We start from the raw sequence: 288,358 nt of genomic DNA on the forward strand, positions 1-288,358 counted from the left end.
GTTAACTTTGGCAAGGTTATACTTGCCCAAAGTGACAAAGCTAGGAAGTATCAGAGGGGGTAGTTATATCTGGGTCATAAGATCATAGATTTTGATCTGGAAGCCATTCCGCTTTGCCACTCATTTTAAAAATTATGAAACTGAAGCCCAGCAAAGTTAAGTTACTTGCCCAAGGTCAGATGGGTAGCAACAGTTACAAGGTTTGGACCCAGGTCCACTGAATCCAAAGCCTTTCCAAAACTCTTTCCACCTTGCTCACCTGACAAACATTCTTTGCTTTCAAGTGGTAGCTGGAGAGGAATGAGTGAACACTCAGGTAGGTTAATCTCATTCATTTATTTCAGATCTTCAATGACCCATTATTTCATTATTTTGGGGACTCTTACATTGTAGATCAGATCTTCCACACTTATTGGAGAGAACACTCACTTAACAGATCGGATTAATTCCTGAATTTTACTTTAGATAAGTTTTTCCTGTGTACTTTTATCATAATATTCATGCTGCACTTCCACAGAAGTGAAGTTTTCTTCTAAAAAGAATAAAATCCACAAGCATAAAATAGTATTTACTCCAGTGGGACATTCTGACTTTGCTGATGTGAAATCTGTATGTGTTTAATCCTTTTATACAACCTTTGTAAAGCTACTCATATCAACCAAACAGTTGATTGGCAAGTGTTATACTCACTTAAAAATATTTCTATTAAAATGCTAATTCACTGCCTCAGGAACTTAAATGACTATGTGGTCACATAACTGTGAAGTTGATCTTTCTAAAACAGGTATGACCATGTTACCCCTTATTCAGTAAACTCCAGTGCTTGTCTGTCATCTCCAAGGATTAAATATAAAATTCTTTGTCATTCAAAGCCTTTCATAATCTTCCTCTTTTCTAGTGTTTTTATACCCTACTCTCACATACACTGTGATCCTATGACATTGACTTTACTGTTCCTCACACAAGATTCCCTATCTCTCACCTACAACCATTTTCATTGGCTGGCCTCCATACCTGAAATTCTCTCCCTCCTTATCGTTGCCTCCAGACTCCCCTGGCTTCCTTTAAGTTATAGCCTCAAAAAGTCACTTGTGATCCCTTTTAATGCTAGTGCCTTCCTCCTTTTGATTCTTTCCAGTTTAGCTGGCATATATCTTGTTTGTACATAACTGTTTACATATTGTCTCCCTCCATTAGAACATGAGCTCCTTGAGAGCAGGGACTGTCTTGTGCCTGTCTTTGTATCCTTAAAGCTTAGTACAGTGCTTGTAACATAGTATGTGCTTGATAAATCCTTATTGACCAACTGACTATACTTTTACTATAAGTGTTAAAAAATTTTTTTTTACTATAAGTATTTAAAATGCCAGTCTGTAGTTGTATCAGTAAGGCAACAAACACAATATCAATGATAATCGTGAATATGCCTATGCAGTTCTGTATCACAAAGTATGTGAGACTCTCCATAAAGAAGGCAGAAGAAGTATAACATTTATTCAGACACCAGAGAACCATATCCCATAACCAAATGTTCAACTCCCACAGCCAGTTAGCCTACTTCATCATAACAGCAAGGAACTTAAAACATGATATCACAACATGGAGCCTTGCTGTCCCAAAACATCTCTACCTCCATGCTGGGGTCTTCCCCAAAACAAACTCACAATACAGCTAAGTCAGCCTATTCGGTTCTAACTATCACTACAGCGGCCATTAGAAGCCATTAGCAGCCATAACGGCACTCTCTCTCTCTGCATTTCCTGTGACATAACTTCCTTTTCCTGTCAGGAAGCTCCTCCCAACACATGTGACTTAGGCTTCCTGTGACATAAGCAGGTGACATGGCCTCTTAATGGGTGGGAAAGATCTTCAAATCCAAATTGCTACTACAGTAGTATGGACAATATGTAGATGTACTTTTTAATGACTAATTTATTTATAAGCAAGAATTTCTAGTAACTTCTTACCTGATAAAAAGGAAATGTACATTGTTAAATCAACATATGTTTTTCTGCTGCTTCAACTGAATAGAGGCTTCTGAGATTGCTATGGGCAGAGCTGTGAGAAGTTTCACTTTAGCCATACAAATCAAATTCATCAATTTGAGTATGAGCCAAATGAGTATGCTCAAACATAGCTTGTTCTGGTGTAGTGGTAAGAGTCCTTATTTTGAAGTCAGTGAGCCAGGATTTATATCTTTGGGTCTGCTACTTGCATGAGTTTGAGTGAGTCATTCAACCTGGGCCTCAGTTGTGCTAATGCAGGGAGTAAGGGGAAAGCAGTGTATCTGGAGTGAAAGAACTGGGTTTCTAATTCTAGAGCTTCTCTTTATTACCTTTCTGAACTTGAGCAATTCACCTCTGAGCCTAAATCTCCTTATCTAGAAAATGAAGGACTGGTGGATGACCTCTAAGATCCCTTTCTTTTTGGAATCTACAATCATTAGATTGTAAGCTCCTTGAAGCCAGGGACTGTCTTTTACTTCCTTTTTGTCTTCAGAGCTTAGCATAGTGCTTCCCACACATGAAGTGCTCAATAAATATTTATTGAATTGAATATACCCTGTAATAAAAGGTTGGAGTCTGAAGGACCGTCTGGCTCTAAATTGATGAGCCTATTAGCTTCTATCGTTAGAATATTATAATGGGATATAATGCAAATATTTTGCTTATTTTTTCAAGTAGAAACACTGAGGTACAAACAGGTTAACTGCTTAGTTAGATTCACATAGTGAGTCATATCAGAATGGGAAATACATAAGGTACCCTGACATATATAATCAGTGCCTTATTTATCCAGTATTTTGTGTTGGATTGGGAGTCAGAAACCCTGGGTTCCAATCCTACTTCTACCTAAGTGACTTTGGGAAAATCACTTTCCTTCTCTAGACCTTGGTTTCCTTATCTAGAAAATAAGAGTGTTGGACTTAATGATTTCAAAGGTCCCTTCTATCTCTAAATTAATTACCTGTATGAGTATAGATCTCAGGTCTGAGACACAGTGAGTTAGCACACAGAGTAAGTTAGCACTTAAATTAGCAACTCACTTAATTTCTGTCTGCTTTAGGTTTCTTAAGACAATAATATCAAACTCTAATAGAAATAGGACAACTAAACCATACACAAGGGCAGCTAGATGTCTCAGTGGATAGAACAGTGGTCTGGGAATCAGAAAGGCTCATCTTCCTGAGCTTACATCTAACCGCAGACACTTACTAGCTGTGTGACCCTGGGCAAGTCACTTGACCCTGTTTGCCTCAGTTCCTCATTTGTAAAATGAGCTGGAGAAGGAAATGGCAAACCACTCCAGTATCTTTGTCAAGAAAACTCAAATGGGGTCACATAACTGAAAAAACAAATAAAAACAACCAAAACCTACATAAGGATCCCTGTAGGTCATTGACTTAGAAAATCACACATTAATATTATCTATGTTCTATCATATTATTTATTTTGTTACGTATTTCTCAATTACATTTTAATATGCTTTAGGTTGCACTTTAGAATTTTGGGGCCCCCAGCCTAGTGTTTGATACTTCTGCCTTAAGAGAATATTATTTTGAATCTTACTATGTGTTTTAAGGATTAGTTGAGCACTTTGAAGATCAAGCATTTTATGAAAAGACAATCTTGTATCGCAGGAAAAGTCTTAGAGTTAGAAGATTTAGGTTTGTCCTAGCTCTGGCCCTTGGTATCCTTATCTGTGAAACAACGCTTGAGTTACCTACACAGCTTCCACAGAAGTCCAACTCTGGTCCTCATCATAGGTTAAGATGGTCCTGGGTTCTTTAAGGCTAAGGTATGGACTGTGATTTCTAGCAGGGCCCACTTAGCTGAAAAGGCTTCTGCAGTGGTATTGGCAACAGACTGAATCTGCTCTCTGAGAATCAACCTCAATCAGCGGTACACCACCAGCCCATTGGCAAAGAGCTAATGAAGTATTTGGCCATGGCAACCCATGAAACCTAGCTCATAGGACTGCCATAAGGAAAGTGTTTTGTAAATCTTAAAACAATATAGAAATGAATGAGTTCTTTAGAGGTATCTGATAATTACAAATAATGTGTAATAACATCTGCAGGATGAGATGATCTCTTAATGCCTTCCTCTAAGCCAGAGGTTCTTAATCAGGGGTCCATCGGTCTGTGGATAGACTTCAAGGAGTCTGTGGACTTGGACTGGAAAAAAAATTACATTTTTATTTTCATTCATCTCTAACTAAAATTTAGCATTTTAAAAATTCATTTAAAAACATTATACTGAAAGGATTCCATGATACAAAAAAAGGTTTAAAATTCTTATTCTATTCCACTGACTTAATGATGAGTTAGCTGATGGAGACTGTCTCTACATGTCAATAAAAATGGGACTGGAGGTGAGGTGATGATAATAATAATGGTGTCAAACACAATCCAGACTTACACTGATTCCCTGCTCGTACTTCAATCAGGGAGACAAGTAACAAATTTGGCAATAAGAATATAATTTATAAACTTGTTAATTCATTCTGAAATTAGTTGTATCTCTCATCTTTTGCCCAAAGTTATCAGTGCAATTAATACATGATCACATGATCACTCAGATCTTCAATGAATGAAGTGGAAGGGGAAGGAAATGGGGATATAATCTTAATGCCCTGGGAAAGTCATTAAACTCTTTCATTAGTTTTATGATGAAAACTCCTGATTCAAGGAATCTACAACTGGTTAACCCTGAACAAGTTGCTGTGCTTCTACCTCAGTTTCCTCATCTATGAAACAGAGACAATAATACTTCTCATCTGCTAATCAATCAATCAATTAATCTGTGTGAAGATAAAATCAGATAATATTTATAAAATACTTGCAAAATTTAAATCACTATATAAATGCTAACTATTAGTGTACATAAAAGATAGCTTTGCATGTCACATATGAGACATAAAGTATGACACAGAAAGAGATATAATCGCACAAGGCCTGCCCAGCCTAGGAGAAAGCAATAGTTAGTTCCTGAGCAGTATATGTACCTCTTTGGAAGATGTTTGGAAGAAGATGAGAATCACCCACGTAATTCTCTTTTTCATTCCATTTAGAATTTATGAAAAACCTTATTTTTCAGAATGACCTTGTGAAAAATGTTATTGTCTCTATTATACATATGAAAGAAGTGAAGTTTAAAGAAGTTCAATTATTTGCTCAATGCCACACAGCTAAGTTTTAGAGCGGGGACTTGAGAGCAGCTGAGGTAGAAAGTAGAGACCTCACCACTGGGGACATGCACCGAGGAAGTAAAAGACAGAAAGGTCTAGGATATATCAAATGTTCTCCCACATAATTCTTGAACAGTGTCCTTGAAAAGCAAAGCCATATGTGACATAGGGTGGGGCAAGAAATCAGAACTTTAACACCCCTTGATAAAATAGTGTGCTATTGATATAGACTGATAGGAAGGGGATTATTTAGCTATCCCCAAGCATGATTATCTTCTGAGAGTGGTCTAGACCACAGTGTGGCATAATGAGTCTTGGAAGGGATGGTATAAAACAAAGAAAGGGAAAGGAAGATGGATATGAGGAGAAAGGAGAGGGAGAGGAAGAAGGAGAGGGAGAAGAGAAAAGGAGAAAATAGATGGGAAAGAGTTACTCCAGTGAGAAAGTTTATTGGCCATATGAGTGTTCCATGTGTTTTCTCTATGTGACTAATGGCTCCTATGAGTCATTTTCAAATTCTGCATGGTGGGGAGGGGGGGAAAGAAGGGTAGGAAGAATGAAATATAGGTTATCCCATTGTTTCTTTGAATTTCTGAATAGAAAATGGAAACTCTATTATCCACATCCCAGGAAAACTAGACACACGCTATATCTAAGCTTTATTTTGGAGATTTTCCAAGAATAATCCATGAGATAGGGGAATCATAAAGCAAAGAGAAATATTGAGTTTCCTTGAGACAGCCCACAGAATGAAACTAGATCTAAGGCCAGCGTCTGTGTGGGCTAGATGGCTAGGCTGTGGGTTACATGTTATTCTCCTAAACTTACCCAGTGTTTCAGACACATTGGCAGTTCCCTATACACAACATTCCATTTCCCACCTCCAAGCCTTTGCATTGACTGTTCTTCATGCCAGAAATGTATATCCTCTTTACCCCTGCCTCACAAAATCTCTATTTCCATTCAAGCTCACATCAAGCGTCTTTCTTTATTCCTCCTTCCCTGCTGTTAGTACTCCTCCTTCCCAGGGAATAACTTTGTGTTTTATTTACTTTCTATATATTTTGTATTTACTTATTAGTCTATCAGTTGATACTCATTTCTTAAGCACTTACTAGGTGTCAAGCTTTGTGTGAAGTTCCTGGGAAACAAAGAAAGTTAAAAAAAAGAGTCAGACTCAAAAACAATCTCTGCCCTCAAAGAAGATAGATTCCAGTGGGGGAGATAATATGTAAATTACCGTTGCATAAAAGCTACAAAAGACATAAAAGGTCATCTGAGAAGAGAAGGCATAAGCAGCTGTGTGGGGGTGGGGGTGGGGAAGGATCAGAAAAGGCCTTGGGAAAAGCTGGGATTTGAGGTGAATCTTGAAGGAAGCCAGGGAAATGGAGGCAAAGGTAAGTGAACAGAGCATTGCAGGCATGGAAGACAGTAAGCACAAAGGCACAAAGACAGGAGAGAGAAGGTCATGCTCGAAGAACTGTTAGTAGGCCAGTGACACTGAGTCTCTGTCGGGAATAGAGTAAGACAAAAGCATTGGAACGGTAGGAACAGGCCAGGTTATAATGAGCCAAATTAAAGATTTCATATTTGATCCCACTGGAGCCACTGGAGCCCATAGAGTCAAGGAGTGACCTGGTCAGACTTAAGGCTTAGGAAAATTATCTTGGGAGCCCAGTAGAGAGAATGAATCAAAGTGGGGAGAGATTTGAGGCAAGGAAATCAGTTAGAAAGCTATTGTGATCTAAATGAAAGTGGTCAAATTGTTTCCTCCCAGTAGAATGTAAACTATTTGACTTCAGGGACTATTTTTTGTCTTTATATCCATAATACCTAGCACAATATTTGGTGTATAGTAGTTGCTTAATAAATATTTGTTGAAAGAATCAGTCAATAAATCAATCAATCAAAGTATGAACCCTCATCCAAGCAGCTACAGGGTGGCACAGCAGATAGAGGGCCTGAAGTCAAGAAGACTCACCTTCTTCATTTCTAATTTGGCCTCAGACACTTCCTAGCTGCATGGTGCTGGGCAAGTCACCTAATCTTGTTTACCTCAGTTTCCTCATCTGTTAAATGAGCTGGAGAAGGAATTGGCAAATGACTCCAGTATCTTTGCCAAGAAAACCCCAAAAGGGGTCATGAAAAGTCAGATACAAGCAAATACCATGAGCCTTCATTGCTATGCTATTAGTTTTTGATCATCATTTCAATTCAATTGAACAAATATTTATTGATATCACCCCACTGATATAGAGATAAAATTTTTGTCACTGAAGGGTATTGTCCACACCCCACCCCTAGGTTATTTTTATTAATAAAATGAATTAGATCTGTAATAAAAGAGACTAAAGCATTGGCATAATTATGCCAATAGAATATGAATGACTTTTTAATTTCTCAGAAGATCATCCTGGTTCATAAGCAATACTGAATTCCAAATGTCACTAACCAAATATCCAATTCCATATCATTAATATCAGTATTTAATTTAATGCTATGCATTAAATTTGACATCTGAAACAAAATGCTTTTAAATATTTCTATTTAATGGAAAGCCTCTGAATGATAGAGGCAATTGTTGAAACAAAGAACTTTAGTTTTATCACAAGAGAAAACATTAGGAAGAATTAATTGGAAAAGAAAATTTCACTGAGATTTGAATTTAATGCCCCTGAAAGAGAGAGCAGATTCTTCAGTCACAGAAAGAAATATATTTGCATCAATTAGCTTTGTGACCAAAGGTGCTCCAGAATCCATGGATATTAACAAGGAGGGTAAAGCACAATCTCATTACTTCAATACCAGAATTTAAAATTTAAAGCTAATCTTTAATAGTAAGCATATGGATTGGAGGGCTTCTACAACATGACATGCATGACAGTTGTGCACTCTGTGTGGCAATAAGTCCCTCCAAGGTATGGAACATGTCATGGACACATTTTATACATTGTCTGTTCTCAACAAATATAGAATCAGTCTCTACAGACCAAATTAAGGCAGAACAAAACCAGATTGGCCAAGCTGGCACTAAATGCCTGAAAATGACCCACCATCCAATAAGAAAAACCTCCACCTGTTTCATAGATTGCAAAAATACTTCCCCTTCACAAATATATGAGGTAGGTAGGGAGGGTATGAAGCAGAGATAATTATGAGTAGGTGACTGACAGCTCAGCGGGCAAAGCATCTTGACTATCTACTGAGGAGGAAAGTGAGCCTTATCCTGGGTAATTGCTTTAATGCTTTCTTTCTCACAACAAAGATACTTTCAGTGGAAAGAGCAATGATACTGGAGCCAGAAGAGCTCTATTCAAGTCCCATCTCCACTAGTTACTAGTTATGTGAGTTTGGGCAAGTCACTCTTAATTCTTTCTAAGTCTTAGGGTCCTCATTCTTAAAATGAGGAAAATAATGCTTATACTTGCTTATCTCACAGGATGGATGTAAGGATTCAATATAATAATAATATACATACATACACACACACATATACATACATATACATATACACACACACTATATATATAATATACATAAAGCACACTGAAACGTTAAGGCAATAATACAAGTGTTAGGTCTTGTTATCGTTATAAAAGTCATATTGCTTAGTGACTAGAGTGCTGGTCTCAAAGTCAAGAAGGCCTGGGCTCAAATACTTTGTCTGATTGGCTGTGTGACCCTGGGCAATTCACATTAACATCTTGTATTCTAACCAACTCCCTAAGACTCTAAATTTCAGTAGAAGTGCCAACCTGCATTGGTAGAGGGGGCTTCCTTACTTGGAAATTCCCTATAAAAAATGAAGTCACAGGTCTAATCCCTATTCCTTATAAGTAGGAATTTGCTATTTCTGCTGTAGTGAAAACCATCTCACAGAAGCATATTATTTCTGAACAATTATTTGTGAGGAAAGAAAAGACAGGTCGAGCTACCACTCTGTTGTTTATGGCAGAAAAGGGAAGCTGAGGTTGTTTTGGCTACCAAACTGTTTGCCTTCTATTTATAACTATGTGCTTTGTTGATTGAGCAGCCTCTCTAGAAGAATAACCAAGAATGCAGGTGATGTATGTTTCCATCTGTCCCTAGGCATCCGATGTCTATGGCCCAGTATGTGGGCAAAATGATACTTCAAAAATCTGTGCTTCACATTTAGTAAATGCTATATATCTGATCGAGCAGTTTGAGACTCTTTTCCTTTCTACTAAAGTTGTAGACAATTGAATATCAGACATGATGTGACCAGAATGGCCTTTGTTTTCTTTGGGTGGCTCAGCTTATCTCATTGGGCCTTGCTGGGTGCTGCGCCTGCTGCTCCTCTTCTGGGGCAGGAAGCCCAGAGACCCATGCCTGTGAGCAGAGAACTTTCTGTGTGACCTCTTCCGGGGCAGGAAGCCCACAACCATGCCTGGGAGCAGAGAACTTCCTGTGTGATGAGTCATGGGGCTGGCTGAGGGGAGGTATTGACTCCAGAGCCATGCCCTATTGGGTGTTAACCTAGGGGAAGGGGCCAACTCAAGAACCAATCAGCCCTGGTCATTCAGGCGGCGCTTGATGATGTCAAAAACTCTATAAGAGGGGAGAAGACAGCTTGAAGATTCCTCTTTCCTTTTCCTGTTGGCATGGGAGCAGTGGCAAGCATGGCTCTGGGCCAGCCCTTGCTCTCGGGCTGAGCCCAGATGTTGGTAACTATGAATTGGATTGGGTCTGTCTGTTGATATTTGTAATTTGTTTGTATTTTATTCTGAAGTTCAGGATGCTGGTTTTGTTCCCCCCCCCCCCGAACTAAATGAATGTTATGAACTCTAGGGGTGCTGGCTTTTTCCCCTGAAGTAAGTGAATCAATCTGTATTTGGTCTGTTGGATGCTTGTCTGTATGCTCCCCTGAACTACCTGAATGCTGGATTAAAGAAAGCTGGTCAACCCCTTCACCGTGCTTTCCTTGTTTAAGCAGATAAAAAGAACCTGTGCTTTCCTGGAGTGCTGGCAGCCTCCTGGGTGCTGGCTGTGGGGGGATCTTATGCCTCCACAGAAGCTGCTAGCTGGATTGTTAAAACACATGACAATATCTATCTTTCAATCCAATCATCCAATCCTTCAGTCTAACCATCATAGCACTTCATATGATCATGAATGTAGGTTTAGAAGGGATCTTGGAGATCATATTGTGCAATAATCTCAGAGAGGTTGTGACTTGCAAATGTAGTACCATCAAAGGTAAGATATAAATCCAGGTCCTCTGAACCCAGAATGAGTGATCTTTCCAATTCCAATAGAGTTATAGAAGTTTAAAACTGAAAGGACCTGAGAGAACATTCAAATTCAAAGACATTTATTTTACAAATGAGGCAACTGAAGACCAGATAATTAAAGTGACTTCCCAAAGTTACGTAACTAGTTAATGGAAGCCCTAGCAGCTAGATTCCAAATCTCTTGGCTGTCAGTCCAAAGCCTTTCCATTATACCAGGGGAGGGGGGGAGAGAGAGAGAGAGAGCGCTGCATAGACAGAGAGACAGCTAGAGATACAGAGAGGGAGGAAGGGAGGGAAAGAGAGAAAGAGGAAGAGAAAGAAAAAGGAAACTCAATTAGATTATCTCTAATGTTGCTTTCATCTCTAAATCTTTTGAACTCATTGGAGCTTAGACCTAGCACTTGCAGAGACATTCAAGGTCATCTTGACTCCCACCCACCCACCCACCCATTTTACAGATGACAAAACTGAGAACCAGAAAGGGAAAGTGATTTGCCCAAGGTTACAGAGGAAGTACATGTTAGAACCAGGATTCAAACCCAATTTGAATCCAAATCTAATTCTCTTTCTACTACATTTCCATTTACCAACCAGTTACTATTAAATGCATTGAAAGCTTATATTTCTAAGGATGCCTAGCTTAAAACCATGAAGCAATTTAGGCAATGATCAGATTCAGCAAATTATTTATATATTTTGTTCTGAGTTTACCTTTTCTGAAATACGTAGCACTTGTATTCATATTGCATGTGTCTTCACCTATGTTTATATGGCCTTTCACTCTCAAAGAAATAATAACAGTTGATAGACATTTTGTCATTCTCATGCACCATCTTTATGAAGTAGATCATGAGTAAGTGGCAACATGCCTACTGTGACCATGAAGACACAAAGCAGTTTGTCCCTCATCTCATGCCATGCATTGTACAAAAGGCAGAAGAAACCTGGAACTCCGCTAATTTCCCATGTAGCAATAATGACCTACAGATCATTTGTATTACTGGATAATGAGTTCTTTTATACCATGATGACATTTTCATCTATATAGCACAAATATAGAGCAAATTCTTTGTTCTAAAATGTGGCAATAAGTATAAATGGTCCCATTTCATTAGTTAACAAGTATTTATTAAGTGCCTACTGTGTACACAGTACTAAGTTAGGTACCTTTGGGGAATATAAAAGTTAGAAGACATGATCCCTGCTCTTGGGGAGCTTACATCGACTTCAGAAAAGTGAAGCATGCACAGAGGAGATTGTCTGAGATACCAAAAACATGTCAACAACTGCAAATAATATAGTACAAATTGAAGACATATGTTATTAAGGGATAACAAATAAGGGAATGGAGCAGAGTGAACTGGGGTTACTCTGGACAGGTTTCCTGGAGGATACAACTTTTGAGTTGGATATTAAAGGAGGTTGTAAATCCGTGACTTGGCAGGAATAATCAGGAATAGCTTATGCAAGCATGCAGGAGCAGTAATCAATAAGTTATTTACAAGGGGGTGGCCAGCAAGTTGGCTTGGCTGGAGCAGAATTTCCATCTTGGAGAATGCAGGAAAATGAGAATGCAGAAGCATGGGCAGACCAGATGACAAGGGGCCTTAAGAATCAATTATTCAAAGTAAATTACTTTTGTAAATAAATTATAATGCTGAAGTACACCCATAAACTAAGACCTGTGTTTCCAAAGGTGTGTTCTTTCTTATTCATTACAAAATATATTTATACCTACCTGTTGAAAAATATATTAAGTCAATAGATATTTTCATTACTTCCTGCTAGCATTCAAATGAATAGCCTGTAGTATCAATTATACCTTGGGTAACATGAATGAGCCTTTTTTTATTTTTCCTTCAAAAAAAAAAGTTGCTTTTCTAACCTCTATGGTTCTCCTCTAGATAACAGACATTCAGACTTTCATCTGTGCAGTACTACTGACCAGTCTCTTTTTCACTCAAAAACTGTTGCTAAACTGCCTCCTATTTTGAAATCAAAAGTCAGGAGCCTGATAATAGAGCATTTAATTTATTTTTCATTTGAACTGGTAAGGGAGTGAATGAATCAGCCATAAACTGTTTAGCTAATATATGTGACACTCCATCCTGGTGGGGGTGGGTGGGTAGGAAAAGGTGACACATTCCTGCTCAGACTTCAACTGCAAAAATTTTTGAGAGCAAACTTTTCTTTTTAGAAAGAATATAAAAGAAGGGCATTCTATATGGCTGCATGTTTAATATAACTCTTGGGCAAACCACTGAGTCAATGTGCGGGAATTTTTTGCTCACCCTTTCTCAAGCTCTCATGTTCAGTGGAACTGATCAGAGAAGTCTTAACAGAGAAGAAATAAGGGCTGTTGTAATTAATCACTGATACAGAAAAAAGAATGAACTGGAGGTCTTTCTCCATATCAGAAAGATAGTTGGAAATGTATTTGACATTAAAGGGCAGTAGAAATAAGGAAAAAGATTTGAAATAACAACACGGAAGTTCTTTGGACATCCAGACAACTCATTATTGTTCCTTTCCAAGGCCAAGAGTATTCCTGAGTCCCAGAGCTGTCTGTTAAGGTTACTGGCCACCTGCTGCAGCTGCTAAAACAAACACATGAAAAAAAGAAAATTAAAATTTAATCTTCTATGTAATTAATAAATGTTTCTAAGCAAGGTTACTGGAAATCTGCATTTTTATAACTTACTACACACTGTAATACTACATTTACACAACAGTTTTGCATTCAGAACACTTTTGTATCCTCACAGCAACTCTGCAGATAATAAGGTGGGTAAACTGACTTTCTTTAACATTTACTTTTTTCTAATAATCCTAGCATTTTAAAATGCTATTTTGATTTCTTTTGTGATAACTAAAGTGAAGCTTCAAAGAATCATAGAATTTAGGACCCGAGAGCAATATGGAGTAGTGGTTAAGGGCTTAGATTCCTGGGTCCTTCGCTATGAGTCCTACCTTAGACCCTGTGATCCTAGGAAAGTCTCAACCCCTTAGCTTCATTTTCCTCATCTATAAAGTGGTGATAATAATACCTGTTGAACCAAGGTCATTGTGATTACCAAATAAGGATTAAAACCATCAAGGACCATGTAAAAGATTGTTCTAGATTGCTAATAATGAAGGAAACACAATCAATACAACTGAGATTTCACCTCTCATCCAACAATATGGTAAAGGTGGAAATAGTCAATGTTGAAGAGCTATAGAAACACACATGGGGTGTGCTAGAGCCACCTCTAACCTTCTTGGTAGAGCCCATTGTTACATTTCAGTATTAGCATTTCTTTACACTTCAGAAATCAGAAATCTCTGTAAATGAGGTCTGGTTTATTGTTTTCTTGATTGTTTAGACTTAAGAAAGTTTTAGTAAAGCAAATCAAACTTGAAAGTGTATATGCCTACGATACCTTCCATTCCAGTTATTAAACATTTACTAGCATGCCCCTATATTGATCTATAAATATTGCTTAGTAGGAGACTCAAAGAATAACGTCATCACCAAACTGGAGCCCTGGTGACTGTAGGCTAGTAGTATCAATAACAATAACTGGCATTTATATAGCTCCTTAAGATTTGCAAAGTGTTTTACATCCTTTTTTTTTATTTGAGCCTCCCAACACCCCCTGAAACATAGGTGCATGAATGTATTGAGAATGGAGCCCTGTGAATTGGTCCAACGATTCTGCAAAGCAATTTGAAATTATGGGAAGACAGGGACTAAAATTTCCCAAAATTTGGACCTGGAAATTCCACTTGTAGACATTTATGCCCAGGACATCAAGGATTAAAAAAAAAGTCCCCATTTATACCAAAATATTTATATCAGAACTTTTTTTCTAGTAGCAAAGAACTGCAAACTAAAGTAATATCTAAGAACTGCAGTTCTACTCTTGAAAGTGATCTCCCAGGCTAACTAATCCAATTCCCTAAATGTACATTTATTGGGGAGTGGATTAAAAACAACAATAATATAGGTTACTATGCTGTAAGAAATGATGGATATAATGAAAACAGAAGCATGGAAAGAGTCATATGAATTGATGTGAAGTAAAGTAAACAATGAGGAAAATAATAAACAGGATGATTTGAACTTTTTGTAATTGGCAAACACGATAGCAGCAAAACAACCAAAACTTAATATTGTGAGATTAAAATGGCTCCAATGAAGAAACAGAAAAAATACCCCCACCTTTTTTGCAGAAGTGCTCAGACTATGGTTGTAGAAAAATTTGTATAGCATAAAATGTGGTTGATATGTTGGTTAATTTTGCTAAACTATTTACCCTCTTTTGTTCTTTCTTATAAAATATAGCTCTCTGAGAGGGGAAGAAGGAAGGAAAACATTTGGAAATGTAGGTGATGTCAAACCAAAAGATCAATAAATGTTTTTCAAAGTTATTGTCTTCATTTAGTTTACTGTACTACAATTCTTCTTAATACTTTTTGCTAATGGAAGGGGAGGGTCCTTGGAGGAGGAGCATTACATGAACAAAAGGTAGTCATAACTATAATATTTTGTGTTCTGGGGCAAGCATCACAAAAATAGCACCCTCAAATATATTTTCCAATATTCATTTGGTTAGGGGGTGGAGTGAGACATAGAAATCTGGATACATTGACTGCTTTGGGTATAAACACTGAGATGTTGCACCATGGGCATTATAAAGGGGTTAACTTGGAGTAGAGTACCTGGGAGAAGAAGCTTGTGCCAGGTTGTAGCTTCCTATTTTGCCTAAATATTCTTGCCAACTAGGTGCGAAAGTCTGTAAGGATTGTGAGTTCTATCAGCAGCCTTTAAATACTCCCACCCCACTTGGGCAAAACCTTGGTCTTTGTACTCTAGTTATGACTTTGGGTAAAAGACGGACCTCAGAATACGGACAAGAGAATATGAGAAGCTTGAGAAGACAAAAGAGAAAAGGACCGAAGTTGATCCATAAGCCTAGCAGTGTGATGTCTAGATCAAAGGATACGGATCCTTCTAGGGGTGGGCAACCTGCGACCTCGAAGCTGCTGTTTGGATTCAGTCAAAGGGCCACCTTGAGAACCTAGAGGGCCACATGTGGCCTTGAGGCTGCAAGTTCCCCACCCCTGCTTTAGTCGTAATTCTGAATTGCTTTCCAGAATGGTTAGGACAATTCATAGCACTACCAATAGTGCAATAGTATGCTTGTCTTTACACAAGACCTCCAACACTATTATCAAATTTTGTCATTTTTGCCAAGTTGTAGGGTGTGTAGTAAAACCTCAGACTTCTTTTAATTTTGTATTTTTTTTCTTTTTCAGTGATTTGGAACAATCTTCCATTAAGTTGTTATTAGTTTGCAATTCTTCTTTTGAGAATTGTTTGTTCTTTTCCTATGAACACTTATCTATCAGAAAATAGCATTTTATTTTCTATCTTTGTTAGCTATCTATTTCTTGAAAATCATATTTAATATAAAGCTTTTTTCAGTTTTCTGTTTCTCCCCTTATCCTATTTGCATTAGCTTTGCTGTTCAATTTGAAGCAAAGTTACCTATTTTATCTTTTGAGATTACTTCTAGCTCATATTTACTTAAGAATTCATCCTCCAGGCATAGTAATAAAAGTTTTTTTAATATTCAGCTCAATTTTGAACTAATTGTAGCATACGGTGAAGGTGATAGTCTAAACCTAATTTCTGTCAATATGCTTTCCAGTTATCAAAGCAATTTTTGTCAGATAAGGAGTTGATGTTTTTTGTGTTTCCTGAAAACTGGGTTGTTGAGTTTCATTATTTCTGATTCTAACTTATCTAATCTATTCTATTGGTCTACTTTTCTATTTTTAATGAGTAATAAATAAGTTTGATAATTTCTGCTTTATGGCATAATTTTAGGTATAGATGACTATTCCCCTTAATTCTAATTTTTTATCCTTTCCCTGGAGATTTTAAATACTATGTTATTATTTTATCTATTTCTATAAAATAGTTGATTGTTGGAGCACTAAATCTGTAATTAAATTTAGATACTATCATGATTTTTATTCTATACAAATAGTACAGGCATGAACATTGCTTATCCCTCCAGATATTTAAATGTTTCTTTAAGGAACATTTTGTAATTATATTCATAAAAGTCATGAGTAACTTGGTAGATTGACTTTCAGAAATTTTATTCATTTTTTAGTTATTCTGAATAGTATTTCTCTATAATTTCCTCTTGAATTTTGCTATAAATGACATTTATTTTTGTGGCCTTTCTTTGCTGATTCTCTAAGCTTTTCCAAGTCAACCATCATGTCATTAATAAATTGAGTTTTTTTTTTCCTCTTTGCCTACTTTTATTCTTTTAATTTCTTTCTCTTGTCTTATTGCTATTACTAGCATTTCCAGCTTAAGTATATAAGCATATCTTACTAATGTCACTACTACCACTACCACCACCTTGTTCCATATACTCTCTCAAAATGCCTCTTAGAAAGAAGAGGAAAAATCCACTTACAAAATACTGTTACAAAATCATTTCTAACCTGCTCTGGCAGCTGCCATTTTTTTGTTTCTCATTTTATTCTCCTCGGCTTGCTGTATAATGAAAAGAAAACGAGAAGAAACATTTCAGTATCTTAGTCTTTTCCATGAGTCGAAAGTAATGAGACACTATTTCCGTACAATGAATGATATCTTACCATCTTCATCTTCTTCTTTAACTCCAGGTTTCCAAGTTTCTGTACCTTGCTAGCAGCATTGAGATAATAGATAGTCAAGCTAAATGAAAGGAAATTAAGATCATTTATGTTTCTTTTCCCTCAATTTTTAAAAAAATCTATCATTTGAGTGATAGAATTTTACAACAATGAGGAAACTTAATACTAAGAAGGAACTGAGGTCCAAAGAAGTGTTGGACTTCTTGTCCAAGCTCACACACATTATGGCAGAATTCGAACTAGAATCAAAGTCTCCTAATACCCATTCACATGTTCGGGACTTCCTGACATCTCCCCACCTCCTTATACAACTTACATTTCTTCTTAAAGGCAGCTAAATGAGGCACCTCATATGCTTCATTTTCTTCATCTATAAAATGGGAAGAATGGTGGCACTTATCTCTCAGGATTGTTTGAGGACAAAATTTGGTAATACTTATAAAGCGCTTTGCAAATCTTAAAGTGCTATATAAATGCTGTTATTATGATGTTAATTTGGATACTAGAACTTCTATTTCACTCTTATTTCTTATGAATATTAAAAATTATTACTTAATTTTGATAATTCACCGATGTAATGTTTCAAAAGAAGGAAGAAAATGCTACAAGTCTTGGCACTTGCCAACTTAAAAGGAAAATCACTCTTTTCATTAATGTCTTCCAGTGACACTAACATAGATGTTTCACGTAATTTACTCATATATGCTTATTTTTTAAAAAGCAAACTCAGATTCTAAAAGCCTTTTAAGATGCCCAGAATTGGACAGTTCCATTCATACTAGTCAAATAAATCTACAAAAAGAAAGATGTTATCTCTTCTAATGTATAGATTTGCAGGCAGATAAATATGCATGTGACATTATTCTCTGCTGCTGATAACAGGGGATAGAACACAGTTCCTCTACTCACAAACATCCTAGATTAAAACCTTTATGAGCCATCTGGCCCTAGTAAGGCAATTACTAATATGATTTGGGTCAGTCTAAACTATTATTAATCCAAGTAATATGGGAGCTTGAACTCACTCACACAACCTGTCAATCATTGCTTTAAGAATGATGGTTTTATTCTGGAATCTATTCAATAAGACAAACTATTAAAAACTCTTTAGGTCTCTCCTAGTCCTATAAAGCGAGCTCCATATGGTGTATAGGGAAGAATGCTAGACTTGGAAATCATGTTCTAGTTTCACTTTAACCACTGGGTGGTGCTGTCCTGTAATCAAGAGACAAGGTCTTATCTGCCACTAACTAGTAGAATGTCCTTAGGCAAATCATTGAATTACTCTAGGCCTCATCTTGTGTACTTTTTCTGTTAACTAACAGAATAGGAGAATGAGATTCAACAAACAACTTTAGGGAACCAAAAGTTAGACAAGTAATCAACAATACTCATTGAGTGCCTACTATTGTTAGGCACAAGGAATACCAAGACAGAAGTGAAATAATTCACTTAAGGATCTTATTATTGTGTATCAAAGAAGGGGGAACAACACAGAAGTACGATTCACAAGAAAAATCCTATGATTGTTTGGACTGGAAAACATGGTAGAAATCAAAAGAGGTTTCATGTAGAAGGCAGGTCTTTAGATGAGCCCAGGGAATAGTGGGTGGAAGAGGGGAACAACAAGAGGAAGACCAATTTGAATAGAAAGGAAAGGGAGTATTGTGTAATAAGATTGGAAATACAAGTGAGAGCTAGTTGTAAAGGGCTTTATTTGACAGTGTTGTCGAACTCAAATAGAAAGGGAGGCCACTAAACCATACATAAGGATCCCTGTGGACTGTGTATTGACTTAGAAAATCACATATTAATGTTATCTATGTTCTATTGTATATTTATTTCATAAAATATTTTCCAATTGCATTTTAATCTAGTTGGGGCACTTGATCGTGTTTTCTCATGTTTGATACCTCTGGTTCAGAGAATGGATTGGAATGGGTAGAGATCTGAGGCAGAGGGATCAATTAGAAAGCTATCACAAAAATCCAGGAGAGATAAGATCAAGGCCTGATTTAGGTCAGTAGTTGCATGGAAAGAAGGGGATGAATTTAAGTGGTGTTGTAGAAGTAGAAAAAATAAGATCTGATGCTTTACTGGGCATGTGGAGTGAATGACATTGAAGATTCAAGGATGACACTAAGATTGTGAACCTGGGTAAGGCTATGACCTCAATAGAAACAGAGAAGTTCAGAAGAGGAGTGAGTTTAGAGGGAAAAGAAAATGAGTTCTATTTTGGACCTGTTGAATTTGAGATGCCTACAAGGACATCCCGTTCAATCGTCTAATAGGCAGCTCAAAATCTCTAATAGGCAATTACTCTCATTGCTAACCTAACCTAAATTAATAAAAACTAGCATTTACATATCACTTTATGGCTTGCAAAGTACCTTGCACCTTACTTCACTTGATCCTCACAACAATCCTGTGAAGTGGGTGCTATTATTATCCCCATTTTACAAATGAGGAAACTGAGGCTGAGAGGTTGAGTGACTTGCCCAGGGTCACAGAGCTAGCAAGTGTTTGAGCAAGGATTTGGACTTATGTCTTTCTGTCTCCAACTCCACTTCACTAACCATTATTCCACCTAGGGGACTCCAAAAGACAGCCAGAGAATATCATCCCTAAATTTTACCAAAACTAGCATCAGATTGAACCCTAAAGGATATAAATATTAAAATTCTAGGGGGGTAGTCCATAGCAAACTCTAAATACCAATCTACTGAATCCTAGAATCCTTACTCTGGAAGTATGTTTAGCAGTACTTCTAGCACAATCCACAGCCTTCAGTAACCCATATTACTAATCTTCTCACGGCAGATTGTTGCTACTATATTCTTTAAAATACTCTGGGGTAAAGATTCTGCATTTGTTCATAATGGCCTGTCCCAGTGTTATCTAATTACCCCTACTGTAGTCAAGAGATTTTTTCCTTGTGACAAACCAAGCAATATTAAAATCAATTTTCAGTACAAGAAATCATTCATGTTAATACTTAATTTTCCAGATAAGGGAAGAGAAGTCCTTAGAAGATGAATAATTTATGTAGAGGTCACACAGTTCTGTGTTATTACATTCTCAATAGAGAACAGAAGGCATCTTGTCCAACTCCCTGATTTTATGTACGAGTGAATTGAAGTTCAAGGAAGTTATTCAAGTTTTATTCAATTAAATTATTCAATTCAATAAATTCAATAAAATTGAAATTGAAATTGAAATAAAATTGAAAAAAATTCAAATTCAATAAAATTATTCAATTTTATTTGCCTGTGATCATACAGTTAAAGTGCCAAATGAAGATCTGAATCCAGGTCTTCCCGACTACAAGACATTATTCACTAAATCAAGATGGCTTGGTGGTACCCCTCTCCCAATTACATATTATCAGGCAAAAAGCTGGGTGAAAGTTTGCTGGGTATGTTGTAAAAATGGGTCTTGATCAGTGAACAGCTGGAGTAGGTGACCTGTGAAGTCCATGCCCTTCTGAGAGTTTATGATTTGATGAACTCTTGCTACTTCTGCGTACTAAACTAATAATCTTTTCTCCCCCCTTCAGGTTCCTAGTGTCAAACCTTTCATGCTGTTGTATTGGCAAGTCTATGGTTTGTTTTTATTTTTAAGTGTGAATGTCTCAAGAGAGTGAGAGGAGGGAAGGATTAAATGTTACCCTTTTTGCAAACATGGGGAAGGAGTTGATTATATTTCCAAGGACCCTTCCAGTCCCATGACTCTATTATCATAAACAAACATTTATGTGTGGCCCACTGAGTGCAAGTGCTGATGACCTCTAAGTCCCTCAGCACTGAAAAATGGACTACAGGATGCCCAAGGAGAGTACTAACATTCAGGATCATCATGTTTGTTTATTCAATGCCATCTGCTGTAAGGGTTTGAGGGGTGTGTGTGTGGGGTGAAATTCAATCCCCTGATTAGATTTATCATTATATCCTTCCCTTCTGTTGGATGTTTTAATTATTATTTTTGCCAGTTGGCAACAAATTATTTAATCCTGAAATGGTGAAAAGAGATGTGGAAGCCTGAATCACATCCAATAGGATCAAGATTAAGGCTCATGAATTTCGGCCCCTCACCACAAAGTAATCAATCCTGAAATTGGTTTGGTTTCAGTGAGACCTTTGGGAATCTGAGGGTGTAGGGAAAGTAGAGAAGTGAAAAGAAAGGGGTAGTGGTGGAATGTGAGAAGAAAGTTACAAAGGCTTTTTCTCTAAGCAGAAGTATACGTACACCATGATCAAAATGATAGCAATGACGAGTCCAGGGTTAGAGAGCTGCCGTAAGATTTTTGCCAACCAGCTGGGGAAATCGTGCTCCAGAGTTTCACCAATAACTTCAAACATTCTGTTTTTGCCACTGAAAAACAGGAGGAAAGGATACTTTAGAACACAGAGGATAATAACCACCTTTTGTAAAGGGCTTTATAGTTTGCAAAGCTCCGTTATGTGCATTGTGTCATCTTAGTCTAGCAACAGCCTTATGAGATAAATTCAATAGCCAATATTATAATTATTTTACAGAGGAACTACCTGGGGCTCAGAGATATAAAGTGATTTACCCAAGGACACACAGCTAGTTAAGCATCAGAGTCAAAATTTGAACCCAAGTTTTTGTGACTCCAAATAGAGTCCTCTAAATTATGCCCTGCTGCCTACAGAAACATTGCATCAATACCAGCAAAACTGAAGATGATGTTCTAACACTTCCCAAGAACAGGGAAAAGAAACAAGGTACCACATAGTCCACAGTCCTCTTAACCTAATCATGTTTGCTTCTCAGTGAGATGAAGTGCCAAATTGCCAATCTTTATCTGAGAAACAAATGTAGCAACATCCCTCTCTCCTCTGCTTTCCCCTTCCTTCTCTGTCTCCTCCTCTCTTCTTCCTCTTCACATCTTGTTCCTCTTCCCTTCTATTCTCTTCTCTTTCATTCTCCTCTTCTCTTCTTTCTCTCATACTCACAGACACACAGACACACACAGAGACACAGACACAGACACAGACACACACACACATCCCTCTTCAATCTCAATGGCTTCTTTTCTGTGCCTATAACCATGTTCATGTCTCCCCTATCCAGGATAATATTAATAACAACAGCAAACACACCAACACAATTTAAAAAATTACTTTTTCCTTGACCCCTCACGCATATCTATTTATCTTTTTCCCTTCCCAGCTAAACTTCTAAAAAGAGAGATTTCCATTCACTGTTTCCATTTTCTCAACATCAGGTCACTTCACAACTCCCTGCAATCCAAAAAGGGGTCTTCTTAAAGCATACAGAATAATAACCTTCTATGAAAAGTTTGTGAACTCTGCAGCTGAAAATGATTTCTCCCTCCTCTAATTTTCTTAAAGCATTTTACCTGAGACCTCAATGTTTTTTTTTCCTTCAAGACATTTTACTTTGTAACCAACTTATTTTTGTAAAAGTTTTATCTACCCATTAGACTGTAAGATCTCTGAGTTCAGGGATTATGAGTTTTGGGTTTTTTTTCCTTTTGTCTTAGTTTCCCAAGTGTTCATCTCAGTGCCTCGCACATATTAGGTGCTTAGGAAATGTACTGAATTAAATAACATTCACACTAAAAGACATTAGGCAAATAATATTTATTTGGCTAAACTCTATAGAATTTGAAGATTAATTTATTAGTCATTGCTAAAGTCACTGTTGAATCATATCTTGGAAATAGCTAAATTTTCTCTTGTTTCACATAGTTTTCTTTGTAGGAGAAGCTACTCTTTGGTTGCTGACACAATATACTCTTTGTATTTGTTTTTTAACCAAAGAACTAAACTTTAGCAATAATTTAATAAAGTATAAACCAGTGATAATCTCAAATCCCAATCAGCCAATAATTTTAACATCATTTTTTAATAAAGCTGCAAATAAGCAAACAATTGAAAAATTGTTTTCTTTTCTCACTCTCACAGCCTGATGACGACAAAGAGATGCAAAGGCCAAGAGTACAAAAGTGGTGAAAAACTATAGAATGGTATATTTGAAGGAGCACTGGCTTTGGAGTAAGAAGTTGTTGCTTTTCACTTGTTTCAGTTATGACTGATTCTTTGTGGCCCCATTTGGGATTTTCTTGGCAAAGATACTGGAGGGATTTGCCATTTCCTTTTCCAGTTCATTTTACAGATGAGGAAACTGAGGCAAACAGGGTTAAGTGACTTGCCCAGGGCCATATAGCTAGTGAGTGTCTGAAGCTAGATTTGAGCTCAGGAAGATGAATCTTCCTCACTCAGGCTCTTTGTTCAAATCCTTTCTCTGGTACTTACTACCTGTATGACCTTGGGCAACTCACTTAAATTATCTGGGCCTCAATTTCCTTGTCTGTAAAATGAAGGGACATGGTATTGTTGCCTACGTGGCTTCTAAGCTCCCTTCAGTTCTAAGTCTAAGATCCTAAGAAAAGTCTTTGATAATACATAACTAGAAAATAAACTCCTAAATACTTAATATTAGCTCTACTTCTGTCTTATCCTAACATATAAATCTTTCTTATTGTAGGTTGAATTTATGAAGTTCCAAACATGGTGCCACATTACTGCTTTTAGAGTTTACATATTGATTTTGCAATGAAAAGTTATTATTCCCAGGAAAGACATTGGTGTGAGTTCTTTTATAGACATCACGGACTATTTAAGATAAAGGACAGTATGCCCCTTTACCCAATGCTTTAAAAAAAAACCCTAAAGAACATTATTAGCCATAAAGTCTGTATACCTCAAATATGCAGAATTGCTTTGTCAATTGTGATTCCTTTAGATAGGCCAGGAAACCCTGTCTGGAGCCAAATGTTCCTTTTGCCTGGCTGCTAGCCATGAGATTGCAGAACAAATTTACAAGTCAGATTTCTCTCTAGTGTTTTCCATTGATTTGAGGAAAACAAACAAACAAACAAACATGGCTGATGGGTCAGAATGGAAGAACTCTAGTCACCTCAGGATTTCCTTTTCTTACTCAAAAATGGCTTGTTGCTATTGTTAAGACACAATGGTATTTCCAACCATTCAATGTGATAGAAGAGGCCATCTCTATCATACTAGAATGGAGGCCAGAATAAGATAACAGAAGGAATTTCCTTCTTTCTTTAGAACCAGCAAGGTGGCATAGCACATAATATGCTAGATTTGGAGTCAAGAAGGTCTGGCTTTGAATCCTGCCTGAGATACTTACTAGCTTTTGGCCTCTACTCACCTAACCTCTTTCAGATTCATCTATAAAATAAGTATAATGAGAATTATTATTATATAGCCCTTCCATAACTGGGGAGGATGATATGTGGGGAGGAGGAAAGTAACATCATATAATCTCCCCACCTGGGTGGTATGGTGAAGAAAACACAAAGCCTGGAGTCAGGAAGATCTGAGTTTAAATCCAGCTTCAGACACTTATTAGCTGTGTGACTTTGGGCAAGTCACCTAACCACTGTCTACTTTAATATCCTCATCTGTAAAGCGAGAATGATAATAGCACTTACCTCTTTAGGTGACAATCAGATGAGTTAATATTTCTAAAGTGTTTTGCAAATCTTAAAGAACTATGTAAATGCTAGGTCATTATTATTAGCTACCCAGAGAGTCCTTTGCGCTGTATTTTAAAGCATGGTGGAAAATAGCATAGGGGATGCCATTCTTTCTAGAATTCTAGGTTTCTTCTTTTCTTTGACCTAAGAAAAAGTTCTAAAGTTTCAAGTGATGGACAACTGCCAAACCATCTACAAAGCACCATGTCCTAACACATCAGTTTAACTTAGCTAATAGAGTCTACCAAACAAGTCAGGGTGCTCATCATTTGACTGTTGTTCTACACAAATCTTTTAACAGAGTCTGCCAGAATCATTTTCTGGGCCACCTTTCTACTCTGGTCAGGTTTTCCAAAATCAGGTCTTTACTGGCCAAATTAGGAGGTCTGTTCAGTCTAGCAATCTGTGTGCCACCCTATCTGGAACTGGGGGTAGCAGAGGGGAAAGTTTTCCCTGAGACACAGGCTATCATTTTACCAATTCTATTAAAATCTCTCACTTCTTCAAATTTATGTTCACTTTTCAGATACTTCTAATAATCAGGAAGCAAGTTCATCAGATGACCTCCACAGATCATAGGCTGAGAAAATTTACCAAGATCACAGAAGAATCATAGAGAAAATACCTTAGAAACCATCTGGTTCAATCCAAGCTAGAATGATTCCACTTCTCAAAAATTTTTGATAGGCATCAAGCCTTCTTTTGAAGACTTCTGGTAATATCCAAACCACTATATCCTGAAGTAGTCCATTCCACTTTGGGATAACTCTAATCATCACCTTCCTCCTGGACATTATTCTTTTCTTAATGTGGTCGAACATTACCAGAACATAGATAATGTTTCCAAAAATGGTGAACCATGGTTGTTCCCAAAAAACCATTCCCACTCCCCATGTATTTCTTGGGGAAAAAATTTACCTTTTTTCAACTTGTGAAGGTAAACTCCAAAGACAAGAAATCAATAATAATGTAGAAAGATTAGGTTGCACAAAGTGATAAGCTTGAAAGAAAAAATAGACTACCTAACAAAGAACCTAGTGAGTACGTGAGACTGGACATTCGAATTGGAGAGAGAGAGAGAGAGAGAGAGAGAGAGAGAGAGAGAGAGAGAGAGAGAGAAGGGAGAGAGTGAAACAGATGAGGGAGGGAAGAAGAAAGAAAGGAAAGAAGGAATGAAAGAAGGAAAAAAGATAAAGAAAGAAAGGAAGGAAGCAAACAAGCTTAGGAGACAAATTGAATATGGATATACAGATTTAGAAGTTATGCATAAAGATTATATGATTTACATCCATATGAGCTCATGATATCAGCAAATGAGTAATTAGAGAATAGAAGACCCAAAATAAAATTATGGTAAGTTAGCCAAACAAGTCACAGAAGTACCAAAAAAGAGCAATGTCGTGAAAACCCAAGAAGGAAACAGGTCTCAAAGGAGGGAGAAGTCAATGCTACTTAGATGTGGAGAAGACTAAGAGCTGATAAAACACTATCAGATTTGATACTTGGTAACCTTGGAGAGAGTAGCTTCAGTTGAGTCATGAAGATAGGAGCCAGACTGTAAGGCACTGAGAAATGAATGCGAGGGGAGAAAATAAAAATGAGGAGTGTAGTTTTCTTTTTTCAAGGAATTTGGCTTTACACAGGAGAAAAGATATAATCTTGTAGACTCAGGGCAAAGTGTGATTAAGTGAAGGTTTTGTTTATAACTAGTAGGGGAGGAACCAGTAGATACTTTACAGGGTTGTTGTCAGAATCAAAATAGAGTATATATGTAAAGTGCTTTTTAAATTGAAAATTAGAGAGGATGGGATGTACATGAGAATACTTCAATATAGGGTCCTGAGGTTGAATGGATAATTATTATGATGAAAACAATGATCTTTCCATTTAAGGATGACTTCTATGCCTCACTGTGGCATGGAGGAGATCTTTAGTCTTCAAAAGCTGTTCCAGAAGAGTACAAGCTCTTCTGTGTACTACCAAGATGGAAATATCTCAAGGGTGGGCCCAATGATGAACCATATATCTGTTAATTAAGGCCCTGTTGAATAAAACTTGGAGAGGATTACCACCAGGTTGCCTGAAGGATGATTAATTTTTCAGCCATGACAACTCTCACAGACTACTTACTAAGTTATTTGAGGGCTGGAATCTGTGTTAGGCATTGAGTTTTCCCAGACCAATAAAATGGATATTTTACATATTGAAGAACTGATCATTTATATATTTATAAAGCTTTACTGTTAACAAAACATTTGACCTAGATTATTGAGCTTGAACCTCAAAATATCCATTTAAGGTAGGTAATATCTATTTATTTTACTGATGAGAAAACTGAGATTCAGAAAAGCAAAGTGACACAGTTTGCAAAGGCTCAAGACTGTGCCTTGGCAGCTAGGTGACACAGTAGATAAAGCCAGGGACCGGGAATTTAGAAGATGTAAATTCAAATAGGGCCTCGGTCACTTACTAACTAACTTGCCTGCCTCATTTTTCTCATCTGTAAAATGGAGCTAATAGCACCCACCTCTCATGATTTTTGTTAAGGTAAAATGAAATAATATTTGTCAAGTGCTTTGCTAACCTTAAATTGCTACAGCCGAGCTAGCCATAAGTATTATCATTCTGTCCTTTGACTCCAAAGTTGTTGTAACATGCATATTGCATTACCAAGTTGATAGCCAAAATCCTTTTCTAGGGTGTATAAAGGGAACCTTTCAATTGTTAAAATAAATTGAGATTTTAAGCATAACTATCTGACCATTATATAACTGTTTAGCAAAAATTTTACACAAGATCTCATTTTATCCTTTTAACAACCCTCTGAAGCAAATGAGGAAACTGAGGCCCAAGGAAATTATCAAAGGACTTATGACTTATCAAATAGTGAACCTCTACTAACTTGACAGAATGAATCCTTGAACTCAGGACCTCTGACTCTAAAACCTAAAATCTTTTCATTCCCAGGGAACCTCATCATGCAGAAAAAGTCACTTGGGTTAACTCCACTTCTCTAAGAGAAATGGAGAAGGTATTTTAAAAGCTATTGGATTGAGAGGGTTGCAAAATCCTACAGCTTCTTGACTATTCTGTGGTCTCAGATTGCAATTTCATTTTCAACCTCCAGATGTCACTCTCTGTATTATTTATGACAACCCACTTGAGAAATGGAACTCATTACTCAGCATTGCTTGCTTGGGGATGACAAATCCGCAGAGACTCAGCTAGTTGGGTTACTCATGAGGGGAGAGCTATTTTACATTTATTAAAGTCATGAGTTTCAGTTTGCAGATTTGAATCATCATGATACTGGGAAAAATGATGCAAACACTACTACAATCATGTTTGTCACATAGATTTCATTTGATGACCCCAATTCTCTAGCAAGGTGTGACCCATCAAGTGCATGCTAATTGGTGACCAACTTTCTCATTACTCAGAGACTTTGATTTGTGGTATCCCTCACTCCTCACAGAGCTTTACGGAATTAACTGGACCTGTCCAAAATATTAGTTTATTCAGTCATTGGATCAATTATTTAGACTGTGTTATAGAGAGAAGAATATAATAAACAATTCTGCAAATTGGGCAGGAACTCCTATTTATGCCTTCTTCTGATTACTGACACCAGAAGTTTACTATTGGCAACTGGGGGAGCATGTGGGAAAATCAGTGTCATTCTCCCCGTCTCTCTCAGGATTCATAAAGATTTCAATAGGCTAGAGTGATGAGCCAAATCTAATAATATGAATTTAATATAGATAAACTGAAAGTCCTAAATGTGAGTTCAGTAATATCCCCAACAACTGCACGAGTCTCACATCCCCATGCCTTTTCAGTGGCTGTCCCCCATGTCTGAATGCATTCCTCACCTCAGCCTCTTAGAATGCCTATGTTCCTTCAAGACTCAACTGAAACATCACTTTCCTCATACCTCCAGCTCCTAATGCCCTCTTTCCCTCTCCCCCGTCCCCAGCCGTTCTCTCATATGTGTATGTATGCATGTACATGTATATGTGTATACATGCATACACACGTATATGTACATGCATATAATATACACATACATATGTGTGTATATATACATATCAATATACATACATATATCCTATAATAGAATATAAGCTCCTTGTGGGCAGGAGCTATTTCATTTTTATCTTTGTATCTTCAGCAACTAGTAGCATGCCTGGAACATAGTAGGCAATTAAATGCTTGCTGATTGATTGGTTAAACTAAGGTTATCCAATCTCTCTCTCCCTCTCTCTCTCTCTCTCTCTCTCTCTTCTTCATTTTTGTACTTTCTACTTTTGTTCACAAATGTATGGTCCTATTTTTTGTTCATTATCTCTCACAACCAGAGCTGTACCATTCTAAAGGATAATGAGGCTTTTATTGGGTGACCTCTGGGATAACCTGCACTTTCTGTACTTCTGGGATGCAAGGAAGGAGTGCCTAGCCTGCTGACCCTGAAAAATCTGCCCGGTGGCATGGGAATTTGGGTAATGTGCCCTAAGAAGATAACCCAGACTTTATAATGCCACTAATTGCCTCCATTCCCCTTTGAATTTGAAATGTCTCTGCTCCACTATTCACATTTCTCTCAGGGACAGATTTAGACAGGGAGCAGTTAGGGAATTTGTTAGGTATGGCTCCTTCAGTGAGCCCACAAAGTAGACCTGGCAGTAGAACTCACTGTCCTCAGATTTTATTGAATCTAGGCCCTTCTAAACAATTTCGCCTCTCTGTAGGAGGGGGATATAGCCTTACAGCTTGTAAATGTACAGCAATCTCATTTTACAATAAGTGAAAACAGAGAGTTTCAAAAGTAAGGTACCTGAATGGGCCACAGTCAAAAGATGGTGGGAAGGAGACAATCATATAGTACTGGCATTGTAGATAAGAAAAGGATGAGCAGAAGCATAGCCAAGTAAAAATTATTAGACTTGGAGGCTTTGAAGACTCTGGCTTCAGGAACATTGCAACACATCACAGCCCAGCACTGAAAGTACATGGATGTATGCAGACGAAGTATGTTGATAGCTGGAAGGCAAGGAGCATAAAATGATCCCATCCTAGAAATAAATAAACAAAAGAACATGGCTCAATTTTGGAGCCTGATTCTTACATTAAAGCCACAAGACCCCATTCTGTATCACTCTACTGTTGGGAAAAGTGAAAATTGTATGCTCATTTTCAACCTTATTTTAAATAAATTTAACAGCTGGCCTTGTCTATTTATTCTCTACATACTATAATGGCTCCACCCAATTATGATCTATACTATTCTATGGTTTTAGTAAATGTTTCCTCCCAAACATCTTTGTATGTGCTGTCAGGAAAGAATTTTATAATCAAAATAATTAACCAACATTCCATATAATTATTAGTGGTTTTTTTTCTTTCTTCTTTATGACTCTAAAATGGATCTTAACTTTTCCCTCATAGATTACAGAATGTTAGAGGTAGAAGAGGCCTTTGAAATCAGTTAGTACTAAAAGGAAGTTTATTTACTTCTCCTTTCTCCTCTAGTGAGAATCTCATTCTTTTTATATCTAGACTTAAAAATTTTATTTTTGAACAAGTCTTCCAAACAGGAGCAAGTTACAAAAGGTCAGTTTCACCTGGTGACATAGCTAATAGGTTTAGCAAAATAGCTTTCAATGATTTTATTAAGGAAAACCTTCGAAGCCACAAAGGAATCTTCATGGGTCTTTTATTACTACTCCTAAATGAAATGAGAGTTGTGTCCTTTTGGAGGAGAATAAGGAAGGATTGACCTTTAAAAAAACCTGGAATAATAGCAATAATGCTGCTGATAGTAATAATAAAGATAGCTCACAGTTATACATAATACTTTATTATTTACAAGTTTAACCTACCCCAACTTCATAAAGGACTTTAAACCATTATTTGGATCATCATCTAAAATAGGAATAGGAGTTATTTATGTTTTGACTGAGCATGTATCTAAATAATACCAACCCACCCAGGCTTTTTTTTAATGTCAATAGTTGGGTTTATTTATTGACAATATGCCAAATAACTAATCAGATTGATTTTTCCCCAACAAAGTTATCTTTTAAAAGGTCTGAATATGACTAGAACAAGGGGAGGTTAGTTCTTTAAAAAACTGACAAAAAATAGTATGCTTTGTTAATGACATGAAATCATGAAGTGAACACTCTCAAAAGTAAAGTCTCAGTTGAAGGATAGGGTTTAGGAAGCAGAGGACAATTTTCTAAGTTATCAAAACCTCTAATGTAATACAATGGGTACTATTTCTATTATATTAATAACTTTAAGCTGGGGGGATAAAAGAAAAATATTGGAAAGAAAAAAGAGAAGATGAGACAGAGGAAGGGAAGGAAGGAAGAAGGAAGAGAGAAGAGAATAGAGGGAAAGGAAGAAAGGGAGAAAAAGAGAAAAAGGGAAGGAAAGAAGAAGGAAAGGAAGGAAGGAGAGGAGGGAGAAAAAAGGAAGAGAGGGAAGGAGGAAGGAATAGAAAGAGAAACTGGCAAGGAAGAAAAGGTGGGAAATAAAAACACAGCATTTATTAATCATTAATCAACAATTAAGGAATCATAGCCTAGTGAACTACTCCCAACACAAGGAAATCGAAGACTCACTACTACCTTGGTATCCTCATTTATCTACTAAAAATAGTAAATGTAATACCTAAACTTCATATAACACCTTTCTTCCAGAAAGCTCAAAGTATGGATCATTTTGTCTATTTATTTTCATTGTTTTTGTGAGGTAGGGAGGGGCAGGTAAATTATCCCCACTCAATAGCTGGTAAGCTAATGTAGAAAAGGTTAAATAAATGAATGATGGTCACGGAATCAATGATGAAGTCATGTATAGAATCTAAGTCTTCTATCTCTCAAAGCTCTATGTTTTAGTGCTAAGCAACTTAAGAGAGATGTATAACTTTAATGAAATAACCAATGAAACTAACTAGAAAGTCCTTTCTGATTGCAAATGTGTGGCATAAAGGCTTACTAATCATTTCATCTCTATCATCGCAAAGTAATAATGGACTATTCTCATAAATGCTATTTCAATAGCATTAAGTATTCAACCAACTCATCACCTCTGACATCAGTAACTGAATCTTCCCTTCACACACTGAACTGAAAACAAAATCCCTAGAGCCTTTTGTCTCTTCCTTTGGAACACTGCCAAAACCTGTCCTCTGCCTTGTCTGCCTCAGAAATCATCAGCACGACTGTGTGGGACTATCTGAAGGTCTGCTAGAAAGGTTAGCTTTCCTGTGTTCATATACTCAACCCCCTACTGACTTCCTGGGAGTTAGGAAAAAAGGATCTGAGCAAAGGATTTGGCTAAGTCTAAAAGGAACAAACCATTTTGCTTTGGGATCTCTAGGACATAAATGCACCCACACTCTCTAAAAAGCAGTACAGCTGCTTTTCAAAGCACTACTCATGTTCGTTGTCCATCATTCTTTAGAAGAATCCCCACCTGTTATCCAAAAGGGAGTTATCTAAGAATGTCAGGCACATTTGTGAGAGAATTGGGGGGATAGTACGTGATTTTGGGAAGGAGGCCTGGCTGTGGTTTCATTGTAAAGAAGTTTGGGTTAATTAGTCCAGAGACAGAACATACTACCAATCAAGACAGGCAGCTACTTTGACAGCTTTCCAGACAACAAAAGCTGATTTCTAGTCTAGGCCAATCTGTTGTCTTAACTCAGAATATAGCCTGTAGACATGGAGCATATGGCTGTACAAATGGCACTAAATCGGCCTTGTGGATTGAGTTGGACCTTCTATGGGAGCTGGACATTTAAAAAAAATTGTATTACTGGGCAGTTTTTTTTTTAATTATCTGACTAGCATTGAGTACCAATCAATCATCACAGATAGTAGAAACCCAGCTAAGGACTGAGAGATCCAGAATGCTTAGTGGTTATTCCCTCACCTACCTTTGGCAGTTAATCACTCTTTAAACAATCCCAAGTAGATTCTTGGTTTCCTCTTTCTATCAGGGAAGCAATCATGATATGGAATCTGTGTGCCACTTCTTTTAATATCGTTTCAAGTTGAATGAACTCCTACTTCTAACAATTTGGAAAGCTAAAGTACAAAAAGATGCATTTTCCTTTAAAATATAGATGGAGAAAATTAGCAGAAGCCACGCTATCATCCTTTTCTTAAGGCTACATCATCTGTTGGTACAAGGGGATTTTAAAAACAGAAGTAGGAGCACAGTGTACTTGTTGGCAGATCCTTTTCTCCTCATATTACTGTAGCAAGCTGATTTTAAAATTTAACAGAAGAAACCAATCTGACAGTACGCAGTGATTCAATTATTCAGACCACAAATGATTTAAATATTTAAGCAATAGATGAAGGTTCTTCCAAAAGTGTTTACAGTTGATTATCATTACATTCCATAAAGTCTGAATAATCACTTAGTAGAATGATATTTGGTTGGACATGTATGGTATGATAACAGCAAAAAATAGATCAACCATAACCATTTGTACTGTTAGTTAAAAATGACTACTTTAGACAACCAGATGAAGTACATCTTTTGGTTCCATTTGTAAAATTAAAAGTTTCTATAATAAAAATTCATTTCCACCATAGAAATTCATTGCCAATTTGCTAAAGGTTTTTAAAGAGAATTAGTGAAGAGAATATAGACTTTAGGTCAAAGAACCCAGGTTTAAATCCTTCCTCACTTATTAAATGTATAACCTTGGCCAAGCCATTTAAAGTCTCTGGACTTCAGTTTCTCTGACTATAAAATGAAGAGGTTGGATGGGGTGGCTTCTAACTCCCTTCCAGCTCTCCATCTACGATCCTCTGTTTTCATTTGGCAAAGTGTATCAACATGGTGTGTGAGCTAACCATTTGAAGCATGCAAAAGAGGCTGAAAACTAAATATTCAGCATTTCACTGGACCTCTGACAAAAAGTATGCCCCATGATACAACTGAAAAGGACCTATCAACTGTTGGAACCAAGAGAGAAATTAGATATCTTTCAATTTAAGCCCTTTGTTTAATAAATGAGGAATCCAAAACACAACAACTAGCATCTTGCAAAAGTAGGACTAGAACCTTTGTCTCCTGAATCTAAGTCCAAAACTCAACATCTTTATTGTTTTCTTGTTTTTTTTTTTCATTTTTTTGGAGGGAGAAAGGCAGGGCAATTGGGGTTAAGTGACTTGCCCAAGGTCACACAGCTAGTAAGTGTGTCAAGTGTCTTAGGTCAGATTTGAACTCAGGTCCTCCTGACTCCAAGGCTGGCGCTCTACTCACTGCACCACCTAGCTGCCCCCTCAGCATCTTTAGATCGACTAGGAACTTGTGTAGCAATTGGGAACTTGGGACAACTAGGCAGATAGAGCATAGGGTCTGGAGTCAGGAAGACTTGAGTTCCAATCTAGTGTCAAGAGACTTACTAGCTACGTGACCCTGGGCAAATCACTTAACTTTTGTTTGCCTTGGTTTCCTTATACGTAAGATGGGGATGATAATAGCACCTTCCTTCCAGGGTTGTTATGAGGATCAAATGACAGAATAATTGTAAAATGCTTAGCACAGTACCTGGCACATAGTAAGTGCTATGTAAATGTTAGCTCTTATTATTATGAAAAGCATCGTTATTTAAATACTTGTAACAATTACATGAGAAGCAGTGTGATGTGGTGAATAGCAGGTTAGTCTTTGAGTCATGAAAATGTAAGTTGAAGTCTTGCTTCTAATACATATTGATTATGTATATATGTATAATGATGGGAAAGTCACTTCATCTCTTCACTAGGGGCAACTCACTTTATCTCAAAGCAACTAAGACTGTTACGGAGGAATTGCCAGTCTGTTTTGGAGAAAGAAGTTTCCACATTGAGAGTTCCCTTTACTTATGAAATCAAAAGTCAGGACAAAAACAATTATGTGTAATGAAGTCAGATTGTGAAATATTACTTAAACATTTTTAACAACCTTCATACTTAATATGTGTGGCAGTATTGAGATCAGGTAATATTCCTCATATAGTTCCTGGTTTCATAGATGCTGAAAAATGCTTCTAAAGAGTCCTGCCAAGCCGTCCCATGTACAGGCTATTCATCCATCCTCTGGGAAACATCTGGAGAAAGATGGCTGTGCAAAACAGATGCTGCATGGCCTTTGAGGGTCAAGGTTTCAAGGGCGAATCAACCATAGACGTTTTGTGATCAGCGCAGAGAACTGTCAGATTGTTTCTCAGAGTACAGTATCCTTTGACCTTACATGATATTACAGAGCATAGTATCCATGAGGACATGAGCACTTTTATATTCTCCTTCCAGTCCTAAACCATCATACGCTTTGCTTACCAGATCATGCCTTGATTGAAGATCAGCGCTAGGACGTTGCCGCTGATATCAAATTCAGTGTAAGAAGGCTAAAAGGAGACACAAATATTTTTATAACATTAGGCTTACAATAATTTCAAACAGAGCCTGTAAATACTGTCATGCAGGCATGGGCAAGAGAATTAATTGCCAATTACATTCAACACTAATAAAATAATATTACTAGAATAGAATATGATCTAGCACAACAGTAATTTATTAAGTAACTCCTTGTGCAGAGCATCATGCTAGGCACAGGGAAATACAAAGATTTGATAAAACACATTTCCTGTCTGCAAAGAATTTACATTCTAGTGCGGAAATACAAAGGCATATATAACATACAGTTATAACACACACTATAAATAAGATACACTCATTAGAAAACCATTAAATCAAGTACTATGTGAAATCTAAATGTGAAGGGCAGTAAATAATTGGGATTAGGGAAGAAATCCAAAAAGAAATAGCATTTTAGTTGACATTTTAGCTAATTTTTTTTTCTATTAGCAAGCATTTCTTTTTTCTCTCTCTTATGCCATGCCTGTTAGGGAAAAAAAAGAAAAGAAAAAGTCTTATGTAACAAATATTCATAATCAAGCAAAATAAATTTTCATATTGGCCATGTCTCATTCTGAATCTTGAGTTCATTACCTTTCTGTCAGGAGGTGGGTAGCATTCTTCAACATTGATCCTTTGGAATTCTGATTGATCATTAGAAGGATGGGGTGAAGTTCAATGAATGAAAAAAGGGGGGAAGGGCACTGCAGGTTTAGAGAATTGTATCAACAAGCATGGAGGCAGGAAAGGGCAGCATATGTGCCCTACTAAAATTGTCCCAAAGATCTGTTCAATGAGCTTATTATACAAAATGGTCTTAAATTCCAAGATGTATTGTAATAAAGTCATTTTTGTTCACCGATACAGTAATCAATAGAACCTTAAATACAAAAGAGTAGCTGGAGAGTATTTTTGCCCAAAAGCATTCCTAGCTGAACTCCTTTGAATAAGATGAAAATGGAAATAACAGTAATTGAAGCAATGACTACTGCCTTTAATGTTTTCAAAAAGCTTTAGATACGTTATATCATTTGTTCCTTGCAACAGCTCCTAAATGCATATATTACATTATTATTATGTCCAATTTATAGATGAGGGAACTGAGGTGCAGGAATTTTAGGTGACTTAACCACAGTCATACACCAAGTAAATATCAGAGCTGGGATTTGAATCCAAGTCTCTTTCTGACTCCAAATTCAGGGCTCTTTCCATCGTACTACAGTGCCTCTCAAAAAATATAGGTCTAAGGCTATGAGAGAAAGAGTATGGTGGTGCTACTTATAGAATTAATGATCTCAGAAAGGGTAGATTTAGGGGGAAAGATTCTTAGCTTGAAAAATAATCACTCAACAGCTATTTTAAGCACTTTGGGCCATTCACTGTGCTAAGCACTTGGTAAAAAATGGAAAGCAAAAATAGTCTCTGACCTCAAGGAATTCACATACTAACATACACAATACACACACATATGTACATACACATGTGTGTAGCTGTATTTATAAATATGTATATTTATGTGTACATAATACATGTCTATTATACACTCACACACATATTTGTTTATTAGATACAAGATAAACTTAGAAGGGAAGCCCTCTTGCAGAAGATAGTCCCTGAAAGGAAATCAGGGAATTTTAGAGATTGAGAGAAAGAGTAGCATTTGAGGCATAAGGGGCAACCAATGAAAAAGGAAATTATGTGAGAAATAGCAGATAAGTCAGTATGGCTGGACCACAGTGTAGAGATAAGTAAGATGTAACAAGACTGGAAAGATAGGAAGGAGCAAGTTCGTGAAGGGCTGTAAGAGGCAAACACAGTATGTATTTGAGACAAGGAGTAAAAGGGGATCAGTGGAATTTATTGAGAAGCAGACTGACATGATCAGATCTGTACTTTAGGAAAACTGACACAACAAACCATTTATTCAACAATAAATGAATGATTTGTTATGCCAATAAATGAGCATTTATTAAGTGCCTAATAAAGGTCAAGCACTGGGCCAGGTGCCAAGGGTATAAAGATAAAAATAAAGTAATCCCTACCTTCAAGGAGCCTATATTCTATTTTATTATTTCTATTTGTAAAAATAGCTGAGGATTGTAGGTAAAGAGCACTATCCTTGATACAAATTTCCAATCACTTATGCTGTTTGATAGATTTTTCTAGGCCTTAAACTCATGACTTAAAAAAAGGCATAATTACACTCATCTACTCAGCTCCCAGACCATGGAATTTTTCACTGTGTAACAGAACTAAACCAAAGGATAGCTAACAATGTTTAAAATCATAAAGGGAAATGGTAAGATGCCAAACAAGAGGAATGCCAAGTGTCTGTGTATTAATAACCCAAGGACAGGATGTAAATTTTCAGTAAAGAGCACCGTAACATTGCTAGTAAAGGTGTTAATGGGAAATGTAAAGTGCATCAGTATTTCATACATTTCCTTGAATATTAGCAATGGCAAGATTCAAAAAGGTTGGCATGTGACAGCTTTGGTCAAAACCCAAAAATGAATGCACCGTTCTTTGTCTATGAAAATGACACTAGTAATTTAGCATTACTAAATGAGTTTTGCATTGTTCCCCTACCCCTACAAATATTAGTCATATTTTATAATAATAACTGACACCTTTATAGTGCTTTAGAATTTGGAAAGCACTTTCTAATAGAGAGGCAGCATGACATAAAACACTGTTGTATTTTGGTTCTCCTCTGACTTTTCTGATTTATCATTCACAGTCTCCTCTGCATGATCATCTTCTATGTCCCGCTCCCTCTATGTAGGTATCCCCTAGGGCTCTTTACCTCTTCTTAGCTCCCCCTATTCTCTCTCTCCTTCCTCACCCAGACTCTTTCTCAGTCTAACTCTGTCTCTCTGTCCCTGTCTGTCTCCCCCCTTGTACTCCCTCTCATCAGCCACTGTGGATTCATCTAACATCTATAGGCAAATGAATAACAGATGAATACATACTTCTCATCCATTTCTTGAGCTCCAGTCCAGCATCTCCAAGTCCCTGCTGGACATTTCTACCTTGATGATCCACAAACATCTAAAACTCAACATGTCCAAAACAGAATCTAGTATCTTTTTCAATACACTTGACCTTCCTCATTTTTGTTGAGGGCACTGCTATTCTTCCAGTTACCCCTTTTATAGTCTCATATTCATCTTCAGCTTTTCCCTCTCCCCCATCCCTTTCATTCTATCAACTGCCAAGACTTGTCCATCCTGCCTTTACCGACTTTTGTTTTATTTTGTTTTGTTTTGCATACATTTTTTTCTCTTCACTCATACCATAGCCTCCCTAGTTCAGGCACCTGGCATCTCTCACCTTGATTACTAAAACACTCTCCTAATTGGTTTCTCTTCATACAACCTCTTCTCTCTCCAATCCTTCTTCCACACAGTTACAGAACTGAAACTCATAAAAGACAGGTCTAACTATATCATTTTGCTACTAAAGACATTCTATTGGCTCCCTATTTTAGCATAAAAAATCAAATTCCTGTGTTTAGCATTTGAAATTTTGTTTTATTTTAATTTATGGAATAAAACAAGGATTTCCATAATATAGTATAATAAAAAAGATGACTGCACATGAATCTGCAAATCGATATGTACAACTTGCTATTCCTTTTGAATATATAATAAAGTTATCATGTAAATTTTTTATCATGCAAAATGCTTAGCATTTAAAGTCTTTCATAATCTTATTCCAGCATATCTCTTCAGGGTAATGATTCATTGCTTCCCTTCATGCACACTGGGTTCTAATCAAACTGGTCTGTTTGCTGTTCACTGTATAGGATGTTCTATCTCACAATTCCATTCTTAGAATTCTCTACCTTCTTTCGTGAAAACTCTTAGAACCCCTTAAGTATCACCTCCTTCAAAAGGCCTTTCCTGGTTCTCCTAGTTGTTTGTTAGTCTCTCCTCTCCAAATTTCTCATATACATACATACATACATAATTCTATGTATGTATGTATGTATGTATATGCACAAGATACAAATGAAATGTATTTGTCATGTATAATATATAAATGCAAGATATACATATGTTTATGTATATATAAATGTGCTTCTGTGTACATGTGCTATCTGTGCATATGTGTACCCAAAATACATATATATTTCTCATTTACTTTTCTGCAAACATATTATATCCTTCCAGTAGAATGTTCTCTTTGAGGTCAGAGACTGTCTTACTTTTGTATTTTATCACTACTGGTTATACTTGCTATAATAGCATAAAATTGCACTAGGACTTTTGGAATATCCTATATAAATATCAGCAATGATTTACATTTTCTTATTACGACCTTATCACAATACTGAGGAATAAGTATTTCAGGTATTGTTGGTCCCCTTTTACAGATGAGGAAGCTAAAGTCGTAAAGATTAACTAACTTGTATACTGTCATAGAGCTAGCAAATTTCAGGGGTAGGATTTGAACCCTAGACTTCCTGACTCCAAGCTCAGTACTCTATCTGCTACACCATACTCAGGAACATCTGCACGTTCTCATGGAATCCCTTGGGACCATAGCACGTATTTGCTAGATTCCCCATTGGGCAGCCTATGCTGTCTGTGGTCATGGGCCAGAGTTCTTATTTCTTCTAGTCTAGGAGTGGAACTGGCAACCTTTCCCTGTTTAGCCCAGTACTTGACATTCTGAATTGATCTCATGGAAAATGAAAGAGAATAGCACAAAATTCTCAATGCAAGTTTCCTTTGCTCTCAGAAGTACAAAAGCTTCCAAAATGCCAGCTGAGATGAGATCGATTTTCTAGTCAGTAATGACCCCCTTCCTCCCTGCCCCCCCCCCAAAGCCCCCTGGTGAATATAATATATCCTATGACTGTGAGATTTTGTGACTGCAGTAATAACAGTCATTGAAATAATGTCTTTAATGATCAAATTGACCTGATGGAGAGAAATAACACTTAGAAATCTACCATAGCACATTATAATCATGTTATGAAAAGTAGTGTCTTATAGAGGAAGTCCTGAAATGCAGGAAGCCAAGATTTCAGGCCCAGCTTAACTATTAACCAGCTATATGACTGAGCAAGGACTTTAACTTGGCCAGGCTTCACTTTTCTCACCTGTAAAATCATGGAGTTGGACAAGCTAGACAATAAAGTTATCTAAAATTATATGATTGTAGGGTTTGACAATCATCACTTTTTTCTGTATCTGTGGCCAATATAGAAATATGTCTCTGGATGTTTCTCTATCCTGCTTTTTCAGACTTAAACCTGAGAGTTCCCCTTGGTTTCTTTCTCCTTTGGCAAAGCTCAGAACTTGTTCTTTAAGAGGTCAATGATTTTCCAAGACAAGAGTTCTCTTGAAGCTATTTTGAAAAAGCCCCATAAAATATTTCTTTTAGTTTTTGTTTTTTAAGGTAAAATTAATTAGAAATATTTGTATCATGCTCCCTTTCAGATGAACATGGTTGTGGAAAAAAGATTGAGGTAGAACACATTTCATAAATCTCAAAATAACTGAAAAAATATACTACGTGGAATCAACATCCTCCAGTTATGAAGGGCCATTCAACCCTCATTAGACACGCTGTGCTCAACAGCAGAGGAGGCCAAATGGCAGGTGCCCATCTTAGTAGAAGGTATAGTTTTCATTTTGTATTTGCACCCTCTGACCTGCACAGAGTAGGTATTTAATATAAGTTCATTGAATAGATAAATAAATAATGGAGCATGAGCAAATCAATGAAAAGATAAATGAATGAATGAATGAAAAAGCATTTATTAAAAACTTAGTGTGTGCCATCCCTGTGCTAAGTGCTAGGAAAATAAAAATAAGCAAGCAATCAAAGTTTACGCATTTTTTAAAAAAAAGACTGGGAGCCCACATCTCATTTGGGGTAGAAGAACAGGGTCTACTCAAAGGCCTGAACCGACTACTGATTGACATAAGAACTTTCACTTCCATTTCCAAACTGGGACAGTTCACTACTTCTTAGACAACCATGTCTGACAAGGCCTCCACTCTGGGACATTTCTGGCATAACCTTTTTTTCCAGGATCTGACAGTGGGTGTAATGTTGTCTCTGATTTCCTTATCAGTGGAGTTTAGAATTAAGCTACATTTGGCCAGGACTGATGCGTTGGACCCAATGGAATTTCCAAGGAACCGACCTTTAGCTGAACTACATTCTGGGAGGAAACTATTCACTTATATAGACTAAATGAACTCTTATTAGAGCAATTAAAAACTATTGATCTTCCTGGAAGAGGTGTCTGGAGAAATTAATTTTCCTTACATAGCTTAATAATTTGCTCCTAGTAAATAATTTGCTCACCCCTGAGAACAGAATCTGATATGGTGGTACTTAAAGCAAGAATTGGAAACCTGAAAGTGTCTAGGGTCACTTCAAATCCACCCAGTGCAGATACAACTTGTTTAGCATTATCTGCTCTAATGCTTTGTATGTTGTTGTCGATTTTCTTCCTGACACGAAAGGGGTGCCTGGGTCTTTATGTGAAACAGTCCCTATTCAGAAAATCATTCTCCCCCTCCCAATAAGTTTGGGTCTCTGTAAAGTGAACTTTTTACCCTGTATGTGTATTCAGGCACCAAGGTCTAGAAAACATAAAATAGTCTGCCTGAAGAAAACTGGAAAGTAGTTATTCTTGTGATGATTTTCTATTTGTTTAGTCGCAGGCAGCTCCTCTACGGGGAGACATTTAAAACAGTTGCATGTAATTTCCCCATATTTACAGGACGTTGTTGTGAGCAAACTCAAAGGATTTGGATCCTGAGATCCCAATTTAAAAAATAGGGATAAGGATTTGGCGACGATTTCAGTGATATAGGGAACTCCTGGGGGATGGGAGGACAAGCATTTGTATAGGCCCTACTAGGTGACAGGCATTGTGCCAAGCGCTTTTGTTTTAAACATATTATCTTATTTGTTCCTCACAACAACCCTGGGAGGTAAGCACTATTATTACCACCATTTTGCAGTTCAGGAAACTAAGGAAAACAGATATTAACTGACTTGCCCAAGGTCACACTGCTCACAAGTGTCTGAGGTCAGATCTAAACACAAACTTCCTGGTTCAGAGCTCTATCCATTGTACCACCAGTTACTTCACCTCCTAGGTGAGAAAGTTCCTTCCACTAATGTAGGTCAGCACTTTTTCATCAAGCTTATAATTTTTGAAAGTTGCCTAAAGCACTGAGAGTTTAAGTGACTTGCCCCAGGGTCACATAACCAGCATGTCAGGGGGGAGACTTGAACTCAGGTCTTCCTGCCTCAGAGGCAAGTTCTCTATCCACTACACCACACTGTATCTCTTAGAAAAAAAATGTACTTTTAAAAATGCTTGTCTGAGAAATAATTTACAAACTTTACTGTAGTCAAAAATAAGATATGCTCAATTTGTCCCAACCAAAATGGGATGATCCTAACAAAAAGATGGATTCTCCATCTTCATATACAAGTGCAAGCAGAAAATGAGTATGGGAATTTGGTGGTGGTGGTGGGGGGTTGTCTTATTTTTCATTCAATTTTATTTTATTTACACTTTCAGATTCTCTCCCTCTCCAACCCACTGACAAGGCAAGAATCACAAAACTCATTGCAAATATGAAGTAATGCAAAACAAACTTCCACATTAGCCATGTTAAAAAAAGAAGAAGAATAAAAAGAAAAGAAAGAGAAAAAAATAAGCTTCAATCTGCATTTTGAATCCTTTGGTTTTCTACCTGGAGGTAGATAACATTTTTTATCAGGGGTCCTTTAGAGCTATAGTACATCACTCTGTTGAGCAGAGTTACTAAATCTTTCACAGTTGATTATCTTTACAATATTTCTATTGCTGTGTAAACTGTTCTTCTGGATAACTCATATCACTTTGCATCAATTCATAAAAGTCTTCCTAGGTTTTTCTGAAAGTGTTCCTTCATCATTTTTTTTTGCAGAACAATAGTATTACATCACATTCATATACCAGAACTTATTTGGCCATTCCACAGTTGATGGGTATTCCCTCAGTTTCCAATTCTTTGCCACCACAAAAAGTTGCTATAAATATTTTTGTACATATAGGTCCTTATTACTTTTTCTTTTGTCTCTTTGCAGTATTGCTGGGCCTAAAGGTATGCACATTTTAATAGTTTTTTGGGCATAGTTCCAAATTGCTTCCCAGAATGGTTGGACTGGTTCACAGGCCCACCAACAATGCATTCTTATACTTATTTTTCTACATCTTCTCGAGCATTTGTAATTTTCCTTTTCTGTCATCTTATCCAATCTGATGAGTATGAGTTAGTACCTCATAATCGTTTTAATTTGCATTTCTCTAATTATGAATGATTTAGAGCATTTTTAAAATATAACTTGGATTTCTTCCTCTGAAAACTGTCTGCTCATATTCTTTGACTATTTATAAATTGGGGAATGACTCTTATTCTTATATATTTGGTTGAGTGACCTTTATTTTTGAGAAATGAACCCTTTATCAGAGAAACTTGCTACAAAGATTTTCCTTAGTTTCCTGCTTTTCTTCTAATTTTAGCCTCCTTAGTTTCGTCTGTGCAAAAAAATACCTTTTTAATTAAATGTAATCAAAATTGTCTATTTTAGCTATCTCTTGTTTGGTCATAAATTCTTCTCTTATTTATAGATCTTACAGATAATTTATTTTATTCCTTCTTCCCCCCAAAATTTGCTTATGTCTTCACCCTTTATGTCTAAATCATGTACTCATTTTGGGCTTATCTTGGTATATGGTATGAAATGATGGTCTGTGTCAAGTTTCTACCAGACTACTTACCAGATTCCCAGCAGATTTTTCCCCCCCAAATAATGAAACCTTGCTTCAATAGCTGAGATATTTGGATTAATCAAATACTAGCTTCCTATGCTCATTTGTTTTTGTATATTGCGTACTTCGGCTGTACCATGATTAATTCTGTTATGTCTTATCCAGTATCAAATTCTTTTGATGATTGCAGCTTTGCAGTATAGTTTAAGATCTGGTACTTCTAGGACTCAGTCCTTTGTAGTTTTTTTTAATTGATTCTCTTGATATTCTTAATCTTTTGTTCCTCCAGATGAGTTTTGTTATTATTTTTTGTAGCTCTATAAAATAATGCTTTGGTATTTTGATTGCTATGGCACTGAACAAGTAAATTAATTTAGGTAGTATTTTCATTTTTTGAATAGTGGCTCAGCCTAACCATGAACAATTAATATTTATCCAATTATTTAGGTTGGTCTTTGTGTGAAGAGTGTTTTGCAACTGTGTTCATAGAGTTCAAATGTATGTCTTGGGAGGTAGACTCCAAGTACTTTTTATTGTTCATAGCTATTTTAAATGAATTTTTCTTTCTATTTCTTTCTGCTGGGTTTTGTTGGTAATATATAGATGATGATTTGTATGGGTTTATTTTATATCCTGCAACTTTGCTGAATCAGGTTTTTAGTTGATCTCTAGGATTCTTTAAGTAAACCATCATATCATTTGCAAAAAGTGATATTTTTGTTTCCTCAATGTCTATGCTACTTCCTTCAAATTTTTTTTCTTGTCATTGCTATAACTTCTAGTACAATATTAAATAATAATGGTGAGAGTGTACATCCTTGTTTCCCCACTGATCTTATTGGAAAGTTTTTTAGTTTATCTCTATTATCAATAATGTTTGCCATCTCTTTTTGATAGATACCACTTATTTTTTAAAAGCTCCATTTATTCCTATGATTTCCAAGGGTTTTTTTAAAAAACATGAATAGTTATCCTATTTTGTTAAAAAAAATTTTCTCTGCATCTTTTGAAATAATTATGTGATTTTTGTTGTTTTTGTTATTGATATGGTTAATATGCTTATAGTTTTCCTAATACTGAACCAGTCTTGAATGCCTGGTATAAATCAAACCTGACCATAGTGTATGATCTTTGTGATATATTATTGTGATCTCCTTGATAGTATTTTATTAAATTTTTTACATCAACATTCATTAGGAAAATTGATCTATAGTTTTCTTTCTCTTTTATGGGTCTCTGGTTTAGGTATCAAAACCATATTTGTATCATAAATGAATTTGGTAGTATACCTTCTTTACAAAAGGGAAGTGGATTTCCCCTTGCCAAGAATAACTCCTCCCCTTGTGTCCTTGACCCCCAAATCTTCCATTCTTCTCTGGGACCTAACAATATACATAATTTACTTTCATTCTCTCTGTCTCTTTCTCTGTTTTTCTCTCTCTCTGTCTCTCTTCATCACTGCATTTTTCCTTTATTCTTTTCTTCTTCATCTGCTCTCACTGTCAATTTCATTCACTTCCACAAAATGAAATGTCTGTATGTGCATGTGCCTATACATACACACACACACATATAAACATAGGAAAATATCTATATAGCCAGATACACATGTACACATGATGTACGTGTATATCTATGTGTGTATGTACTTGGCTATATATATATAGATATAGATATTACTTCTATGTTTCTATTAATGGTACCACAGACCTTTTCTTTCCCTAATATCTGCAACCTTGGAATATATGTTTTTCACTCTTTCATTTCCCTTGCCCTATATTATATCAAATTAGTTACAAGGCCCAAAAATTCTGTTTTCATACTATTTCATTTCTACTTTTCACTAATATTTCTGACAGCTTGGGTTGGTGAAAATTGGAGTCAGGAAAGTCAGGATTCAAATCCTGGCTCTGCCACTTACTAACTATATGGTCCTCAGCAAGTAACAACTTAATTTCCATTCCCTCTTTTGCAAAATGAAGACAGTTATAGCACCTTTCTCACACTGTTGTTGTGAAGCTCAAATCAGATAGCATATGTAAAGCACTTTGCAAACCAGAAATCTTTCTGCAAGTGCCAGCTGACATACTATTGTTGCTTCAAGACATCATTATCCCAATCTCACAATAGCCTCCTAACTAGTCTCCTTGTCTCCAGTCTCTCCTTTCTCTGATCCATCATCCTTATATTTGTCAAAATAATCTTCCAAATGTACAGCTCTGATTAAACGACTCCTTGTCTTAAAAACCTTCAGTGTTTTCTCTTTGGCAAGAGAATAAAATAAAAACTGTTCAGCCTTCTGCAATCTGCCTCCAACCTGCCCCTGCAGTCTTTGTTTTATTCTCCTACGCATACTCTACATTCTAGTCAAATGGTACTACCAACTTGTTCCCTGATCTCAGTCTGTCCCCTCCTGCCTCCATGCATTTGTAAAGGTCATTGCCCACGGCCAGGACTTTCTCCCAGGACATCTGGGAAAAGCCTCCTCTTGCTTCAAGGCCTGTTTCAGGTATCATTTCCACCATGAAGACTGGATGTTACACTTCTCGGATAGGTATTGTTCCTCTTCCCATTTTATACATAAGAAACTTAAATTCAATGCTAGTTAATTCTCATTTTATAGATGTGAGTCAACAAGCAATGATTAAGCCCTAACTGTGTGACAGGCATCATTCTGAGTGTTGAAGATATACCCCACTTCTCCTAAAAAAGGGGTAACAAAGTGACTTGTCCAGGGTCGCATAGCTAGTAAGGTTGTAAATGAGATTCAAGTCAACTTCTTCCTAACTCCAAATCCAGTACTCTATCAACTATACCATGAATCCCTTTACATAAGATGTTGATTACCCCTTTTGGCATTTACAATTTTCTGTCTCACATTGCAGTTACTTGTGTATTTACTTTGTTTCTCCCATTTCACTAGAAACTCCTTTTAGGCAAGTATATTTTTGCATTCTCTGTAGCGCCTTGATGTGGTCCCTTGAACATAGTCAGGATTTGATAAATGTTTGCAGAATGGATAATTCCTTTGCTCATATGATACTGAATCTCAAACTAAAAGGAACTTCTGGGACTGTCTTATATTATAGATGAGAATAATGAAACCCCCAAAGGTTAAATAACCAAGGTCACACAAGTAGTTGGTAGCAGAGTTAGGACATCAAACTCAAGTCCAATGATTCCAAATTGCCTGTTTTTTCCACTGCAGTATAACTCCTAATATGGTCGGTTAATCATAAAAATAAAAAAGAACCCACATCAGAAGGTTAGTATTTAAGGATGCTTGATTGCCATAATACCTAGGTCCCTCCGCTGTCCTAGATCCTGTCTCTAGCAGAAACCAGAAGGATAAGACAGGGGTTAATTCCTTTTCTATGACCCAGGACAGGAACTTTGTCCTTTTCTCCTGTATTTTGTACAGAACCAAGAATACTATCAGCACTCGATAAATAATAAATTATAGTTATTTAATTACAGCTTTTATGCATCCAGGTCATGCTTTATTTACTTCATTTTTGCAGCACATTTTCTAGCACTTAAGAAGAAAATAGCCAGGAGAAGAGATAAGCAAAAGGCCAGGCGATGGTATAAAATTCCAGGTGGAGAAACTTCCATTGTGATGCCTGAGTTAGATTATAGCTGTGTCAGGCAAGCAAAACAGAAATGAAACCAAGCCAGCCAGGTACTTCATGGCAAGGAATGGGAAGGAGATCAACAGCATGCTGAGTCTATAGCATTACCTCATTGTCATTCACCAAAGAGCATTAGCTAACTGGTTTTGGCTGAGACAGGAAGGCATTCTGAGCAAAGATGATAGTGATGACCTCACAGATGGCATGCAGTCAAAGTCAGGAGTAGGATCCAACTTGGAGCTATGACAGATATACAATCAGAGTGGCCTTTTCCATAGACTCAGTGCCTAGAGATGGCCAGGGATGGTTGTTACTAATTTAAATGCTAATTGTGCGAGTAGTGAAAAAGCCTTAAACTTAGACTCAGATGACTTGGGTTCAACCTCAGCTCAGCTAAATGACCATGGATAAATTACATTTCCCTGAACTCAGCCCCCTTAACAGAAAAAGAGAACTTGCACTACCTACTTCAGGTCAGGGACTGGTTTTAATCAACATTGACAGGTGACAAGCATTTGTTAATCATGTATTTGCACCGTGTTAAACACTGAAAATACAAAGAAAAACATGTATTTCTTGCCTTCAGGGAGCTCACATTCTAATGAGGGAAATAACATTGTTTCCATCTATGTATCCTTAGCAGCCAGCCCAGTGCTATTACAGTGGGCATTTAAAAAATGTTAGTTGAAATTAATCGTGTAATTTAAAAGGAGTAAGCTATATAAAGTACTTTGTAACTATAAAGGATTATGGTTTCAGCCAAACTGGCCTCCTTGCTGCACCTCACACAGGACATTTTATTGCCATCATTGTGCCTTTGCTCAGAGTGTGATCCATGTCTGGAACATAGTACTCTTCTTACTTATGTCTCTTACAATACTTAGCTTCCTTCAAATAGGTCATCTTAAATTATACATCCTACATGGAGTCCTGAAACATTTAGCTGCTATTTCTCCACTCCCCTGATAAATTATCTTGTGTAAACAGCTTGAGGTCAAGGATCATTTCATTTTTGTCTTTAAAATTCCCAAAATGACACATAGTACCTGGCACATAGTAGGTCCTTAATAAAGGTTTGTTGATTGAATGACCAATTGAAATATACATTATTATAATTGTAGATCAGATATAGGAACCAAAGAATATAGTCTTGCACAGGCCCCAAATTACTGGTATAATCCTAGTGGAGAGACACATGGAAACAAGGAAACATCGTTCTCAATAACATCTCTAATACTTTCTTTAGAGGCAATGAAGTGACTTGATAACAACAGTGATGGGAGGGAAGGGAGAGTAGAAAAGTGGAAATGCTAGGTAAAAAGACTGGGAGTCTCAGCCTTTTGTGGAAAGTGTGTACTTTATGCCTCTTCTCAAATTCTGGAAAGGTTTGGGGGTGTGGTGTGCAAATAGTAATCATTGGGGGAAGTAGCCCAGGAGCTTGAGGAAAGATAGTAAAACCAGAAGCCGTGGCCAGAATTCTTTAACAGTATTTCAAATAGACACAAAGAAGGTAATATGACTGATGTTATACCCTTTACTCCCTGCCTCACTTTTGGAAGTATGAGAGGGTAGGGAGGAGGAGGGAAAAGTAGGGCCAGTGGCTACTGACCCAATAATCTACCACATTTTCAAAATTGATCTCAATCAATGGGTTAGGACCCTCGTCCTCCTTACCATGCTCCATGCTCCTTAGACACATTCTGCTTTCATAATTCTGGACTTATTTAACTAGACTATAACATGTGATGCAATTGAGGATAGACTTTTCTTTTTTTGTCCTCAGTCTTTTAATTATCACTTGCAGCATCAAACATTTCATATTTATAGTTTGAAAAGGAGATTCCCACAACACAAACCATGAGCTATTTTCTTCTCTTCGAGTATGATGAGTTACAAAGAAGCAAGCGACCTTGAAACAATCTAATGAGAGCTAAGAAAAACAGATTAGTACTTACATAGCCATATTCCAGGTCCCAGCACCAGCAGTAATTACAAAACCTGACAAAGCAGGCTCTTACAAAGTCACCGATGAGAATTGTGACATAGGTGGTGAGGACATCAGACACAGTCAGTCGCACGAATTCCTGTTGGGAGATCACCAATCAATCAACAAATCCATCAATAAACACTTAGTAAGTGCCTATGCGTCAGGCACTGGGCTAGGCAATGCAGATACAAAAAGAGGTAAAAGATGGTCCCTGCCTTCAAGAAGCTCATAATCTAATGGATTGTCAGTAATGAATTATCAATATTGAAATAAGGATTCTTCCTTGGGATAGAGGGTAACAGAAGCGCTAGGAAATCCTAGGTTTGAATGTTGCCTCTTATATGTTGACTTACTGGATAAAATAGAGACTTTTGAGCGTCTAAGGCTAAGCCCTGCCTCAGACACTGACCTTGGACAAATCACTCAGCCATCGTTTTCTCATCTGTAAAATGGGCACAATAAAATCCCTCACCTCCCAGAGTTATTGTGGCGATAAAATGAGTTAACATATGAAAAGTGTTTTGCAAATCTAAAATTGCCTAAAAATATGGGCTATTATTATTAAATATTTGACAATAGTCAAGTCATTTCAACTCTCTTGAGCCACAGTATTCTCATCTGTAAAATGAAGACAGTATGAACTGTACTACTTATGTCACAGGATTGTTGTGAGATTCAAACTATATGATGTATGTAAACTCTTTTGCAAAAATTTAGTCATTGTCTGTCTGTATCTATATATGGATCACTGATTTCTTTTTTATATTTCATGTTTATAAAAATATGCTTTATGGCTTTTAAATACGGATGCAATAATAACTGAGAAAAATTCTAGGTCTCCATCTCCATCCTATTTCAACAATTCAGAACTGAAACTCATCGCTTCCCATTATTAGATCTGCTCATCATCTGTGTGTTGACTCTTCTTTTGGTGGGTCTGAAAGTGAGGTAGAAATAAGGAACCATAAGTCTACAAAAAGAAAGAGAGAGAGAGATCCTCCAGAGAGGCACTTGTAGAATAAAAACCACCAACAGAAAAAAATGTGATGATTACGACCCTTGTTCCCTCACCCTGCCTCCTCACCCAACTTTAGCACCATCTTTATTCAGAAAACGTGTGTATATGTGTGTGTGTGTGTGTGTGTGTGTGTGTGTGTGTGTGTGTTGGCATAAGGGGAGACAAAGGGTGAAAGGGAAGATGAAAATGACCAAACAGAGTGATCTAGCATCTTGTGAGTTAAAATCCAGCCTCGGACACTTACTAGCTGTGTGACCCTGAGCAAGTCACTTAACCCTGTTTGTCTCATTGTCCTCATCTGTAAGATGAGCTGGAGAAGGAAATGGCAAACCACTCCAATATCTTTTCCAAGAAAATACCAAAAGGGGTCAGGCATGATTGAAACAACTGAACAACAACTACAACAAAGATATCTATCTATCCTGTGGTGTTCTGCTGACTCTCCATGAGATCATGAATGCTGTGATCTCATGGACCCTGGCTAGTACTGAATTTAAAATTTTCATTCTCTGGTTATATGCTTTTTTCTTCACTGGACCAGTTTGAACTATCATACCTGGGAAATTTCTCTCTCTTGGCTTCAAGCTGTGTAAAAGGCAAAATGTGTGAAAATGCTCCTAGTCTTCCTGAGGGGGGAGGTTGGAATAGTTGCTTTGAACTCATGGTCTAGCATGGTGAGGTGTGTATAAGAAGGCAGGAAATTGAACTTTAAAAACTCTCTCCTTCTTCTCCTTTATATCATCTATCACCTTCATCCATCTCTTTACCTAACCTGGACATTTTGGCATAAGGAAATAGAACAGTATATTATTTTGAATGGCTTTTCATTTTCAAGAGATACCATGGGGTAGTTGATAGAACCCTGCTCTCGGAATCAGGATATCTTAAATTTCAATTACGTATCAAATATTTACTAGCTATGTGACTTTGGGCAAGTCAGTTAACTTCTATAGGCCTCAGTTTCCTCATCTGTCAAATGAGGAGGTTGAACTAAGTGATTTCTGAGGCCTATTCCAGCTTGAGCTCTATGATCCTATGAGTTCTCCACAACATGAGTGTACTATCTATGTAGTTACAAACCAGGAATGAGCAGCCAAAAAGCAGCTACTACCCAAAGCCATGAAGAAGAGGGAAGAATTTGCCTTTGGACAGAGAACTGAGTTTTTCCAGCAAGATGTGTCTAATTCAGGGGTGAGGGTGGGGTTCTGTTAAATTAGGAAATTCTTTGTCCTTAGGAGCCTAAAGTCAAGTTTCATGGAACAGAAAATGCCCTGTGATGCAAAGTCACATTTGACTCATGGCACCTGAACTCTTTGTACTTTTATAGCAGAGGTTATTAACCTCTTCTGTGTGTCCTGAACCACTCTTAGGCACTCCGGTAAAGCCTATAGAGCCTTTCTCAGAACACTGCATAGGATAAAATACATAGGACTACAAAGGAATCCAGAAGTGAGTCAAAATAAGGATGTATGTCAATTTCCAACCAAGTTCATGGATCCCTTAAAATCTACCTAGAGAAACCATGGGGTTACATGGACCCCAGGTTAAGAACTCCTGCTTTAGAAGACAGGAAATAGAAGCAGCAATAGGTTGGCCAGCATAATCTTCCCAGAAGCTTGTCCATGGACCTATGAATACCCCATTTGGTGGTGATGGCTAGAAGATGCTATTCCCCCATCCCTGGTCACAGGGAAACAAATCATACTGTGTGAGGATCCTCTGTTGCCTATCATTTTTATATGAGTGGAATATGATGACAATGAGTAACAAGGGCAATTCTGATCAATGCAACCAGCAGTCAGTCAGTTAATAAGTATTTCATAAGCATTTGATGCAAAGAAAGGCAAAAACACGATCCTAGCCCCTAAGCAGCTCATGTTCTAATGGAGGAGACAACATACAAATAACTATATGCATTGAAAGTATGTACTGAGGATTAAAGGTAATTTGAGAAATGGGAGGAAAGGAGTCAGGGATAGGCTGGAGCCAGCTCAAACAGCTTGTTACAATCCATTATTAAATTTTCAATGTAAGCATTTATACCTTAGAATTTGGCAAATGCTGTGAATTAAGGCTGGATTTATTGGTTGTTTTTTTATGGTCTAGACTTAGAGATGGAGAAAATTTTAGTAATGCAGATCAAATTTAAAAGTATGTCATGCATACATTGGGGGGTGGGGAGGGAGCCAGTTGTTAAACATTTACTAGCATACCACTGGAGAAGGCTTCCTAAAAAACATGGAATTTGAGTTGAGTCCTGAAGGAAGCCAACTGAGAAGAGGAAGAACAGTGCAGGAATGGGGGACAGCCAGAACAAAGGTACAGAGTTAGAGATTGGAGCTGTGTGACTTTGGGCAAGGTCACATAGGAGGAGTGTCCTTGTCCATGATTTGTGTGGTACACCAAGTAGGCTAGCGTCCTTGAAATGTAGAATGCATAGAGGAAAGGAAAGTGTGAGAAGTCTGCAAAGGAAGGAAGGGTCTAAGTTGTGAAGAGATTGAAATGCAGAAGGGAGAATTTTATATTTCCTCCTGGAGAAAACAGAGGGCCAAAGGTTGAAACCTTTTCCTGACACAAACGATGAGCAATAAGTCAGAAGAAGTTACAAGGAAGTACACTGAGGTGAGCTTGGTACTTTAGCTTCCAGCAATGGGCTGCCTTCTCTCCTCCCTTCCAAGCCATTTCAGGGAGTCTGTCTGGCCTAGCCCAAAGCAAAGGAGCCCTAGCAACAGCATCAGAGCATCACAGATTTAGTGCTGAGAGGGACCTCGGAGGCCATTCTATTCATCTCCCTCATCTTAAAGGTTCTGTTCTCTTCTTGTTATTTGTCCTTTGTTCTCAAAGAGGACCATGACATCAGGACAGTGATGCAATGACTTACAAATGAATTGGATTTAAGTGAGGCAGGGCTGTGCAAGGTCACCAGCCTCACTCTTTCCTCCAAAGCCATCTGGGTCCAGTGGCAAGATATAGATTAGGATGACTGGAGATGGCCCTGGATACAGTGCTCTCCTCTACTCCCATTTCAAATATCCAAGGGAAGACCATTGCCTAATCCAATCTACCTTGCATTTAACTAATGTTATAGTATGTATGTATGTATGTATGTACATAAGTACGTAGGTATGTGTGCATATATGTATGTATATTGTGTATATGCATATAGGTGTATATATGTATGCAGGAATATATAAATACATGCATGTATACATATATACACATGTGTACACACATGTATATACATACAACACCTTTATGCTATATTTATTTTCATATATACTTGTCTCTTCTGTTAGATTATAATTTCCTTGAAAGTAGGAATTTTTCTTTCTTTGTATGTTTATCCCTAGGGGCCAGTACAGTGTATGGTATATAGTAGGTGCTTAATACATACTTGTTGACTGATTGACACTTAACATTATAAGTAAGGTTTTCATTAGAAAACTCACCAAAGGGGAAGAAAAGATCTTCCCTGATAATTCATTTTTAAGTAGGACTAGACTTGAGGAAGCAAATTGGGCCTTAGACCCATGTAGAAGCAGAGGGACACATCAGGAGGGCTAACAAGTTAGAAAAACTCAAATAAAATTCAGGGCCTTTGGAAAAGGTATACAATACTCTGCAAAATTTTCAAAATTGAGCTTTTAATTTTTTGGCATGTTTACTTTTAAATCTTTCTATATTCTATACTGTTTCTGTTAGGCTTCTCTTAAAAAAATGAGGACCAAACCATTAATGTCTCAAGTGCATAGATATGGATATCGATCTTCCAAATCCATGGCCTTGCTAACCCTGCTGTTTTTTATCTTCATTATGTTCACTTTGTTCTCATGCTTTCCACCTGTCTCATCAGAAATCCCATTCAGAACCCTCCCACTCTCTTTCCTGTCTGCCTCACCCAGTCATCTCTCAAGTGCTAAATGCTCTTTCAGAGAGGAGGCAAGAGGACAGAAAGAAAACAAACTCTCCCACATAAATTGACTATTAGAGAAAGAGACAGGGAGAAGTGTACAAAAAATAGAAAGAGAGGAGGGAGGTGGGGAAGGAGAGAAGGAAATAGAGCAGGAAAGGGGAAGAGAGAGAGGAAGAAGGGGAAGAAGAAGGGAGAGAAAAAGAGGACAGAAAGAGTGAAACAGAGAAGCAGAGAAATTCACTAAAAGCTTTTTAAAAAAAACAGATCAATACTTCATGACAGAACAAACTGCATAGTCTGGGGACTTCAGAAAGCAAGAAATTTAATCAATGAATTTCCACCTTTGTTCTGAGTCAATATGCTAGGAAAGTTACATAAGCTTCTTTATACTCAGAAACTGAAGGACATTGTTAGATTACACTGGCAATTATGTCCAATCAATCACCCCCAGATGTGGACAAGCGTGTTTTTTGCAGTCAGGCATAAGCCCCAAATAGTTAGGTTTGTGGCAGATATTAGGTAAATGTCAATTTAAGGGCTTTTATTAAGCTCTTACCATGTGCCAAAAACCTGGGGATACAGAGAAAGGTAAAAAGCATCCTCTGCCCCTTGCTCTTGAGGTGCTTTCATTCTAATGGGGGAGACAGTGTATAAACAAATAGGTAAATATTATACATAGAGTATGTGTAGGTTGTTAGCCTCATACCAGACCACATAGCACTGTGAAAAGAAATCATTTTAAAATTCTGAGATTGTCAAAGCTATATACCTATGTTGGTTATTATGGCCCTGAATCCTTGGTTTATGGGATTGTGTTACATTCTGGAGGTAATGAAGTAGTTGTATATTAGGCATGCCCACCTTTTCTTCAAGAGAACCCTGAAATATGTCTTGTGGAGCCCTGGCTGGTAAATATTTGAGCCATAAATGGGAATTTTTAAGTCCATGGAAAAGTGAATTTAACAGGGAGGTAGAGAGGGAAAAGTATGGTACAGAGGACAATCTGCCCTGAGCAAAATTGCATTAGACGATGGGATTTCCCATCCCCAGAAAGTGTGGTCTGAGTTTCGATGATATCAATGGTACTTGGCCTTCCAACTCTTGGAATGTGAGGAAAAGAGGAAGTAGTAGAAAAGTAGGCCCAAAGAGAAAGATGCCACAGTAACAGAGCCCTGAAGCTAAGAAAAAGAAAATGGATTCTCATGCCCCAGAAGAATGACAAGCCAGCAGAGGACTTTATCCTTGCTAGATGTTAGCACCCTAGAGCAAGTCCCTGGTCACCCAACTATCTCACAGTACTGATCATACTTGGACCTACCTCCTGATGGAAAAGAAGAATATTTGTGAAGTGGAATGAAATGATAATAGCAATAGATTTGGACTTAGTGTTAACCAGATATTTCCAATACAATGTAAAAATCTTCATAGCATGGTGGGAGCTGCTGCAAATTTGCTAAAGCAAATATTGAGACTTTAATCTTACTTTATTTTGACCAAACTCAAAACCACCACGCTATTACCTGGCCAGCCTCATAATGTGCTGTTTTCCAATTCTGGTTCCGACAACAGTGATTAAATCAGCACTAACATTTTTGCAAAGGACTTGTTAATCAATTTCCTTCCAGGGGTGTGCTGGAGCCAGCTTTCCTGAAAGAACTGGGCACTAGAACTGGGCAGGTAGGTGGCCTAGTGGATAGAGCACTGGGTTTGTAATCAGGAAGACTCATCTACATGAATTCAAATCCAGCCTCAGATATGTACTAGCTGTATGTCCTTGGACAAGTCACTTAACCCTGTTTGTCTAAGTTCCTCATCTGTAAAAAGAGCTGGAAAAGGAAATGGCAAACCACTCCAGTATCTTTGCCAAGAAAACCCCAAATGGGGTCATGAAGAGTCAGACACAACTGAAACGAATGAACAACAACAATTTCTTAGAACTATGACCATAATTGGTTTGGATCAAGGTGTCCAAATGAAAGGAATTTCAAAGAAGTGTTTCCTGACAATGGCTTTAGCCATCTTTTCTTCATATTCTGATAGACTGCAATTCAAGAGTAGGATTCTACAAACTTTGTCAAACCCACAGATGGCTCATGTTTTCTATGAGTATCCTCAAGATGTCAAGAGAAGTTGAGGAAAGTCCCAGCAGTACACTGTAAACTTATGGGAAGACATGAACAAAAGTGAACAGTTTACAAAACATCTTACAATATACAATGTACAATATACATCTTTGTTGAGATAACAAATCTGTGAGTTCTGAGGCAATCAAGTTCCGTTCATTTCATTACCTGTCCTACCATTGTCTCCCAGCAGGGCCCTCTGGGTACATCAGCAGGTTCCACAAAGTAAGGTGGACCAGTGCTATTTTCACTCTGAGATGAATTGAAGGCTTTAATCATGTTTGCTTCCCATATGGTGATGTTTGCCATAACTAACTTCTCTTCTTCCAGCTGGAAAAGCAAGCACAAAGAAACCAACCAACCAATTAATCAATCAATAAACATTTATTAAGCACCTACTATGTTCCTTGTACTCTGCTAAGTACCAAGTATACAAAAAAAGATGGTCTTTACCCTCATAGAGCTTATAATCTAAGGGGGAGGGGGAGATGAAAAGCAAACAAATATACGCAAAATAAGCTATATAAAGGATAAATAGGAAATAAATAACAAAAGGGAAGACTAACACAGTTGTCAAAGACATCCCTGGCAGTCTTACAATTGTAAATCATGTGCTGACCAATAATCCAAAAGCAGTACTTACCTTGTTGTTAACCTCATCCAACAAGGCAAGAATAAATACATACAAGTTGCCCAGAAGAAGAGCAAAGATGCGACCCAGTAGCCATTTGAGAGCTATAAGGGGATGATAGTTTTCCAGCTCAGCAAATAAGTCAAATAAGGTTGGACAGAACATCCCCAAGAGAGACATGATCATGTTCATCTGCAAAAATAAATAAACAAATAAATTGAACTGGGAAGAATCCAGTGGAGAGATCTTAAAGTTTTCCCTTTCCCTAAGATTCTTCATTGATAACTTTTCTTTAGTCCTTGTAAGGTGAGAGAATGATTTTGGACCATTATGACCTTAGTCTTTTTCCAAATGAATGAATGAAAAGCATGTATTAAGTAATTACCATATGTCAGGCATTCTGCTAAGCATAGGTGCTTAATAAATATTTATCAACTAACTGATTAGATATACGAATACCACTCAAATAATATAGTTTCTGCATTCAGGGGGTTTGCCTTCCTCTTTGGGAATGCTTTATTGTGAAGGGTATTTTGGCTAGAGGGGTAGTGATTGGACTCATTGGCAAGGATGTGCTGGCAAATATTTAACAACCAACTTTTGGGGGAAGAAATGTGTGGACACGTTTTTAAGTATAATCTGCATCATTAATATTTTCTCCATCACTTTCTTAAGTCTAGACAATGAACAAAACAATAAATCAAAATCTGATACGTAGTGTTTGCCAATTCCTCAAGTATAAGACTTTCAGAAAAGCTGGCTCCAGTGCACTTGCAGAAGGAAATTGATTAACAAGTCCATTTCAGAAATGTTAGTGCTGATTTAATCACTGTTGTCAGAACTAGAATCGGAAAAAAGCGCATTATGAGGATGGCCAGGTAATGGCATGTTGGTTTTGAGTTTGGGCAAAATAAGGTAAGGTTAAACTCTCAATATGCTTTTTGCTGTGTGTGTGTGTGTGTGTGTGTGTGTGTGTGTGTGTTAAAGCATATCAGAACATTTTAAAAATGGTATCAGACAGTGGCTAATCGATTTTTTGGGTTTTCCCTGTGCTATGACTATATATTGTTATGTTCATATGGAACATGACTTTGCTTGTAACAGAACCGACATTATGGTAGGGACAACTTGCTTTGATGTGTTTTTTTTATGGAATTTGATTAATAAATCCATTTTCTCCATTTTGTCTGGGAGCAATTAAGATCTAGAAGAATAGGTGTATTGTTATACATTATAGTTTAGCACTGAATAAATTTTTTTATCTGTTAAAGTGTGCTTTACTTTTTCCTTTTAGTATATTTTCACCAGCCTTCCCTACACTTTCTACAATTTAATTATCTATTTGCTGGCATAGAGCTGGATTATCATAGAATTAATGATACAGATCATCCAGTTCAACTTTCTCATCTTTTAGTGCATCTTTTAGTTCACTTAGGTGGGAGTGACAGAATACAAGGAAGATCTGGAAATAATAGATAATGTAGAAATTTAAAATCTTTGAACCTCTAATCTCACTTCCAAACAGCTCCAAATCTCTCCCATTCAATTCCGTCAGGCTACCTAGTCACCAATTTATGGAAGCCTTCAATCACCCCATCAGTGTTTGATGAGTACCTTCTTGGTGTAAGATATTACGGAAAATAAAATTAGTAGTAGTAGTAGTAGTAGTAGTGGTGGTGGTGGTGGTGGTGGTGGTGGTGGTGGTGGTGGTAGTAATATGAAGTAGAAAGTATTGTGTGGTACTTTAAGAACATTTGCATGGCTCGTTAGGGTTTCCAAAGCATTTTACATAAATAGAAAATAACTGTAAGATTAATATGGGAGTCACATAACCTACAAGATGGAGAATTAGATATTTTCTTTGATCACCACACTCTCTCAGAGCTCTTCGAAACAGAAATTATGCACCAAAGACAAAGTAACTTTAGCTGTCTCCAAAGTCTAGGAAACCCAGAATCCAAAATAAGGTTAAAAAACACCCATGAACTGACCCTGAGCTCATTGAATATGTAGTCTTTTTTCTTCGTACAGTGTCAGAACTATTTTAGAATGGTGTATTAAACAAAACCTCAGAGATGTGTGGGTATCAGTAGACTCAGTCATGTCTTCATTTTTAATGAAGGCAGGCAAAATTGCCAAAGTAAAGGCAAAATTAACTGGGAATCAGAAGGTACAGATTTCAGACCCGGCTTAGTAAGTAATTAACTGTATGACTTTGGGCAAGACTCTCTTTGCCTCAGTTTCCTTATTTTGCAAAATGAGGGGTTTAAATAAGATGATCCTTTTAAGGTCCTTTCTAGCTTTGAAATTTTGATTTTAAATATTGCCAATTTTAGCATTCATTTTTTTCACCCAAGAAACATTTATTAAGCACCTGCTACACACAAGGCAATGAATTAGTCGCTACTGAGCTACTGACACAAAAAAAAAAAGAATGAAAAAAGAGGGAATAGATCTTCCTCATGGATCTTTCATTCTCCTGGGGATTACAATATGCAGAAAAGTACATTTTAAATAAAGTAAATGCTATGTTATATTAGAAATGGTGAGGGAGAGTGAGCATTAATAATTGGAAGGAAAAGCTTTTCTATTGGAAGGCATCCCTGAACTTTTGCTTCAGGATACAAAGGTGAAGAGGGAGAAGAGCATTGTAGGAACCTGAAACAAGTCTTTGCAAATGCATAGAGAGAGGTAAGAGATGAAATGTCATGTACATAGAACAGCAAAAAGGCCAGTTTGATTGTAAAACAAATTGGGTGAAGGAGAATAATGTGAACTAAGTCTGGAAAGATAGTTTGCTCCGAGATTAGGAAAGGCTCAATGTGAAATAGAGGAGTTGATACTTTATTTAGAGACAATAGGGAACCACCGCAATTTCACAGAAGTGAGATGACCAGATATGTACCTGAGGGAAAATAAATTTGTTGGTGATGTAGAAGATTGGAGGGGGAAGAGACTGGAACACAGAAAAACTGAGTATGAGTCTATTGCAGTAGTCTAGAAGAGAGGTGATAAGAGAGTGTCCAAACCAGGGTCAGAGCCCTGTGAATGGAGAGAAAGGGATGAACATGAGAAATATCATAGAAATAGAATTGACAAGATTAGGCAATTGATTAAATAACATGGAGGAGGAGAGTTATGATGATTCTGAGGATCATGGAATCAAAGAGTTGACTGGTAATGAAAGAATGGTGATGTTCTTCCTTAACAGAAATGGAGAAGTTGGGAAGAGGAGTGGATTTAGTAGGGAACCATAGTGAGTTAGCTTTGGGACATGTTGAATTGAGGTATGTTTGGGATATGCATGTGCAGGTCCACATAGGCAGTCTCAGGAGAGACATGTTGTTGTTGTTTAGTCATTTCAGATGTGTCCCACTCTTCATGCTCCCCCATCCCCCATTTGGGGTTTTCTTGGCAAAGGTACTAGAGTGGTTTGTCATTTCCTTTTCCAGCTCATTTTGCAGATGTGGAAACTGAGGCAAACATGATTAAGTGACTTGCCCAGGGTCACACAACTAGTAAGTGTCTAAGGCTGGATTTGAGCTCAGGTCTTCTTGACCCCAGGCCCAGCACTCTGTCCACCACCTAGTTGTCCTCCAGGAGAGACATAAGGACTAGTTATGTAGATTTGGGAGTCACATGATGAGACATGATCATCGAGCTCATAGGAGAGTTGTTGGCTATTGCAGATTCTTAGAGCCTTTCAGTTGTCTCCATTCTTCCTATATATTGCTGTTTGCTCTAACCTTTTACTGCTGCTAGTACTTCATTCAGTGGACTCTGGATATATTTATGAAATAGTGATGGGAATGGAAGGAGAAAGTCAGAATAGTGATCAGAGAAGCAATGTGCCTACTTCATTTACAAATGCCTTGGTACTACCAAAGAAAGGGGTGTCCCTCCTTAGAGCCATCAGGCAAGGGATGACAGATGAAGCAGGGTAGAAAGGAAAATGAAAATTTTTTTTCCTGAAGCCCAGAATTTAATATTGTCATTGCTTCCCAGCTTTAGATTAAAATACTCTTCATAAACCACTTAATCTATAAATTAACTTGTTTACAATACTTGTTTGGGTTTAAATGAGCCATTATTCAGCAACTAAGAAACTGTATGGGGTGGATAATTGTGAAGACTTCACAGGGTATGTCTAATGGAGAGGTTCCGGGATTTGGCCTTGTAATTTTGGGAAGGCATGCCCTTCCCCGCCTCTCTCTCAGATGTTAGAAGATAATGAACTTCCTGTGAGCTATTTGTTCTTGGCTCTGGGAAGGGTCTCTCCTTCCCCCATCCCATTTCTCCTCCTAGACTTTCGGACTCCATGTTGGCAGTTGAGTTCTGATAGGGAAAAACCTGAACGAACCAGATCAATCTTGGTCCTCTGTGTAGTTTTCGCGCCTAGACTGTAAGCCCGCCTCTCAGCCAATGGTGAGAAGGGATAGAGGTGGGTGGGAATCTTTTTCATTAAGAGTATAAATTAAGGCAGGCTCCCTTTTACCTTGCCTCCTCCCTTATGGAGGTGTGCCCAAGTCTTGCAAGGTTTGTATAATAAATTTACTTTGTTTCTCTTAAAGATGTTTCTCCTATTATTTAAAAATTCTGTCCCATACAAAACATATTGATGAGGCCCAAGGCCTGTGAGGTCCCTTCAACCTTTAAAATCCTAAGAATCTTTTATTTAGAACTTTAGCTTCTTGTTATGCCTTCTCTCTACCCCCACCCCCATTGTCCCTTCCACTCATCCCCATATTGTTTTCACTATCTGAACTCAGTCCTTAACCTGGGTTCAAGTACCAGTTCTTCAACTAATGGGATGTGTGGCTTTGGACACATCTCCTTTTCTGTCGCAGATAAATTCTACAATCCTTTCCAGCTCTAGATTCCAATGATCATGTCAAAGTCAAAGATAAAGGAGACCTCGCAGGCCGAATAGTCAAACCCCCTCCTTTCACATGGGAGAAACTTTGGCTCAGGGAGGTTAAGTGATTTACTCAAGACTGATTAGTTAGTAAACATCAGGGGCAAGATCTGAGCTCCTGTTCTCTTGCTACAGAAGATGCAGGAATAGGAATAGAATTGAACGGAAAACTCAGTGAACAAAGTCAAATAATGGAGGGGAGAAAAGAAAAAATCCAAGGCATGTCCCGTAACCCACAAGGTAGTAAACAACAAATTCCAAACACATAGGAAGCATGCAGGGACGAACTTCATTTTTTTCCCACCACCCAAGGGTGTCTGGGTCTTGTTGCGCAAATTCCTGGGATCTCTTCACAGCCCAAAAAATGAGATATCCACTTGCACCAAGTGTGAGGAAACAGAAGAAGTTAGCAAGAAACCTCAGGAATCGGATCAAGTGGACGTTTTCTTCCCTTTGGGCTGCAAATTCCTCATCAATAGCTTCCTATAGAGAGGAGAAAAAGAAAGGAATAACAAGTACTTAAAGGATTATGGCTTCAGATGAACTTTGTGGGAACTGAAAATTGAAAAGATCAAAGTTTTCATTACTCCCACCCCACCTCTCCCCAGCTCCCGGGGATCAGGATAGATGAGATGTACTTGGAAAGAAATGATCTGCTACCTGGAGACTTTTGTCATAGGGTGTAACAGTATTTGTAGTATTTAAGATATTTTGTGGTAATATTTTGGGGAATGGTCTGTATTTTGTTTGAATAATGTTTTTAAAATATAAAGAACAAGGCCTTAACAAAGAGATATGAAAAGGCCAACCCCTGTCCCCTTTGTAGAGCTGGGGTATCCATGGATGTGGAATGTTGCTTAGAATGTCTAATTTTATTAAACATCAAAATAGAAATCCTAAAAACCAGAAGAGAGATTAATAAAATTGAAAGCAAGAAAGACAATTTTTATGTATTAAAAAGTTTTGATGATTTTTCTCCCCTTCTTATTTACTTATTTGTTCATTTATTTACCTTAATTCTTTGTTATAACAGATGACTCTTTGGGAGGAGGGAGAAAGGGATATAGGGAAAAATCTAGGCTAGGCAATGTAAAAACAAAAGATATCAACAAAGATCTGTTTTAAAGTGGGAAAAAAACTTTCGTGCAATAACTCACATTGTGATAGCTCACCTTGGTATTTTTTTTTTATTGTTTGCAAAGTGCTTTCCTCATAACAGCCCCATGAGATAGATAGTACAAGTGGGGTGGTGGGTTGGGAAGAAGAGGAAAGGTAGAATCTGGACCTATGATTGCTTTGGGATAGGGAACTCCAGCAGAGATTTTCTCTGCTACTGCACATCTTCAACCGTCCTGCAATTTACAGTCTCTATTGTGTGCCCATTATCACATGTTCTTTATGCCTCAGAGGCAGGATTTGAACCCAAGTCTTCCTGACCCAGAGGCTGATACTCTGCTACCTCTGACTGAGGAGGAAATCTCCTCAGAAAAGTTAGTGGCTTGCCCAAGTTCCCAGGATTTATGAGTGGTAGAGTTGGGCCTAATTCCAAGTCTACTCTCTTTTCCACAACAGTGGTCTTTGTTGTAGTGTTAAAATCATGAATGACGAATCTCTCATTTCCTGTCAATGTTATTATTGTGAAAAATTGAGGAAGCAGGACAATGCTATGACATTAGTGTTGGAAAATGGCATCAGATTTTCTCTAACCAAGCCAGGAATTGTCCCCAGATTCTGGTAGGCAGATATGATGAGTCAACCTTTCCTTTCATCCTGGGGATATTTTGCTAGACCACAGGAGGTGACTTGGGATAGCAAGAAGATTTTGCTCCCGGAAATACAGTAGAAAAATCTCTTTACCTTAAAGTTCATTATGATAGAGTTAAATTTGTTGTCTGCTGTTTCGGGGTTACCAATCAGGAAGTCCCAGCTTGTGAACATTTTCCAGCTGAAATTAAAAGTGTTGTCGTCCCCTCCTCCATCCTCACCAAGGTTCTTTGCCATCCTGTAAAGAAAAAAAATTCAGAATTTGGGCCTCAAAGGGGAAGATAAATAGGTACTAATATGTCAAAAGTATGGAAGGCAAATTCAAGGGAAGTAAAAACTAGAAAGGAAAATGTGGGAGAGAAGAGAAACATTTTATTTTCCCCAAAAGAATTTTTGGTACAGGTTTTTTTTCCATTTCTTCTTCCTGGGGCCTTAATATTTCTATGGATGCCAAATGTGAGGATTTTTTGAGCAAACTAAGGCATATGAAATACTTTTATGTTTCTAAGTAACATAACTTTAGAGCTGTAAAGGAAAAATTTTTAAAGGCCTATATTTTGATTTTTCTTAATTATCCTCCGGCATAATGGATTGTTTGTTGTTTGTTCTTTATTCTCAGAGAGGACCAATGACTTTCATTACGGTGGTATCTTGACTTGTGAGTGAATTAGAATTAAGTGAGGCAGAGCTGTACAAAGTCATCATTCTCACTCTCTCCCCCAGAGTCATTGGAGTCCAGTGGCAAGGTGTAAATCAAGATGATTGGCAATAGCCACAGTGGACAGAGAACCAATCTCGGAAGTCAAGAAGACCTGGGTTCAAGTGTTGCCTTTGACGGATGCAGGCTGTCAGTTAATCAGTAAGCTTTTATTGAGCTTCTATTATGTGGCAGGCACTGGGCTAAGCATGAAGGATAAAAAGAAAGGCAAAAAACAGTACCTGTTCTAAAGGAATTCATAGTTTAATGGGAGAGACAACATTAAAAAGACTGTGTAAAAAAAAGGTGTATACAAAATAAATTAGAGACAGTCAACAGAGGTAAGGCTCTACCATCAAGGGATTAGGGAAGCTTGACTGTAGAAAGCAGTATGCTACCTGGAACTTGAAGGAAGCCAGGGAAACCAGTAGGTAGAAGAGGAAGATGGAGAGCATTCTAAGCATGAAGGAAAGCCTGTGAAAATGTCACAAGTCTGTGACTCTGGGCACAACTTCTCAGTGCCCCAGACAATCCTTTAAAACTATATAATTTGTAAGGTAGGTGCTAGATCTTGAACTTTAGAGAGAATTTATTCCTCCTGAGTTCCCAAACCTCACAAAATTACACGTCCAGTACAAAGAAAAAAAGTCCTTTATTAATTTTTTAAAAATCCGCCATCAAAAGAAAATGCTACCAAAAATTTTTTTGGTTCACATAGCTCCAAAATTTGCACACAGTTGATAGAGCTAAATTTTAAAATATTTTTAATACGTAGTTGTTATAGTTATCCCAATTAGAGGTAGAAATAGAAACAGTTTTTTTCCATGGAGCATGAATGATATTTACTTGCAGTTTGGTTTGAGTGGTTCCAGATCTTGATTCCACATGCCCACCTCTATTCCTATCATCATCAGTCTATTCAGAATTAGAACTGTAGGCATTCACATTCTATAAAAATCCACCTCGTTAAAAAATAAACAAAAACCATAATGTGATAAAAAAAACAATAACAACAACCCCTCTCTATGAAAGAGCTTTCTTAAGGAAACTGTGCCATGTCTATTTGTCTTTTATCCTTATTTTATTAAGAATTCTCCCCCAGACAGAGCTGTAAAAGGTGGCCCAAACGATATGACGAAGACCACAAGGATGATAATGATGATGGTGATGATGATGATACATATTTATATAGGTTAAGATTAGCAAAGCACCTTTCCTATATTATCTAATTTGATCCTCATGACAATCCTTTGAAGTAGATGCTATTATTATGCCAATTTTGCGATTGAAAAAATTGAGTCCGAAAGAGACGAATTGACTTGTCTGGATTCACAGAACTGGTGCATGACCAGGATGTCTGGGCAGGATTCAACCTTCAGATCTTCCTGCCTCTGTGTCCAACATTCTATCCATTACAAGGGACCCCACCTCAGTGTTCACCTAGTCCAACTACCTCCTTTTGCAGATGAGGAAAACTGAGGATAAGGGCCCTCACGTGTGTTATCTGAGAGAGACAAATTATTTATTCAACTATCCCTTTACCACTCATTACCTTTAGCTGGGAGAAGATGCTGAAGGAATAAGACACAAGACAGGAGAGTTGGAAGAGGGATAACAGATAGGAAAAAGTGGCTGGTGAGGAGTTGGTGGGAGCTGACAGGGAAAAAAAGACTTAGGAAGAGAAATTGGAAGACATTTGGGATGTTGAAAGGAATGGAAGGCACTGAGGACAAACTCTGCTGACCTTTTAATTTTGTCTCAAGACGGTCAGTACCACTTTACACGTAGCTTGGATCCGGCTTAAATTTATTTTTCAAAGAGCGAATTAGGAGACCACGCCGTGTAGTACAGACAGTTTGGACTATGAAAAGTTTTATGAGACATTTATAAGCCGTATGCCTTTAGCTAAGGCTTTCACTCTGAATGGCATTTTTGTTTGTTGTTTGTTTTTAATTTTGCTCTTTTATTATTGAATATACTTGTTGAGTTTTTAGCATTTTGTAAACATGCCCGGAGGCGCGCTTTCCCACAAATCACATAAAAGACCTTTTGAAAAATAGGCCAATAGTAGCACAGAAATATACTGGCAATGAAGCGAGGGAAAGGGGGAGAGAGAAGTAGTTGGAGAAGGCCAAGACATTCCATTAAGGTGCGATACTTTTGTCAGCTGCAGCCTACATGAATCCGAGGTGGAGTCCGCTGGAAGTTTTCTGGCAATCGATAGGCCGGTCAATCAAATAATGTTTTGCCTAAATTTGCTAGCATATGTATAGTGATAACTCATTAGGTTTTAACCAAAGGCTACGTGACCCTGGGCAAGTCACTTAACTTCTAAGTCCTTAAATATAAAATATAGATAATAGCACCTACCTCCCAGAGTTGTTGTAAGGATAAAATAAGATAATATTTATAATACTCTTTGCAAACCTTAAAGCACTATTTGAAGTTGTGGTTACTATCATATCAAAATCCAGGGATGTTTGGGTCCTACTGGCTCTGTGAAACATTCTCTTTCATGAATCCATTGATATAGAATCTGAGAGCCACTCAGTTATGGAAACCTAGAGACTCAATATATCCCATAGTTCTTGAGTCTAAATTTCCATCATTTGTGATACAACAGTTGATGCACTTTGCAAGATTCACCTGAACTTGATACAATAACTCCATATTGCTGCCAATTTTCCTATGTGTCCAGACTTTAGGGACACCCTCTATAATTATCTCTACTGATATCAGAATATTTCTTAAATAGCTGCAATTTACTTTGTGTCACTAATGGTCTTATTCCCAAGTATTATCTCCTTGATAATAATGGTGCTCATATTGCTAGATTTTGTAATAAACAATGAAGGTCATTAAGTACCTAGAAGGCAGGAGGTACTAAAAGGGAATAACTTTAGGTTTTAAGTACTTATTGATTTCTTGGTCAGAGAGAGAGGGAAAAATTATATCTTAAGCAGTCCAAGTCTTATGTAAGAACAGAATACATGTTCAAGGATTTAGCTGCCAACTGCCCCAGGAGCCTGCCATAGCACCATTAGAGAATCAAACTTTTGGTATAAGCCTTATTTTTAGAAAAGTTACATAGGGCCTCCATTGCCTTATCATTGGCACCTCCAAGCCACCTTTCTAAAATATACAAATATCTCAGGAAGTGATAATAGATCAAGCTGTTGCTGAGTATTAAAAACTTAATATGAATTACTTTACTTTCTTCTAGCCACTAAAGAAATGGTAATTTTTGTTGAAAGTAAGGAGGGATGATTTTGGAGGATAAAGCATTATCTAATAGAAAGTAAGCTCTGTGAGAACAAGAGGTTTTTTTCCTTTTGTATCCCTAGATCCTATTATCCCTATTTTACAGATGAAAAACAGCCTGAGAGAGGTTAAGTGTCTTATCTAAGGTTGCAGAGCTAGTACATAATCAGGCTTCTGAGGAAGGATTCAAGTTTAGGTCTTTCAGAATCCAATGCTCTATCCACTACATTGTACTGGACCTCAGATACCATCTAGTACAAGTTCTTCCTTTTTCAGAGAACAGGCAGGCATCCCATCTAGTATGGTGCCTGGTACAAAGTAGTGCTTAATAAATGTTTTAATTGAATTAAATTGAATCCAAGGAGGTCAGGGTTGTGTGGAGTACACAGCTAACCTGGTGGAATGCATTTGTATCACCATTTTTTCATTTATTCACTTGTGTTGCTGTAATGGCAAACAAAGTGGGATTTTTTGTTGTTTTTTCTTTTGGAGTGCTTCTCAGCACTAAGGCAATCAGGTACATTTGAGTGAGTCTTGCCTTTGTTTGTAGGAAGGCCCACACCCTTTTGCTAATTAGGTCAAGAGAGGTGTGAAACCCTAGAGTCAGTCAAAAAATTCAATTTGACCTGAGGGACCCTTGTTGTGTTTTCTGATTATTGCTGGGAGTTCTGGAAAGGCCTATATGAGCCCTGAGGTTATAAGCTAACTAAAAAAAAAACAAAACAGATGTTCATACTACCCTGTGGGAAAGTGGTTGTTTAGTGACCTTTTATTTGGAGCAGTAGAGATACAGTAGTCTATTGATTGGGCCATCCATGAGTTCAGAATTAGGACTATAGTCCAGTGAGTTTTAGGATTCAGAACTGATAGCAGAACGTTGGCAGATGCCAAGATTATCCAACCAGTGACTAAGTTGAAGCAATGGATGAAGTAGTTATATATATATGTCTAAATGATCTGCGTTGGTGGTACATATAATAAGCACTTGGTATGAAACAGTATGTAATATTATCTCTATATTAGTCCGCAGCGGTTAACTTTGCTCTGGGCCTCATGTCTTGTATGACCTGTGTACTTAGGTCTATAGCACTGAATCAGAAGGTGGCATGATGTGGTGAAGAGGACAATATATTTGGAGTCAGAAAGACCAAGGTTCGAATTCCAGCTTAGAAATTAACTAACTGTAGAAGGCAGGGCAAGTTGCTTAAATTCTCTGCTTCTTTTTCTTCAACTGTAAGATGATGGAGTTAGACTCAATGACTTACAAGGTCCCTGTCAGCTCTAAATCTACGGTCCTAGGCTTCTAGAAATGCTTCTGTAGGTGTTACTGCTATATCTATTAAAACTTTTGCATGTGATTTACATGGTTTATTGTAAGTAACTTTAACGTGGATTAACTTGCAATGTACCTGTCTATATACTGTGTATTTGGCATAATTATTTATGACCATATTATTTAGAGTTTACAAATGTTCATAATATGTACTTAATACATGCATCGGTTAGGTGGTATGGTGGATAAGTCACTGGGATAGGAGTCAGGAAGTCCTGAGTTTAAATCTGGCCTCAGATACTTATTAGTTGTGTGACCCTAGGCAAGTCACTTAACCTCTCCCAGCCTCAGTTTCCTCAACTATAAGGAATAATAATAGCAAGTACATTGCAGGGTTGTTGAAAAGATCGACTGTGATAATACTTGTAAAAAAAGCATGTAGCATATTGCCTAGCACATAGTAGGCACTAAATTAATGTTTATTTCCTTTCCTTCCCCTTTCTTTCACTTACCCCTTTCATGTTCAGTTGTTGGGGGAATACTTCTCTACAACCAAAGCCATCACTTGTTATATCCCTTTCTCAGCAAAGCTATGAACCACTCCTTCACTGAGTAGTTATTTCGCCTTAGTTGAAGTGTTTTCTTCTGCTTCTCTGCTGAATTCCAGCTACTGCATGACCTCTTCCCTGCAGTGAAATTCTAATAGTACTTTTCTCAGTTAGCTCTTGGCCTCAGGGATATTTCAGCACTTTTTAGATTCAGGCCTTTAGCTGTACTGCAAAACAGATGGTATCAGAAGAGGCCTCTAGGTCGAAAATGTCTCTTTTGAGTGATGTTATATTCAACTCTGTGGAGCCGATAGTCTGAATTTGGAGGAAGTATTGGCCCATTCAGATTTGTACCAAACACTAACTGGTGTGTAGATTCACTAGCAGCCATAGGAAGAACAAATACAGTCTCCAAAACCCGTGTACTTTCATTTTCTGTTTTTAGAACTTCCACTGAATATTTTGGTTGAGTTGAGTAAATCAATCTCAAATCGTATCGTGCCTCTGGTAACATTTTTCAGAACCATACAGATGACCCTAAAGTTTTACTACTGGAAGGGGTGGAGCTGAGTATCTTTGACCTGTCTCCTATATCCACTCCCAAATTACTCCTCTCTCTTAGAAATGTAATCATATTGTCTTATAATTGGATAGAGTCCTCATTCCTAAAGGCTTAAAATGTTTCGCAATTAGTAGTTTTCCAATTTTGCCTTCCCAAAAGCCTTGTGATATTGATAGCAAAAGGTTTTACCAAAGGGAGAGTAAGACAGAATTTTTCAGAAGTTATCTAGTGGAAGAGCCAGGGCTAGAACCTGAACTTTCAAAGGGATGTTCATTCCCCTAAGTGTAAATCATCAAATCAAAGGTTTGGAGGCAAAACCCTTTTGGGGTTCTGGCAATAAACAACATGTTTTAGGGAACTTTTTAATTATTTTGTGGATAAATCCCTAGAATTCCTGAAGGTGGCTGATTTGACGGCCAAGCTTCCTCATTTCCAAGTAACTTGTGGAGCTTGTAGATACTCATGTGTAAGTATAGAGTAAAACAGGAGCAGATATGTCGATGTTAATTCTGTTTACAAAGAGCTGCCCTCAGCGTAATTTACTGTAGCTCTTGTATTTGCAATAGTACTCCTGCCAATTGGTTCCAGCCATGAGCCAATCCAGTGAGCAAGCTATTAGGAGCTTAGTCCACAAGAAAAAGAGTCAAACCAGTTTGGATTATCAAAACCAAAAGAGTAAAAAAAAATATTTTTTTAAAAAAAGAGTCAAGTCAGTTAGGATGTTTCAATATAGCTGATCAGTTTTAATGGGTATGGGGAAATGGTAAAATTGATGGATTTTGTCAAAGCTAAAACTGAATGTATGGTTGGCTACATAGCCACCAAGTAATCAGTTACACGATCTTATTTGTCACTTTAAAAGCATACAACTTCTACAAAGCTTTCTTTTAAAATTATGCAATAGATACTACCTCTGTTAAGTCTCAGAGTAGTCAATAAAACAATCAAGCCTACATTGCTACCGTCTGAAGCTTTTTCCCAGCGACTGAAGGTCACAGAAAAATGGTAAAGGACAAACAGCCCACACCTCGTTAGCCAGGAAGTTAAAAATCAAACCAACACTTAAAAAATTAAAGTTAATCCTGACTTCAGTGAAGTGGATATATCTAGACAATTTAGGCAAACACCTCACATGTTGTTCCATATACTTTGTCCTCCTGGAACATCTGGAAGCCCCTGAAAGCTAGTTGTGAAGAAACTCTGTGCTAATCAAAAAGATAAGTCAGCAAATCCTGGCAAGGGATTTGGTACACTGCAGGTAGGTGTTTGTACCTGCAACTCTCAAGTGCATCTGGGACAAGAGGGACAGCTAGGTGGTAGAGGGTAGAATGCCAGCCCTGCAGTCAGAAGGACCTAAATTCAAATCTGGCCTCAGAAACTTACTAGCTGTGTGATCTGGGGCAAGTCACTTAACCCTCTTTGCCTTAGTTCTTCATCAGTAAAATGAGCTGGAGAAGGAAATGGCAAACTGCTCCAGTAGCTTTGCCAAGAAAACCCCAAATGGGGTCACAAAGAGTCAAATACAACTGATTGACTAAACAACTCCAAACTGAGATAAGAGCCTACAACCCTATATAGATGCCCTAATTTTCTTCCAATATTCCTAAGCCTATTACTGAAAAATGTATTTTGTGCAAGGCAGAAAAAACCAAACTTAATCTTGTTCCCAACTGAAATCCTTCCCTATGATAAAAGGCATCCTTTTCTAAGAGAATGCACTATTATACTTCTGATTCTGGTGGTCTCTTTGGAGACCACATTTGTTTTTCTATTATCGTATATTGCTGAAATGGTCGGTTGAATGAATATCCTACTTTAAAAAAATAAGAACAGAAGCTTCAGATTTCTTAAAATGAGCAAGAAGGACTGAACTCAAGTGTCTCTGAGTAGATAAAGAAGGGTCAACAGCTGTTTTCTGAGCACATGCTGAGCAATTCCCTTTAGAATTTAGAATTCAGAGGTATCTCTAAAGTACTAAAAGGCTAACGTATTGGTTAAAAATTGCTCAAGCTAGCAGTCTAAGTGGCCAGCTATCAATTCAAGTGAAGAGAAGTGATACAAAGACCTTGTGTACCATATTGGAGCAGTATCAATCTCACATTGGTCCTGATATTAAAACTGTATATCATCTCCTCTCATTTGAGTGTTCTCTGGACATAAAACAACACAGTAATTTTACCCAGTTCTCAAATTGTTCCCTTGCCTACCCCCCTTCTTTTTTTGGTTACAGTGATCATTTTTTCCTTCCCCGAGGACAGATGGAACTTACGTTCTGATGACAATCAGGAAGCTGTATCCAATGCACATGATTCCCACCAGAAAGTAGGAGAGAGGCATCCTGAAATTCATGGCTCCAATTGTCCGTTTATTGTCGTAATAGCCGTAAAAGAGGACAGAATATTGTGCCATACCCTAAAACCCAAGGATAAAGAGGCCTGAAAGGAATATCATTAAATGCAAAAGAGAACAACAAAACATTCATTTTCAAACTTGGGTTATGACTCTGGGCACGAAAGCAATTGTTTTTCTTTAGAGGATGAAAAGTTTGGCTGCCTGGCTGATTGGCAACATTGATGTATTCAAAATTTAAGCATTTCTAAGCAGATGCAAGGTTTGTTACTGCTGTTGTTGCTTTTCCAGGCAGAGACCTGCTCTGCTGAGAATAGATGCCACTGTCCTGACATGAGACCGTTCCCATAGCACTGTTACCTTGATCGATCAAGCTATCGATCAACAAACACTTACTGAGGCCTACTATATGCCAGGCACTCTGCTAGGTATTGGGGTTAAGAAGACAGAAATGAAAGAATTCCTGTCCTCAAAGGAACTCACATTCTGTTGGTAGACACAGCACGTGCACATATTAATATATAAAGAGAAGATAATGGTGGTGCAATGGAGAGAGCATGAGGCCTGAAGGAGACCTGAGTTTAAACCTGGCCTCAAACACTTACTAGTTATGTGACCCTGGCCAAGTCTCTTAACCCTGTTTGCCTCAGTTTCCTCATGTGTAAAATGAGCTGGAGAAGGAAATGACAAAACACTCCTGTATCTTTGCTAAGAAAACCCCAAATGGGGTCAAAAAGAGTCCGACACAACTGAAATGGTTGAACAGTAACAGCAACAATAAGCACTACAGCTGGTCAGGATCTGGAAAGGCTTTATGTAGAAGGTCCTTTTAAGCATTTGTCCATGAGCAGAAGTACAGTACTGTAATTGAAAGATGAAAACACTTCCTCCAAGTCGACAACCGCATTCCTAGTCTCCTAGCTAGTCACCTAGAGTCCTAGGTGTGACTTGTATGTTCTCACTAAGGCACATTGACTATATTACTTCAGCCTCAAGCAGGATGGGTGACATTTGAGAGCATCTTTCATTTTTTCTCTTCCTCAAGATATGAAAGTGAACATATTAACATTTCTTCCAATTCAATTTTCATCATTAATTCATCCAATTAGTCAAAATTTTTTTTTTTGTGCAAGATGCTGGACTGAGGAGGATTTTTTAAAAAGTGAATCAGAAATGATCCTCATCTTCCATTGAACTTACAATTTGGCAAGCCAGGATTAAGACATTTGAAGAAATATAGTGGCATGAGCAAAGGACAGTACAGAGCTTTTCCCACTACCCAAATCAGCTGGCATTTTGGGAGACATGACTACCCTCCTATATTCCTAGTATCAAAACTCAGAATCATTTGTAATGCTTCCTGCATTCAAAACACTACCAAATTCCAGTGCTTATTTCTCAAAAATATTTCATTTAATTTCTTTAAACACACATGCACGCACGCACGCATGCACGCAAGCACACACACACACACACATACACACACACACACACACAGTCTCTACCCAGACTAGAATACCTGATGAATATCTATCCAACTTTTACTTAAATACCTCTTGTTTTGTGAAGAGGAACCTCCTGAGGCATCTCATTCCACTTTAGGTTAACTCTGTTAGAAGTTTCCTTTTTATCACATCAAGCTTAATATGCCTCCTTATAACTTTTACTCATTGCTTCTATTTCTATTTTCTGTGTCCAAGAAGAACAAACGTAATCCTCCTTGACCATGAAAATCCTTCCAATACTTGAAGAAAGCTGTCATGTCTTTCTCTGCCCCCAACCGAGTCTTCTCTATTCTAGGCTAAACATCCCTAGCCACTTAGTATGGGGGAGAAGAAGAGGGCACATGTGGAAAAATAAGGAAAATAAACCCAAAGGTTAGGAACGCTGAAGATAAATTTACTTCCTTTTGCAATTTTGCCTCAGGCCAACCCTGATTTGTTTAAACAGACTAGAATACATCACTTTCCATAAACTGCTGCCATTACCACCACTGTTTTCTTTCCTTCTCTCACTGTTAGAACTTAAATCTAATGCCATGTAGGTATTGAAAATAGTCATAAGACAAAGTGGAAGCTATGAGCGGAGGTTCTTGACCTGGAGGTCTATAAATTTGTTTCTTAGAAAATATCTTGATAACTGCATTTTGATATAATTGATAACCTTTGTAGTCCTATGTATTTTATTTGATGTGCTTAAGAATTTCCCCTCCAACCCTGCAAAGTTCACAGGCTTCAGCGAAATTTCTAAAGGTGTCCATAACACCAAAAAAGATTAAAACCTTTGCTCTCCAGGAAGCTGAAAAGAAGATTATCAGAAAGTTTTAACTTTTTAAGGGTAAGAGCAAATGTTGTAGGCCAAAGGCAAGGACAATCTCAGGGAAATTCATGGAGATGTAATTGGTTACCATAGTGGCTCACAGATGGGTTATAACTTCCATTTTAATTATTTATCATAGTACCATAAGATCATACATGTAGACCTAGAAGGGGCCCCAGAGACCATCCAGTCCAACCTCATTTTACAGATAAGGAAACTGAAACCCAGTGAGTTTAAGTGCCTTGCCCAAGGTCACATAGGTAGTAAGCATCACAGGTATGAGTTGAACCCAGGCCCTTTGACTCTGGAGTGATTTTTCCATTGTTTCAATTTTTTTATGAAATGCTAAGCTCAATTATTTTTAAGCTGATGAGAGAATGTGTGTGTTAAATTTTACACCCTCTAAAGGTCAGTGCCCTGGGTAAAAGTATCAGTGTCCCCACCCTAGTCAAAGGCTCTACCTTAAACATATTTTCAGTGACTACCACAATTTTCTTCTCTCTCTCAAGCAGGCTTTTATGTTATGACTATGCTCTTTTATCAAAAAAACCTTCATAAGATCAGTAACAATAATAACTGATATTTTATAGGAATTTTTTCCCAGTACCCTTCAAATTATACCATGTAGAAAATCTGTACTTCAACTAAGGACAATTTAAAAAAAAAGAGTTCTAAAATGAGTTGAATTAAATTATGACAGATTGAGCCTAAAACAATTCAGAAACCATTCAGTTTACTCTAAATTCACATAAAAGTCAAGTTACTTTTACAGTTTGAAAAGGATTCAAAATCTGAGGGAGGTTGGTAGCTAATGACATTGGCAAAGCTGTATATTGTGTACAAAAATACATATGGACAAATAAAAACCATATCACACTGAATCAAGCAGTTTCACAAACTCTATATGCGTGAAGGTAACTGTTACCCAAACTCTCTAGACTTTCCCAGTAGGCCATCACAAATTTCAGGAAGATTCATTCATGGGGCTATGTTATTCAACACAATGGAAAATTACAGAAATTTAAAGAACAATAAATTTGAAGAAAAAGGAAATATGGAAAGACTTGTGAATGATGGAAAGTAAACTCAATATTACCAGAGAAGTGTATACATAGATTACAATTACGTTTTGAAGAAAAGAAAACTGAGTGAAAGGCAACAGAGTTTCAGATAGATTCAGAAGAGGACCCAAAGTAAGCATGTGTGTGTGTATGTGTGTGTGTGTGTGTGTGTATGTGTGTGTGTGTGTGTTTGTGTCTGTGTGTTTATTGGAGACAATTGAGGCTAAGTGACTTGCCCAGAGTTGTACAACTAAGTGCCTAAAGCCAGATTTGAACTCATTTTCTCTTGACTACAGTACCAGTGCTCTATCTACTCCACCCCCAGCCCCCCCTAAATATATATATTTTTAAAATTTATGTTGCTAAGATGTACAGTATAATATTTATGGAGCCTCCTTCCATATCTAATTAGGATATACATTATTTAAATACAGATTTTTCTTCTAGAGTTGTACCTCATGCTTGATTACATTATTGGCTAATTGTTATTGGTTTTAAACATCAAGTTTAAAGTAATACTGTTAATCATAATTTCTCTAAGAAGAATCATTCATAGTCTAGCTAACTAAATGTAACTATCCTCAAGTGACCACCTCTGGGGAGAATTTCTTATTTCAATACTTCAAAGATCTGTTATTTTCTCTGGATGAATGTACCAGCCACCAACACAGATTAAAATCCCTTACCAAACCTTGGTAAATGGTCTTCCTGAGTAATGTTGGGGCAAAAAATCCATCACTCTGAAATTAACTTGGTTACCTCTTCAACCTTAGCTAGGCTGGTCCTTAGATAGCGGACAAACAGTATAGAGTCAGCCAGACCTTTATAAAACTCCACTTCGGTTAATTTATAGGACTGCCATGATGGCTTTCATAACGTGGCCCAATTAGAACATGAAAGTAAATCCCTCTCCCCCTTTATGAAGGTAGTGATAGTTACAAGTCTTTTAAAAATGTTTTTCCTTTGTATTGCAATTCATCCTTTTTGAATAATCAATAGTATGAATTAGACAGAGTCTGAGTTCATGTTTATCTTCGTACTACCTATGAAAACAAGGGTTTGTTAACAAATTAGTGTAAAGATATTTTAAGGTAAATGTTTAACTTAATTAAGAAAATGAATGGGGCAGCTAGGTGGTGCAGTGAGGAGAGCACCAGCCCTGGAGTCAGGAGGACCTGAGTTCAGATCTGGCCTCAGACACTTGACGTACTTACTAGCTGTGTGACCTTGGGTAAGTCATTTAACCTGAATTGCCCTGCCTTCCCCCCTCTAAAAAACAAAAGAAAAGAAAATGAATGTTGGGAGAAAAAGATTTCATCACATCTTTCATTAATACATTTACTATCTGTGTGTTATGGTAATTGGAGTGGGCCTTTTTTGCTTTCTCTTTTAGAATGCTGAGGTAATCAAGTACCTTTGATGAGTCTTGCCTTTCAAATGTAATGGCAAGCAAAGTGAACTTTTTGTTTTCTTTGTTTTGGAGTCCTTCTCAGCACTAAGGAATCTGACTGACTTGGGAATCTTTGATGACCTGCTTCTGCCAAGGGAAGGCCTAGTTCACATGAGTCTGAGTGGCATGGTTGTGACACTGTTTAACCCTGAAGAAGCATTTAGGTCACGTGGGCTTGAGTCGCATGGCTGTGACACCCCTTGACCCTGAGATGTGTATATAAGACATGAGGTTGGCATTTTGCCTTTGGGGGCACATGCATTGAAAGAGTGTTGGTGACAAGACTCTGGGTAGCTGCTGTTAAGGACCTCCCCCCACCCCACACACAACCCCCGCTCTGGCTTTGAAAAACTCAGATCTTGCTGCTTCTCTGGTAACTACGTATATTGTGATTTTGTTAGACAGAAATGTTGATCTGTTTATATTGTCTCTGTTTGTAATTTCTGTTTGTATTTGCTCTGAAGTTCAGAGTCCTGGCTTTCCACCCCCCCCCCCCCCAAACTAAGTGAATGATATGTATGTTTAATTAAAGTGAGATTGTTAACTCCTTAAAGTTGCTTTCCTTAGAAAAGCAGATCAAAGAACTTGTGTCAGCAGCCCTCCTGTGTGCTGGTGCAGTCGGTCTTACACCTCCACAGCAGCTGCTAGCAACATCGTTATTACACTGTGTCCATTTGGCAAGTCAATTCACCTCTCAGAGACTCAGTTTCCTCTTCTGTAAAATGAAGGAATGGATTAGATGACCTTTAATGTCCTATCCAGCTCTAAATCTATGATCCTGTGTTCAGTGGAATGGCTGATTGATGGAATGGTGAATAGAGTATTGTGCCTCGAGTCAGGTAGGCCTGAGTTCAAATCCAGCATCAGACATTTACTAGCTGTGAGACCTGAACAAGTTCCTTAATTTCTGCCTTGGTTTCCTCATCTGCAAAATAGGGCTAATAATGGCACCTACTTCTCAGGGTTTTTATGAATAGAAAATGAAATAATATTTGTGAAATGCTTTTCAATCCTTAAAGTGACATACAAATGCTGTTATACATCTATGTATATACCTATGTATACACATACATACACATTACTGAAGGTGGTTAGCTACCTGGATTTATTTCAGCTTCATTTATACAATTTTAATAGACCAGAAGGGGGTCCACAAGATCAAGGCAGAAACATTCGATATCACCTTACTTCCCACAATGACCTACACATCAGAATGTTTGACCATTCTAACAAAAGAAAAATAGGGAAAGCTTTGGCTGAGTTGTGTATGGTGAGGTGAAACAAAATTGAATAGGAAAAATTTAAAAGGAGAAATTACCTCATAAAAATGGGGTGTGAAAGGAAGAACTAATACAGAGGAAGTAGGTGGGGGTGGAAGTCTGGTAATATTGGAACCTTACTCTCATTGGGATTTAAAAGGGAAAAACATATATATTTGAAGTGGCTTAGAAGTCTGAAATTTTAGAAAGGTGAAAAACCTGGGGCATAGGGGAGGGGAGGGACTTTTAGAAAGATGTACAGATTAGGATTAGGAGGGTCAGGTGAGTAGATAATAGTGGGACTTTTAGAGAGTGGGCCAAATAAGGAATAAGAGAGAGAAGATAAGGTAACAAGTGAGACTGAGAAGGAAAATAGTAAAAATGAAGGGAAATTCACAAATAGTTGTTTTAACAATCTGGCTAGCAGCTTCTGTGGGGGTATAAGATTCACCCACAGCCAGCACCCAGAAAGCTGCCAACAGCACAGGTTCTTCTGACCTGCTTAAGCAAGGGAAGCAAGGTGAAGGGGTTTACAAGCTTACTTCTAATTCAGCATTCAAATATCATTCAGTTAGTTCAGGGGAAAAAGCCAGCACCCTGAACTTCAAAACAAAATGAATGCAAACAAATTACAAACATCAACAGACTTTTTCTGATTCAAGTCCCAACAGATAGTTACCAGAGTTCAACAAAGTTTCAACATCTGGGTTTACAAGCTGGAGGGCTCCTTAGCTACAGCTGCCCGGAGTCTCCTCATCAACACCATCTCCAGAGCCCCGCACAAATGGCTCTGTCCTCCCTTCTTACAGGGCTTCAGTCATCATCAAATATCATCTGAATCATCAGAGCTCAGGCTCTGATGATTGGTTCTTGAGTTGGCCCCTCCCCTTAGGACCCTGAGAGGTTCATATCCACATGGATTACGTTAACACCTAATGGGGTTTGGGCCTGGGGCTTAGCACCTAGTAAAGCTCACTGAGATAAATTGAGTCACTCAAAGAAAACAAAGGCCATTCTGGTTACAATAGTAATTATAACTTTGAATGTGAATGGAATGAACTTACCCATAAAACAGTAATGGATAGCAGAATAGATTAAAAATCAGAATCCCAGAATATGTAGTTTACAAGAAACATATATAAAAATGAGAGATACACACAGAGTAAAAATGAAAGGTTGGAGTATAATTTATTATGGTTCAGCTGATACAAAAGAGGCGGGAGTGGTAATTATAATCTCAGACAAAACTATGGCTAAAAAAAGATTTAATTAAAAGAGATAAGGTAAGTACATTTTGATAAAAGGTACCACAGACAATGAAGTAATATCAATAATGAACCTGTATGCACTAAATACTATAGCATCAAAATTTTTAATAGAAAAGTAAAATAAATTACCAGTGGCAATAGATAGTAGTACTATAATAGTAGGACACTTTAATCTTCCCCTCTCAGAACTAGATAAATCTAACCAAAAAATAAATAAGAAAGAAGCTAAGAAATGAATAGAATTTTAGGTAAACTAGATATGATAAATATCTGGAGAGATTTGAATAGAAAAAGAAAGGAATACACTTTTTCTCATTGCTTCATGGTACCTTTACAAAGACTGACCATGTATTAGTACATAAAAACTGTATAGTTAAAACCAGAAAAGTAGAAATATTAAAAGTATCCTTTTCAGATTGTACTGTGGTAAAAATTATATTTAATAAGGGACCAAGGAAACATAGATTAAAAACTAATTGGAGATTAAATAACCTAATCTTAAAGAATGACTGGGTTAAAGAACAAATCATAGAAAAAATTAGTAATTTCATTAAAGAGAATGACAATAATGAGACAACATATCAAAACCTATGGGAAACAGCAAAAGCAGTGATTAGGGGAAAACATATATCTAAATGTTTCCATCAATAAAATAGAGAAAGAGTAGACTAATGAATTGGGTATGTAATTAAAAAAACTTAAAAAAGAACTAATAAAATCTCCCAATTAAGCATTAAATTGGAAATCCTAAATTTTAAAGGTGAGATAAATAAAAGTGAAAGTAAAAAAACCCCATTGAATTAATAAATAAAACTAGGTGTCAGTTTTATTTTAAAAAATAGATAAACAATTGGTTAATTTGGTTTAAAAAGAGAGAAAAGAAAACCAAATCACTAGTATTAAAAATCAAAAGAGTATGTCATTGATGAAGATGAAATTAAAGCAATTTTAAGGAGTTATTTTGTCCAATTATATGTCAATAAATTTAACAGTTTAAGTGAAATGGAAGAATATTTTAAGAAATATAAATTACAGACGAGGGGATAGAATATCTAAAGATACCTATTCTGGAAAAACAAATTGAACAGGCCATAAATGAGCTGCCTAAGAGAAAAACACCAGGACCAGATAGATTTACAAGTGAATTCTATCAAACATTTGAGGATCAACAAATTCCAATATTAAATAAATTATTTGGAATAGTAGGTAAAAAAGGGATTCTACCGAAGTCCTTTTATGAAACAAATATGATACTTATAACTAAATGAGGAAGAGTAAAAACAGAGAAAGAAAATTATAGACCAATTTCATTAATGAATATGGATGCAAAAATTCTAAATAAAATACTAGCTAAAAGATTACAACAATATATTACAAAGATTATACATTATGATTAAGTGAGATTTATATCAGGAATGCAAGGATGGTTTACCATAAGGAAAACTATTACCATAATTGATCACATCAATAACAAATGTTTTTTTAAAAAAATCATATGATTATATCAATAGATGCAAAAAAATCTTTTGATAAAGTTCAACGCTCATTTCTATTAAAAAAAACCTGAAAGTATTGGTATAAAAGGAATTTTCCTTAAATTGATAAAAAGCATTTGTCTAAAACCATCAGAGGCCCTCCTACTAAGATCAGGTATGACACAGGGATGCCCACTGTCACCAATATTATTCAACATTTTATTGGAAATCCTAGCAATAGTAATAAGAAGAGAAAAATAAATTGAAGGAATAAGAATAAGGAATGAGGTGGTAAAACTATCTCTTTCTGCAGATGATATCATGTTATACTAGGAAAATCTCAAAGACTCAGCTAAAAAGTTATTTGAAACAATTAATAATTTTAGCAATGTAGCAAGATATAAAGTAAATCCACACAAATCATGAACATTCCTATATATAACAAAAAAACTCTGCATGATGAATTTTTTAAAAATGCCCTATTTAAATTAACTCTAGACAATATAAAATACCTGGGAGTGTATCTGCAAAAACAAACCCAGGAACTATATAAACAAAATTACAAAAAAAAATTTATACAAATAAAATCAGATTTAAATACTTGGAGAAATATTGTGTATGGGTAGGTGTATCAGCAAGGCAATAAACAATAGTTGTGAATATGCCTATGCAACTCCGTATCACAAAATATGAGAGACTCTCCATATAGAAGGTAGAAGAAGTAAAACATTTATTCGGACACCAGAGGACCAAATCCCATAACCAGTAAGTCAACTTTATCATAACAGCAAGTAACTTAATATACAATATCACAGCATGGAGCCTCACCATCCCATTAGCCTTCCCACAAACACGCTCACAGCACAGCTAGCTCAGAGCTGCATCTGTCCTCTCCCTCAGCTCTAACTGCTCTGAGCATTTCCTGCTCTACCTTTTCCTATTCTTTTCATTCAACAAGCTCCTCCCACCACATGTGACTTAGGCTTCCTGGGATATGAGCAGGTCACATGGGCCTATTAATGAACGGGGAAGATCTTCAAATTTACTTTACCGTTACAGTAGGCAGGACCAATATAATAAAAATGATAAGTTTACTCAAATTAATTTATAATATTCAATGCCATCCCAATTAAATTACCCAAAAATTATTTTACTGAATTAAAAGAATAATAACAAAATTCATTTGGAAAAACAAAAAGTCAAGAATATCAAAGGAAAAAATGAAAAAAAGTATAAAGGAAGGAGGCTTAGCAGTACTGGATCTTAAACTATATTATAAGGCAGTAATTATCAAAACTATCTGGTACTGGCTAAGAAATAGAAAGGTAGATCAATGGAATAAAGTAGACACACAATTTACAGCAGCAAGTAAACATAATAACCTTGTATTTGAGAAGGGTAAATACTGAAGATTTTGGGATAAAAATTCATTATTTGGTTAAAAAAATTGTTGAGAAAACTTAAGAGCAGAATGGCAGGAACTAGGCATAGACCTATTCACACCATTTTCCAAGGTCAAAATATCTCACACCATTTACCATAAGGTCAAAATGGATTTATGTCTTAGATATAAAGAGAGATTTTTACAAGAAAACTAGAAGAACATGGAACATATTACTCATCAGACTTAGGGATAGGAAACTAATCTATGAATAAACAAGAGATAGAGAGCAAAGTTAGGTGTAAAATGGATCATTTTGGTTACATTAAATTAAAAAGTTTTGTACAAATAAAACAAACATAGCCAAGATCAGAAGGAAAGCAGAAAATTGAGGAGGGGGGAGATTTATAGACAGTTTATCAGATAAAGATCTTATATCTAAAATATATAAACAACTTTGTTACATCTATAAGAATATGAGTCATTCCAAAATTGATAAATGGTCAAAGGATATGAACAGGCAGTTTTCCAATGAAGAAATCAAAACAATTTATAGTCATATGAAAAAATCCACTAAATCATTATTGATTGGTTAAATGTAAATTATACTAAACTTGAGATATCATTTTATACCTACCAGATTGGCTAAAATGATAGAAGTGTAAAATGACAAATGTTGGAGGGGATGTGGAAAAATTGGGACAATAATTCATTGTTGGTGGAATTTTGAACTGATTCAACTGTTTTGGAGGGCAATCTGGAATTATGCCCAAAGAGTTATTAAACTATAGCAATACCACTACTTGGTCTATTTCCAAAGATAATTAGGGGAAAAGGAAAAGAACCTATATATTCTAAAATGTTTATAGCATCCCTCTCTGTGGTGGCAAAGAAACGGAAATTGCAGGGATGCCCATCAATTGGGGAATGGCTAAAGAAGTTGTGGTATATGATTGTGATGGAATCTACTGTGCTATAAAAAATGATGAGTTCAATGATTTTAGAAGAACATGGAAAGACTTGCACAAAATAATGAAAAGTGAAATGAGTAGAACCAAGAGAACATTTTATACAGTAAGAGCAATATTGTTTTAAGAATGACTGAGTGAAGGTTATTTTGTCTATTACAAATACCCAAATTAACTATAAAGACATAAGAAGAATGATGTTATCTGCATCCAGAGAAAGAACTGATAAATAGAAGTATGAATAGAATAATTTCACACACACACACACACACACACACACACACACACACACACACATGCATATATATTTGTGTTGAATTGTAGCCATCTCTAGGGCTGGCAGAGGTGGGGAGGAGGAGGGAAGATAAAAAGTGGAAAAAATTAAATGCACATGATAATTTTGTTTATATTTGAAAGGAATAGCAAGTTTTGAATAGTAGATTTGCAGTTTCATGTGCAATCATCTTTTTTATTGTACTATGTTATGGAAATGCTTGTTTTATTTCATAAATTAAAATAAAATAAATTAAGCAAAAAAAGCCTGTGGTTTCCTCACCTGCAATGAAAAACAATAACAGCATGCAAAACTCTTCCACATGGCATCTTGACAAACAAAAAACAACCCCACTACAGGTTATGGGCCACATATGTTTCTAAGTAAGTTTGTCATGAAATATATATATGGGCCAGGGACAACAACTGGTAATAAATAGTCAAAGTCAGATTGTGCATGAATATGAGAGTTTGGCAGCAAATTGCCAAGTAATACTTGGAGAAGCAATGGTCTACAGCCCTTTCTCATTTTCTTCTATATTGCATGTGAAGATACCTGTCTATCAGTCCCAGGTAGTTAATTGCTACTGCTACAGAGAACAGATTCGGAGTTCTTCAAAAGAGAAATCATGGTGATGGATTCTGACAAATGATGAAGAAAGCTGTCACAGATTTACTCTGAGAGTTCTGTAGATGAATATTTGTTGGTAAGCTTCCTGGCCAAGGGGCATGTAATCAGGAACCAAAAAGTGACCATAGGGTTAGATACAAAGTTCTACCCTTGGGTTCAAAGAATCAATTACCTAAGTATGTGAAGAGAGAAATATGGCTAGACAACAATTTAGGATGATTTAAAAAACAAACTCCCAAAACAGGTGATGTGCCACTGTAAGAGAGAGACAGAAATTCCTTCCTTCATGTGGCCACCATCCTCAGAGTTTACTATTCAGATAATTCAACATGCAATTATTAAGCACCTACTACATGCAAGGTTCCACTGGGGACATAATAATGGGTATGATACAGAAATAGAACCTAAGAACAAATTCCCTTGCCTTGCTCTATTCCTTTCCAGTTGTTCCATCATAACTCATCTATGAAGTCTGAACTTCTATTTCTACACCTGTTAAATGAGAACACTACATCCTACTACCGGATCAAGCACAGTATGTTTCCTTGATTTTTTGTTTCCTCCTAAAACACTATGGAGAGATGAAATGTGACAGATGTCTTGTCAAGCATTTTCACATTTGCATGCTGAACCTTTCCATAAAATTGAATGTCAATCCTTAGGTAAGGGTATACATATGTGTGTGTGTATGTGTTTGTGTGTACATTTATAAATTTGTGTGTGTATTTCTATATCTTTGTGTGTTTGGTTTGGAAAATTAAATATAAGAAAGACATTTGAGTGTGCATTCTTTTTACCAATGATGTCCTCCTACAAAAAGTTTTGTCTTTTTATTTTTAATACTCTCCCCTTATGGTTGACAGGTGGGCCCTATTCCTATTTCTCCTTTCTCTGTCACATTTTCATGCTCTTGTGAATTCATTCCTTCTCTAGGGTTCTCTCCCAGTCAATGACAACCTCTTCAGCTCCAAGTGGTCCAAGTGGGGCCAAGCAATATGCACAGGTAAAATCTGATATACAGAATTGATAGGAGGGAAAAAGGAAAAGAAAGAAGGGGAGAATGAAAAGAGATGGAAAGGGGACAAAGAAGAGAAACAAGATTTAAAAAAAATGAAAGTCTACCTTCATGTCCTGCTTGGAAATACTGGTCTCATAAGGTTATTGTGCTCATTCTATGCTTTGATTGGAACTATCAGTAGAAATTTCAGTGCCCAAGGAAAGCATCACAAAACACCCCCAGGGCAAGAGCCTGACACATGCCCTCAAATTAAGTTTTAAAATTAAATAAAATCAAGGTTGAAAGAGTAGTTAGAATATGGCAGATCAGGCTGGGGAGGAGTTTCAGGCCAAAAGGCAAATTCATATTTTTAACACATTCCTGCTAACTATCTGTTAAACACATCAAAAAACCCCACAATGTTTATTTACTGCTACTGAACAAGTATCATCAGCACACTCTAGATGTTGTGACCTGGTTTTAAGTTCTAATCACCCTGCCCTAGCTACCCCTCTGACTGATTATTTTCTGTTTTCAGAAATTAGTGTGTAAGGTAAATAAAATGTGAAGACTTCACAGGGAAGATATGTATGAATATATATCTATATCTATACTAAGAAATGTTTAAAAATCAAGAAATAGGGAAATAGGGAAATGGAAAATTCTGAGGCCATGAGAGTCTGATGGCTCAGCCTGTGGGAAAGTTTACCCTGAAACTTTTTGTTCTTTCTTCTGGTTCTGGTTTAAAGATTTGCTCGGTAAGAATAGGGTCACAGTGACCTGTTTTTCTTTACCGTAAAAGTACTGTAGAAGAATGGAGAGGGTCTCCCCTTCCCCTTATCCTATTCTCCTTCTTTAGATTTATAGATGTCACCTCAGTTGTAATCATTAACTAAGGGAATGAGAATTGAAGTTTCTGCGTCTCAATTTCCCGGTTCTTTATCTAGCTTTCGTGCTCAAATTGTAAGCCCGCCTTCCAGCCAATGGTGAGAAGGGTCAGAGGTGGGCGGGAATTCTCTTGCCTTAGGTATAATTATTGGTGCTTTGCCCCTTGTAAAGGGCCTCCCTTGCTAGATCTGTTCTGGTAGGGGATGCCCTATTCTTGAGAATTGAATAAAATTTATTTCTGTTCCCGCCCTGAGATGGCTCCTTATTAACTTTTTAATTGGCGAGGGTCTTTCATCCTATACACGAGGAATCTCTCTAGAAACTTGGAATCTCTCTGTGAAAGTGTGCTTGTATCACTGTTCAAATCAGTCTGCTACTGTCTTCCTTCCTTCAGAGCCAATGGTTTCTTGTATTAGCCATTATTTAGCTTTCAGAAGATTAGAGAAACAATATAACATAAAAGCATAAGATCTTGTCACTTACTATATAGATGTTAATAATAAATTTTTCCATATTGCTTGAAGGTTTTCAAAGGTCTTTACACATATTATCTCATTTGATCCTAACAACTCTGTTGTGGCTGTAATACCTATTTTGCAGATGAGGTGAGGTTGGAAGAGGTTAATCGACTTGTTTAAGGTCACACAGCTACAATGTCTCTGAGGAAAGATATGAACTGAGTTCTTCCAGATTTCAGCTCTAGGACTTCATCCACTATTTATGAGACTCATGCAAATCACTAAAAACCTCTGAGGGAGTCTCCTGAGTTCTCTTCTGGTTCCAAATCTATGTCCCCCTCCTTCCCTCAAAAAGTTGGTTAACAAAATTTATTGAGGCTTTACTCAGGTATATTACATTGTATATCACATTGTGTGATATAAGAAGAACTAGAAGATAGTACTCATGGCCACGGATGAGTTAATAACCTAGTGGGGAAGACGGTACACATTGAAAAAAAGCACAGCATCCAGGCTAAATATATGAACAGTTCTCGACATAAGTACTCTTTGCTTTCTCCTTTCTTTATTTCCTGTTCTTTTTAAGACCTGTCCCTTTATTGTGTACCTTCTTTAAGCTGCCTTCCAAAGATTCCAGGAGATGACTAGATCTCACACCACAACCCTTTTACAACACTTCAAGCATCTCTGCTCTAGATGTAATTTTAAAATAAGGTGTGGTTCCTGTTGCATTACCAAAGGTTTAAGTCCAATTCATGAAATAGTCTCAGTAAGTAGACATAAGCAGTGGAATAATTAAAATATTCCTACCATCAACAAGTACTATTATTGTCCAGGGAGGATAAAGAACTCTTGAAGTCCATACATTGAGGAAGGAAGGGTGGTTCTTTTTTCAAGTCTGAAAGTTTTGGTTCTGCTAGACAAGCAGCAGAATTTCAACCATCCTTGCCAAAAAAAGCACATTTGTAAACTCTCAGGGAAAATCAAAATAAATCAAAATGACTCTTTTTTCACTTTGTCGACTTTAAAAAACGTGAGACATTCAGGTGCCTACAATGCCCTAAAGAAGATAAGAGATGATTGATCCATGCCCTCAAGGAGTTTACAATCTATGATAAAGGGTTGTTTGTTTTCTTTAAACTCCAAGTATGGGTTCATTGTGTACTTACTTCACTACCTACCTCAAGTTTCAGCCACAGTTTTGCTCAAAAAAAAAATTGCTCTCACAGCTGGCTAGATTTGGAATTACTCCACCATAGCTAAGAAAATTCTCAAAACTGGATTGGATTTCCAATAGATTGTTACCCATTTCCAATACAGTGGAATGAGACTTTGCTTCTAAAACATTGAGTATAGTCTGGAAACTATGTCCCTGGAGCCCCAAAGGTTTGGGTTCATTCTGGACTTTAGAGCAATGGTTCTCTGGAAAGACACTTACGTTGAAGTCATATAGCACACCAAAGTTCTGGGAAGTTGCTTCTTCAGCTCTTGGGACTGTTTTCCTAGGTAAACTTCCATATGGCAAACCCCATAATGCCTGTATAACAGATTTTGAAACAGTAATTAGTGACATGACGTAAGAAACATAGACAACCCTCATTTATTTTTTCAAGATGTATTCTTTCATTTATTTGAAAACCACTTGTTAAGTGTTTGAAGCACTAAAAAGAATAATTTGCATGATCCCAATATTTTTAATGGAGAGGCAGTTTCTAATTTTTAAGGCTGTCAGAAATGACTCTGCCTTCTGGCCATAATGTAGTATACTGTGTTCTCAAAATAACTGCAAAGTTCATTTTAATTTATATCAGACTTTAGGGTAGCAGTTCTTAACCAGGAGTCCATGAAATTAGTTTAAAAAATATTTTGAGAACTATAATTCAATATAACTGGTTTCTTTTGTAATCCTATTATTTTATGAACTTAAAAACATAATTTTAAGAAGGCATCATCAGACTCCTGCAGGGAGAAGACACACAACAAAATTTAAGAGCCCCTGTTCCAGGAAGATGCTGAACTATTACCGTAGGAGAAAGTGAGATCATAAACAGTCATAGATTTAGAATGGGAACTAACCCTAGAGGTCATCTAGTCTTTCATTTTACAGATGAGGAAACTCAGGTCCAGAGAGGATAAATAACCTGTCAAAGGTCATACAGGTCATAAGTGGTAGAGCCTTGAATTTGAATAATAGCCAGCATTTATGTATAGCACTTTAAGTTTTGCAATGTACTTGATAAATATTATATTATAAATATTTCCACAGAGCCCCCTCTAGATCTGATTGACCCTTTGGAACACCTGCTCCATAACTTAATGAACTTCCTTGAATCTAAAACATTTTCCTTTCTCACTCTTTCCATCTACTTTCTGGCATTCACTGAGACTGACTCCCTCCTGATGAACTGAAACTGCTTTCCAACCACCATTTTCAGCCCTGACTACACTTTTTCTAATATGCCCCAAGTCACTGGTCATATTTGTGAAGTTGGAATATTTCTGGCTCCTCATTGCCACTTCCAGACTCTCCCTCTACTACCATAACTCAGCAACCTTTCCTTCTGAGGTTCAACTTGTACAAATTTATCATCCAGTACAAATCCTGGTGGCCATTATCTACTAATATACTGGATGTTCTCCCTCCTTTCTCAATAAGTTTAATGTCTGACTGTCTGTCTTTACCCCACTCCCACCCTCATTCTAGGGGACTTCAACATGCATATTGATGTCCTCTTAAGTACCTTAACTTCCTAGGTTCTTACTCTGCTCAGTTCCCAGGACCTATTCCTCCACTCCACCTCAACTACATACGGAGATGGTCTTATCCTTGATATTGCTATATTCCACAAATATTTCACCTCCATATTCATGTACTCTGAAATTTCTTTATCTGATCACAATCTTTTATCATTCTCTCTTTTTCTGTGTCTTTTAACCTCTCACCCTCTTCTTAATTCTCACTGCAAGCTCCAAATCCTTTTAAACCCCCAACAATTTCTCAGACCATGACCACTTCATTGACAATTCTCTCCCACCTTCCCAAACTGAAACCTTTCTTAAGCTGAACTTTATACTATCCTCTATTCTAATCCCGTGCACCCCAGTCCTATTGGAGATTATAGAGGCAACTAGGTGGCACACTGGGCCTCAAGTCAGGAAGACTTGAGTTCAAATATGGCCTCAGACACTTACTAGCTATGGTCCTAGGCAAGTCACTTAACTTCTATCTGCCTCAATTTCTTTGACTAAAAACAGGAATAGAAATAGCACCCATCTTACAGGGTTGTCATGTGGATCAAATGAGATAATATTTGTAAAATGCTTAGCACAGTGCCTGGAATATAGTTGGTACTAAATAAATCCCTCTCTCTTCCTTCCTTCTTTCTTACTGCTTATCAAGATATGTCATGGTATGTCCAAACCTAAATTACTGCTTTCATCTGCCTCCTTTGCTCCTATTCATACACTGCTAAATGGAACTGGAAGAAGTCAGAAAATTATGCTGATTGGTCCACTACAAATTTCATTCTGCACTAGCTAACTAGCTATCACTAGCTAGCTATCAGTTCATATCTCTCTTTCCTTTCTTTAAATTCTTTGAAAAAGTCATCTATATACTGGTTGCCTCCACTTTTCTTCTCAGTCTTCTAAACCCGAATGTACTGACTTCTGACTTCATCATTCAAATGAATCTGTTCTCTGCAAATTTGTTAACAATTTCTCAATTACCAAATTTAATGGCAATTTTCTAAATTTTCATTCTTCTTGACCTCTCTGGAATATCAGACACGATTGGTCAACTTCTGGATATTCTCTCTTCTCTGGGTTTTCATAACATTGTTGTCTTCCTACCTGTTTGACTATTCCTTCTTAGTCTGGACCTTTTTCTTTCTCTTCTCTACTTTGATGATCTCATCAACATCTAAGAACTAAGTTATCATCTCTATAAAGATGATTCCCAAACATATATCCAGCCCTAGTTTCTCTTCTGAGATAAAATCCTACATATCCATTTCAAACTAGATGTCCTATGCAAACTCAACATGGCCAAAATAGAACTCGTTAATTATATCCCCACCTGTAGTCCTTTGATCTCTCTAGTATTCAGTTTCCTTATCTGTAAAATGAGGAAGTTGGATTCAATGGTCTCTAAGGTTCCTTTCAGCTCTACATTTATGATCCTATGATTCTTAGCTTTTCTGAAATTTCTTGTTTATGAAGGTATTACCATCCTCCCAATTTCTCAGGTTTTCAATCTAAGTGTTGTTCTTTCCTCCTCACTTGGACTCACCCTACCTGTCCAATCTGTTGTCAAGTTTTGTCATTTCACAGGATTTTATTTGTGTGTGTGTGTGTGTGCACGTGTGCATGTGTGTATATACGTGTGTGTATGTGCGTTTCTCATCACTTAGCAACCACCCTAGTTCCAATTCTCACCTGCCTTCTAGATTATTACTAAGCTTTCTCACCTGGCCAAATACAAGCTCCTTGAGGGCAAGTCCATTATCCTCCCAGTGATTTAGCTTCTTCATTTGTTAAATAAAGATAATTCCTATCTTACTTTTGAGGGTTATGATGAGGATCAAATAAGATCATAAGGGTGAAATTGTTCTATAAAGTTAAAGCTATTATTGAAATGTAAGATATAATTTTTACCCAAACTAGTTCATACAACTGAACAATGATCCCTGGCTACAGGAAGTGGGGTGTAAAATGTTCCATCATTTTGAGATATAGCAAATTTCTTATAGACCATAGGCATTCAATAAATATTTGTCTATCTAAGTTGAAGAAATGTTTGTACTAAGCAAAATATTTTGAAAATATTATATACTATCACTTTTCTTCTCCTATGAAGTGAGTCATGCATCTTTGGATAATCATTAGACAATTAGTTCTAGTCAAATTTATGCAGACACCGCATTTTGTCTCATACTCTGAACTTGCCCTGCTTTCCTCCTCACATTAGCCCAGCTTATTCACTTTCCTCCCCAGTCTATCTCCTTTCCTGCCCTACTTCTAGACTTGTGCTCAGCTTAAGTATGACTTCCCCCCAACCCCACCTTCTGTGTGTCTGATTTCTTCAACGGATTTTCTCTAGGAAAATAGAAACACAATAAGCCACTCTTCTTTTCAAAATCAGAAACATATATTCTTGAGGTCATTAGTAAGCAGATCCCTAAGGCAAACTTGTCCAAATGCCCAAAGTATTTTGACATCTCTATATTACCTGGCAATCATCTAATTCTTCCTTAAGGATAAAAGAAAATTCCTTTTGAGAGCTAATGGTCTAGTGAGAAACTTACTTAATGTGATTTCCAAATTAGTAATCATAGTCTCACCTCAGGTAACATGATAAGGCTAAATGTGAGTACAAAGAGAACCATATTCACTCCATACATCCACCGCAAGAAATGAAAGTAAGAGGCAACTGATGACCCAAACTGGCCTATAGAAAAGGGAAAAAAAGAATCAGAAAAAAAATCTTATTTTTCTTACCATGCCAAGACAAAGTTATAACATTTTAGCTCAAAATATCACATCTGTTCTCTGACTCCAAAGCCAGCACTCTTCCCGTGTTCATAGGTGTGAGTGGAAAGAATATTTGGCAACCAACCCTTTAAACTGCTTGTGCAGATATTCCCTGCCTAGTTCTATTCCACCTTGTGGAACTTGTGTGAGCCTACTGCTAGGCACGTATGACTTATCACCAAAGGATTTAATACTGTGGAAAAACGAAGAATTCCATCACTGGCTGATGAGTCATTTATGGATAGGAATTAGACCTATGATTTTACTGGTATAGCAAACTCTTGGGTGAGAAACTCTTTTTACCTAAGCAAGTGAGTATCTTATCTGAAACTTCTAGTTTCAGAGAGCTCTCAAGAATTGTGAGAATATGAGTAATTTGCCCGGTGTTACATAGCCAATATGTGCCAGAGGAACCATCTAAATCCAGGTTTTCCTGGCTCCAAGGCTGTCTCTCTACCTACTGCCCAACATGGTGATGTATGCAAGAGGTGCAACACATAGCTCTGGCTCCCTCTTTTCCTTCCTGGTAAGTCAGTAAGGCAGGACTGTTTTAAGCTGCCTACATAAAGTTTGATTGAGGGGGTAGTTGGCCCCATTCCCCTGCACAGCCTTTGCATCTTCCATCTCTTTGTATTTATTCTTTCCTGATCTTAGGTAAACAAGCATGCTAATATATCAATTAATTAATAGACATTTATTAAGCCCCTACTCTGTGCCAGACACTGTACTCAGCATAACAAAAGAGACAAAAGACAGTCTATACCCTCAAAAAGCTTACAATCTAATGGGGGAGAAACCTGGAAACAAATATATACAAAGTGAGCTACATATAGGATAAATAGGAAATAATTAAAAGTAGGAAGGCACTGGAATTAAGAACAGTGTGGAGAGATTTCCTATAGAAGGTAAGATCTTAGTTGGGACTCAAAAGAAGCCTGAGAGGTCACCAGTCAGTATTGAGGAGGTAGAGCATTCTGGGCATAGGAGACAGGGAAAATGCATGTATCTATACCTCTATCTATCTATCTATCTATCTATCTATCTATCTATCTATCTATCCATCTACCTATCTACCTATCTATCTACCTATCTATCTCTCTGTAAGACAAGAAATAAGTTTGAATTTTGAAAGATCCAAAAAGCCTGGAAGGCCTTCAAGGACACATCTGAGGTATTGTCAGAGTTCAGTGGCTGTTAACAAGGAAATTGTCTACACTAGGAGTTGAAAGACACCTAAAGGACAAATAAATTCAGAGAGTCACTGAAAGAAGGTGGCAGCTTCAAGGAACATAACCGCTCAAGATTGAAAGAAGTGCCAGTTTTGAACTTAAGGAAAGAATTGATCCTCAGAGCCTGTATGAGCAACCTAGTCCAAGGAAAGCTGGAATGAAAGAAGGGAATTTTAAGCAGTACCAGGAGTTATGAATTACCCATTTTTTGCTACACATGGTCCCTACATGTCTATCTCACTACTAATTATACTCTTCACATGAGCCCATTCATCCCATGGGTGCCGTGTATATTTTCCTAAGAGTGAGCCATGGGTTTTGAAGGGGAATACTTTGAACCGACTGTTCTCGTATTTTCTTAGTAAATGCCTTTGCTAAAAGCTGATTGAGTCCATTGATTGATTGTTATTGGGAAGCACACGAGTGAGGGCTTTAGAACTATAGAATGTGGAGAGTAACACGCACAGGATTAATTGAGATATCAGTCACCCCTTTGGGTATCCAACCTGCAAATGTTCCTGCCAGGGCAAATTGCAGGAGTAACAGCAGAGTGGGTGTTGTACTTCAAACAAGGGAAAGCTGTGCTCTACTTTGTCGCTCATGCTGTTGTTGCCAGTTTGTTACTATTCAAAGCTAAGCATTTCTTCTCACAGTTATACAATGCCTTCATCCCAGAGAACCACTAACTCTAATTCCGCCTGCCAAGTTCATGTGTCCACAGGCATTATTTTTCAGCAGCTGTGTGGGAGAGGATGAAATTTTCCAGTAACTTTTACATTCATCTAGGACTTTTGGGTCATGGAAAGTTCTCTTTCTTTATTTAATATTATGGCTAAGTGAAAGGAATGAGACAGCCTACTGAAACTCATATTAGCACCGCCCCCCAAAAAAAGATGAGGAAGAAGAAGAGAAATAACAACAATAAGGAGAAGAAATTAGAAATTTTTTAGCTTTATAGAGGCAAGTGGTTCTGTGATAAATACCATAAGTTAAAGAAGAATATAGATGTTAGTTTCTCTCTAGGGTATTTAATAAAATTAAATAGTTCAATTTGATTCAATAAAATTAAGTGCCTAGGCACTAAGGAAGCTAATAATAATAATAATAAAACAATATTAATAATAAGAATAAGAAACATTTATTGTCCTCGAGAAGCTTACATTCTAGAACACCAGAAATATGATGGTCCCAACCAGCTACAACTTACATAAAGTGCTTTTTTCTGTCCCATCGTACATCACCATGTTCATATCTTTCTTGTACCTTGACCCTAAAAGTTAGTGTAGGCAAAGGAAATTTCATTGCCTATATTGATATCATGCCTAATTCCCTCTACAGGAAGTTTAGGACACTCTTTTAATAATCTGCACTTATTTTAATAACACAAAGATGCCTTTTAAAATTTTTTATTTTTTTTTTTACCAGAAAGGGGTTTGAAGGGTTAATGAAGAGCAAGCCAGTATGGGAAGGTGGATAGCAGACCAGTCTTAGATTGAGAAAGAGTTGGGTTTAAGTCCTGCTTCTGGGGAAATACGGGCGAGTAAGTCATTTAACCTCTCAAGACCTCCCGGGCAACTTTCTAAAACTGTTAATTACAGAGAGTATGGCTATTTGCATCAAAGGAGGAAGTTTCCATAGAAGTTGTATCTCCATCTCACAATTGTATCTCCATCCTCCAAAAAAAAAAGGATAGGATAGGATAGGATATAATAGGCTGATAGAGTAGGAATACTGATCAGTGATCAGTAGCTCTAAATTCATGGTCCAATTTATGATCATAATTGTATTCCTGCTTGAGAAATCACCAGAGCATAATTTAAGAAAGGTACATCTGTATCTTATGTCATGGAAGTGTAAGAAGTAAAAAAGAAAATCTAATAGCATCTGGTTTTGATAAATATGACAAACCACTGTAACCAGACGCATTATCTGAGATAACTTTAATACTAGAGCAGCTCTGCTCCTCTTTTGACATTTGATCATTTAGTTGGCTCCCAATGATTTCATATCTTTTCATTACCAGGTTATCTATTTTCTCTGATAAGGACCCAGTGGGCACTTAATCAGCTAAGGATGCCTCATGGCTCAGGTCACTCCATGTTTTATTGAATGCAATGGACTATAAGTGAGCCTGCTCACTGCTACGGTTATCCAGGGTCAACAAATTCTTACCTAGAAACAAAATACTTTTGTGCAAGGTTCTCCTCCAAGAATAAGTAAAGAGAATGTATTAAGTGGTCCCAAGCTGAATAAAATAATCTCCTTGAGGACTCAAGTTACCCCAGAGCAAATCATATTTTCAAGCTTTAACCTTAAGGATCGACTAGACCAACCTCCACATTTTACTGATGAGGAAGGAAACTGAGACCCTGAAAGGGAAAAGCACTATAAATCATATATTGTGATTTTCCTTGGAGGAGTCTAAATTCGTGGTGCAATTTATGATCATAATTGTATGTCTAAAGACAGAAAAGAATCACGCAGTTTGAGTATATATGTTGAGATTTACATAGGTGGAAGGTGATCCATCAAAATACTGCAGTTTTCTTTGAAATTAGGAAGGATAAATATGTTATTGTTGCTCAGTTGTTTCAGTCATGTCCAACTCTTCATGACCCTATTTGGGGTTTGTTTGTTTGTTTGTTTTTTGGCAAAGATACTGGAGCGTTTTGCCATAGGATATCCACTCTACAGGTTATATAGGCTTTCCTTGATTTCTCTGGCATGAAGGATACCAATGGAGAACTTTGACTGTCCTAAAGAAGTACAGAGTCCAAGGCTACATACAGGGTTGCACTATATTAATAATACTTTCCTGACCAGCTTGCTGAAGACCCTTGATGCTATCCACTTGTCAACCCTTGCCATAGGACCAACTGAAAGGAAAGCAAAATTGAATGTGTAATTATAATGATCAGACTTATTGCTAGATAAATCTTGAGGATATGTGAATACAGAAGCAAGGGAGTATGGGTGTGGAATATTGAATACACTGTCAGACAGGGTGGATGTGTTGCTTATTTTGCTAATTTTTTTCTTTTCTTTTTTAATCATTGTTACAAGAACAGGTTTGAGGCGGGCAGGGGAAGATATTCAGTAACAAATATGATATTGGCAATTGTGCAGATTTGTTTTGCTTGATTATTTTTATTTGTTACAAGACTGGTTTTTCTTTTTCTTTTTTTACAGAGAGATGAATTGGTGGGAGGGGGAACCAGTGATAATATTATCAAAACAAGAAGAAAGAAAAAAGGGTTATTGAAGCCTTTTTTCAAATGCACAAAAGAGAATAGAAGGAAGGTCAGAAAGAAACTCAGACAGGAAGAACATATTTTAAATGTTAAATATATGAATATTAAAAGTTTAAAAAGCAAGCTATACATAAAGAAACTCACAGTTTTATCTATCATCCTCTTTTCCTCTTCTATTTGGTAAATGAAATATTATTTTTAATTGATATGCATTAAATTCAGAAGAAAGATAAATTTTTAAATAAATATGGTGTAAAAAACCATTAATATTTTTAAAAGATGGGCAATTATTTAATCTTCTCCAGAGTGGCTGAAATACTAATTTGGGTTTCAAATCAGGTATGCTTCCCAGAGGCCAAAGTGTCAAGGGTCTTTAGCAAGCTGTTCAGAAAAGCATTGTTAATAAAGAGCAACCCTGTGGGTAACCCTTGGGCTTTGTGCTTGTGCCTTTCACGGTTTAGCATGCCAATAAAACCCTCTGGCATTCAAAATACCATTCAGTTTCCTCAAGCATCTCTGTGAAGAGCTCTGGGGCACATGTTTTTAATTTTTTTTTTTAATGAGGTAGGTGAAGGTCAGAGAGGTTCAAAGAGGGCCTAGCCCATAGATTCTCAGCCACCAGTGGAATGGCAAGGAATTTCTAACAACCAAATACCTTCGAATTTTCACACAACAGTGCCTTCCAGCTACAATACTTTAAGTGAAGTTATTAAAAGATTAAGTGCAAAAAAACCCCACTATGTAGGCAATTTATTAAGACAGACATATTTTCTAGGATCTTGGTGAATACCTATTTTTTCCCATCTGACATTTTAATGGTTTGCTATCCAGTAATCATACAATAATCTGGTAATGTTATCATGGACCTATAACTAGATGAAAACTTAGAGGTCATCTAGTCCATCCCCTTCATTCTACAGAGAAGAAAACATGCCCAAAAAAGTTAGTTATATGACTTGCTCAGAGTCATGTAGGAAGTCGTAGAGCTGGGATCAGAAGAGAAGTCTCACTGATTCCAAATCGAAGGTTCTTTTCATGGCACTATGCTACCATTTCAAATGTGATCTTTTACTTTGTGTGGGACAGTAGCTTCACCCAAAATTAAACTCAGAGGCTTCTCAAGTAGAAAGTAGAAATGAATTTTATTACAATCCCACGGGAAAGGGCAGTCTCTGAACCGATAGACAATCCGTAGGGAGAGGGGCAGTACAGGAAGTAAAGCATGATTATATACCCTAGCACATTCCATCCCCCTCCCACCACTGACCTTCACTATCATTGGCTGAGGGTTTGGCCATACATTCTAAGTGCAGAAATCTACCCCAGATATGAGGAACAAGGAAATACATTTCCAGCCAATGTACACTCATATAAGCATTCTATTCCTTATTTAGCAAAGCTAGTGTGAAGGTGGCAGTTAGCGAAAGGGGAAAGGCGGCCCTAGGGTTCCCATAAGTCAAGTATCTATGGTGAATAGAAACTTGGGCCTAGGGTCTGAACTACTTTAGTAGGGTGTCCCTTTTTGGGAAGCCTTCAATCCATATCAATCAATAACAACTCTTAAGAACAATTTTACCCTTATTTGGTGAGGATACAATTCGGGGGATTTTTAGTAACTCAAAACTTGGTCCTAGCTGTCAATCAGAAGCCCTGAGCTATGTCGAAAAGTCCCCAACTCCATTTATCCCACTCAATTCACAGAAAGGCTGAGACCCAGATTCCATGAGAGGTCCTCACTATCCCACTTGCTCAGACATCTAAAATTGACAGCTGGCTTAGTCAAGTCACTCATACATCCAGATTCCTTCTTCAGTCCATCTTCTGCAAAACTACTAGAATAATCTCCCAAAGGTTCAGGTATGACCAAGTTAGCTTTCTCCGGGGACCTACTCATCTTCTTTCTCCTATTGGGTGCCTTTTCCTATCCTTCAAATTTCCCTCCTCCTTGAATTATATTGTATTTATATATCTGTTAAATGTTATTTCCTAGGTAAAATCTAAGTTCCTAGAGAGCAGAAAATATTTCCCATTTTGTATCTGTAGCACCTGCACTGCATTTAGCAAGCAATTAACAATATTTTTAATTGAATTAAAACTTCTCAGTGTCAGTTTATGCATTTGTCTTCCTTTGATGGAATGGCTTCTACACCAAGCCTAAGAAGTTAATAGTGTATAGATCTTTATGCCTCATCTCAGCTATCAGTCAAAATAATATATTCTTCTTGTGAGTTTCATTTAATAGTTCTGGAAATCAAACCTTGTTTGTATAGTTAAAGAGATGTGTGCTTGCATAATAACCTCATGCAAAAATCAGTAAATATGCAAGAAATCTAGGAATCACTGCCTCATGCCATCAAATCATTACCATTTCATTATGACTAATTATGGTTTAAAAAATGCCCCTGATAAAAACAATCTGTAGCTGTTGTGTGTGGTCATAAGGATTGTGGGATATATGAACCTCTACCTTCTTTGCTCTTCTGATATGCCATAGGCATGCTTTTCAGGAATAGATGTTAAAAACTATCCTTTAAAATTCTCTGTAATACAGCTTAGTTTTGTACAAAGGAAGCAATGCCTCCATTATAGGTGAATTCAGGGCAACCTAATTTGGAAATCTGACTAGATAATGCAGGTGGGAAAAGCTCGTTCTTATCTAAATAGTTCATTTTTTCTATAGCTATCCAGCTATCCAGAAACTGAGATCACTGGAGACAGGAAAGGGGATGGAGGAATGGAGGAAGGGTACTCTGTGCAGCAGCTGGCTCAGGTCAAGGATGGGGAAATTGAAAGCTCCGTAACAGTACTTACAATAATCTTGTTAGATTCAGCTTTATCTTTAAGAATGAATAGTTTCATTATTCACAAGCATTTTGTGTGAAGAAATTCAGGGGAAAATAAGATGGGTGGATAAGACCCAACCTTGAAGAAGTGGCACAAGATTGATTGATCATTTACAGGATTGAGGTGGAGAAGGAGGGTCAGTGGGAGATGGCCTCCTGAAGACTACACTTATGCCAAACCAATTGAGATTAGGTCAAGGTCATCAGAAGTCAAACTAAGTTATTGATAATAAACAAGTTCCCCAGGATTGTTTCTAGTATGAAGAGTGAGCCCACACACGTACTGGAACCTAGACTTTGGCAAAGATGTTACAATGGGAATGAAAAAGAAACAAAACAACTAAGGTTAATGCATGTGTGGCGTTCAGTGGGGTGAGTAAGGAGCAATGTCTGTGAGCATGACAGGTATGGGAGCAGCAAGGAATGCCTCTTATGGAAGTGTTACATTCAGAGGTAAAGTTAGATATTAAAAAGTTTGAGCAGCCTAACATTTAGGCTGAAGCTAAATGGAGTCATTAAAGCAATTAGATAAATCAAGCTTTTCTCTATTAAGGTTCTCTCTGGACCCCAGAAGGTCATAACAGAGAAAGTTGGAAAGTAATAACATATATCTGAAATTCATCAGAAAATAGCAAAACTATCAGAAAGGAATTTGGAGATTACTTATACAAGCCCTTTTCATTCCTGGAGGAAGAAAACAAGTGGCTTGCCTAAAAATCACATTCCTAGTCAATGCAGCATCAGGAGTAGAATTCATCTCCCTCTAAAGCCAGTGTTCCTTCTGCTAGAGCACAATCATAGATCTGAAGGTTGTGAAGACAATGAAAGTATTATCTGGTGTGCTCCATAATTTGCGGTGAAGAGGCAGCTAAAAGCTTTCACTGTATATCTTTTGTTTTGAAATGCTTGAAATGTCACTTGAATGATATAGTAGAAAAAGCATTGTACCCAAGTCAGGACAACTGGCTTCAAATCTGCACTCTAGCACCTACCAGTTCTGTGGCTCTGAGCAATTCACTTAAACTTTATTTTAGGCTCAGTTTTTACATCTTTGAAAGGGGCACAATGATACTCACAGCACCTGCCTCAACAGTTAAGAGAAAAATGTTTTACAAACTAAAATACTGCATCACAGATTTAGAGCTTAAGGTTTGTCTAGTCAAAGTATTTCATATAACAGATGAGGAAAGAAAAATCATGTGACTTGATGAAGATCACACCAGTAGTAAATATCATGACTGAGATTTAAACCTAGACCCTATGACTCCAGTACTCTTTCTATCACACCCCAGATTAATGAGGTATGATTAATCTGGTAATTTAAGTTATTTCCATTTTAAAACAAGAGACAAGATCAGAGACCAAAGAAAGAGACACATTGCTAAAAGTTAGCCAATCATATCAAGGAAGTAACATCTGGGTTATCTTTCCATTGAGTCACTATTTTAATTACATGTCATTTTATTTAACCAGCAGGAAGTTTTCTTTCATGATTTAGAGAGGAAGGAGTGTGTGTGTGTGTGTGTGTGTGTGTGTGTGTGTGTGTGTGTGTGTGTGTATGGGAAGGCGGGGGGCAGGAATCAGATCTTATTCAAAATCCCTGGATATTAAAGCTTTGGGAAATTGCAGTAAGGTGACTGCTTGATTTGGCCTTTCAATAAAACTATTTCCATATTTTCTTGAATTCCCTTGTTAATTAAGGAAATTATTTATAGTCTGCTAAAGAGCAGAATCCAAAGCACAACATACATAATGATGATTTCAATCACTTCAATGAGGAGAAGACTCATGGTGACATAATTCAGGTCAAATACAATGAACATTGGTTCTAAATGATAGAGATTGGGAAAAAATACTCCTATACATTCCATTGAAATGGTAAGTGATAAGAGTGGGAAGTTACATTTGCTGGCAGTTGTCTTCTCTCTAGATTAGATGCTTTTATACTTTTTGAAAGGGCACAGTGCATGATGTAATAGATAGAACATTGATCTTATAACAGGAAGATACCCATTGCCTGTGGAACTCTGAACAAATCACTTAACTTCTCAGTGCTCTAGAAATCTCTATAACCTTTTTAGGTTATTTATAAGTCTTAGAGAAGGTGCTGACACTTACTTGTAGGTTTCTTCATGAGGAAGTTTCAGATACCAACGAATGAAATCACAGGTCTAGTCCACCACATCCCTATCTCTACTAAGGGGAAGACCAGTATTGCTTACTAAGAAGTGATGTGTCAAAACAAAATTAAAAATTTTTAAGTAATGGAATCTGCTTTAAAATCCTGGGATACTTTACTGATGAAACTTTTTGATTAGAAAATGAATTTTCTCTATTATCTATACTGCAGCTTCCTACCTTATCAATGTTTATTATATAGCAAGAATTTTAAAATGAGTCCTAAAATAGACTCCCTTCTAAAAAATGCATTGTTAATTATTAGGATTACTGTATCATGTTATAGATCACACACATTTAATGTTATATTCATCAAAAGAATAAAATCTCCGCTAAAACAACCACATGATGAGTTGCCATTGCACATGGCACCATTCAGCCTGTGCAGAGCAGAAGTAACACAGAGTCATATTAGAAAAGTTTTGCTTTAGTATGAGAGGGTGGAGCTAAATGACTCTTTCTCCTGGGCTGCTACATACTCAATATATATAGTTATTTATACTCCAGGAAGCTTCATAGCATGAAGGAGATGACTATAAACAGATGGATTTTTTTTTCCTTTTTTCTTTCTTTTTAATGGGTCAAAGACAGGGAAAGACATTTGACAAACTTGGCAAGTTTGGCTCAAATTAACGGTTTACCCTAGACAATCTCACTTCGTCTTGCCACCCCCCTCCATCCAGGTTTAAAGAGCACTTACTTTCAACAGCTTTGATTTTATTTTCCCATGGTATACATGCCTGCTTGAAGATTTCAAAATCACGAAGAAATTTTGCCCATTTCTGAAAAGAAAACACAATTATTGGTTCTCAGATTGTTGAAAGTCAAGTCAAATGGAGAATGAATTCCACTAAGACTACAAGGAACATCAAGTGTGTGAACTAATGGACTGCCATGGTGCACTGAACCTTCTTGCAAAGTAAGAGGGGACAGAGCAGAAAGTTCCAAACTCCTTTACCCATTACCAACCCTTATTACAAGGCAAAGATACATCTGGTCAATTCAGTGGAGGAGAAAATAGTAGAGAGTAGATTGTAAGCTAGCTGAGGGCAAGGACTGTTTCCTTTTTTTTTTTTAATAAAACCAATGCCTAACTTACCGCCTGAAACATAGTAAGCTCTTAATAAATGCTTGTTGATTAATTGTTTGAATAATAGTTTTAAATATATAGTCTGAGGGGGAACATCTTTATGTGGCTAAGATATGAACTAGGGAGCCATAGAATGTCAGACCTAGGAGGAATCTTAGGGGTCAACCAGTCCAAATCCCTCATGTGACAAATGAGGAAACTGACATCCAGGGTTGGAAGTGACCTGGATCAGGTCACATTGTGAGTTAACGACAGAACAAGAACAAGAACTCAGATCATCTAACTCTTAAGCCTTCACTCTTTCCACTATCTACGCATTCTTTGTCAGGTTTGCAGATGTGCAGAGAATTCCAGGGTTACATAAAACTACATGGACAAAACTCAACAAAACTCTTTGACAAGAGTCAAAGCTATGGTGTAAAACATGTTAAAAGCAGGGAAATCCAAAGTCATGAATTATTCTCCGCTTCAAACTCAGCTCCAGAAGCACCTTGAAGATGTTCCTGATTCCCTTCAGCTACTAGTTAGTGCCCTCCCCTCCAATACTGCCTTGAATTTATTTGGTATGTATTCAGATATTCACATCTAGTCTCCCCTATTAGAATGTACATTTTCTAAGAGCAGTAAATGCTTCACTTCTGTCATTGCATTCTCAGAGCCTATTGCATAGTAAGGACTTAATGAGAGCTAACATTTCTATAGAGCCAACTATGTGCCAGGTAGAATGCCAGGCGCATTGTGATTATTATCTCAGTTGATCCTCACAATGACCCTGAGAGGAAGGTGCTACTATTGTCCTCATTTTAAAGATAGGGAAACTGAGGCAGTCATAGGTTAAGTGAATAGCCCAGGGTCACATAGCTTAGTAAGTGTCTGAGGCTGGATTTGAACTCAGGTACAGATACAGGGTTCTATTCACTGAGTCACCTAGCTGCCCCTTGATTGAATGCTCAAATGATTAATTGATTCAGCACGGATTAAAGGGCAGAAATTAGTTTGAAAGTATAAGCAGCAGCAAGGGTGTACTGGAGCCTACTCCAAATGGCTTGAGTATGAGTATTTACACTTCAGAAATCTGCAAATACTATAAATCAGGATTTGGTTTATTGTTTTGTTGATTGTCTAGAGCTAAGAAAGTGATAGACAAAATTTTAATAATACAATGAAACAAAAATGTGTACTGTGTGCATTTTTTTCCCCAGAGAGTCAGTTGTTAAGCATTTATATAGGGGAATATAGCATTACCTCTGGCAAGCAGGAAAGGTTGCCTGATAATTCAACTGGCAAATGGAAAAAGGGGTAACCCTGGGTGTCATGTATAACCTGTGCCTGGAGATACCATCGTAACTAGCTAATTCTGCACCTGCAACAAAAATATTCTATCTTGATGGTATGAACTGCTTGGGATAATGATATAGGAGATATATATTTTTCTGCACCTTTCAGTTTCATGTTCCTGAGGAAAATGCCTCACTTGCCTAACCTCTGTTATGATTGTGCTTGAGAAAAGCAGATTTGAATGTCAAACAGTAAACTCCTTCAGAGTAATAATAGTGTACTCTGCTGCTATCATTTCAGTTGCTTCCTCTTATGGAAGCATCAATGGTATAAAACAATTTTCACAATAGAGAAAGCCAACAAATCTGAAAGTATGGGAGAAGTGGCCTAACCTTTTAGGAATAACAGCCATTTAGGTCGTGTGGCTTCCTACCCCATTGAACCATGTGGCCATAAGAAAACTATTACCATCTCAGAGAACTTTGTGGAAGTTTCCCCACAATCAATAGGTTCGGAGTTTTGAGACACTTTAGAGGTGACTTTGTCTAACTTTCTCATTTTACAATGAAGAGAAAAGAGGTTCGGAGAGGTTGAAATCTGACTAAACTAGAGTGTGAGGATAGGATAAGGACAGATTGTGTTTGTCTTTCTTCATGTCCCTAGTGCTTAGCAAAGTTCCTGGTACTTAGTAGGCACTTGAGATGTTTGTTGGCTTGATATTCCTTGACACAGAGAGGCATTATGGTGCAAGTGTCTGGATCTGAGGCCTGAGGACCTGGGTTTAACTCTTGTTTCTGGTGGTTTGTCGCTGTTGTTTCTTTTACCTTGGGCAAATCCTCTAATCTCCCTGGGCCTCAGTTGCCTAATCTGTAAAATGAGAAAATTTGACTTCAGAGGTCCCTTCTAGCTCTCGATTAATGATTCCCATGAACAGAAGCCCAGAGACATTAAGGGATTTGCCCAAGGTCACAGATGTAGACAGCAGAGTACAGAAAGAAGAGAACTGGATGTGGAATCAGAAAATGTAGGTTCACTTCCCAAATCTGCCACTTGCTACCTGTGTCATCTTGAGCGAGATACTTCTCCTCTCTGGGCCTCAATTTAGTCATCCATAAAATGAGGAACTAGGAGAACCAGATGACCTTCAAGGTTTCTTCCAGCTCTAAGTCTGTGATCTAAGTGGCAGAACTGGGACAGAACCCCAATCTTCTGATTTCAAACCTGATGTTCTTTCCATGAATACTACTAACATTTGGTTGGTTTTTTTGAAGTTTTCACATACTTTATTTATGATCTGATGAAAAACTATCTTCATGGATAAACATCATCCATAGTGCCTTTTATTCCTTCTTTTCGCTAGCACCATCATTTGCCTTTGCAGTACCCCTGACTTTCTTCATTCTGTTCTTGTGTTCCTTTCGCTGCTTTCTTGATGTCTTTTTCTTCTCATACAGGCCATGCCTTGCAAGTCTGTGCTTTGGTTCATTTTTCTTTGCATAGTCAAGGGAATTGTAAGTCATGCCAAAGCCTGTTGTTTTGCCACCACCAAGTGGATTCTGCATCCAAAGACAAAAAATGACGTCTGGAATTGTCTTGTACATCTTGGCCAGTTTTTCTCGAATTTCAGTCTTGGGCACTGTGGCCTTTCCAGCCTGAAGAACATCTATAACCATCTGTTTACGCTGAAGAAGTCTGTTTGTCATGAAATTCCTGGTTCTGATGGTTACAGTGTCATTCATGGTGGCAGCTGACTCCTCAAGCAGCAGGAGAGGGAAATGCTACTAACATTTGTAATAACATTCAGGGTTTCTTTGACAGGAAACCTAATATAATACTCAAAATGTACTTACTGTCTATTGTGCTATTCTTCTTCATTCTGCATCCCTTGCCCCACAAGGCTTGATTCCCTAGTCAGAGAAAAGCTAAATGGTCTTTTGGTATTCAAAATGTAATGAAAATAGACTTGGACTCTCTCCTTAGCTCCCGAGGGGTGAAAGGGACAGTATTTATAAAGTGTTTAATTAACAGGAAGATGTAGATTCATCCTTCACTATTGAAAATCCTTCTATAAAAATACTTACTTTTTTCATCATCATCTTGAATGCAAACCATCGTTTTCCCTTTCCTTTTCCAAGTGCCCCTTCATTTGCACTTACAAATTCTTTGGCTTCCCTTGCAAGAGGAAAAAAAACATATGAGAAGGGGAGGAGTATAAGGTGATGTTACATTAAGATGGAAATTATCTCCCCTCAACTAATTTTGAAAAAAAGCCAGAGTTTCAGATGTAACAATGTCTTTCTGACATTTGAAGGACTCTTTCTATCAATGGCATGGTTATAGAGGAGCTACCAATTCCACCTTCCAGGCTGGTGGTGTTGGTTGTTATTTGTACTTACCTTCCTCCAACTTAGATACTCTCTAGCCAAAAACTGACTAACATTTCCACACACTAGAGTGAAGAAGACCTCGACGCCATTATAACTCCTAAATCCCAAGGCTAGGACTGAGATGGCATTGGTCCGCAGAAATCTGACTAGGTCTCTAGTCATCTGTCGTCTAGAGAACCAGCACCAGAGATAGATTTTTCTGTGTGAGAGATCGGAATTTTGTGGCCTTCAAAGATGAAGTTCTCCAACTCATTTTGAGAAGGAATAGGCTAAGAGAACATAAACTTGCCTATAGCTATCTGATGAACCATGTTATCCAACTGACATAGCTACTTCCACAAAAACTAAAGCAAAAAGGTATTTAAGGAAAAAAAAAGGAAAGTCATAATATTCCTAACTTCTTTTGGACTTGTTTTCTAATTGTTACTAGGACGCTGCTTAATTTTCAGACCCTGAACATGTGAGCCTGTGCTTATTTTAATGGCTAAATATAACACAGAAGGACTTTCAGGCTTTCAAATTCTACCTAGGAAGAAAGACCTATTTTTTTCAGGCCCTGTGACTTATAAGCTGTTATAAATGACACGAGGACATATCTGAAAACAGCTAAGCAGGCCTCTGGTACTCTATGACTTTACCAATAAAGGAAATGGAAGGAGAAGTTTCTACAGCATTCTGGCAGTTTGTGTGCTGATTTTAATGCCAGATTCATTTCCTGGCTTTTGTATTTTTTTTTTTGTTGGCAGAAACAGGAAAGAAAGTTAGGGCAGACTGACATCAGAAAAATGAATCGCCCATCAGTTTGCAATCTAGAAAAAGGTTGCATTAAAAAAATTTTAAGTGGCTTATCCAATTCTGCCTAACAACATTTATTCTTGAATTTTGGGTTCTTTTGAAAGTATGCTGTGGCAGGTTGGGGCCAGATTCCCCACAACTCAACTATCATTTTATTTGAGCTGGGCTGATTTTAGTTATGTTTCCTCTCAAATACATGTTTCTGCATAGGTAGGGTTTTGGCCTGTGCCAAAAAATGAATGATTCATTGGCACATGAATTGAGCCTATAAAAAGAGAAGCTGAGTGGAGGTTTTTACTCAAAATTACAATGAATACATAGCATGTATTTCTATATGCAGTCATTTGAACAAATAGTCAGAGAATTAGTAGTAACTATAATTATTGGTAGTATATATAGAATAATTTTACATGTATATCTGTGTCTAATGGTAACCATCTCTAGAGTGGCGGGGGTGAAGAAATTTACATGATAACTTTATTATATATTTAAAAGGAATAGCAAGATGGATAAAGTCTGACTTTAAAAAATTTAAATCTTCACACTGTGCTGTTGTTAAAATCAAAATGCTGCATCTCCAAAGAAGGGGGTAAGAAGTGTCAGAAGTCTCAGGAATGGGAAGGGGAAATAAAAAGAAAGGAAGAGGGAAGGCTGACTAGAAAATGGATTTGCATATAAAACTTCCTCACAGATAGTGGCTTCAGGATGTCTTCTGTTTGTTGTAGGGCTTACCGATAATTTTCATGCATATCTACACACATTTATAAATAGCTTTTAAACAGTGCTCCATCATTTAAGGGTTAAATGATTTGTCCGATATGACATGGCAGCAAGTAACTGTCAGAGGCATTAAATTGAGGTCTTCTTGATACTAAGCCTAGCATTCTATCTAATGCTAATCACTGCTCTGACACATCATTACATAATCATTTTAGTATTTTTAATTGTATTTTATTTTTTCTAATTACATGTAAAGACAATTTTTAAGAGTCATTTTTTAAAAATTTGAATTTCAAAATTTTCTCCCTCTCTCCTTTCTCTTTCCCCCAAATGGCAAGCAATTTGTTATATAGTATATAATCATTTTAATGACAAAAGGTGTCTGACGTGTAGGCCAGGTGGATTCTGACCCTTTAGGGAAGTTCCAGATCCGTAAAGGTTAAATCAAGAAGCAAATAATCATAATCATAATAATACCTTCACACACACACACATACAAAACAGTAAGGACATATGTAATATTAATTAAGGTGGGACCTTTTTACTGTTTTCTCTTTTGGAACACTTATTTAATCAAGTGCTCTTGATGAGTCCAGCCTTTGTTTCTGATGACCTCCTTGCCTCAAGGGAAAGCCTGGTTTGCATGGGTCTGAGTGACATGTTTGTGATGCCAGAGGCTTTTAGGCCACGTGGGTTTGAGTGGCACATTGCGACCCCGTTTGACCCTGAACAAGATATATAAACCCAGAGGTTGGCGTTCTCCCTTGGGGCTCTCAGTCACTGGAAGAGTGGAGTGTGACTTGGGGAGACTCTGGGCAGCCATTGTTAAGAGCCCCCTGGCTTGTGAACCCAGATGTTGGGACTTTGTTAAACCCTGGTAACTATGGATTGAGATTTGAATCAGACAAGGTCTGTCAGTTGATGTTTGTAATTCCTATTTGTATTTGTTCTGAAGTTCAGGGTGCTGGCTTTTCCTCCTGAACTAAGTGAATGATGTTTGTATGTGAAACTGTTAACCCCTTAAAGTTACTTTCCTTAGTAAAGCAGATCAAAAGAACCTATGTTAGCGGCCTTCTGTGTGCTGGTTGTTGTTGGTTTTACACAGCCACAGTAGCTGCTAGCTGAACTGTTGTTACAACCTACAGGTGCAGCTCTTTAAGGTCCACAACCCCAGGCATCCTTCCAAGTTAATAATAACATCTCAAATAGTCAACTTGCAAGAGCTTTTTTTCTTTTCTGATATTGGTGAATGGAATTGGAATTTAGATTCCATTTTTTAAAAGCCTTCATGGATTTAGCCTATCCCCTTTTCTGATACCCTATTCAGACATTTGAAACCACCCCCTCTCCATCCCTCCCAGGGCTGGAGGCCTAGGCAGAACAAATAACTAAGATAAGGGCTTGGCTGACATAATAAATAGTAAATTGTCCTTGGCCTCGGGAAGACCTTGGTTTCAAGTCCCTCTGAGATACTCTGATATTTTGTATCTCCAGAGCTTAGCATAGTACCTGGCAAATAATAAGCACTTAATAAATACTTGTTAATTGAGGCTAGCTAGGTGCAACGAGGTAGCATGGTAGATAGAGTGCCAGTCCTGGAGTCAGGAAGATTCCTCCTGAGTTCAAATCCAGCCCCAGACACTTACTAGCTCTGTGACCTGGGCAAGTCACTTAACTCTGTTGGTCTCAGTTTCCTCATCTATAATATGAGCTGAAGGAGGAAATGGCAAACCACTCCAGTATCTTTGCCGAGAAAAACCCAAATGGGGTCAGGAAGAGTCAGGCATGACTGAAAAATGACTCAACAGTAACAAGGTGACCAGAAGCAAGTAATTTAATTTACAAGATTATAAATTTTAGAAGCTACTTTAAAACTACAAATTACAGATGAGTTACCAATTTGTTATCCGTGGAGGGAGTTTCCACATTGGGATTTCCTTATACTAAGGAAATCAGAGATCAAGACTACTTCTATTACCAAATAAGAAGAATATAAAGGACATCCTTGGTCTTTAATCATTTTTATGTTATTTTCTAGATAAGTCTTCACTTGGAAAAATTTGAACATGTAACTAAACTGCTATAATTCTACAACGTTATCTTCCATTCTCAGTGTTCTAATTGTTTTATGTTGCAAACAAATGACTCTGCTCTGTGAGCTATTAATTATGAAGAACAGAATTTAGTTTTATAATCAAATTAAACTTATAATAAAATCTAGTCTGATACATATAATGATATATAGGCATATGGTGTTATATGATAACTAGACATAAATGTTCATTAGTTCATGTAAATCACTATAATTAACATTTCTTTTATATAGCCAAATGAGGTTTCACATTGCCTTCTGTTGGTTAGTTCTCCAGCAAGCATTTATAAAATGTCCATATCAACAGTTTCCCCTGATTTCGCTTATATAATTAATCATCATGCTCTGATATTCATTTAAGAGTAGATGTGACTCTCCATTAGTCATATGACTTTCTAACCCTTATATTGTTGGAATCTGACATTTTCTGTATCTCCCCCATTCTCCTGCATTTCTTCTCAGACCATTTCCCTGGGAGACCCTTGAGCAGCAAGTCCTCCTCTTCTCTGCTTTGCTCCGACACGGAAGGGACCAACACAGTTATTCTGTGAGGCAAAGGGTTCAAGGGATTGAAGGGAAAATGTTGTGGTTGCTGGTTGCTAAGGGTGGGGTATGTGACTCAAGCCAATGGAACTAGGATGAAAAGGGGGTAAAAACAGAATGAGAACCTGAGTTACTTTTCCAGAATCTGACAGGCTTGGGATTAGAGAAAGGACAGGAAAAGATCTGTGCTTTAGCATGCCATCAAAGCAAAGTCTAGAACCCAGAGTTCCAGTCAAAAGAAAAGTGGTGATCCCACTGACAAAATACATGATGTAATTCAGTTTAACACAGTGACAGGAAATAGGAAGATACACCCCTCAAAACAAATACCTCAATAGCACCTGTTTCTTGCTGCCTAAAATCGGCTATTTTGCGTAGAGCTAGGGTCATTTAGATTGAATTTTATGTAGGCAAAGAGAAGCTGTCCATAAGGGTTATTTGGGCAAGAGTCTGCTTGGGGAAGCACGTTGGACCTGAAGTCAGAAGATCATAGACTTAAAGTGGAAAGGGATTTTAGATGGCATTTGATCCAACCCCTTCATTTTACAGATGAAGAAGAGACTGAGGTACAGAGAGGAGAAACAGGTTGCATAAGGTAACACAGGTGGTAAGTAGCAGAGCTGAGATTTGAACTCAGGTCCTCTGATTTCAAATCCAGTATGATTTCTACTGTATCATGGAAACCTAGGTTCAAATTCTCCCTCTGACACTAACCTAGTTTTGTGATTCTGGGGAAGCCACTTTATCTCTCTGTGCTTCAAGCTGTTAATTTCCTCGAATTTAGCTTTTGAGTCATAGAGTTGTCATCTATGTTGGTGAAAGGAGTTCTCACACCCTGAGTTCCTTATGCAGTCTCAATATCCTTATCTGTAAACTGAGGATAATAATTCCTACAAGTTCCCACTTTACAGAGTTGCTGGTGAGGTTCTAATGAGATAATGTATCCATAGCATTTTGCAATTTAAACAAGTGTCAGTTATTAATATCCTAGAGAGGAATAAGGATCATTCATATAAAGGCTTTTATTGGTGAGATATGGAACTATTCTAGACCCAAACTGGACCACATTCTGCCCAACAAAGATCCACTTGAATTGTACTATGTAAGAACAGTGTGCCAAGGCTGTAATTCAGCCTCTACCTTTCTGGGCTCAACCCAGCCCTAGAACAATATGCACAGCTCTCTGAGTTGTAACCCCAGACTCTGAGATAAATAATTAATGGAGGATCTACTTAATGATAATAATACCTGGCCCCATGAAACATTGATCAGCTCCTTGGGTTAGTGATTAGATCAAGAGGGTTTCTTACGCTTTGAAAAAAGCTTTCACAGTTAGTTGAGGGAGCACACTTTGGCCTAACAAAATAGATAATTTACTCATAACACTTGATACAACCTTGATTACAGCATGAGCTCCATATATACTCTGCTGTCTTGGATACTTCCTTAATCCAGGAATGAATGCTTTACCCCTTGCTGAACTTTGGGTTTGCTAAGCTGTACTTTCATTCTGAATATGAAAAGAACTACCACTTTCCTGGATAAATAGAAATTTTTTTCATAATCATTCTTCAGTGCGAATTAGAAATATGTCCTGGTATTCTGAACATTTTTTGCTAGAAATTTCAGAGATGAGGGAAAACTTCTCCTTAATCATCTCCACAGCATCATTTTTCCCTCTTATCCAATACTACAGAGAACTTCTAAATGGTTTATTAATACTTTTCAGAAAACCAATGGAATTCCCATGATGGGAAGAAGCCAGTTACACTAGTGTAACAGAGAAATTCAAATGGAGTGACATACCTGTAGCAAAATTTCATTACAACCACAGGGAAGAGAGAGGCTAATGAATTGCTTTGGTATTTCCACACTGCTAAGAAGATGCAAAAACAAAAAGAGGAATGGGAGATTTACAAAAGGAATGGCATTACTTATTCTTATTTTTGTTTCAGGTCTATGACATAAAGCTGGGGACGTATCAGAGTACCTCTAGGCAAAACAAAACAAAAAAGCACACGTTCCTCCTCGCACTATGAATAACCAATTCTATGGTGTCCCTACAGACAGAGCTTTAGTGTGAACAGCTCTTGGAGCTAGGTAACCAGGGGTGTAATTACTATATGGGGAAAGGTTATAACCCTGAACTTGAGATCATGAAAGAAGGACCCAGGTGTCAGGCTACAGAGGCCCCAGTAATTACACAGCACAATACTATGAAATTAGACAAGAGGATTTTATCCCTCAAGTCTCTTTCAGCAAAGGTTTACTACTCTGTGCTATAAAGGCTGTGGGTCGTGTGTGTGTGTGTGTGTGTGTGTGTGTGTGTGTGTGTCTGTGTGTGTGTGTCTGTGTGTGTGTGTGTGTGTCTGTGTGTGTGTCTGTGTGTGTGTGTGTGTTCCTGCTCAGATGACTTTGTTTCATGATCCGGTAGAAAAAGCACTGGTTCATCCTAACCTCCTTCTGACACAGAGATGATGGACTCAAGATACAGAGACATACATTTTTGCAGGATTTTTTCAGGAATCCCAATTCAGGAATTTGTTTTGTGTGGCCTCCCATGTTTTATATAAGGGTTTTCTTTTTTCTTTTTTCCCTCCCAATGGAGGGGGGGAGGTGGAAGAGAGAAAAAAATAAATGCATGTTAATTGTGGGGGTGGAGGAGTTTAAAATTTTTTTTGAATAACACTGACTGTGGAATTAGAGGACCTGGGCCCAAATGCTCCTTTCGACACTTAATTATTATTCATTCTAAAGCAAGTCATTTAACTTCCCTGGGCCTCAGTTTCCATATCCATAAAATGTGGGAAGGGGAGAATTGGACTATTTGACTTCTAAGGACCCTTCCAGTTTTAGATCTATAATGCTATCATTAGCCTCTTGGGAACAATTTTAAAAAAATGTGTTGTGTAAGCAGTTTATTTCATTTCACCTCTTTATAATCTCTACTGTGATTGTAACCATTAGCAAAAACATGAATTGTACCAAGCATTTTGGTAAAAGCTATGAGGGGTACAAAATAATACAGTATGTTCCTGCTTTAAATAAATTTCCACTCCAGTTGAAAAAAGACATAAACAAAAGAAAAGAAAACAACACAAGGCAATATTTGCTAAGTGCCAAAGTAGAAGTACATGAGGTCTTAGAGTTGAAATAGAGCTTAGAAATTATCTAGCCTGGGGTTCTTAACTTTTGGGGCATCAAATCGATAGACTCCTTTTTGGAATAATATTTTGATGCATAAATTACATATATAAGATTGCAAAGGAAACCAATTTTATTTACAGCAATCAAAATATGTTTGAAATAAAATTTTAATATAGATCCCAGGCCCCTGAAATAATTCTATTCAAATTTGAAAGACTAAAGAACTTAAGATAAATGCGATGACCAGCTAGGATTCCAGATGACGAGAATGCTCTCACCACTTGACAGAAAGGTGATGGATTCTTCAAGCTGCGGACTGAGGCATACATTTTTCAACACAGAAAAGATAGGAATTAGTTTTGCTTCACTATGCATATTTGTTGCAAGGATTTTGTTTTTGCTTCCTCCCTCCCCCTTTAAATTGAGCGGGATGGGGAAAAAAATGAATGCTTGTTGATTGAAAAAACAATAAAGGAAAAAAATCATCTCTCTGAGAGTCTAGGAAGGGGTTGGGAAATGTAGGTTGGTAAATATCTTTAGCTGTAATGGTTTACAGTTTGGTTTTCAGTAACTCTCTTGACAAGTGTGAATTGAGTACCTAGTCAGTGGATAGCATTATAATCGGTACTGAGTTGGGTGGGGAATGTTGGGGGGCAGAAGGAGAAAATACAAAGGAAATGTGATTACCCTGGCTATTAGTTCCTTGAGAGGTCCCCTTTCTTTGTATACCTAGTGCTTATCACACTGCTTGACACATAGTAGATACTTATTAAACTGACTTATTAAATTAGATTATTGACTGACAGTTAAGGCCCCACTCTCTAGGAGTTTAAATTTAATTGTAGACACACGACATAGACACTTCATTCTCAGCTTCCTAGGCACTTCCTCCACAGCTCAGCCTCTGCTTTGTTGGCCTATCCTGGGTTCTTTACCTGGGGTCTGAGAACACTTTTAAAAAATATTTTGATAACTTCATTTCAATATAACGGGTCTTCTTTGTAATCCTTTACTTTTCTTGATTTATGCATTTAAAAGCATTATTCTGAAAAGGGAGTCCTCAGGTTTAACAGATGGCCAAGTGACTACATGACATAAAAATGGCTAAGAACTCCTGCCAGAAAGAACTGTCTGCCCTAGGCTGCTATGCTGTTTGGTGCCTACCTTTCCCAAACCATTATTTCAGGAAAGGCCCTTCACCCCCTACTCACCAGATTTCACCTGCACAGCCTCACCAACTTTCTTGTATTTATAAGAGCTGTCTTCTCTTTCCAAATCTCTCCAAACCCCCAACCATGAACCACGATCAGATTAACTCCACCACTATTTCTGGATAAGGTATGTCAGTCTATTCTCCTCTGGTCCCCGCTCATTGTCCCTGTAACTTTCTTGACTCAAGTGGCACTTCCTGACCCCCAGTCCTTTTGTGTGTATTGTCTTCCCCCATTAGAATGTAAACTCCCTGGGGACTATCTTTGCTTTTCTATTTCTGTCCTCTGTACTTGGCACGTAGTAAGTGGTTAACAAAGGGTTATGAACCCCTACTGAAACTTAGAGCTCACAAGAGTTGCCTGGGGTCACATAGCTCTCCTGGGTCAGAGACAGGATTCAAACCAAAGTCTTTCTGACTTCAAAACCATTTTGCCTCTCACGATGTTAGATGCTCTAATAAACTTAGCCTTATAAAATCAAAATAGTTTGTTGGTTTTGTAATATAAATAGTTTTGTAAGCTTTTGGTTGGCATCAGTAAAGAGTAGGGCTAGTGAGATCTGTGAAATGAAACAAACCATTTCAGTAAACTCAGAGTAAAGCTTAACCAAGAAGTCCAAGAATTGTTTGTAGTCACCTCAGATTTTTGGATTTGCTCTGAGCAAGAATGAAACAGGCTACGGTAATCTACAAAACAAGAGAGGGCACTTTACAGTCTCTGCTTTCAGACAGCCTTGCTTCCCATCATACACTTGAAATGCCAAAATGTCACCAACATAACATTTCGAAACACGTGTACACTATGAAGTCTATCTTATCCAGCATCCTAGTTTTATAATAAAAAGAATACTCTCGGGAACCATTTATTTGGAAAAAGAAAAGGATTATCACCTTTATCTACCCAGTTTGTTAGTTTGCAAATACACTGTATAGCAAACATTTACTTTATAGAAATACATTTTTGAAAATACAAATTAGTCCTTCTACACCTGTACTATAGCAATAAGCTCATTAAGTTCATTGACTAGGCAGGATTATATCTTCCTGTTTGCTCATATTAATAAAAAAGCATAGGAACGTGGATTTAGAACTAAAAGCAGGTTTGTGCTGAAGCCAGCTCCTACCTGCTTGAGAAGATGAATTGTTAAATTTTTAGTATGAGCATTCATACCCTATAGAGTGCTAGGCCTGGAGTCAGGAAGACTCCTCTTCTTGAGTTCAAATCTGGCCTCAGACACTTAATAGCTATGTGACCCTGGGCAAGTCACTTAACCTTGTTTGCTTCAGTTTCTTCATCTGCAAAATGAGCTAGAGAAGGAAATGGCAAATCACTCCAGTATCTTTGCCAAGAAAACCCCTAATGGGGTCATGAAGTCTCAGTGAAGGGGGAGGGAAAGGAGGGAAAGAAAAAAATATAGAAATCAAAATTTAAATAAAATGTTAAAAATTTTATATGTAATTGGAAAAAAATAAAGTATTTCTTAAAAAACAAGTGGTTTCAGAGGAAGAAATCCAAACTATTAATAGCCATATGAAATAATGCCCCACATCATTAATGATTAAAGAAATGTGAATTAAAGCAACACCCAGCAGATTGGCAAAGTTGGCTAAAAAAACAAAAAGGAAAATGACAAGTGCTGAAGGGGTTGTGGGAATATATGCATATATACACACACACATATATATATATAACATTTATATATATACTATATTTATGTATGTATATACACATACATAAATATATGTGTGTATATATCTATAATACACACACACACTGTTGATGGAGTTGTAAACTCATTCAGTCATTCTGGAAAGCAATTTGGAACTATGTCCAAAAAGCTTTTAAAATATATTTACCCTTTGATTCAGTGATGTCACTAGTAGGTCTATACCCCAAGGAGATCAAAGAAACAGGAAATAAACCCGTATGTATGAAAAAAATAGTAGCTTTTTTGATGGTAGCAAAAAACCATGAACTAAGAGGGTTGCCCTTTTAATGGTGAGATGGCTAAACAAATTATGATCTATAAATGTGATGGGATACAATTGTGCAATAAGAAATGATGAAGGGGATTGTTGTAGAGAAACCTGAGAAGACTTATACGAACTGATACAGAGTGAAATGAGTAGAACCAAGAGAACAATTAATACAGTGACAACAGTATTGCAAGGGGGCAGCTAAATAGCATAGTGGATAAAGTGCCAGGCCTGGAGTCATGAAGACCTGAGTTCAAATTCATCCTCAGACACTTACTAGCTGTGTGAGCCTATGCAAGTCACTTAACTCTGTTTGTCTCTGTCTCCTCATCTGTAGCATGAACTAGAGAAGGAAATGGCAAGCCATTTCAGTATCTTTGCCAAGAAATCCCAAATAGGGTCATGAAGAGTTGGGCATGACTGAAAAATGACTGAATAACAACCAATGTATGTAAATAATCTGACATATTCCAGGAGAAAGAGTACTGGACTTAGAGTTAAAAATCTGAGTTCAAATCCTACCTCAGATATTTACTAGCTTGTGTAACCTTCAGCATAGTTTCTCTCAGCCTCAGGTATAATATGTAACACCTACCTGCCTGGGTTATTGTAAGGATCAAATGAGATATGTGAAGCACTTTACAAATTTTAAAATCCTACGTAAGTGTTAACTATTTTACTAAAAATCTAGAGTGCCATCCTTATCCTAAAGAGACACCACACAGAATGTAGCAGTCTCCTAGGAGAGCTCAAATCAAAACAAGATTTACAGTTTGCTCTTGAAAGAACCATCTGACTATAAGATAATCATGGAAGTATACCACATAGGATCACAGCTTTTGAGCTGTCAAAAGTCTTACTTGGCACCAAATACAAATCTCATTTTAAACACAAGGAAACCGAAGCCTAGACAAGTTAGATAACTTTGTCTTCTCCCAAAGAATGTAAGCTCTTTGAGGGGAAGAACCGTTTCTCTTTTGTTTTTGTCTCTCCCTATCCTCTTAGCACAAGGATTCTCAAAGGACAACCTTGAGGGTCTATGAGACCTTTTCTTGGTCAAAACTATTTTCATAATAATATTCAGGCTTTTAAATTTTCTAATATGGTAAATATTAATAAATATAATCCACATAAACAAGGGGTTTGGGGGAAGTCCTCAATAATATTTAAGAGGCCTCTTTACCGGTGCTGAGACTAAAACATTTATGAATCAATGTCCTAGCACAATGTGTAGCACATAGTAGATCCTTAATAAATGTTTGTTGACTGATTAAGTCCTCAGTCATACAGATGGTAATAGGAGAGTCAGAATTCAAACCCAGGTCTTTTGACTCTTTCCATTGTATCTGCCTCACCAAGGGCATTCAAAGACAAACTCCAGTAATTAGCTCTACAATAAAAATCCAATGGACTGGAGTTTTCCTAGAATTGTCCAGAAATCCCCACTTTCCTTCCCCTGACTCCACTCTTCTTGTTGAAAACCTTTCCAAAATGAGCTCATCCACTTTTGTAAATATGCAATAGATATAATTAATTATTGTTTTGATTACTGAGAACCTTACATTGCTCAAAGTATTCTGAAAAAGAACTTTCATTGGCTAAGATTTGTTATCTATTGTATTGGACCATGAATACAGATATGAAAGGTACAGGACATAGGGTCCCCAAGTAAAGATAGCAAATGATATAATTATTAGAGTTAGACTAATAAGCACCAAGCTTCAATGACTCTGGAGGAGAGAGTGAAGCTGATGACTTTGTGCAGCTCTGCTTCACTTAATCCATTTCATTGGCTGGTCAAGATATTACCCTGGTGATATCATTGGTCCCCTTCGAGAACAAAGCCCTGGGTTTATATACTTCTGCCCTGGGGAAAGATACATTCCTCCTTCCCCCCTCCCATAGCCAAGATGGATGTTGTTATAGATCAGAAAATAATTTCTCCCCCTTTGTTCTGCCAATCATATTTTAAAGACAAGACTGTGAAGGCTGGAAGTTTAATTATATAGAACGACATCTGTGAACTTAAAAAAATATACATGCCAAGTTCTGATCCTTTCTGCCATGTTGGTGGTAGATGGTGACTGGCTGACTTTCCTAAGCCAGAGGGTAGGGCAGAGAAATGAGTGCATATCGATTCCAGATTCTCGAAGGGGTTCAAATATGAGTTATCTCCCAATTCTTACGGTAGGAGTCAGGAGAGAGAGGCTCTTCCAAGCTTTGTGGACTGGGATGTGGTAACTACAATTAATCCCTATAGGAAGGATCTTTGATTTCCTGAGGGAAGCAACACTCTACTTAGACAGATCATAGCTTGTCTACTACTTAGTTGAAAAGTCCCAGGGAGTAGCTTGAGGTACACGAAGGTTAAGTAACTAGTTCAGATCCACACTGCTAATGTCAGCTGGGATTGGAATTTTGGCTTTTCTGACAAAGCCCAATGTCCACTACCTTTGTGTTGTCTCTGCTTAGTTCATTTTCTTTGGGATCCAATTTGTGAGTGATTTCATTGACATAGGGAACTCTGAGTAAGAAAATCCATCCATCAATGTAGTTCAATGTTTGCTTTGCAATCAGTAGTCTTAGAGAGTAGCTTTCAGTAGAAGTATGAACCACTGTGTAACCAGAATGACCTTTGTTTTCTTTGAGTGACTCAATTTATCTCAGTGAGCTTTACTAGGTGCTAAGCCCCGGGCCCAAATCCCATTAGGTGTTAATGTAATCCATGTGGATGTGAACCTCCCAGGGTCCCTAAGGAGGGGCCAACTCAATAACCAATCACCAGAGCCTGAGCTCTGATGATTCAGATGATGTTTGATGATGTCTGAAGCCCTGTAAGAAGGGAGGACAGAGCCATTTGTGTGGGGCTCTGGAGATGGTGCTGATGAGGAGACTCCGGGCAGCTGTAGCTAAGGAGCCCTCCAGCTTGTAAACCTGGATGCTGAAACTTTGTTGAACTCTGGTAACTATGTGTTGGGATTTGAATCAGACAAAGTCTGTTGATGTTTGTAATTTGTTTACATTTTGTTTTGAAGTTCAGGGTGCTGGTTTTTTCCCCTGAACTAACTGAATGATATTTGAATGCTGAATTAAAAGTAAGCTTGTCAACCCCTTCACCTTGTTTTCCTTAATTAAGCAGATCAGAAGAACCTGTGCTGTTGGCAGCTTTCTGGGTGCTGGCTGTGGGTGAATCTTATATCCCCACAGAAGCTGCTAGCCAGATTGTTGAAACACACTGGCAATAATGGGCCAAGTATGGTCCATTAAAATTAAATGACCTATTAAATTAAAATATAATTGGGAAATAGTTAACAAAAAAAATTCAACGGAGCACAGATGATGTTGATGTGTGGTTTTCTAAGTCAATATGTATCCTACAGGGATCCTTAGGTACATTTAGTGGCCCCCATGTCTATATGAGCATAAGAGGCTTAGGGCACTACGAAGTTCAGTATCTTTCACAGAGTCATGCAGCTAGCATGTGCTAGAAGCAATATTTGAATACAAGGCTTTCTGAGTATAAGGCTAGATTGCTATCCATTAGATCAGGATGTTTCTCAGTTAGTCCATAGGATACCGAAATCAGCCTGCTGGTGATTTTTCATATATGTGGCATAAGATGTAAATGGTAACCCCTTGTTTCTCTTTCTCTGCCTGTCTCTCCTTTTCCCCTCTCATCCTGTCTCTTTCTGTGTCTCTATATCTGTTTTTCTCTCCCCCCCTCCCATTTACCTATATCATTCTCTTCCTCTCTCTATTCAGTTTTTTCTCTTATAATCCTAGCTCCTCTTGTAAGATTCCATATGTAGTGAGTGGATGCCAAGTCTAGACCCTGTCTAGTAGGCCATGCCTGGCTGCTTCCCATCTCCTCTTAAGCATTACTCTCTTTTCATCTCAATTCTTCAGTCCTTTTATTTTGATCTTCATTCTCCCTCCCCTCCCTGCATCTACCCACCCCCCACCTTTCTTCTCTGCTTTCTTTGCCAAAGACTTAGAATAAAAAAGCAGGAGACCCTCAGCATTCCTGTATCTAGTACTAAATATTCATTGTGTCAGTCTAGACTTCCTCAGGCCAATGTTCTTTTCTCCTCCCCACTCCTACACCCACCGGACAGGAAAAATCATTTGCAAAGGTGAGGGAGAGGGTGTTCCATGCCATTTTAAAAAATTCTGATTCTATATGATTTCACCTTGCTAGTGAAGAGGTACAGTGAATGGAGTGCCTGGCCTGGAGTGAGGAAGACTCATCTTCCTGAGTTCAAATCTGGCCTCAGACACTTAATAGCTGTGTGACACCGGGCAAGTCACTTAACCCTGTTTGCCTCAGTTTCCTCATCTGCAAAATGATCTGGAGAAGGAAATGGCAAACTCTAGAGTATCTTTGCCAAGAAAACCCCAAATGTGGTCACAAAGAATTGGATATGATTGAAAAAAGAATTAACAGAAAGGGGGGTGTAAGGGGGAGAGGAGGTGGTAGCTATCTAGAATAAGCAGGGAGTACCAGAAGGTCCGTTTCTCAAAAATGTCATTCCCACACATTTCTCCAATTAATGATTCATTTGGGTTAACAAACTACTGGGTAGAGGGGATATAAATATACCCTGTGAGGTTTAAGTCTATTTGTCATTTGCACCTATGTGCCAATTGCTTTAATCAAGGCAACATCCCAGCTGAAAAACCTCAGGGAATAGAAATGTTGGCTGAAGGAGTCTGGTGAGGAGGGAAAGGAGAAACCCAGGAAAAACTGCTGATTTACCCCAGGGCCCTTTGTGAGAACCATCTACTAGACTACTAGAGACAATCTCTATCAAGCTTTAATTTGCTGATATTCGCGTTTGGAACCTCAGGAATTCTTCATGTGATGAATGGCTGTGAATTTCTCCCACCTAGCATCTGCTCAACTATATCTCCATCCAGAGCTGTCTACCCTAGTCCAATCTACTCACTTCAGCCCAGTGTTTCCTCAGCTACTCTGCTTCTCTCCTTCTGGAAGGAGAGGACAAGAAAAGGAGACACGCCCTAGCCATCCACCTAAGGACATTTAAAACATGCAATAAATCTCAGAAACGTATGGCCTCGCAATGATTTCTTATTTGGCAAATCAAATGGTGTTTTCTCGGTCCTCATCCTTCTTGGTATTGCTGCAGTTTTTGACACTGTTGATGATCTCTTTCTCTTGATACTCTCCTCTCTTTAGTTTCTGTGATGTTTTAATCTTTCCTGGTTCTCTTCCTACCTCTCTGACTGCTACTTGTTAGTTTTCTTTGCTGGATCTTCCTCCAAGTCACTCCTGCTAACAATGGGGTTGAATCCCACTCAGGAGCCAAAACATTTGACTATTTTAGATTCAAGAAGAAAAAATAAAGTTGACATAAAATTAAGACTTGTAAATGCCTACTAGAATTTTTGGCATAAAAAGACCTAGTGAAATTGGGTTCTGGGAGGAACCCCAGCTTCTAGGAAGCTAACACTCTAAATCCATGACATCATCAAATTTGGCCACTTTCTGAATGAGTCTGAGAGCTACAGTGCCCACTTATGTTTATGTGTGTGTGTGTGTGTGTGTGCATGAGAGACAGAGACAGAGAGACAGAGACAGAAAAAGAGATAGAGAGATGGAGAATCAGAGAGACAGAGAGATAGAGACAGAGACAGACAGAGAGAGAAAAGATCAATGAAGATTATTTTTTGCTTATTAGATGTTTACTGAGTAAATACATTTTTGAAAATAAAGAGAAAAATCAGTTTTGGTAATGAGTCGAAGAACGTGGGCCCCTTAGTCTTTAAGTGCCTATACAAAGCTACTTCCAAATACTATAAATGGCAGCAACTCCCACCAGTTTCCTGGCCCTTTCTCTCACACATCCTGACTATATAATGTGCTTTTATACAGTGTATTATAAATACCTAACTTTAAAATTTGGTCATGTTTGGTATAGCATTATCTGGTCTGCTGTAGAGCACAGAGCACTATTCATTTGTAGTTCCTTGTCACTGATGGGTAGTGAAAGAAAATCTATCTGTTAGCCTTGGGTTGTGAATCTATAGATATAGAGCTATGAGTATGGGTCAGGTGGAGAAGGATAAAGACTATTTGGCAATCCTGGGGAGAATATACTGGTTGTTCCTATAATTCTGTTTTCACTCAAACTTGTGCCCCAGGATAATAGAAAAAAAAAAGGTCCCCTGTACAACCCATACTAAATTTCAAACATAACAAAATGTGCAAGTGAGCTGGAATGCTGGATCTCCACATCCAACATGCCAGTTTATAACATTTTATGCCTGTACATGTGCGTATACAAGCAGGCAATCCCCCAACTTGCAAATGGATTCTGTTCCAAATGCTAATTTCTGTCTCCTTTGGGGAATTTGGAACAAAGTTTCCCATAGAAAGCATATAATAATTAGTGGCTTGATTCCCAGACTAGCTTACAAAAGCCTATTTAACCCATAATGTTAGAATCTTAGAGTTAGAAGGATGTTAAATGTTGTCCTGAGTTCCATTCCCCTCATTTTATTATTTTCAATTTTTTATTTATAAAATATTTTTTTTAAAATACTGGGCTTCCCTATCTCACCTAGTCTCAAAAGACAAGGGCCACTCATAGCCCAATTCCACTCTGATCAGCAGGGAGTTTTGACCTGCTCTATTTCTCACGTGAGCTGGTTCTCCTTTCTTCAGCAACCCCATGGCAAGCACTTCTGGGGCTCACTATATTAATGCCAAACAGTGCAAAGTCCTGATTGACATAGTCCCCTGCAGTTCAGAGCTCCTGAGCTCAAAAGCTCCAAAAGCCTCAGCCTCCCTAGTAGCAGGGATTATAGGCATGTGTTCCACTGTATTACAGATAAGAAAACTCAGGCCCATGGAAACTGAGTGATTTATCCAGTCACACAGCTCACTAATTGCAGAACCTGGAGTAGGACACAGGTCTTCCAGCACCTAGTTCAGCTCTCTGGTACTAATTCTACTATTTTACCACTAGTATTCATTAACTACTGCAGCAGGATGGTGTAAATGAAGAGCAAATTGGTCTTGAGGTCAGGAAAACCTGGGTTCAAGTCCTCCTTCTGAAATACTCTGGCTATGGGACCCTGGGCAAGTTACTTATTTTTCTCTACCTCTAAGCAGACTTTGACATTGTCGATCACTATCTCCCTCTGGCTACTCTCTTTTCTCTAGGTTTTCATGATCTACCTCTCTTGGTTCTCTCCTTATATTTGCCTTCACAGCTCCTTTGCTGAATCTTTGTCTAGATCACACCTTGAATATCCCTCCAGGACTCCATCTTGGTGCCTCTTTTCTCTATACTGTCTAATTTAGTGATCTTATCCATGGGCTCAAATATCATCTCAATGCACTTGGTTTCCAGAGAAGAAAAACCATGAGAAAGCCAATTTTAAAGGTAGAGACAACAAAATTTGACAACTAAATGGATATAAGGAGGTGAGGAGTTGAAGATGACACCTAGCCTGTAAGGCTGGGTGACAGACTGGATATGTGGAGAAAGAGACAGTAATGAGCCAAGGACGATAAAAAGTTGCCTGTGTCATTGGAAGAATGGTGCTGTCCTTGGTAACAATAGGAAAGTTAGGAAGGGGGAAGAATTTTGGGGAAAAGATAATGAGTTCTGTTTTGGACATATTGAATTTGAGATACCTATGGGACATCTATTTTGATCTTTTCAAAAGACAAGTTGGTGCTCCAGTACTGAAGGTAAGGAGAGAGGGGAGTTTTGTTGTTTCTACCTTTGAAATGTCCCTCATATATGTCCCTTTCTGTCTTCTGACACTGTCATCAAGCTGGTGCAGGTCCTTATCACCTCATGCCCGGACTATTGCAATAAACTGCTGGTTCTTCTCCCTATCTCAAGTCTCTCCTCATTCCAGGCTATCCTCTATTCAGCTCTCATTGATCTTTCTAAAGGTATAACCAAGTCATCACCTATGGAATAAACTATAGTGGCTTCCTATTGCCTCCAGGATCCATTAGAAAATCCTTTGTTTGACTTTTAAAACTCTTTGCAACCTTGCTCCTTTCTACCTTTCCAGTCTTCATGCTTTATACTTTATATACTTTGTGGTCCAGTGACATTGGGCTCTTCACCGTTCCTCACACATTACACCCCATTTCTTAACCCTGTGCATTTCCAACTCCCATCCCTCATGTCTAGAAATCTCTCTCTCCTCATCTCTGTCTCCTAGTCTCTCTAGCTTGCTTCAAGTATCAGCTAAAGTGCCACCTTCTTCAAAACTTTCCCAGTGCTCCTTAATCTTAGTGCCTTCCCTCTAAGATTATCACCAATTCATATTGAATATATCTTGTTGGTTCATAGTTGTTTGTGTGTTGTCTTGTTAGATTGTGAGCTCCTTGAGAGCAGATCCTGCCTTTTGACTTTCTTTATATCTCCAGCTATTAGCACAGTACTAGCCCATTATAGACAATAGATGCTTGTTCATTCACTGATTGACTCACTCTGCATCTCTTGTACATTTCTTTTTAGCTCTATTCACACAACTAACCACCCTCAAACAGGCTTTTATCAGCACTGACCCGGACTACTCCAAGTCTTTTATTTGTTTTCCTTGCCTTGAGTCTTGCCCTATTACAAGCCATCATCCACTTGGCTACCGAAGTAATTAATTTTCCTAAAGTACAGATCTCTCCTTCTCCCTCCCTCCTGATTCCCTATTAACCTCCAGGATCAAAGACAAAATCCTCTGATTGGCATTTAAAGCCCTTCAAAAACAGAGCCCTTCTTTTCTTCCCAGTTTACTCATTCTTACCCTCTTTTATCCAGCTACATTGTCCTATGTACTGTTCCTTCATACAACACTCCATCGCCCAATGATGACTTTGCGCCGGCTGTTCCTCCTCTCCACAACCCCCACTCCCATCTCTGGACTGCTTGCTCTCCCTGCTCACCTCTGCCTCTTAGCTTCCCTAGTTTCCTTTAAGACTCAGCTCAAATTCTTCCTTATGTAGGAGGCCTTTCCCAGCCCTCCCCCCTCAACCTATACATACATAATGCCTTTCCCTGAGAGACTACTTCCCATCTATTCTCTGTCTCTCTGTCTCTGTCTGTCTGTTTGTCTCTGTCCACACACACACACACACACACACACACACACACACCCTACCTATTGTATTCATGGTTATTCACATGTTGCATTCTGTAGAATGTGAACTCCTTTTTTGCCTCTCTTTGTATCTTCAACCTTTACCACAGTGCTTAGCACATAGTAGGTCCTTAATAAATGCTTATTGACTGATTGACAACCTCTCAAAACTCAAATCAACTCTCTAAAAACAAAGAAAATAGTTTCCTTGTTCTGGAGCAGTTAAGTAGCATGGGACTTGAAACAAAGAAGACCAGAGTCCAAATCCTATATCAGACACTTATTAGTTACATGAACCTGGAAGAGTCAGTTAATCTTCATTAATCTGTTTCCTCATCTGTAAAATGTAGTCACAAGATTTTTGTGAACATCCACTAAGTTAACATGTGCCTAGCGTTTTGCAATTCTTAAAGCAAGTTATATATAGGAGTAACTAGCATATTGTGTATGTGCATGTGTATACACATATTCCAGGTGAGGAAATTCTGTACGTGTGTGTTTTTAATATACATGCACACATATTTGTCTATATATATATATATATACATATATATTTATATATATATGTATCAGCTGTCACTATGACCATTGTTATTATATTTCTTCATCCGGTAGTTCCCCATATCAATCAAATCACTGGCACACTCCCTATCCCTAGTAACTAAATAGACTTTTGTGGAATTACTTTAGAACCTAATCAGTATTTATAATATTATTTGAGTGGGAAAATGAGTCCAATAGCCATAAGAGAGAGGAAAAAAAGAGCATATAAAGTCTCCTTCCCCATTTCTTAAGGAAGGCTCAGAGTGTTTTGACAATATTAAGTCATATGCCACAATGAGTATCTAGAGGTCAGGGTGGCCTATTTCTATATAGGACATGATTTGGGCAACATCCCCCTATTTTGTGCTTTGCCTGATGTTGACACTCAGAGGAATACAGTTTTCTCTGTGGTTGTACCTATCAGAGGATCTTGTATACCCTTAAAATATACCTAGGTGCCACCTTGGTAAAGGAGAATGTCAAAGGTTCCTTTTCCTCCATTGGGTCAAAAGGTTTTCTTTTTCCTGTAATCAACATATAATACAAACAGCAGCGTCATACTAATTATGTAAGCAGAAAAATGAGATCTTTTTTTCTGTAAAAAATTGTTTATGAAAGCCTGCCCATTCCTTTCTCATATTTTTATCAAGAGCACCCTCTATACACGGAGCGAACACTCATAAGCATTTTTTTAAGAGCTAGAAAAATGGACATATGGGTTAGTAGTGGCTGTGTTCTCAATTGGTTGGGGGAGGGGGACATAATACTATCTGTGATCTCCATTCTTTTGGAATCTTCTCTGAGATATCTTGAAAACGGAACCCCCATTACTTTAGAAAAAACGTTGACTCCAATACAGAATTTCAATATTTCAAGTCCTGTTGATCTTCCTACCTTCATCTCAATAATAATAGCTAGCATTTATAGAGTAGTTAAAAGGTGAGAACCTGCTGTGCATATACTGTTCCATGCTCATTCACAACAACCCTTTTGAGATAGGTTCTGCTATTATCCCCATTTACAGATGAGGAAACTGAGACAGACAGAAGTTATATGACTTGTCCAGGGTCACAAAGCTTTAAGCGTCTGAGGTAGGATTTGAACTCAGGACTTTCTGACTCCAAGTCCATTACTTTATCCACTATACCACCTAGCTGCCAATGCTGGACCTGGAGTCAGAAAAACCTGAACACATGAAGACTGAGTTCAAATCTGGCTTTGGACACTTAATAGCTATGTCACCCTGGTCGAGTCACTTAAGCTCTGTCTGCCTGTTTCTTCATCTATGTAGGTTAAATAATAGCATTTACCTCAACAGTGTTACTGTGAGGATCATGAGCTAATAAACGTACAGCATTTTCCTAATGATTAAGTGCTGCAGAATGTTACCTTACTATTATCATCATATCATATAGTTCTTGTTGTTATCTAGCTTACTCACACAGGCATACCTTGAAGATATTGCAGGCTCAGTTCCAGATTATTTCAATAAACTGAATATCTCAGTAGAGTAAATCACATGATTTATTTATTTATTTATTTTTGTTTTCCAGTGCATATGAAAGTTAGGTTTACACTATACAGTGTATAGTGTATAGTCAATAGTATTACATCTTTAAAAATGTACATATTTTAATTTAAAAAATTCTTTATTGCTAAAAAAATGCTAACCATCATCTGAGCTTTCAGTGAGTGGTAATCTGTTTGCTGGTGGATGGTCTTGCCTCAATGTTGATGGCTTCAGCATGGGGGTTGCTGAAGGTTGGGGTGGCTGTGGCAATTTCCTAAAACAAGACAGCAATGAAGTTTGGGGCACCAGTTGACTTTTCCTTTCACTTGAACACTTAGAGCCCATTGTAGGGTTATCCATAGGCCTAATTTCAATATTGTTGTGTCTGGGGAATAGGGAGGCCTCATGGAAAGGGAGAAAGTTAGGGAAAGTGTTGGTTGGTAGAGCAGTAAGAACACACACAGCATTTATCGATTAGGTTTTCTCTCTTATATGGGCATGGTTCATGGTGCCTCAAAACAATTACAGTGGTAATATCAAAGATCACTTGATCACAGATCATAATAGCAAATATAATAATAAGGGAAAAGTTTGGAATATTGTGAGAATTACCAAAATGTCACACAGACATGATATGAGCTCATGCTGTTGGGAAAATGGTGCCAATAGATTGGCTTGATACACGGTTACCACAAACCTTCAATTTGCAAAAGGAACAAAACTGTGAAGTACAATAAAGTAAAGCATAATAAAATGGGTTATGCCTGTATAACATATCAGATACTGAGGAGGTAGAACACAAATTCAGTGATTCGATGATGAGAATATATCATTAAAGAAATGCTAGTAAATCTGTTTCATTTGACATCTCTTTCAAATTCTATCTAAAAATATTTTGGGTGATGATCTAGCTTAGTTGGATCTGATTTCTGAAGGCTCATTTCCCATCCATGAACTTTTCCTATTTTATGAGGTGATATTCTGAATACTCTTTCATCGTCATAATTTTTAATAGTTTGAAAATGAAATTGTATCCTAAATAAAAGCTGCCTTCAACTTTTTTTTTTTTGCAAGGCAATCAGAGTTAAGTGACTTGCTCAGAGTCACACAGCTCGTAAATGTCAAGTATCTGAGGCCAGATTTGAACTCAGGTCCTCCTGACTCCAGAACCAGTGCTCAATCTACTGAGTCACCTAGCTGACTCCTGCTGCCACTCCCACCCCTACCCCGGCTATTTTTGTTTTGTTTTGTTTTGTTGCTTTCAACTTTCAGATTACTATGCTTCATAAACAGATTAAATGTTTCCTGCCTGAATTGGTTTCTGGGTTCTTTTGGCTTCCTGAGTGTGGCAACTATTTTGCATTTGTTAAACTTCTCCAAGAACTACAAGTAATCAATGTCCCTTCATTTATTTACCATTTTTTAGAATCAAGATCAGTTTGAATAGATCAGTCTGGATCTGTAGTAATTTTACTAAGTGTCATCTCCTCATTATACTTTCTGGTTTGAACTTTGCTCTAACCAGCTAATAATCTGACCACAGACAAATATATTGGTAACCCGTCATTTCCTCTCTGTTAATATTTGATTTTCTGTAATGTTAGAAGGGTTTTCTGATAAAGAGCCCCCCTACTTCATCAAAAACAGGTAATACTAGGACTAACTTCATTTCCTTTTCTTCGGTGAGGCAAAGAAGTCATAAACTTGGGGTGTAAAATGATACATACATTTTCAGACATGCTTAATGTATTTATTTTTTGATTGACTACGCACATATGTTACAAGGGAGGGCTGCTACTATGGAGTAGAGAGAAGGTTGCTAAATGGGTAGCAATAGACATTTTTTTAAAAGAACATTTAAAATATTGCCAAAATGCTTAGCAACAGAAGGGTCCAGCACTCTCTGTAATGCACCGTCTAACTGCCTCCATTTAACCAAAGGATCCTAGATTCTGAGCTAGCGATGACCTCAGAGAACATTTAGTAGACCTCATTTTATAGATTAAGAAACTGAGGCAAAACAACTTGTCCCCATCACAAAGGTAGTAATGACAGAATTGGGATTTGAACTCAGGTCCTATGAATCCTGGCTTAGTCCACTGAGCAAAAAAAAAAGAAACTTGGTGTAAAAGGAGTAATGAGGGAATACTTCTTGATCTCTAGTGTTGGGGAAAAGGTTTGGGAGGGATATTGGAAGAGGGGGGAGGAGATTCTACCCCTGTACCTTTCACAAACCAGCTATTTCTATATATAATGTATCACAGGCCAAGAGGCTTTAACTTGGTTATGCATACTTTTGTATATTAGACATATAGGGACATGTGTATCTTTATATTCATAGAGTACTACTGGCCTGAAGCTATTGTCCTGTAAACATGAAATTTCTATTAGCATAGTCACTAATTGGAATCCTGTTTTTGGTTCTAGTTTAAAGGATAGTCATTTGTTAACCACCCAATGCTTTAATGAGAATTGTAGTGTGTTCTATTGCCTGAGGCTGGGATCCATCTGAGATTCAAGTATACAAGTCGAATACATATATGAAATGCAACATTACTGTCTCTTTGAGACAGTAATCACAGTATCAAACCAAAATGAAGCATCAGTTCAAAAGAATGATTGAAGTTAACAGTAGATGGGTCCACATGCCCCTAATTAACCAATTTGCTAATAGCTGTTTCTTATTTAGGGATGTGAGTTCACATTCTTCTTAGCTGTGTAGAGTGGAACAGAACACACTCAAGAGCTTTTAGCAAGTAAATATTAGGATTTTCCCCCAATTATGAAAAAAAATGCATACTTAAGGACTTGGATCTTCTTTTCCATCTTCCATGGTTGACACTTGACTGTAGCAATGACTTGCCTTTTTTCATCTAACTCTGCCTTCATTCTCTCCAATTCCTCTTCATCAATTTCATCATCTTCATCTCTTTAAGGGAGGAAGGATGCATCAGGTTAACAGACAGACCCTAAGCATGATTCCATTTCCAAATATAAAAAAAGACTGATATTATCATTGCAATGAATATTCAGCCCAATATCCTTAACTTGGAAAATTGAATATAGTATTCTAATCACCAAGTTCTATCACTATCTATCACTATCTATTTGCAGCTTTCAGCCCAAATTTCAAAAACAATTACATTTAAACATTAATTTTTTTTCTTGTCAGGTTTGGAAACTGAGTTCTTTTCTAGATATTCAGGTATAGAACTAGACCTTTTGGGGAAAAGAGATATATGGAGTTTTGAGGGAGTTTCCTCTCACCTCTCCATTCATCCCCTTATCCTTCCTGACAGTCTCCATCTTTCATTTTCTATTCAAACTGTATTACCAACAAAAGATAATAAGTTAAAAGTGGCAGTATTATTTAATTACCCTCAAAATTTCAATTAGTCATTGTCTTAAGAAAGGAAGAAAGTGATATGGAAATGAGTATAGATTCTTATGGGATAATGGATTTAAAGATATCAAGGGCCTTAGAGATCAGTAAGTCCAATCCCTTCATTTTACAGATGAAGATAATATATTCCAGAGAGGTAAAATAACTTATCCAAGATTATGTAGGTAACCTTATGGTAGTAAATGGCAGAGATAGGATTTGAACCTTGGTTCTCTGACTCCAAATTCACTGCATTTTCTACTATAATAGAAGCTACTGCTTCTAAGGCTCATTTGGTAACTCAAATGTATTTAATGAGAAGTGAAGCTCACATATGATGTGTGTGTATGTGTGTGTGTGTGTAGGTGAGCATGTGTATGTGTGTTTTTGTATTTAAGCCAACATGGGACATTTCTTTGGCAGTCATGGTTTACTTGAGCAAGTCCTTTGTCCTCTGTCCTTGTATTTCTCTGTTTTTTTAAAGCCATTAAGAAAACAAAAATGTGAGAATAGTGAGAATGCTATGTTTTCAAAGTTAGCAGTGGACTACCATTGACTCTGTCTCTGACTCTGTCTCTCTCACTGTCTGTTTCTGTCTCTCTTTCTGTGTATATGTATGTGTATGTGTGTATGTGTGTGTGTGTATGTCACTGTCTCTGTGTCTCTCTGTCTCTGTCTTTGTCTCTCTCTCCACACACACACACACACACACACACACACACACACACACACACACACACATATACATGTATATATATCTGGGCCTCTACATTAATCTCTTTGACCAAAAATAATAATAATAATAATAAAATGATGAGGCAAAGGACAGAAGCCCATTTGCACAGGGCCACTTGTCAGTCTTGCAACCACCGCAGCTGGCTCTCAGACTGAGCATTGTGGTACCCCAGAGTACCAACAAGGGAAACACAGAAACGCTCACATCTGTCATGTATCAGTCAGCTCAAGGTAGTTCATAGTATCAACATTAGATCATGTGATATTCCTTTCATTCATGTTCTCAAATGTAGTTTCTGAATTTCAGAAAATTGAGATTCTAGGAATCTGGGAGTCACTGAGGCCCAGGATTCTAGGAATATAAGTCCACGCTGGGCTTTGTAGCCAATCCAGCATTGATGCTCCAAGGAACAAGGAATGACCTTCAGGGGTAAATTTTGGATCCAGTTCAGGAGTAGCTGAAATAAGGGTTCGTCCAGCAGTCATGCCACATCTGGACCTGAACTTGGCAAACAAAGTTATAAATTGTGCTAAGTCTGAGGTTACTCTCTCCAGACACCAAGGTAATATTGAGGAGTATCTGCCCCTCAGGGTCTTCCCTACCCAGTTTGATTTTTTTTTTTGATTAGGCAAACTGGGCCATCTCGTGTTGCCTCAGACAAACTGAGACCTGGGAAAGACCCTAGCTGAGAGGGCGGGGGCGCGGGAGAGAGAGAATTGATAATGTATCATATAACACCAAAGACACCATTCACTGCAGATCCTTCTGATTTTTGGTTCTTTACTACTCTAGGACATTTATATTTTGCTGATCAGTAAACTTGTGCTGAGTAAAAATTGAAATTTAATAAAAAGACATTTTAGAAATATATCAAAGAAATATTCATTTGGTCTGTAATGCTTGGTCTAATTAGGTATAGTGGGAAAAAGCCAAGAGAGTGTGAATTCAAACTCCATCACTGACTAGTTATGTGACTCAGTCAATTACTGAACTACTCTGGGACTCAGTTTCCCTATCTTTAAAATGGGAGTATTTAGATTGTCTCTAAAGTACCTAGCTCTAAATCTATGATTTTATGATATTATTCCCTCATGGCTTGATAGCTATTTACAACATTATTGTTAAAAAGTCATCTTGTATTAATTTTTTATAATATGATGGGGGAGTCAATGTTCGGTTTGAAGTCCTATGAAAAAGATCAGGGCTTTGAATGAACTACAAGCTCATTATGAGACAAAAGTGTGATATAGGAGTAAAAAAAGATGTCAATGCTATCCTACATTGCACTGAGAGAGCCTATTGTCCAGCACAAAGAAGGTGATGTTTCCTCTATAGATTGTCCTGTTTGGGCTGCATCTGGGGTACTGTTTTAGTGTTCTAGGCACCTTATTTTAGGAAATAGCATAGACAAGCTTGAACATATTCAGAAAATGATGGACCAGATGGTGAGAAGACTGGAGAACATGTTAAATAGGTATCAGTGGAAAGAACTGGAAGCATGCTAGCTATCTTCAAGAATTTGAAGGGCTGTCATTGGAGAAGGTATTAGGTTTATTCTGCTTGGTCCCAAGAGGCAAAACTAGGAGCAAAGGAACAGAGATGTAAGCTTCTTCCTAGAATATAAGCTTGTTGAGGACAGGGACCGTTTCATTGTATGTTCTCAGTGTCTAATTCATATTAAACTCTTAATAGATGCTTACTGATAAATAATTGATCAGTTGGAATTGAAGAGAGGAAAATTTTGTGCTTAATATAAGGTGGTATCTGAGATTCTTTCCATCTCCTAGATGAATGAATAAATGAACAAGTGAAAAAAGAATTTATTAAGCACTTCCTATGTGCTGTGATTCTGACCTCAGGCTAACAGTTTATGTCACTTTGTTAACATTTTGTTTACCAACATTTTTAGACTGAAAGCAAACTACAATCTGTTTGTATTATGGATTATCTTCTTTTATTACTATCATTTAACGTATATTGCAGCAAATATTATGGTAGATACTATAGTGAACAAAGAATAAAATAATGTTGACTTGGTAACAATATCTAGACATGAAAATTTCAAGGCCAATTTGGTCTTTTTTGCTTTAAAAAGCAACATTTTCCCAGCTGTCTTTGAAAAAAAATCACTTTGCTAAAATATTCAAAATACCGAAAACAATTTTTGTGTAGATACAGACTATCTAATTTAAACAAATTATTTGAGTCATTCTGAACCTAGATTCAAGCCCCACTTCTAATACACATTGGCTGGCTGGCCCAAGGCAACTAAGTCACAATCTCTCTTAGCTTCAGTTTCTGTAACTATAAAACGGAGAAAATGATAGAACCCACTCCAAAGGTAGTGTGAAAAGCAACTCATCTAATATATATATGAAACATTCTGGAAACTTCAAAGTGTTACAGAAATATGATCTATTATTATTTGGAGATATTTGTCTAAATCTTTCATATTTATAATGAAGTGCTCTGCTTGGCTTTAATTTATCTAAACAGCTGTTGTTAGAGGAAAAGAATCATCTTATGCTGATTTCCTCACAGCTCTGAACACATATCATTACTTATTCACCTAAAACTGGGTCAAGAAAAAGTCTGTGATATTATTAGAAGCATTCCAAACTGTCTAACAAGGCACTGTTCTTTAACTGTCTCCAAAGATAGTTAGCTTCACAATCTTTGGTCTTTAGTTGGTTTCACATGTTTTCTTAGTGGAAGGGAAATTCCCATGGGTATTGTTTTGGTCTTTGAATAAGGACCCCTAGTTAATTAACTGAAATGAATGTGTTCTCATTTGCCTACTAATCCTCTTTAAAGCATGTGTGTTTATTGTTGTGTGTTTTTTTTTCCTATTTAAAAATGCAAGTCTTTAGTGTTTAGGAGAGAAGATGGGCTCTAAATTAGAGAACAGAGCTACCACTTATCACAATGGTCTACTATTCCTATTAAGACACAAGCATTAATAATGGCCCCAGAATAACTCCTTCCAGAGACGTCTCCATTTGTCTGGGCAAAGAACTAATTTAGTCAGATTTGTTATTTTGCAAAATAAGTTTAAGAAAGTCCTGTGGTTCCCAGAGCTGGATCAACAGGAGAAGAAACTCAAGAGAAAAAAGCAGAGGTCTTAAATCTAGGGCTGTCCAGAACAGTCTAAGGCCCAAGTCTCACAATGTGGGAGTACCTGAAGCAATTTTCGGAGCGGCGGAGGTGGGGGGGGGGGAGTGGGGGGGTGGAGGGGAGGGGCGGGGCCAGGTCATCTTCCTGGGAGAAACAGGAGCTCCCACTCAAATCCACACTCTATGTCCTTCTGTTTCTCTTTCATCTCTCTCTCTGTTTTTCTATTTCTCTGTCTATCTCTCTGTCTTTCTGTGTCTCAGTCTCTGTCTCTCTCCCTCTGTCTCTCTGTCTCTGTCTCTCTCTCCTTCCCTCCCTCTCTGTCTTTGTCTCTCCCTCCCTCTCTCTCTGTTTCTGTCCCTTTTTATCTCTGTCTCTGTCCCTCTCTCTCTCCCCCTCCCTCCCTCTCTCTCTCTCTCTCTCTCTCTCTCTCTCTCTCTCTCTCTCTCTCTCTCTGTCTCCCTGTCTCTGTCTGTCTCTCTCTCTGCTTCCATCTCTTTCTCTGGCTGTCTCTGCCCACTCCCTTTCCCCCCAAAAGGCTGAGAAAACTAGGAGGTATCAGTAGCCTTACATGAAAGTGTCCTGCTGAGGTGCATCAAGTGGGAAACCCAAGTCATTAAACACATTCTTATGCCTCCTGTACTATTTGTATCTCTAGTAATGGAGTGTACAGCAATAAAGTGTTTTGGAATGCATCTTCCCCATCAAAATAAGGTAGACAATACAAGTGTATTTTAATTATAGAAGAACCGGACCTGTGATGTCATTTGGAATATGGAACTCCTGGGTGAGGAAACTCCCTCTAGCAATTCAGGTCAGGGCCTTATCTGCAATTCATAGTCTTGGAGAGTTGTTTAGAGAACAGAGAAGTTAAGTGATTTGTTCAGGGTTGCTCAGCCAGCAGGTATCAAAGGTCACACCTGAACTCAGGGTTTCCTGGCTCCAACAACTGGGTCTCTATTCAAAACTGTTCCCTCTCCCCACACTTGCCTAATTATATGCATTTTAATCCTAAAAGGTACAAAGCACAAAGATGTATGGAAAGAACATATTGAGGTACTCTTTTTCCTGCCTAGAATAGGAACTTAAGGTAGATGTATTTCAAAGATTCAGGGAAAGGAATAAGATGCAGAGAGAAAGGATAAGGAACCTCGAAGAAGGTTAAGTCCTTGTTTCTTTAAATGGCTTTATATCTCCCTAATGCTTAGCCTTCTACTTCTAAAATCAATGATTAGCTCTTGTTGGAAAGAAGACCCCAGACTCAATTCCAAAGTTGGCACCTCAAGCATTTTATTCAACAGGCTGAAGGGTTTCTCCTTTTGGTTCTCAAGAAGGGGGCACAACTCCTCAGAAAGGAAGAATGCACCGAGTACAAAAGCGAGAGCGAGCTTCATAGCGACAGTAACTGCAACTCCTCCCTTCTGGATCAGGATCAGTCCTGATCCTTCCAGGTCACGACATTCCCAATATGCCCATTTCAGCTACCAAGCAGTTGCTACACTGCTGCTGACCAGGAGCTAACTCTGACCAGCTTCAGCCAGTTTGCCTGGGGCCCCTAAGTTTGTGGTTTCTGAGCTCCTTCCACACATCGCTAACTGGTCAAGCTTTTTATCTTATCTCAGCAACTTTTGAGTTGTCACAAGGTTGAGGCCTTATGGTTCCAACTGTGAGGAAACTTATTTCACAAGACTGTTACAAGGTTGGGGCCCTATGGCTCCAACTGTGTGGAAACTGAACTTTATATATACATACATATATGTATATATGTAATGTATATATATATACACACACACACATATATGTAATGTATATATATACACACACATATATATCGCTATATATATCACTATATATAATCAGTATCTATCTATATCTATCTATCTATCTATCTATATCTTACAACCCTCTCCGAGGAATGTTTCCCTGATGAACATCAACACTCAAATACAGTTATCCCTTCCACATCACAACTTTCCTCATCGCAGTTTTGATATATCACAGGTCAACATAAGAAATTAAATGGGAATATTGAGGGAGTTTTATGGAAGTCACAGATGATGCCCAAAGGCCAACAGAAAACACAGAGCCTATGACCAAATGCTTAACCTGAATTTTACAGTACAGTACAGTAAACACCCCACAGAAGAAAAAGAAAAGAATCACAATTCTTCTCTGGTACGAAGGAAGGGCCAAAAAGTTTTATGTGCAGACTGCAGGAGGACTGCGTCCCTAGCCCCCACGATGTGGAAGGGATAACTGTACTGTCATTACATTCACTTCAGCATCTGCTTGGCCCTTCAAATAGGAGCTATATCAATCTTCATTTACTCAGAGTCTATGCATGTTTCTGTCTTTTTCATGTGACATCTCATTCTTTTGTACATTTCTTGAAGGCAGAAACTAGAATCAAGCTATTATTTTTATTTATCAATCAAATCAACAAGAATTTATTAAGCATCCACTTCTGGAACCCATGATGACAGAAATGGTGCTGGGGAGTTGGGCATACAAAGATAAAAATGAGTAAGGCTCTACCCTCAAGGAGAATATATTCTATTAGAAGAGGACAACACGTATGCCTATAAGTAGAGACAAAATAAATACAAGATGATTTTTTTAGGGGGAGCTAGAACTTTAAGAAAAATCTCTTGTTGGAGTGGCCACTGAGCTGGGCCTTGGGGCAGAGATAAGAAAGGAGGCCATTTCAGGCATGAGGAATAGCCTGTGTATAGGTACAGAGATAGGAAGTATGACTCCCAATAGGGTCTCTAGCAAAGTCCTCTGCACATTGTAGGTGCTTAATAAATGTTAGACTGTTTTAATAAAATCCACCAAGAGATAAAGGTAAAAACTTTTAAATAAGTATCTCTGTTCTATGTCTTCATTGGGTACAGGGCCTATTGTCCTTTTATGAATGCTAAATGACTTTATAAACTGAACATAGCTGGATATGGTGGTACATGCCTATAACTCCTGCAGCTGGGAGAGGCTGAGACTGGTCAATTGCTTGACTTTAGAAGTTCTGAGCTGCAGTAGGGGTAAAACCAATTCAGTAACTTTGCTAAATCTGGCATGAATACAGGGAACCTCTGGGAGCAGAGGGCCACAATGCTGACTAAAGAGGGTAGGCCTTGCCCAGGTCAGAAAAATGGGACAGGTTAAAGTTAAGGTTAAAATTAAAGGTTAAAGTTAAAGTTTAAAATCAGAAATGGGATCTAGTGACGGGTGGCTATTGTACTTCCAACCTGGGCAAAATAGGAAGACCTGGTCTTAAAAAACCAAACCAAAGCAAAATAAAACCATATAAAGAATTGGGTACTATATCATGTAGAGGTAAAGATATTTGATTTATCCTCTTGGAGTTTGCACTCTAAAATGGACAATGATATATACAAAGGAATGAATGAATAATTTGTAAGTAATGACATAGATTAGTAGCTTTGAGTGAATTGGGCCTCAGGAAATGAGCTAATGGCTAGAAATCTTGCATCTTCATTTTAATCCCACTCCAAACTGGTGCTAGATGTCTTTAAAATAGAATTCATTGAACTCAATAATCATGGGTTCCTCCTTTGCTTTATATTTGGTGATATAACATGCTTTATGTTTGGTGATATACACCAAAAAGCCCATTATTTCTACAAGTAACTTTGGCTATCAGCCTTTTGTATTTGAGTATGGCAAATACTAATGGCATTCTTCTGGCTCTGTCTTTACAATAATAAAATTTAACATTAGCTTCTAATTAAACAACAGGCCAAATTAACTTACGCTCCTCTCTTCATCTTCCTTCTCCTCTCTTTTTCCCTCGCTTTTCTAGTTTCTGCATCCTCAGGTTCAGGAGGTGGGTCATCCTCATTGATGACATCCCTGTTCCTTTTCCTCTGTGGTCTCATGCTCTTTCTTCGCGGCAACTTTTCTTCCTTCTCCTCTTCACCTACACAGAATATTTTATGATTCACTGAGAAAAATTTGAAATAGACTTCCAAAAATATAATCACCATTCCTATATGATAACCAGGATTAGTTTTCTCATGAGCTGACCACACAACAATTCTCCATACAACCTAAGAAATCATTGTCCCAATTATTTATAGCTCACTTTTTTTAAAACACAAAACAGTATGAGGTAGTGGAAAGAAATAAAAAGTTGTCCTCAGAGTTGAGAAAGACCTGGATTCAAGTCTTGCCTATGAGATATATGTGTGTGTGTGTATATATATATACACATATCTATCTACATATCTATCTATCTATCTATATATATATATATATTTGGTCTATGACACTGGGGGTAAGTCATTAAACCCCTCAGTGGCCCCAGGCTACTGTCTAAGACTCTTAAAAAACTTTAAGTTTCAAAAACAAACAAACAAACAAAAAACCTTTAAGTTTCAAAGTAGATGCCTATCTATAATAGTAGTTGGAGTTTCCTCAATGGAAGTTCCAGATGTCAATGAAATTACAAGTTGTATCATTAAAAAAATACTCATAGAGATTTCAGCTGGGAAAAGAACTTTTAGGTAATATAGTCCAACTCTTACATACATTGCTTCACAATCTCAAGTTCTGCATGAATAATTTGCTTTGAATTTGAATTTATGATGCCTTTGCACTCCAGCAGCTCTTAATGAATGAATAAAAAATCATTTTAGGTGCTTATTATTTGCCAAGCACTGTTACTTAGGGCAATACCTAGCTTAGGGTTAGCTAGCATATTGTGGATACATTCTACTTCTAAATTCTCCCTTCAAATCAAGTCATTTTTAGTTGCAATGGATTCTAATTAATTGTAGTTGTCAAAGGGCAATATGTGTCCATTGCTATGGACACATGGGACAATGATCAAGAAGGTTGAGGGGACGCAGTTAACTGGGACAGTTTTGAAGAAAATTGTTATCCCTTTTCCATTCTTCAATTAACCTGCTTTATTTATTGTTTCAAATATTGATAAATTTCTTTTTCACATACTGTTAGGCTATTATTAAAATGCAAAGAAAGAACAAGGGGGAAAAGATAAGAAAATACTGGAAAAAATCCAACATAATTACTTTGTTACCAAGAGCTATCAATAATTGCCTTGTGTGTCCATAACTTTCCTTTTTCATTCTAAATTTAGTAGGCTTCAACAAAGTGAACATCCAAATACATCAAATTGCTTTATTTAAAATACTAATCTCTATTATTCAAAATTTTTGAATGTATGCATTAACTTTAAAGAAAAGATAAAATGTCTTCTATAAACCCTTTTCACCTCCCACTCTTGTTCCTTTTCCTCCTTTTTTCTCCTTTCCTTTTCCTGCCTCCTACTTCTTCCCTTCTTTCTTCTGTTCATTCCTCCCTCCTTCCCTCCCCTCTCTTCCTTCCTTCTCTCCATATTTCTTCCCAAAATTGAGTTACCATTTGCAAGTATACTTTATCTGCATATTGAAATCACATGATTAACAAGATGAAGCACTAGCCAGTTTCTCTGAAACTCACACCCTCTCAAACCTCTCCAAAATGGGAATTACGTGCAAGAGATAAAGCAATTTCAGTTATCTCCACGGTGTAGTATACCAAGAGCTCAAATGAAGTAATGATTCAATGAACTAACAGCAGAGATAATGTTACCCCTGGCAATGGCACTTAGCACTCAGCATCCTTTCTTCTACCACCCAGCACCCTGTTAGCAGGGCTGTACAAATGGACTTGTGGGTTTGCGACAGAACCTAATTCTACCCCTCTCTTCTCTGCTAGTGCTTCAGAAAATCAGAAGGCAGAAGCTTGCTCAGTCTGAAATAGCAATGAGAACTGAAGGACAGAGGGAACTGGGACAGGGCCTGTCGGGGGCTATGTGGCATTCCACTAAGCCTGAAGGAAAAAACTCCAGGATCTACCTGGGGCCAGTTCTGTCCCCACAGAAGTCATTTAGGGCAGAGGCTGAGGCTGTAAAACTGAATTTCCCATCTTGGCAGGAGGCTGAGAAGGCTTTGAGGGCCAGCCCCCAGGGAAACTACAATCAAATGGGAAGGAGGCAGAAAGCAAATGATGGGGGATTTGGAGGGTGGGTGAGATGTATGATTTGTCAAATATTTTCAATGCTTTGGTCTAGTTAAAAATCTTCCCACCATTCCCCACACATATTTTGTTAGTCAAATTAGTGCCCACATGTGAAAGGAGCACAACTGAACCTTCATTAGAAGGAGAGCAGCTCTTAGAACTAGTTAGCATTTTCACATTTGTGGTACATAGGTCCTTCTTAAGAAAATTCTTCTGAAACTTTCGTAGGCCTGCCTTGTGTGAACTACATGCCGCTAAATGTATCCTTTGCCATTTATCCCCAAACAGGCAGACTTTTATGTTTAAATTAGTTTCTCAGATCCAAATCCTAAAGAGGAATAATCAGTTACAGCTTACTAAATGCTGATGTGTTTACAATGCATCTTTTTTTTAATGTGTTTTATTAAATAGGCAGCTTTGATTTGACAGGTCACTGCATTCATAAATTATGCGAGGCCCTGGACTGCTTCCATGGGGCTAACCTCCCTCTACTATGGCCCCAGGAAAATGAGGATTACTACAAAATTAAATTTGGGGAGACACCTAATTAATATGATGAATTCATACAGTGAACCATTCATTAGCTGCAACTCCATGAGGACATACAGTAGACGTCCTCTATATGCCCTCTAATTGAACCCTTCTTTAGATACAATTCCTCCTTTTGGCTTTGGTAAAATCAAAGTATTTTCCTGTACAATGAGCCTTTTCTTATTCCAATCCAAGCATAAATTTAAAAAAAACAAAAGAGAACGCTTTTCATGTTACTTCAGTGTTCCTGGAGTCTCTAAAGGAGTCACAATATAGGCATTTAGACTGTGTCTACATAAAGCCAAAACGACAGATCAATTCAGTCAAACAAAATTGTCAGTTGAATACAGAAGACTCAGTAGAGACAGTTGTTTGACTGAACTAACTGGTCAAACTCAGGCGAAAGTGGCCAGTCTAGTAACATTATGACACCTCAGCCTTAAATTAAACCTCAGAATCCATGAGGGCTGTCCAAATGGAACAGAGAGAAATAGAGAAACATATTTCCTTTGCTCTGCCAATCTCCTTCAATTATGGGCTATGGTACAGATTGTGGGAAACTCGGATCTCCAGGCTGAATGAGTTCCGAGAGGGAGATAAGCAGTAGTGCTCATCTGCCTCTCTTGAGACCATCAAAAGTTCTGACATCGCATAGCTATAGTATGATAAGCATAAGTCAAAACAAAACAAAACAAAACAAAAACCCAACCACAAAGCAATCTTCCTCACAATTAGTAGTTGCAACTCAATCATCATCTGTCCCTTAGGGAAAGGTAAAAAAAATACTTAATCTATCCCTGCTTACTTGAGCTCTCTTCAGTGTCATCATCTTCTTCCTCTTCTTCTTCCACTTCTATTTTCACTGTCAAAAACATAAAAATAAAAAGCTGAATTTTCAAACAACAAACATTTAAAAAATTTTTGTTAAGAACTTAAACACCAAAAAATGAGCATTTCCGTATGCAAAGCAGAATGCACACACATAAAAATGATTGCATTTATAACTAAGCCTCCATTTCATACCACTTCTTGGTTGTTTTTTTTTAAGCACATAATAAATTGAACACAATACCTTCAAAACTGCCTTGCTTCCTGTTTATGCTTCCTTCTGAACTTCCTTCTATGTTCTCTTTTATGAATCTTTTAAAAAGAAAACTTTCAACAGATTTCTGTGTGTGTGTGTGTGTCTGTCTGTCTGTCTGTCTGTCTCTCTTGCCATCACTATTGTTAACTCCGACTACACTAATATCACAAATTAAAATCAGAGGGGAAGAAAACCCTTCTTTGGTAACAATAAGCATTGTCCAGCAAAATAAATCCACATGGTGTTCATGTCCAAAAAGAAAAAGTGTCTTTCTATACCTCAAATCCATCAATTCTTCATCAGAAGGTATGCTTCATCATAGCTGCCCTGAAGATGTGGTTTTTCTGAATTACTTTCTTTTACATTGTGGTTGTCCTTCTATGACTTGTTTTCCTGGCTCGGCTCATTTCACTTTGCATCGGTTCCTCCTTTTCAGGATTCTCTGACATTGTCTCTGTCATTTCTTATACTCACTAATTCCATTACACTCATATATCACAGTTTGTTCAGCCATTCTCCTATTTATGGGTACCTCCTTGGATTCCGGTTCTTTGATTTCCTTTTATCTTTTAATTCCTGCTTTGGTATTAGGATGTTTGTGACTATCCCCTTCCTGTTATCATTCTATCCCTTAACATTCCCACCCCAACTTATTTCCCTATTGAATTTGATGTAATTCTACTCCAAACTCTTTGTATGCTTGTTGTTTTGTGATATGTGTGTGTGTGTGTGTGTGTGTGAGTGTGTGTGTGCGCGCACACGTGCGCCTGTGTGCACATTCATGCAAGTGTGTTCAATCTTTCTTTGTCCAGTTCAGGCAAGAGTGAGGTTCATCTGATAACCATTCCCTCCATACCTTCTCACATAGATCAATTATGAAAAAAAAGTTTCAGTCTCTTCTTTCTCCTTTTTGCTGTAATATTTTTTACCTACCTTTACCTACGTTTTTCTTCCCCTTCTTAAAACCCTCAGAATCTATCCATACCCAGGTCCTCTGTATTTGTACTTAACTCCTTCAGTAACATTTGAACATGTTAAGGTTCCAAAGGAATATTTATATCCTCTCCCATTATTAGGACGTTAGCACTTTCTCATCACACAACCCCTTCCATTGCTCAAATAAATTTAACTTCCTAGTCTTTTCTTTATCTATAAGTTTGCATTTTATAGTTCCTACTTAGCTCTATTCTTTTCATTAGAAATGCATGAAAGCCCTTTACCTACCCTGTAGATTTATGGGGTAAATTATTCTTGTTTATAAGTATGTATCTGTTCCCTTTTGAAATATTATATTCCAGACTCTGTTCTAATTATGTTGGAAGCTGCCAGGTCTTGTATATATCTAGCTATGGCTCCTTGGTTCTTAAGCACCTTCTTTCTGAAATCTTGCAATATTTTTTCTTTGACATTGAAACCCTAGATTTCATATATGACTTTCCTGGACCTTTTCCTTTTGGGGTTCTGTTCGAGGGATGATCAGTGAATTCTTTCTATGACTTCTTGAAATATAGTATCTTGAAATATAGGGTTTTATTCCTCTCTGATTTTAATTTTTGATATTAGTGTACCAATAGTGTTGGTGAGAGAGACAGACACACACAGACACATAAAAATCCATTGAAAGTTTGTTTTTTAAAGATTCATGGGGGGCAGAGCCAAGATGGCAGCTGGAAAGCAGGGACTTGGCTAAGCTCTCCCCCAGGTCCTTCCAAACACCTATAAAAATGGCTCTGAAAAAATTCTAGAGTTGCAGAACCCATGAAATAGCAGAGGGAAGCAGGGCTCCAACCCAGGAAAGCCTGGATGGTCACTGGGAATGGTCTATCGCATGGGGCTGGGAGCAAAATGGAGTGGGGCACAGCCTAGCATGGACCACACGAGGACCAACTAGACTGGGAGCAGGGCGGAACAGTTGGTAGGGCCCTGAATCATTGAGTTGTGGCAGTTACCAGACTTCTCAACCCACAAATGCCAAAGACAACAGAGAAGGTTAGCGGAAAAACTGCTAGATTGGAGTGAAAGGAGTGTGCAGCCGGCCCTAGCCCCGGGGTCGTGGAAGTGGTGAAGCTCTGGGGCTGCTCCCAGAGCTCTACCTGTAATTGCTTCTGGCCCCAGACCCACCTTGTGGGAGGAATTAAGCAGAGGATCAGAGCAGGAGTGCAGAGCCTTCACAGATCTGGGTCATGGTGTGGGTTGGTGGTTCTTGGGGGAGGGGGAGCACTGGTGTGGCAGAGTTTGCTGTGTAGAAGGAGCTCTGAAAACAGCAGCACAGCCCCTCAAGCTTGGGACAAAGCATTCTCTACTCTACAAGCAGTCATATGCTGACAAAAAGCTCAAGGGTCAAGTAGTTGCCTGGGAACATAAACAGGCAGCAAAAATGGACTCAGATTCAGACTCAGACTTTGGAATCTTTTTGTGACAAAGAAGTTCAAAACATACAGCCAGAAGAAGTCAACAAAGTCAAAGAACCTACATCAAAAGCCTCCAAGAAAAATATGAATTGGTCTCAGGCCATGGAAGAGCTCAAAAAGGATTTGGAAAAGCAAGTAAGAGAAGTAGAGGAAAAATTGGGAAGAGAAATGAGAATGATGCAAAAAACCATGAAAAACAAGTCAATGACTTGTTAAAGGAGACCCCCCCAAAATACTGAAGAAAATAGCACTTTAAAAAACAGACTAATTCAAATGGCAAAAGAGCTTCAAAAAGCCAATGAGGAGAAGAATGACATGAAAGGCAGAATTAGCCAAATGGAAAAGGAGGTCCAAAAGACCACTGAAGAAAATACTACCTTAAAAATTAGATTAGAGCAAGTAGAAGCTAGTGACTGTATGAGAAATCAAGATGTAATAAAACAGAACCAAAGGAATGAAAAAATGGAAGACAATATGAAATATCTCATTGGAAAAACCACTGACTTGGAGAATAGATCCAGGAGAGATAATTTTTAAATTATTGGGCTACCTGGAAGCCATGATCAATAAAAGAGCCTAGACATCATCTTTCAAGAAATTATCAAGGAAAATTGCCCTGATATTCTAGAACCAGAGGGTAAAATAGAAATTGAAAGAATCCACTGATCACCTTTTGAAAAAGATCCCAAAAAGAAAACCCCTAGGAATATTGTCACCAAATTCCAGAATTCCCAAGTCAAGGAGAAAATACTGAAAGCAGCCAGAAAGAAACAATTTGAATATTGTGGAAACACAATCAGGATAACACAAGAACTAGCAGCTTCCACATTAAGGGATCTAAGGGCTTGGAATATGAAATTCCAAAGGTCAGAGTTAGCATTAAAACCAAGAATCACCTACCCAGCAAAACAGAGTATCATGCTCCAAGGCAAAATATGGATTTTCAACAAAATAGAAGATTTTCAAGCTTTCTCAGTGAAAAGACCAGAGCTGAATAGAAAATTTGACTTTCAGATACAAGAATCAAGAGAAACATGAAAAGGTAAACAAGAAATAGAAATCATAAGGGACTTACTAAAGTTGAACTGTTTTGCTTACATTCCTACATGGAAAGATGTTGTGTGTAATTCATGAGACTTTTATCAGTATTAGGGTAGTTGAAGGGAATATACATATGTATATAGACAGAAAGCTCAAGGTGAGTTCAATATGAAGGGATGATATCTAAAAAAATAAAATCAAATTAAGGCATGAGAGAGGAATATATTGAGAGAGGGAGAAAGGGAGAGATAGAATGGGGTAAATTATCTCACATAAAAGTGGCAAGAAAAAGCTGTTCATTGGAAGGGAACAGCGGGCAGGTGAGAGGGGATGAGTGAATCTTGCTCTCATCGGATTTGACTTGAGGAGGGAATAACATACACACTCAATTGGGTATCTTGCCCCACATGAAAGTAGGGGGAAGGGGATAAGAAAAGGGGGATGATAGAAGGGAGGGCAGATAGGGGGAAAAGTAATCAAAAGCAAACACTTTTGAAAAGGTACAGGGTCAAGGGAGAAAATTGAATAAAGGCGGACAGGATAGGATGGAGGGAAATATAGTTAGTGTTTCACAACATGACTATTTATGGAAGTGTTTCGCATAAATGTGTGTGGCCTATGTTGAATTACTTGCCTTCTTAGGGAGAGTGAGTGGGGAGGGAAGAGGGGAGAGAATTTGGAACTCAAAATTTTAAGAGCAGATGCTCAAAAAAAGTTGGTTTTTTGCATGCAACTAGGAAATAAGATATACAGGCAATGGGGCATAGAAATCTATCTTGCCCTACAAGAAAGTAAGGGGAAAAGGAATGGGAGAGGGAGGGGGAGTGGGGTGATAGAAGGGAGGGCTGACTGGGGAATGGGACAATATATGCCATCTTGGAGTGGGAGGGAGGGTAGAAATGGGGAGAAAATTTGTATCTCAAAATCTTGTGGAAATCAATGCTGAAAACTAAAAAATATTAAGTAATAAAGTATGGAATTAAAAAAAAATAAAGATTCATAAAAGAGAACATACAAGGAAGTTCAGAAGGAGGCACAAACAAGAAGCAAGGCAGTTTTGAAAGTATTGTGTTCAATTTATTTTATGCTTAAAAAAAACAACCAAAAAGTGATATGAAATGGAGTCTCAGTTATAAATGTAATCACTTTTGTGTGTGTGTATTCTGCTCCCCATATGGAATATAGTGTAACTCAGTAAAATATAGTATAGCTAGAAATATAGTGTTTGTGTGTGGTCATGTTTTCTAGGGGGTCCAATGATTCTTAAGTTATCTCTCCTTATCCTGTTTTCCAAATTGGTTTCTTTTTTTTATTAAAAACTATCCCACATTTTTTTCTGTTTTTTAAAAATTCTTTCGGTGCTTGCTATAATCTTTCTTGCTTTCTCACGGAGTAATTGATTTCTGTTTAGGCCATTCTAATTTTCAGTTAGTCTGTTACTTGAGTAAGATATTTATTTGCCTTCCAATTTTCTCCTCCCTGCCCACGAAGTTTTTACTTCATTTTTTATCATTTGCTTTATTTCCTTTAGGTATTTGTGTAGTCCTTGTAGAAAATCCAATTTTTCCTTTAAGTCTTTTCTTCTAGTCATAACATTGTACTCTCCTAATAGTTTGGATTTGGGACATCTCTGTATCTACAATAATTATTTATAGTAATAGGTGTTTTCTTCGGGATAACTATCTCACCAATCTTATAAGGTTCCTGATCTGGAACTTTATTCCAAGGCTAAGCTCTGCCGCAGTGGTATACTGGAGCTAGCTGAAACTGAGAGAGCCAATTGTTACATTTTCAGTGTGAACAAATTATATCTTGGAACACTACAAATCAGGCTTTGATTTATTGTTTTGTTGATTGTTTAGATTTAAAAACAATGATAAGGAAAATATTAATAATGCAGATTGAATTTAAGTATTTGCTCATTTTTTTGAGAACTGGTTGTTAAACATTTACTAGAACAACCCTGTTCTGACCCCTATTGTGCTTTTGGATGAAATCAACAGCCCTACTTGATTTCAATCTGAGTGCTCAGGCTTCCTGACTTCCATATCCCGGGGTTAAGTCCCTTGGATCTTTGAGGATAGGAATGATGAATCGTCGGGGCATCTATGGTATCTCATGCCAGAACTGGGGGCTCGATTCCTGGGGTTTCTCCATCTGAGCACTGCCAAGCCTATGCCAGTTTCTATCATCTCTTAGAACTTCCAACAACCCCACTGTTTCAGGCACTCTCTATTCTAGCTGCCTCAGGATTCAGAGCCTTATAGGCTACAAGTATCTCTGCTTATGCTAGAAGGCTACCAGTTTGTCTGGGACTCATGCTGGCTCTTTGTGTAGGGAAGCTGACTGTATATTTCTAGGGTGGATGTTTACTACATTTACTATAGCTGCTCTCTGGATTTCTTGACTGTTGTTTGGTCTGGCACAAGTTTCAGGTTTTTGCTGGAGAAAATATGAGGGAGCTAATCTGTCTACATGAATTTAGGCAGTCATCTTGTCTGGAGGTCCACAATATACATTTATAAGTGCTTACTATGTGCTAGGCAGCATGCTTTTTTCTAAGAATAGAAATACAAAAATTAAACATTAAATAGGAACATAAAATAAGAATATAAAAATTTATAAAATAAATCAAGGTAAATTTTAATGGAGAGAAGGAGTGCATTGGCACTAGGAGGATAGGCTTCATGTAGAAGAAGATGCCATTTAGTTATGAAGAAAACAAAGTTTTCTAAGGGGTAGAGGTGAGTTAGGAGTACATTCTAGGCATGGGGGACAGCCAATGAAAAGAATGGGGAAAGGAGGTTAAATGTTATGGGTGAGGAACAGCAGGAGGGCTACTTCTGATAGTTTTAGATGGGTCATAAAATCAAAAATGGTGTGTGATTTATAATAAAGTTGGAAAAGTCCAGAATCAGTTTGTGAAACTAAACAGAGGAGTTTATATTTGGCTTAGAGGCCCTAGAGGAGGCACAGTGGGTAGAGCACTGGGTCTGGATTCAGAAAGACTCATCTTTATGAGTTCAAATCTGGCCTCAGACACTTAACAGCTGTGCCACCCTGGGCAAGTCACTTAACTCTGTTTGCCTCAGTTTTTCATCTGTAAAACAAGCTGGAGAAGAAAATGACAAACCACTCTAGTATCTTTGCCAAGAAAACCCCAGATACAGCTGAAATTACTGAACAACAGATGCAATAGGAGTAATTGAGTTTATTGAATATGGTCAGACTTGTACTTTCAGAAAATGGCTGTATCAGCAGTGTAGAGAATGGATTAGATATGAAAGAGCAATGAAGTGGGGCAGCTAGGTGGCACAGTGAAAAGAACCCCGGCCCTGGAGTCAGGATGACCTGAGTTCAAATCCGGCCTCAGACACTGGACACACTTACTAGTCCAACCCACCACGTTTTATGTATGAGATAAGAGAGGCCAAGCGAGCTAAGAGACTTGTCCAACATCATAGAAGTCATAAGTGACAAAGTCAGGCCTCAAACCTAGTGGCTTTCTTACTCCCAACTCAGCAGCAATCTTCTATTACAATCTGCCATGTTATCTCCTATGAAATAAATTCATTTACAAAACTGTGAGCATGCAGACCAGTTTGACCAATTTTTTTTGCTTGAATTGTTAAAATCAGGGGAAAATTTAACAGGGAATCCGTTTATACAGCATCATTCATACCTCATATGTTGTATGACTGATTTTTTGCCAATTTTTCAATGGTTTCTATTGGAATGGTTAAAATTTTGCTGGTTTGTGATTCACCAGTGAGAGTGGATATGGAGGCTGATGTTTTAAAGTACATTGGGGCAAAGCAGTGGAAAAAATGCACTGAACTTGGAATCCTAGGACCATTGGGTTTGAATCTTGGCTTTGACATACTTTCTACCTCTCTGACCTTGGAAAAGTCGTTTAACTTCTTCGGCTATTAGTTTTCTTATCTACAAATGAAATGATTGGACTGGACAACATTGGATATTCCTCCGAGCTCTAAATTTGAGAAAGAAGAATCCTTGTATTTGTGTCAGAGTTCTACCCCGTTGATGGTTTCATTAAATTTCAGACAAAATAAAGGCCATGAATTGGGTATTGGATAGATCTTCCCCCTACTTTTCAACCAATTCTACAGGAACAGACTAAGCTATGCTTAGCTAACGGGGAGTGGGGGAAGGTGTGCAAGGGATGTGGGGGAGGAGGGATTAGGGGTAGCTAATAGAGCAGTGAAATTAAAGTCAGGAAAATGGTTCAGATTCTGCCTCAGACATGCATTGTCTGTAACTATGTCATAGGATAATAGATCAGGGAACTATAGCTGGAAAAGAACTCAGGGCCATTTAGTCCAACCCAACACTTTAAAGATGAGAAAACTAAGGCTCGTGGAAATTAAATGACTTAACCAAAGTCACACAAGTGGTAAGAATCAGAAATGGGATTTGAACTCAAGTCCTCTTATGTCACAACTTCTCTCAGCTTCAGTTTCTTCATTTGTCAAGTAAGTTAATATCTATTGTACTTGCCCTCAGCGTTGTTCTGTAAGGATCATGTGACATAGTATATGTAAAGTGTCTGACAAAGGTTAAGTTAGTTATTTTAATAATAATTTAATAACTTAATAGCAATAATAATTTTAATAACTTGAAAATTAGTTATTTTTATTATTATCAACTTTCCAGATTAAAAATTAAGGTTAAATTTGGTAGAACTGCTAGCCTAAGGATTCATTTAAAAATTACCATCACCATTTTTACTGCTATTATGTTTATTCATTTTGTTTGGATATAGGTTCATTAAACAAAGAGAACATAGTATGAAGAAAGAATGTGCTCATTGCAAGCCTTGTTTCTGTTCTTGCATTATTGTGCCAAAGGTTATTTTTCAAAGCTCAAGAGGCATATTCAAAAGAAGATACAGGCAAAGATTTTAAATTCCACTCACAAAGTGCATCATTGTTAGCACACTTTTTTTTTTGTCATATGAACAACATCTGCATAAAAAGTTTTTAGATTATGCAAAAATGTTATCATTCAACATCAGCCACAGAATGTGAAAATAAGCATTCTTTTGTTCTGTCTGGATGTCTGCCTGCTATTGCCAGCTGTAAACGGATCTACACTGGACAAAGCACTTTACATCACTATTGAGAATTAGCAATGAAGAAGACAGCCAGTTTTGAAAAGCTATGCTGTGTTCAACCAGAGGGCATGCTCTTTTATGTAGAATGAAGGTCTCTGCCAGCCTTCCTTCAGCCAAAGAGGAATTCCCCAAGGAAGCATTTTCCATGCTGAGATCAGCCTTGCTGCAAACTGTGATCTGTCTACATAATATACCAACAGCTGAGGACAAAGAGTAAATGCTGACACAGGCATGAAACTCTCAAATGTATCACCAATGCAAGCAAAAAAAAAAAAAAGCCGGCCATACGCTGGACTGATTCGTACTAATCAAATGAAATTGATTAATGTTAATTAAGTATCAGCTAACATTTATAGAGCATTTTAAGGTCTGCAAAACACTTTCCATATCTCATTTTATCCTTATAACAACTGGGAGAGCTAGTTGCTAACATTCTCCCTATTTTATAGGTGAGGAAATTGAGAGAGAAAGAAGCCAAGTAATTTGGCCACGGTCACTCAGTGTAACATCAATTGAGTTGGGACTTTCTTGCTGTTTTAAAATGATTAATTAAGTGTCTTTGAATCTTACTAGGTGCTAAGCCTCAGGCCCAAACCCTGATTAGGTGCTAAACCTATGTGGGTATGAATTGGTAACCAAGGTGGGGCCCCAGGTGGGGCTAACTAAGGGAGGGCCTAGTTTACACATGAGTTTGAGTGACAGGTTTAGGACATCAGAGGCTCTTAGACCACGTGGGTTTAAGTCCCCGTTTCGTGACGATTTTAGTTCACGTGGGTGAGTCGCATGTATGACTCATCCCTGACCCTGAAAAAGATATAAAACCAGGGGGTTGGCTTTCTCTTTTCTGGAGCTCTTTCCCACAGCAGTGGTGGTGGGAATGACTCTGGGCCAGCCCATGTTATGAGCTCCCGGGCTGAACCTAGATGTTGGTAACTATGAATCTGTATTTGGTCTGTCTGTCGTTGTTTGTAATTTGTTTAGTGCTCTCACTCGCAATGGTGTTGATGCGGAGACTCCGGGCAGCTGTAGCTAGAAGCCCTCCAGCTCATAAACCCAGATGTTGCGACTTTGTTAAACTCTGGTAACTATGTATTGGGATTTGAATCAGACAAGGTCTGTCTGTTGATGTTTGTACTTTGTATTTTGCTCTGAAGTTCAGGGTGCTGGTCTTTTCCCCTGAACTAAGTGAATGATATTTATATGCTGAATTAAAGTAAGCTTGTCAACCCTTAACGTTGCTTTCCTTACTAAAGCAGATTAAAAGAACCTGTGCTTTTGCACTGTGTTGGCAGCTTTCTGTGTGCTGGTTGTTGGTGGATCTTACACCCCACAGAAGCTGCTAGCTGGATTGTTGAAACACTCAGCTAGTAAGTGTTTAAAGCTAGATTTGAACTCAGGTCTTCTTGATTCCAAATATATAGCACAGAATAAGAAAAGGACTAAATTCGAGCCAATTTTTTTTCAGGACTTTGGATTAAACAGCAAGATCAAATATCTTCTTAGCCAAAGAAGGACGTATGCAGTGGAAAGAACACAACTTGGAGTCCCAAGATGTGAGTTTGAATCCCAACCTTGCCATACATTACATATGAAGCTTTGGTTGAGTTACTTAAATTCTCTGGGTCTCAGTTTCCCCACGTACAAAATGAGGAGGCTGGACTAGATCATGTCGATTATGTCTAAAGTCCCATAATCCTTTGAAAGAAAAATGAACCAGGTTCTAAAGGGAAGAGAATAGATTTCTACAGGGTGTCCCTAAAGTCTGGACACATAGGAAATCTCATTAACATCTCATTAACTGGTTCACCAAAGACTCGGGGTTGTTCAGTGACTTCTTTTTCTGGGGTATGCTAAAGGAGAAGGTGTACTCAATGCAAATCACAGATGCAACACACTTGATTGAACACAAAGAGAGTGAATGTGCTAAAATTGATGGCAATGTGGAGTTATTGCATTGAGAGCATGTGAATCTTGCAAAGCCCAACAACCTTTGCATCACAAATGATGGAAATCATACTGAAGATGTTATTTGTTAATATTCTAATTAAATAAAATGTTTTTGAAAATTTCATTCATTTCATTTCTTGAATATATGCATTTTTGCCTATGTGTCCAGACTTTAGGAACACCCTGTACAACAGAGACAATTTAATGAGAGCAATTACTTAAAGAGACACCAAGGAGTTCAGTGAGAACAAGATCTACCATGGAGTCAGGAGGATCTATATTCAAAACCTGTTTATGCCATATTATTGCTTTGCTCCCAGCTGAGTTGTCTAACCTCTCAGTGTTCCCAGGCAACTATCTAAGGCCACACGCTACAGACAAATGACTTGCTGCCCAGCATCTGATGGAAAGAGTTTTCATATCATGAGTTCCATACACGAAAGAATTCACATTTCCATACCAGAACAAAAACCAGGAAAAAAGACTAAATACCACAAAATGGGTTGGCACTGTATTGTGAATGTAGGGTAAAGAAACTGGAGAACAGCTTGTGAACAAAGGGCAAAGAAACAACCTGAAGAAAAAGCAATACCAGAAACACCATGGTGATAGGTTCAGCGCTAGGAGGAACCTGGTTTCCTTATCTATAATATGGGGATGATAACAGTATCTACCTTCCAGGGTTGTTATGGGGATCAAATGAGATAAGCACTTATTACAGTACTTGGCACATAGTAGGTGCTATATAATTCTGGCTCTTATTATTATCATCTTATTGTTATGAATTTTGTTAACCTGGATTCTAATCTTCTCTCTGACACTTAGTTTTGGGACGTTAACGAAACAACTGTGAATCTCAGCTGCTTGTTTTTTAATCTCCTATAAAATGGATACAGTAATACTTGTACAGAGTGTTGTTATAAGGCAAGTATTTGAAACCCTTAAAGCTTTCTTTAGGGTTTAAAGTGCCGGACATATGCAAACCGTTACTACAACCCTTCCCCACCCCCCCAAAAAAAGCAGTTGATCTATTATCAAATGAATTTTCAGCAATTTTTTTCCGATGCAATTTAGAACAATGAACATTTATTAAGCATTTAGTTTGTGTAAAGCTCTGTATAAAAATGGATCAGATGCGATCCCTCTTTTCAAGGAGCCTACAATTCAAGAGGCAGAAGCATAAATTCATAAATAATGAGTATTCAAGGGAGAATGAGAGAAGTACAAAGGAGAGGTCTCTAAGCAAAGTGCAATGAAAACATTTAAGCAGGCCAGTACCAAATTCACCTGGATGCCTTTGAGGAATCAGGGAAGGCTTTATGGAAAATGTAGTATCTGGTATGGGTCCTGAAGGAAGGGAAGAACTTCAAACAATGAGGTTGAGGCAGAGGAGGAGTTTATTTCAGGCAAAGGAGGGAGATAGGTTGAGCAAAGCCATGGAGATAAGAGAAGGCACAATGGGAAAAGAGAATGTAGGGTAGTGATGTTTGGCTAAAATATAGACTATATGAAGAGTTGTAATATGAAATAAACTTGGACAAGTTAGTTGGAGTCAGGTGAGCCCTGAATGCCAGACTCAGAAATTTATCTTTTACAGGCAATGGGAAATCATTGGAGGTTTTTGAGTACAAAGTGGTATTATCTTAATTAATAATTAATATTATTAATAATTTTAATTATATGTGATTAATTTAATATATAATATATTTAATATAACATTAATTATATAAAATAATAATCAGCTAAATAATAATATTAATTAATAATCTTATATTATGGAGAAAACTCAGGCAGAGATGTAAGAGATGGATTGAAGAGTGAACAGACTAGAGGTAGGAAAATCAGTTTGGACACTATTAATATAGTCTAAGAGAAAAGAAATAAGGGCTTGCACAAGAATGGTTCCAGAGGAAATGTAGATGAGGGGTTGGATATAAGAGATTGTAGAATTAGGATTACTAGAACCTGGCAAGTGGTTAACCATGGGGGTTGAGGAGGAAGAAGAACAAGAGAAGAAACAAGGATGACTCAGAGTTCAGTAGGTTTTTAAAACCCAGGTTTAACCTGGGGACTGAGAAGATCATATTGCTTATAATAGAAATAAAAATTTTAGGAGGAATAAAGAAGTTTAGGGGGGAAATGATAATGATTACTCATATTGGATTTTTGTTGCCTACAGAAAATATAACTAAAATATATAAACATAATAATAAGTAATATTTGTAGAGTATTGAAGGGTTGTGAAGAACTTTACATATATCATGTCATTTGATCTTCATAACAACCTAGGTAGCTGTTGCTATTATCCTCATTTTACAGATAAAGAAACTGAGGCTGAGATAAGTTAAGTGGGTTGCCCAGTGTCATAGAGGGAGGGATGAGTCTGAAGGAATATTTGAATTGAAGCCTTCCTGACTCCAATCCAGGCATTCTATGCCACCTAGATGTCATGAAACTATTGAGAGGGGAGTTGAGGGATTTGAGAAATCATCTGTATAGAGGTGATAATTAAAGCCATGAGACCACCAAGGATAAGAGCCCAGAACAGAACTTCAGAGAGCACTTAAGGGACTGGAGGAAGAGGAGAAGCCAGAAAAACAGAGAGAGAATAAGCAATCAGTAGTAAAGAGAGAGAAGTATAGGCAAGTGTAGGATCATGTAGGACTCTGGGTAGAAAAGGATGTCAAAAAGGCAGAAGTAGTGACAAATGACACAGAGAAGTCAATGCATATGACCAGAAAAAAGACCACCAGATTTGTCAATAAGCAAGGTATTACTGACCCTTAGAGAGCATTATTTCAGGGCAGAATAAAGAAATGCAGAATAGGCCAGTGGTGAGAAAGTGGAGGTGATAGTAGATTTCTCCTGTTAAAAGTTTAAGATAGAGAACAGAGAAACAGGTAGCTGGAGAAGGAGGCATTGTAAAAGGATGATTTTTTTAAGGAGAAATATAAGCCTGTTTATTGACTGAGGGGAAGGATACGATAGAGAGGAGAAACTGAAAATGCTTAGGAAAGAGGATAATTGACAGGAGAATCACAAAGGAAGTAGGAAGAGAGCAAGCCAAGAGTTCTGGTGATCTGCCTGGTTTGAGTAAAGAGGAAGAAAGATCACTGCTTTCTCTGAGTCTGGAGGAAAAGAGAAGAAAAATGGGGAGGGTGTTAAGATTAGAGGAGAAGAGAAAACTCAAGGAAGTTCACATAGAGTAGCTTCAATTTTCTTAGTAAAAGATGAATTGTGGGACTCATCTGCTGAGACCAAAGGGAATGGTGCAATGGTTTACGACAAAATAAGGTACAGGGCAAGTATTGTGAGGAGTATAACAAAACATCAATAAGAGAAGACTAAAAGGATTTTTGAGTGTCAATGAGAGCCACTTGAGATTAGTTAGCATAAATTTACACGGGACCTGATCAGAAAGAGTCCATATTTTCACCTGTCATATTTATAGGCTCAGGACTGAGAGTAAAGGAGGTAGGGGCAGCTAAAGGGCGCAATAAATAGAGCACCAGACCTGGAATCAAGTAGGACCTTGAGTTCAAATCCAGCCTCAGACACTTACTAGCTGTATGGTCCTTGGCAAGTCACTTAACCTCATTCCCAATTTAAAAAAAAAAAAGAGTAAAAGAGGTAGACAATAGGAGTTAGCCAGGGTTGAGGGTTATTCTAGTGAAAATAGTAGAAAGTCAAAAATGGAGAAGAGGACATTATGGATATGACTGACCCTAGGGCCAAGACTGGAGAGGTAAAGAAAGTGAAGTCAGAGCAGTCTTGTCAGACTGAGAGCAGGAAATCAAGGAACCAAAGGTAATAATGAGGGTGAAGAATGTGAATTACATGGGTACAGGTGATTGTGTTCAGAGGGAAAATTCAGAGTTACAGAACAGTTTCTAGTAATACTGATATCTCACCTCTCATATCATAGGACAACCTTCTAACCTTCTAGTCAAGACTCCAAGAATACAGACCCTATTAAAAACGATTGGGCCGAGCTTACTTTTCATAAAACCTAGTCAGCTGCAGAGATAATCTGAAAGTTAATCATTGCCACTGTGGCTACAGTTTTCTGTAGAAAGCAAATAGAACGTTAGCTTCTTCTGTGATTATCTCCAATTTATTCTGTGTGTATCTTGTTTGCACATAGTTATTTGCATGCTGTCTCCCCGTTAGGCTGTGAGCTTCTTGAGAGCAGGAATTGTGTTTTGCCTCTCTTTGTATCTTCAGCACTTAGTATCCCCTAGCACGTAGTAGTCCCTTAATAAATGCTTTTAACTTGATTCCTTGAGTACAGGGACTTTTTCTTTTTTGTATCTCCAATACCTACCAAAGTGCCTTAGAGATACTCAGAACTCATCCATGTTGGTTGACTTCTCACAAGACTTGGCCAAGATTAGTCATCAACCTTATTCTTTCGGGTGAGATGGAGAACCACCAGATCTTACCATCTGTCTCTATGCCCTCCAAACTGTCTACTTACAACTATAGCCTAAGGAAACCTGGGGCTTGCCTTCCACCCCATAGTTGAATCTTTAGAAAAGTTTAAATCCTTCTCCACTTACTTGGACACTGAGCTTTCTTTAATGTGTTGTCTCCTCAAAGCTTCTTCATAGCAGGCACTATCATGCTTTTTCTAATTGTGTCTCCAGAACACTGCTTGGCAAACAGCTAGCTTTCAAACTTAATAGTGAACTAAATGGACACTTTTGTATTCATTCATTCACATATTTATATGGGCTGGTTAAAATTATTTGAATTCTGGGTAGTCTTCACAGGAGAACCTGTGTGGGACTTCAGGAAAACAATATGTTTACCTGGTTTTTGGGTTTTCTTTTTAAGGAGGAAGAGAAAAACAACTGCTGGGTGAGAAAGCCTATACATTCCTTTTTCTAACTCCATAAAGTCATAAGGAAATATTGCCAATCATGTTTCTGGCCTTAAGCCAGCAGGTACATCATTTTATTTTTTTTTCTTTGCACAAAATTACATTTAATTCCTCCATCTTCAATCATTATTCTACCTCAGCATTTTAAAGGGTTTATTTTTTATTCATCTTGTTTCATTCATCACATTCACATCCTGTAATGTTACTGCCTTCACTTTAAGCTCTGTCTTTCACTTACAGAGGTATGGGATTCAACTTCACCCTTGAAATGTCTTTAAAATGTATGATGCATTGTATGTACTATGCTGTATATATTTAAGATACTTGCTGCCTGGTCCTCCTGACAAAATTAGTTTTAACTGACCCTAAGTCTGGGAACACAGCTAGTCTGAGTTCACTTTTGAGTGGAACCGAGCAAGTTAGATAGTTTCCTCTAGATCTCAATTCCTTCATAAGGAGATTTTACTTAGATGCTCTCTATGGTCTCTTCTACCTCTATAATTCTGTCATTTCAGAATGACAAAATAGTGTAACAGAAAGGCATTAGCCTAAGAGTTGGGGGGCTTGAAATGAATGAATGAATAAAAAAGTGTCCAGTAAGTTTACTAAGCTTACCATTTGCCAAGCACTGTGTTGAAGATATAATTAGAAAAAGCAAGACAGTCCCTGCTTTCCACTGTACAATTTTGACCAAGCCATCTAACCTCTCTGGGACTTGGTTTCTTTTCTTGTAAAATGGTTAAATAAGATTATTTCTAAGGTCAATTCTAGCTTTGAAATTCTATGACCCGTGCAAAGAATATTGACATATCAAAGATCAAAAACACATAATTAAATTGTCTTCTTAATGACCAAACTAATTTAAAACAAAAAACTGTATGAGAATAAATAGATCATTTTTCCTCCTGATATAAAGGTTGGAAGAGTATATTGGCATTCTTTTTCCAAATACTCCATATTAGTTCATTTCCTTACCTCAAATTCCAGCAGCTGTCTCCTAGAACCTAATCATTATGGAATTTAAAATAACAGTTTTCAAAGGGAGCAGGGAAGGGTTTTTGTAACAAATGTAGGAATCAACAAACCAAATTTTTTTCTCCTTTTTCATTATTTATTATAAGAGATGGCTCTCAGTGATGGAGAAGGGAAGATGTATTGAGAAATGTATGTGACATAAAAACAAACATCAATGAAAATTATAATAAATATCCCATTGCTCCAAATAGTTTAGTTTTGGGACCTGTACAAAGACAGAGAAAATAGAAGGGATGAAAATCCTTCCATTGATGTTGGTATTGGTAGATATGAAACAGGGAGCTAGCTATGAGGTTGAAAATGAAGAAAACTAAATTGTTTGGAGTTTTTGGGGTTGTTGTTTTTTTTTTGTCTACCAAAATGTGTCAAAGCACTATCTGTAATAGCTAAAAATCAGAAACAAAAGATGTGCCCAGAAATGCATAATGGCATACAAATTGTGGTGTATATGAATTTTATTATGCCATGTGAAATGATAAATATGAGGAATTCAGAGAATCCTAAGAAGACTTATATGAATGGATACAGAAGGAAGACTGTCAAATTTAAAAAAGGCTACATAAAAATGATAACATAAGACAACTCCAAAAAACAACACTAATTAGGTCAAATACAATGCAGAATTTTGGTTCTAAATGACCAAAGTTAAACAAGCATTCTTTTTTTCTATTAACAAGTAGTCATTCATAAAAAACGGACTTTTAAGTATACTGCCATTCTGGCTTCAGACCCTTAAAATTATGTGTTCCTAGGCATGTCACTCAATCTCTCTTTGCCTCAGTTTCCTCAACTGTAAAATGAAGATAATAATAACACCTATCTTACGGAACTGTCATGGAGATCAAATGAGATAAATTTGCAAAAGCTCTAGCACAATGGCTGGCATATAGTAAATGCTATATAAATGCTTATTCCATCCCCTTCCCCCCTGTCATTCAAAAGAACTATATTAGGTAGTTTTGTTTTTGTTTTTGTTTTCTACTCTGCATCTGTGTATGTGTGTGCATGTGTGTAGGGTGGACACGTGCATGCACGAGTGAGGACACTTGCATTTTAAGCGAAAGGTACTATTGAAATGAGTATTGTTCATTAGGGAAGCAATTGATGTGTTAAAATAAAATTATTAATTTTTTAAGAAAGATGCATCTTGGTCCACTAAACTCAATAAGTGATTTGCCTCTGCTAAATATAGAAACTACTGATGTATGTTTTTAATGGAGATAAGAAGACATCCTTATTTACACTTTTTTGTTACAAAGTCAATGACATTGACTGTCAAGAGAAGGGAGTAAAAAAAGAGTGTTTTGGAAGCCACTGAGGGAACTAAAGGGCTGATGACATCAAATGCCCAATAAATGTGAACACAGCAATTTTCTTTCAATCCAGTCATTTAGATGGTGTTATAGTGCAGGACCATTCAAAGATGCCCCTAGGAAACAGTTGTAAAAAGGTATGCAGTTGTTGATGGACTTGTGAACTGATGCAACCATTCTGGAGAGCACTTTGGAACTATGCCCAAAAGGCTATAAACCTGTGCATACCCTTTGATCCATCAATGCCACTACTAAGGCTATATCCCAAAGAGATCATAAAAATAAGAAAAAGGACCCACATGTACAAAGATATTTATAGCAGCTCCTTTTGTGGTGGCAAAGAACTGGAAATTGAGGGGATGCCCATCAAATGGGGAATGGCTGAATAAGTTGTGGTATATGAATGTAATGGAATACTATTGTTCCATAAGAAACAATGAGCTGGCAGATTTCAGAAGAACCTGGAAAAACTTACATGAACTGATGCTGAGTGAAGTGAGCAGAACCAGGAGAACATTGTACATAGTAACAGCAACATTGTGCAATGACCGACTTTGATAGACTTAGCTCTTCTCAGCAATACAATGATCTAAGACAATTCCAAGACCCGTGATGCTATCCACATCAAGCGAAAGAGTTATGGAGTCTGAAAGCATATCAAAGCCTACTATTATCTTTTTTTCTTGTTTTTTCTTTCTCATGGTTTTTTCCCTTTGGTTCTGATTCTTCTTTATAACATGACTGATGTGGAAATATGTTTTAATATGATTGAATATGTAAAGCCTGTATCAGATTGGATTTTGGGAGGGGTAGGAGAGGTTGGAGGAAAAATTTAGAACTCAAAATCATATAAAAGTGAATGTTAAAAACTAAACATAAATAAAAAAATTTTTGAAAGTATGCAGACCATGCCCTCACAGGGAATTTACTTGATGGTGGAGGCAGCAGAGGGATCAGACATAACAAGTATACAGCTGGGTAAATAAAGAGTATAGAAATTGGACTTGTGGTTTCAGTGGGGGGGGAAACTCCTTTATCATTGCAAGTTGGCACCTTCTTTGTAACATAGTCTTAGAGCAAGGGTTCTTACCGTTTTTTGTACCTTGTGGTAGTCTATTGAAACCTATCAATCTCTTTTCTGAATAATGTTTTTAAGTGAATAAAATAAAAATACATGAGATTACAAAGGAAACCAATTATATTAGAATATATGTATGTATGTAAGTATATATGTATGTATATATATATATTATTTTTTCTTTTTTTTCTTCCCATCCAAGTTCATAGACTTTCTAAAGCTTAATTGTTGATCCCTTGGGGTAGGAGTTGAAAAGGACTCCAGGTTAAGAGCTCCTGTCTTTCAGTTGCCTAGAGCACTGGGAAGTTGTATGACTTCCCCCGGGTCATAGAGTGATTATGTTTCAGAGGCAGGATTTGGACATACATTTTACTGATTTCCAGGCCTCTTGTATTTTGTGGTGTTGTGTCAAGACTACATATATGATGCAAAGTAATTTGGAGAAGGCATGGAGAGCACTAATATTTAGCTAGCCTAGGCCCTTCCTTGTATAATAAACCTTTAGTGTTTCATGAGGCCTTTCTAGCTCATTAGAACCTCTCACAGCAGCTTAGCCTTCAGAAACTCAGGGTTATTTCCCCTCCACCATGAGGTATTAGGAAATTGCTCAATAGTTAACCGTAGTTTAGGCATGACCCATAGAATAATTATTTTGGTATTGGCAAAACACATTAATCAAAAATTTTAAAATGCTCTCTCCATCTACCTACCTACTATATCTTCACTAAGAAAATCCCATGGATAAAAAATTCATGGGGTTGAGCGGGATGGTGAAGCCCTCTCATGGAATCTGGATCTCAGCCTTTCTGTGAGTTAAGTGGGATGAATGGGGGTGGGGACCTCTTGGCATGGCTCAGGGCTTCTGATTGACAGCTAGGCCTAAGTTTCGAGTTACTAAAATCACCTGAACTGTGTCCTCGCCAAATAAGGATAAAAGCGTTCTTAAGAATTGTTATTGGCTCAGCGTTTCCTTGTCCCTTGTATCTGGGTTAGATTTCTGGGGAGATTGTGACCCTGGACTTCACCAATGAGAGTAAAGGGTCAGTGGTGGTGGGGTGGGGGTTGTTTGCGTTAGGGTATAAAGCTAAGTTCTGCCCTCTGGGCACTGCCTCTCCCTACCGATTGTCTATTGGAGGCTGCCCTTGAGATCATAATAAAGAAATTTTCTGTTTCTAAATTTGAGAGACCTCTGACTCTTTTAATTAATTGCTGGCGGGTGGTCTCACCCCACACAGGGTCATGAAGAGTTAGATACAGCAGAAGGACTGAACAACAAAAGCAGCAACAACAAGACTTTTGAGAGCATCTAGGTGGTACTGTGGATAGAGCACCAGGCCTGGGGTCAGGAAGATCTGAGTTCAAATCCAGCTTCTGACACTTACTAGCTATATGATGGCTAGGCAAGTCACTTAATCCTGTTTGCCTCAGCTCCTCCTCTGTAAAATAGGGACACACTGGAGAAGAAAATGGCAAACCACTCCAGTATCTTTCCCCAGAAAATGCCAGGGACTAGTCAGACACAAGTGAACAACAATAACCACCCACTTAGGCTCCCTCCCGCCCTTCCGCTGCTACAGTAGCTGCTATCACCACTGTCGGGTTTCTCATCTTCTGCAGCTCTGGGGCCTGGGAGAAATAACAAAGAAAGGATTGTTGGTTTCTGCTTTATTAAAAACACAGAATAAAACATAATGGCTTCCAAACAGTGGAGGATGAGATCTGTAGGGAAAGACAGGTTATTGTGTAGTTCTCAGTAGGGAATGATAAAACTAAAGAGAATAAAGGGGGAAAAGGGAAAATAATGCAGAAATAGTGAAGAGAACCACTGTTAGGAGCAAGGTGGAGGAGGGGACGAAGGGTTTAAATGGTCTAGCACTTTTTTACTTGGGTTTTATTGCCACATGCAATTATAATTAAACACAGACTGAGCCAAAGTAGGGAGTTGGTATCTCTCCAAATCCCACCACAAGTGAGCAGGAAGGGTAAATATGAAATGCTGAAGCATGGCTATTCAAAAGAAGAATTAAATGCTGGAAGTATTTGTAAGATAGTCCAATTAAGCTGTTCATGACACTATTGGCCTAGAGAAATAGCAAAAGCAGCCTTCACGATAGGTAGGTAGCTTGGAAAGTCAAATATCTTTTGATATACACGTTGCATGACTTGTTCTTTACAAAGGCATTCAATGCTATCTCAGGCAGCGAAAAATGGTTGAATTCTGTAATTTCTTTGCATTTAAGAGAGGTCTGGGGAAGAAAAGAAAGGATGGTTCTGGGAACTCACTGAGATCCAAGTAGAGAAACTTCCTGTTGATCATTTGGCTATGCTGTAGTAACGTATTCAGGGTGTACTGTCATATTGCAATTATGACCATAAAGTGCAGCCCCTGTAAATAAGTGTGGTGGAAAGAAAATACATTTTCTTGTAAGACCTGTTGTTGCTCAAGTATTTCATGGCTATATGAAACCACGATAATACCCAGATGAAAATGCAAACGATTATTAAGGGACATAGTAACTGCTTCAGTTACCTCCTGAAACAGAAGAAAATGGTGGCTAGAATTCTGGCATGTTCCAAACTGCATTTGTGAATTCAGTTAAATAAATAAATGAATTTCTAATAATACAGCTTCTTCTTAACTACAAACAAATGCTGATTAGGGCTAGTTGAGCACAAACAATTTTCTTTAGTCTTTGCTCCTTGCATTTCCTTTGTTCAAGATGGAGATGCTAATTAATGCTTATTAGCATGCATTAACATTTGTTAATGAATGTTTTCAAAGGAACAAAAGGAGGTAGGGGGCAAAGGGGGATTTTAGTGGTGGGAGTGGGGAAAAGGGAGATGGTTTAGAAATATGGACAGATGGAAGAATGAGGAAGAGAGAAGAGTTAAGGCTTTATGGGATTGTCCTGACTCCTGATTTAGATCAGCCCTCCTGATAACAAAAGAGAAGGACCATGAAGGTTTTAATTATTTATCTCATCTTGTGTCCTCTTCACTTATAAGGAATAGATTTTTTTTTCCCGCATTTTCTAGTGTATCGAGTTTGTTCAGATAGAACATACTCAAGATTTACTCTTCCTGGTCCCAGTGAACTACAGGGAGATTTAAAGATTGCTTCTAGTTATTTGATGACCCAGAGCTGAAAGGACTTGGTGTTTTGGGATGATGTGGCAAAACATAAGTAATTTTTTGGTCTTCAACTATCCCATGTCAACGACAGGGTGACAGGAAGCTGCCTTATTTGGAAAAAGAAAAAGAGATAGGAGAGCGGATTCTGGCAAGATGGTGGAGTTGGTCAGAAAATTCCAAGCCCTCCAGATTTCCCTCAAAAACAAGACAGAATAGCGCCTCAGGGTCAACATAGAATGGTACAAATAAACAACAGTTGGGACAGAACAGTAGTTCTCCCAGGACAATGGGAGAAGAATGGAAGAAAATCCCAGGACTGAGGTTTGGTCCCCAGGAAGCATAAACTCCTCCAGACTAATTCCACTGAATCAGCAAGCAGAGAGCCCTGGGGCTAGTTGGGTTGAGAGGTAGCCTCTGCCCAAGCCACTAGATTTTCATTTGACCATGTGGAGAGTCCAGAAGTTTGAGCCAGGAAGATTGAGGGAAGCTCTGCTGATAAGGGACACCAGGCCCAGCTGTGTTGCTGAAACAAGATTCTGGGAGAGAAGAAACCAGAACATGTGGAATGCAGAAGCAGGGGGCAGGGACAAGGCTGGCTATGAACACTTACAAGAAGGGGGAGTTCTTGGTTTTGGTTATAGGACAAACAGGAAAACTGAAGGAGGATCTGAGACCAGAGGCATCATCCCCTATACCCCAGGACTAGAGGTGAATACAACAAGTTGCTATAAATAAAAAATTCAAAAATGAGCAGGCAAAGGAAAAAAACCCCAATCATAGAAAGTTACTGTGGTAATAAAGAAGACTGGTGTTTGTCTTTAGAGGAGGATCCTAAAGCAAAAAAATAGCCTCTCCTACCCCAAAGAGTAACATCAAATGGTCACCTGCCCAAAAAGAATTCATAAAAGGACTTTTAAAAGGCTTTAAAAATCAAATGAGAGAGATTAAGGAAAAAATTTTAAAAATTTTAAAAATAAGAACAATCCAAGAAAAACAAGAAGATTATGAAAAGAAAGTTAACCAACTAGAAAAGGAAATTCAGAATCTTAAGGAAGGAAATGACCTTTTGAAAATTAGAATTGGGCAAGGAGAAACTAGTGAAATTATAGGACACCAAGGAATAATAAAACAAAATATGAAGAATGAAAAATAGAAGAGAATGTAAAATATCTCATAAGAAAAACAACTGATCTGGAGAAAATATCAAGAAAAAGAAACATAAAAAAATCAGACTACCTGAAAGCTATGATCAAAAAAATAATCTTGATACAATAATACAAGAAATAATTAAAGAAAATTGCTCTCAAGTGTTAGAACAATAAGGGAAAGTAGAAATAGAAAAAAAAGTATGCTGATCACCGCTGGAAATAGATGCTACAAAGAAAATCTGCAGGAATATCATAGCTAAATTCTGAAACTCCCAGCTCAAGGAGAAAATATTATGAGAAATAAACAAAGAAAAAAGAGATTAAATAAGTATAGTACAGTCTTACATAGATGTGTATGAATGTATATGTCTATATGAGTATAATTATAGCTATCTAAGAATATGTATGTGTATATAAGTATATGTGTGCATGTATGTATGTATATATGTGTGTATAGGAATATATGTGTATATGTATATATGTATTTGTGTGTATATATATGTATATATATATATATATACACATACACACACACATACATATATATCTATGCTTAATTTTAGTCTGGTGGGGAGTGGGGAGGGAGGAAAAAAGAACAAAGTAACAAGTGTATAGCAGAGAATAAAAGATAACTTACAAGCAAGCAAATAAAAGATGGACAGCTCAGAACACAATGTGTAGTATTTATTATAGAGGCTTTCTCGAAATGGAAATTTATTGCTGTATATTTTGAATCCTGTCTTACGTTCTGTTGTGCACATGGAAATGCTTTTTTTTTCTTTTCTTATTTTATATGTAAGTTTTAGCATTTAATTTTATAATGTTTCCTTTTCTTGTGCATGTAAGTTTAAAACAAATTTTAAAAAAAGAAAAAAGAGAGCTTCCAGTTTCAGACTCTAAACTCAGGGGGTTGGATTAGATCACCTTTCTACTCTAAATCTGTGGTTAAAGATGCTTAATAAATGCTGTGATCTATAACTAGATGGGACTCTTTCCTTGTCTCTGATATTCTGCAAGGAAGAATTTGAAAATAAAGAAGATGGTGTATAACCTACCAAACCTAGTAAGTTTCAGGATACTTCTCTGCAATAAAAGAGGCTTTCTCATTTTCTTCCTTCTTTTATACCATACCTTCTTCCTCACCAAGGCTTATCTAAGCCTTGAATCTCTACTTAGCAAGTGCAAGATCTCAGTTCAGGCTCGGATTCTCCTTTGGAGCTCTAGGCCACAGAAGTCTATCATGCCAAAATAAAGAGCTGCAATAGAAGTTCCAGAGTTTTCAGAGTTGGGACAAATCTGCTCCACTTTACCCCTTCACACCCAATTTTTTTTATACACATGAAATCAAATTAGAATAATATATCGATAATTTTTTTTGCTTAATTTGAAGATCTTCCCCATCCATTATTAGGTTCATGTGACCTGCTGATGTCACAGGAAGCCTAAGTCACATGTGTGGGAGGAGCTTGCTGAATGAGTGGAACAGGAAGGGTGGAGCAGGAAAGGCTCAGAGAAGTTAGAACAGTGGGAGAGAGAACACACCGACAAGGAGTCAGCAGGGACTGTGAGTGTTTGTTTGTGGGAAAGCCCCAGCAGGGGGAGGGAAGGCTACGGGATGGAGCTGCTCTCTGTAGTGATAACATGTTTTAACTTCTTTTTTTCTATAATGGATTTGGTTTGCCGGTGTTGGGATTTAGCTTTCTGCTATCTGAATAAATGTTTTGCTTCTGTCTTCTATATGGAGAGTCTGTCATATTTTGTGATTCAGAACCATGCCAGCATATTCATAGCAACAGTAACTTTTGTGAATATTGCTTTGGTGATACATTTGGCATCATAACGAGATTGCAAGGTATAAAATCTCCATTTGGAGGCAGAAAGGTTTAGAGGAAGAAATGGATATCCCAGGATGGGAAGATTTACCTTATTCTTCCCTAGCAAGGGAATGGGCTAAAAGCACCGGACCCTGTGAAAACTGAGAACAGAGGTTACAGAAGGGAGAACCTAGAGATTTGAAAAGGTGTTTGCAAGGAATTCAAATTAAGCCAGGGAAAGAACTGGATTTTACTAACAGGTTACCGTATTATACGTAAAGCAGGGACAAACTGTTGCAGGAGAAAGCTCAGATGGTTCATGAATTGGCTGGTTTGCATGGGAATCTTTCTGTGCCACAGTGTTTTGGCTCTGCTTTAAAAGAGCATACTGCTGTTCATTTGGCTAAGAAAAATCAAAAATCCAAAAGGAAAATGCATATAGTCTGACACAGGCTGAAGTTGCCTCTGGCACTGAGCCTAGTTGCTATGACAATGACTGCCAGGAGAATGCATGGGTGGAAAATGAAACAATGTTAGATGAGGCTCAAGTAGATGTATGCCCAGTACTAAGAAGAAAACAGGAGAACCAGATATACAACACAGTGTTCTGAGACACTTGAGGATTTTACTCAGCAGGAAGTCACAGATATTTTAAGTCAGTTCACCCAAAGGATGGGAGAATTGTTAGTGTCTTGGGAGGTGAGAATCAGTGATGAAGGGGCCAGAGGAGCATGGGTAGATAGTGTAGATTGCTTGAAATTCATAGGTATTAGTCAGAATCCTTTTGTACAACAAGCTTTTAGGGATAACCACATGCAAGGAGGTAACAAGATGATTAATCTATTAGCTTTAGCAGCAGATGGATGAAATAGGGAGTATCCCACTGATTCTAAGTGGCCCAGTACAGATAGATCCTGGTATTCACTTAGGGATTATATGAGAAAGATAAAGGGGGAGGTAATGAAGACTGCTATTATGATGGGAAATGCAGATGTACTATGGTACCCCCTTAGGAGTTTCTCATAGAAATAAATAGTGAAGATGACTTCTTCTGCTTATGAGCACCTACTTCTGACTCTGCTAATTGGGGAGATAGGGCACCCTCTTTCAGAGGTGCTAGATAAGTGACTTTGGGGACTGAGGAAAAGATAGATTTCCTCGAGAGAGAAGAGTAAATAGCTAGTGGCTTCAAAGTCAGAACAGATTGACAAGAAAAGAATTGTTTACTGCTCTATTGAGACCAGGGGTGGATTTTGGAAGATTAGATCGTATTCCAACTAACAAGCTATATAAAATGTACTGAGAAAAGGGGCTTAATATTAGTCAGAATAGAGAATAAGAACTGCCCCTACAGATCCTACTGAACCCTTGTATCCAAGTGTGTCACACCTTCAGGGAGACTGGGAAATAGGCTAAGCCCCAACGCAGAGTAAAGAAATACACAGATGGGATTATAGACCCCATATTAACCTGACTATATATTGGAAAAATGGATCAAGTACTGTAACTAGAGCATTAATAGATACTGGGGCAGAGGCCTCCCTTATATATGGAAACCCTCATAAGTTTAAACATGGAACTCCTATCACCATCACAGGACTGGGAGGGGCTGAAATATCAGCCAGACAAGTCAAACTAACAATGAAAATTGGAGAATTACCTGAGAAAGAATATACTGTGCTAATTGTACCCATTCCTGAATACATCATTGGAATAGATATATCGAGAGGTATGACTCTAAATTTACCTGAGGGGAGATACCAATTTTTAGTAAGAAAGATAGGAATTAATACAGTTTTAGCGGGAAAAATAAAAATGGACCCAATCACTTTACCTGAACCTTCTGAAGTAATTATTTTAAAACAGTATCATGTGACAGGTGGGCAAGATGAAATTACCAATTCTATAAAGGAATATGTTGAGGCAGGAGTATTAGTTCCTACAATCACTCAGTGGAATAATCTTATCTGGTCAGTATAAAAGTCAGATGGAATGTGGAGAAGGACAGTAGATTATAGACAATTGAATAAGGTGACTCCTCTCCTGTATGCTGCTGTTCCAGATACTGTTACCTTAATAGAAAGGATCCAGAAATATGATGGGACTTGGTATGCAGTTATTGATTTAGCCAATGCTTTCTTTATGATCCCAATAGATTCTAAACAATGGGACCAGTTTGCTTTCACTTGGCAAGGCCTACAATATACTTTTACCCACTTGCCACAAGGATATCTGCACAGCCCCACTGTTTGTCATAGGATTGTGGCTGAACATTTGAATGAATTAAAGCTACCTGGTGTACAGCTTACCCACTACATAGATGATATTTTGATACAAGGAAAAAATGTAAAATAAGTGGAGAAGAGTTTGACACTTTTAATTGAGCATATGAAAAGCAAAATGTGGGAAATTAACTCAACAAAGATTCAAGGGCAGGCTCAATAGGTACAATTTTGAGTTATATGATGGAATAAAGGGCTGTGAGAGATTTTCCAGTGAGCCTAATAAAAAATTCAGGATTTTCCTGTCCCTACCAATAAGAAAGAAACCCCAAAATTTATAGGATTATTTGGATTCCACATTCCACACTTAGGATGGATTTTGAAACCTTTATATAAAGCTACTAGGAAAAAATATGAATTTTATTGGGGACTTGAGCAGAGTAAAGCTTTTGAAGAAGCCAAAACTGCCATACAACTGGCCCTAGATTTACTACCTATGCAAAGTGGCTCAGTGGAATTACAAGTGATTGTACAGGATGAATATGCAAACTGGAGTTTATGGCAAAAACAACAAAGCCAAAATGTACCCTTAGGATTTTGGTCAAGGAAACTCCCTTCATCCGGAGTTCAAAATAACCCTTTTGAAAAGCAGTTGTTGGCTGCATATTGGACTTTGGTGGAGACTGAACAACTGACTCTGGGCCATGAAGTAATATTAAAGCCTGGAATCCTGATTATGATCTGGATAATGAGTACCCCAGCTTCCTACAGAATTGGACATGAGCAAGAGGCTAGCATAATTAAATGGAAATGGTATGTTCAAAATAGATCTAAAATAGGCAAAAGTGGAATTTCTGCTCCACATGAATCTATAGCAAACATAGATACTGAGGGAAATGATAAACCCCCTGAATGAAAGCAACTGTTTTACAATCCTCGGTAAAATGGAATGAGGAGTATAATGGATTAATTGAAGAACAAAAGAAACATTCATGGTTTACTGATGGGATAGCATCATTTGGGCCACGAAGGACATTGGAAAGTGGTAGTCTATAACCTATGTACTTGGCAAACTTTGGAAAGTACTGGAACAGGTGGAAGTAGTCAATATGCTAAACTTATGGCAGTACATCAAGCTATTAAAACAGAACAAGGAGTGCTCGATTCAGCAGCACATATACTAAAATTCGAACAATACAGAGAAGATTAGCATGTCCCCTGCACAAGGATGCCATGCAAAATCTTGAAGTGTTACATATTTTTACTTAATGCAAAAAAAAAAACCAGAAAAAGGAGGACAGTGTCATATATTCACTGATTCATGGGCAGTAGCTAATGGGTTAGCTTCATGGATGCCTATGTGGAAAAATCAAAATTGGGAGATTCATGGCAAGCAAGTCTGGGGCAAAGAATTATGGGAAGATATATGAGACATACCTTTGGTTACTAATTTGTCAGTTTTTCATGTAGATGCTCACATGGCCCTCACCACACTGGAACATGAGTACAATGCACATGCTGATAGACTAGCAAAGATTGCTACTGAACATATTGTCGCTACTCTGACACCAACTGATGATCTGGTTCTAGCAAAATGGGTCCATCAAACAGCCAGCCATTTAGGAGTCCAGGCCACACACCAGTGGGCACAAGATCAAGGTATTAGTATCTCTCATTCATTGTTAAAACAAGTAACAGAGGGATGTTATATATGTCAATTGGAGAAGGAGTGAATTGTTCCTTTGGTAGTAACTGGAGAGATAGCAAGGGCAAAAGTTCCAGCCCAAGTTTGGCAAATAGATTATATTGGCCCCCCACTCCAAGATAAAGGATGCAAGTTTATATGTTCTTGTGCTGACACCTATTCAGGTGTACTAGTGGCTTCTCCTTATAAGAATGCAACCCAGAAAATCTAGATATCATAAGTCTATAGTATGGAAACCCAATGCAGATTCAAAGTGACAATTGGTAACATTTCAAAGATAATGAAATGAAGAAATATTGTATATTAAATAATATAGAATGGATATATCATATTCCATATTATCCATAAGCATCTTTCTTAATTGAAAGAATGAATAGATTATTGAAAGAACAGTTAAGGAAGTTAAGTTCTAATAATTCATATCAACATTGGAAAGATGATTTGTTCACCACTTTACATAGTTTGAATAATAGGCCATTGGGAGGGAGGAAGTACACCTCTAGCTATAATGATGACCCCAAATCTGCAAATTAGAAAACAACAACACATAAGATCCCAAATACTGAATATTGGACTGTAAGGTGAAATGTCCCAGCTCCATATTGAGAAACATCTGACTTGGCAGGATATGATTTACATTGTTTAGAGAACTTTCGGTTGGATAGAAAAGAAATAAGAAAAATTTCTACTGGAATATGTATAAGAATCTCGAAAATCATTTTGGATGGATATTACCTAAATCAAAATTAGTAGCTCAAGGAATACATGTATTGGCTAGAGTAATAGATTCCAAATATCAAGGAGAGATTATTGTGACATTCCAAAATTTAGGTAAAGAACCTATACAGTTTTGTAAAAATGATAGAATAGTTCAAGTGATTATTATTCCTTGTGAAACAATACCCCTTGTGAAAACTGACCCTCCTTCTGAAATAACTATCAGAGGAATGGAAGAGTTTGGTACTACTGATAGAATAAAATTGGGAGCTAAAGTATGGGTAAAACAGAAACCAAATGATGCTCCAAAGGCTGTGGAAATGATAGCACACAGGAAAGATAATACTGTAACTGTTGCTTATTCAGGAAAGATGATTACCATTTGTATCCTTAACTCATATATTCTACCATAAATGAGACTATGATAATGGGTTAATGGACTCCAAAAATACGGCTGACCCTACATCTACCCTGCTTCTGGTTATTGTCTCCTTGTTTCTTCTTTGCTTTTTGTCTGTCAAATTTGTTTGCTCAATTTGTTTCCTGCAGGCTTAGTACCCTTCACCTGCAGATGCCTGATCACGTAAGCCAGATGTCACCTCCTGTCCATGGGTGTGATGTGTCACCCCTGAACCTGGCATTGACCGAGTTCCTGTTGCCAGCTAAAGAACTGACCTGTCAGATGGGACTCTCGACCTCTTGGGACAGGGAGAAATTTATGTTCAATTTCAGCAGGAAGTAGCTATGGAGGATGAGACCTTCACCCCTTACTCCAAGATTTTGAGCCCCATTTGTTCAAAGGGGGGAATGATGATATTGTTTTATGTGCTTATTTTGTGTTATCCCTGTTATATTGTTGTAAAGTTCTGTTGACACCACTTGCCCCACTGACCTATGTAATGAATAAGAAAGATCTTGGGGCCAAAAGTATTGATAATGTATTTTTGCTTAATTTGAAGATCTTCCTCATCCATTAATAGGCCCATGTGATCTGCTTGTGTCAGAGGGAGCCTGTCACATGTGGGAGGAGCTAGCTGAATGAGTAGAACAGAAAAGGTGGAGCACGAAATGCTCAGAGCAGTTAGAGCAGTGGCAGACAGTGAACACAGGCAAGGAGTCAGGTAGAATTGTGAGTGTTTGTTGGAAGGCCCCATCACAGGGAAGGAAGGCTATAGGATGGAGATGCTCTCTGTAGCGATAATGCGTTTTAACTTCTTTTATTCTATGATGGATTTGGTTCACTGGTTCTAGGATTTGGCTTTCTGCTGTCTGAATAAATGTTTTGCTTCTGTCTTCTATATGGAGAGTCTGTTATATTTTGTGATTCAAAACCATGCTAGCATATTCATAGCAATAGCAATAGCAACTGTGGTGAATATTGCTTTGGCAATGCAAACAAACATCCGGAGGAGAAAGTGAGGCTGGTGACCTTGCACAGCCCTCCCTCATTCAAATCAAAGTCAACTGCAAGTCATGTCTTCATTTCCCTGATGTCATGGGCCTCTTTGAGAAGGAAGCACAACCTGTGAGTACCCTCTCTCTCTCCCTTTCCCTCTTCCTCTCCTTCTTTTTCTTCCTCTCCTTCTCCCTTTCCCTCCTCTGCCCAAAGGAAGGTACATTTCCATGGCTAAAGGCTGTCTTCTTAACTTCAGGTTTACTGGCTAGATTTCTTTCTCAAAAACTAAGCCTTAAACCCAGTTCACTCTGGGGTACATAGTTTGGACAACAGGTCCCTGCCCTCCTAGCACAGAGTGAATATAAATGATAAATAGTAACTGCTTCTCTTTTGGCCAGGAACCCTGAGGGTCTTCCCTTCCCAGTTTGATTTTTTTTTCTAAGTTTTGATCAAAGGAGCCATCCCTTAACTAACCTCTTAAAGAGACTTATTTACTGAATGGGCATTACCTCACTCAAAGTGAGAACCTGAAAAGACCTTAGCCTGAAAGGGCCAGGATCTCTCAATGCATCCTGGACCATTTCCAGTAGTCCTGATGAATATCAGGCCACTGGAACCAGAAGGCTCTGGAGGAGACAGTGAGGCTGGTGACCTTGCACAGCCCTCCCTCACTCAAATCAAAGTTAACTGCTAGTCATGTTATCATTTCCCTGATGTCATGGTCCTCTTCGAGAATGAAGAACAAACACAACAACAACAACAACACAACAAACATCTTGGGAAGCTTTGAAAATACAGTAATTACAAAAGAAAAATCTGTTTTAAGGGTTACATAGAAGTCATGGAGGGGCTGCCATTTACCATTGATGAATGAATAAATGACTGAAATAATGAACAAATAAGGAAGGAAAGAAAGAGGGAGGGAGAGAGAGAAGGAAAGACAGGAAGTAATGAATAAAAATAGGAAAGTAATGAAGGGAAGAAGAAAAGAATAAAGAAAGGAAGGAAGAAGAGAGAGAGAGAGGAGAGAGAGAAGAAAAGAAAGGAAGAAATGAACAAAGGTAGGTAGGAAAGTAATAAAGGAAAGATGGAAGGAAGGAAAAAAGAAAGAGTATAAAAAGAATCTATGAAGAAATTACCATATAACAAACTCTGTGCTAAGCATTGGGGCAGGGGCAGGGGGAGGGAATAAGTACAGTAGAGAAGAGAGTCTCTGACCTTAAAGACTGTATGTTCCAATAGGGCAAGATAATGCATAAGAGAGAGTAGTGAACAGGGAGAGATACCTTGAACTGCAAAGTTACAAGGATAGTGAATGGAGCCATAGAGGAGTAGATTGGCACACCCTTTCCAGTATCAGGATGGTACTTATTTCTTTATGGTTTCGGAACTAGAAGTTAGTAGGGGAAAAGGAAAAGGAAAGAGGAGCAGTAGCTTCAAGCTAATTAGGACAGTAAGGCTCCAGGACAGAAGTTCTGGTATAGAAAGGGTTAAAGTCTGGGAAATCATCTCTAGTCTTAGGGACAAGACGGCTATTGAGTAGATGGCCAAGGAGTAAAGAGGAGCATGGCTAGAGCCATCCTCCATTTAGTGGTTGACATGAGATACTCACTAATTAAGAAAATGTGGGGAAAATGGGTTGAATTATTTGTAAGCCTTAATATGCATTAGTCTAGCAAACTTTGGGTGTATTCCTTAAAAATGCACTAGCACTGACAGGTTGGGTCCCCAGAGAAGTGGCTTTTAGAGTTCTCTAAGGTAACTCCGTAGGTGACTATCATCCTAACACTAGCTCATGAGCTCCCACCAGGGTGCTTCTCCTTAACAATTAGCTGGTTAACTCAGTTCTTTAGCAAAGGAATTTACTCAAAAAATTTATTCAAAAAAGAGAGAGAATAGTAATTACCAAGCATTTATCAACAAACCAGGGATACCCTCTCCTACAAGTACATATGGGGGGAAGAGTTGATATTAACTTAAAAGGTAGTGAGGTACATATGCAGATGCACATGACCAAGGCAACTTGTAACTCTGGAATTGCAGGGCCTCAGAGTCCTATCTTTCTCTAGAAGGTTCCACAAAGTTCAATTCAGGGACAGCATCTAGGATAGACAAATAGTTCTGTGGCTCAGCTACATTGGCTCCTCAGTGGGCACAGCATCTCTGTTGAATTGGTCAAGCTGCTTCCCAGCTAGATCCAACAGCTGCAGCAACAGTGCCTCACCAGGCTCAGCTGCTCGTAGGCTGGGCCAGTCAGGTCACTCAGCCCCTGGGAAGCAGCTGCCCAGCTTCATCAGGCAGATCACTTGGGCTCTTTCAAGAGCACAAAGTCTTTGTTGGACAAGTCAACCTACTGGACTCTCTGGGCATGCTCTTTGATGGGCATGAATGATCTTTCACCACCTTTAGTCACTGGCTCAGCTGGCTGGTACTATACTCTCTTCAAGAGGAGTGTTATAGTGCTGTTTTTATCTGAAGTGCTGGCATGTTCTTTGGACTAGGAAGTATTACATTTTAAACCTGTTATACCTCCTACACACATTTTGAGGTCTTGCACTAATAACTAGGGACAAAAACTGCCTGTGATCAAGATGAAGGTTCATTGTCGTCAGGATCCCCATGCTAAGACCGCCCCTCTCTTTTTACTATTAGGAGACACCCTGTTTCCAGAGCTAAGTCCCAGCAAGCAAACTGTGCCCTGAGCAATCCTTTGTGCTTACCCCCTCAATGAACTCTGCTACAACTAAATCATAGAACTGATGGTCCCTGAGCTCAGGCAAGCACTAAAAGGACCAGATGTGAAGCCCTGCTATGAATGGACTATTTGCCACTAGGCCACCTTGCCTCCCTATTGCTGATACACACACACACACACACACACACACACACACATACACATATACACACATACATACATATATATATGATCAAAGTTTAGCCTCACTGCCTTGGATCTCCTCTTAGAGGAGATCCCAGCACATGCATCTGCCTAGTTTCCCTCCTCCAACAGAATAAAGAAAACTTTTTGCTTATGACCACTGATAGTTCTTTGATTTTATTTTGTTTTATTTTATTTTATTATATTTATTATTTATTGTGAGCTCTTTGGTATTTTTAGAGTTAACAGCAGTTGCAAAACCTCCGTGACTCTTTGGTCATTTGATTTTGGTTAACATTGGCTTCACTGACCTCTTCTTATATAATTGAATATTCCAGTCTTATACCTTTCTTGGCTATGGAATATTTATTTTGCAGCTGAGAATACCTTTCCTTTCCTTTTCGATACCTTTCTCTTTTGGCTCACCTTCAGCTTTTGCTGAAGTCTAACCTGGGTACCCTATAATATTAGCCCCAGGTAGCAGAGCCATCAACTGCTCCTACAGGAATGATGCAGGTAAGAGGATGAGAGAAACAGCTCCTATGGTCTCCCTAGACACGGATAGTTAAATTTTCAGCATTTACATCTAGGAAATTGGTAAACTATAAATCAGGGCTTGATTTACTATTTTGATGATTGTCCTAATTTAAGAAAGTGATGGAGGAAATGTTAATAATGAAGATTAAATGTAAAGTATATCATTGTGAATGCTTTTTTTTTCTGAAGAGCCAGTTGTTAAACATTTACCAGCAAGCCCCTTCTTCCTCTCACCAAAAGAAGAATTCTAAAAGAAAGTGATGAGAGGAGAGAATTTTTTTTTACTTTACTCAATTAGCATTGTCACTCCTGGATTAAGTATGTGAAGATCATAGAATCATAGATTTAGACCTTGGAGGGACTTTAAGAGACTATGTATTCTAAACTATAGATAAAGAAATAAGGGCCTTTTTCCCAGAACAAAGAGAAGCCTTTATCTATAAACTTATTAAGGACTTAATATAAAGTTCCCAGTTCTTGGGATATAGGGAGTTTTCCTAGAAAATAAAATAAACCAGTATCATAGAATATTCGTGAAACATTTGTTGTTGTTTAGTTGTGTCCAACTCTTCATGAACCCATTTGGGGTTTTCTTGGCAAAGATACTGGAGTGGTTTGCCATTTCCTTCTCCAGCTTGTTTTACAGATGAGGAAACTGAGGCAAACAGGGTTAAGTAACTTGCCCAGGGTCACACAGTTAGTCTGAGGCCAGATTTGAACTCAGGAAGATAAATAAGTCTTCCTGATTTCAGGACTGGCATGCTATTCAGTGTGCCACCCAGCTGTCCATGAGGAATTCAGAGAAACCTGGGGAGACTTGTTTGAATGAAATAAGCAGAATCAGAATGGCAATCTGCTCAGCAACTACTGCAATATAAATGAATAGTGTAAAGAGCTCTGGATTCGAAGTCAGGAAGACTTGGGTTTGAATCCTATCTCTTCCACTTACTACCTATATTTCTCTGAACAAATCACTTTATCTGTCTGGGCCTTGGTTTCTCCCTCTGCAAAATGAGAGGGCCAGACTAGACAACCTATAATGCTATGAACACCACTAAAAAGAAGTCTGAAGCCTGAGTCATAATAATGACTGATCTTAAATCCAAGAGAACAAGTAATGAAATGCATCTTCTACCTGTTAGTAGAGAGGTAGGAAGTTACAGGTACAGGTTTATATGTGCTCTAGGAAACACAGTCACTACATTGGGTGATTTGGTTTTCCTGTTTTTCTTCATTACCGTGAAGGGTTCCATAGAATGTGTGAGTGTGGGAGAGGGAGACTATTCAGACAAGCATCAGTAATACTTTTCTCTTTTTAAAGAAACAAATGAAATATACCTTCCTCTTTTGCTTTATCAATTATGGCTATTAGGCCCTGAGCATCTCGAAATATTTATTTATTTGTTTGTTAATTTATTTATTTATTGCTTGGAGTTTTTTTTGTTGTTGATGTCATTTTGTTTTTTGAGGGGGGAAGGCAAGGCAATTGGGGTTAAGTGACATGCCCAAGGTCACACAGCTAGAATTATTAAGAATTACAGATACTCCAGTAATAATTTTCAAGTATCACAGCTAACAATATCTCAAATGAATCAATGTGATGGTATGACATAAGATAATAGATTTATGAATATCAGAGGTCAACTAGTCCAATTCCTTTGTTTTGCAGATAAGGAATCAGGCCCCGATAGGGACAATGATCTACCCGAGGTCACACAGATGGTAAGTGGCAGGTGGAGGATTTGGCCTGAAGTCCTCTGACTACGACTTCAGCACTCTGCTCGCAACACCATAGGGAAAACCACTTTCAGAGAATGGGAAGCAATGGTCATTAATATTCCATGATAGAAAAGATATTGTTTCCAGAGAGATGGATGAGGATTCTTGGTCTGACCAAAACTAATACAGTAGATCCCATAATCATTCTGACATTGTACTTATAGGAGTAATCTAAGACCACTTAGGAGGCCATTACAAAGCTCTAGGTCATGAGGGTTTGAAGTTGGATGGAGGTAGTGTGAGTGAAGAGAGGGAGCTGGATCTCAGAAATTTTAGAGAGCTAAAATCAATGGGATTTCTCAAATGGTTAGGTATAGGAGTTGAGGGTAAATGAAGGGTCAAACTATACTATGAGTTTTTGAACCTGGATGATTGGGAGGATGGCAACTTAGTCCTAGACTTAGCTATTCTTTGGCAGAGGTGTGGAAACCTACTATTTCACTTTCAGGAAAGTTTCAATTCAGGGCTGAAGACCAGGATGAACTTAGGTACTTTATTCTAAAGCACAGGTCCAAATATGCCTTCCCCTACTTAAGAATCTTCAAGGGCTTCCTATTGCTTCTAGGATACAATACAAATTTCTCTTACTACAATCTATCTTTCCAGACTAAATTCACAGTATTCCTCCTCTCTCACTGTAGGACTCAGCCAGACAAGCCTTCTGGCAATTCCCTGAATAAGACACTCCATCTCCTGCCACCATGATTGTGTATAGGCTATCTGTCCCTCTAGCCTGGAATGTTCTCCCTCATCATTACCACTTCGTGGATTTCCTAGCTTCTTTCAAGGTTTAGCTTGAGTGCCCCAGAAGAGGAGGAGGAAAAGAAGGAGGAAGAGGAGGAGGAAGAGGAGGAGAAGGAGGAGGAGGAGGACCTAACATCTTAAGGTTTGCAAAGCCCTTCATCTAATTTGATCCTCATATCAACCCTATGACAGATTAGAAAGCAAAGACTAAGAGAGGTTGTGATTTGCCCAGCAGCTCACGGCTAATTTTTAATGCCTTTAATGCCTGAGGTTTGTGTCCGTGTTTTTCTGACAGCATCGACACCAGTACCTCTTCTAGGAGATCTTTCCTGATCCACTCCAATTGTTAGGACGCTCTCTCCCATCACAACAAAACAAAACAAAACAAAACATTGTGTTTACTTTGCATGGATTTTGTATTATTTATTTCCTTACTTATTCATTTGTTTCTGAGGCAGTTAGGTAACTCAGTGGATAGAGCATTGGACCAGGAGTCAGGAAGTTCTAAATTCAAATCCAGTCTCATAAATTTACTGGCTATGTGATCCTGGACAAGTCACTTAACCTCTTTGTGCCTCAGCTTCCTCATTTGTATAATGAGGAAAATAATAGTGCCTGTTTCCCAGGCACTGTCATTATTATAAGGATAATGATAATACTTATAAAGCTTTTTACAAACCTTAAGGCACTATACAAATGCTATTTATTATTGTTGTTGTAATTTATCATGTTCATTGTCATCGTCATCATCATCATCACCATCATCACCATCATCTGTTGTTTCCCTCAAATGGAATGTAAGCTTTGTGAAAGCAAGGACTATTTTATTTCCAAATTTGCATCTCCAGTGGCTAGCAGAGTGCATGGTATATAGTAGGTGCTTAATAATGTTAGTTGAACGTTAGTTGAATTAAATTGAGTCTGGAACCACTCTAGAGCAGAACCAATCTCACACACATCTTGGAACCCTCCCAGCCTCCCAGGGTAAGCCCTAGCAAAATGCAAGGGGTCAATTGGGAATGGAAAAGAATCAAGTGCAGCCCTTTGACTGAATCCAAACTTCACAGAACAAATTTGTTCAATCAAAGGGCTGCTAGAGGGTGACATGTAGCCTAGAGGCTGCAGGTTCCCTCTTCTCCCCCCAGAAAAGACCTTCCCTCCTGGGACTGGGAGATGATACTCACACATTTATTTGGCTTTGTTCTTCACTGCTATGCTCTACCTTCAATCATTGTGCCATCAGATCACCCATTGTGCATTTTCATGCCAAAATAAATTCCAATATTTATGGAGAGATTTGGATATTCTTGATTCATTTCATATCTTACACAGGTTTCTTAAGAATCTCTGTGCTATCTGTTGGTAGAGTTGTGAACTGATCCAACCATTCTGGAGAGCAATTTGGAACTATGTCCCAAAGGCTATAAAACTGTGTATACCCTTTGATCCAGCAACACTGCTGCTAGGTCTATATCCCAAAGACATAAAAAAAATGAAAAAGAATCTGTTTGTACAAAAATATTTATAGCAGCTCTTTTTGTGATGGCTAAGAATTGGAAATCCAGGGGAAGCCCCTCAATTAGGGAATGGCTAAACAAGCCATAGTATGATTTTAATGGAATTGTACTATGAGAAATGGCAAGCAGGATGATTTCAGCAAAACCTGGAAAGACTTACATGAACTGATGCATAGTGATGTGAACAGAACCAGGAGAATGTTATACACAGTAGCAGCAATATTGTTCTATGAAGAACTGTGAACAACTTAGCTATTCCCAGAAACACAATGATCCAAGACAATCCCAAAGCACTAATGATGAAGTATACTATCTGCCTCCAGAGAAAGAACTGATATTAATTGAATACTGACTGAAACATGCTATTTTTCACTTTCATTTTTTCTTTCATTCGAGTTTTTTTGTACAAAATGACTAGTATGGGAATTTTTTACATAATTGCACATGTATAACCTATATCTGATTGCTTACCATTTCAGGGAGTGGGGAGGGGAGAGAAAAAGGAATAGAATTTGGAACTCAAAACTTTAAATAAAAATGTCAAAAATGGGAAATAAAAGAATCTCTGTGCTGGAAATTTGTTTCAAGTAACAAAATGTTACTGTTTGCTGTCTATGCTTGGTTAAGTCCTTTGCTGAATCATAAGAGAGACTGATTATCAACAGACTGATGGCATCAAAGAAGAAAAATGAGAATAGCCTATTATTTATTCATCTCCTCAGCTTGACAGCATCAATAATAAAATTTAATGGATCCCATGGATCACATATATTGATTGGTGCTCCTCATCATACCTGACACTGAACTCTGTCATTCCCCTCCAACAGTCTTCTTCGGGGCCCCTGAGTCCTAAGTGACCTCAAGCTGTGAAGTCTCTGTGACATCCCAGGGTGGAACGGTTTAAACGACTGAGTTAAATCACATGATGTCTCAAAAGGGGAAAAAAATGAGAATGTTAGCAACCCCACTGACAACCTCAGGCACCCCCATTGAGGAAACATGACTCACATGAAGCAAAAGTTGTTATTCTGTGATTGAAATGCTTGGCTCCACAAATATTAGGAATAATAAATACACCCCAGTCTGATTAGATGCTGCTATGAATCTGCAACTTACAATTACTCCAAAATGCTCCATTAAAAGTGTTAGTGTCCAGTTTAGTGTCTCTTTCCATGAGAGGAAAAACAAAAACAGCTGTATATTTATATGCATTCATTCCTTGACAATGAAAGTTAATTCTAATTTTTATCTTTCTCATGTAGAACATAAAAGGTATCTGTAAAAGGGGAATTAAACTATTGAGAAAACAAAAGAACATCATCTATAAGCTTATGTCAGATTACACACCATCTTGGCGGAGAAAATTTGGAACTCAAAATCTTATGGAAGTGAACGTTGAAAACTAAAAGTAAATTAATTAATAACTAAAAAATAAAAGTAAATAAAAAATAGTGATAGAAAAAAGATGGAATAAAATACACACACAGGTGAAAAAAAGAATGTTGTCTACAATTAACTGAAGGCAACTAAAGCATTGGAAAATAAGCATCTAGGTGATGACTGCTAGACCTGGAGTCAGGAAGGCTTGGGTTCAAATTTAGCCTCAGACACTAGCTGTGTGATTCTCAAGAAATCACTTAATTGTTATGTGCCTCAGTTATCTCATCTGTAAAATGGGGACTATAATAACATATTATAATAAATATATAAGACACTTGCTAGCTGTGTGATTCTTAGAAAGTTACTTAATTGTTACGTGTCTCAGTTACCTCATCTGTAAAATGGGGATTATAATAATATATTATAATAAATATATAATATAATACGATATGATATGATATGATATGATATAATATAATATAATATAATATAATATAATATAATATAATATAATATAATATAATATACTTGCTTCCCAGGGTTGTGAGGTTAAAATGAGGTAACATTCGTAAAGTGCTTCGCAAACCTTAAAACAGGATATAAATGCTAGTTTGTATTATTAATAGTAAAACAGGAACCTAACACACAAAAAGCAAGAACTTTTACAATGTTAAACTATTTGAAGAAACCATAAATGACATGTAAGACAAACCACATACTATGGATGATGTGATATGGCTGACACTCACATCTTCCTTGATCCCATGCTCCTCAAAAGCAGATCATGAGCTTTGATACATAACAGGTGCTTGCTTAATGTCTTTTTCTTATTGCTGGGAATATCTACAGAGCTAGGAAGGCTTTAAGTATGTCTTTGTCTAGTGGGTCTGTCTGCCTCAAGTCTCTCTCTACTTCATTTCACCCTCCATTCTGCCACCTAAGTGATTTTCTTAAAATATGGGTCCAACCATGTCATTCCATTCCTCAATAAATTCCAGAGGTTCCCTATCACATCAGGATCAAATCCAAAATCCTATTCGGTGTTCAAAACCAATCCCTCCCCCACCACACATACATACATTTTTCCCATCTTCTTACACTTTACTCCTCTCTATGAACTCTTCGGTTCAGTGAATTGAATTAGCTTTAAATCCCAACTAAAGCCCCATTTTCTATAGAAAATCTCTCCCAATCCTTCTTAATTCTAGTGCCTTCACTCTTAATTATTTCTATTTGTCCTGTATATAACTTATCAATAGAGATAAGCATCTCTATCTATCCATCCACCCATCTATTTATCTGTGTTTCTTGTCACCTCCTCCATTAGATTGTGAACTTCTTGGGGGCAGAGTCTGTTTTTGCTTCTTTTTTTTTGTATCTGCAGTGCTTAGCATAGTCCCTGGCACATAGCAGATGCCTGACAAATGTTTATTAACTGACTGATTGTTCTTCTCCCCCAGAACAATGTAAGCCCCACAAAGGCAAGAATGGTTTCATTTCTGTCTTTATCAAGGTCTGCCCATATGAGTTGCAACATTTCACTTCTCTAGAGCATTGGTGTCAAACTCAAATAGAAACAGAACTCCCACAGGTGACATATTGACTTAGAAAACAACAAATTAACATTATTCATGTTGTAGAACATTTTTATTTTGTTAAAAATTTCCCAATTACATTCTAATCTGATTCTGCTGGGTTTGACCTCTCTGTTCTAAGTTATTTATCTACATCTATAGAGGCAATTTCCACATCCAGGAGTTCCCTATAGCAACGTATTACAGGACCAGTCCCTATCCCTGCTGCTGGTACCTAGTACAATTCCTTGTGCATTGTAAACACTTTATAAATGTTGACTAAATTACATTAAATTGAATATTATATGTATAAGATGAACCCAATGCCAAAAAATATAATAGCATAAGCCTTTCCTGATTATGTCTGGAGGTTTTCTATTTCAGGCTAGTCTTGGTAGAGTCAAGCTATTTATATCACATTTATTACATCACTTATATTTATTAAAGCCCATTTTTGACCCTTTGACTTGTGTGAGTTTGAAAATGGACACTTCATTTTTATTCAATAATTCCTGGTTTGCTAACACAGAAATTAATTCATTCTACAAATATACCTACTATGTACTAAGCACTATGCTAGGCACTAAATATGCAATACATAAGATGTGGCTTTTCCAATATTCAAAACATTTTTATGCTTTGCCCCTTTAAGACAATCTTTATTTGTCCAATTGCATGTCTGGTTATACTAGTCATTTTGGTAGGAAGATCTGGAATTTCAAGTCTTATGGAAAATAGCAGGGAGCTGCAAGAAGTAAATAGTGGGGAGCTGCCAGAAGTCAGTAGTAGGGTTACTTTTTACTGCACATGCTTAAAAGAGAGACACCCAAAGACCTAGAGAAAGGAGAAGCTAGAGAGGGGTGCAAGGACATCACAAGCAGATCAGGACCAGTGCCAAATGGCAGAAATGGATAGAGGAAGAGGGGAGCCAACCCACATAAAACATTAATACTACATTCATCAATATTGGCCTAAAATATGAAACATTATAATGGTGTTTACAGCTATAATTTTAGAATAGAATAGCATATGGGGGACATATGAGGAGGAATGAATGTTTTCATTACATGCAAGCAGGCCGTAGTATCATAGACTTACAGTGGTACAAGGCCAAGGAGTAGAGTATAACCCCCTCATTTTTATTAAAAAGAAACTTGAGACTTGGATTGCTTAAATGGCTTTAAAATATCACAGATAGTAAATAGCAGAACAAAGACTCAAACCCAAGTCCTTTAGCTCCAAATACGACATTTATATCTTATCATTTCTCAATTTTTAGAAAATGAAGTTGAAACACAAAGAGCTCCCAGTAGATCACTGATTTGTTCAATGAATGTGACTAAGAATTCGGTAGCTATTATGTGCCAAACACAGCGATAAATGTCAGGGGAATTTTTTTTAAATGTAAGATGAGCCCTGTAAGATTTTGTCATTGAGAGAGGGAAATTAGACATATATGCCTAAAACAAAGTAACAATGCAAGGGGGGAGTTACAGCAGCTCAGAAAAGGAGGTTCATGTGATTTGAGAAGTCATAGAAGGCATCATGGAGGAGGAGGAATTTAAAACTGACTTTCACAGGAGAAAGGAAAGGATTTAGTTAGGTGAACCAGATGAGGAAGGGCATTGGAGATTGGGGAGGAGAACAGTCAATAATAATAATAATAATAATAATAATTTGTGGTTCTCTCTTATAAGAGATGGCTTTCCAGGAAGAGAGAGGACAGAGGAGTAGAGATACTGGGGGATATCTAAATGATGTGAAAACAAGAGTTATTAAAAACAGATTTTAAAAAATGTTAGAATATTTTGGTGCCAAGCAACTTAAAACCTATGAAAATTATTTTTTTTTGCCTTTCACAAATTATCCTGTGAGAAATACAGGATAATTTCTCCTTTGAGGTGGACAAGCCGAGATAGGGCTAGATTAAGTAAAGTTCCATTCATAGAGCAAAGCAAAAGAGCCAGACAGAGCTTGAGGTCTCCTGCTCCTCAGTCCTATGCTCAACTTGCTAGACTGGCTTTCAAAGGGCTGGTGGATACAGTATGTTTAGGTTGGCAGGTATTCTCATCCATCCCATCCCGTGTCACTAGCACAGCACATTCCCACTGCATTTATAGGCAGTGCAAAGATACCGTGCTAGGGTTGTTTGATATGTGAAGTGTTTCTGCACAGCTCAGTACCACATCCTGTACCACAACTAAAATTAAAGTAGCTGTAATAACTCAGCTTGGATTCCATATGTGCATGAACTCTTACTTGTGGATACACCTCCCTTTGAGAGTTCATGGTGTCTGAACAGAGATAACCCAGTCAGAGAGGTGCTTCAGGAACACTAATCTGGATAGTATGTACAGGGCGGATTGGAAGGGGAAAAGCCTCTATCTTCTGTCACATCTACTCCAGCCCAAGGCTGCAGCCTGCCTGATGGGGAACTTAATGGGTCCTCCATGGTAAAGTTAGCCTCAGTGTATGTGATGGGAGGGGAGAGATGCGTAAATGGCACCAGAGTAGCAGAGGCAAAATCACTTGTCAAAACATGAAGGCGGAGTCAAAACAGCCAAGAGTCAAACAGTATAGGAAAATGTCTCAGGTTAAATAGGGAGTTTAAATGCAAAGTATAATGGAGTATCAAAAGGTAGGCACCCATGGACAGGATGCTTTACTCATTTATTTACCTTGAACCAGAGAGATTTAGAACTGGTAGGCCAGATATTAGCCACAAATCCTCACCTGGCTGGCTGACCCAGAAGTGGACACTAGAGGGTAGGAGACCAGGTGGGAGCTGAAAAGGGCCTGAATAAGAAGGAGCTTTAGAGGTCATCTAGTCCAATGCCATCATTTTACAGATAAGAAAACTGAGGTTCATTTATCTTTAATTAACTGCTCCAATGTCATACAGTTGACAAGTAGCAAAGCCAGTGCTTGAACTCATGATTTTTTTCTCTATAGCACACAAGCTTTTTTGTTGAAAGATTTACATACATGTCACCAAAACTGAGTCAACCCTTGAACCAAAGAACTGGAAGTTTGATATCTAGACTACTTGAGATGGTTTTATTCACATGAAAATGCTGGGGTAGGGATGGAGGTAGTGGGGAGGGGTATGGTTTCCAGGACAATGGAAGATTAGAGTGTACATTCCATGTTGGCCTACCACATGTCTGGGAGCAGGCTCTTCCACTGCTAACACAACCAGAAAAGTCAGTATCTCAAGTGGATTGTTTCCTAAATTCTTATCTGAGAGAGAAGAACTACTTTAGTCATATTGTGTAGTAAGTGGGGAGGACCTGAGGTCTGCCTCTGTCTCCTTACCCCCATTATAGGCCATCTGGCCTCAGAAATAGGCCTGGAGTTTTGGTTTTTTCCCTCATTCTTTTCTATCCTAGGTACAAAGAGTATAGTCTTGACCCAAGAACTCTAACCATGGAGATCTGAGAGACCAGGAGTCCAGGTCAGGTGTTGCAGCCTATCCAGCACAAAAGCCCTGGAGAGAAAGGGTCCAGGTATGAGCATGCTAACCAAGTGGGACTTTGGATGTGATACTATTCCCTCTCCCCTTCCAAGAGATTATGCCCCCAAGATATAGAGGAAAATGTTAGTATGTTTGCTCTTCCTGTACCCTTGAAATAATATTTCTTTGTAAAAGCTAATATGATCCATGGTTAAATCCAGTATGCTAGTCACTAGGCTCCTAAGAATGTTGGGACCATAATTGGTGTAGATTCTAGCCAAAGGCAGTGAAGAAATCTTATGTAACCTCCCTAGAGCACTGAGGAATGCTGAGTAGAGGGGAGAGAGGGGATGGATAAAATGTAACTGACTTGTCCTTGAGTTAGTAAGGTCAGAATCTGCCATGTTACACAAGGAAACATTCATTTGCTGGAACCTTCTAGGTTAACATTATAGATAAAGCCCAAAGCCAAAAACTGTAAACAACCATCTAAGTAGCCCAAGAGATTTCAGGGTAGGAATGATTTCCTTAATTAAAACATCTTCCCTATGACCTGTGAATGATTCTGAAAATTCCATCATAAAAGCTTCTTGAGAGATAGCATGGTTCATGTCAAGTCTTGGATTTGGAGTCAGAAGTCCCGGTTCAATTACTTACTACCTTTGTGATCTTGGATATGTCCTTTAATCTTTTGGGGATTCAGTTTCCTCACCCAGTCTCAGAGGCTTACTAGCTTTGTGACCCTGAGCAAGTCACTTAACCACTTAACCCTGTTTGACTCAGTTCTTCATCTGTAAAAAAAAATGAGCTGGAAAAGGAAATAGCAAACCACTCCAGTATCTTTACCAAGAAAACCCCAAAAGGGGTCATGAAAAATCAGACATGACTGAAACAATACAATTCCTCACCTCTAAAATGATGGGAAATTTTTGAACTGAAGCAATATGGAATAAATAGCACCAGGAAAACAAAACATGCAATGACTTATACAAAACATAATGAGAAAAAAAAACCAACCAAACTAATCAAGACTAAGTGATATATAATGATAATGACAAAACTTGACCCCAAAGAGGAGGTATAAGAATGTATATCCCTTCCCTTTTCTGTTGAGGAAGGGGACTATAGGTATGGAACACTACACGTAATATTGGACTTGGTTTATATATTGATTAGTTTTACTTGTTTTATTTTTTTCTTAAATTTTTGTTGTTGTGGTTAAGAGGGATACCGAGAGGAAAACGATAGGAAAACGATGGAGGAGGGAAATATTGGGAAATATATGGGATAAAAAATGATATCAATTTAAAAAATCAAAAGAGAAGTTTGACTAGATGATCTCAAAGAAAATCGGTGATCCTTTGGTTCTTTCCTTTGAAGGAATGGAAATGATTTTTTAAAAAATTACACAAGGGATAGGATCTAGAATCAGAAAGACCTAGGTTCAAATCTCTCCTTAGATCCTTATTAGCTATGTGATTCTGGGCCAGTAACTTACCCTCTCTGTCCTTTAGTTTCCTCATCGATAAAATAAGAGTATTAGATTCAATGACTTGCTAAGGTTCCTTCCAACTATAAAGTTATAATCTTACGAAAAAAACTAGTACCAACCAGAGACATAAAAAATAAAACTGGAAGCTAGTTATCAGTCACTTGCACCATAGTGCAAATTTATTTATTAGTTCCTTTCCAAACTAACAGCAGATTTTTAAAAGAGGCTAGGTGTTAGGGGGAGAGACACTAAAAATGAAAAGAAGAGCAGAACATTGAAAATGAGAGGATTTATCTGAAGTACACCAGAGAACTTTTCATAGGAAGAGGCCCTTAGAGATATCCAATCAAGATCTTTACTCTTCTCTTCTGAAATGCAACATCAATATAAGAAGAGTTCCAAAGAATTCACCAGGTGGTCTATACAGCCCACTATATATCTTAACCAATTTCTTTTGTGTCAAATCAGAGAAACAATATTCTAACAAACTATCAGTTTGTGTGTTAGGAGAATTGGTGTATGACCAGACCGTTGATAGAGCCTTTTCTTTGATTTTTTTATTGATCTAAATAAACAAAAGAACATTTTTCATGGTAGACGAAATTATTGGTCTTCTTGCCTTTAGATAATGACACTTTAATTCCAGATTTTTATGAACAGAGATGGTGGTAATTGAACAAAACACAAATACTTGAATCAAATCAAGTAAAAGAAAGTAATATTGGGGGGGGTGGAGAGAGAGAAAAACAAGCGTACATGCAGAGAGATAGATGCAAGAGTGATTGGGTAGGCGTGAATGTAGCAGAAAAGAACTCTCAGAAGCTATAAGTTAAAAGCAAGTAGACCATGAGTTGGCTAGCAATGGTAATGTTGTAGATAAAAAGCAAATGTGGTTCTGGGATATGTAAACCAAGGCTCCCAGGTAGGAACTTGACAGTAACCCTCCTAATACCAATCAGATTGTTATCTGCAGAAAGCCTCAACTCTGTCAACAAGTAAGGAACTAGGTAATGAGACACAGTTCATCAGAAAACCACAAGAGAAGATTAAAGAACTGAAAATAAGACTTTTGAGAGAAAGTTCATAGCACTTGCAGTTGATAACCCCTCATTTGACACCTAGTCATATTTGTCCTCTTGGTACCTTGTTTCTTGCCTTTTTACTTCACAGTAATTCTGACGAACTGGATTTGAATGTGGCCTCAGTGTGACTTTAGGCCAATCATTTAACTTGACCTGGCCTTGATTTCCTCTTCTGTAAAATGAAAGGGTTGGGTCGGATAATCTCTAAGGTCCTCTTCAGCTCCAAGTAAATTGTTATGGAGATGGAGATAGAGGTGATGTGTTCCCCAGAGCATCCATTGTTGTTGCTTATCCTTCCTTCTAAAAGAGGACCATGACATCAGGAAGGTGATGCCATGACTTGAAAGTGAATTGGATTTAAGTGAGGCAGGGCTGTGCAGAGTCACCAGTCTCACTCTCTCCTCTGGAGCCATCTGGGTCCACTGGCAAGATATAGATCAGGATGACTGGAGATGACCCCAGATGCAATCCCAAAGCCCAGAGCATTTAGCACAGTGCTGAATATGTATTTGACATCCAATGCATATTTGTTGCAATGGAAGAGATGGAAAGACAAAAGTATTAGGATCATTTAATATTAACTTATAGTTGTTGATCTTCAGTTGTGTCTAATTCTTCATGACCCCATTTGGGGTTTTCTTGGCAAAGATACTAGAATGGTTTGTCATTTCCTTCTCCAGTTCATTTTACAAGATAGGAAACTGAGGCAAACAGGGTTAAATGACTTACCCAGGGTCACACAGCTAGTAAGTATCTGAGGCCGGATTTGAACTCATATCTTCCTGACTCCAGGCCAAGCACCCTATCCACCAAGCCACCTAGCTTCCCATATTAATTATATTATATAATATACCATATAATATAATTAATATTAATGGCTAGCATATAATGCTTTATGTAAACTAATATCTCATTTGATCCTCATAATAACCTTATGAGGTAGGAGTTCTTATTATCCCAATTTTTCAGATGGGAAAATTAAGCAAAAAGTGGTTAAGTGACTTGCCTGTGGTCACACAGCTAGTAAATATCTGAGGTAAGATTTGAACTCAGGTTGTGTTAACTAAAAGTCAGGGACTCTATCCTCTACACTATCCAGCAGACACTCAAGTATACTTTAAATTTTGTTTTCAAGAGTATACATGAGTCTTCTTCTTCTTCTTTGGTAAATAGGATTTTATTTTTTCCAATTACATGTAAAAATAGTTTTCAACATTTATTTTTTATAAGATTTTGAGTTTCAAAATTTTTCTCCCTCCTTCTCTCTTATGACCCCCCAAGACATCAAACAACTGGATACAGGTTAAACATGTGCAATCATGTAAACATATTTCCGCTTCAGTCATGTTGTGAAAGAAGAAACAGAACAAGAGGGAAAAGCCACACCAAAAAAAAAAAAGCAACCCCGAAGTGAAAATTATATGCTTTGATCTGCATTCAGACTCCATACTTCTTTCTCCAGATGTAGATGATATTTTCCATCATCAGTCTGTTGGAATTGTCTTGGATCATTGAATATACATGAGTCTTCTGCAGAAAACTGCCACCAGCTAGTCCTTCTACTAGGGCCAGAAAAAGGAAGGGAAAAAAGATACCTAAGTACATTTATCTCTCCAGAGGAGTACACTTTCTTTGAGGGCAGGTTTATAAATAATCTCCCAAAAGACCAATAATCTCTTAATTTCCAAATCTCATGACCTTTTTCCTATCCTTATCTTTCTAAACCTCTTCACAGCATTTGACACTGTTGACCGCCCTCTTCTCTTGTATACCATTTTTTTCTGGGTTTGCAAGAGAGTGTTCTCTTGATGTCTCCTCCTCCCTCTCTGCCTGTTCCTATTCATTCTCTTTTGCTGCATCATCATCCCCCTAACTATGGGTATTCCCCAAAGCTCTGTCATGGACATGCTTCTCTTCTCTTTAAATGCTTTCCCTTAGTGACCTAGAGTGGCTACAAAGAAGGAAAAAGAAGAACAGTTGAAATACTCAAAAGTTCACAGGAGACAAAAAGCTGAGAAATGAAGCCTTGGCCTCAAATGTGTACGCACAAATATCCCAAAGTTTGGTAGCACACAAGGAAGCAGAGTCCCTTACCCAGTTTGGTATCATAGCCTCAGGGCATAAAACTCATGAGTGGATAACACTTAGAAGAAACCGGACACTAAAGGAATAGAGACAGTGATGAACAAATATTCATATTTATATACATTCCTCCCTCCCCAAGGGGGACATATGATGGAGAGTATTCGGGTGAAGGATAATGCATGGAGAAACAGAAATGATTTTGACATCAGATTGTATAGTTCGGAGACGTCAAACATCCATGGACTACTTATTCCCAAGTATAGCCCAAACCAGATTAAATGTAATTGAGAAATATTTCACAAAATGAATAAAAATACAATAAAACATTGATAATATTAACATGTAGTTTTCTAAGTAAATATGGGCCCACAGCGATCTTTATGAACCATTTAGTGGCCCCCATTTCTATTTGAGTTTGATACCACAGACACAGGCCACCTAGATAGAAAGAGGACATAGATAAACAAGTTTAGGAAACAGATCATAAGCCTGGCATAAAGATCTGATGTGGAGGATTTCAATTACCCAAACATCTATTAGTGTCTTCCCTTTGCAGCTAATAACCCTATATTCATGACTTGCCTTATTGAGAATTTAATGAGAATTTCTTCCTTCAAATGATGAAGGAACCAACAGGTGGGAATTCTGTTTTGGATCTGATATACACTAACAGGGAGTAATTGGTTGTTTAATCAGAAATTATAGGAACCTTGGAGGAAGATGGAGGAAGGAGTAACCAAATCTTCTCAGAGTTTATGATACAGAAGGCATAGCTTGGTATGCACCCCAGTTTCTGGGTAAGCAGATTGCAAAAGGTTCAAAGGAAATACAGGTAGAATCCCATTTACTAAAATACTGCAGGGGAAGTTGGCCCAGGAGAGATGAAAGCTGTTCAAGAAAAAAAATTCTGAAGATTCAGAAAGAATTCCAATGAGGGAGGACAATGAAATTTATCAGGGTAAATACCATGTGGATGCATAAGGAGCTCACTAACCCACTTAGATTTTTAAAAAGATACAAAAGATGGAAGCAAGACCAGGTAACAAGGATGAATTTAAAATATAGTGTGGTCCTATGAAAATGGTGTCAGGAATGCAAAAGCTCAGAATGAGCTGAGGATGTCGAGGACAGTTTAGGATTTCACTAAAAAAAGGTTTGGGTTGGGCCTGTTTGGTGATATTGGGAGAAAAAGGAGGATCCAAGAAGGGATAGAGCCATTGCTTTGGATGGATGAGATGATGATAATTGAGAGCAGAGAGAAGTCAGAGTTACTTATTATTTTGTTTCTGTTTCCTATGCCAACGAGATTAACATTGGCCCTAGAAATGACAGAACAACAACAACCAATTACTAACAGGGAGTTGACACAGAAGTTAAGCAAGAAGAGTAACTTGCTCCTCTAAATGAATCTAAGCTACTTGGCCCAAGCAAACTGTATTCTCAAATACTGAAAAGCCGGTGGATGTGACTGCTGAGCCATTGTGAATGATATGGGAAAAGATCATAGAAAATAGAAGTAGTAGCATGAGTTGGAGAAAAGTAATTTCTGTAAAGTAATCTGATTTTTTTAAAGAAGAGAATAGAGTCTGAAAATGATAGGCCAGTGAGCCTGATCTCAATTTCTGGAAAACTTTCAAATGGATCAATTAAAGAGATGGCTGGCAAACACCAAGAAAGAGAAGCAGCAATTACAAAGAGCTAGCATAGTGGTATCAAGAACAGGTCTGGCTAGACTGACCACATTTGTTTTTATGACAGTATATTTAAACTTGTAGATGAGGAAAATGCCAGAGACATAGTTTACCTAGATTTCATTAAAAAAAAAAAACCTTTGGATAAAGTATTTTTGTATTATTCTTATGGAGGAGATGGAGAGTTGTGGATGCAATGGACCCCAAACTGGTTAGATAGTCAGACTAATCATCAATGATTCAATGTCAACATGGAAGCAGGTCTCGGGGGAATACCCTAGGGACCTGTGCTTGCCACTGTGCTGTTTAACATTTTTATCAGTGAGGAGGATAAAAGTAGAGATGGCATGCCTATCAAATGTGCAAATGACACAAAGCTGGAAAGAAGACTGGGCACCTTGGATGTCAGAATTGGGATCAAAAAGGATCTTGACAGTCTGGAAGAGTGGACTGAGTATAATGTATGTAAAGTTGTATTCTTGAGAGCAATAAAAAAAAAATCAGCTTCACAAATTCAAGACAGAAGTGGGCTATGTTTGGACAGCAATCGTTCTGAACAAGATCTGGAGGTTTTAGAGTATGCAAGCTCGACATGAATCAGCAGTATAATGTGTTAGCCAAAAAAGGTAAGGAGATCTTGTGCCCCATTAAGAAAACATAGCTTGGCTGAGTACCAGATGGCTGAGTGCAAGCCAGGACCTAGATAAATTCTCCCAACATTCCCCCCCAAACAACTTTTTTGTTTTTGGAGGCAATCAGGGTTAAGTGATGGGGTCACACAGCTAGTAAGTGTCAGAGAGGTCAGGTCCTCCTGACTCCAGGGTCTGTGTTCTATCCACTGTGCCACCTAGCAGCCTCCCTTCAAGCAACTGTAAAATAATGCCTCAACTCAAATTTTGGAATGGCAGAGCCAACAAGAAGTCAGAGGAAAATATTTTTCCAGACTAAAACAACTAAGAGATCCTCAATAGATATTGGTTACAAATAAGCAAAGAGTGAAGCAGGAGCACATGCTTTGGAGGCTGGCCTGACAGCAGCAGCCACAGTTTTGGAAGCTCTCAGCTCAGAGAAGTTAAGGGGGGTACGACAACCGAACAGAAAGAGATCACAGGTGCCCTTTTGCTGTCATTGGGACACTGGTGCTGATTGGTGCCCATAAACATATTGCCCCAAAACAGTTCTGGGTCATAGTCCTAGGGTGGGGAGGAGCATTTGTGATCAGCCACAAAGAAACAGGGGCCCTGATCATAGTTCCAGGACCAGGAAGAGTGCTAGCACTTGCCACTGCAGGAGAACAGGGAACCTGGTCACAGTTTCAAGGTCAAAAGGAGTACTAGGATTTGCTGCTGCAGGGGGCAGGGATCCTTCCTGGGTAAAGATTCCACACCTGTCCTAGGATAACAGTACCTTGGAAGCACTATAAACTTGCAGACTCCCAGAAAGAACTCTGAAAACAGTAGAAAAAAAAATCCCGAAGTTTGGGACTGTGCCTCCCACCCCTAGGTAAGTATAGCCCAAGTTTGGCATAAAGTTCAAAGTGAAGAAACAGGTTGGGAACTTAAGCAAACAACAACAAAAAAGAACTTTACCGTAAAAAGCTACTACAGTGGCAGGGAAGAGGGAGACATAAACTTAGAAGAAGACAACAGTGTGAAAACAGCTATAAGCAAAACCTCAAAGAAAAAGACTAATTGGACCCAAGGTTGGCAAAAAATTCCTGAAAGAGTTAAAGGAAGACAAAAGAGTCATAGTGGAAAAACTAAGAAAATAAATGAGAGTAATACAAGAAAATTATGAAAAGAGAATTAACAGCTTGGTAAAAGAGACCTCAAAAGATACTAAAGAAAATAACACCTTAAAAGAAGCTAATGACTCCATGAAACTTCAAAAAATCATAAAACAAAGTCAAAAGAATGAAAAAAATAGAAAAAAATGAAATATCTTATTGGAAAAACAACTGATCTAGAAAATGGATTAAAGAGAGATAATTTAAGAATTATTAGACTACCAGAAAACTATGACCAAAAAAAGAGCTGAGAAATCATATTTCAGGAAATTGTAAAGGTAAACTTACCCCATGCCTTAGATCCAGAAGATAAAAAGAAATTGGAAGAATCCTCCTATCACCTCCTGAAAAAGATCCCCAAATGATAACTCCCAGGAATATTATAGCCAAATTCCAGAGTTCCCAGGTCAAGGAGAAAATTTTGCAAGTAGCCAGAAAGACACAATTCAAATATCACAGAGCAAGAAGGATTGGATAAGATTTAATAATTTCCACATTAAAGAAGTGGAAGGCTTGGAATATGATATTCCAGAAGGCAAAGGAGCTAGGATTGAAACCAAAAATAACCTACCCAGTAAAACTGAGTATAATCTTTCATGGGAAAAAATGGATATTTAATGAAATAGAGGACTTTCAAATATTTTTCAGGAAGAGACCAAAGCTGAATAGAAAATCTTATATTCAAAAAGAAAACTCCAGAGAAACATTAAAAGGTAAAAATGAAAAATAAATCATATGGGGCTCAATAAAGTTAAACTGTTTACATTACTATTTGGGAAGATTATACATGTAACTCTTAAGAATTTTATCATTACTAGGGCTATTAAAAGATAGGGCATGTGTGTGGGTTGGTTTTGTTGGGATGATCTCAAAAAAACGTAGGGCTGAGAAAGAGGGATGTACTTGGAGAAAGGGAAAGGGAAAGGTAGAATGGGAAAAATTTTCTCACATAAAAGAGGCCCACAAGAAAGAGAATTTATAGTGAAGAGGAAAGTGGAAGGGGAAGGGTTTCAGAAAAACATGACAAGACCTATGTGAACTGATACAACGTGAAGTCAGAAGAACCAAGAGATCATTGTGCACAGTAACAGCAATATTTGTTGTGATAATCAACTGTGAAAGACTTGTCTACTCTGATAAATGCAATGATCCAAAACAATTCCAAAGGACTCATGATGAAAAAATACTATCCACTTCCAGAAAGAGAGAAGTGATGAATTCTGAGTGCAAATTGAAGTATAATTTTCTGTCTTTATTTTTCTTGCTTTTTAAAAAAAAAGATGGCTAATGTATAAATTTTGTTTTGCATGATTTCACATGTATAGTTGATATAGTTTGCCTTCTCAGTGGGTGAGGGAGTTATGGGAGGGAGGAAGAGAATTTGGATCTCAAAGTTTGAAAGAAAAGAATATCAAAAATAAATAAATGACAGGTTTTTTTAAATCTCTTAAGAAGAAGGGAGATGATAGTCCACTGTACTCTGCCTTCATCAGACCTCCTCTGTAGAAGAGTGTTTAGTTTAGGACACTATGACTTAAGAAGGACATTGATAACCTACAGAGTGTCCAGAGGAGGGTTAACAAAGTAGTAAAGAGCCTTGAATCCATGTAATATTGGTTGGATAAATTGGATATGTTTGTCCTTTAGAAGAGAAGATTCAGGAACCTGGGGTATACTAGTTATCTGTAAGCATGTGAAGGTTTAGATTTTTTCATTTTTGCCCCTGAGGCAGAAGTGTCCTCAACATGTAGAAGCTGCAAAGAGCCAAATTTATTTAGATTGATGCCAGAAAAAACAACTTCCTAACAATTCAAGCTGTTCAAAAGTAGAATAGGCTGGCTCAAGAAGTGGTGGGTTTCCTTTCCCTGAAGGACTTCAACCAAAGGTGAGTGACCACTTGTTGAGCATGTTGAGTGTTGATTGCTTTTGTTCATGGGTTTCATTGGCAGCTAAGTTCTTTCAACTCTAAAATTTTGTAATTCTGTGATATCTTTGACCAGCCAAATTGGCCTTCTTGTTATTCCTCCAACAACACTCCATATAATATCTACACACTTTTGCCTTTCCTTTCCCCCATGCCTGGAATGCACTCCTACTTCAACACGATCTGTTGTTAACTTAAAAGCTCTGTTCAAGCTACCACTTTGCCCCTCAGTCCCAAAATTATTTTTTATTGATTTCGTATTTATATTTTAAATATTGTCACAATTTCCTCCCCCACTAAGAGAACAAAAAGTCTTTGAAAATAGATCCTGTTTCATCTTTGACTTTACTCAGTACCTAGTAAAGTATCTGACACTAGTAGGTACTTAATAAATACTTGTTGATCGACTTATTAAAACACCTTGGTGGCTTTCTATTCCTGTCACAGAACCATTGCATTTTATATCTGTAAGAGACCTTTATCATCATTTAGTCTAACCTGCATGTTTTTCTCATGAAGAAACAAAAAAACTAGAGAAGTGGAGTGACTTGCCCATTGTTATACAAGTAAAAAAAGGCTTCATTAAAAACACATCTTGGGGGCAGCTAGGTGGCACAGTGAATACAGCAGTGGCCCTGGAGTCAGGAGGACCTGAGTTCAAATCCAGCCTCAGTCACCTCTGTGACCTTGGGCAAGTCACTTAATCCCTTCCCCTCTCCAAAAACAACAACAAACAAAAAAACATGTCTTTTGATTTCCACTCCAGCGTCCATTAGCTTTGTTCGTTTTCTTTTTTCCTGCAGTTTCATTGATGCTCTCTGTTTGTCCATCATAATTCTGTTTAGATAGATTCACCCTCCTCCTTCAGTTAAACAAAACCAAACAATGTAGCAGCTATTTATGATAATATATGTAAAATTCCACACCAGTAGACACATGCCTAGCCAATGTAAAGAGGGAAGTAAATTTCCTCATTTCTTCTTGAAGGCAAAAAATGGCCATTATAATCACAGTGTTCAGTTTCACTGTATTGTTCTTCTCATTTACATGTAATTGTGTATTTTGCTTTCTTGGTTTTGCTCACTTTACACTGTCTTACCATGTTTCCCTTTGTTCATTTTCCACCGAGTACCTTAAACTAAAGTAGGATATTTATGTGAAATAGAAGAAAGCATGCTAAATTTACAAACAGAATTCATGTTTGCTTACCCCTGTAGCAATAAAGAACAAACTTGTCAAAGACACAGAAGGAGATATCTGAGCATCAGCGGGGGAAAAAAGATGGTTAATAAACATCTAGAAAAGGAAGCAGTGATTACAGAGAATTAGCATAACTTTATCAAAAATAGGTCATGCCTGGCTAGCCTCCTTTACTTTTTTTTGACAGGATTAGTAGACTAGTACAGGGAGGGACAAGGTGGTATGGTAGACAAAGAACAAGTTTCAGATTTAGCAAAGATTAATTCAAATTTTGCTTCTAACACATACTGGCTACACCATGGGCAAATCACTTAACTTTTCAGTGCCCCAGGAGCTATCTAAGACCATAAGTTTTAGAACAGTCACCAATTTGCATTGGTATAGGTAATCTACTCAGCAAGACTTCCCTATGCTGATGAAATCATAGGTCTAGACCAAAAAGCAAACAAAAGCAAAGAAAACTAGACTGGCAGATAAAGGAGAAGGTGAGAATAGCATTTACCTAGATTTTAGCAAAGCTTTTGGCAAAGTCCATGCTATTCTTGAGGGCAAGAAGAAGAGGCAAGGACTAGAGTACTATATGGATAAGTGGGTTTAGAACTAGTTTAATGGACAGACCCAAAGTATATCCATTAAAGGTTCAAGAATTGATTAGTGTAGAGTATCCCAATCATTTATGTGTGACCCAGTACACTTTTATCTATGACTTGGCATAGAAGAAGTAACTTGGCAAAGATGTGGATGGCATGCTTATTAAATTTGCAGATGGACACAAAAATAGAAAACATAGGTAACATGCAGAATTAGAGAGCAGCATTCAAAAAGATCTTGATAGGAGAAACCATTGTACTGAATCTAATAAAATGAAAGCTCATAAACATAAATATAAAATGATACTAGGTTTAGAAAATGAACTTTACAGCTATAAGATAGGGGAGATATGGCTTAAGAGAAGTTAATCTGAATAGTATCTGGAAGTATTAGCAGGCCACAAACTCAATAATATCAATAATATGAGATAGCAGCCAATAAAACTGAAAGTGATGTAAAGAGAGACACACTATCCAGGACTATGGAAGTGACAGTCCTGTTGTACTCTTCTCTGGTCAGATCACTCCCAGAGCATTGTGCTGGATAAACTGGACAGCATCTAATTAAAGGTGCTCTCTATCAAGTGAACAAAATGGTGAAGGTTTGGACATCATACCCTATGAGGAGAAGTTGAAGGAATTAGGAATGAGATGAAAAAAGACTTAAGGGAGAGATAATTTTTAATTTTAATATGGTACTCAAAATAGATAATTTAAATATTGTATTCAAGTATTTGAAGGGTTATTAGAGGATGAAGAGAAGAGGAAGGAGGAAAAAAAAGAGGAAGATGTTCTGCTTGGCCCCAGAGGATAGAATTGGTGGCAAAAGGGTAGAAATGTGGTGATAGATTTAGGTCTAGTACTGTTCCAAAGTGACATTCATTCACTGCAGAAAGGTTCCCACCACACAAAGGTCTTCAAACAGAGGTGACATGCTCATGTGTCAGGTATGTGTGGTTGTGGGAGGGAGGGTGGTGTTATATAGTTCTGGTTGACCTAGAAGACCTTTGAAGTCCCTCCCAATTGTTGGATTCTGTGATTCGTTGTGGAGCAGAGGAGAAAAGAAATGAGTAATTAGATTCAATTAGATAGACCCTTATGGGTAATTGAATCATGGTGTAGGACCCTCTTGTAGAGGACAGCCTGAGGAGTAGCTATTGTTTTCATTAGAACTTGGCAAAATATATTAGTTGCAAATTAAAGGCAGCTGAGTGAAACAGTGTCATTATAGAGAGAAAAATTGGGAAGGCTGTCATGACTAAATTCATCGCTCAGGGGTTACCAGCAACTGAGCCTCCCAGAACTGGGAACAGGGAACTGCCATTTATTCAAGATATGGGGCACCTCCCAAGAGTCATAAACTAATCAAGAGGGTTTCAAACGAAAATTCAGCAGGGATAGAGAAGACTAACCACATAGATGTGCCAATCTAGATAAAAATAGCTAACATTTATAAAGTGTTTTAAGGGTTGCAATATCCTCACAAAAATCTTGTGAGGCAAGTGATACTAGTATCCCAATTCTATAAATAAGTAAAGCGAGGCTAAGAGTTTAAATGACTTGCCCAGGGCCATACAGCTAACAAGTGTCTGAAGCAGGATTTGGATTTGGGTCTGTCTGATTCAAAGTCCAGCACTATATCTACTATGCCACCTAATTTACAGGAATAAGTAGATATAAACCCATAGGTTCAATCATAGAAGGTGAGCATAGAGAAAATATCTAAGAGGCAAGAACAAAACCCATGGCCTTTGACATTTATATACAAATGCAAAGTGCAGATAACAAAAAAAAAAAGGCAAGAAGTGCTAATGCAGGGAGGTAAATTCTAATCTTATAGACTTGGTGGGATAGGACTCATGATTAGATACACCTACAGCAAAGTGTACCTCATTCAAAAGGAAGAGAATAACTAGAAGCAAGATAAAGTAGCTTTGCATATCATGAAGATATACTCCTGTGAAAAATCTAGGAACTGCAGGGGAAGCATGATGGAATTTCATTTAATGAAGAGCAATAGAGGGAGAAATCAAATCAAGTCTACAAGCATTTATTAAGCACCTACTAGGTGACAAGCATTGTATTAAGCCCTGAAAAGTCATTGAAATTATTGTAGGAGTATCAAAAAGAAGGAAGAAATCGATTACTAAATAAGCATTTATTACGTGTTTACTATGTGCCAATCACTAGCACCTGAATACAAAAACAATCCCTAGTCTGAAGGAGCTTACATTCTATTGGGAGAGGCAACAAGTATATATGTAAGTATATACAGAATAACTATAAAGAGAATAAATATAAGACAGCTCAATGTAGGGAAGTTAAGAAAGGAAGGCAGTAGCACTTGGAGGGAGGGGGTCAAGAAAAGACTCAGGGAGTATGGTGCTTGAGCTGGAGAGGAGAGGGGTTCTATGAGATGGAGATGAGTAGAGAGTGCATTCCAGGCATGGGGGCACTAGTGCAAAGGTGTGGAGATGGGAGGTAAAGAGCTATGTGTGAGAAACAAAGAAGACAGTTTGACTAGATCAAAGACTATAAGGATAGGGATAATTTATAAAAACAAAAAAATGCAGAGATGAAGAAACATGATAATTTTATGAAACACATCACACCCCTGGCACAAGACACCTGCAAGAGATTTCCAAAAGGTCAGCTGAGAAATTTTTGATTTGTCTTAGTGATAGTTTCATTCTTCTAAAAGGGAAGGAAATGACATAGCAAAGGGGTATTCTGAACCTAATTCTGACAAACAAGAAGGATTCTGATTCTGAACATTTTTACTGGCTGTTCCCCATGACTGGAATGCTTTCCCTTTTCATCTCCACTTCCTGGCTTCCTTGGCTTCCTTTAGGTACCAGCTAAAATCCCACCCTTAATCATTGACAGGGCACTCTCTCAGACAACTGAGGCCTGGGAAAGACTTTAATTTAGCAAGGCCAAGGTCACCCACTGTGTCCCAGGCTATCTATCACCAGTCACCATCTTAACTTACATCTTGCCACTGAACTTCAATGATGACTTTGAGTAGCCCTGCCTCACTTAAATCCAATTTGTGTGCAAGTCAAGACATCACCTATGGTGTCATTGGTCCTCTTTGAGAACAAAGGACAAACAACAACAACAAAATCCCACCTTGCACAAGGCTTTATCAATTCCTCTTAATTTTGGTGCCTTCTCTCTGTTGATTATCTCCAATTTATCCTGTATATGACTTGTTTTTAACATAGTTTTTTGCCTGCCTCATTTGTCATTCCTTGGGAACAGGGATTCTTTTTTCTTTGTATCCCCAGAATTTAGCACAGTGCCAGGTACAATGTAGACACTTAATAAATGTTTCTTGGCTGACTGAGAAACCTCTGATAAAAGGTAAAATGATTTGTGTGTGTGTGAGTGTGTGTGTGTGTGTGTGCACATGTACGTTTGTATTGAATGGTAGTCATCTCTAAGTGAGAGGGAAGAGAAAAAAAGAAAAATTTACATGATAACTTGATTACATATTTAAAAGGAATAGCAAGTTGTACATAATAGATTTGCAGTCTCATGTACCATCATTTTTTAAAATTATGCTCTGTTGTGGAAATGCATTTTTATTAAATAAAGGAAAAATAAAATAAATTTTAAAAATTTTAGAGGCATTATCATTATCAAGTATTATTATCAATGTTCATCTAAGTTCAGATCTTTGGTCAATCTGTCATTCAGTCAATAAGCATTTGGTAAACACTTAGTATATTCCAGGCACTGAAGTGAGCACTGTTATACAAATAAATCTGGTTCAGGAATGGTGGGTGACCTAATGAACAACCTCCTTATTAATAACACTAATAATTAATTATCAATTGATAAGCATTCCGGCAGCTAGGTAGAACAATGGGTAGAGAGCCAGGCCTGGAGTCAGGAAAATGAATCTTCCTGAGTTCAAATCTGGCTTCAGACACTTACTAGCCATGTGACCTAAGGCAAGTCATTTAACCCTGTTTGCCTCAGTTTCCTCATATGTAAAATGAGCTGGAGAAGGAAATGGCAAACCACTCCAATATCTTTGCCAAGAAAACCCCAAATGGGGTCATGAAGAGTAGGACACGACTGAAAATGACTGAATAAAACAGCACAAAAGACAAGTACTTACAAAGTACCTACTATGTTCCGAGTTCTATGCTAAGCACTGGGGAAAGAAATACAATAAATGAAAAATATTTTACTCTCAAGGAGATCATGTTTTAATGGAGGTGCAACAAAACGTATGTAAGTATAGACAGAATACATATAAAGAGAATAAATATATTAGTTAAGTATACAGTAGTTTGAGAGGAAAGGCACTAGCAGTTGAAAGAAAAAGCTTAAGTTCATAGGATTAGATTCAATAAGACCATGGTGCTTAGACTACATTTTGAAGGAAGAGAAAGATTCTATGAGACGGGAATAAAAAGAGAGTGTATTCTAGGCACTGGGAATGTTCAGGGCAAAGACAGAAGGGAGATCAAGTGCCATATGTGAGGAACAGAGGGAAAGCCAGTTTGACTGGACCCTATAGTGCAGAAGAGGGGAGTAATATCCAATGAGACTAGAGAGGTAGGTTGAGTCCAGGATGTGAAGGGATTTAAAAAGCTAAACAGGGAAGTTTCTATTTTATCCTATAGGCAGCTGGAGGGGGAATGTGGTACAGTGGAAAGAATGCTTACCCTAGAGCAGGGCTGTCCAACCTTAGGTTTTCATTGAAACGACAGACAATATATTTTGATTTGCCATTTTAGTAAGAACTCTGAGGTAGCTTGGCTTCATTTACTAAAGCATTTAAGTAAATTTCTATGCTTGTAGGCAGGCCGCATAAATCACACTCTGGGCCACATCAGCCCATGGGATGAATTTTGGACAGCCCTGCTCTAGAGTTAGAAGAACTGGTTCTGCTACTTGCTACCTCCTTGACGATGGCCAACATGACTTCCCTGTGCCTTGGTTTCCTTTTCCGTAAAATAAGACCTGGACTAGAAGACCTCTGAAGTCCCTTTAGCTCTAAATCTATATCCTATGAACAATGATGATGATGATGATGATGATGATGATAATTCACAATTCTATAGCACTTTCCCTAAAGCAACCCTGTGAAATAAGTGATATGCAGCTATACATCCAGTTAAGGACATTGAAGCTCAGACATGTAAAGTGACTCACTTGCCCATCATCACATGGCCACCAAGCATTGGTGCCTAAATCTGAACCCAAATATCCTGGCTCCAATCACTTAAATCTTCTGTTTCCTGGACTCCCTTATTTGTAATCTACAGATGAAATTTCACGATGTCAGAGCAATGATATGTTAATTAGCTTGTGTTTATAGAGCACACAAATGATGCAATGATTTTGTCTAATTATCTGTCTTCCCAGAGGGTTTAAGGAGAGACTAGACTGGCATGAAAAAATACACTAAAAAAAAAATTGTCCATTTGTAATGGGGCAAGGTAAAGAAGCAAGAGAAGGAAACCTCCAGACATAGCATAGAGGATCTGGTTTACAATCTACAAAATGGCCTTGTAGAAGATCAAGAGTAGGGCTTAGATTAGAAAACCCTCGTAGGCTCATGGATTTAAAACTAGAAGGGGCCTCAGGGTCTTCTAGCTCAGCCTTGTCATTTGACAGATATGGAAATTGAGATCCTGAAAGCAGGTAGTAAGTGACATGACAAGGATTTGAACTCAGGTCTTCAAACTCCGGATCTAGTATATGCACCACTGGGCCATGTTGTCTCTTTCAGTCATAGTGCCACAGTCATTGATTTATAGCTATAAGGAACCAAATAAATGATCTCTCTTGGGCATGGAATGCACATGTGCAATGGCAGCAAAGCTGCCATTGGGGAAAAAAAAGAAAAAGAAAAAAAAATATATATATATGCATAAAATTATCTATATAAAAGAAAAAATTATATATATGTATATTACATTATATATATACATACATATGCGTATACTGGGGAAGAAGTTACTTTTGGGGCAGCAGTGTTGCATAACGAGTAGAGTACTGGGTTTGGAGTAACAAAGACAAGTCCTAATCCTGGTTCATACACTTGCCAGCTATGTGACCTTATGAAAGTCCTAATGCTCCTGACCTTCAGCTTCTTCATCTATAAAACGAGGATTAGACACAATGACCTCTAAGGGCTTTGTCAGTTCTTCATTTGTGATCTTACGAACTCATAAGACAAGACAGAACACTATTGATAGAACTTCAGATCACAGAGGGACCAAGGGTCCCCATCATTTGCCCATGCTCCCCAAAGCTTGCTGTAGATTCTTAAAAACCTGTGTTGGTTCATCTAGATCAGGCCATTCCTTGACTCTGTATAAATAAGAGTCCACAATAAGATAAAAATCTTTTGCTCCCTAGACTTGGAAGGCAGCATACGACAGTGGAAATACCTTGGATCCAGAGTCGAAGGAAGGACTTGGGTTTAAATCCTAACTCTGAGACTTATTGCCTTTTTAACCAGACCACCCTAGTCTTTGGCTACCTCATATGAAATGATCTGGGCTGCGTTTCATAGATGGCCTTGGAGGTACCTTCCAGATTTAGAGCTATAATCCTTGAACCTCAGCCAGGGGCAACATTACCTAAGTCATTCCCTGAGGAGTAAATAGTCAGTGTCATGTCATTGACTTTAGAAATGAAAGGTATTTTAGAGATTGTCTAGACCAAAGCTTTTGTTTGTGTTTGGGGGAATCCTTTAGCAGTCTGGTGAAACCTAGGAACCCTTTCTCAGAAAAATATATACACAAGAAAGTACATAGGATTTCAAAGGAAACCAATCACATTGAAATGCAGTTATCCAAATATTAAAAGAAAAAGGTCATAGACCCCCCCCAGGTTAAGAATCCCTAAATCCCTAAGAATCCACTCCCTTCTTTCACAGATAAGGAAACTGAGTCCCAGAAAGACTGAATGACCTATCGGAGGTCACAGTGTTACTGACAGAGAACAGACTAGAGCTCAGGTCTCCTGCCTTCCAGATCAGTGGTCTTTCTGCTTTGGGTAAAGACCCCAAACTTTTATCACTCTTTCCCAGTTTTCCTTATCTTAATATTGCAGAGTGTCCTCAGGGATAAAGAGTGAGCCTTGGAGTCAGGAAGACGTGGGTTCCAGTCCTACCTTTGACATATACTAGCTATATGACCATGAATCTCTCAGTACCTAAACTCTCTGTAAGACAATTACATTGCTGAGCAGAGTCTAATCTGCATTGGTAGGAGTTTCCTTGTCAAGTGTTTCCTGTACCAATGGTGGAACATGTATTTAAGTGCATATGTAAGCATATAAACCATTGGTACAGGAAGCCTGTGGGTGTGTATGTATGTGTGTGTATGTATTTATGCATGCACACATCCACCATTGCTGTAAGAAACATGTGTGGGTGTGGGTGCGGGTGTATACAGAGGGAACAGGAGAAAGAGACAGAGATACAGAAAGAGACAGAGACAGAGATGAAGCAGCATAGTATAATGCATAGCCTTAGAATCAGAAGTCCTAAGTCCAAGGTTTAAATCAGGCCTGCACAACCTGTGGCACCCCAAAGGATTTTGGGCAGCCTGCAAAAAATGTAGAGAAAAACATTTTTTTGTATGGCATGCTGCAAGCAGCTGGCAGGCTGTAAGCAGCACCACAGGCTGCAGGTTATACGGGCCTAGTTTAAATTCTACCTTTGACACATACTAGCTGCATGACTATGGTCAAGTCACTTAATTTCTTGGTGTCCCGGTCATTGTCATTCTAGGCTGCAGATCGTAAGATCACAGATTTAAAATTTGAAGGGACCTCAGACATAATCAAGTCCAGCCACCTTAGTTTGTAGTTAAGGAAACTGAGGACCAGAGACTCTAACTGACTTGCCCAGTATCACACAGCTAGTAAGTGACTGAGGTAGAGTTAGAATGCTAGACTTCCTGACTTCCAATTCAATGCTCCTTGTACTACTGAGATGACAATGTGCATCAGTGAAAGGATTGCTATGGCAGTCCAGGTTCCTTTTGTTGTCCCCCCTCCCCAAAAAAAACCCCACATTTTTGCACTGTTTTTAATGTAGAGTGTTTTGCAAATGTTTGTTCTTGTCTGAAACAATTTGTCTATTGTGTAAAATATTGAATATTCGAAGTAACAAGCCTAATGTGCCATAGCTGCACGATAAATATGATAAATATTGCACAACAAACACAAGGTTGCTATTGAGGCAAAATGGCCCAATCAAGGTGATAGGGAGCCTGAACAGGGTGGGTAATGGTTCCTTGGTTGCATTATGCTTTATTGTGACTTCAGGTCATTCTGCAAATGTAGTTCATCGATGATGTATAATATTTGCATCCAAATTACTCTGAGACTGCCCAGTTCACCCACACTCTGAAAAGCCTATAGAATTACCTAAGATTTGGCTCTTGCCCAAAAATCATGAAAAGTGAACCACACCCTGGTAAAAGCTAATATGCAATTCTGGTCCATTACCAAAAGCCTCCCAGGGAATGTGCACAAAAGCCTTGAAAGAAGTGCTCTTTCCGATGACAATAAAAATCCTTGGATAATGGTTATCGCTAAGATACTCCAGATGTTTGCAGTCAACTAAATGCCTGAGTGCATTCAATAGGGGAGGACTCAGATTCCAAAGACAGCCCTGAAGCCAGATTGCTTTAATAGATTATCACTTAATGATGTCCTCATATTCACTTACCAGTCTAATATTAAATACATCAAACCAAAAGATGATTTTCCCCAACACTTCTTGTACATTAAGATTTCTGTTCTAGAAGTGTATATACTTTTTCCCACAGCAAAAAAAAAAAAAACAAAACAAAAAAACAAAGAAGAGAAAAAAAGTTTTAACTAGTCTTTTTTTTTTTTTGCTGTAGAGTCAAATTGAAAACAGCCTTCTTGCAGACAAAAAGCACACCACCCCCATACAACCACTGCCATGAGGTCCACAACGTATTCGTCTGACCATAGAATGGGAAGGGATCATCCAGTCTAACTTCATTTCACAGAAGGGAAAACTAACGCCATCTCAGTTTCTTGCTCAAAGTCATCAAAGGTGGGATTCGAACCCCAGGTCCTTCCCGTTTGAAAGACGTTGTGGTCTCCACTGCACCACATTTCATGTACACGTTCGTGTATATGCTAAGCAATCTCCAAAGTAAGTCACACAAAACATAGCACAGCCCATTCCATTCACACTGCCTAGCCCTTCTACATCAAAAACCTCCTAAGTTTTCTGTCTCTTTTCTTTCCTTTGACCTGATTCCCCTTCCTCTCCACCTCTGACTTTCCTTAAATTTCCAGTTGCAGAATGAGTTCACACCTGAACACATGTGCGCATATGTGTGTATGTATTGTCCTAAAACAATTCCACAAACTGAATTATCTATAGTTTGTTGCCATTACACTAATTTATTGGTCTGAGATAGTCTGGATTACAAAATGTGTCATTTTTACCTGACCTTGATTTCCCCACAAGAAGAGAAAGTACAGCAGTCCATCAAATGGTTCTTGGTGTACTCTTTGGATTCCCTCATCATTCTCAGAAATCAACAAAATGAAAGATGAAAAAGGAAAAGCAAAGGTGAACTCCACCAAATTTCTCAGGAACAAAGGAGGAGACTGCCCAGAACAGAATAGCAAAATGAATAAATAATCCTACCAGAGAGAGAAACCCAAACTTTGAAAAGTCTTCCAAAATAAACTGCCCAGGATCTGAGAGCAAGATTAGCATTCTCTAAACTCATACTTTGCCTTTGAAATTACCTTTTTTGGGTGGCATCTTGGCAATGTGTGGTCAGGCTGCCTCGGCTGCTGACTGGCTTTGAGGGAGACAGTAGGTTGAAAGGATAAGTATTTCAGGGCAAGCGTCTAGTACATCAACACACTTTTTTTGCCTGTCACTAACAGTGCTCCCTGGTGCCATTTCACTGTCTGAAATGTAAGAAGGTACTAATTTCCTCACCCATTAATTTTTCATGAATGTTTAGCTTACCATTTAGGGGTACAATGCTCAGGTCAAAAGGGTTACATTTGGGGGTCTCACGTCAAAAATAAAACTAAATGGAGCATATGAGTCCCATACAAACCTAATTTGGCATTGTCATAATCTCACATATGTTTGCCTAACTATATTTTATGCCTTCACATTCTGTCTCCTCCCCATGTAAAGCCTGAAGCTGATTTCATCTCTTTAGGGGTAATCTGGGTGACTATACTATTAAAAGAGGTCACCATTTTGTACCTGTGAAGTTTAATTTAAATGGGTGATATGAACTATAGACACGATGTATCCTTTTTCTAGAGTTCAGGGCTAGATAGTAATAGCTGAATTTCGTAGTCACATGTGAGGAAACTTGGAAGTGTGGTGTATATTTCCCAAGGTTTCTGAAAACAAAATTTGGTATAAGGGAAGTCTACTGATTCCAAAAGGAACTTTTACACTGTTTCTTTCAGAGACAAATTCTGACCCTGAATAATTTCACCCTCCCGAAGAGGGAGAAAAAGAAAATCATCCTGTTTTTGAAAAGAAATTTTAAAAAACTACGTGTAGCTGCATGAGAGGTTACCTCTCTGAAAAAGGGAGAATGATGCCTTTCTCTGGTTACTCAGATGACAACAGCACTGGCAACTCTTGCCTTGGCTAGCAGAATGCCTTTATCAGGGGAGATCTAGGTAGTCTATTTACACTGCAACAGGGTTTGCCTCTCAAATGGAGTTGTGCCCAGATCCAACCCTTCTAGGCTATGTGAAAGAGCAAAGGAGTTTAAGTCAACTCTCCTAAAGATCACCCTGCTTAGGAGGCCTTCTGAAATCAGGACCTTTAGGGCAGGCATTTTTTATTAAGAGATTGGCACGTGAAAGGAAGGCCTAGAAGAGGTCTGAAGACCCTGCTGGTAGCTGGGGTAATTTCCTCAGTTGGGTGGTAATTTTCTCATCACTTCAAGAGCAACTAAAGAAAGGAGCAAGTGATTATAATTCTTTGAGGGCCTGGAGAAGTACCAGAGATAAGCATGTCACTGTTGTTTAGCAAAGAGTGATGACGACTGAACTTAGGGCAGAGGATATTAGAATGTGGTAAGAATGACACAAGTTGTGGTGAGCTGTGCATTATTTGGTTTGAGAATAATGAGTGAATACAGAGAAGAAACAGAAGCGATTAAGAGATACAGCGGTCTTTGTCACAGTCCTGTTTCACTTTCTTTTGCTTTCTCTGTAGAGATTTGAATTTCTTGGTTGGTTGGTTGGTTGAAAAACTACACAGAGCAAATTTCAGTACAGGAGCAAACAGAGATAGCCGTGAGATCCAATTTCATTTCAAACGACTTATCAGAACTGTGTCAGGTCAGCTTGCTTCCTGTTATCATCCTCTTAAGAAGAATCTATCTGGGGAAACACTAGGTAACCTTACATTAAGAAGAGGCAGAGTAGGTGAGCATTATCAGTGTGGTTTGAGGAGCACTGGACAGTCATGAAATATCTCCCTCACTGCCTGTCATGATGTCTGAAATCCCATTCATTCCTTTTGGTCTTAAGGATTTTTCAATTTGGAAGAATAAACTGCTCATGTGAACTTAGGCAAATCACTTGATCCTGTTTGGTCTCAGTTTCCTCATTTGTAAAGTGAGGGGGTTGGAAAAGATCACCTTCAAGGTTCCTTCCAAATCTAAGCCTCTGATTTTATGATGTAAGTGCTTCTTTGCTAATATTAAGCTTAGCTGTAATAGTTTGGCTGAAAGCAAAGTCTTATAATAATGGAACAAAGGCTGGGTGCTTGGGGTGAGGGGTATGCAGAAGGTAGGGAGACAGTTCTGACAAGGGAAGCAGGAAACTACCAAGGAAATGCTTATATAATAATAAATATAGAGCTAGAGGGGGCCTCAGAGGTCATTTATTCCAACCCTCTCCTTTTACATGTAAAGAAACTGAGGTCCAGAGAAGTTAAGTGACTTGTCTAATATGTCAAGCTAGGAAGCAGAAAAGGTAATGTTGGAACCCTGGTCCTCTGCTTCAAATCCAACGCCTTTTTCACTATGCCGGGATGACTCAACCATTCTTCCTTCAAAATTTTGCCAAAGGCTAGTTCCATTCCTGTGTAAGAAAAACACCTTGACAACTTTGCAGTGCATGTTCAAAAGAGTCTATACATCTACAAAATTTTCACCTGCCTAAATATTTTCGTAAGCATTTGTTAAATGCATATTATGTGCCAGGGCTGTGTTAAGAGGATGAGATAAAAAGACGAGAGAGAGTAAAGACAGACAGACAGATAAAGGCAGAAGCAGAGACTGAAAAAGAGACAGAGATAGACAGAGGCAGAGAAAGAGATGGAGAAAGACAGAGACAAACAGACAGAGCAAAGACATGGAGACAGAGACAGAGAGACAGCGTCAGAGAGATAAAGGGAAACAGAGTTAAAGACAAAGCAGAGACGCAGAGACAAAGACAAAGAAATGCTATTTTTAAGGAACTTACATTCTTTCATTCTTTAATCATTTTACCTAGAGGTAAAGTGATTATGACTAATAATAATAATGATAATAATACCATTTATAGTGTTTAGTGTATGCAAATAACTTTACAGGATTTAATCCAAACAATTATTCCATGAGGTGGGTGCTGTTATGAACCCCCATTTAATAGATGAAGAAACTGAGGCATATCACGGTTAAGCTACTTGCCTAGGGTCACATATTCAGCAAAATGTCCAAGAAAGGATTTGAACCCTTCTTCCTGATTTCAAGCGTTTTTTATCTACAGGATCACCTAGTTGCCTAGAAGAGTTCACTCATGATCCCAGAAAAGGTGGATTCACTCCATTGCTTCCTCAGCCCCCTCAAACCCTCTTCCAATGCTTGATTGAAGCAGGAGGATGATCAGTTCTCAAATTGATGTGAGTGAAGCACAAGCTGTAACAGGTCCTATCAAGCTGGAAAGGCTTTGAAATACAGGGAACTGGCTGTAGGCTCATTCCCAGGTTGGTAGCATGGCAGTGAATATTTCAGTCATACTCTCTCTGGAAGGCTATCAAGAGGCTGTCAATTATGTTGGTAGAAATGTCCATGACAACTAAATTAAAGACTCTTCATGGGGATCTTAGATCTAAAAAGGATGGGTAGTCCCGCCCAACCACCCAGATTTTACAGATGACAAAACAGACTCAGGGAATTTAAGTGATTTGCCCAAGGTCAACCAAGAAATGGAAGGCAAGAACAGGATTTGAACACATGTCCTTTGATTTCCAAGCCAATGCTCTTTCTGCTGTACCATGCTAGGGCATATGATGGATGAATGCTAGGCTTGGAATCGAGAAAACCTGAGTTTGCATCCTGCCCCAAGCTCTTACCAGCTGTGTAATCTCTGAGTAAGTTACTTAACTTCTGTTTACCTCAGTTTCCTCATTTATAAAATTAGAATAATATCTACCTCCCAGGGTTATTGTAAGCATGAGATAATACATATAAAATGTTTTACAAATCTTAAAGTCCTATATACATGTTAGCTATCATCATCAATACCATTACCACCATCGTCATATAATACATGGACTCCGTTACATACATTTGATACAGTTAGTTGAAATATGAAGATATTCACGCATTTGTTTACTATGGTTGTTTCTCCCTATTCCTTAACCACACCTTTTTCCTCCTTTGTCTGCTGGAAAATACATTTTTATAGAAACTTTCATGAAAATCTAACCAAGAGACATGCATTAAGTTACTTTCAATCACATTCCCTAATATCTCTGGTTTCTTTTAGGTCCTAGGGCACATATTGCAATATCCCAATTTGCAGAGTTGACTCTTTTATCTACTTGTATTGTGTCCAAAGTTTTGGTTACTCAGAGCATCTCTGTTATTTATAGTTTTGTCTATAGTTGCATTGTCTCCTTTGGAGTATAGGTGTCCAAAGTGCAGAGACAGTTAGACTGAGTTACTTTGAACAGTGCTTAATATGGCGCCATGATCTCAGAAGGTTCTTCTGATAAAAACGAGGATGACTTTGTAGAATCGCAGAATCACAGGATTGAAGGAATCTTGAAGGGTCATGTTTTGCATTTCTCTGCAGGCCCACAGTTTCCCAAAAGATCAAAGAAATTCTGTCCAGAGACAGAAATCTCCTATAATATTTTTCCTGTCAGAAATTGTTTCCATGTCTCTAACCCATCTCCAATCATCCTGATCTGTATCTTGCTACTGGACCCAGATGGCTCCCGAGGAGAAAGTGAGGCTGGTGACTTTGCACAGCCCTCCCTCACTGTAAATCTAATCCACTTGCAAGTCATGGCATCACCTTCTTGATGCCACGGTCCTCTTCGAGAACAAAGGACAAGCAATAATATGATTATTTCACTTTACCAGACCTCAGTGGAATGGGAAAAATTTTTAGCGCAAAGAGGAAGAGAGAAGAAAGTCCAGAGAAATAAGAAAGTAGAAGGAAATCCAAGTAAGGAGTTACCCAGAACTCAGATCATTCAATCAATCGACAAATACACATTAAGCATTCACTATATTCCAACAGCTAGGTGGTGCAGTGGATAGAGTGTCAGGGCCAGGAAGACAAATCTTCCTGAGTTCAAATCTGGCCTGAGACACTCACTAGAAGTGTGACCCTGGGCAAGTCACTTAATTCTGTTTGTCTCAGTTTCCTCATCTGGAAAAGGAAATGGCAAACCACTCCAATATTTTTACCAAGAAAACCTTAAATGGGGTCATGAAGAGTGAGCCATGACTGAAAAAAACAACTAAACAACAACAACAAATGTTCCAACAGCGTGAAGTGCTGAGAATATTTTTTAAAAAGAAAGAAAAATGGTCCTTGCCCTTAAGGAGCTTACATTTAAATAGAACATCATTAGCTGACATTCTTATGTTGCTTCAAGGTTTCTCTGTATTCTCTGATTTGATCCTCACAATAACCCTTTGGAGAAGATGAGGAAAGTGAGACTCATAAAAGTTAAATATCTTGTTCAGAGTTACAAAGCTAGTTAAGTGTCTGAGGTGAGACTTGAACTCAGCTCTAGCTTGGTTCCAAGTCTGGCACATCCTCTATGCCACATAGCCGCCTCCTAGATGACCTTGAGTAGCAAGCACAGTGGTGTGTGCAGCTTTCAGAAAGCTGAGTGATCATCTGGGGAATTCCACTCTGATCTGTGGTAGCTGGCATACTTGACGAAGGTAGATAACATCGAATTCTGGCGTGTTATGATCAGAGGTGGCCGTCCTGTCATCTATATGAGCAGCAGTGAGCTGTAAGGAGAGAAAGCCTGGAGGTTTGTGGGTGTCGTTGAGTAGCATGGGCCTGGTGTGAGGTCCATCATATGTTATATGTATGTGCTCTTCAGGTTTCCTTCCCCAAACAAAGAATATCAAGGCCAACGTAATACTTGCATCCCTGCGGCTCAGGCTGAGCTTCGGTCCATTTTACCAGCCTCCCAAGAGCCATTACATCCGCATTAAGGGGGCAAGAGATGTGGGGACAAGATATAGCCAGGAACAGAGAGGATTGTATCTCTGAGATGCCCTCTCTTAGTGGTGACGTCACTATTAAGAGATCAGGCATTCTGACTGTTACAAAGGTACTCCACAGAGCCTCTTCTCTCCTTGTCATATTGAATCCTTTGATATAATAGCTAGAACTTATCCATCACTTTAAGGTTTTCAGGGCATTTTACATATGTTAGATCACTTGATCTTTGCAACAACCACGTTAGGTAGGTGCTATTATTATCCCCATTTTTACTAAGGCACATAGAAATTAAGTGATTTGTTCAGTATCATACAGCTAGTAACTATCTGAGCAGGATTTGAACTCATGTCTTCCTGACTCCAAGTTTCACATTCTATCCCAGGGGTGGGGAACCTGTGGCCTTGAGGCCATGTGTGGTCCTCTACATCCTCATGTATGGCCCTTCGGCTAAATCTAAACTTCACAGAACAAATCTCCTTAACAAAAGGATTTGTTCTGTAAAACTTGGACTCAGTCAAAGGCTACACCCAAGGACCTAGAAGGCCACAGCCAAGGACTTAGAAGGCCACATGTGGCCTCAAGGCTGCAGGTTCCCCACCTTTGCTCTACCCACTGTACCACCCAGCTTAGGGGAAACAAGTGAAGAAATTGAAAGCCAGCCTCAGAGTCTGAAAGACCTGAGTTCAATATCTGCCTCTGACACATATTGGCTGCATGGTCTTGGAAAATACATTTAACTTCTCAGTATTTGCAGTTGAGTTTGTACAAAGGTCTAGTCCAAAATACACACACACACACACACACACACACATACACTCATTCTATTTCAATAGAAATGTCCTATGCATAGTTCCAAGAATGTATTCCTTCCATCTTCTAGGAACAGCAAGAGGAGACATCAGCATTCTTTGAGCAGCGTCAACTAATCTTTCAGATTCAGGCCCCTAGCTTTGACAGGGCAAGCTCAGGTGGTATTTGTTACTGTATAGTCCCAAGGGATGAGAGATAAGCCTTCAGATGATGAGGAAAATGTTTGTGCTTGTGTGTTCTTGCTATATCTCCTAAATAAAAGGTCACTGATTTTAATCAGTTAAATGGCATTGGGGCATATTAATCACTTCAACCAACAGTTGGAGGAACACACCAGAACAGGGGGCTCAAACTGCTAACGGCAAAGGGTATATCCTAAGAACCCTGAGAGGGAGTTGTAGCCAGCCTAGTTTTGGAAAAGTAACACCAGAGACATCACTCTAGACAGAAGGGGTCTGCTGGTGGCTTTACAATAGAGAAATCAACAATAATAGTACTATACAATGAATTTGGGGAAAGAAAATGAGTTTTGTCCATCTCTTGATAGGTTCAGTCAGAAAGGTAGCACCTTTGATATGAGGGCTTGCTGAGCCCTTTTCAGGGCTGCTCATATGCCTTTGGTGTCCAACTGCCACCCACATTTCATCCAGAGCTCCAAAAAGCTGCGATATGTGCAGCGGCCACATCCCGCTAAAACCATCTCAGCAGCTGACCTAACCCAGGCAGAGGATAACCAACAGGCCTCAAAACTGTCAGTGACTTATGTCAAACATGTTAATGGGGAGAATGTTGGAACAGTTTAAACAGTTATGAAGGCAGCCGAAGCAGATGCTGTGGAGCACTTAGAGCTTGGTCAGACATCGAAGACACCAAGGTCATCCACTGCATCCCAGGCCATTGCCAATCATCTTGACTTGCGTCTTGCCATTGGATTTCAATGATTCTGGAAGAGAGAATGAGGTGATGACTTTGTGAAACTCTGCCTCACTTATATGTAATTCACATGCAAGTCAGGACATGACCCCGTGATGTCACTGGTCCTCTTTGAAAATGAAGGATGAACAATGACATCAACTTCAAATATCCATGCACCCTTTGGGCTTAAGAGATAAAAACTTGAAAACCAATTAAGAGTACTAAAGTGATAATAATGAGTATTTTCTATTGAAGGACAGTGACAGTACCCATTTTGAACCTGGCATATCCTTGGAGACTCCAAAATTCCTAACAGACCCACAGACACGTGACTATAAATTCTGTGGCCTAGCTGTTATCTGTTGGAAAGCCACAGCCCAACCTGGTGTGTGGCAGCAAGACCTCACTGCTGTTTAGATGAGTCAAGATATTAGATAATACATGAGTCCAAAAAGGCAGCATTGCATATGGCACCAGATTCTAAAATTAGTGTCTACAGCCACAAGACAGATGAAGGTCTTTTTCATAGTCACTGTACAGAACATTTGGGACACATAGGCAGAAACACATTTTGATATCCATCAATGTGCCTTCAAAGGAAGTCACTAGGAAACTCCTCTGAGCCTATTTAGACATCTGGCTTGCTGTTAATAAATATAAAATGACTTCTTATTGCTCATCATCAGGCAACTATCAACCATAAATAATTTTTCTATTTTGGAGAGTGGGCATAGTGACGAGGACATGGTGGGAGATAGGTGGGAGAGGCGGCAGGAGATTCAATCTATTTCCCATAAAGGTACTGTTACTGTTTTGGCTCCTAAAAAGTTACCTAATTCACCCTTTGAACAACTAATTTTGTTGCTAAGAATATATTCTGATGGTGTGGTCAGAAAAAAAATTAGGTCTGTTCAAAGATTTTCATAAATTAGAGGAAAATGGTTAAATAAATTTTGGCACAATAATATAATGGATTGATATAGAACAATTAGGAAGAACAAATATGAGGAATAGAGAGAAATCTGGAAAGACCTTTGTTAACTTTCACAAAGATAAAAATAAGTCAGAACCAGAATATAGTCCATGCTAATGATGATCATATGAAGCAAAATATGTGAGAAAGAAGAGACAAAAAATTCTATTAGGCCCTTACAGAAAGAAACTGAAAAAAAAGTTTTGATACATCATATTTAAATTAATTACAAGCACATAGTTAAGCAAATATATTTGTTTGTAGTAATGTTTAATATTAAGATGTTAATGAGACATTCTTTAAAATTTAAAAAAAAAGTTGCCTAATTCTTTATGTGTAAGAAGTTCATAAAGATAAGCATTAGGAAAAAAATTCAAATATACATTTGTATCTTAAAAGCTTTCTATCTTTCAGGTCATCTATTGAAAAAACATCTATTAAGCATCTTCTGGGGGAGATACCAGGATAAATAAGACTTGATGCCTATCCTCAAATTTAGAATCCAGTAGGTGTGGTAAAAGACATTTTAAAAAATCAAACTGTAATCTCACAAGTGTATAAAATGCATAGATTATGGTATCCTCATCTACAACTGTCTTTGTTCAGAAGCACAAGACCAATTAACCCTAGATAGACCTGAGGTGTCAATTAATACAAAAATTTGCTTAGTCTTTGGAGGTATTCTTAAATTCTCATCCTTCTACTAAACTCAAATCAAGAGGAAGCAAGAGATGATTGCAGATGGGCCTCCATTCACTATGGGGATTTTCCACTTTACATTTCAGGTAACCCATTAACCTTCAAAAGCAAAACAAACAGGCTCTATCAAAGAGATTTTTTTAACTTTATAACCACAAGAGAACATTCTTTTTCGTATTGGTGATAAATTATATCTGAAAATGACTTTAAAAAAAAGATTCTTTGGACTGTTTTGACTGAGAGTAGACTTGACCATTATACCAAAAATAAAATAAAAGCAAAGCTCATAATGATATTCATGTGATTAATAGGGAGTTGTAGTGAGGACCTTTGAATGAGTTTCCATAGCAGATAGATAAACTAAATTGCCTTTGAGGTAAAGGTGGGCACTATGAGCAATTGGAAAGGAAATGGAATCTTTTTTTAAGGCATTTCTTTAACTGAGAAGGGATAACTTCAGGGTACAAAGTTCTCTAATTTGCTTCTCAATATGTTTACCTGGAGGTATTCATTTTCATAATGAATAAAGTAATTTCAGGCCTGTAATTCAAACTGAAGACATCTGTGAAGATTTATGATGAAATATGAAAAATACTGCAGGCATTAAATGTTATGTCAAAAAACATCTTCTAGAGAGGCTCAGCATGGTGGTAGAATGGGATAGATTTGGGTTTATAGTTCTAACCATAGGTCCTATTACTAACCCCAGCTGACAGAAAGATGCCAAGATTTATTATCCTTACCTCGAAGGATTGTTCTCAGAAATAATTAGGTTTTTAACATTTTTGCAGTCCATGGAGACAGATGGCAAATAAATCCAAGCAGCATTGCTAAATTCCTTTTTATTTGTAAACTACCAGGAATATGTTTATAATAATGAAGATGCCTTTTCACATCAAATTTGTTGAACACATTTTTGAAAGTATCCTTCAATTCAACAATTATTTAATAAGCAGGTAATATGCCAGTACGTGGCACAGCAAATAGAGTGCCAGACCTGGAGTCAGGAAGACTCATCTTCCTGAGTTCAAATCTGGCCTTAGACACTTTCTAGCTACGTGATACTGAATCCTGGGCCTTGGCAATCATCTTGACTTCTGTCTTGTCACTGGACTTTGATGACTCTGGAAAGAAAATGAGGCTAATGACTTTGTGCAACTCTTAAATCTCAGATATCACCCCCATAATGCCAATGGTCCTCTTCAAATATGATGGATGAACAACAAAAGAGAAAATGAGGCTGATGACATTGTGCAACTCCTAAATCCAAGATATCGCCCCATGATGCCAATGGTCCTCTTCAAATATGATGGATGAACAACAAAAACAGCTGTGTGATCCTGGGTAAGTGACCTAACCTTGTTTGCCTCAGTTTCCTTAAAATTCCTATAAAATTCCTATAAAATGCGCAGGAGAAGGAAATGGCAAAGCATTTCAGTATCTTTGCCAAGAAAGCCCCAAATGGTACTTAATTGCAAAAAGCTACTGTAAAGATAGCCTTTACTTTATTTGGAGTTCATGTTGTTTCTGCGTTGTTATTCGATCACTAATAACAGCTAACTTTTACATAGCACTTTAAGTTTTGAAAAGCATTTTACATATACTATCCCATTTAATCTTCACTATAGCCCTTTAAGGGGAGGTGTTATTACTATCTGCCTTTTATAGATGAGGAAGATGAGGCTGAGAGTTTAAAAAACTTGCCTGAGGTCACATATCTACTAACTGAGGCAGAACTCAAGTCTTCCTTACTCTCTCTACTACATCGAGCTTCCTCTACGCAAGAAACATTTATTAAGCTCCTACTATGTGCCAGTCAATGTGAAAAGCACTTCATATGTACTGTCTCGTTTGATTCTCACAATAACTCTGAGAGATGGACGCTACTATTATCCCCATTTTTCAGTGAAGAAACTGAAGCCAACAGAGATTATATGACATGCCCAGGTTCACTCAGCTAGTAATTATCTGAGGCTGGTTTTGAACTCATGTCTGCCTGGTTTTAGGCCAAGGGCTCTATCTACCATGAGGCCTAGCTGCCTGGAGGCTAATGCCTAGTGGCTCCCTTCCAGGATCAACTAGGAACTCCTCTATTTGGCATTTAAAGTCCTTTACAGCATGACCTCTTCCTACTTTTCCAAGCTTACACACTTTTCTCTCTTCCATGCACTCTATGATACAGTTACACTAGCCTCCTTGGTTTTCCTCACAAACCATAATCCATCTCCTGACTCGATGCTCTGGCATTGGCTATTCTTTGGAATACACTATCTCTTCATCTCCGGCTTTCTTCAAGACCGACTTCAAATACCACCATATTCTTTCCAATAGTTGTCTTTCTCTGCCTGTCCCTCTCCTAGTACTTTCATTCTGAGATGAAATTAACATTTTCATTGTATATATCTTACATGTGTATTGTTTACATTTTCCTTCTCCATTAGGATGTGAATCTGTGTTTTGACTTTCTCTATAACCCGAGAGATTAACATTGTGCCTAGCACACAGTAAGCACATCAGAAATGTGTGTTGACAGACTGAACTGAAGACTAGGGTAGATGTGCCACGGGGAAAAGGGGAACTGAGTCATACATGCATCATCACCTAATCAGGGAGTAGTAACCGAAAATTACCTGGAGAAGATGTTTTTTAAGGGAGTACAGAAACTCAGGAAAAGCTCAGTCTGGACCACAGAACAAAATAGAACAAGAAAGCAAATGCGTATTTCTTAGGCAGTCAGACAGCAAAAGAAGGTCCAAGCCTAGGAACAGGCTAGACTTGGGCACTGACACAGGGTTGCAGAACTAAAGAACGGCAAGTAAGACATTACCTAAGCTGGATTGGAGTACACGTTTGAATATTAAATTTTTAGCCATTTTGGATATTTCATCATTAACTTACTGAACAAATTGGCTGATTCTAGCAAGTGGAGAATATAACATCTGGCCACAGTTCTTCTTTCACAGTGAAGGCAGGTCATTTTCTAGGGAAAGTACATTCTAGCAACTTCTCACCTTTTTTTTCTTTCTCTTTACTCCACTTAAGAAACACACTGGGTTGCATAAGCTGGGCTTCTCTTTTCGAGTGATGTGATACCATACACCACAGAATCAGATATCACTAGGTTGCTGGATTCTCAAGAAATATGAGAGAACTGTTCCTCTGCCCTTTGTTATCAATAACAGACTTAAAGGAACAGCAAAAAGTGAAAATTAGAGAATTTCAGTGAGCTAAACTCCCAAGCATGCTGTCACATTAATTTTTTAGACTATTCTAACCTAATTGGCAACCTGTACACCTAGTTATCAAGCCAGACAGGTTAGGTTTTTAAATCTAAAAATTCCTAAGAATAATACATAAAACATTTTAAGTATTATAACACATTCCTCCCCATAACTATGCTATGACATAGGCACCATGGGTATTATTATGGCCATTTTATAGTTGAGAAATTGAGGCTCAGAGAATATAAGTGGTTTGACCATTATCACACAATCAGTAATAGTCATGTCCAAGAATTTCTGGTTCTAAATCCATTTTAAAGATGAGAAAACTGAAGCTGAGAGGTTAAAAGCCTTCCCTCTGATCAAATGGCTATTGTCCCTGAGTAAATCCAGGATTCTTTCTAGTGCACAAATATTAAGAGACCTGTCTGTGATTCCTGACATCAAGAGGTCCAAGGTGAAAGATGCTCCATCTGGACTAGTGTTTAGCAACTTGAAGACTGATATTGCACTTTATTTTCCTGGAATCACATATGTTGAAACATTGGTTCTTCAGAACCACCAAGGAATGTACTATTCTGCAAGACCAGGTTTTCCAGTTAACCTTGGGTCAACAAACCTTTTAAGCACCAAGACTTTTTTTTTTAAATGTTAGTGATTTTGGATGAGAACCTTCCTATGAATTGCACACTCCTTTACCTCTTCTGAAATTTACTTTCTGCACATCACTTAATGCTTCCTGAATGATTTGCAGTTGTAAATGTTTATGTGAATTAATGTACAATACTAAATATAGCAATGGACTCCAGGTCTGTTAAAATGTCTAAGACTATTTACCCACCACAAATAAATGATTTCTGGGCTTTTTGAGTCCTTGTATGATTTCTATGCTTTTTTCTCTCTCTTCCCTTTTTGTCAGACTGCGAGCAGTCATTGGGGTAATACAATAGATAGCGTGCTAGTCCTGGACTTAGGAAGATTCATCTTCCTGAATTCAAATCTGGATTCACACACTTTGTGACTCTGGGCAAGTCACTTACTCTTGCTTTCCTCAGTTTCCTCATCTGTAAAATGAACTGGAGAAGGAAATGACAAACCACTCCAATATCTTTGCCAAGAAAACCCCAAATGGGGTCACGAAGAGTCAGACACAACTGAAACAACTGAACGACAACAACAGAAGAGTCGTTATTCTCCTTGCTCTCCTTCGGCCTGCGTCTGTCAGCTACTTCTCATTGAATATAACTTATCTGAAACTGAAAGGAATCTTTAAGAGCTTCTAGTCCAATCCTCTCACTTTACAGATGAGAAAAATCAGTCTCCAAGTTCAGGCATTTGCTCATGGTTACAAAGGTGGTAAATGGTACAGTCACACACTTAATTTAATTGGCTATGGACGATAGGAACTTCAAGTTCCTATCAGCTAGGGTTCCTTTCATCTAATCTGACTTCTCTCTTTTAATAGATAAGGAAACTGTGATGGACAACCTCCAAAGTGTGCACCTTTGAGGAGCAAAAAAAGGGCAAGGATGATGCCTGCAGAAGAGAGAGAGGACTCAAGGAACCTCTGAGCACAGTAAATGAAGACTGGAACAAGTTAATGCATTTATGACTCCACCGATAGGAGACTGATCCCAGCCTTGGACTGTCTCCTTGCTTATGCATTTCAAACCCAGACATCTCCAACCTGGCTCTTAGTTCACCTCACTTGAATTCTGGCTTATTTCCTCATCTCTACCCAGAGAGACAACTAATACTGGACCTCTCCCTTGGCTCACCTGGTTCTCCAATAATTCTTTTGGCTAATTTTAAAGGAGATTCCAGCTCTTACTCCTCTCCTGTAGACAATATAAAGCCCTAGGAGGAGATGGAAACTAAAGAACCAAATTTATTAAAACTGAGTATAAAACAAAGCTAAATAGCCTTTGGGTTCAGTCCTGGGAGTCTCACCATTGAGGCTAAAGATTGAGTTTTAGTACACAATTTTTTATGAGATTAGTGTTTCCTTGGTACCTGTCTGATTGCCTTAAATTTACTCTGCATAGATTTTGTATTTATCTACATGAGAATATATTGTTATGCCTCATAGAGTATAAACTCTTTGAAGGAAAGAACTGTCTTTGTTTTTAAATTCCTACCACTTAACACTGTGCCCAGCAAATAACAGGTGTTCAATAGATGCTTGTTGAATGATTTATTATTTAAAAAATGACATTTCAAGCCCTTGTAGAAGAGAGAATCTCTATTAAGAAGGGTTGAATCCTAACATCACAGAACAAATCCTATTAATAAAAGGATTTGTTCTGTAAAACTTGGTCTCAGTCAACAGACTGCACCCAAGGACCTAGAAGTTCACATGTGGCCTTGAGGCTTCAGGTTCCCCACCCCTGGGTTAGGACCTGTCTCTCCATAGACTCTGAAGAAGTCTAGCATATGAGGTGGACCATCTATGTCAAACTTTTGGAAGGATATGGATAGGGGTATTGGTAAACGTGGATGGTAATGATCTCCATAATTGGAATGCTCTCCTGGACCAATGAAACCACGGGTCCATTTTAATATTTTTGGTTGCACAGATGACTTTTTATCTATTTCCTGTTTCTCAGCTACGTTCTAGATAAGTGAGGTTGTGAGAATGTCGTGTTCTAGATGAACTAGGGGATAATTAGTACAGTGTTCTGTAACAGTTTTCATCTATGTATTTTTTTCAAAGGCTAACTATACCTCATATCTGACCTTTAGGACAAGATGAAACTTGACTCTGCCAGGGAAGATAAAACTTTATTATTTACATTGGTTTGTTTCATCAAGAACCAAGAAAAGTCAAGGGCAGAATTCAGGATCACATGTAAAAATGATACATACACTGATAGCTGAGGAGGCTGGGGTTCCTTTCAGGCAAATACTTGAAAAGAACTGCTTCCCCTTACATCAGTTAAAAGAAGTCTGCTATTTTACAAAGAAAAAGACAAAAACCCATTGAAATAAACCAAAACATGCCAGATTCCAAAGGTGCTCTCTTGCTACACTGTGACTGATGAGGACAAGCGAGAACTTTTATGTCACTGGAAATTGCTAATTCTGCTTTCACAAAGGCAGAAAAAAGAAGAGAGAGACATTTTTCTAACATGCTTTCCCTTTATTTTTCCAATAAAAATCTCCATTGGAGGCCACAGTGATAAAAAGCTGAAGAAATCTGCCCAGTTGGAAGTCTAATGTTTGAACTGGTGATCTAGCCCACCAAAAATAGCAGAAAATCTTTGAAGCTCTGCTCATCCTATTTATCATGTAGCTACAATTCACACATGCCTTCTGTGTGCCTTCCTTGGGGCAAAAAGACGTTTTGCATCCATCTGCCAACCAGATGAACTCAGGGAAAGAGTCACAGAGACTACCCAGATGAGGGATGGCCCAAGAGTATTTACACAGAATAAAATTGCCAAAATCTTCTCTTTTCCCCTCCCCACCACACCACCCCAAACCCCACAGCATGCTGTTTTTAAGTCACACATGCTTCAATTTTTCCTTCAGATTATAGCCAACATCATGTCACTTTATATTCTATGTGCCCCCTGATCTATAAGACCTTCTTTACCTGCATCCCCAAGGACATCCACGACCTCTCTGTGCCTTGCAAAATTCTTCCCAAAGGAAGCCCTAAGTCACTGTTCCTCCCCACCCCCACTCCTGCCCCCACCCCAATTAGTAGGAAGCTCCAACAGAGGAGGAAAATAAGGAAAAAAGGGGTTTGAGTTGGCAGCAAGGTTTTTAGGGACAATGGGGGGTGGTAAGGAATATTTGACCACCAACACTCTTTTGCTCAAAAAGCTCTAGAGGTTCCCTGTTGCCTCTAGGATAAAATTCAAACTCTCTCATTTGGCATTTAAAGCCTTTAAAAAATTGGCTAAAGACTGTCTTTTCCAGGCATATACTCTCTTATTCCCCTTAGAAAATTCTATGGCCCAATCAAACTAGCCTGTTTTCTGTTCCCTAGCCATACCGTTCAATCTTCCTTCTACCCTAGGCAAGTTACTTAACGTCTTTCAGCTTCAGTTTCCTCATTTGTAAATCGAGGGAGTTGAATCTGATGGCCTATGAAATCCCTTCCAACTTTAAATCTATGATCCATTCTTTGTACAAATAATATGTTCCCCATAGCTGGAATGCACTCTGTCTTCACCTCGGTCCCTTGGAATCCCTAGTTTCTTCCAATGCTCAGCCCAAGGGCCACTAGTGCCTTGTTCCTTCCCTCAAAATGTATTGTGTTCTTGTTCTCTCTCTCTCTCTCTCTCTCTGTCTCTGTCTCTCTCTCTCTCTCTCTCTCTCTCTCTCTCTCTCTCTCTCACTCTCCCTCTCACTCTCCCTCTCCATCTATCTTTCTCCCTCTCTGTCTCTCTACCTCTCTCTCAATATAGATAGATACATACCCACACATATATTCTATTCAATAAACATTTTTAAGCCCCTATCATGTTTTAGGCACTGTATTAAGCACTGGGGATACAAAAAGAAGCAAAAGAAAGGCCCTCGTAGAGCTTATAGTCTAATGGGCAACACAACATACAAACAAATATATACAAAGCAGGCTATATACAGAATAAATAGGAAATATTTAACAGAAGGAAGGCATTGAAATTAAAAGGGGTGGAGGAAGGCTTCCTGTAGGATGTGGAATTTTATTTGGGACTTAAAAGAAAGGAGGTTGGTAGTTGAAGTGGAGGAGGGAGAACATTCCAGGCAAGGGGGAAAGTCAGAGTTTTCTCAACCCACCCTTTCAGCCCAGAGTTGAAAGATGGAATGTCTCGTTGGTAGAATAGTCAGGAGCAAAAACTTCTAGGAGCCAAGATGGTGGAGTAAGCAGTACTCTCACCCTCCCTTATAGACTTCAAAAATCCCAGAGAATATTGCCCCAGGAAAAGTCCTGGAATAGTGGAGCCAGCAGAAAGAGAGGGTACAGCAGTCTTTTAGCTCGGGAGACTGGGGGGATTAATGGGAAAGGTACCTCTTGCTGTGGCTGAAGGGGGCCACCACAGGACAGAAGGTGTCCCAGCAAGCCAGCAGCAAGCCCCACCTCAGCAGACCAGAAGGAGATCCTGAGCCCCATAGTGGAGGAGCAGGCAAGTGCCAATACCAGACACAAACCAGCCACTACCACCAACTCCAGCCCAGCACCAAGTAAACTACCAGACCACTACAACATCCAGTTGCCAGCACCTGAGGCCCCAGCACAGAAAACCAGTAACCAGGCCCCTAGCCCCACAGCACAAGAAGTCGGGGACAGTGCTCCCTGGGCCCCAGAAGCAGAGATCAAATTTAAAAGTCAGAAAAAAGGCAAACAACATGATCAAAAAGAATCAAAGAAAAACAGTGACCATAGAGAAATATCTTGGTGGCAGGGAGGATCAAAACACAAATTCAGGAGAGGACAACATGATCAATATACCCACATCTGAAACCTCAAAGGGGAATATGAACTGGCCTCAAATCCAGAAAGCCTTCATGGAAGAGCTCAAGAAGGATTTTAAAAGTCAAATAAGAGAGGTAGAAGAAAAACAATTCCTTTAAAAATACAATTGACAAAATGGACAAAAAAGGACACTGAAGAAAACAACTCCTTAAAAAGTAGAATTGGGCAAGTGGAATCTAATGACCCTATGAAACATCAAGAATCAAACAAACAAAACTGAAAGAATGAAAAAATGTAAGAAAATGTAAAATACCTCATTGGAAAAACAGCTGACCTGGAAAATAGATCCAGGAGAGATAATTTAAGAATTATTGATCTACCTGACCACCATGATAAAACAAAAAGAGCCAGGACAGCATCTTTCATGAAATCATCAAGGAAAACTACCCTGCGGTCCTAGAACGAGAGGGTAAAATAGTCATCAAAAGAATCCACTGATCACCTCCTGAAAGAGATCCCAAATTGAAAATGCCAAGGAATATTGTAGCCAAATTCCAGAATTACCCAATCCAGGAGAAAATAGTGCAAGCAGCCAGAAGGAAACAATTTAAATCTTGTGGAAACTCAGTCAGGATTATGCTTGGCAGGCTTGGAATATGATATTCTGAAAGGTAAAGGAGCATAATCTTTCCAGGGAGGAGATGGATATTCAATGAAATCGGGGACCTCCAGACTTTCCTGATGAAAAGATGAGAGCTCTTTGGAAAATTTGATCTTCAAATACAAGACCGAAAGAGGCATAAAAAGGTAAACAAGAAAGGAAAAACAAAACAAAACAAAAGATGTTATTCAATAAGGACAAACTGTTTACATCCTTACATGGGAAGATGATATTTACAACTCTTAAGAACTGTATCTTTATTATATCATATAGAAGGGAAATACATAGACAGAAGGTGTGGGTTTAAGTTGATTTTGATGTGATGATAAAATACCTAATTAAGTGCTGAAAAAAAGAAGAGAAATGGAGGAGGAAGAAAAGGATTAATTACATCACATGTAGAGGCATAAAGACATATTACAGTAAAGGGAAAGAAGGGAGGGAGATGAGCATCATCTGAACTTTATTCTTATCGGATTTGGCTCAAGGATGGAATAACATACTCAGTTAGATATAGAAGTCTAACTTGCCTTGCAAGCAGTTGGAGGGGGAAAGGGAAAGGAAAGGGATGGAGGAAGGGATAGAAGTGAGAGAAGAAGTAGTAATGGAAAACGGAAAAAAGGGAGAGGGGGCTGATAGAAGAGGGGGCAGATGGAGGGAGGTGGTCATCACAAGCAAAACTCTAGTGAGGAGGGAAAGGGAGAAGGGAGAAGGAAAAGCATAAACAAAGTAGGAGGGATAGGATGGAGAGAAAGATACAGATAGTAGTCATAATTGTGAATGTGAATGGGTTGAACTCTCCCTTAATGTGGAAATGGGTAGCAAAATGGATTAAAAATCATAATCGTACAATATGTTGTTTACAAGAAACGCATTTGAAACAGAGGGATATACATAGGGTAAAGGTAAAAGGCTGGAGCAGAATATATTATGCTTCAGCTAAAGTAAAAAAAGCAGGAGTAGCAATACTGATCTCAGACAAAACAAAAGCAAAACTAGATCTAATTAAAAGAGATAAAGAAGGAAATTATGTCCTGATAAAAGGCACTATAGACAATGAAGCAATATCATTACTAAACATATATGGACCAAGTGGTATAGCATCCAGATTCTTAGAGTTAAGGTAGTTACAGGAAGAAATTGACAGCAAAACTATATTAATAGGGGACCTCAACCTCCCCTTCTCTGAATTAGATAAATTTTACCACAAAATAAATAAGAAAGAAGTTAAGGAGGTGAATAGAATTTTAGAAAAGTTAGATATGGTAGGCCTTTGGAGAAAATTGAATGGGGATAGAAAGGAACATACCTTTTGCTTGGTGGTACATGGCACCTACACAAAGACTGGCCATGTACTAGGGCATAAAACCTCACAATAAAATTCAGGAAAGCAGGAATATTAAATACATCCTTTTCAGATCATGATGCAATACAAATTATATGTAATAAAGGGCCATGGAAAGATACAGTAAAAATCAATTGGAAACTAAATAATCTAATTCTAAAGAATGAGTGGGTCAAACAACAAATCATAGAAACAATCAGTAACTTCATTCAAGAGAATGACCATAATGAGACAACATACCAAAACTTATGGCATGCAGCAAAAGCAGTTCTTAGGGGAAGTTTTATATCTCTAAATGCTTACATGAATAAAATAGACAAAGAGGAGATCAATGAATTAGGCACGCAACTAAAAAGCTAGAAAAAGAACAAATTAAAAGTCCCCAATTAAACACCAATTTAGAAATCCTGAAACCAAAGGAGAAATTAATAAAATTGAAATTAAGAAAATTATTGAGCTAATAAAAAAAACTAAGAGCTGGTTTTATGGAAAAAAAAAACAATAAAATAGGTAAATCTTTGGTTAATTTGATTAAAAAAAGAAAGAAGAAAACGAAATTACCACTATCAAAAATGAAAAGTGTGAATTCAACACCCATGAAGAGAAAATTAAAACAATGATTAGGAATTATTTTGCCTAACTGTATGCCCATAAATTTGACAATCTTAGTGAAATGGATGAATATTTACAAAAATATAAATTGCCTAGATTAACAGAAGAAGTGAAATACTTAAATAATCCCATCTCAGAAAAAGAAATTGAACAAGCCATCAATGATCTCTTTAGGATAAAATCTCCAGGGCCAGATGGATTTACAGGTGAATTCTCTCAGACATTTAAAGAACAATTAACTCCAATACTATAGTATAGTATTGAATAGTCCATTAAACTATCTGGGGAAATAGGTGAATAAAGAGTCCTACCAAATTCTTTTTATGATACAAATATGGTACTGATATGTAAACCAAGAAGAGTCAGAAGAGAGAAAGAAAATTGTAGACTAATTTCCCTAATGAATATAGATGCAAAAATTTTAAATACAATATTAGCAAAAAGATTATAGCAACTTATGAAAATAATACACTATGATCAGGTAGGATTTATTCCAGGAATGCAAGGCCAGTTCAATATTAGGAAAACTATCAGCATAATTGATCATATCAACAACAAAACTAACAGAAACCATATGATTATCTCAATAGATGCAGATAAAGCTTTTGACAAAATACAACACCCATTCCTATTAAAAAACACTAGAGAGTATAGGAATAAATGGAGTCTTCCTTAAAATGATAAATAGCATCTGCTTCCTAAAGCAATCAGCAAGTATTAAATGTAATGGGGATAAGCTAGAAGCATTTCCAATAAGATCAGGTATGAAAGAAGGATATCCTTTATCACCCCTGTTATTCAATATGGTACTACAAACATTAACTTTAGCAATAAGATAAGAAAAAGAAATTGAAGGAATTAGAACAGGCAAAGAAGAAACAAAGCTATCACTCTTTGCAGATAACATGATGTTATACTTGGAGAATCCTGGAGAGTCAAGTTAAAAACTACTTGAAATAATAAATAACTTTAGCAAGGTTGCAGAATATAAAATAAACCCACATAAATCCTCAGCATTTCTATATATTTCTAACAAAGGCCAACATCAAGAGGTAGAAAAAGAAATTCCATTTAAAGTTATTGTGAACATTATAAAATATTCGGGAGTCTACCTGCCAAGACAAACCCAAGAACTATATGAACACAATTACAAAACACTTTCCACAAAAATAAAGACTACTCTACATAACTGCAAAAACATCAGTTGCTCATGGGTAGGCGGAGCTAATATAATAAAAATGGCAATTATACCTATATTAATTTGCTTATTCAGTGCCATACCAATCAAACTACCAAAAATTATTTTATACTGCTGGAAAAAAATTATAACAAAATTCATCTGGAAGAACAAAAGGTCCAGAATATCAAGGGAATTAATGAAAAGAAATGCTAGGGAAGGCGGCTTAACATAACATAACCGTAACAGATATTAAATTGTATTATAAAGCAGCAATCATCAAAACTACTTGGTACTGGCTAAGAAATAGAGTGGTGGATCAGTTTGACAAAAACTGCTGGGAAAACTGGAAAATAGCATGGCAGAAACTGGGCATAGATCAATGTCTTACACCATATACCAAAATAAAGTCAAAATGGGTACACAATTTAGATATAAAGGCTGATACTGTATGCAAACTGGGAGAGCAAGGAAAGTTTACCTGCCAATTTTATGGAGAACAAAAGAATTTATAACCAAATAAGAGACAGAGAACATTATGAAATGCAAAATGGATAATTTTGATTACATTAAATTGAAAAAGTTTTTGTACAAAGTCATATTAGGAGGGAAGCAGAAAATAGGCAAAGAATTTTTACAACTAATATCACTGATAAAGGCCTCATTTCTAAAATATTTAGAGAACTGAGTCAAATTTATAAGAATACTCGTCACTCTCCAATTGAAAAATAGTCAAAGGACATGAACAGGCAGTTCTCAGAGGAAGAAATTAAAGATATCTACAATCCTATGAAAAAAAATGCTCTAAAGCACTACTGGTTAGAGAAAGGCAAATCAAAACAACTCTTAGGTACCACATCACACCTGTCAGATCGACTAACGTGACAAAACATGAAAATGATAAGTGCTGGAGAAGATGTAGGGAAATTAGAACACTAATGCATTGTTGGTGGAGTTGTGAACTGATCCAACTGTTTTGGAGAGCCATTTGGAACTACACCCAAAGGACTATAAAAATGCGCATACCCTTTGACCCAGCAATACCTCTTCTAGGTCTATATCCTAAAGAGATCATACAAACAGGAAAAGGACACACATGTACAAAAATATTTATAGCAGCTCTTTTTGTGGTGGCAAAGAACTGGAAATCAAGGGGATACCCATCAATTGGGAATGGTTGAACAAGTTGTGGTATATGAATGTAATGGAATACTATTATGCTATAAGAAATGATGAGCAGTCAGACTTCAGAAAAACCTGGAAAGACTTTATGATCTGATGCTGAATGAAGGGAGCAGAACCAGAACACTGTACACAGTTACAGCTACATTGTGTGATAACTAACTTTGAAGGACTTGGCTTTTCTCAGCAATACAAGGTTCTAAGACAATTCCAAAAGGCTCATGATGGAAAATGTTACCCACATCCAAAGAAAGAGTTACCAAGTCTGAATGCAGATTGAAGCAAACTATTTGCCCTCTCTCTTGTTTTGTTTTGTTTCTTCTTTCTTGTGGTTCATCCCATTACTTCTAATTCTTCTTTACGACATGAGTAATGTGAAAATATGTTTAATATGAATGTATATGTAGAGCCTATATCAGATTGCATGCCATCTTGGGGAAGCAGGAGGGGAGAGAGGAGGAGAAAATTTAAAACTCAAAAGTTTTGGAACTGACTGTTGTAAACTAAGAATAAATAAATTTGAAAAAAAAAGAATAGCCAGGAGGCCAGTGGATTGAAGATTACATGTCTGGGAATAAGATGTAAGAAGAATGGAAAGGGTGATGGGGAAGGAGGCTTAGTACATCTGTATGTATATGTGTGTATACCCATCCGTATACCCATTCACGTATCTATAAATATGCATCTATATCTATCTACATACATGTTTAGATGTATGTGTGTATATTAATACACATGTGTGTGGTATAAATGTATTATACATATATAACATATATATATGTATATGTATATGTATATGTATAGAATCTGAACTCCTGTCTTTTGTGACTCTTTTCCCCATTTCCCACAGCTATACTGCTTTTGGACATCTTTGGACCCATTCACCATGCCTTGCTTCCCCAGGAAACACCTCATTGGGAAATCGCATAATCTTGCGAGATTGAATCTGCCTGGTATTCATAACTCATCAGGCCCCTCTGCCCCTCTGATTGGACACTTTCAGTAAAGAACAGGGCCAAAGTTCTAAGGCTTCCGTTTGAGGAGGGGCTGGCTCAGTACAGTCCTCTCTCCATTTCTCACCAGCCATCCTGTTTTTAGACTTTTGGGGAGTTCTTCATCATGCCCCCAGGCCAAGTATGTTTCACCACTCCCTGAAGCCCCAACTTTTCAGTTTTCTTTTGTGTGTTGTCTTCCTCCATTATGCTGTTAAGCTCCTTGATGGCAAGGACAAAAACAAAAACAAAAAAAAAAAACTTGTACTTGTAATCCCAGAGTTTAGTGGAGTGCATGGCACAGAATAAGTGTTTAATAAATGTTCATTGACTGACTGACTAACTGACTAACTCTTCTATACCATAGAAACTTCTTCACCCTGGCAACTCACTCCATCTCTGGATTTCACACACTGGAAGTATCCCCACCCACTGACCTTTCAACTTTTTCCTCTGATTCCTTCTAGTTGTTCCAAAAGTGGATGATATCGACCCCTAGAGGGTGCTGGAACAATCCAGGGTGGGAGGAGTGTGGTAGTAGCCTCTGGTTCAATTGAGGGGTGTTGAATAAAAATATGGGGGTAGTGAAATCATAAGGAAAGAAGAGAAGAAAATTTTGAAAAACCATTCATACATGTGTCATCTGCTGTGTAACAGAGTAAAAGTTGCAGCGATTATATTATTTTCCAAATTAACACACAAAATGCAAGTTATAACCACTCAGCGGTCAAGTTTGCCCACAGGTCTTAACAAGCAAGTATTGGCAAGTGAGCCTGCTGTGCATTGTCAGGAAGTCCAGCGTACATGGGCAGGAATATGTGCATGTAATGACTTGTTTACAATACCATATATGATACAATATTGCATCATCAAAATTTCAATGCAGGAAAAAACACAAATTTACAGTAAATTATTAAGTTTAAGATGCCATTTTAAAACATATACATTTTATTTTTTTTGAAATGATGCAAATTTTAAAAAAATGTTAAAGGGTTAAAGAAAGTAGATTTTTTTTTTGGCAGGGCACTGAGTAATTTTTTTAAAGGGGGCAGCTGGCCAAATAAGTTTGGGAACCTTTGTTTTAGAATTTCCATCATAAGGAGGACACTCAGGCCAACTGTGTTTTCATTGTTCTCCAGGCTTCACTTCTGATTCTTCAGACTTTCTCTACCATGCCCCTTATGTGTTAAAATGTATTAGAATTACATATAGTGAACACACAAATACACATATGTGTACTTATGTATATGTATATGTTCATTAGAATATATGCTCCTTGAGGATAGGGACTGTCTTATACCCAGAACTTAGTGCAGTGCCTGGCAAATAGTAGGCATTTAATAAATGCTTGTTGATTTGACCTGACCCAGGATAGAATGCAGACTCTTTGAAGGCAGGGACTTTTTTATTTTTGTCTTCATATCAGTGCCTAATACAGTTGCTAGTACATGATCGGTGCTTGTTGATTATTCATTTGTTGTTGTTCAGTCATTTTAGTCCCCTCTGACTTTTCACAACCCCCTTTGGGGTTTCCTTCACACTAACTGGTTACAAAACAAGAAAGACGAAGGTACAGGCCTTTCCAGAAGTAGGGTCTCTATTAAGAGGTTTTGTGCTGGGAGTTATGTCTTTCCAAATGGTGATGTTGGAGGAGGGGGAGACAGGGGGAAGGAAAGAATTCACAATTTGAGAATTAATTCTGCTCCAACTTCAAGGGATGATAGCTGTGGTGCTAGTAAGAGTCAGGTCTATGATTTCATAATGTTTTACAGGAATCCTCCTCCCCAGCCCCTAAAAGCCTTTGGCAAAAGACATTCTATTTTTCCTTTTCTAACTAACATTCAATGAGATTTTTTTTCATGAGGTAATTGCAAACCACAAATGTATACTGAAGTGTGTTCTATAATTTTAATAGGTTATTTTGTTTTATTAAGAGAGGCAAGCCAACAGAATCTTTTAAAGTAAGAAGGCATTTGACTGGAAACGTAGGATTAAAAAAAAGCAAATAAATATTAGGACATGGTTATAACCAGTGCAGGATGACTGGAGCTTTGTTTTCTGGGGTGCTAAAATTTAGTGATAATCCTGGTACCCCTTCAATAATTAGAAACAGCTGAGCATTGCATTTAGCAAAAAAAAAAATTTAGTTAAAATAAGAAGCTACCAGCTAGCAGCCAAAAGCTGATTTCAGAGTACATTTCATGCTACTTGTCCCAAGGTACATTTTGATAGGCTTGTTCAGGTTCTCAGAGTTTTTCCTTCCAGGTCTGCCAAGGAACTACTCTATTCATGATATTTATGGAATTGATGGTTGAAAAACTATCCTTTGAGGATTATATGAATTGCTTATCCAATTACTGAAGCCAACATGCTATAATGGACTTGAAGCCAGTTGCCCTTGGCTTGAGTTTTGGATCTATCATTTGCTAACTCTGTACTCTAGAATCTCAAAAGTTCATAGTTGTAAGGGGCCTCAGAAACCCCTAGTCCAAACCAGCCTTGAATGGGAGTCCCATCTACAACTTACTCAACAACCAATCATCCAGATTTTGCTTGTAGTCATAGAGTTATAGAGAATTATAGGGATTTAGCTGTTGGGAATTCACAATTTCCTTAAGGCAACTCTTTCAACGTTTGGACAACCCTAAATATCAGAACAAGTGTCCTTTTATCTCAGCAAAATTTGGCTTTCCATGAATTCTACATGTTGCACTCTATTTTGCCACCTGGGAAAAGTAGAACTGATCAGTAAGACTCAAAAAAATACAACACTCAAGTGAATCTGTGATCCTACTGCTAATGAATGTTTCTTCCATTGATACAGATAACAACTCATTTATGCCTGCTGTGGGGAGAGCAATATTCTAATCCCTGCCTCCATATAAGTTAGGTTAGTTTTACCTTAAAACGTATTGTAATTGTCCTTGAGACTTGATTGGTTCAGACAGTATGCATGGTAGCCAGTTGGTTACAGGACTCAAGACAGCCAATTGTGAAATTTTTGATGTATCAGCAAGTTACAGATTAAGGCTGGATTTATTGTTTTGTTGAATGTTAAGATTTAAGAAAGTGGTGAAACAAATGGTAATAATGCAAATTAAACTTAAAAGTGTGCCACGCATACCTTTTTCCCCAAGATCCAATTAAAACATTTGCTAGCATATTCCTAGACTCGGAGGAATAAAGGCACTCGCTGTTGAAATTCTTTCCTTGTTATTGCTGCAATTCATTAGTTTCAGTCATGTCTGACTCTTCATTACACTATTTGGGGTTTTCTTGGCAAAGATACAGGAGTGCTTTGCTATTTTCTTCTCCAGCTCGTTTTATAGATGAGGAACTGAGGCAAACAGGGTTAAGTGACTTGCCCAGGATCACACAGCTAGTAAGTGTCTGAGGTTAGATTTAAACTCTAGAAGATGAGTCTTCCTGACTTTAGGCCCAGCACTCACTCTATCCCCTGCCCCACCCTACCTCTTTCTTTGTTATCTGAGTACAAATCACCTAGGAAGAGCCCAGCCTTAGTCTCTGAGTCTTAGTTGGCCAATGACCAAGGACAACTCAGAGGAAGGGAAACATCACTCAACTAAATCAATTCATATTATCCACAAAGGGTATCCTTGTTGAATATCCTTCCCCCTCCTGTGGCTTTTTTTTTTACATCCAAATGCCAAAACACAAACACTGAATAGAGAAAAGAAACAAAAACATGTCATAAACTTAAATATTGGAACTTAAATATAAAGAAAGAAAAAGGAAGCATGCCATGTACATAGCAGAACATAAGAGAGGATTCAAAATATGTAACAATAAATTTTAATTTCAAGAAAGCATATATGATAAATAATACACATTGTATTGAGAATTGTCCACCTTTGCTTCCTTATAAGTTTTCTTTTGTCTTCTGCTATGTATTTTTTCACTTTGTTCTTTTTCTCCCTCCCCCCAGAAGGCTGCAATTAAGTTTCTCTGTAGCTATTGATATATGCATATACATAAACATATATACATACACATATAAACATATACTTTCTCAAACAAATTTTACTCCTGATCTTTGTTCTTATGTCTGTGCATATCTCTTATTTCCCCTCCCTCCTGTCTTCTCTACTTTACATTCTACCTGCTACCTTGCCCTCCTATTATTTGTCTAACCCCCTCTAGGGATTCTTCCTCTATCCTCCCATTCCCATAAATCTAAACATCCTTCTATACCCCCTTTTACCTATTCCCTCCTCCTCCCCCTAAATATCCCTCCCTCATCCTATCCCCCTGCCTATGCCCCTACCGTTTTATTTCTTCTAAATTTAGAAGACTTCTATACTCTTCTAAATATATATATATATTTCCCTCTTAAACCCATTCCCCATGAAAGTAGGTTACCAGAACTCCCAGCTCTCTTCCCCCTTCTGATTCCTCTGTATCAATTCTTCCTCTTGCACCTCATTCATAAAAAAATTATTCTTTTTAGCTGTTCCTAAATGGTTTTACTTTTTAAATTCGTATCACACTCAGGCTTACCCTAATCTTTCCGATGATCTACCCAATGATTAATATGAATCTTAGACATACGTTTTACATTTTACATATACAAAAAGTAAACAGTTTGTCCTTATTGAATCCGTATAATCAGTCTTTGATATGTACCTTATATTTTCCTTGGCTCTTGTAATTCAAATGTTCTATTAAGTTCAGGGTTTTTTTTTTTTAAACCAAGTCTTGAAACTCTGAGAGTAGATCAAATGTCCATTTTTTCCATTCAGGATTATGCTGAACTTTACTGAGTATGATATTTTCAGGCCAGAGCCTCAGTTCCAAGTGTTCCAAGACCTGTGGTCCTTTAAAGTCTCCACTGTTAGGTCTTGTGTGATTCTAATTGTGGTACCATGATATTTAAATTGTTTTATTCTTGTTGCTTTTAATATTTTTTCCTTAAGCTGGGGGTTTTGGAATTTGACTATGATATTCCTATGAGTTTTCCTCACAGGATCTCTTTTTAGTGATGATTGATGAATTTTTTTTTCTATTTTTACTTTCTCCTGCCCTTGTTCTAATGCTTCAGGAAAATTTTTAAAAATTATTTCTTGTATTATTGTATCAAAATTTTTTTTGATCTTAACTTTCAGTTAGTATGATTGCTTTTATGTTTTCTCTTCTTGATCTATTCTCCAAATCTGTTGTTTTTCTTATGTTTCACTTTCTCTTCTATTTTTTTCATTATTCATATTTTGTCTAATTATTTCTTGATCTCTTATAATTTCACTAACTTCACCTTGCCCAATTCTAATTTTCAAGGTGTCATTTTCTTCCTTAAGATTCTGGATCTCCTTTTCTAATTGGTTGACTTTCCTTTCATAATTTTCTTAGATTTTTATTATTATTATTTTTAGCTTTTCCTCCATCTCTTTCATTTGATTTTTAAAGTCTTTTTAAAGATCTTCTATGAAATTTTTTTGGGCAGGTGACCATTTGACATTACTCTTTGGGGGTTTCTTCACTTCAATATTCTCCTCTGAAGATGAACCCCAGTCTTCTCTATTCCCATAATAGCTTTCTATAGTTGGATTCTTTCTCCTTTGCCTGTGCATTTTTTGTGGTAATAATTTTTGTTATCGCCTCTGTTCCTGGGGTATGAGAGATGGTGCTTCTTGCCCCAAATCTTCAGTTCTCCCCTCTAGCCTAGAACCAAAGCCAAATTTCCAACCTCCTTTAAGTGCCCAAAGCCAGGGGCTTTCTGCCCCATTGCTTCTAAACTCACCAGGTGTGTGCTGGTTCCTTCTCTCCCCTGCCACTCTCCACAGCACAGCTGGGTCTGGCTTTCCTGGTCAGCAGAGATTCCCTCAGTCTTCCCTGGCTCAGGCACCCAACTCCTTCACTACCCTGGGAGTAAAAATTCCTGGGGTGGGAGTGGAGGAGCCTTTCAAACTAACTAAGCCCAGGGCTTGTGGTTAAAGTGAACCCTAGCCTTTACTCTTCACAGGGACCAAACCTCATCCTGGGATTTTTCTTCTGATCTTCTCAAATTGTCACAGGAAGGCCCCTGTTGTTCCCCTGATCTTATTTATTTTTACACCCACTTTGTTTGCCCTAAGGTGCTAATGGGGGAACATCTTGAGAGCTTGGAATTTTCTGACCTACTCCACCATCTTCCCAGAATCCTCCCCCTCCTACGGTTAAGTAAGCCTCCTTTCATTAAATGTTGAATGACCTAGGAGTGTTTTACTTCATTCCAATATCAAACTCAGACTACCAAGGTATTGACCTAAATTGGCCCCAACCTAGAATATTTGCCATCTTGTGCTACTTTCATCCATGTCCTTCCATGAATTTGCCACAGAGGCTCCATACAATGAGCTTATGTACTTTCCCCTGACATTTCAATGGTATCAATGTAATACATATAAAATATTCTACCATTAGGTTTCATCTGTTTGTTCTTTCCATTTCAACATCATAATCATTGGGTATATTGTTTTCCTAGTTTTCCTTACTTCACTTTGCTTCAGTTCATTTAAGTGTTTTCATGCTTCTCTGTATTCTTCATATTCATTGTTTCATTGACCGATTTAGAGTGTGTAGCACTGGGATCTCTGGCTCAAAAGGCATGGACATTTGTTTCGTTTCCTTAGCATAATTCCAAGATTGCTTCCCAGAATAGTTCCTCCAATTCATAGCTCCACCAACAGCATGTTACTGTACTTGTCTTTCTACAACCACTTCAACATTGACTACTCCTGTCTTTCATCATCATCACCACTTTGTTGAGTGTAAGGTGAAATAGAGTTGTTTGAATTTGCATTTTTCTTATTAGTAGTAATTTGAAACAATCTTTCATATGGTTAACAGTTTGACATTCTTCTTTTAACTGTTTTTTTCTATCCTTTGATCTTGCCCATTTCTTGAATAACAGATCTTTATCATTATTTGATGCAAAGGTTTTTGGTTTTTTTTTTTTTCCATTCAACTACTTTCTCTCTTCTTATTTGCATTGGTTTTGTTAGTGCAAATACTATGTTAAAACTTCATATAATCAAAATTACATCCTAGAATTTTCATCCTACCAATATCTATGAAAAATATCTGATTATCTGGTTCCCCTCCAATTTTTTTTCTGGTATAATCTTTAATATTTGGGTCACACATCCATTTTGAGCTCTTACGGTATATGGTGTAAGATGTTGATCTAAACTGCCTTTCAGTTTTCCCAGAGGTTCCTGTCAAATAGTTCTTTTCCAAGCAATTTATATTCTTAGTTTTCTCAAACACAGGCTTGTTAAATTCAATTGTTTTGATTCTTCTTTGTCTAGTCTAATCCATTGACATAGTTTCCAATTTACCCAGTACCAAATAAATTTAATAATTACTGGTTTATGATAGAATTTTAGGTCTGGAATTGATATTTCCCTTTCATTCTTACTTTTCCCCCCATTATTTTCCTTAACATTCTAAAACTTTAGTCCCTACAGTTAAATTTAATTTAGATCATTTTCATAAAGAATCCCAGAACCTCAGAATTCAAAAAGATTACTGGGGCACTTAGTACCACCCATTGTTGTTACTGTTAGTTGTGTCCAACTCTTCATGACCCCATTTGGGATTTTCTTGGCAAAGATACTAGAATGGTTTGCCATTTCATTTACCACACATATGTGAGCAGGAATCCCCTCTACTACATCTGTGATAAGTCATAATACATCAGACAACCTACAGTGATAGGGAACACAGTACTTCCCAATTCATTGTTAGCATGTTTTTCTTATATAAAGCCAAATTATGCCTTTATGAAATTGCCACCTATTCCTCCAAGTTCTGTCCTCTGGGACAAAACAGAGCAAGTATAATACCTGTTACAACCCTTCATAGACATTAAAAATAGCTTTTATGTCACTCTTCTGCAACTTCTTCATTAGTACTCATACAGTTGAAAATGTTAACCCATGTTGACCTTTATCAAATGTGATTCTATTAGATAGAAGCCATCATTCTAATCCATCAAAAGAAATTTTTCATCTTGACTCTGATGTCCAATGTATTTGCTGCCCTTCTCAGGGGTGTGTCTTCAGCAAATTTAATAAATTCACCATCTATTCCTTTATCCAAGTTATTGATAAAAGTGACAAATAACACAGGGTCAAGGACAAATTCCCAAGGCACTCCACTAGTGACTTCCTTCCATTTTGATATTTATCCTTTGGGTACAACCAATAAATGCTAAAAAAGATAGGTGGATTCAGAAATAGTGATGGATGTATTTCTATTTAAGATGTGAATGGGAAATGTTCTAGAGGAACCCAGAGCTCTCTCTCTCTCTCTCTCTCTCTCTCTCTCTCTCTCTCTCACACACACACACACACACACACATACACAGAGAGAGAGAGAGAGAGAGAGCTAGTAACATCTCAGTAAAGATCTAGAAGGGCATCAAGTGGCACAATGATCAAGAAGACTAAAGAAAAGTAGCTTACAACCTCCTCTACATACTCTATTTAGAAGTAGAAAGAAAAATGAACCATAGAATGAATCCACCAATGACTTCCTGAAACTCCAAATTGAAAATACTCAGGAATTTCATAGCTTCATAATCCAGAACTTCCATATCTTTCCAAAAAGAAAAAAAAATGAAATGTGAGGAAACCATAGTCAGTATTCCACAAGACTATGCTATAAATACTGAAAGAAGAGAAAATATTGGAATAAAATATTCCAAAAAAACCAAAAGAATGAGAGAGGCAGCTTCAAAATCAGTGGACAAGGGAGCTGACCTCAAGACACCAGGAAAACTTGGGTTCAAGTTTTATTTCTTTTACATAGTGGCTGTGTGGCCATGGGCAAATCCCTTAATCTCTTGGTATAACTCTCTGAGACTATAAATTACAGAGGAAGTACTATACTACCTGGATAGGAAATCCCTGGATAGGGAACTAATGAAATTACATAAAATTCATTGATGAAATGAAATGAAAGTGTAATCTCTTTTGTTTGTTTTGTTAATCATCTTTTAGCCATGGGTTTGGGTTTTGAGATGTCCAGGAAAAATTGCAAAACAAGACAGAGATTGTTAAAAAGGGAGAAATCCTTAAAACTGAACCTAATCAACATCAAGGGGTCAGCATCTGACACTTGGATAACATAATCAATTTCGTTTTTAACGATGTTGCTCTTTATCTTTTTCTCCTTTTAAAAAAAGTTTATGATATATAGTCCTGAATTTTTTAATAAACTATAAATATTTTGCCTTTTTAATTTATTTATCCCAAACTATATTTTATAGTATACTTTTAGAGCTGGAAAAGAATCTGGGAGGTCATCGAATTTAGTACCTTCATTTTATAGATGAAGAAATTAAGGCTAAATGACTTACACAATGTCACAAGGCTAATAAATATTTGAGACAAGATTTGAAGCCAGCTCTTCCTGGGTTTTCCCTATTTGAAAGCCCTATCTACTACATCACTCTACTTCTTTGGTTACTGGCTATGCCAATCTTTACATTGAAATTAGAGAGTATCAATTTAATGCTGACTTAAAAGGATCATGTCAAGTTCCTTATAGAATTTATCTTTTCATTCTCTGCAATAAATACTGGAATATAACTAAAAGTTATATTCATGGTGATCTGTTTGCTTATGCTCATTGCAAGTACAGCAAGATGCAGTGACCAAGTATCCCATGCATTGTTGTTTCTTAATGCCTTTAGATGCATATTGAAACCTGTTCTTCTAATTCATTATTTGCTTCTTGGGAAGAGAACCTGTGGTCTCTCTTTCCATTTGGCAAAAATTTATCAGCGTTTTTTAATTCACTTTATAGCAAAATTGTCATTCTTTTAAAGTGAAAATGTCATTGCTTTGGATTCAGTTCCTCCAGTAACACATCCACTTTGTGGCAATGGAGAAAAATCACACATTAAGTTAATGGAAGCTAGGTGGCACAGTAGATAAAGTATTGAATCTAGAGTGAATTGAAATCCAGCCTCAGATAAGTACTAGCTTTATGGCCCTGGACAAATCATTTACCCTCTGTCTCTTTCATTTGTCTCGTCTATAAACGGGGCAATAAGAGCACCTACCTCTCAGGCTTGTTGTGAGGATCAAATGAAATAATACTTATAAAGCATTTTTCAAACTTTAAAGCACTATATGTTGTTGCTGTTCAGTTTTGGGTTTTTTTTGGTCTGACTCTTCATGACCCCATGTGGGATTTTCTTGGCAAAGATACTGGAGTGCTTTTCCTTTTCTCTTTCCAGCTCATTTTACAGATGAGGAAACTGAGGCCCACAGGGTTAAGTGACTTGCCCAGGGTCACACAGCTAGTAAGTGTCTGAGGCTAGATTTGAACTCAAGAAGGTGAGTCTTCCTGATTCTAGGTCCAGTGCAACAATACATTGTGCCACCTAGCTGCCAAAGATAATAAGTCTAATTGTTCCTCTGTCATATTCTCCAGAGTCATGTTTTCCCCAAGCTAAATATGCCCGATTCCTTCAACCAGTCCTCATATATTATGGACTCAAGACCCTTCACCATGTTGACTGCCCTCCTTGGGATGCTCTCCAACTTATCAATGTCCTTCTCCAATTCCACATTCCTCAAAATTCACATTCCTGGAATTTACTCCCACATCCACTTTGCCAAGACCAAAAGAAAGTAACAATTGGTGGAGTGTAATCTGAAGGAAGACATGAAAATGGAGGCAAGAATATGGGAAAATGTCACCCTCTGGCCCCGCCAATGTTTATTAAATGGTTGAGGGAAGCTGAAGAAAAAAATCTCATGGCCTATTTGGCATCTTCTTTTCTCTCCCCAGGCTGCCCCTTAGTAACATGCCAGCTCATTCCACACCAGAGTACAACCCATATTGGAGAAAAACATGTGTCAAGTTACCCTCCTTCTCATCAGAGTTGTCATTTATCTTTATTATACTGAGTTTTCCTATTCACTCTTTCCAGGCCCACTATGTTCTAAATAACATTATTTGTTCAATAAATTTCATTCTAAGATCAGATATGATGAGATCATTTTCTATACCCTTTTTGAGGGGTTTAAGAATAATGATTCTCCATTGTTTGTAATCCTTCTTTATACTATAAAAGCATTATATTTGTATCCCCTAGTGATTATTTTCTTTTGCCTCAGCATGAATTTTTGCTTGTGTTTTGAATAAGCTGCAAATTGGTTTAATATGCCTATTCTACCAATGTAGAACCAATATGTGGTTGTCACAAAACTACACTCTCAACATTGACTAATTGCTGGTCGTAATCAGGATCAGCATGGGATGTATTTGGCAAGGTAATCCTTCTATTGCCTCTAACTGTACCATTTACATGGGAAAGTATGACTAGTCCATACTCATGAAGTAGTTTCAAAGCTAGTTAGGCCATGTACACATACACACAAAAATGCCTCTTTGGAACTAAAGCAATGGCAGTAAATCTGTATTGGCAAAATTCTGAGATTCATAAAGGAAGTTAATTAGAATCTCATCTCTATCTGGACATTGCTATAAATAACAGTAAGTGGCATGGTCAGCCTCAGATACAAGAAGACTCTTCAAAATCATGTCACTTTAAAAAAAGTGACCATAGATTTCCAAATAGAAGAGAATCTTCAGGGGTTCTTGACCTCGACTGTGTGTCATGAACTTCTTTGGCACTCTGATGAAACCTATGGGATTCTTCTCAGAATGTTTTAAATGAATAAAACAAAATACCTAAGATTATAAAGGAAACTGATTATATTGGAATGGTTATCAAAATGTTAAAACAAAAGCAGAGTCCCAAGTTAAGAACCTCTGTTTACAGATCATCTTATCTAACACCGTCATTCTACAGATAAAGAAACTGAAGTAAAAAAAGAGGAAGTGCTTTGTTCAAGGTCACACAATTAGTAAGTACTTGGACCCAGGTCTTTTGTTTCCAAAGTCACCTCACTTCCCACCTCATCAGGCTTCCTTTTTCACAATATGAAAAACTTTTCTTATTCTATTATATAACTTTTAAGTACTGCACATATGAATTTAAAAATACAATCACTGTTCTTTTTCATTGTTATATGTTATAATGAAATGAGTTACAGGCTTAATACTCACTTGAACCTAAACCACATAGAAAATAGGATTCACAATTGCAGGAATCTGTTTGCTCAGTACCTTCAGCTCTTCTGCAAACTTTGTCAATGAAAAGGTTGGTTTCTAATCACAGTCTTGGAGTTCAGGTGACCAGGTATGTGTAATGTGGAAGCAGGTAGTAGTGGAAATGTGAGCATAGTCTCTGCCTATATTAGGACAGTAGATGAAATACTTTTAAAGTTTGTTAAATACAGCCATGGTACCTGTTCTGAGGCCCAACCAAAAAACCCAAGCTATAGAACTCCTACTGAAAATAATAATGTATCTCAAGAGCTGAAATTCTATTGAGGGAGAAAGCTTGCACACAGTAAAAGAAAGTCTTTGAAAGAATAAGGGACAAGATAGTGGAGTAGGAAGAAATAATAAAGCCTAGCTCCTCCCACAAGGATTCAAATAATGATCTAGGAAGAATGCCGGACCACATGGTAAAACAAATCAAAGGAGAAACTAAAGAGGGTCATCTTTCTAGCCTAAGACCACAAATTTGACATATAAGCAAGTGAACAGCATAGGAACCATGAAACAGGAATGGTCTGGGATCATATGCTCAGTGTCTGGAGTTCCCAGCTAGGACTGAAGCCTAGGGACATTCAGAGCTAATTATAGACTCAGTCTCTGACCCAGACCAGCAGCATAGGGCCTGTAACTTGGACTCAGGGCAGACTCAGCCCCAAAAGTCTCAGACACGGTACAGAGCAGATCATAAACTCAGTATATTACTCAGGAAAGCTGAAAGATTAGGGAAGAGTTTCTTTCAGAAGGGCTAGGATTATAGACAGCCACAAAAGGGCTCCCAGCTAGGCCAACAAAGCCAGCTTGCAAACTGCTAGAAGAATGACTAACCAATATAGACATATACACACATATACATATATATACACATATGTATGTATTTATGTATGTATGTATATTTAAAGAGCTATTATGAGGTCAAGAATGCCCAAGACAAAAACTTAGAAGAGAAAAATAACTCCAAAATTTGCATAGACAAAACCACAAAGAAAAAACATAACTTGCCCAAAAGATAAATTAGAATTCCTAGAATAAATTATTGTAAGCATTTTAAAATGAGTTTAAGATAGTGTTATAAATGAAATGATAGTGATAGAAAAAAGAATTTTAAAAACAAATTAGAACTATGGAAAAGAGACTTGGAAAGAGAACTACCAGAACTTTGTACCAAGAGGTACAAAATCTTACCCAAGTAATAAACTCTTTTAAAATCAGAACGGGCTAAACAGAAATTAATGACTCCATGAGATGACAAATATTAAAATAAAGTCAAAGGATTGGAAAAAAGATGAAAATATAAGGCATTTCACAACAAAACCAACTGACCTGGAAAGTATATTAAGGAGAACTAGCTTAAGAATCATTGGATTGTTAGAAAGTCTCATAGCAAAGAAAAAAACAAACCTGGATATCGTATTTCAAGAATTCATGAAAGCAAACTGCTCGGATCTCTTAAAACAAAAAGGCAAAGTGAAAATAAATAGAAATCATTTGTCACCTTCTGAAAGAAATTTCAAAATCAAAACTCTTAGAGATATCATAGCCAAAATGCAAAGAAAAATATTGCTATTACTGCACTAGAACTAGGGAGAGCTGATGAGGGTCTGAATCAGGGTAGTAGCCATATAAGTAGAGAGAAGGTGATAGATATGAGAGATGTAGATATAGGATCCAGAGGACTTAGCAACCAATTGGATATATGGGGCAAGAAAAAAATGAAGTGTTAAAAATGATACCAGGGTTACAAACTAGGTGACTAGAAAAGTAGTGCCCCCTCAAGAGCGGTCAGTGAAAATTCACAGTCAGAAGATGGAGTACCGTGTTTGAAGGCAAGAAGGTCTCACCGGATAGCAGAGTACATGGGAGAGAATAAAGTCTCAGAGAGGGAGAGAACGAAAGTTTATTAAGCACCAGATATGTACAAGGCCCTCTGCTAAGTGCTATACAAAAATTATCTCATTTGATTCTCACAACCCTATAAGACAGGTGCTGTTGACTCCATTCTACCATTGTGGAAAACAAAGCAGAGTTTAAGTGTCTTGCCCAGGGTTGCACAGCTAGGATGGATTTGAATTCAAGTCTTCTTGACTCCGGACCCAGATCTCTATCTATTGTATGTTGTTGTTGTGACTGGAAAGGTGGGAGGGAGTCATGTTATGAATGACTTTGAACACCAACTTGATCCTGGAGGAGACAGGGAGACACCAGAGTTAATTACATGGGGGCTGGAATTATATTGTCAGACCTGCACTTTGGGAAGATTAATTTGACCACTGAGTCGGGGGGGGGGGGTGGCCTAGAATAGGAAGAGACTTGAGGCAAGGAAACCAATCAGTAGGCTGTGCAACAGTCTAGATGTGAGATGATGAGGGCCAGGACCAAGGTGGTGACAGTGTTAGAGGAGAGAACATTATAGAAGTATATAGTATATAGAAGTCCCCTAGTATAAGAGCAAGAGTGGGGTTAAGAAGACTGAATCAGGCACAGAATTCACTGATCATAGATGTAGAAATCTAGAACTGGAAAGCATCTTAATTAGAGATCATCTAGTCACTGAACCTCTCAGGACTCTAGTCAACTCTTCATAACTCTAAGTTGCAAAGAAGGTGTGTTGGTAAGCAAAATGGCCTTTATTTTCTTTGAGTAACTCAGTGTATTTCATTGAGCCTTGCTAGGTGCTGGGCCCCAGGCCCAGAGCCCTGTTAGGTGTGGAACCTATGTGGGTTCAGATTGGTGACTGGGATGGGGCCCAAGATGGGACTGGCTAAGGGGAGGTGTTAACTCCAGAGCCATGCCCTATTGGGTGTTATTGGGGTAACCTAATCTATGTGGATGTGAACCTCCCAGGGTCCTAAGTGGAGGGGCCAACTCAAGAACCAATCACCAGAGCCTGGGCTCTGGATTCAGATGACGCTTGATGATGTCAAAAACTCTATAAGAGTAGAGAAGACAGCTTGAAGATCCTTTTCTGTTGGAGCTCTTTGCCGAAGCAGTGGTGGTGCGTGACTGTGGGCCAGCCCTTGTTCTGAGGCTCCCGGGCTGAACCTAGATGTTGGTAACTATGAATTGTATTGGGTCTGTCTGTTGATGTCTGTAATTTGTTTGTATTTTGTTCTGAAGTTCAAGGTGCTGGTTTTTTCCCCTGAACTAAGTGAATGATATTTGTATGCTAAATTAAAGTAAGCTTGTCGTGGGAGCTCTTTGCCGCAGCAGTGGTGGTGCGTGACTCTGGGCCAGTCCTTGTTCTGAGCTCCTGGGCTGAACCTAGATGTTGGTAACTATGAATTATATTGGATCTGTCTGTTGATGTTTGTAATTTGTTTGTATTTTGTTCTGAAGTTCAGGATGCTGGGTTTTTCCCCTGAACTAAGTGATTGCTGTCTGTATGCTGGATTAAAGTAAACTTGTCAACCCCTTTAACCTTGCTTTCCTTATTAAGGCAGATCAAAAGAACCTGTGCTTTCCCGGCATGCCGGCAGCTTTCTGGGTGCTGGCTGTGGGTGGATCTTACACCCCCACAGAAGCTGCTAGCCAGATTGTTAAAACAGAAGGGCCTGATTTGCACCAGAAGAGGGAGTTACCTTATCTGGGACTTTCCTATGCCAGTGAAATCAGAGGTCTAATCCCTAGCCTTACCATGATAATTAGATTCTTGATGTTGTTGAATATTATTTAGTTCACTGTTGCTTCCAGTGTCATCAGTTTTTACATCAATGCCACAAATACTATCCTAGTTATCCTCTTCCATCTCTAACAACTCCTTTTTTTCTCCTTTTCTGACTTCTCGTCATCTTCTCAACTCTTTTGAATGGGTATTCCAAAGGATCTGACTTAGGCCCTCTTTGGCCTCCATAATTTCTATTTTAGTAATCTCATCTTTTCCCATGGTATGAACTATCATCTTTTTGCAGATGACTCCAAAATCCATATCTCTAGCCCTGACCTCTTATTAAGCTCTAGACATACATCTTCAACTACCTATGGAATATATATCTACTTGCCTATTCCACCGATAATGTGAACTCAATATGTTGATAGCTGAGCTTATTTTCTTCTACCTTAAACTTTCTCCATCTTCAGCCTTAACCACTTCTGTCAATGGTAACTGAACCATAATGATGGTAGGGCTTCTGAGGCTTTATTCTCAAGGTACTAACATCCTTTTGGGAGACCTACACACCATTGGTATGTGCCTCTTAACTAAGGCAGTCTGAAAAATGCAGTACTTAATACCTTAGGCTCATCCACCTACTTACAGGCAAAGATTCCTCTCCTTCTTTCCTCGTAATTACACCAGTGGACAGATTGCTGCTCTGATACTGCCACATTCTAGGCCTCCCCTTCTAAATCTGTGCTCACTCTGTCCCTTTGTACCATCTCCCCACTGTAAGGCTGTCCTTTGCCCACTCCACTCCAGTAATTTATAATTCCAAGTTATAGTCATAAGTAGTACTCCCATTTTACGCAGACTCCCATGTTCAATTTTTGGTTCTTCTTTGGTTCTTTGGTAATCTTTGGTTGTTCAATATCTGAACTCTCATGAATGATTAGTTGGAAAATCAGCAATTCTACCTTCATCATGGTACAGTGGAAAGGTGCTGGTTTGGGGAACAGGAGGACTCCTAGATCTCTACCACGATCAGCTGTTCGACTTTGGGTAAGTCACTTAAGTTCTCTGAGCCTCAGTTTCCTCATCTGTAAAATTAGTGGGTTGGACTAGAAAATCTCTGAGGTCCATTCGAGCTCTGAATCTGTGATCTATGAATATCTTCATCCCTTCCCTAGACCCACCACCATCACACTGGAGTCAGGATCAGGATGATTGTAGTTTGAAATCCTCCTCAGACACTTAATAACTGTGTGAATGTGGACAAATCATTTAAACTCTCTCAACCTGTTTCCTCTTCTGTAAGATGGTGTAATAGCAATTTAGATTTGAAGATCTTTCTCACTCATTAATAGGCCATGTGACCTGCTTATGTCACAGGAAGCCTAAGTCACATGTGGTGGGAGGAGCTTGCTGAGAGGAAAAAGAAATTGTGTCACAGGAAATGCTGAGAGAACAGTTATGACAGAGCTGAGGGAAAGAGCAGACGTGTGGTGGCTGTGCTGTGCTCTGCTGTGCTGTAAGTTTGCTTGTTGGTGACAAGGCCCCAGCAGAGGGTGAATAGTTTTGGGATGGTGAGGCTCCATGCTGTGATATTGTGTTTTACATTCCTTGCTGTTTTGATAAAATGGGCCTACTGGTTGTAGGAGTTGGTTGCTTGGCTATGGGACCCAGTTATCTGGTGTCTGAATAAATGTTTTACTTCTTCTACCTTCTATATGGAGAGTCTCTCATATTTTGTGATACAGAGCTACACAGGCATATTCATGATTGTCGTTGATGTTGTGTTTATTGCCTTGCTGATACAGATGGAGATAATATCAACACTTACCTCACAAGGTTTTTGTGAGGACCCAATGAGATTATGCACGTAAAGCACTTTGCAAACTTTAAAGCACTGTATAAATGTTAGCTATTATTGGTATTAGGACCTCCTGGTCCTATTTAAATAGCTTTCTAAGAGACCTTCCCACCTATATTCTTTTTCCCCATTATTTACACTGCTGCCAAACATCTATCTTATGCATAGATATTCATTGCCCCTACCTGAGTCCTGTCTTTCTTGCCTTTAAAACATCTCTTATATATGTCCCTTTCTTTCTTCTGATACTGTCACTACCCTGGTGCAGGACCTCCTCATCTTACTCCTGGCCTATTGCAATAGCCTGCTGACTAGTCTTCCTGACTCAATTCTCTCTCTCTCCCTCCCTTCTCTCTCTGTCTCTTTCTCTGTCTTTCTCTCTCCCTCTCTCTCTCTCTCTCTCTCTCTCTCTCTCTCTCTCTCCCCACATATACAAAATAAACATATATAATATCATATTACATCCGAATATGTCATTAATATATTAGCATAGTATATAACTTACAATATATAAATATATGTATATCTAAAATTTTATGTTATCAGTTGCCTTCCCCCCCATGAGTCACATCCTTGAACAAGACTGTATACTCCATGTGGGTATGGTTTATTTACTCTCAGAATCTCTTTCCAGTGCTTAGCATAAATTAGGCTTAACAAATGTTTTTGGAATTGGAAATTGGGACCTGAATCCAGTGCTCTCTGTACATTGGATGACTGACAAATATAAATTGAATTTACATTTGAGACAAGGGCACAGTAGGTTCTGCAGCACCCTATCTATTCATATGTCACTATCACAAATGGCTGTTCTTTGTAGTTATTTGTATCTCTGTTTTATCTTGCCTCTTGGACTATAATTTCTTTGAGGCAAGAGATGTGCCTTTTATTACCTATGTACCTAATGCTTTACACAAAGCAGCAGAGACATAAGCAATTTTCTCTCTAGGATCAAGAACCATAAATGTCTGCCAGAGCGAACATCAATTTGTTAAAACAAATCCAGTTGAATCTAGAGGAGGAGGTCTTATTAAAAAATTACAACTTTGGGACACAAGATATGATTTGGGGAAAGACCCTGGGACACTGCCTCATTAAAGGGGGACTGAAATCCTTCAATACTGGGAGGCAATTACTGAGGATACTGGAACTGGCAGAGGAACAGGGCAAGGCTCTTCTATGGAGGGGTTTATCTGGGATGTGGCCATGGTGGGGGTGGGGGAATGACAGGGGGAGGGAGCAAACCATCTGAGAGCTTCCTATCTCAACTAATTATTCTTCCCTACTGGGCATTAAGTTCAGTTACTCCTACCTGCTAGAGAAGCTTTTGTTGACAGTGTACCCTAGATTTTAATGCCTTGGGGAAAGCCTTCTTTGCCCCACCTTAGTTATATTTCTGTATTGTAGGTGAATGAGGCAATTAGACAATATAATACATAGAGAGCTGGGAATGGAGCCAGAAGGGTCTCAATTCTAATCTTGCTTCAGATATTCACCAGCTGTGTGACTGAGCAAGCCACTTAACCTCTCTCAACCTTAGTTTCCTCATCCATATATTGAGGGACCTGACTCAATGATCTTTCTAGCTCTAAACTAAGATTCCATGATTTATAATAAATTTATTGAAGGAGATGAAGAACAACCTGGTTTCTGCCATTTCTATTTAACAACAAAAAAATTGATAGCCATATAGTAATATTAATTTATGGGATTTTATAATTTAATTGTAGAACTTGTGATAGATTTCAAATCTCTATTTAGGGAAGATTAATTAATAAGGAATACAACTTTATTGAAAAATTATAACAGATTAAAAAACTTCAGTTTCATATTTTGTCCAATTGGTAAAAATATTTCTACATTCATAAGAGGACAAAGTTTTTTCAAAGTGAAAAGCTTTTCTTTGTATTCACCTAATTTCTTTGATTCTTGGGGATGATGCCTCTTGATCAGCCTTTCAAAATTGGTACTATAATTATGTGTCTTTGCTATTTGGTATAAATTACAGGGAGTCTTGTCATTTGCCAAATTGTATTGAAGCTACTTAGTCAAAGATTTTTTTGTTCTAACTTCATGCCTTACTTTAAAAGGATGGTAGAAATTAGCGTACTGAAAAACCTAAATTAATGTTTGTACCTTTTCAGAAATTTTCCAAAATGGCTTTCAAAATTTGTGACCATGCTCTGAGTTAGTATGGAGAGCAATATCTTTTCATTTAGGCCATTCTGAACTAAGAAGTCTGAAGAGCAATCCATTCTTTCATGGTCAAAAACAGAATGCATGCCCAGTGTCCTTTACAAGTCCTTTTTCAAGTCTGATGGTGAAAAATAGAACTAACATAGTTTAAGAAAAGGCTAGAGACAGATGGCTAACATTTCACTTCAGAAGCTAGAACACCAAATAACATCTTTACCCAATACAGTGGCTGAACATTACCAAATAGTTCTGTGTACACCATGGCAAGTGACTTTCATGATGGTAAAGAAACCGAAGAAGTCAACAGGAGGGTTAAAAAATGTATAAGCTTAACTAGAATGATGAAAATGGACAGAAGAACAAGAGGAAGAAAAGGGACAGGTCTTGGCAGGCCCCTTGTTTTTTTGGCATCCTGGGCAAAGTAAACTTTCATATCTTCAATATATACCATTTTGGACAAACCAACATATGGTACCCTGAGATGTTCAGTTGTTTTTAAGTCATATCTAACTCTTGAGGTTTTCTTGGCAAAGATACTGGAGTAGTTTAACATTTCCTTCTCCAGCTCATTTTATAAATGAGGTAAATGAGGCAAACAGGGTTAAGTGACTTGTTCAGGGTCACAAAGCTAGTAAGTGTCTAAGGCCAGACTTGAAATCAGGAAGAAGAGTCTTCCTGACTCCAGGACTGGCCCTCTTCCACCGAGTCACCTAAATGCCCATGGGTTACCATCATGTTTATTAGGCATTCAGTCAATCCTGAGAAAGGGGAAAGAGAAAATAGGAAGAAGAAAATAAGGGAAGGTACAGTTTTTGAGCTAAATCTTCTACTGAAAAAAAAATTGGATTGGTTCACAATTCAGTAAAAAATACATATATGTTTGGTTTATATTTGATTCCTTATTTAGCAAATTAGTGTGGTTTTTTTCAATGTGTAGTTCTATTCATTTAAGATCAAGTGTCTGCTTAACAAGAGTTTGTCTCTTAAAAGGTTTTGTGTAACTTTGAATAAAAACTTCAGTTGTAAAAGACTAACAGAGAAATTAAAAACAAAGTTGGCATCAATTTCTTCCCTTCAAATGTCTACAGTAATGAAATCACAATCACAGAGAAAAATCTTATCACAGTATAAATGTACCCCTTTCCTCCATCATTTTATTTCTGGGTAAACAAATAGACAAAAAAACAAAACACAGTCTTCCTGTGGGGGTATGTGCTGCTCACGTACTCATTGTTGAGAGCCAGGTACTGACAATCTCGTGCTCACCCTAATAGTTAGTTATGTCCTCCACTAAGCACCAAAAAGAGATCCAGTAAAAGGCCACACTCTTGATGGCTCTCAGAGAGCTGGATATGTCAAGTGTGTATATATTTATCCAGTTGGACTCTGTATTGGCTCTTGCACTCACCCATCTGTAGAAAACTCTATTGTCTTGCCTTCCTTGCTGCATTTAATCAAACTTACACCTGGCAAAATGGAGTTGACCACACAAACATGGCATAACAGTTTATAATTACAATCAATCCTTAACTTTCATGAAGGTATGTTCCTAGAAAAGAGTACAAAAGTCAAAAACACAAATGTTGATACATTGAACCTATGGGAAATAGGGGCTAGGTTTTTTCAACCACCAAAAACTGTAATCTTTCTCTAGAGATTGCTAAAAATGCACTTTCTTACATACAATTCTTTGTAGCAAAACATTACTTCTGATAATACTTTTCCTAACACAGTAACCATGAAATAACCCATAAAATGCAGTACACAAAATAAAATTGGTAACATGCAAAACATTTTTTCACTAGTAATTCCTTCTAGAGCCTGTGACCTTTTGTGCTAACATCTCAATAAAACACAAACAAAAATTTATTTCAGTCAAAACTGTACTGCTGCTGTAAGCCTCTGCTACCTTGACTGCCCTCTGAAAACCAAGAGAGAGGTTGTTGAGATTTTAGTCACTGCTGTTGGAAGGTGCTGGGACTTATAAGGTCTTGACATTACCTCTGACACTCTTTATAACAGTAGGGTGAAGCACCAAGTAGCATACCAGCCACTCCACAGACTTATAGACATTGGACCTCTGATTTTTTTTCTCTACTGAACATAACTGAGAATGGGCACAGTTGCCAACTCAAAAGTGAAAATGAATAAATGAAATGAAAAATGAAAAATAAAATCACTTGAATTCTTGAAGTCACAAAAATTAAATGTGCAAATATTGAGGACTATTTTACTCTCTAGTAAGAAAATCAAATATATTAAAACAAACATTGTACTGACCTCCTGGACCCAGCAGCTAAGACCTTTTTTAGTGAACCAGCAAACTTTGAACTCAAAGAGACATAGTAAAGATGTTTATACTCAAACCTCCTAATGGTCAACTCAGACTGCCTTTGGTCTGAATCAAATGCTCATTCCTCATTCCTAAGTGATATTGTCTATATCACCTACAGGCTATTCTGTTCTGGAAACATATTCTTGCTGCCACAAACATTTATCCCTGAACTCTTAAGCCTGCTCCTATCTTTAGCATGTAGAGTCACTGTTATAGTCCTATCTTAACAAAGAGGCTATTCTATGACCATTTTATCTTCTTTTAAATCTCCTTAAGCTTGAAGGTATATTATTCCATCCAGGTTCTTTGGCCCTTTCTATATAATAAGGTTTACAAGCTCACCTTTCTTCAGAAACTTAGTGAACATGGCTGACCCGAGGAGACACCTGCAAATTACACTTGAACATTTGTAAACAAACATCGTAGGCATCAAAATTTAGCAAATAATGTGGTTACAGGTAATCATTTTAATCACAAAGTACAGTGTATATGTATGTACCATTCACCCTAGAACCAAATGAAGCTAGAATTAGTGCATGCAAGCCTAGCACAAAATTGATGCTTATTAAAGGATTATTAATTGGTGTACTGATACATAGCACATAATCAATAGAATATGTAACAACATGATATACATTAAGGGCACAAATGTTCAATATGGAACATACAATATCACATATCAATGGCACAAAATGACTAAATACATAGATTACATAAAGAACAGACTCCATACATATATAACAATAGTACTCTTTGGAATATGGCATACTATAGCTGGGTGTTGTTCACAGAAGTGTCCTACGCAGCTTGATAAGGTTAGAGAGTAGTGAAACTTTGCTTGGGATTTTAATCATATCTTCCTGTGGAAGGTTTTGATAAGCCCCTTGACGATAGAGAATGGGTTTCAATGATTCAAGATGATTTAGTTAGTTCAGACTCTTATAGAAGGAATAGCCTACTTTGTGTTAGGTCTATTAAAAAAAAGACAGGGCTCTTCTTCCCTATGCCCACTTTATCTTGTCCGTGAGATTCTGAGAAAGCAGCAGAACTAATCAATCAGAGTAGACAAGAACTGGATGGAGGTGAGGATGAGATCCCCTTCCAAGAGTTCATAATAACTGCCTTGGGAAAAAGCACATGGCATATGCATGTGTTCTCTCATACCTAATATTCCAGAGGAGAGTTCTTGGACCTTGACTTCCTGGAACCAGCCCTAGGGATACACAGACTCAAGCACCTGACAACTATGGAGAGGGACTGACGGCCAGGTAGTCTAAGTGGTGGGAGGTTCTTGCTAGTGCCCACAATTTATAATCTCTTCTTCTAAGCCTGCTCCAACTTCCAGCTTCGGGACAATAGAATGATAGAGCCAATATATAATTAACTAAGACAGAACTTTGGGAGCATTCCCCCAGGGTGCTGATATCTGAGAGGGAGATATCTTTCAGTGAGGTCAGGGTGTCAGTGAAGAAAGACAAAGCCGCTCAGAGCAATATGAAGATTAAAGTCCCTTTGTCTGAGGCTTCGCAGTCCTCCATCGGCCTTTATGCACAGAGAAACTTTGCTTCCTTTCTAAGAAGTTGCTCACGCTGCACCAGTGTAAATATGGTTAGTCATTGTGACTAAGTCCACAGACTCTGGGACCTTGTATATGATATATATGATATCTTTTACAGATACCTCTTATAAAAGGACTAGAATAGAATCTATCTCCAAGGAACAATTTATACCTTCAATCTAGAAAATCACTTCTGTACAAAGTTCTATGACCTCAGGCAGAAAGGCTCCATGAACACTTCACAGGGAAATCAGACTTAGTGTAATCAGGGGATGGTTTGACCTCTGTCCTCATTTCCCAAAGCCAACCCAGGCTAGTGTAATTAGGACATAGGTAGCCATCTACTCCACATTTGTGACAGAAAATAACTCTCTTTGCGCTCTGCTGCTCTGCTGATGGTGCTCTTGCATCGGTCAGCTGTGCCCTCAGGTCCCGCAATCCTCCTTTCCAAACAGAGTAGTTCTATAAACATCTACATTTCTCCCTGTCTCTCTCTAAGATCCTACCTTTGAATCTGCACATCTAGGGATGGCCTCTTTGTTTTGCTTCCATAGCACTTATAGATGAAAATATTTGGGAATCTTTTCTCTCTCAAAGCTATCTCTTTAAAGCTAGTTTTCTCTTTACTTAATTACACAGTGTCCAGCACCCTATTGCATTTAATCTGATGCTTTGCTCTTTCAAATCTAATTAGGTATGTTTGTAGGTACAACTTACCCACCTTTCTATTGTTTGCTTGGAACATCTTAACATTGTTTACTTCTTTAAGTTTCAATATCTCTTGATTACTGCCCATCCCTCCCCCCCAAAAAAGCTTGTTCTCCACATTGAGCAGAAGGGCAGACTGATCCTCCTCTTTGCGCAGTGGAAATCAGTTCAGTGTTCTCTGAAGTTGGGGTTGGGCCCATGGGGAAGGGGTTACGGTCTTACACCCAAAGAGTGGCGATACCCTCACACCTTATCCCTTAACACTTATTAACTCTGCTATGCAAGCTTCCAACCCTTTTCCTTCCAAGCTGAGAATAGACCCCTTAGGGTATTTATAGCTTAACTTCCACAGGGGCTCCATGGCAGTATTCCCACCTCCTGCTTCCCATGTCATCTTGTGGCTGAGGCAGGCACCTCTTAGAGGTTTAGTTCTCCCCATAAGGGCAATGATCTATGGATAAGAAGCACAGCACCTTCCTTCTTATTTTGGGTGATACATATTGGAAGTAAATACGGATGAGCTGTAATTTGCGTTAAAAACTTCTTTACATTATTTTCCCCTCAAATCCAACCCTATTTCATACTTGTATATTATCATGGAGGGCGCAACCATTCAATGAACCCAGGTTCATTGGTGTAACAGGGGTAGGGAACCTATGGCCCTGTAGGTCCTCAAGTGTGGCCCTTGGACTGAATCCAAACTTCACAGAACAAATCCTTTTAATTAAAGAATTTGTTCTGTAAAACTTGGACAGAGTCAAAAGGCTGCACCCAAGAACCTAGAAGGCCACATGTGGCCTCGAGGCCTGAAGGTCTCCCCCCCACCCCCCATCCCCGCTCTAGTCGTTCTGCAAAGCAATTTGGAGCCACACCCTCAAAGTCACTAAACTGTACCTGCCCTCTGACCCAGTGGTATCATTTCTAGGTTTATATTCCCACAGAGCTCAAAGATAGAGGGAAAGAATTCATATATACAAAAATATTTATAATGGCACTTTTTGTTGAAACAAAGAACTGGAAATGAAGTGGGTGCTCATTGATTGGGGAATTGCCAAAGAAATTATAAATATGATTGCTCCATAAGAAATGACAAAAAGGACAGGGTCCTAAATATCTGAGAAGACATATGAACTAATGAAGAGTGAAGCAAGTAGAACCAGGAGAATGATTTATAGGACTACCTACCTCTGTCGGAGACTATAATACAATTAAAATAGTCATTGGTTCAGGGACAGCCCCTGCTGCCACCCCCCTCCCACCCCATCACAGATGTTCAAGTGCAGACTTAACCTGAGTTAGAAACTGAGGCATTGTTTATTGGAGGTAGTCACAAAAATAAAACTAGCAAGTTGAAACAGATCTTTCCCTATTGCTACCACTCCCTTCCCTGTGCTTACTTCCTTACTGGGCTCTGGTCTACTCTGGGGGCTCAGGGCTTTAGCCCACAATCGATGTGGTGGTGAAAACCTCTTGTTCCATGAGGGCCATTGGGTAAGCAACTCACACCAAGCCTGGGCAGGGGCCGAACAGGGCTGGGGTCCCAGGACCAGGAAGGTGCCATAGTGGGTAAGGGGCCCTGCAGGTTAGGAGGTAAGAGATGGTTTGGGCCCCTCAGCCTCTGAGCTGGTGCAGGGGGCTAGAGCAGTGCTGCCTCCCTCCACTCCAGTTCCATTTCCACTATGGCTTTTTTTTGGCTAGCCTCCCCACATGGAAGTCCCTGGGGTCTTCCTGCAAGGTGGTAAAGGCCTGGCCAGCAGCCTCTACACTCTCAAACTGGACCAGGGCACAGGGACAGTGGAGAAGCTCAAGATAGTGGGCTATACAGGCCAGCACATCTGGGGGGAGCTTCTTGCCTGGCCTCAGGACATGAATGGAGGTGAGGGCCCCAAAGGGGCCAAAGAGATGGCTAACAGATGCCAGGAAACCTTCAGACTGAGTTGTTGCAAGAGAGGTTCCTGGTATATTAGACTCCTTGGGGAACCTAGACTCTGGCTTCTCCCACACCAGAAGCAACTTGGTTTATGAGAGACTCATGAGCCAGTCGAGGACAAGCATCCTTTGACACACTTTGGTGCCCTCCTCCAGCAGGGCTGAGGAGTACATGTCAGGTGCCAGTCATGCATTAAATATTTCACTTTCTTGAAGGAGGTAAGAAGTTTGATGCTGAGGAAGCCCATCTTGCTTTTCTGTATGTGCTTCAGGAGAGAGGCATCCTGGGCCAGATTCTCTTTGGAGATGTAGGACTCCACTTGAGCTGTGATGTTCTTCACAAGCCAGGGGTCAGGGACCGCACTGGGCCAGATTGGGGCCTCTGCCACCAGGAAGTTACCCATCTTACAACTCCCTTTTAGGGTCTTGTCCCTAGGGATGAGCTGCTGTGGAGGTTGCAGGGCACAGTGAATATTTTGGACCCCAGTGGAGCAGCCCTTGGAGCAGCAGGAAGAGACAGAATTGGGGCCCTACAAAGGCCGTGATGCCACACCCAGACTCTGGGTTGGAGCAAAGGATATTGTCCTGTTCACATGACTTCCCCACCTCTCAAATCCTAAATAATGAATAAATCAGAGCAACAACTATTATTAAAAGAGAAAATGATAATGATAAAACAATATATCAAAATTACTGGAATGGACCTAAAGCAGTCTTCATAACCCTAAAAACAAAGTAACTAACAGAAAGAGAGGATTAATAAACTGAATATGATTTTAAAAACTAGAAAGCCAACAAATAACCTAGCTGAAATTAGAAAAAATAAAGGGTAGGGGAAATAGTAAAGATTAGAGGAAAAACAGATAATTTGGAACCAAAAATAGAGAAATGATAAATAAAACTAAAAGCTGTTTATTGAAAAATTGATAAACATTTAGCTGATCTGATTAAAAAGGAGATGACAGGGGCAGCAAGGTGGCACAGTGAGTAAAGCACCTGCCCCAAAGTCAGGAGGACCTGAGCTCAAATCTGGCCTCAGACACTTGACCCACTTACTAGTTGTATGACCTTGGGCAAGTCACTTAACCCCAACTGCCCTGCCTTCCCCCCTCCAAAAAAAAAAGATGATGGAAAATCAGATCAATAAAATAGGAAATGAACAAGGTAAAGTCACAATAAAATTAGAAGAAATAAAAAGAATAATCAGAACTTACTGGAAGAGACAACTTGTAAACATCTATATAGAAACAAGATACACACAGGATAAATGAGAGATGATACAGAAGTAGGCATGCCAAATTCAGAATAATAAAAAATAAAATCCGTTTTTCAAACTGAAAAAAAATTCCAGGAAAAACAATTTGTTTCCTTCTCTTAAGTAAAAAAAAAAATAACAAAACCAATAATCCACCCTTAAAAAGTAAACCCAGATAAGCCAGAACTCGAGAATTACTATGCTCTCTTTGTCTTTATCTCTGGCCCTTGTTTAAGCAGCAATATGTATATTATTAGTCAAGGTGTGCTTGAGGTAGTAATGGTGGTGGTCTCGGGATATGTGTGTAAATTTGTCCAGTTAAGACTCCTCCACCTAACCAGAAGAAAATTCTGGCTCCTAACCCCAAGTGAAATAAGGGTTAAATTAAAGAAATCAGCTCTACTGTTTAGTTTCAAATTTCTCCCCATTGTCTGTAGATAAAAACCTCCCATCCATCCCCCAAACCTGAAAAAAAAACAACAGTAGTTTAAAATGACACAGTTTAGGTACACAGATTCACACCCTCTTATAGGGTAGCACAGAACCCTCTTCCAATCTAGATAAGACGCTGAATGCTCGGGTGATCTGATTGCTTCTCGTTTTTGACTACCCAGTTCTGGACATGACTTCAGCCCCTCACCACTATACAAATTCACAACTGGCCTCATGGAACACAGCCTTGCTAGCAAAGCTGTATCAGACTAAGGTGGCTACAGATCTAGAAGCAGCCTCCTTCTCTCGTGTATCTTTTTTTCTCTCTCCTACTTCTCTATACTTAGAAAACAAAACAAAACAAAAAACACCAACATTCCAGCTACATCCTATGTCACTTTCACTACAGGCTAGCTAGCTTTTTTTTTGGTATCATAAGTTTTGTGGGCATGCCCATCAACGAAAAATTTGTGAGTAGGACCAATCCTGGCCTGTGGGGTCTGCAACTTGTCTACTAGGAGAAAGAGGCAAGTGAAAGAGAGAGACATAAAATATAACCATAGACCCCACTGAATAACCATGATCACATGAGAAGTCAGAGGCTTATAACCAGCTTATGACCAGCAGCTTGTGACTTATTAGACAGTGCTGTTTCTCTAGTCAGCTAAATATTTTAAAAGATACACCACCCTTCCCATGTTTTTATTGCAATTATTTATTATTGTTTATTAAATGTCTGACATTATGCTTACTTGATGGCCTTCTCCTCTGGCACAGGGAGGAGGAGATGGAGTAAGAGCCCTTTGCAAAGTAATTAATAAAAGCCTTTGGTGGCAGGAAGTTCCAGCTTAGACCTTCAGTCACCCCAGGCATATATTAATAGGTCAATAAAGCATATTTCTGTCTTAGAACTTCAAGGCCAAAGCATTTGAAACAAAGTGACCGGTTTTCCCCTGGGTTAGGATCTCTCCATTCTCCAAGATACCTTAAATATTTATCAACACCATCTGTGCTGCTCAAAAAAAAATCTCCATAAAGCTCTCAGGACAGTTTCTGTATACTGCATTGTAAATGGCACCAACTAGAAGCAAGGAAAATTATCTGTATTAGGTGGTATTTCTTTGACTCCAGTAGGTAAGAACTATAAACGGCAACTGCAACGCTTTGAGCATGAGGGCCAAAGCATGTGATGGTTTCGCTTCTGAATGAGAGATATATTGGCTGAAGTAGCTGTCATTCTTAAGGAAAATAAATTTCCTCCAAAAACAAAACAAAACTAAAAATTATAGCTGTAATTAGGACAGGGCAACTGGACTTTCAACATAGGGTGCCAGACATTTGGAAGAAGTGTGCTTCTTTTCCCAGCAGTACTCCAGAGACTTGCAATCCTCTACAATCTCTTCAACACAGTTCCGTGAATAAAAGGTATGCCTTACTTCCTATTCTTACCCAGTCCCAGACTGCCACCCTTTGATAGCCCTGTCATCATTGCACTCTTCTTCTGGGCCTAATGTCTAACATGTTGCACACAGTTACGTTTGTCTGACCCCACGGTCAAAGGAAAGGACTGCCATCATGTCTTCCTCTATTATCATGGCTCTCTCTAGCAGTGAACACAGAATTCTGTTCCCTAGTTATGAGGGAGGTGGATGGAATCTCTACATACTGACCAGGGGTTATGAAACCTTCTTGTACTACAGGTGAGTTGCCCCTCTCCTGGCCTCATTCATCTCTCTCCCTGGCTGTGATCTCTCTAGAAATCTCAGGGTGTGCCAAGATCTCTTGAGTACCAAGGATATATCTCCCCAAGATCTATTTCTCAAGTACCTCCCCAACCCCCACCAATCCTTATGTTTAGCCTAGGGACTGGAATTGCTAATTATCTCTCTAAACATGGCTATAATAACCTTTTCAGATTTACATATTTTTCTTCAATAACAAATCAAATGTGACTTTTCTTAGGGCTCTAGAGACCTACAAATACCTAAAGTTGTATGCTGGAAGTATTACCAAAGTGATTCAAGCCTAGACAACATGTGAAGCTCCTTCTAGTTCTGAGATTCTATGATTCTATAAAATCGTGTGTGCGTGTGGCGTGTGTGTGTGTGTGTGTGTGTGTGTGTGTGTGTGAAATTCTAGAACCACTACTAAAGGAAACCAGAAAATTTCATACAGAATGAACTCAAACTTTTTGGGATGACATTTTAATAATTTGTCTGTTTTCTGTGCATAATGGAATGTTGCTCCAGAAAATAATTGTCATGGTTTAGAAGTAGAAAGAGAAGTAGAAAGAAACCTGGTTTCAAATCCAGGCTTTACCTGTATGACCTTTGGCCAGGACCTTCACCTCACTGTACCCCAGTTTCTTCATCTACAAAATTTGATGGTTGGACTGACTTCTAAAGACCCTTCCTACCCTAAACCTATAATTTATGATACAACTCAGATTTCTTATTGTTGAAACTTTGAACCCAAAAGAATGCTTGATTCTATCTTTGTAACTAAATATAGAATTACAGTGATTTGAGAACATAAGGGATTTTTGTACTTATATTGATGTCTGATTTTTACTAGAGTGTGTGTGAATATTCTTAATACTGTGTCATTCTCTATTATGAAGTATCTTTTATTCGAAATATTGTACTGCCACACTTTGCATTACAATGGTACAATTGAACATATTGTAGAGGAATAAAATGCATACATCATCTATGACCCATTCCCCCAGGCTCTAGGCTTACATGGACCAAATTCAACCCTGAGAACTATTTCTAAAATCTTACTTTCTCTTTGGCTCATTATGCCACACTAAGATACCACTCTGGGAAAATATCCAAATATAGCTTATATCCCACAGACATAGATGAAAGTTGGATCCCCACCCCCCAAATCTTTTAAGATACAATGTCTAAATGAGGTACAGGAATTAGCCTTTATTCCGCCTTATAGAAAATTCAAAATACACTAAAGAACAGACATTGCTCTATAAATAATGTGGCAGAATATATAAGGGGCTTACTACAGTGGCTCCGAAATGATTGACACAATTCTCAGTTCCCTCCACTGAGTCCTACTTTCTCTAGGGTCCCAATAACCTTCTGACTCAGTTCCCCACTATGGTTTGGGAACATGGGAAACAAATTTGCAATTGCTAGAAAAGCAACACTCTTGCATTCCGGTAAATACTCACTTTTACTCCCAAAGACCAACATAGGTATTCAGCCTGTCCTAAGTACTTGGACTACTCTGGAAGAGAAATGTACTTAGGACTGCTAGATAGGTGATACCATTCCCATAAGGTCCACACTATGAATAACTCATGTCAAAAATTAATATAAATTCCATAACTCATGTCAAAAATTAATATAAATTCCAGGTCCCTGGCTCTTCATTCTGAGGCTTCAGTGTTCAGATGCACAATTGATTCTAGAATGCTCGCCTTGTGGTTCTTTTCATCATGGCTGCTGTCTCTCAAACTGAAAGGTTATGTGACTGTTGCTCTATTTAGGCTGGGGACAAGGTCCATACCTGTTGCTCTCCCATTGTACCAACTTCTGCTCTCTCTTTAATCTAGAGGCTGCCAGCTCTGGAATTCTCATCCACATGGGGATGTAGGGAAAGACTTACTGTAGACAATGGGATTTTAGTTGGAATTTGAAGGAAGCCAGGAAAGGACAGTAAGTGGAGATGAAGAGGCAGAGCATTCCACGCATGGGAGACAGCCAGAGAAAATGCCCAGGGCCAAGAGGCACAGTGTGCTAGGTTTTGAAGAACTTTGAATGCTCAACAGAGAACTTTGTTTTAGATACTTGAGGTGATAGAAAGCAGCTAGAATTTAATGAGTGTGTGTGTGATTGTGAGTGTGTGTGTGTGTGTTTATGACACCATCAGATCATCAAACTGATTGATGAACTCCCTCCCCAAGATATTCTTATTAAAATAGACTCCAATATTCAAGGGACTCGATTTCCTCTTGAACATTTCCACCAGTGTTTTATACGTGGAAAGATTTAATTCAACAAACATTTATTAAGCACCTATTACATGTCAGACATTGTGCCATGCTCCTGGGATGCAAAGATTGAAATGAGATAGTCCCTGCCTCTAAAGAACTTACATCCTCCTTGTCTCCGTCCGTCTCTGCCTGTCTCTGCTTGTCTCTGTCTCCCTGTCCCTGTTTCATTCTTAGCTTGAAGAGTAAGTGAGGAAAAATTATCCTCTGATTTGTGGCTTAGCAGGACTCAGAACCCAGTATTTCTAATTTTCTGCACTTTGGCTATTAAGAACAAGGTCTTCAATCACTCAGGCAAAAAAATTTTTTTTGCAAGTTCTTTTCCCCACTGAGGAGATCTCCTCTTCTGACATTAAAGAAACTTTAGTAAACCAAGAGATGATAGTTCTTCAGGGAATAAAACAAAACACAATTTTTTGCAAATTGCATTTCCTGCACTTAGCTTGAATTATAGAAATCTGACCCAGTATTCTAGTAGAAAGAGTGAGCTAAAATTCTAGAATGTCAAATTAAGCACTATGGGAGTACATGGAATGAAGACTGAAAAGATAATAGGCCTAAGGTATTGGTTTTCTGCATGTAAAGTCGTTTCACAATTGACTGAGAGTTCAAACATAATGTTTAGCTTTCTGTCACCCAATAGGTTAGTTTCTGCCACACATACAATTGAATGCGTTCCTTTATCCTAACAAGAAATCCTAAGACATATCATTCTAATCAGTGATTGCATCATTCCTACAATGCAGGAAATTTAGAAATAGACATGTATATCCTGGTATTCTTCCCAACAAGACTGATAGAGCTAAGAGAGCTAAAATCTTCTAAAGGAAGAAGGGTTTCCACCTTTTTGAGCAACACAAAGATACTAAGATCCTACCTTCTTTTCAAATATTTAGAGTTAGAAGTAGTGTTAGAGATTGTCTAGTTCAACCCCATTACTTTATATGTGAGAAAACTGGGGTGCAGAGTGGTTAAATTATTTTGACCAAGATTGCACAGTTAAGATGATAAGCAGAAGAGGGTGAATTCAAGCCCAAGTACTTTGAGTCTTAAATCAATACTCTTTATACCATACTGAAGTAAAGGCCTAGGTTAGACCCTACCCTAATTAATATAAATATAGAAGGCCTAGCCATCTAGATTAAATCAATCACTCAAAGTATAAACTAAGTACAAATACATCCATAATCGATTTGGGAGGAGTAAAAGCAGACAAAGCCACATAGGAAATATTTTGTGACTGGATAAGAGTATCAGGAACACCTCTGGGCCTATTTATAATGCAGCAAGTCAGTACAGACACTTCAGGAGCTTTCAGCCTCTAGAGCACCTTGAAGAAGTAGACCCTTTAGCTTCTACTGGAGAGTAGGAAGGGAGAGGAGTTAATTCAGAGCAGGGGTGTGATGATTAGTGTTTAATAATCATCTATCTCATTAAAAAAAATCTGGATTCACTTTTAAGTTTTGGTTGTTGTTCAGCTGTGACTGACTTTTCATGACCCCATAGATCATATGGAGCATTTTTGCCAAGGATACTGGAGTGCTTTGCCATTTCCTTCTCCAGTGGATTAAGGCACATACAGAGCTTAAGTGACTTGCCCAGGATCACATAGCTAGTAATAGTAGTCTGAGGCTAGATTTGAACTCAGCTCTTCTTGACTCCAAGTCCAGTACTCTATCCACTGAGTCATCTAGCTTCACACTTTTAAGTTTATTCTGCATTATCAACATTCTGCTAAAACTAAACAATCAACAACACAACAAAACAAGCCCTAATTTATGTTTGCCAATTTCCCACATATAAATGTTCATACTGAAATTTTAATAATCAGATCTTCTGAGCTGGTTTAAGTTGGGTCCAGCACAATCTTAGCCCAAAAGGAATGTTACAGACAATCAATAAGGATTATTTTGTACAATTATATGAAAGCAAAACTGAGGATTTAAATGAAATGAATGAGTATATGTAAATCTATGAAATAAGATTAATAGAACAAAACATAGAAAATTAAAATGAGCCAGTCTGAGAAAAAGAAACTGAATAAGCCATTAATGGGCCCAAGAAGGGGGAAACAGATCCATCTTAGGATCTCGGATTTACAAATGAACTATATAAATCATTCAAATAGCAACCAATTCTAATATTACATAAGCTATTTGAAAAAAAGGAAAAGAAGGGATTGTGCTTAATTCCTTCTGTGATACAAATTTTGAATTGAAACTTAAATCAAGAATGACAAATCAGAAAAAGAAAATTAAAGAACATTATCCCTAATTAATACACAAATATTTTTTAATAAAATATTAATAATAAAAGATTGTACAGTGTAACTACATAGAGTCAATATCAGGAATACAAATATGGTTCAATATTAGGAAAATAAACACAATAAACAATGTTAATAATAAAATAATCAAAATCACATGATTGTATCAATATAAAAAGCTGTTAAAATACAATGCTAATTTCTTTTTAAGAAAAATACAAAAAATAATAGGAATAAACAATTGACTGCTTTGGCTGCATCGAAAAAGTTTGGCATAGGATCATATTTTTAAATTAGATTTTCTATTGCTTCTATGATTTGTTCTTTAACTCAACTTTAGTTGAAATAAGCTTTTGATCCTTTTTTCAAAGGACCTTTATTAAATACAGCTTTTATTATGTTGTGAATGAAAAAGATTGCCTTTGATATTTCCATTTTTCTGCATTTTCATGAAATTTTTATGTTCTAGTGAATGGTCAGTTTTTATAAAAGTGTTGTGTGTCTTTACTGAGAAATATGCATACTCCTTTTTTTTCATTCAGTAATTCTTAGAAGTCTATTATATTTAACTTTTCTAAAATTTCATTCAGGTTCTAAATTCTTCTTTTATCTTTTATTTATATTTGTCTAGGGCTGAGGAGTACATTAAAATACTCAACTATTGTAGTTTTACTATTTCTCCCTATAAATCAATTAACTTTTCCTTTAATTATCTAGAAGAGATGCCATATAGAGTACAAACACACATAAATGTATGTGTATATATGTATATGTGTATATGTGTATATGTGTGTGTATGTAATTCATTGCCTAGAAGGTCCTTAAGCATAATGGAATTTTCCTGCTGATTGTATTTAATTGGGTCTAATTTTAAATGTTGCCTCCTTTGGGATCACGATTGCTACTCCCTGGTTTTTTGAGCTCACTAGAAGCATAATAAATTTACTCTGCTTTGAGTTATTTTAATTGAATCTTTCTCTTTCAAGTATGTTTATCGTAAACATATTTGTGTTCTGTTAGTTTTTTTTTTTAATATATTGTTACCCTCTTTTATTTTATGGGTGAATTCATCCCACTTACTTCCACAGTTATGATTAGTAATTGGTAATCTTTTCCTTTTATACTTTCCTTTTTTAAGCTTTCCATTAAAAAGAAGAAGGAAATGTTGAGAGGGATATGCTCAGCATAATTGATTTATATTTGATGCATCCTGATTCTGTTCTACTAGTTCTCTTCTCTCACATCCATCTAGTCCCCAATAAGAGGTTCTTACCATTTCATCCTTTCCTTTTAATCCTCCTCTTCTAGCTATAATCTTCTGAACACTGATCTTCTCTCACTTTTATTCTCCCTCTCCTCTTTCTCTGTCCCTGCCAGATTCCCAATATTTCTACACCAAACACTACACGTGTATTCAACCCTCATTTGTCTAGTTCAGATGAAAATGACATTTATGTATAGCCCACTCCCCTACCCCTGCTTCCATGATTGAATACTCTTCTCAATAATCTTAATTATGTGAGATAATAAACTCTGCCTCCTTTTCCCAGACCAGCAGAGATTGATCTTTAATAGAAAGCAGCTAAAAGACAAAGCTTGTCTGACTACAACATTTTTAAAAAGTCCGTTCTGAACTCAGTGTTTCATCTCAGAGATCAGATGCAGATTTTTAGGAAGACTTTGACTAGAAAAACATAACTCTTGAAGTGCAATTGAAACCATTGAGAATGTTATGAAAATGATATGAAACATAGAAGGCATTCCCCACCTTGATCATCAGTTATTGATTTTTGCTAGAAAGCATTTGAAAGATGGCTATCTTAGACTTTATCTGCCTAAAATATCTAGAAAAAAAATCCACTCTGTATATGGTCCTTTATCTCAGAAATGGTCTTTGTGATCGTTTTGACTGGTAAGTCAAAAACAATTGGCTGGGGACCAGTGACACCATTGAGAATGCCTTGGCCAAAATTTGGGACCAAAAAAAGGCACAAACTCTCCACCACTCCTCCTACCCCACCATATGAGCAGAGGTTAATCTCCATGAGAAAGAGCTAGAAAATGGTTGTATACTGTCTGACATTTAAAAAAAGATCAACTATATATAAATCCCTCAAGTTTCTTTCAAGCTTTTAGGTAATTTCGCTGTACTGTTCTATCAATAAAGTTATTGCATTCCCAAAATTTTTAAAAATTCCCTTTTCCTTCCTTTTTCCCTCTTAAAAGCATCAAAATATAACAAAACCTTTCTCCAAATTCCCAGTCTTGTTTAGTACCCTAAAACTCTTGAAGACATTAAGATCCTGAGAGAAAATATTTTCTTCTCTCCCCATTAGAATATAAATACATCATCATTTATATAATCCCCTCTAGTTGCTCAAATATATTTATCTTCCTAGGCCAGTTAATCAGTCAACAAGCATTTATTAATCATGAAGTGAAGAGGATTCTGGGAAGATGGCGGAATAGGTCAGAAAATTCCAAGCTCTCTAGATTTTCCCCAAAATAAGATAAAATAGCACCTCAGGGTGAACATAGAGTGGTAAAAATAAACAAGAATTGGGACAGAACAGTAGTCCCCCTGGGACAACTGGAGGAGAATGGAAGAAAAATTCCAGGACTGAGATTTGGTCCCTGTGAAGTGTAAATACCTCTGGGCTAGTTCCACTGACATATCAAGCAGCGAGTCCTAGCACTAGCTGGGTTGGGAGGTAGCCTCAGCCCCAACTACAGGAACAGTCACACCCCTCCCCCCAGACAGTGTGGAGACTTAGGCATCTGGGCCAGGGAAGATTGAGGGAACCTCTGCTGTTAAGGGACACCAAGCCCAGCTATGTTGCTAAGAAGCAGCCGTGGGTGAGAAAGTACCAGCACAGGCCTGGTGAGTGCGTGAGTGAATGAGTGGTGGGGTGGAGACACCACTGGCTGTGGGCACTCACAGGAGGTTGGAGGTCTTGGTTACAGTTCCAGGCCAGAGGGGAGAACTGAAGGAGCATCTGAGGCCAGAGGCACCAAAGACCATACCACAGGACTAGAGGGGATTACAAAACATAAGCTGGTACAAATTTTAAAAAATGATCAGGCAAAGGAGAAAGAATCTAACCAAAGAGAGTTACTATGGGAATACAGAAGACTGGGGTTCCTCTTCAGAAGAGGATACTCAAGCAATAAAAGCTTCTCCCACTTCAAAGAGTAACATCAAATGGTCACCTGCCCCACCAAAATTCACAGAACTTTTAAAAGACTTTAAAAATCAAGTGAAAGGGACTGAGGAAAAAGACTTAAAAAATAAGAACAATCCAAGAAAAGCAAGATTATGAAAAGAAAGTCAACCAATTAGAAGAGAAGATTCAGAATCTTAAGGAAGAAAATGACTCCTTGAAAATTAGAATTGGGCAAGGGGAAGTGAGCTAAGTTATAAGAGACCAAGAAATAATAAAACAAAATATAAAGAATGAAAAAAAATAGAAGAGAATATGTGACATCCCATAAGAAAAACAACTATCTGGAAAACAGATCAAGAAGAGAAAACATAAGAATGAGCAGACTACCTGACAGCAACAATTAAAAAAAAGAATCTTGATACAATCATACAAGAAATACCTAAAGAAAATTGTCCTAAAGCATTAGAACAAAATGGGAAAGTAGAAATAGAAAAAATCCACCAATCGCCACCTGAAAGAGATCCGGTATCTCTAAGGCAATATTCACAGTGCAACCATAAATATGCCTGTGTGGTTCTGAATCATAAAATCCATCATAGCAACATAGAGGTTAAACCACATCACTACAGAGAGCAGCTCCATTCCCAAAGCCTTCCCCTGGCTTGGGCCTTCCCACAAAAATTCACAAATTCTTGCCTGCATCTGGTCTCTCCCACAGCTCTAACTGCTCTGAGCATTTCTCACTCCACCCTTCCTGTTCCACTCATTCAGCAAGTTCCTCCCACCACATGTGACTTAGGCTTCCTGTGACATAAGCAGGTCACATGGGCCTATCAATGGATGGGGAGGATTTTCAAATTAAGCAAAAAATACATTATCAATACAGATCTTAAGAGGAAAACTTCCAGGAATATCATAGTCAAATTTTGAAACCCCCAGCTCAAAGAGCAATATTATGAGCAAAAAGAAAAAAGCAATTTAAATATGGTGGTGCCATAATTAGAATTACACAAGACCTAGCAGTCGTGACACTAAAAGACTACAAATCTTAGAACACTATATATCAAAAAGCAAAAGAACTGGGGTTGCAGGCAAAAATATCATACCCAGTAAAGTTAAACATAATCCTGAATTTTAAAAAAAGGACATTTAATTAATTGCCAGACTTTCAGAATTTTGTTTCAAAAAAAAGAAAAACATCCAAGAGAAATATAAGGTACACATCAAAGACTAATTACAAATTACTAATTGCCTCAATAAGGACAGTTTACTTTTTATATAAGGAAATATAAAACATTGTTATTAGTAATTGGGTAGTTTGAAAGAAATATCTGCCTAAAATTCCTGTAAGAGGAATTTATCTACACTCTTTGGGGTACAGGGTATGTTCAGGGAAGACTAGTACCTCTGGTGTGAGGACTCCTGAGCTGTTTTAAGGGCTGCTTTTCACCTTTAGTGTCCAGTTGATCAGCCTAACTCTCATCTGTGGCTCCCAGACGCTGCAGCATGCACAGTGGCCACACCCCAGTAAACCGTTTTGACAGATGGGCTAAACCAGGTTGAGGGTGATTGAGGGGTCTCAAACCCATTGGTGAGTTAGAGGGGTGTCTACCCCAAGCATGTGAAGAGTTCCCCTGGTGGAATGGGCTGATGAGAATAATCTGTTCCAACGGCCATGAAGGCAGCTGAAGCAGTCTCTGTGGAGAGCTTAGAACTTGGTTACATATCAAAGATAACAAAGTCATCCATTGCATCTCAAGCCATTACCAACAGTCCTGACTCTGTCCTGCCACTGGACTGTGATGACTCTGGAGGAGAGAGTGAGGCTGATGACTTTGTGCAACTCTGCCTCACTTAAATACAATTTCCCCAGGAATCAAAAGACATCACCCATATAATTTTACCATTTTTACTTATCTCAAAGTGCTGTGGTAACAGGCAAGTGATGAAGCAGCAGATACACTGGGAACTGTAGTCACAACCTGGCACACAGGTGGCCTGGGTCATAGGGTTGTCTTCTCACTGGAAGCAGCATTGGGATTCAGCAGCCCCCTGGGTATAGGAGCAGCCTTTTAAGGATCACATTGCTCACCTCCTGGTGTGATTAGTGCAGCAGGCAAGGATCCCACTCTGCAGTCAAAACACAAAAAAATGTGCAAAAACTTCTACAAAGTTGATCACTCACCATAGGTACACAGAATGTGCATGCACTTACAGATAACACAAAATCTCTTAGACCTGAAAGATGAATAACTCTTGTTGCAAGAGAACTCAGAAGGTATCATATCCAAATAGCAGTCCTGAGTAAAACAAGGCTGGCAAATGAAGGCCAGCCTACTGAAGTCAGAGCTGGATACACATTTTTCTAGAGTGGCCACAATGAAGGGGAGAGCCGTGAAGCTGGTGTACGTTTTGCAATCAAAACTAATCTAGTCAGCAAACTTATATGCCTACCAAAAAAGTGAACAACAGACTCATGACAATGCTATTGCCACTTGAAGGAAAATGCCATATTACCATCATCAGTGCCTATGCTCCCTCCATGACAAACCATGATGAGGTCAAAGAAGAATTTTACGAAGATCTAGAGACCCTTATCATCAATGTGCCAAAAGAGGATAAGCTTATAATTCTAGAGACTTTAATACTAGAATAGATTCAGACTACTAGACATGGTGGGGAGTCCTTGGGAGAAATGGAGTTGGAAACTGTAACAGCAATTGTCACTTACTACTGAAGACTTGTGCATCTCATCACCAATGCACTGTTTACCTAAATGTAATAAAACTTCATGGATGCACCCTTGCAATAAACATTGTCATTTAATTGACTATGTGATTGTAAAGAGAAGAGATAGACATGATATGACAGTGATGAAGGCAATGTGTGGCACAGAGTGATGGGCTGATCATAGCTTTATTCTCTCCAAGCTAAATATTCTCATCCAACAAAAGCAGCGGCCCCAAGGCAAAATGACCACCAGAAGAATTAATGTCAACAGATTAGAGTGCTTCTCTGAGTAGGAACAGTTTGTTGCTAATCTGGAGAGAAAGTTGAATCAACACACAGCTGGAAACAGTAGAGCAGGAAAGGAGTGGGCAGTTTTCAGAGATTTGGTGTATAGCACTGCATTTGTTCATCTGGATCAAAACACTTGCAAACATCAAAACTGGTTTGACGAATGATGGGAAATTTCAGAAGCTGCTAAATGAAAAATGAGAACTCTGTATGGTTTACCAATAGGATAGTTCATCCATCTCTAAGAAGGCAGCATTTAATTCCATCAAAAGTAAAGTACAAGTGAAGCTTAGAGAGATGCTGTATTCCTGGCTCAGCAAGAAAGCAAATGAAATTCAACTTCATGCTGATAGTAACAATCCAAAGCACCTTTACGATGCCTTTAAGGCTATTTATGGGCCAAAGACCTATAGTGTATCTCAGCTCAGTGCTGATGGAACCACATTGATTGGTGGTGAAGACATAATCCTAGAGAGATGGGCTGAACACTTCCATAGTGTTCTCAACAGACCATCATCAATCAATGTTGAACCCATTGACTGTTTACCTCAGGTTGAAGTTAATCCCTCCCTAGCTGAAGTTGCAATTGAAGAAGAGGTTTTGAATGCCATTAGGCTCCTTTTGTGTGGAAAAGTCCCTGGTGCTGATTCTAATCCAGCTGAGATTTACAAGGTGGCAGATCTATTGCACATACAAAAGCTGGCTGAAATTTTCTGGGTAATATGGCAAGAGGAGGTTATCCCCCAGGAGCTCAAGGATGCCTCCATTGTCCATCTTTATCAAGGTGAAGGAAATTGATTGTCCTCTGACAATCACAGGGCAGGGGTTTGGGGTGGGGCACTCTCTCTTAGTTATTGCTGGCAAGATTCTTGTCAGAGTCCTCCTTAATAAAGCTAATTCTTCACCCGGAAGATGGTCATCTACCTGAGAGCTAGTGCGGCTTCAGAAAGGGCCGAGGAATATGGTGTTTGCTGCCTGACAACTCCAGAAGAAATGCCACAAGCAGAACAGGGGTATGCATACAACATTTATAGATCTGATCAAAGCTTTCGATACTGTCAGTCATGACAGCTTTTGTAAAATTATGTCAAAATTTGGTTGTCTAGAGAAGTTCATCAGTATTGTATGTCAATTTCATGACTGCATGCTTGCCCAGGTCCTAGATAACGTACAATGCTCTTATGTCTTCCCAGTCACCAATGGAGTGAAACAAGGCTGTGTGCTGCTCCCATGCTTTTTTAGCATGATGTTTTCAGCCATGTTGTCAAGTGCCTTCAATGAGGAAAAACACAACATCAATGTTAGCTACCACACGGATGGTAAATTCTTCAACTTGAAAAGGCTACAAGCCAAGACCAAAGTGGAGGGAGAGTTGGTGTGTGATTTTTTGTTTGCAGATGACTGTGTGCTCAATGTAGCCTCAGAAGTTAAGAAGCAACAAAGTATGGATCATTTCTCTGCTGCTTATACTAGTTTTGGCCAAATACCAAGAATACCAAGAAATCACAGCTATTCCATCAGTCGGCACCATACCACACGGAACCATTGGTTACAGCAAATGGAGAAGTTTTGAATGCTATGAATAAGTTCACTTACCTTGGCAGTATAGTTTCTAGAGACATACAAATTGATAATTAGGTTGACAAACGTATTGCCAGAGCTAGCTCAGTGCTTGGAAGGCTCTGAAGGAAAGTGTATGAGAGAAGAGGTATTGGACCTTCTACCAAACTGAAGGTTTTGATCCATTGTGCCGACGTCGTTGTTTGCCTGTGAAACCTGTATACCAGCGCCATGCATGGAAAGTGAATAATTTCCATTTGAATCATCTTAGGAAGATTCTGAAGATCACCGGGCAGGATAAGATACCAGACACTGAGGTCCTTTCCTGAAGTAAACTGCTAAGCATTCAAACTCTACTGTAGAGGTGTACAACTACAATAGGTTGGCCACGTTGTTTGGATGTCAAACGTACACTTGCCTAAAAGACTATTTTATGAAGAAATCACACAGGGCAAGTGCTTACATGATGGTCAGAAAAAGTGATACAAGGACACTCTCAAGGTCTTTCTTAAGAACTTTGGAATTGATAGTGTAACATGGGAGACACTGGCACAGGACCACCCAGCATGGTGTGCCCTCATCAGAGAAGGTGCTGTGCTCTATGAGCAAAGCAGAATTGAAATAGCCCAAAAGAAATGCAAGATGTGCAAATTTAGAGAATCCACTCCAAATGTTCACATGGACTATTTGTATCTGACCTATGATAGAACATTCTGAGCTCACATTGGTCTGATCAACCACAGTCAGACACATTGTGACTCTAACATAGTGATGTCATTTTGGTCCTCTTCAGGAATAAAGGACAACAACCTTTGACCCAGCAATATCAATACTAGGTCTATTTCCAAAGATAATTAGGGAAAAAGGAGAAGAACCTATGTGTTCTAAAATGTTTATAGCAGCTCTCTTTGTGGTGGCAGAGAACTGGAAATTGCAAGGATGCCCATCAATTGGGGAATGACTGAACACTGTGCTGTAAGAAATGATAAGCTCAATGATTTTAGAAAAACATGGAAGGACTTGCATGAAATAATAAAGAGCAAAATGAGCAGAACCAAGAGAACATTGTGTACACTAACAGCAATATTGTTTTAAGAACGACTTTGAGCAAATGCATTATTTTTACTATTATAAATGCCCAAACTAATTATAAAGGACATATGAGGAAAGATGCTATCTGCATCCAGAGAAAGAATGGATAAATAAAAGTATGTATAGAATAATTTTACATATATGCATTTTATACGTGTGTGTATGTGTATAAATATTATATATGTACATATACATATATATGTCCAATGGTAGCCATCTCTGAGGCAGGGAGATGGGAGGGAAGAAAAAAAGAAATTTACATGATAATTTTGTTGTATATTTGAAAAGAATAGCAAATGTTGCATATTAGATTTGCAGTTTCATGTGCAATCATCTTTTTATTGTACTATGTTATAGAAATGCATGTTTTGTGCCATAAATTTAAAATAAAATTTAAAAAATAAAAAGAGGTAATAGAACTTTTCATTCCCTCATTAGAAATAAAAGGCTTAAAAGGAAATGTCTCTGAAGGTTCATGGGATTTTGAGTCAAAAGGAACTTTACACATGATCTAAACTCATAATTTTACAATCGAAACACTACATCCCAACGCAGTGAAGCAATTTGCCCACAGTCACAAAGTGGATAAATAGTCAAGCCGATTCAAACCCAGATCTTCTGATGGTAAAGCCAATGCTCTTTCTAATACATTCTATTGTCTCTTCTACATCATTGTAACTTTCAATACAAGTATGAATAGCTGATAGGCAACTTTTTTTTTATATAGGGAAGATTGTTAGAGAAAAGGAAGGCACTGGGGACAGAAAAGAAGGTAAATACTACTGAGCAGGGAAAGGGAGGCTTAATGCTAAGAATAAGATATTAAAAATTGCAGACTTAGACATTTTGCATTTTAAGGAGGTATACATAGACACAGCTTGTAGAGAATACTGACTACCTCACACTTATTTCCTCAGAAGCTTCATGTACCATACCAATATTATCACGTTGTTCTACCAATATCCCTGAAAGCAAGTAGAAGCTGAGGATTACATTCTTGAATTTTCCATGAAGATAAATTTAGACAACTAACCATTTTTGTTAGTTTGTGGTTTATAAATCAGTTTGCCTTTCCTTTCATGAACTTCACAGGTAGGAAATAGAATAAAATATTTATTAACTTTTTTTCCATATCCAGTATATGAAACCAAGGAATAGATCTTTAAAAGAAAAAAATCCAGCTATAGACAAGCAAGGGCACTTTTAAAGGGGAGTTTGTATACAGTTTTCCTGATTCCCATTTCCCAATTTTTTTTAGAAGAAACAGTGATCATCTTCCACTTTTAACAACAAATTTATGTAGAGGCTTCCTGTTTTTAATGAAAAGAGAATTAAAGGAGAAAATCAAGTCCATTCAATAAAATAGAAGCTCCTTGAAAACTGAGACTGTTTCTTGTAAATCTTTATATCCTTATCATGTATCATAGTGCCAGGAATATAGTAGGCACTTAAGTGCTTATTTAGTCAAATTGAAATTTAAACTTTGAAGACAAGTTATCATGAATAATTATAAATAGATTCAAAGTGAAAGATACAGTGTAATAATGTTTCTGAGAACAGTTTGGGAAATTATGCCCCTTGCTTCTTTGGCCTGAAATTCCTTACTCTGCTTTGTTATTCATTATGTTTCACCACATATATTTTTATTAATGTATAAGTATAGGCAGAGATCAAGTTTTAGCTTCCTTTGTTTCCAGCAGATGGAGCTGTCTTTGGTTGACTTACCCAGCTCCTTGTTATGAACTGCTGCAGTAAACCTATTGTAATCAATGATTTAAAAAAAATACGTGATCATTATTTAATATTACTGCTGACTAAATTAAAACCACCTGCCTCAGAGATAGCTGGTTCCCGTCTCCTCCACCTCCAACAAACCCCCATAAGAAAAACCATTCCTATTTTAATCTCTTGGTCCAAAGGCAGAAAGTGACCAAAAGAGGGTCATAAAATTTTAGAATAAAAAGAGCCCTTAAAAGGTCATCTAGTCCAACTCCCTTATTTCATAGATGAGAAAACCGAGTCCCTCAGATGTAAAGTAAGTTATCTCAAAATTACACTGGTTCCAAATTATTTCTTTTGTTTAGAAAGAACCCCCCAACTTTGTCATATCAGGGACTGAAGTTCCAAAGTGTCTTTGTACACTTTGAAAAAAAGACAAGATTAAGAAGTAACTGAAACCTAGGATCTTTTAGTCCCTTCACTCAGCTTGAAGGTCACACAGTTATTTCCTCTCCATAGAAGCTGCAATCTGCTTTGAGGAAATGAAACTCATGGCTTGAGGGTGCATAAAGGGCAACTGTGTGGGAGAAGGATGAGATCAAACAGTCGAGTAAACTTGTTATAGAATTTTTCATGAGCTGAATTCCAATGCTTTCAGGAAAGCCTCATTCCCTTCCATTTAAAAGAGACAGAACAAAGGAAAAGTGATATACAGCTGTCACTGCATAATCAGAAGAAGCAAGAGGCATATGGGGATGTTCACAGTAAATGGACAGTTAGGAGGAGAAAGAACTAAGACATGGATTGAGGTTGCAGTGGCACTCAGCAGAGCTCCTGTTAATGGGCATCTTCTTCCCAAAGCAAGGAAAAATATTTCATTCCGATGTTTCATAAGCATGCTTGATCCAGGTGCACATTTTTATTAACAGTCCTTTTAAAAACATTCAGTAAGCATTTATCAAACATTAACAATGGGCAAGGTAGTGTGCTAGTCCCTGGAGAAGAAATAAAGATAAATGATGCCCATGTTAAATACAGTCTCAATAAGAGAGAAGAGGCTGTATATACTCAACAGATGTCATTAGCTGATTTTAAAAAAGTAAACATTTTATTGATTTGAAAAAAAAAACATTGTTCCTCTCAATGCACTTTTGAGAGTTGTATGATTACAGATCTAAAGCTGAAAGGGACCTCACGGCCATTGAATACAAACCACTCATTTTACAGATGACAAAATTGTGACCCAGGGACGTAAATGATTTGCCCAAGGTCATGAAAGTAGCAAGCACCAGAATCCGAATTTAGACTTCGAATCTCTGATTCTGGTGCCACAACTTTTCCACTGAACTATTCTGTGATCTGCTTTTGTTATCAGGCTTGGTTTAGGAAGGTGAGAACCAGAGAAAGAAATGCTACCACAGATTATCTTTTATCCAAAACAAGCTCTTGATCAGTATCAGGAATGTGGAAAGTGAACTCTTCCTTAACCCTTAATTCCTGATGGACCTTGGAGAATGCTCGATAGTGGAGTAGTATAACTTCCTCTTTCAGGGAGTCTATTGTCCCTGTTTGTGCCCAAGCAAAACATCTGAATTAAGTTGTGGATGCTGGACCCTTATATAAAAAACACACCTCAAGATATAGGAGACTAGAAGTCAGGGACTTGCACTGACACACAATTAAAACCCAGCTTTCATATGCCAAGGCCCAAACTGAACCAAAGCCAAATAGCTTTTCATATACACCAGGAGTTCCAGTTTATTTGTTGTTCTGGAGTGAGGTTAATTATTTTGTTTGTTTGTTGGCGGGGAGAAATTATTTTTAAAAATATCTAGTAAGTGAGTTCAAGGTGGAATTAAGCCTACATATTTTCTTTTTCAAAAACAACACCAAAATAATAATGACAAAACCCTTTTAGTAAATATGCACAGTGAAGCAAAGCAAATTCCCTCCTTGGCCATGTCCAAAAATGTAAGTCTCATTCTGAATTTTGAGTCCATCACCTTGCTGTTGCTTCATCTTGAGTACTGTGGAACCATCACTGAATCAATCTCAGTTCTAAACTTTTTAAAAGTTCCTGTCCTTTATAATGTTATTCCTGTAAACTGTTTTCTTACAAACCTATATTTTCTTTTAAAATTTTCCTTTTTTAGTTATATGAATATATAATTTTAACCTTTGCTTTTTACAATTTTGAGTTCCAAATTCTCTCCTCCCCTCCCTCTCTCTCCTCCCTTCCCCACATTGAGAAGGCAAGCAATTTGATAAAATTTATACATGTGCAGTCATGCAAAATGCATTCCCATTTTAATCATGCTGTGAAAGCAAACACAGACAAAACAAAGCCCATTGTGTTTGGATCTGCAGTCAGAATCCATCAGTTCTTTCTGTAGAGGTGGATAGCATTTCGCATCATAGATCCTTCAGAATTGTCTTGGTTGTTTGTATTGCTAGGAAGAGCTAAGTCATTCATAGTTGATCATTGTGTAATGTTGCTGTTACTGTGAACAATTTTCTCCTGGTTCTGCTTACTTCATTTTGTATCAGTTCATATAAGACTTCTCAGGTTATTCTTAAAATATCCTGCTCCTCATTTCTTATAGTATAATAGTATTCCATTCCATTCATTCATTTATCACAACTTGTTCAGCCAATCCCCAACTGATGGGCAACCCCTCAATTTCCAGTTCTTTGCCACTGCAAAGAAAGCTGCTATGAATATTTTTGCACATATAGTTTCTTTTCCTTTTTCTTTTTGATTTAAACCTATATTTTCTTAAACTAGTAAAATGGAATATCACAGTGTTCTCTGAATCAAATGAGTATTGTATATTCTTGGACAAATCACTTAACCTCCCTCAGCTGTGGTTCCATCCTGTGTAAAATGAGGGCATTGGACTAGATCAGAAGTTCTCAAACTTATTTGGCCTACCGCCCCCTTTTCCAAAAAAAAAAAAAATTACTCAGCATCCTCCTGGAAATCTATTTTTTTAAACCTTTAACAGTTTTTAAAAATTTGTGTCATTTCAAAAATATATAAAATATTTTTAAATGATGCATCTTAAATTTAATAATTTGTTATACATTTGTGGATTTTTCCTTCATTGAAATATTGATGATGCAATATTGCATCATGTAACCATTTAGTATGATATTGTAAACAAGTCATTACATGCACACATTCCTACCAATGTATGCTGGACTTCCTGACAATGCACGACAAGCCTGCTGCCAACACTTGCTTGTTAAGATCTGTTGGCGCACTTGACTATTGAGTGGTTATAACTTGCATTTTGTGTGTTTATTTGGAAAATAACATAATCACTATGACTTTAATTCTGTTACACAACAGATGAAAGTTGTACGGATGGTCTTTCAAATTTTTCTTCTCTTCTTTCCTTCTGCTTCCACTGCCTCCTTATTTTTATTCAACACCCCCCAATTGTACATGAGGCTACTACCACCCCCTGGATCATTCCTGTCCCTCCCCCCCCCACGCCCAGGGAACAGTATCATCCTCTTTGGAAACCTCTGGACTAGATGTTCTCTAAATAGCTCTAGTGTTCTATGATTAGTCATACTACATGCCCTGTATCAATATTGGGTTGTGAGTATTTTGCAAGGTGGAACCCACCAGGAAGGGCTAATGCCAGGAATCAAGGTAGGCCAGTGGATATGGCATGTGGTAAAATATAACAAAACTAAAGAGGAGATCAGCTCCTCCTAGAAAAGCAACATAAGCATCACACAGGGAGGAAGCAGGTCCTAAGAAAGCAGTCTATGGTCACAGATTCAGAGCTGTTCAGTGACTTTACATATCATCTAGCCCAAGTCTTTCATTTTACACATTAGAAAACCAAGGCCCAGAAAGGTTAAGTGACTTCTCCAAAGTCACACAGATAGCAAATAACAGAGTTGGGGTTTGAACCCAGGGCCTCTAACTCCAGGCAGCTAGGTGGCACAGTGGATAAAGTGCATGGCCTAGAGTCAGGAAGATCTGGGTTCAAATCCAGCCTCAGACACTTAGTAGCTATGTGAACATGGACAAGTCACTTAACCCTGTTTACCTCAGTTTCTTCATCTGTAAAATGAGCTGGAGAAGGAAATGGCAAACCACTCTAGTATATTTGCCAGGAAAATCCCAAATTGGGTCACGAGGAGTCAGACATTACTCATACTCAACAACAAAAACCTCTAACTCCAGAATCAGTGCTCTTTCCAAATCACTGCATTATCTTCTAAGCAGGAAAAAAGTAGATCAGAAAATGACTTCTAGAAGGGGGCGGAGCCAAGATGGCGGCTGGTAAGCACGGACTAGAGTGAGCTCCGTACCTGAGTCCCTCCAAAAACCTATAAAAATGGCTCTGAACCAATTCTAGAACGGCAGAACCCACAGAACAGCAGAGGGAAGCAGGGCTCCAGCCCAGGACAGCCTGGATGGTCTCTGGGTGAGGTCTATTCCACACGGAGCTGGGAGCTGGGAGCTGGGAGCTGGGAACGGAGTGGAGCAGAGCCCAGCCTGAGCGGCGTGGACGATCCAGACCAGAAGCCGGGCGGAGGGGGCCCTAGCACCCTGAATATGTGAGCTGCGGCAGTTACCAGACCCCTCGACCCACAAACACCAAAGACTGCTGAGAAGGTTAGTGGGAAAAGCTGCGGGAGTGGAAGGAGTTCGCGGTTTGGCTTCCAGCCCCGGGGGCAGCGGAGGTGGGGCAGCTACAGCTGTTGTTACTTCCGGCTCCAGGCCCACCTGGTGGGAGGAATCAAGTGGCGGATCAGAGCAGGAGTGCAACAGCCTGCTGAAGATCTAAGCCCAGCCTGGACTGGGGGTCCTTGGGGAAGGAGGAGTGCGGCTCTGACAGAGCTGGCACCTCCCCCCCAAACGTAGAACATAGAACTCGTTAGTCTACAAGCAGTCATACCCCACTGAAAAACTCAAGGGTCAAGTTAGTTGGTTGGGAATATGGCCAGGCAGCGAAAACGCACCCAGATTCAGTCTCAGACTTTGGATTCTTTCTTTGGTGACAAAGAAGACCAAAACATACAGCCTAAAGAAGACAACAAAGTCATAGAGCCTACAACCAAAGCCTCCAAGAAAAACATGAACTGGCCCCAGACCATAGAAGAACTCAAAAAGGATTTGGAAAAGCAAGTTAGAGAAGTAGAGGAAAAATTGGGAAGAGAAATGAGAAGGATGCGAGAAAACCATGAAAAACAAGTCAATGACTTGCTAAAGGAGACCCAAAAAAATACTGAAAAATACACTGAAGAAAACAACACCTTAAAAAATAGACTAACTCAAATGGCAAAAGAGCTCCAAAAAGCCAATGAGGAGAAGAATGCCTTGAAAGGCAGAATTAGCCAAATGGAAAAGGAGGTCCAAAAGACCACTGAAGAAAATACTACTTTAAAAATTAGATTGGAGCAAGTGGAAGCTAGTGACTTTATGAGAAATCAGGATATTATAAAATAGAACCAGAGGAATGAAAAAATGGAAGACAATGTGAAATATCTCCTTGGAAAAACCACTGACCTGGAAAATAGATCCAGGAGAGAGAATTTAAAAATTATTGGACTACCTGAAAGCCATGATCAAAAAAAGAGCCTAGATACCATCTTTCAGGAAATTATCAAGGAGAACTGCCCTGATATTCTAGAGCCACAGGGCAAAATAGAAATTGAAAGAATCCATCGATCGCCTCCTCAAATAGATCCCAAAAAGAAATCTCCTAGGAATATTGTGGCCAAATTCCAGAGTTCCCAGATCAAGGAGAAAATACTGCAAGCAGCCAGAAAGAAACAATTTGAGTATTGTGGAAACCCAATCAGAATAACCCAAGATCTGGCAGCTTCTACATTAAGAGATCGAAGGGCTTGGAATGCGATATTCCGGAGGTCAATGGAGCTAGGATTAAAACCTAGAATCACCTACCCAGCAAAACTGAGTATCATGTTCCAAGGCAAAATATGGAGTTTCAATAAAATAGAGGACTTTCAAGCTTTCTCAGTGAAAAGACCAGAACTGAATAGAAAATTTGACTTTCAAACACAAGAATCGAGAGAAGCATGAAAAGGTAATCAAGAAACAGAAATTGCAAGGGACTTACTAAAGTTGAACTGTTTTGTTTACATTCCTACATGGAAAGATGATGTGTATGATTCATGAGACCTCAGTATTAGGGTAGTTGAAGGGAATATGCATATGTGTGTATATATATATATATATATATATATATATATATATATATATATATATATACATATATATATACATATATACACATATATATGTTTATGTATATATATAAGTGAATGTGTATGTATGTATATATCTATGTGTATATGTATGTATGTGTATGTATGTGTATATATATATGTGTTTATATATGTATATATATATATGTAAAAGAGAGAGAGCAGACACAGGGTGAGTTGAGGATGAAGGGAAGATAGCTAAAAGAAATAAAATGAAATTAAGGGATGAGAGAGCAACATACTGAGAGAAGGAGATAGGGAGAGATAGAATGGGGTGGATTATCTCGAATAAAGGTGGCAAGAGGAAGCAGTTCTATGGGAGGAGGGGAGAGGGCAGGTGAGGGGGGAATGAGTGAACCTTGCTCTCATCAGATTTGGCCTGAGGGGGAATACCATACATACTCAGTTGGGTATCTTACCCCACAGGAAAGAAGAGGGAGGAAGATAAAAAAAAAATAAAAGATGGGGGGATGATGGAGTGGAGGGCAGATGGGGGTGGAAGTAATCAAAACAAACACTTTGGAAAGGGGACAGGGTCAAGGGAGAAAATTCAATAAAGCGGGATGGGTTGGGAAGGAGCAAAATGTAGTTAGCCTTTCACAACATGAGTATTGTGGAAGGATTATACATAATAATACATGTGTGGCCTAGGTTGAATTGCTCAACTTCTTAGGGAGGGTGGGTGGGAAGGGAAGAGGGAAGGGAATTTGGAACTCAAAGTTTTAAAGTCAGATGTTCAAAAACAAAAAAAGTTTTTGTATGCAACTAAAAAATAAGATACACAGGCAATGGGGCGTAGAAATTTATCTTGCCCTACAAGAAAGGAAGGGAAAAGGGGATGAGAGGGGAGGGGGGTGATAGAGGGGAGGGCTGACTGGGGAACAGGGCAACCAGAATATAAGCCATCTTGGAGTGCAGGGGGAGGGTAGAAATGGGGAGAAAATTTGTAATTCAAACTGTTGTGAAAATCAATGCTGAAAACCAAATATGTTAAATAAATAAATTGCATTTAAAAAAAAAAAAAAAAGAAAATGACTTCTAAGAAGAGGTCAGGGACAAATATAAAGTCCAGTCTGGACAAGAAAGAAAGTTATACTAAGGGTGTACTGGAGCTTGCACGAATGGACTCTGGAGAGCTGACTGTTAAATTTTCAGTGGTAGCATTTATACCTTGGAAATCAGCAAATGCTTTAAATCAGGGATTGATTTATTATTTTGTTCATTGTCTAGAATTAATAAATTGAGGAAAATGTTAATAATGCAGATTAAAATTAAAAGTTAATTATGCAAACTTGGGGGGGGGGGGAGCTGGTTGTTAAATGTATGCCAACACACTCCTGGTAATAATCGCTGATCAGATGATAGAGGCTTGCTGCCCTCTATCCTGATCTTAACCATTCTATAGAGTGTGGAAAAGAATCCATAGGTATATATAGGGTAAAACTAGAGAAAAGCAAAGGTTATCTCCAAGCTCCCAGAGTCATTAGAGTGATTTATAGTGGCAAGCAGGCTAGGCTCACCCAAAGGTCTGAATATCTGCTAGAAATACCATATCACAAGAGAATTTGTATGGAAAATCAGCAAAGGCAAACCAAATGGTTTCTGCTCTCCACTTCAATAATTAGATGGGAAGGATTCCCAGGGATCTGTTAGCCCAGATGTCAGACTATAAGGTTAATGAGGTCACACTGACCAAGGAATGAACCAGCCCTACTAGAAGATTTTTCAAGAACTACAGAAATAGGGCATGTTCTAATAGTGATCCCAAAAAAGAGAGGACAGAACGAAATATCTTCAATATGTTGTAAGAAAATTTCCAATGTGTCAATGGAAATAAATCTGTGGAGATGTCTATCATTGACAGAATCATCCTCAAAGGTAGAAGATTCTGTTTTAGTGACCTAATAACATCGATCAATAAAAGCATTTATTAAACACTTACTATGTGCCAGTCATTGTGAATACAAAAGCAACCACAAAGAAAGGTAGTCCCTGCCCTCAAGGGGCTTACGATCTAATAGGGGAAGGCAATATATAAAAGGAAGGTGAAATGGGGAAGTGGGGTGAAGAAATGAAGGTGCCTGGTGCAGAGAAGTCTAGAGTGTAGCCTGGTGAGAAATGAAGACATTGCTAAACTGGGCAATTGTGTGCTCTCCTTAAACGAAGGTTCTGGGGAGAGCCATCCAGTAAGAGGGAGAGATCACAAGGATGGAGGGTTCTTCCAATGCATGAACAAATTCCAGAGTTGGCAAGAACTTTCAAGAAGAATAGGTTTAGGGGCATTCTTAGAAGTCCAGGGTTCAGCCTGGTAATATTTGTCAAGTACCTTCATCATGAAGAACATAGTACTAGTATATCAAAGCTATGGAATCACCACTTGGGACAATGACCCTCCTCTTCCCACCCAAACCTCCCAGTGCAAACACTCTTTTAATCCTCCATGCTTCCTAATCAGCTCAGAGAGTTATTTTGTACCACTACCATCCTTTTCTCCAATTGAATCTGTGATACCCCAATACCCTCAAACCTCTTGGGCCCCTCTTTTTCCAGAACTATCCTTAATGTTCAATTTGACTAGGTTTCGTATAGATCATCACATTAAGGGGAAATTTCAATTTCCCAAACACATATTCACACAGCTTGATTTGCCCCTCAAAGGGTAGCCCTGCTCTTAACTGTCATCTCTTCTGGTGGGAATGTCACTAGCACAAAAGAAACCGCCAATTGGGGTGGAAGGGATATCAAGAAATTATTGAGCTGAACACATTGCTCTAGGCAGAGTGGTAAGATACCTTCTGTAAGAGGCCTTTCCTGCCCCATTCCCCAGTGCTACATCCTTCCCCTTTGACATTATCTTTCATCTACTCTATATATCTTCTATATTCCTGTTTTTTGTACTTCTTGGCTCCCTTATTACATTCCCTCGATTACATTCTAGTATTCCCCTTGGGACCTGAAACAGTTTTTTTTTCCTTTATATCCTCAGGGTTTAGCATAGTGCCAGGCACATCGTAACATTTAATAAATGCTTGTTTTAATGGATGGGTGGATTGGTATATCCAAAGCCTTAAGTGGCAATTTTTAAAAATAGACAAACAAATAAACAATCTCCTTTCTGGTACCAATCAAACAACGTTTCTTAGCCCTTTCTTCTTTAATGTAAGTTCAAGATATTAGGTCACTAGGCCAAAAGTGATGTGAGGTATGAGATTTCTATTTATTTTTGTCTGCCCCCACTAGTAACCATTCCAAAAGGGATGATTATAATGCTGACAAGTATTATGGTGACAAACAAATCAGCTGACTCACATATTTGTAACACATTAAGTTTTACACATTTTCCTCAATGGCACATAGTGGTATACAGGTATGGTATACAGTGGCCTACAGGTGAAGAAACTAAAGCTGATAGTAAGACTGATGGAATCCCTTGCATTTTATAATTTACAAAAGGTTTATATGTGTGTGCCAACCAGTGCTACCTTCAGAGCTCCCCACAAGGAAGTTTCTACAATTTCTCTAAGAATTCCACAAGTTCTGTCCTTTTTCGGGAAAGAGGCCAGCATAAACATTTTAGGAAACCAACGACTTTGTTGTTTCTCTAGATGTGCCATCTTGGCTATCCCTATGTCTAGAGGAGGAAAGATGGAAAGCACTGGATTCTTAATAAGGAAGACCTGAGTTTGAGTCTCACCTTGGACACCTGAGTATCTCTCTGACCATGGGCAAGTTATGTAACATCTGTCTCAATTTTCTT

General features: G+C 38.0%; 2 protein-coding genes and 1 non-coding gene across 3 annotated transcripts; 1 reads left to right on the forward strand and 2 right to left on the reverse strand.

Moving 5' to 3' along the window:
* Positions 1–13,016: 13,016 nt before the first annotated feature.
* TMC1 (transmembrane channel like 1) lies at positions 13,017–173,554 on the reverse strand. Its single transcript, XM_036739525.1, is given in 21 exon segments — positions 13,017–13,039; positions 16,953–17,004; positions 17,109–17,187; positions 21,372–21,497; positions 29,513–29,560; positions 29,562–29,750; positions 35,025–35,092; positions 49,487–49,615; positions 56,741–56,902; positions 57,216–57,395; positions 62,407–62,601; positions 63,976–64,120; positions 72,493–72,635; positions 88,439–88,537; positions 92,343–92,449; positions 102,734–102,815; positions 106,483–106,573; positions 131,249–131,377; positions 139,449–139,614; positions 143,056–143,112; positions 173,479–173,554. Coding segments are annotated over 21 exon segments (2,346 nt in total).
* LOC118831477 (40S ribosomal protein S24-like) lies at positions 105,742–106,140 on the reverse strand. Its single transcript, XM_036738845.1, has one exon. The coding sequence runs from the start codon at positions 106,138–106,140 to the stop codon at positions 105,742–105,744; it is 399 nt and encodes a 132-aa protein (XP_036594740.1).
* On the forward strand, positions 171,648–171,754 carry LOC118832409. The gene has a single exon (XR_005009174.1). It is a non-coding gene; the product is annotated as a U6 spliceosomal RNA (small nuclear RNA).
* Positions 173,555–288,358: the final 114,804 nt, after the last annotated feature.

This window comes from Trichosurus vulpecula, chromosome 9, assembly GCF_011100635.1.
Source record: "Trichosurus vulpecula isolate mTriVul1 chromosome 9, mTriVul1.pri, whole genome shotgun sequence".
In the NCBI taxonomy this organism is placed as follows: domain Eukaryota; kingdom Metazoa; phylum Chordata; class Mammalia; order Diprotodontia; family Phalangeridae; genus Trichosurus; species Trichosurus vulpecula.

Excerpts from the sequence above, each read along its gene's own strand:
- LOC118831477 (XM_036738845.1), bottom strand. The coding sequence starts at position 106,140 with ATGAATGACACTGTAACCATCAGAACCAGGAATTTCATGACAAACAGA.